This window comes from Cervus elaphus, chromosome 33, assembly GCF_910594005.1.
Source record: "Cervus elaphus chromosome 33, mCerEla1.1, whole genome shotgun sequence".
Classification (NCBI taxonomy): domain Eukaryota; kingdom Metazoa; phylum Chordata; class Mammalia; order Artiodactyla; family Cervidae; genus Cervus; species Cervus elaphus.
In genome coordinates, this window is record NC_057847.1 from 72,330,211 (window position 1) to 72,618,568 (window position 288,358).

The window sequence follows — 288,358 nt, forward strand, 5'->3', positions numbered from 1 at the left end:
AAACTCTGGGAGATAGTGAAGGAAAGGGAAGCCTGGTGCGCTGCAGTTCATGGGGTTGCAAAGAGTTGGACACGACAGAGCAACTGAACAACAACAAGAAGAACAATTTTAACACTATTAGGGGAAAAAAATAGAGGTGGAATCTTATTCCTATCCCTGAAACTGATCTTGCCTTCTGACATGCTTCACCCAATAACAGAGAACAGAAGTGACTGTGTGTGATTCTGGGCATTGCCCTAATAGGCCTTGGAGCTTCAGTTTTCACTCTGAGGGGCTTCAGTCATTTTAAGTACCCTGCTGGAGATGCCCAAGACAACCCAGCTGCTCTTAAGAGCCACCCCAGCTGAGATGCCATGCAGATGAGTGAAGCCCTTTGGGCAACTCCAGTTCCTGTTGAGTTGCCCCAGCCCACAGCGCAGAGGGCAGCTTACCAAGCCCAGCTGTTCAGACTTGGGGTGGTGCAGGGTCAAACTGGCAGTGCCAAACCCTAGGAAGGGCCCTTCTTCCAGCCAGCAGGTCCTCCACTGAACCCCTCGGCGCTCTGCCCAAGGTCTGGGGGCCCCTTCAGCTCAGTTCTGTCCTCTCTGACTTGCCTCTGTCCCAGGGCTCTTCCCTCTGCCCCTACCCCTAGCCACGCTGCTTACCGCGCAGGCCATGCAGGGGCGCGCCTTCACCTCCTTCAGGCCCTCACAACAAGGCTTTCCTCTTTGCCTACCAGTCTGTGTAAGATCACCAGCCCTCCCTCTGTCCCGGCTTCCAGTTTTCTCTGTCATTTAGCAACGCCTAATTCTAGTACCTGGGGCTTCCGCGGTGGCGCAGTGCTAAAGAATCCGCCTGCCCATGCAGGAGACACAGGAGACGCAGATTCAATCTCTGGGTCTGGAAGACCCCAGGGAGTAGGAAATGGCAACCCATTCCAGTATTCTTGCCTGGAAAATCCCATGAACTGAGGAGCCTGGCGGGATACAGTCCATGGGGTCGCAAAGAGCCCGACGCGTCCGAAGCGACTTAGCACGCACGCACGCACGCAGCCCTAGTGCCCAAGGAGAACCATGAATAGTGCTGAATTTTACTAACCGGTGACATGCACTTTCTCTCTTTCCTGCCAGCTCTGAACGCCTACGAGGGCTCTTTTTGCCCCTTTTATCCGTGGTATCGCCACTGTCCAGAATACACCCTGGCCCATCGCAGGCACTTCCCTGAATTCTCCGTACACAGAAAGGATGCAACGTTCCCTGTTAAGCAGAAATTTCCTATTTCCCGCCGCTGCCTTACTGTTCTTGTCTCCAGAATACAGCCGGGCAAGTAAGTATTTGCTGAGTGAATTAATTTGCTGAAGGGCTGACAGCATGTCCTAGCGGTACCTGACGCCGGACTCCGTCTGCAGGGTAAGCCGCCTCTGTGACAGGATTAACGTGGGGGCGCCGCGGGCGCGCACCCTCAGGGGACCCGGCTTTGGCAGCGCCCCTTTAAACCTGCGGTCAGCTCTCGAGCCAGGTCGGCATCGCCGCTTTAACCCGAGCATCGCCCCGCCCCGCCATTTCCGGGGCGGTGTCATTGCCCATTTAAGAGTGGCGTGCCCCCGCCTCTAGGGCGGAGCTTAGAGGCTTTAAGGGAGGGGCGGTTGCGGCTGGGGTCCGCCGGGATTAGTGCGGTGGGCGCGCCTCTGGCCGCCATTTCTCAGCGTTTACGCGGAGCCGACCCCTCGCCGCCTCGCGCGGCCCTCTCCCTTCCAGTGGCCTCGAGTGGTCGCCGCCAGGTAAGCGCGCCACCCGCCTGGCTCCTCACGCCCTCCTCGCCTGCACCGGGGCTGCGGCCTCGCCGGGGACCCTCAGGCCGCCCGGTGCTTCGAGGTCGGCAGCCGAACATGTCCCGTGAGGGGCGGGCGGGCGGCGGCCGAGGGGCTGGCGCGGAGGGAGGGAGGGAGGCCGGACGAGCGTCCACCTGCGGGCGGACGTGGTCGCTCCGAGACGTACCGAGGACTGGTAGCGAGCGCGCTGGGCTGACGCGCACTGAAGGCAGACGGGCAGGTGTTCGGGGTGGGGGTAGGGGTATGGGGGCTCCGGGAGCCGCTCTCCTTTGCGCTCCGCGGCCGGGCCCAATGCATGGCTCCTGGGGTCGGCTTCAGTAGTACCAGCGTTTATGGTTCTGCTGTCTGACCAGCAGTAGCCGAGTATTTTTTACCTTTTGGCTACATTTTAATATCGTGTGTTTTTCAGAGTTAGGGAAAAGTTTCCTTTCATTCCATTTCTGTCCTCTAACAGGTTGCTGAATCCGAGACAGTGGATTGTTTGTACATAAGCTAGTTTGCAGGTTTTCTTTAGGTAGAGTTCACTGGGAAACCATATGTGTGATTAACTGTTGAATTACTCCCTTGCAGATACTTTCTGTGTTGGGATGACTAGGATGAAGGGTGTTAATATCCTGATGGTGTTCGCTGTAGGTTGGCTTATAGCTTTGTCAGAAAGCAAGTACTGGAGACAGGGTTTTAGAAAGACCCAGGGTGTTCTTAACTTGCTGCAAGTAATAGTTCCTTGGGGTGAGGGTAGCAATTGTTTATCAAAGGTTGCGTCCACCAGTCACAGGAGAGTGTATACGTGTCACGACAAACTTTTGAATTTTAGGTATGTATTTAAAAAAAGTTAATTTAGGTGGTAAATGGATGACTTCGGTTTGCAGTTTCCCACTTAAACTCTTCCTAGTTCACAGCTGAAAAGTCAGGCTTTCAATACTATTTTAAAAAAATGTATATATATATATAATATACACACCTACCATCGAAAAATTCCATTGTGTCATTTCAGACAAGCTCCTTATTGAGTGCCTGATAGGCATATTGCAGTGCCCGCTGGGTCACTGTGGGGAACGAGTCAGACTAGGTCTCTGCCCTTGCGTCTTGGTGGAGAAAATACCCAGTAAAATACAAGTTGGTATATTAAGGGTTGCAAAGAGCACAGTGGGGGTACTAAAAGGAGACCCTGATTTAGAAAGCAGGGATTGATTTTCTGAGGAAAAGACATTTCAGCCAGAAATCTGAAGATGGCCATGTGAAGTGGGAGGCGGGGGTTAGGGTGGGGTTGGGTAGCGGTGGGAGTTGAAGGGGAAGGGGCATTCCAGAAAGCTGGAGCAGCTAAGGCGGAAAAAAGGCTCCCAGTTGAAAGACGCCTGGGCTGAGTGGCAGAGTTACTAGAGCGGAGCGAGCTGAGGGGAGTGGGCGCCGGAAGGGTCGGGGCGGAGGAGGGGCTGGAGCCGGGAGCCAGGCAGTTAAAGATTGTTAACAGGAATCTGATTGGTGGTTGCTTAAATCCACTGCTGCGGCTTGGTGAAGGGTGCTGGGAGTGGGGGCGGGGTGGGAAAAGCGTGACTGGGGCGGGGGGGGGGAGGGAATGTGGCAAAGCTTTTAAAAATGAACAATAAATTTAAAAAATAAACTCCTAACATATTCATATATTCTTATTATAGAAAAGTTAAGTACCTCCACACGACCCTTTCTAGAGATAGCCTCATTTAAGTTTGTGTGTCCTAATGCTTTTGTGTGTGTATATAAAGTGTCTGTGTCAGCTGTATTTTATAAAAACAGCTGTGTTGTATGCCATTGGATGAACCATTATTTAACTACTTGCGTGTTGATAGAGGCATTTAACGTTTTCTTAATTATGCCTTGAAAATTTTTGTTTCAATGGCTTGGAGCGCATATGGGACATTTCTTTTTAGGATATCCTACCAGAAATAGAATTGTTGTGAAAGGGTGTGTGTGAACGTCATTGTTTTTCACAGATCCTTTTCAATACTGGATATCTAGAGTCTTTTAAAAGACAATATCTTTTCTTAATTTGGATTTGCTTGGTTACTGCTGAGGTTGAACATCTTTGTAATGAGTATTTCTTTATTGCATGTCTTTTAGAGCTTGTTTCTTCATATCGTGTCCATTTTTTCTTTTCTGGGTTGTTTATCTTAACTACGTGTGATAGTTCTTTATTAAACTGCATGTTAATCCTTCAAAAATATTTTTTGCTGAAAACAATTTAAAAGCCCATCACCCTAATATAATGTTTGTTTTCTCCTAGTACTTCTTTTACTTGTTTAGCCCATCTGAAATTTGTTTTCATATAAGTGTTTTCATATTTTTTTTATTAAACTTGTTTGTGGCATTGAGTTTCATAGTTCAAAATACATAGTTATGAAATAAGAAAGTTGTATTTTTCCTTAGCAAGTTAAGGAAAGTATATTCTACTTATATAATAAGTATATTCTATATTATATATATATATAAATATATAGATATAAATATAATAAGTATATTCTATTTATATAATGAATTTTATTTTTAAGATGTAGGATGAGGTGAAAGAAAACTTGTTTTAGAATTCATTTACTTCCTAAGAACCACAAAGTTGTAGTGCATTTTGAGCATTTTTTCCCTTAAAAAAGCTTTTTTATTATGAAAAATTCAACATATACAGAAGTAGTCAAAAGAATATTATTAGTCTCTATGTACCCATCAGCTTCAACAGTTGATGGCCAGTAATCTGGTCAGTTTGTCTCATCTCTTCCCACTTAACTCTCTTCTTGTATTATTTTGATGAGTCCGAGAAATCATATCATTTCTTCTATAAATGTTTCAGTATGTATTTTTGAAAGATTATTCTTAAAAAATGTATTTTTAATGCCACTATTTTATCCAAAAGAAAATTGGCCGTACTTCCTTGATTATCATAAGCAATCCAGTTGGTGTTCAGATGTGTGTGTGTATAATTTGTGTCCTTAGAAAGTTCAGATGACAGCTGTCATGGTTTTGCGAGTTTATCTAATTACATAGGAGTATTCATACTTGTAAAATGAGGTTGTAATTCTCAATTTATAGCTACTAAATTATTTTTTAAATGTTATTTAATATTTCAGCTTTTATTTTTATCGTGTTTACAAATGCATTTAGTTTAAAACATCAGCTGGTTATGCAAGACTTCTTGTAAGTTTTATATATATAATAGTAAATGTATGATTGACAAAATATTTTAGTTTGAGATAATTTTAGACTTAGGTCAAAATTACAGTAGTACAGAGTTCCCATGTATATTTCACCTAGCTTCTCTCATTGATAACATCTGATAACTTAAGGAGAATCTAAAATAGGTCCACACTTTGTGATTATCTCTGAATCTGTAGTTTCCTTTGTATCTCTCTCTTTTTCATCCGCTTGCGGTTTATTTCTTGAATATGCCAAATTAAGTTTTAAAAAACAAATTCATCATGTATGTTTTATGATTGCATTTTTACTCAGCATCTTTTTAGCTGTGGTCTTTGATAATTTATTTCTTATTTCTATATTGTGAGTTTTGCATGAAAGACCAAGATTTGGAGTCAGAAAATCAGAGTTTGAGCCCCTGTCTTCACTATTTACTAAATAATGGACTTGGTCAGTGGTTTAATTTCTGTGACTTTTAGTTTGCGTATCAAAATAAGACTATTTTTAGGGAGTTTTTCTGAGTACCAGTGGAGATTGTTTACTTCAATCTCCAAAGTAAACATTTGTTGCATTTGATGATGAAATGTGCTAAGTGGCTAAGTATTCAAAGTAGGAATTGTATCCTTCAGGAGCTTACAGTAAAGGAGACAGGCGTGTAAATGAATAATTAAAATCTGATTAGTGAGACAAAAATATTTTCATAGTTCAGTGAAAGTCTTATGGGAATGACTAACTCTTTAGATGTCAGAGAATGTTGCTCAGGGGAGATACAGGTAGAATTAAGTTAAAAGGAACAAGTAGGGATCTTCTGACATAAGGGGGTTAGAAGCCTTAGGGTGACAAGTACAGCCTTTTGTAGACAGCTGAAATAAGACTGGCCAGCAAGGTCCAAAGGGAGCATTGTCCACGGGGAAAGAAGCCTGAGGAGACTGGGCCCAGATGTTACGTGTGAGTGCTTTGTAAACTGGAACACTATTTGAAATTTTAGCTGTTTCTTTAAGGTATAAACAGATGAATGTACAAATGAATTATGCCGGAAGGTGGCTCAGCTGGTAAAGAATCCACCTGCAATGCAGGAGACCTGGATTCAATCCCTGGGTTGGAAAGATCCCCTGGAGAAGGGAACGGCTCCCCACCCCAGCATTCTGGGCCTATAGAATTTCATGGGGTCCATGGGATGGCAGAGTCAGACACGACTGAACGACTTTCACTTACATCCTTACTTGTAATGTGTGTATAGTAATCTTTATAGATACTTATGTTTTCATGAAATAGCATTTGTTTATTTTTAAATTAGCTTTTATTTTTATCAAGTTTATCTAGTGGTAAGAGTCATCTGCTATTAAGTCTTCTTCCACAAAAGAGCATTCTCCTGAATTTTTCTTCCTTCTCAAGGCAACCACTTTCATATTTTAAATAATAAGCTCATTGTTGCTTCTTGAGTTTTAGTTTCCTGTAGTTTCATGAACTACCTATTGAATTCCTACCAGGCAAGATGAGGAATTAACTCTCAGTTCACCCTGACCTGTATTAGCCACCTCCTCTGAGTTATCGTTACTTTATACTTAGGGTTCAGTCAGTCAGTCAATTCAGTCGCTCATTCGTGTCCGACTCTTTGCCACCCCATGAATTGCAGCATGCCAGGCCTCCCTGTCCATCACCAACTCCCGGAGTTTACTCAAACTCAGCCCATCGAGTCGGTGATGCCATGCAGCTATCTCATCCTCTGTCGTCCCCTCCTCCTCCTGCCCCCAATCCCTCCCAGCTTACTTAGGGTTAGATCAGTATTAATGGTAATATATTATGACTTAATTATTAGCTGAGTCATAAAGTGCACTGTGGTTTTTTTCCCTCTCTGCACAACTTGTTTTCTCTGTAATTAATTATTTATTGGCTTAGTTACATGTACTTATTTTTCTCAAACTCTTCTTAGTTTTGGAAGTTAAACTTTAGCAAGGTAGTTTTTAATGATGTTTTCATTTTATATGTGCTGTATTTAACCTCTTAATTATTTTGATTAATAATTGGGAAAAAATTATTTTGATTAACTTCAATGTTCTTAATGGAGATAAGAAGTAGCATTAATTTGACATTGTAAACAATTGTTTATATTATGTAGCAGCTTAAAGTCTGTAAATAATAGTAGAATATGTGATAAAGATGTTCATTTGAATTATATTTGTATTTTAGCTAAAATAGGTGATTATTTTTGTGTTAGTACTATAAATGGTCAGAGAAGGAGTGAAACTTGTTGGGATGGTTGTTACCATCAAAGGGCACGGTAGTGTATGGCGTTGTATCCTGGTGTTTGTAGAGGTGTATGACTGTTGTATACATAATTTATTGACCCAAAAGATCTGCTGAATTTAATAAATGTTTACCCCTCTCTTGGCAGATTAGCTTCTTACAACATAGTCCAGAAAGCTTAAAATTGCTCTGAGCTCAATGCCTTGAGGTCTATTTTATGTTAAGGTCTTTAAAGTAGCCAGTTTTAATTTTTTTCAAATTTACTTGACCAGGTGTTTTTTTAAATAACATATCTCTAATGTCCACAGAACTTTACTAAACTACACCATTTGTCTGAGAGCTTATTGTGGGAGACCACTGACCCCTTTTTCTCTTGGTCCCGCAGTGACAAGATGCTGAGCTTCTTCCGCAGGACGCTCGGGCGCCGCTCGATGCGCAAACAGGCCGAGAAGGACCGGCTCCGTGAGGCCCAGCGCGCGGCCACGCACATCCCTGCGGCCGGGGACGCGCGGGCCGTGATCACCTGCCGGGTGTCCCTTCTGGATGGGACCGACGTTAGCGTGGACTTGCCGGTACGGAGGGCGGGCTGACTTGTGTGTTCGTCCTGAGGTCACTTGCTTCTTCTGAGCTGGTACCTTCCTGGGGGACGAGTTCATGCCAGCTGGTGCCGATCAGGCGCCGAGGCGCACAGGTGCCTGATACCTGTAGGGATAGTAAATGCTTCGCTGGAATTAGTGGCCGCTAACTGGAACTTTGAGATGTCAGGGCGGTTGCTGACTGAGTCCTCTGTGTGTGTGTGCGCGTTCTTTGGGATGGCATTATGTAGTGTGCTTTCTGGGGAGTTCTCACAGTCCTGGTTGAGCAGTTATTAAAGCAGTGAGACTCTTTGGGAAGAAGAATGATACTTACAGGGATCCCATAAGACTCATAGTTCTCTGAACTTTTTTGTAATTTTCAAAACACTTTCCTTTCCTCAATACAAGTACTTTCTCCACCCTTGGGTGTGCTTGTAGAAATTTTAATGGAATGAAGTGAGGAAAAGGACTTTGTTGATATCCCTCAACTCGACTGCCCATCTCTTTCTTCCCAAAGTAGTTTGCAGGGTGGTTTTTCCATACACTGTACTCTTTATTTCAAGACTGGATGTTGTAATTATATTCAGATTTGGGTGTTTTTTTTTTTTTTTTTTTTTTGCAGTTATGAGTAATCATAACTCAATGTGAAACAATCCAGTGTGTTTGAAAGGACTTCACTTATTCCTAGCAGGTCTTTTTCTGAGGGAGAAGAGGTAGCTGTATGGTTTGGGGGGAAGTAGAGTTTCTTTCTGAGCTGTTTGCTAATACCAAATCTCTTTCTCATGCCTTTGTCCTGTATAAAAAACTTTACATAACTAAGCTGTCAAATGTGTGATTTGAAGTGTCGTTGAATGTTCTCGTATCTTCCCTCTCCATAGATGCTTTTTAGTACACACACCTTCACCCAGAATGCAGTTTTTAAAAAACCCTTTGGGCGAGGTGATGGCTTGGATGCTGCTATAATATATAGTCCAACAAGTTCTGGAAGACCTTCCGCTCACAGAGTGAGAGGTTAAGGAATCGGATGACTTGTTCTAATGAATATCCTGATTAATTGAATAATTTAGAATGTACTAGTATATATCTTTTACGTTTTAAAAATAATGGCGTATGATAAAATTACTCTTAAGACACAGGATATCTTGAACTGTTTTGAAGTCATGTTTATGTGTATTTATTATATTTATACATTGCTCAGTCACTCAGTCATGTCCTGACTTCACAGCCCCATGGACTGTAGCCCACCAGGCTTCTCTTGTCTGGAGTTTTCCAGGCAAGAATACTGGAGTGGGTTGCCATTTACTACTCCAGGGGATCTTCCTGACCCAGGGATTGAACTCGCATCTTTTATGTCTCCTGCATTGGCAGTATTGTCCAGTATTCCAATATGTGATACTTTGTGAGGATAGTTTGCATATTCGTTTCTTATTTGACAGTTATCCTAAGAGTTTTGTGTACTAGTCCATTAAAATATTCTTAGGTATGTGACAAAAAACTTGAGATTTCTGTATAAGAGAGTAGAAAGAAGTCTCTTATTACCTAATGTTTGAAGTCTCAAGTTTGCTGATGGAGGAGAAGATACTAGGAAAGTAGAATTTGGAAAGGAGTTTTTTAAAAAGGCAGTGTATTGTGGAGTGGAAAACAGCTCTGGGTTTTAAACGGCTAGTGACTGGTATGGAATGGTTTCCTTTGCTTGTGCTCAGTAAGGGCCTCTGATGCTTGATTAAGGCCCAAAATGTTAGCCAGCCTCTCTCATGCAGACAATTGTGATGAAAGAGCCAAGAGTTTTAGATTTGACTCTTTGTGGAAGTAGAATAGCTGCCTTTTCAGCTCTGCAGTGCAGGTGAAACCCTAGAGTTAGTAAACTCTAGATGCTTGTGTGGATATAAAGTGGGCATATCCCCCCTCCCCCTCGCCCCAGCTAAACTGCCTTACTGAAGCAAAAGGCTAGAGGAATAGTGATTTCTGGGAAGAAAAGTCTTTCTCTTTTTCTAATTTAGCTTTTCAACCATTAGAGTTAATTTTGGAAATTGAATGAAGCACATATGTATTTCCCATTGGGGTTAGCATCAGTATTGATCGTGTCTATCAACACGGAACTCAGATGATTGCCCAGGCAATCTGTAAGGGATTACCTATAATTAAGTAGAGAAATGTAGGTCTATACACTTCAAATTATTATATACTAGTAGTAATGGTCATTTTCTTCAGTTCTCTTTTCCTCTCAAAATTGGAGGAGGGATTTAAATATCTTCTACTTTTTTTTTTGAAGGAACTAATGCCTTTTAGTAAATGATAAAGGCATCAGGTAGAAATTCCTAATTATCTCTGATTTTTAAACTTTCTCTTTGGAAATGCCACAGTATGTCCTTTGACTTATGAGCTTAGAATTGGTTAGTAAACAGCTTGTCTTATAAAACTCTGCTTTTCCTGAGTTTTAAATTAATAGGAAATACTTGATTAACCATTACATAATTTTTATATATCTGCTGGTATAGATGCTGAAGTTTTTGAATTATATAGACCATTATATCTTAAAATAAATGAAAAACACCCCGTGTTCACTAATTGTAAGACTTAACATTATTAAGATGGCAATACCCTCAAAACTTTAAAGATTCAGTATAATCCCCTACAGAATATCAGCTGATTTACTTGTGGAGATAGACAAACTGATTTTAAAATTCATGTGCAATTGCACTGGACCGGAATAGCCAAAACAATATTGAAAAAGAACAAAATAGTAGGACTTATATGTCCCAATTTCAAGACTTACTATAAAGCAGTAGTAATCTAGATGGTGTGCTTTGCTGGTACAAGGACCAATGGAATACAATAGAGAACCCAGAAATAAACCCAGACATCTATGGTCAGTTGAATTTTGATAGGCTGCCAGAGCCATTCAATGCAGGGAAAAAGAAAAGTCTTTTCAATAGCCTTTTGTATGTGAGTAACACACAGAAAAGAATGAAGATGGACCCTTAACTCCTGCATACACAAAAATTAACTCAAAATGGATCAAAGTCCTAAACATAAGACTATAAAAGTCTTAGGGGAAAATATAGGAATAAATCTTCATGACCTTGGATTTCATACTAGTTTCTTGGATAATGATACCAAAAATATGAACAATAAAAGAGTAAATAAATTGAACTTTATCAGAATTATAACCTTTGTGCCTTAAAGGACACCATCAAGAAGTGAAAAAACTGTCACATAATGAGAGGAAGTATTTGAAAATTATATATCTAATAAGTAGCTGGAATATGTGGAGAATTGTTAGAACCCAATAATAAAAAGACAACCCAATTTAAAAATGGCCAAAGGATCTGAGTAGACCTTCCTCCAAATAGGATATGCAAATGACCAACAAGCACATGAAATGCTTGACAACATTAGTTGTCAGAGAAATGCAAATAAAAACCATACTATTTCATACCAACTAGGAATGCTAGAATGAAAATGTCAGATAATATCAAGTGTTGGTGAGGAAGTGGAGAAATCTGAACTCTCTTACATGTTTCAGCAGGAATGTTAAAGTGGCCCAGCTGCTCTGAAAAACAATCTGGCAGTTCCTCAAATCATTAAACGTAGTTATGATGTGATTCAACAATTTCATTTCTAGGCATCTGCCCAGGAGACTTGAAAACACGTTTACACAAAAACTTGTACACAAATATCCATAGCAGCATTATTCCAGATAACCAAAAGGTAGAAACAGCCCAGCTATCTGTCAGCAGGCCAGTGGACTAACAAAATATGTCACATCTGTAAATAGAATACTGCTGGACCACAAAGGAAATAGGACTGATAGCTTCTACATGGTACGTGCTACATAGGTGAACTTTCAAAACACTATGCTGGGTGAAAGAAGCCGGTGACAGAAGATCACACACTATGTGATTCCGTTCATGTGAAAGTCCAGAATAGAGAAATCCAAAAAGGGGAAAAGGTACATTAGAGGTTTCCTAGGGTAGAAGGGTGAGAGAATGGTGAAAAGGGTAGTTAGGCCCATAGCTAAAGGTTATGAAGTTTCTTTTTGAGGTGATGAAGATTTTCTAAAATCAGTTTGAATATGTCTTTGAATTGTATACTTAAAAAAATATTTGTTAAGGCTATGCCAGGTCGTAATACAGCATATGGGATCTAGTTCCCTGACCAGGTGTTGAACCTGGGACTCCTGCATTGGGAGCACAGCGTCTTAGCCACTGGACCACCAGGGAAGTCCTGAATTGTATAGTTTTAATGGGTAAATGATGTTGTTGTTCAGTTGCTAAGTCATGTCCGACTTTTTGTGACCCCATGGATTGCAGCACTCCAGGCTTCCCTGTCCTTCACTATCTCCCAGAGTTTGCTCAAACTCATTCCATTGAGTCAGTGATGCCATCCACACATCTCATCCTCTGTTGCCCCCTTCTCCACCTTCCCTCAATCTTTACCAGCATCAGGATCTTTTCCAGTGAGTCAGCTCTTCACATTAGGTGGCCAGAGTATTGGAACTTCAGTTTCAGCATCAGTCCTTCCCGTGAATATATTCAGTGTTGATTTCCTTTAGGGTTGACTGGTTTGATCACCTTGCTGTCCGGGGGACTCTCAAGAATCTTCTCCCGCACCATAGTTTGAAAGCATCAATTCTGTAGCACGCAGCCTTTTTTATGATCTAGCTCTCATATCTGTACATGCCTACTTGGAAAAACCCATAGCTTTGACTATAAAGGACCTTTGTCAGCAAAGTAATGTCTCTGCTTTTTAATACACTGCCTAGGTTTATCATAGCTTTTCTTCTAAGGAGCAAGAGTCTTTGAATTTCATGGCTGTGGTCACCATCCTCAGTGGTTTTGAAGCCCAAGAAAATAAAGTCTCATTGCTTCCACTTTTTCCTCTCCTGTTTGCATGAAGTGATGGAACCAGATGCCATGATCTTAGTTTTTTGGATGTTTAGTTTTAAGCCAGCTTTTTCACTCTTCCTCTTTCACATTCATCAAGAGGCTGTTTAATTCCTATTCACTTTATGCCATCATCATCTGCATATCTAAGGTTCTTGATATTTCTCCCGGCAGTCTTGCTTCCAGCTTGTGATTCATCCACCTCAGCATTTTGCATGATGCATTCTTCATGTAAGTTAAATAAGCGAGTTGACAATATACAGCCTTGTCGTAAATGATCTGGTATGTGATTTATATCTCAAAGCTGTTTAAGAAAAAGAACGCATAGATTTTTTTTTGTATACTTATGTTTTATTCCGCTTAAGGTTTTTCAGTAGTTAAGGAACATGATAAAGATGATACATAGCTTTTATTTAGAAGTGATGTGGTTGTTTTATTACAGGGAAGAGAAGCAAGAGACTGTACAGTAATATAAAGTGAAAGTGAAAAGTGTTAGTCAGTCATGTCTGACTCTTTGCAACACCATAGCCCGCCAGACTCTGTCCATGGGATTCTCCAGGCAAGAATACTAGAGTGGATAGCCATTCCCTTCTCCAGGGGATCTTCCAGACCCAGGGATTGAACCCGGGTCTCCTGCATTGCAGGTAGATTCTTTACCGTCTGAGCCACCAGGGAAGCCCCTTACAGTATTAAAGACATAAGATAATGGGGCTGCAGACTAATCGTGGCTGTGAGTTTGCAGTGGAAGAAATGTGTATATAGGAGGAGGAGGAGAATGAAGGTTAGAAATGAGCAAAATATAATTCGAACTCTGGTTAGAGGGTAGTGTTGATTGTGTGGAAGATTGTGAAATGGTAGTCAGGCTGTCCTGGAAATGAGGGGTGAAGTGGGGAAAAGAGCTTCAGTGCGATGTGTTTAGAAGCCATATTTTAGAAGGCTTAAAGGAATGATTGGGGACTGTCTTATTTTTTGGCTGTTTTAGAGTCCTTTGTACCTATTGGGCATTTAATAAATAGATATTGTTTAGTTGTGTGAGGAAATGCATGAAGGGAAAATGAGGGGTTGGAGAATGGGGAAAAACGAGACTTGGCAGCAAAAGGAAGACAGGAAAACAACACAGTAAAAGGAAGACAGCACAGCAGGTAGAGAATGGCTGCCTGGGGAGATCTGAGTTTGCTTATATGGATTCATATACACAGGTGGAGATGATAGGAGTGTTCTGGGAGACTGACGGGAAGATGCTATCTTAATGCTCTTAGTCTTCATCAGAAAGAGGATGTGAAGTAAGCACTGGGTCTGAATGAGGTGATGACCTAGATTAATTTGTTAGGAGAGAAAAGGATGTGAGTAATGAGCACTGGTCTAGTTTTAACGAAAAAAATTGTAGTTTGCCAGAGCTGTGTGGATCTTGTTTTCACTCTTTGTTTTCTGCTTGGTTCATATTCAGTAGCTGCAAGGTGAGAGAGTATGTGAAAATGAACAGGATGTTGACCCTGGGATCGCGGATTTCACACACATATTCTACACAGTATGGACACTACTGGACCTTCTTAACTCTTTGCCCAGGCAGTAGACCACTTTGCAACTGTGTGCCTTTGCCCAGGTTTGTACTAACTAGAATTACAGAGAAGCGCAGGAAGGAGGATTTAGTGTCGGCTTTTGGGGCAGTAACACAGATGTACTGATTCTTGAAATCAGAGTTCATTGGAGACCTAAAGTACATTCTAAGCAGAAAGAACTGCATTTTGCTAAGGCTCAGGTAAGACTTACTGGGGAAATTATAAACAGGTAAAAATGCTAAAGTGATAGGAGAGAAGGCTGTAAGAGTAAGCAAGAAACAGTTGTTTTCTAGTTGCTAAATCTTGTCCAGCTCTTTTGGACCCCAGGGACTGTAGCCTTGCCAGGCTCCTCTGTCCATGGGTTTCCTTCTCCAGGGGGAGCTTCATGATCCAGGGGTCAAACCCGTGTCTCCTGCATTAACAGGCAGATTCTTTACCACTGAGCCACCTGGGTAGCTCAGGGAACAGTTAGGAAAAACCATTTTATGCCCTGGAATTTGCACCTTAATCTGTAGAGAAAGAGGAATAATTAAAGGGCTTGAAAGATGAGAGTGACGTTCTGCTTTGCAGTTTTAGGAAGAATTACGTTGGCAGTTTCTGCCTCTTGGTCTTCTGACTCTTGCCTGTCTTGAGTGTCTCTGTTCTCAGCCCCACCACAGACTGTCAGGATTCAGTATCTTTCTTCATTTTGTTTCTGCCTGAGGTGGCAGAGTTGGGTTAACCCTTTCCTTTACTACTTTTAGGCAGATTTAACTCACCCGCATTTCCTTGGCATTTTGTTTATACTGCAAGAATAGCACATATTTATTGTGTTTAAACTAGTTGTGAATGGTTTTGCTCTTACTAAGAACCTTGTGATTGCTTGAGGATGAGAAATACAAGCATATTCAGCCATATGTCTCAGTGGCTAGTACATAATAGACGTCTGTTCATTAATTGTTAAGAATTGAATGATACACTGTGTCAAAAATGTTAATTTTCTGTAAACTAGTAAGTGCATAATGAAGTGAAAAATCTAATAAAGTAAGGGACGAGAAAGAAACAAAAACACTAATTCAAAAAGATACATGCACTGCCGTGTTCATAGCAGCAATATTTACAGTAATAGCCAGGACATGGATGCAACCTAAATGTCCATTGACAGAGGGATGTATAAAGAAGATGTGGTACAGATATACAATGGAGTATTACTCAGCCATAAGAAGGATTAAATTTTGCCATTTGCAACAACACAAATAAACTTGGAGTATATTATGCTAAGTGACATAAATCAGACAGAGAAAATCAAATACTATATGATATCACTTATATGTCGAATATAAAAAATAAAACAAACTAGTGAATACAACAAAAAAGCACACTCACAGACGTATGGAACAAACTGGTGGTTACCAGTGGGGAGAGGAGAGATGGGCGGGGCAGGCTGGGGAGGGAACTGTGAGGTACACATTACTCTGTATAAAATGAATCGGAATGTATGCACAGGCATACAATCAATAGTTTACAATAGGTGTGTATAACCTTTAAAGATTGTGAATCACTGTATTGTACTTCTGCAACATATAATATTGTACATCAACTATACTTCAATAAAAAAATTTTTTTAAAGACACTTAAAAAGATATAATGGGGTAGATCCAATTGTTTTAGGAACTGTTTCCAGGGTTTATAGTAACAGATTGATATTTTTAAAAATTATGACTGAGTCAGGTGTTCACCTACTCAGGATATTATCAAGATCACATTTTCTGTCCAACTGCTGCTAAGCCTGGTCAGGAGAAGGTGCAGGGCTGCCCCTGCCTAGAAGAATCCTGTTGGAGGCTTTGCTTCTGTGAACCAAAGGAGAAGGGACAGCGATGAGCCTGTCGGCCCTGAACTGGAAGCCCTTCGTGTACAGAGGCCTGACCTCCACCCTAACTGAGTTCAGTAAGTTTCCAGTTGATTTAACCAAGACACGGCTCCAGATTCAAGACCAGAAGAATGATGCAGACTTTAAACAAATCAAGTATTGAGCAATGTTGAATGCGTTAGTGAGGATAGGCAGAGAGGAAGGCCTGAAGGCACTGTATTTGAGGAGTACCCTGCGATGTTACACCAGGCTTCCTGTGGCACCATCAAGATAGGCACCTACCAGAGCTTGAAGCGGTTATTTGTCAAGTGCCCAGGAGATGAAACCCTTCTTATAAATGTGGTCTGTGGGATTCTCTCTGGAGTCATATCCTCAACCATTTCCATTCCAGCTAATGTATTGAAAATTCAGATGGCAACACAAAACAACACCGTTCAAGGAGGAATAATAGGCGACTTCATTAACATTTACTAGTGTGAGGGAACCAGAGGACTGTGGAAGGGCATGTCCCTTATTGCTCAGAGGGCCACCGATGTTGGCTGCATGGAGCTATGGGTTTACAGCCTCACTGAGAAGCATCTGATTTTCTCATGCTTGATGGGAGACATTGTGTAACCCATCTCCTCTCAAGCTTCAGCTCTGGGTTGGCAGGGGCCCTGGCCTCAAACCCTGCCAGTGTGGTGAGAACACATACAATGAATTGGAGTCCTTCAGGATGGCAGACACCCTGGTTTCACAGGCACTCTGCATTGCTTGTTATAGACATGGAAGAATGAGGGGTTTTTTGCTTTGTGTAAAGGGTTTTGGCCAAGTTGGTTGAGACTTGGTCCTTGGAATATTATTTTCTTTGTGACATACAAGCAGTTGAAGGAATTGAAATTTGTGACAAGACTGCATGAGACATCCTTTTGAAAATGCTCATTTCTGAAATAGCAACGCTTCCAGTCTTTCCCACTGCTTGGCCCGCCACAGATGCTTAGGTGTCAGCAACAAGTGAGGACTGTGTCAGTGTGAATTGCTGTATCTTGGCCTTGGGTGCTCTGCACCAAACATTTAATGGCATAAACTGTAACGTCCAGGCACTAGTTCTTACTATCCAAGTACCCTTCCACATCAAATATAACGTGAAATGCACGTTTCTTCCTAAGGAAAACTTGCATGAATGTCAGGAACTATGAGTCATTTCCTTTGCAGAGAGTAACTCCTGCATCTCAGATTGTAGCTGAGACTCCCAGATGTTCTAAAGAAGCTCATCCAAACCATGGAATAGAGCCTGTGAGAAAGTGTCATTGTTCTGAACTTCTGGGGGGCTTTGGCTTGGTGTCTGCTGAAGAAGTTCACACATAGAGACCTGGTATACCTCAGGTATAAACCTTTATATTTCAAGATCTTCATTTAAACATAGTTGGAATGTGTGGCATAAACCTTGTATCATTATTTAATAAACTGGAATAATATTTAAAAGAAGACCATATTTCTAACTCATCAGTAATATATTTTTTCCTGGGTTAGAATCAGAACTAGAACTTCTAGAACTAACACGCAAAAAAGATGTCCTTTTCCCGGGACCCGTGATGCCGAGGCAGCTGCAAGGAGCAATGAACGGTCAGGGTTGAGCCCCAAGTGAGCTGAGGGCTCCTGCTCTTCTGGCCCTATCCCTGGGCCCGCCCCACTTGAAGAGATGAGTGGTGGATTGGCCCCAAGTAAAAGCACAGTGTATGTATCCAGTCTGCCCTTTTCCCTGACCAACAGTGACTTATATCGGATATTTTCCAAGTATGGCAAAGTTGTAAAGGTTACTATAATGAAAGATAAAGATACCAGGAGGAGTAAAGGGGTTGCATTTATTTTATTTTTGGATAAAGACTCTGCACAAAACTGTACCAGGGCAATAAACAACAAACAGTTATTTGGTAGAGTGATGAAAGCAAGCATTGCTATCGACAATGGAAGAGCAGCTGAGTTCATCTGAAGACGAAACTACTTTGATAAATCTAAGTGTTATGAATGTGGGGAAAGTGGACACTTAAGTTATGCCTGTCCTAAAAATATGCTTGGAGAATGTGAACCTCCAAAGAAGAAAGAGAAAAAGAAAAAAAAAGAAAAATTCCTGAGCCAGAAGAAGAAATTGAAGTAGTAGAAGAAAGTGAAGATGAAGGGGAAGATCCTGCTCTTGACAGCCTCAGTCAGGCTATAGCTTTCCAGCAAGCCAAAATTGAAGAAGTACAAAAAAAATGGAAACCCAGTTCAGGAGGTCCTTCAACATCAGATGATTCAAGACGCCCAAGGATAAAGAAAAGCACATACTTCAGTGATGAGGAGGAACTTAGTGATTAAAAATATATATATTACGTAAATATCATTAAAATTTTTTTTAAGTCTTGGAGTACCAAGTTCCCTTGGGATTAAAAATTACTTTTAGAATTTGAACATAAGAACACTTAGTACCAAATACTTTTTTACTTTAGATAGTTGATAGGAAATGGTAATTTTATAGTATCATGTTTATCTTGCAGCAAGATTTGCTAACAATCATTAATCTTTAAAATAGCTCATTTGAATAAAAAAGAAAATGTAATACTGTCATAACAATGCTATCCCAAGAAGAAAATGAAAGTTGCTCAGTCGTGTCCCACTCTTTGTGACCCCATGGACTATACAGCTCATGGAATTCTCCAGGCCAGATATAATGGAGTGGGTAGCTTTTCCCTTCTCCAGGGGATCTTCCCAACCCAGGGATCGAACCCAGGTCTCCCGCATTGCAGGCGTATTCTTTACCAGCTGAGCCAGAAAGGTAGATAATAAAAAGATTTGAGAAGTTCATTATAAAAGTTTATTCATGATTGGTTTATATAAGAACTTTTGAAATAAATTTCATCTTTAAAACAAAAACTTCATAAATCTGTGGAAAGTTTGGAGTGATTTATTGTTATTCATGTTATTAAAGTTTTCTCAAGAGACCTTTATTTAAAAAAAAAAAAGATGTCCTTTTCATTAGAGGGGACTGGAATGCAAAAGTAGGAAATCAGGCGATACCTGGAGTAACAGGCAGATTTGGTCATGGAATACAAAACGAAGCAGGGCAAAGGCTAATAGAGTTTTGCCAAGAGAACGCAGTGGTCATAGCAAACACCCTCTTCTAACAACACAAAAGAAGACTCTACACGTGGACATCACCAAATGGTCAACACTGAAATCAGACTGATGATATTCTTTGCAACCAAAGATGGAGAAGCTCTATACAGTCAGCAAAAACAAGACTAGGGGCTGATTGTGGCTCAGATCATGAACTTCCTATTGCTAAATTCAGACTTAAATTGAAGAAAGTAGGGAAAAACCACCAGACCATTCAGGTATGACCTAAATCAAATCCCTTATGATTACACAGTGGAAGTGGCAAATAGATTCAAGGGATTAGATCTGACAGAGTGCCTGATGAAATATGGACAGAAGTCCCTGACATTGTACAGGAGGCAGGGATCAAGACCATCCCCAAGAAGAAGAAAGGCAAAATGGTTGTCTGAGGAGGCCTTACAAATAGCTGTGAAAAGAAGAGTAGCCAAAGGCAAAGAAGAAAAGGAAAGATAGAAGCAAATGAATGCAGGGTTCCAAAGAATATCAAGGAGAGATAAGAAAGCCTTCCTCAGTGATCAGTGCTAAGAAATAGAGGAAAACAGAATGGGAAGGACTAGAGATCTCTTCAAGAAAATTAGAGATACCAAGGGCACAATAAAGGAGACAAACAGTATGGACCTAACAGAAACAGAAGATAGTAAGAAGAGGTGGCAAGAATACACAGAAGAACTATGCAAAAAAGTTCTTCATGACCCAGATAACCATGATGGAGTGATCTCTCACCTAGAGCCAAACATCTTGGAATGCAAAGTCAAGTGGGCCTTAGGAAGCAACAATACAAAGCTAGTGGAGGTGATGGAATTCCGGTTGAGCTATTTCAAATCCTGAAAGATGATGGTGTTAAAGTGCGGCACTCAATATGCCAGCAAATTTGGAAAACTCAGCAGTGGCCACAGGACTGGAAAAGGTCAGTGTTCATTTCAATCCCGAAGAAAGGCAATGCCAGAGAATGTTCAAACTGCCACACGGTTGCTGTCATCTCACATGCTAGCAGAGTAATGCTCAAAATTCTCCAAGCCAGGCTTCAACAGTATGTGAACTGTGAACTTCCAGATGTTCAAGCTAGATTTAGAAAAGGCAGAGGAACCAGGGATCAAATTACCAACATCCTAAAATATGCAGATGACACCACACTTATGGCAGAAATCGAAGAACTAAAGAGCTTCTTGATGAAAGTGAAAGAGAAGAGTGAAAAAGTTGGCTTAAAATTCAACATTCAGAAAACTAAGATCACGGCATCTGGTCCCATCACTTCATGGCAAATAGATGGGGAAACAATGGAAACAGTGACAGACTTTATTTTTGGGGGCTCGAAGATCACTGCGAATGGTAGCTGCAGCCATGAAATTAAAAAGACGCTTGCTCCTTGGAAGAAAAGCTATGACCAACCTAGATAGCATATTAAAAAGCAGAGACATTACTTTGCCAGCAAAGGTCCGTTTAATCAGAGCTATGGTTTTTCCAGTAGTCATGTATGGATGTGAGAGTTGGACTATAAAGAAAGCTGAGCACAGGAGAATTGATGATTTTGAACTGTGGTGTTGGAGAAGACTCTTGAGAGTCCCTTGGACTGCAAGGAGATCCAACCAATCCATCCTAAAGGAGATCAGTCCTGAATATTCATTGGAAGGACTGATGTTGAAGCTGAAACTCCAATACTTTGGCCACCTGATGCAAAGAGCTGACTCACGAGAAAAAAGGCCCTGATGCTGGGAAATATTGAAGGCAGGAGAACGGGACGACAGAGAATGAGATGGTTGGGTGGTGTCACCGACTCAATGGACATGAGTTTGAGTAAACTTTGGGAGTTGGTGATGGACAGGGAGGCCTGGTGTGCTGCAGTCCATGGGGTTGCAGAGTCAGACATGACTGAGCAGCTGAACTGAACTGAAGGTATGCAGTTGATATCACTTTAATGGCAGAAAGTGAAGAGGAACTAAAGAGCCTCTTGATGAAGGTGAAAGAGGAGAGTGAAAAAGCAGGCTTAAAATTCAATATTCAAAAAATGAAGGTCATGGCATCTGGTCCTATCACTTCATGGCAAATAGAAGGGGAAAAAGTGAAAACAGTGCCAGCCTTTATTTTCTTGGGCTCAAGAATTACTATGGACAGTGACTGTAGCCACGAAATTAAAAGACACTTGCTCCTTGGAAGGAAAGCTGTCACAAACCTAGACAGCATATTAAAAAGCAGAAATATCATTTTGCCTGTGAAGTGATAGAGCTGTAGTTGTTCCAGTAGTCACACACACATGTGACAGTTGGACCATTAAGAAAGCTGAGTACTGAAAAATTGATGGTTTTGAACTGTGGTGGTGGATAAGACTCTTGAGAGTCCCTTGGACAGCAAGGAGATCAAACCAATCAATCTTAAAGGAAATCAGTCCTGAATATTCATTGGAAGGACTGGTGCTGAAACTCCAGTAGTTTGGCCACCTGATCCAAAGAGCTGACTCATTGGAAAAGACCCTGGTGCTGGGAAAGATTGAGGGCAGGAGGAGAAGAGGGCAACAGGGGATGTGATGGTTAGATGGCATCACAAAATCAATGGACATGATTTTGAGCAAACTCTGGGAGATGGTGAAGGAAAGGGAAGCCTAGCGTGCTGCAGTCCATGAGGCCTCAAAGAGTGGGACATGACTTAGTGAATGAACAACAACATCAAAAATAAAAGCTTGTTTACTTTAAAGGACACTCACTATCAAGTGAGTAAAAAGACAACTCAGAATAGGAGAAAATATTTACAAATTGTTTATCTGATAAGAGATGAATATAGAGAATACAAAAAGAACTCCTACAACTCAGCAACAAAAAAGCAAGTCAAATAAAAAATGGGAAAAAGACTGGAATAAATATTTCTCCAAAGAAGATATGCAGATGTCCAGTAAGCACATGATGCATGCTTAACATGACTAGGCATTAGGGAAATGTAAATCAAAATCACAACAGAGAGACTTCCCTGGTGGTCTAGTGGTTAAGAATCTGGCTGCCAATGCAGGGGACACAGGTTCGACCCCTGGTCCAGAAAGACCCCACATGCCATGGGACAGCTAAGCCTCTGCCCCACAAATACTGAGCCAGTGCCCTGAGCCCATGTCTGCACCATGGAGCTCATGCTCCACAACAAGAGAAGCCCACACAGCACAGCTAGAGAGCAACCCCCACCTGCTGCAACCAGAGAAAGTCTGAGCACAGGAACAAGACCCAGCACAGGCCGCTTCCCCCCCACCAAAAAAAATTCACATGAGATACCCTTTTACACCCATTGTGTTGGCTGTTACCCACACAGACAAAGAAAGTAGAGAAAATAACAAGTGTTACATTAACAAATTGAAAGATAAAAACCATATGATTATCAATAGATGCAGAGAAAGCCTTTGACAAAATTCAGCATACATTTATGATTAAAAACCCTCCAAAAGCAGGTATAGAAGGAACATACCTCAACATAATAGAAGCCATATATGATAAACCCAGAGCAAACATTATCCTCAATGGTGAAAAATTGAAAGCATTTCCCCTAAAATCAGGAACAAGACAAGGGTGCCCACTCTCACCACTACTATTCAACATAGTTTTGGAAGTTTTAGCCACAGCAATCAGAGAAGAAAAAGAAATAAAAGGAATCCAGATAGGAAAAGAAGAAGTGAAACTCTCACTGTTTGCAGATGACATGATCCTCTACATAGAAAACCCTAAAGACTCTACCAGAAAATTACTAGAGCTAATCAATGACTATAGTAAAGTTGCAGAATATAAAATTAACACACAGAAATCCCTTGCATTCCTATACACTAACAATGAGAAAACAAAAAGAGAAATTAAGGAAACAATCCCATTCACCATTGCAACAAAAAGAATAAAATACTTAGGAATGTATCTACCTAAAGAAACAAAAGACCTATATATAGAAAACTATAAAACACTGATAAAAGAAATCAAAGATGGCAAAATAGATGGAGAAATATACCGTGTTCATTGGGTTGGAAGAATCAATATGGTGAAAATGAGTATACTACCCAAAGCAATCTATAGATTCAATGCAATCCCTATCAAGCTACCAGCGGTCTTTTTCAGAGAACTAGAACAAATAATTTCACAATTTGTATGGAAATACAAAAAGCAATCTTGAGAAAGAAGAATGGAACTGGAGGAATCAACCAGCCTGACTGCAGGCTATACTACAAAGCTACAGTCATCAAGACAGTATGGTACTGGCACAAAGACAGAAATATAGATCAATGGAACAAAATAGAAAGCCCAGAGATAAATCCACGCACCTGTGGACACCTTATTTTTGACAAAGGAGGCAAGGATATACAATGGAGAAAAGACAATCTCTTTAACAAGTGATGCTAGGAAAACTGGTCAACCACTTGTAAAAGAATGAAACTAGCACACTTTCTGACACCATACACAAAAATAAACTCAAAATGGATTAAAGATTTAAAGGTAAGACCAGAAACTATAAAACTCCTAGAGGAAAACATAGGCAAAACACTCTCTGACGTAAATAATAGCAGGATCCTCTGTGACCCACCTCCCAGAGTAATGGAAATAAATGCAAAAATAAACAGATGGGACGTAATTAAACTTAAAAACTTTTGCACAATGAAGGAAACTATAAGCAAGGTGAAAAGACAGCCTTCAGAATGGGAGAACATAATAGCAAATGAAGCAACTGACAAAGAATTAATCTCAAAAATACACAAGCAACTCCTGCAGCTCAATTCCAGAAAAATAAACGACCCAATCAAAAAATGGGCCAAAGAACTAAACAGACATTTCTCCAAAGAAGACATACAGATGGCTAACAAACACGTGAAAAGATGCTCAGCATCACTCAGTATTAGAGAAATGCAAATCAAAACCACAATGAGGTACCATTTCATGCTAGTCAGAATGGCTGCTATCAAAAAGTCTACAAACAATAAATGCTGGAGAAAGTGTGGAGAAAAAGGAACCCTCTTAGACTGTTGGTGGGAATGCAAACTAGTACAGCCACTATGGAGAACAGTGTGGAGATTCCTTAAAAAAGGAAATAGAACTGCCATATGACCCAGCAATCCCACGGCTGGGCATACACACTGAGGAAACCAGATCTGAAAGAGACACATGTACCCCAGTGTTCATCGCAGCACTGTTTACAATAGCCAGGATATGGAAGCAACCTAGATGTCCGTCGGCAGACAAATGGATAAGAAAGTTGTGGTACATATACACAATGGAATATTAAAAAGAATGCATTTGAATCAGTTCTAATGAGGTGGATGAAATTGGTGCCTATTATACAGAGCAAAGTAAGTCAGAAAGAAACACCAATACAGTATATTAACGCATATATATAGAATTTAGGAAGATGGTAACAATGACCCTGTATGTGAGATAGCAAAAGAGACACAGATTTAAAGAACAAACTTTTGTACTCTGTGGGAGAAGGCGAGGGTAGGATGATTTGAGAGAATAGCATTGAGACATGTATATTACCATATGTGAAACAGATCGCCGGTCCAGGTTCGATGCATGAGACAGGGTGCTCAGGGCTGGTGCACTGGGATGACCCTGAGGGATGGGATGGGGAGGGAGGTGGGAGGGGGGTTCAGCATGGGGAACACATGTACACCCATGGCTGATTCATGTGAATGTATGGCACAACCACCACAATATTGTAAAGTAATTAGCCTCCAATTAAAATAAATAAATTTAAAAAATAATAATAATAGAAAAGAACAAGTATTGGTGAGGATGTAGAGAAATTAGAATGCTGTGCATTGCTGGTGGAAATGTAAAATGGTGCAGATACTATAGAAAACTGTTTGGCGGTTCCTCAAAAACTTTTAACTGGGGATCCTCATGGTCCAGTGGTTCAAACTCCCATTTCTGCAGCAGAGGGCACAGGCTTGATCCCTGGTAGGGGAAGATCCTGCACATGCTGGCTGGTGAGGGAAAAAAGTAACAAAGGCAAGGTTGAATTGACATCACACTTTTCAACAGCAGCATAGACAGTGGGAAGACAATAGAGTTACATATTTTGACTAATAGAATATTGACAGAAAATAGCTTTGAACCTAGAATTTTATATCCAGCCAACTGTCATTCAAGTATAAAACTTGATTAAAATATTCTCAAACATATAAAGTTACATATTAATATAAAGTACCACAGGGGGAACATTTCTTGAGGAAAAACTCAAATGAGTAGAGAAATCTAGCATATGCTGCTAGGTGTGTGTAATGTCCCTGTGTAAGACATGTAAAGAGTGATTGAATACCAAAGTAAAGATTGTTTAAAAAAAAATTAGCCACAACCAAAGAAAAGAAATAGAGGAGTTATATCCATGAAATCAGATGAGGGTTGGGTGGAGTCAAGATCAGAGCATGGTCTTGATGAAGGGATGGCAGTTATCAAATAGAAAGATGTCACAATAGAAAGTGCAGGAAAAGCAGTGGACAAATTGTAAGTCATCAATTAAAAAGCAGAAACTGATGATTCAATAAAAAAGCCAACTGCATTTTTTTTAATAGGAAATAGTCTTAAATAATATAAAGCTATATAAGAGGGACATGGATAGGACATACATAAAAATTGAGGATATGTGGGTTATATTTGTGGGTAGTTACCATATTAGAGATTACAGCTGAAAAATTGTGGACTGATCTGGTCCACAGTGGACCAGTGGTTAAATGGTTAAGACTTAACCAGTGGTTAAGACTCCAGGCTTCTGGTGTAGGGGGCACAGGCTCCATCCCTGGTTGGGGACCGATGAGCCCACATGCCGCATGGCACAGCCAAAAATAAAAAACTTCACTGATTAATTTAAAATAGCAATATATACCTTCTGTAGGTTAACAGAAGTAACATTTTATGAAGAGCCTTACTGAACAACATAGGAATTTAGTGAGAAGAGTTTTTGCAGATTTCTTTAATGCCTGGTGTAACCGACTGTACTTAGAGTCTCTTATCTGCTATTATAATACACTCTGTTGCAATATGCTCTGATTGAGGGTTCATGAGGAGAATCCTGGGACCCTGTGGATCTTCTGTGTGGGATCCCTCGCGGGTCCTGAGATCATACTTTACAACCTGCCTTTTCCAGGCAAGTTTCTTTATCACTGTGACTGCCTCCAGTTTGGTGTCATCTTGTTGATCTCAGAGGTTTACTGCTGTCTGTATTCCCTGCCCCCTTCCATTTCTGCTTTTGTTATTTCCCACGCTACATTCAAGTCCAGTTTAAGGCTGATCTTCATGTCTTCACTGACGATTCCTCAGTGACTCTTCTTTTTGGCAAAACAGTTTCACATAGTTGGTGCTTAAGTGTTCTAAGTTTTCTTATTTACTCTTTCTAGCTACATTATAAAGCTCCTTTAAAATAGGGACCCTAAAAATTGAAAAGATAAAACAAGAGTTGCTCCTTACATGAAGTGTTAGGTAGAAACCAACCAACTTGTTGGTTGATAGGTAGTAGCACTGCCCAGGAAAGCAAATAATAGATCACAACTCTTTTTTGGTCTTAAACGGCTTATTGGAAAACCACAGTGTCTTCCCCATTACCTGCTACATGGTTATGCTTTTGGTGTTGCAATTAATATTTCTTTTAAGAGCTCTTGTGTGATTAAAACTATCTTCAGTTCAGGCTTGTTGATCTTATAAGCCACTGACTGATTTATTTTCTTGCCATTTCAGAAAAAAGCCAAAGGACAAGAGCTATTTGACCAGATTATGTACCACTTGGACCTTATTGAAAGCGACTATTTTGGACTGAGATTTATGGATTCAGCACAGGTAGCGGTGAGTATCTGGTTTTTGGGGGCTCTAAAATGGGTACAGAAATGGAAAATGTCAGATGGTGTTCTCAGTGCTAGAAGGTTACATATACTTAAATGTCTTCTTTTTTTCCTGTAATTTTCTTGGAATAACCTGAAGTGCTTATTTTTTTTTTTAAAAAGGTTCTAACCCTGAGCTGTATTCCCAGAGCATGATCTCTGCAGATGAGGCTTGGAAATCTCAACCACTGGATTGGTCTTGAGCAGAGTGGAGTGACTGCTGTGTGAGGGAAGGGTGCTGGAATGGGAGTTTTTTGGGCTCTTGGGTGAATGATAGAAGTTCCTAGTGTGCAATTAGGGTGAATATTGAACTAAACTATTTCTAGTATCCCTTCCAGCTCTGTGAATCTCTGTCTGTAAATAGATGCTCTTTGACGTGCATTTCAAGTGAGAGAACAGTATATATAATATGATAAGAAGTTGGGGGCTTTTCAAAGAATTTGTCCAGTATTTGAAAAAGAGTAGTGATTAAGATTAGAAGGTGGATCAGTGGCTACATCATCCACACTGAGTTGCAGAAGTATTAATAAGTGGGCAGTATTCTCTAATAATTGGGATTAGGGATTTTTCATTCAGGGAGGTTATATTTTGCTTTAGGAAGTTTACATAGGAATATTGTGTAGGATTGTTTGGAGTGGACAGAGATGGAAGTCAGAGTCAGTGCAAACATTTTGGGGATAAAAGTGACACTAGGGTCTAGAGTAGGGCATTCACAGGGGTGTGGGGGCAGAAGAGGGCTAGGATATCAAGACATTGAGCCTTGTTTTCTGGACGTCTGTGATGGTGTTTTTGTGTTTAGTGACACAGTAACTGCAGTGTTTAGAACCACAGGAACAATATATATTCTGTAAGAATCTCAAAGTCCTTTCCAGAGAAGGAAATGGCAACCCACTCCAATACTCTTGCATGGAACATCCCATGGATGGAGGAGCCTGGTGGGCTGCCATCTATGGGGTCACACAGAGTCGGACACGACTGAAGTGACTTAGCAGCAGCAGCAGCAGCAAATTCCTTTTGAGTGGGTTTGTGTGTGTATGTATGTGTGTGAGGAGGTGATACAGTGTGGTTGATAAATTAACTGGAATACCTCCGTGAGATACTTTACAAAACCCACATTTCTTGGAGATGAACTCCAAGACTGATTTTATAGAACATCTTCAGTAAATGTACAGCTGTTAATAATGTCAGCCTCACTTGTTTTCTCTGATTTCCCCTGTACCTCAGTTTAAAAAAAGCATGAGCATTTATTTACAGGGAATTGGTTAGGTAAATTTTGATACATCTTTACAATGGAATATCCGCAGCTCATTAAAAATGGTGATTTTTAAGTACTAATTGACATGAACGATGTAAACATTAAAAGGATTTATAAAATAACTTAGAATAAAGCCCACTAGGCTCCTCTCTCCATAGAATTCTCAAGGTAAGAATACCGGAGTGGGTAGCCATTCCCTTCTCCAGGGGATCTTCCCAACCTAGGGATCGAACCTGGGTTTCCTGCATTGCAGGCAGACTCTACCGCTTGAGCCACCAGGGAAGCTTGATATAAAATAACTGAATTTTTCTATTTTTAAGAAATTCTGGGTTTATGTTCACACATAAACATGAAAAAATTTGAAAAGCTATTTTCTCTAGTTTGAGTTCTGATCTTTGGATGGATGTTGTATAAGAGGCATTTCTCTTATTTCTTCTTGTTAATCTTATTTCTTTTCTATTAGACGAAATCCACTAAGGGTAGGAAATAAATCTTAGTTACCTCTGTTATCCAGTATGTATTAAGTAATAAACTAGACTGTTTATCGAATTTAATTCTGGTCTGCTACTTCGTTTGACACAGGCTTGGTTGACTGTTGAGTTTAATATCATTAAACTCTCATCTGTAGAGAGTTTAACTCTTACATTCAGATGAAACAGCAAATAATTTTTGGGGTAGATAGTTTGTATAGCTTCCTGTCTTTTTGAGGAGTCAAAATTAGGTTTTAGGTACTTTCTTTTCATTTCTTAACATATTTAAGTAATTATGGGAAGAAACAGACATGCAGCTGTTCCTGAATTGCATTATTTGTTCTTTGCTAATATCAGCACTTACTGAATTACTAGATCCTGTATTTTTTCCTCTCATTTGATTCGCATGGTTATAACAAGCGTCTGGTAAAGCCGGCATTAGGACTTGTAATCCCTACTCTTTTTAGTTTTAGTTTATGCCTCCCAATGCACAGAAATCTAGGCATTAAGATTAAATTTAAATAGGCATACATTTTCCAGTCTCTCCTCTGGCCGTCACTCAAATACTTTTTGAATTAAACTGTAAGAACAATAATTGGGAAATTAAAGCTATTAAAAATCAACTCTCAGTAACACTTTAAATATTCTTAAAGTGTTGACTCACTTGATTCCATAACGGTCTTAGGACATAAGTAAACATAGAGATAGATGACGGTCAGTTGTTTATAGTGTGGCCAGATTTAACCCCAAAAGTAAACAGAATTGATACTTGACAAACAATTCCATTTGTCAGTGAAGATAACGAACTTGGTAGATCATGTCGCTTTTTTGGTGAGGATCGTCTGTTTAAACTGAGTTAACCCATGGTTTCCATAACTATTTATCATACTTACTTTGTTAACATAACTATGAAATCTAAAGGGAGTGAGACAGGATGAAAAAGAGCCAAGGAATTACATGTTACAGTTTAACCTTGGATATGTGGCATGTCCATATTTGTTAAATTAGTGTGTTAAAATTTAGTTTATTGATCATTTTAGATCAGCCCAATATATGTATGATTAGAATTATGCATTCATCAAGGAGATAGTCAAAGTAAATTGATGAGGTCATAGTTCACTTTTCTTCCTATGTAATCAGATGATCTGAATTTGCTGTTTTTTAAGTTACTTACTTAAATGAGTTACTAACTCATTGTTGAAACTATAGTGCATTTATAGAAAAGTTGCAAGAACAATATAAGTAATTATTTTTCTGGAATCATTTGAGAGTTGCAAGTATGATGTCCCATTTCCCTTGAATTTCCTACAGACAAGCATGTTCTCCTGCACAACTCAATATAGTCATCAAAGCCAGGAAGTTATTGTGACATTACCACTATCTAATCTTCAGACCCCATTCAGATTATGCCTTAAGAGTATCATTTATAGCCAGAGGTTCACTGTTTACCAGTTGCTCCCCATTCCTCCTCCCCATAGCTCCTGGCAAATGCTGATCTTTCTGTTTTTGTGGATTTGCCCATTTTGAGACTTTCATAGAAGTGGAATCATGTAATTTGTGGCCTTTGAGTCTGAAAATGCACTTGGCATAATGTTTTCAAGGTTCATCCATATTGTAGCATATATCAGTACTTGATTCTTAACAGCTGAATAATATTCCACTGTATGGGTATACCACATTTTTATTCATTCACTGATACACATTTAGATTTATTCATTTTTGAATGTTATAAATTACACAGCTGTGAACATTTGCACACAAGTTTTTGCACTCAACATAACTCTTAAATTCTTTTGGATGTGCATCTAGGAGTGGAACTACTGGATTATAAGGTAACTTTATATATAAGTTTTTGAGGAACTGCTAAATTGTTTTCCATAGTGACTGTACCATTCTACATTCCCATCAGCAGTGTAAAGGCTTCCAGTTTCTACATGTCCTCACCAACATGACATTCTCCCTTCTTTTTTTTTTTTTAAAGTTCCTGTTTTTTCTTTTTTCAAAAAAATGTATTTATTTGGCGGTGTTGGGTCTTAGTTACGTCATGTGATGCAGGGACTCTCTACTTGTGGCATGTGGGCTCCAGAGCTGCTCCATAACTTGTGAGATCCTAGTTCCTTGACCAGAGGCTGAACCTGCATCCCCTGCATTGCAAGGCAGAACCACCAGTCAAGTCCCTCCCCTCCTTTTTGATTCTGATCATACCATTTGGTATGAAGTGGTCTCATTGTAGTACTGATTTCACTTCTCTGATAGAAAAGATATGTGAGCATCTGTTCATGTACTTATTGATCATTTGTATATCTTTTTTGGTAAATGTCTGTTCAGATTTTTTATCCACTTGAAATTCAGTTATTTCCTTCTTACTGAGTTGTAAGAGTTAAACTATTACCTAGTCCATAGTCACAAACATTTATACATGTTTTCTTCTGTATCCATTTGGAGTTAATTTTGGTATAAGCTTTAAAGTAGGGGGTCAGAATTCATTCCTTTGCATGTGAATGCATGTGTATATCCAGTGATCCTAGAATCACTTGTTGAAAAGGTGGTTCTTTCCCCATTGAATGGTCTTGGCACACTTATTGAAAGTCAGTTGAGCATAGATATTTGGGTTTTTCCTGGGTTCTGAGTTCTGTTACTTTCATCTATATGTTGATTCTTACGCCAGCACCACATTGTCTTCATGTGGTGAAGTAAGTTTCAAACTCACTTAATTTGTAGTAAGTTTGAAAATTGGGAAATGTGAGTCCTTCAATTTCATTCTTCTCTTTTAAGATTGTTTTGGCTGTTCTGGGTCACTCATGCTTCCATATACATTTTGGATCAACTTGTCTATTTCTGCAAAGAGGGCAGTTGGGAGTTTTGATGAGAATTGCGCTAAATCTGTATATCTGTTTGGGAAATATTGTCATCTTAACGTTAAGTCTTACACATGAATTATGTTTTTATATTTCTTTTTTTTTTGTTTGTTTTTATATTTCTTAAAGCAATGTTTTATAGTTTGTTTACACGTCTTTCATCTCCTTGGTTAAACTTACTCATAAACATTTTATTCCTTTGATATTATTGTAATATGTAATTTTCTTAATATCATTTTTAGATTTAGTTTGGATTCTAGTATATAGAATTCATTTTTGTATACGTTTCTTACAACTTAAAACCTTACTGAACTTGTTTATTAGTTTTTTTGTGTTTTATGTATAAGATCATGTAATCTGCAAAAAAAAGATAATTTTAACTTCTTCATTTTTAATCTGAATGCCTTTTATTCCTTTTTCTTTTCACTTATCTCTTTCTTGCCTAAGTGCCCTGGCTTGAACATTTAGTAAAACGTTGAATAGAAGTGTTAAGGGTGGACATTCCTGTCTTATTCTTGATCTTACGGGGAGTGTTCAGTATTTCACCATCAAGTATGATGTTACCTGTGGGATTTTTCTAGATGCCCTTTATCATTTTATTATGAAACGGTGTTGAGTTTTGTTAAATGCTTTTTTTGCATCTGCTGAGAGGATCATATGGTATATTTCCTGTATTCTGTTAATATGATACATTACATTGACCATATTTGATGGTTTGTTGAATCATCATTGCATTTCTGGGATAAATCTCACTCATGGTGTAAAATTCTTTATATATGTTGCTTGCTTTGATTTTGTTGAGGACTTTGATGTCCATATTCATAAGGGATATTGGTCTATAGTTTTTTTGTGGTTTTTTTCCCTTGTGATATCTTTGGTTTCCTCAGAATGAGTTGGAAAGTCTTCTTTCTTCTATCTTTTTGAGGCTCTCATGAAGGATTGGTATTAATTCTTACTTCAGCACTTGGTAGAATTCACCAGTGAAGCCATGGACTTTTCTAGAGCTTTTTGATTAGCACCTCAGTCTCTTTACTTGTTACAGGTGTATTCAGATTTTCTGTTTCTTCAGTTTTTAAACCAGGCAAATTTAGAGAGCCAGAGGTGGATTTACTGGATGAGAGGTTGGGATAATAGGAGTAAACCAGGATTATTCTGGCATACTAGGATTTGTTGTTGTTAAATTGCTAAGTCTTGTCCCACTCTTTGTGATCCCATGGACTGTAGCATGCTGGGTTTCCCTGTCCTTCACTATCTCCCAGAGTTTGCTGAAACTCATGTCCATTGAGTCAGTGATGCCATTCAATCATCTCATCTTCTGTTGTCCCCTTCTCCTTCTGCCCTCAGTCTTTCCCAGCATCAGGGTCATCCCCAGTGAGTCGGCTCTTCACATCAGGTGGCCAAAGTATTAGAGCTTCAGCTTCAGCATTAAATCCTTACAATGAATATTCTGGGTTGATTTCCTTTAGGATTGGCTGGTTTGATCTGCTTGCTGTCCAAGGGACTCTGAAGAGTCTTTCCCAGCACCACAATTTGAAAGCATCAATTTTTCAGCGCTCAGCCTTCTTTAGGGTCCATCCTTCACATCCGTATGTGACTACTGGAAAAACCATAGCTTTGACTATGTGGACTCTTATCAGCAAAGTGATGTCTCTGCTTTTTAATACACTGTCTAGGTTTGTCATAGCTTTCCTTCCAGGGAGCAAGCATCTTTCAATTTTGTGGCTGCAGTCACTGTCTGCAGTGATTTTTGAGCCCAAGAAAGTAAAATCTGTCCCTGTTTACACTTTTCCCCCATTTATTTGCCATGAAGTAATGGGACCGGATGTCATGATCACGTTTTTTGAATGTTTAGTTTTAAGCCAGCCTTTTCACTATCCTCTTTCACCTTCAAGAGGCTTGTTAGTTCTTCTTCACTTTTTGCCATTAGGATGGTGTTATCTGTGTATCTGAAATTGTTGATATTTCTTCTGGCAATCTTGATTCCAGCTGGTGACTGATCCAGCCCAGCATTTCATGTGATGTATTCTGCATATAGACAAGGGAATGATACGTAGCCTTGACTCAACAGAGGTCTGTCTAGTCAAGGCTGTGGTTTTTCCAGTAGTCATGTATGGATGTGAGAGTTGGACTATAAAGTTGAGTGCGGAAGAATTGATGCTTTTGAACTGTGGTGTTGGAGAAGACTCTTGAGAGTCCCTTGGACTGCAAGGAGATCCAACCAGTCCATCCTAAAGGAGATCAGTCCTGGGTGTTCATTGGAAGGACTGATGGTGAAGCTGCAACTCCAGTACTTTGGCCACCTGATGGGAAGAACTGACTCATCTGAAAAGACCCTAATGCTGGGAGAGATTGAGGGCAGGAGGAGAAGGGGACGACAGAAGATGAGATGGTTGGATGGCATCATTGACTCAATGGACATGGGTTTGAGTAGACTCCGGCAGTTGGTGATGGATAGGGAGGTCTGGCATGCTGCAGTTCATGGGGTCGCAAAGAGCCAGACATGAGTGAGCAACTGAACTGAACATAATCAAAGGCTTTAGCAAAGTCAGTGAAGCAGAAACAGATGTTTTTTCTGGAATTCTCTTGCTTTCTTTGTGATCCAACAGATGTTGGCGGTTTGATCTCTGGTTCCTCTACCTTTCCTAAACCTATCTTGTACACCTATTAAGTTCTTGGTTCACGTACTACTGAGCTTAGCTTGAAGAGTTTTAAGCATAACCTTACTAGCATGCGAAATGAATGCCATTGTATTGTTGTTTGAACATTCATGGATCACATCTTTGTTGTGGCAAAAGAGCTTGTGTAACTCAATGAAGCTATGAGCCATGCCATGCAGGGACACCCAGAATGGACATGTCATAGAGGAGACTTCAGACAAAATTAGCCCACTGGCGGAGGGAATGGCAAACCACTCCAATTTTCTTGTCGTGAGAACCCCATGAACAGTATGAAAGGGTGAAAAGATATGACACTGGAAGATGAACTCTCCCAGGTCAGAAGGTTCCACTATGCTCCTGGGGAAAAGCAGAGGGCAATTACTAATAGCTCCAGAAAGAATGAAGTGTCTGGACCAATGCAGAAATGACACTCAGTTGTGGATGTATCTGGTGGTGAAAGTCCAGTGCTCTAAGGAACAATATCGCATACTAGGATATACGGTTACCCTTGTTTTAGTTGACTGCACAATACTGCCCCATCTTCTGTTTTCAAATGTAAACTTAATTTAGTATCCTTTTATATAGTGTAATGATGATCTTAAACCTTAAGTTATGGTGATGAAGTCTGGATGCTTTCCGTAGAAAACGGCATGTACACATAACCTGATGTGCACATATATAGGTAATTCAGGTATGCCTGAAGCCCACCTGTGGACTCTTGTTTAGTAATTCTTTTTTAGTAAATAAATAACCTGTATTTTAAAGAAAAACAGATGGTGGTATTCAGTTCCATGATTTTTCTTCAAGTCTTTATGATAATAGTCTGTTTGAAAATTTATTATCTTTTATACTGTTGGTGAAACCTTGTTACTAAATCTCATTGTGTGACTCTACAAAAAAGTTTATGGTAATTTAATATTTTTTGATGAACAATTTAGGGAAACTTTCTTCCATGAAAATGACAGGATGTGTAAAGAGTTGCCTTATGACAGCAGAACTGCCAATATTGATGGTTTTAAAAAATGATAATTTGGTAATTTTATTGTACAATAGAACTTTCCAATGTGTAAGTAATATATCTTAAGCCAGGCAAGAAGGAATTATCCTTTTGATACCAAGTGGTTTTAGGTGAGTCCATTAAGAATTTGCCAAATTTTGGAAAAATAACAATTAATTGTTATTTAATTTAATTAGTGGTAACAATTTGCCAGAGAACATGTATGATTTATTTTGACGGAATAATATTCAGTCTTGAAATGTCTACAGGAATCAGGAGAACAAAAGAGAAGGAAGATGTCATGCATGTTAAAGAATGGGAGTTTTATTTACTTCTAAGAAGTATAGGTTTTCTCTTTTTTTGAATTGTGCTACATGCTTGATATGTTTTCACTTTTTTTAATTGAAAAATTTTTTAAAAAACATATTTTTTAATTGAGGGATAATTGCTTTACAGAATTTTTGTTTGACATCAGCAGGAATCAGCCACAGGTGTACGTGTGTCCCCTCCCTCCCATCTCCCTCCCCATCCCACCCCCTAGGTTGATACAGAGCCCCTGTTTGAGTTTCCCGAGAAATCCAGCAAATTCCCATTGGCTATTTTACATATAATAATGTAAGTTGCCATGTTTCTCTCTCCATAGATCTCACCCTCTCCTCCCTTCTCAACTTGTCCATAAGTCTGTTCTCTATGTCTGATTCTTCACTGCTGCCTTGCAAATAAATTGATTGGTGCCATCTTTCTAGATCCCATATATATGCATTAGTATACGATATTTAGCTTTCTCTTCTGACTTACTTCACTCTTTATAATAGGCTCTAGGTTCATTCACCTCATTCAGTTCAGTTTAGTTCAGTTGCTCAAGTTATGTCCGACATTTTGTGACCCATTGGACTGTAGCACGCCAGGCCTCCCTGTCCATCACCAACTGCCGGAGCTTGCTCAAACTCATGTCCATCGATTCGGTGATGCCATCCAACCCTCTCATCCTCTGTTGTTCCCTTCACCTCCACCTTCAATCTTTGCCAGCATCAGGGTCTTTCCCAGTGAGTCAGTTCTTTCCATCAGGTGGCCAAAGGATTGGAATTTCAGCTTCAGCATCAGTCCTTTCAGTGACTTTTTAGGACTTATTTCCTTTAGGATTGATTGGTTTGGTCTCCTTGCAGTCCAAGGGACTCTCAAGAGTCTTCTCCAACACCATAGCTCAAAGGCATCAATACTTCAGTGCTCAGCTTTCTTTGTGGTCCAACCTTCACATCTGTACATGACTACTGGAAAAACCATAGCTTTGACTAGATAGACCTTTGCTGGCAAAGTAATGTGTCTGCTTTTTAATATGCTGTCTAGGTTGGTTATAGCTTTTCTTCCAAGGAGCAAGTGTCTTTTAATTTCATGGCTGTAGTCACCATCTGCAGTGATTTTGGAGCCCAGAAAAATAAAGTCTGTCACTGTTTCATTGTTTCCTCATCTATTTGCCATGAAGTGATGGGACCGGACACTATGATCTTAGTTTTGTGAATGTTGAGTTTTAAGCCAACTTTTTCACTTTGCTTTCTCTTTCATCAAGAGTCTCCTAAGTTCTTCTTCGCTTTCTTCCATAAGGGTGGTGTCACCTATACATCTGCAGTTATTGGTATTTCTCCCAGCAATCTTGATTCCAGCTTGTGCTTCATCCAGCCCAGCATTTCGCATGATATACTCTACATATAAGTTAAACAGGCAGGGTGACAATGTACAGCCTTGACATACTCCTTTCCCTATTGGAACCAGTTTGTTGTTCCATGTCCAGTTCTAACTGATCACGGTGATGTGATCACCAACCTAGAGTCAGACATCCTGGAATGTGAAGTCAAGTGGGCCTTAGGAGGCATCACTACAAACAAAGCTACTGGAGGTGATGGAATTCCAGTTGAGCTATTTCAAATCCTAAAAGATAATGCTGTGAAAGTGCTGCACTCAATATGCCAGCAAATTTGGAAAACCCAGCAGTGGCCACAGGACTGGAAAAGGTCAGTTTTCATTTCAGTCCCAAAGAAAGGCAATGCCAAAGAATGCTCAAACTACTGCACAGTTGCACTCATCTCACACGCTTGTAAAGTAGTGCTCAAAATTCTCCAAGCCAGGCTTCAACAGTATGTGAACTATGAATTTCCAGATGTTCAAGCTGGATTAAGAAAAGGCTGAGGAACCAGAGATCAAATTGCCAACATCTGTTGGATCATCAAAAAAGCAAGAGAGTTCTATAAAAACATCTATTTCTGCTTTATTGACTGTGCTAAAGCCTTTGACTGTGTGGACCACAACAAACTCTGGAAAATTCTGAAAGAGATGGGAATACCAGACCACCTGACCTGCCTCATGAGAAATCTGTATGGAGGTCAAGAAGCAATAGTTAGAACTGAGCATGGAAAAACCGACTTGTTCCATATAGGAAAAGGAATACATCAAGGCTGTATATTGTCACCCTGCTTATTTAACTTACATGCAGAGTACCTCCTGTGATATGCTGGGCTGGAGGAAGCACAAGCTGGAATCAAGATTGCTGGGAGAAATATCAATAACCTCAGATATGCTGATGGCACCACCCCTATGGCAGAGAGTGAAGAGGAACTAAACAGCCTCTTGATGAAGGTGAAAGAGGGGAGTGAAAAATTTGACTTAAAACTCAACATTCAGAAAACTAAGATCATGGCATCTGGTCCCATCACTTCATGGCAAATAGAAGGGGCAACAGTGGAAACAGTGGCAGACTTTATTTTTTCAGGCTCCAAAATCACTGCACATTGTGATTGCAGTCATGAAATTAAAAGACACTTGCTCCTTGGAAGAAAAGTTATGGCCAAGCTAGACAGCATATTAAAAAGCAGAGACGTTACTTTGCCAGAAAAGATCTATCTAGTCAAAGCTACGGTTTTTCCAGTAGTCATGTATGGATGTGAGGGTTTGACTATAAGGAAAGCTGAGCACTGAAGAATTGATGCTTTTGAACTCTGGTGTTGGAGAAGACTCTTGAGAGTCCCTTGGACTCCAGGAAGATCAAACCAGTCTATCCTAAAGAAAATCAGTCTTGAATATTCATTGGAAGGACTGATGCTGAAGCTGAAACTCCAATCCTTTGGCCACCTGATGGGAAGAACTGACTCATTGGAAAAGACCCTGATGCTGGGAAACTTTGAAGGCAAGAGGAGAAGGGATGACAGAGGAAGAGATGGTTGGATGACATCACCAACTCAATGGACATGAGTTTGAGTAAACTCTGGGAGTTGGTGATGGATAGCGAGGCCTGGCGTGTTGCAATCCATGGGGTCGCAAAGAGTTGGACACGACTGAGAGACTGAACTGAACTGTTATTCCATGTCCAGTTCTAACTGTTGCTTCTTGACTTACATACAGATTTCTCAAGAGGCAGTTAAGGTGGTCTGGTATTCACATCTCTTGAAGAATTTTCCACAGTTTATTGTGATCCACGTAGTCAAAGGCTTTGACGTCGTCAATAAAGCAGAAGTAGATGTTTTTCTGGAACTCTCTTGCTTTTTCAATGATCTAACAGATGTTGGCAATTCTAATTCACCTCCTAAGAACTTTTTCCTTTTTATTGACATGTTTTCTTTTCCCATTTTTTGATAGATTGAGAGACAGGAAAAGACCAACACGTTGATGAATTGTAGCTGACATGTAGCTGTCTGTTGATTTGTAGAGGAATTGTGGTAAAATAGGGAGCATAGCACTTTTCCCTCAAAAAAGGAATTGGAGGGGCAGATACCACCTATGTCTAGCCATTTGTTGCCAAATAACCTTGCTGGATCTTCAGGTATTAATATTTTAAGAGAAGTTAGAGATCTATATTTTTAGGATAAATCTTTCACTTTTAAAAAAACATGGGTTAAATTTTAAAAAGCAATGTGACTGATGAAAGAAATAAAAAACGGGCTAAATAAATGGAGAGGCATACTGTATGCATGGCTTAGAAGACTCGGCAAAGTAATCAGTTCTTCCCTAGTTGATATTCAAGTTTAATGCCATTTGTGTCAAAATTCAGAAAATCCTTTGTAGATACAGACAAAATTATTTAAAAACTTACATGAAAAGGCACAGTATCTAGAATACCTAAAAACCAATTTTGAAAAAGAAAAATAGTGGGAGGTATTCCTCTATTTAGCTTCAAGATGTATCAGTTCAGTTCAGTTCAGTTGCTCAGTCGTATCTGACTCTTTGTGACCCCATGAATCGCATCACATCAGGCCTCCCTGTCCATCACCAACTCCTGGAGTTTACTCAAACTCAAGTTCATTGAGTCAGTGATGACATCCAGCCATCTCATCCTCTGTTGTCCCCTTCTCCTCCTGCCCCCAATCCCTCCCAGCATCAGGGTCTTTTCCAATGAGTCAACTCCTCACATGAGGTGGCCAAAGTATTGGAGTTTCAGTTTCAGCATCAGTCCTTCCAATGAACACTCAGGACTGATCTCCTTTAGGATGGACTGGTTGGATCTCCTTGCAGTCCAAGGGACTCTCAAGAGTCTTCTCCAACACCACAGTTCAAAAGCATCAGTTTTTCGACACTCAGCTTTCTTCACAGTCCAACTCTCACATCCATACATGACCACTGGAAAAACAGTAGCCTTGACTAGACGGACTTTTGTTGGCAAAGTAATGTCTCTGCTTTTTAATATGCTGTCTAGGTTGGTCATAACTTTCCTTCCAAGGAGTAAGCGTCTTTTAATTTCATGGCTGCAGTCACCATCTGCAGTGATTGGAGCCCAAAAAAATAAAGTCTGACATTTTCCCCACCGTTTCCCCATCTATTTCCCATGACGTATAACTATTGTAAATAGGACTGTGTGGTATTGGCAGAACCACAGACAAATAGATGAATGGAACAGAATAGGGAGCTCTGCATGAGTGTGGCCGGCCAACTGGTTTTTGGCAAGACACCCAGTGTAATTCAGTCAGAGACGGGTAGTCTTAATAGTTGTGCTGGAGCAATCGGATATCAAAAAAATATGAACCCTGACCTAAACCGTATACCTGTACAGAAATTAATCCAAAAATAGTGTATATTAGTATAAGATATAAAGCTATTTTAAACTTTATGAGAACCTCTTTGAGACCTGGGGCTTGAAGAAGAGTTATTAGGCATGATACCAAAAACATGATCATTTTTAATCAACAAAGTGGATTTTATAAAAATTAAAACATTTTGCTTTTCCGCAAAGAGGATATATACAGATGGCAAATAAACACACAAAAATGTCTTCAGCATCCCTTGTTATCAGGGAAATGTAAAGTCGACCTTGGTGAGATGTCATCAGTATATATCTCTGAGTACAGCTAAAATAAAAGATTATGATAACTCTAAATTCTTGTGAAGATGTGGAGAAACTGGATCTCTCAAACATTGGTTTTGGGAGTGGTACAGCCAGTATGAAAAATAGTCTGGCAACTTCTTAAAAAGATAAACTTACATATGACTCAGCAGTTGTGTGTGTGGTCATTTATTTCAGAGAAATGAAGATTTATTTCTTCACAAAAACTTGTGCATGATTGTTCATGACAGCTTTATTAGCAATAGCAAAAAACTTGAAAAAGCCAGTGTCCTACAGTAAGTTAATGATTAAAGAAACTGTGACACATTCATACCTTGGAATACTACTCATCAATAGAAAACAAAAATCTGTTGACACACACAACTTGTATGGATTTCAAGGACATTTTGTGGAGTAAAAACAGTCATTCTCCAAAGGTTACATACCGTTTACTTCTGTGTGTGTAACAGTCTCAAGAAAATTAGAGATCAGGTTAATGGTTGCTGAGGTTTAGGGATGTTGGAGGTAGGAGTAGATGTGTCTGTAGAGTAGAAGTATGAGGGAGCTGTTGGTGGTAATGGAATATATCTTTATCTTGATTGTGGTATCAGGTCAGGAACTGAGATGTGTGATAAAGTGACATAGAACTGTATGTGTATGCTGTGCAGTGTCTGACTTTAGTATTGTACTGTAGTTATGTAAGCTGGAAGCCTTGGGGGAGAAAGGGGAGATAGCAGGACCTCTTGTTATTAGAATTGCAGCTTCCTGTGAACATTTCTGTAAAAGAATGTGAAAAATATAGCGTGAAGCAAACAAAACATGTCTCAGCAAAGATTTAATCCTCTGATCTGTCTTATATGTTTGTGACCTCTGGTTGATGAAGTTTTTCAAACTTCATATTTGGAGCTTAGAATTTTAACTGGCCCAATCAAGGTTTTAAAGAAGAATGAATTACATAGATTGTAGACATTTATGTTTAGGAACGGGAAACATGGGTAGTAGGTTTCTTAATACTTGGGAAACAAGGAGAACACCACATCAGTAGTTATTTTTTGCCTTTTTCTTAAATCAATTTAAGTTTTGGTTTGTTTATATATATATAACTTCGCTTGTTCTCTGTGTAAAAATCCTAATAAAACAGCAGCATACTATGTTTATTAATTATGTATTATTTATATGTATTATATTTAATATAACATTTTCTAATGTATTTATATTTAATATACATTATATGTATTTCTTGGACCTCCCTGGTGGCTCAGACAGTAAAGTGTCTGCTCATGTATTATTTATACTATTAAAAGTATATACTATTGAATAAAATAAAATACACTATTAAAAGTATGAACAGTACATAATGATCAGGTGGAGTGAATTTTCAGAAATGTAAAGATGATTTAGTATTAGTTGGTATAATTCATCATGCATGGTATATCGTGGGATTGGTTCCTGTGTTTGCTGTAAGACGTTGCTACTTTGTTGCTCAGTTGATGCTGGGTTTTGGCCATTGTGCTTGCTCTTGGTGGTAGAATGTGAGTTTGTGTGATGTGTACCACTTCTGAGCAGGCACCTGACACTTCGTTTATGCTCACCTCCTTCTATCATATATTTAAGTGAAACTGCATTTAAAAAAGATGGACACTCAAGTATCAACCACAAAAGAAAGAGAAGGAACTCAGTGAGTTGAAGTTTAAGGCATTTAGTTTACACAACGCTCAGTGCAAATGGAAATGGAGGTGCTTGGTCCAAAGTTGAGAGCTGGAGAACGCTTGACTGGGGGACCACCGGGGGGGAGGTGTTCCACAAGTGCACCCCTAGAGGCTGCGGCAGTGGGTCCCTCCATGGTGGATCTCCGATCACTGAGCCAAGGGAAGAGGCAGTTCTTGTTCGGGGTTAGAATGCAGCTCTTTTAAGCACCGCAGACGTTGTGTGGTAAGCTCTGTCTGGCCTGCAGATGCTTGCTCATCTGCAAGGTCGGGCAGATAATACTCTTCTCTCAAATTCTTAGCAGATGGTTTTGGTGGCCTATGAAGCCCCTTCTTCTTGGCACCAGAGTGCCTTGAATAAACCGCATGGACTTTGACCTGTGTGGGGTTGACCTTCCTTCTGTCTGTGCTGTGGGTCTAGCCTAGCTTTGGAAGGTGTGCCCATCTCCAGGGATGGTGGTAGAAGTTGGGCAGACAGGTGGCCCGCCTGTGAGAACAGACCTGTGGTTGCTCGAAGGCTCTACTCCCTTTATGTGCAGAGTTTTGATGATTTAAATACAACAGACAACTTTAATAGAGAAACAATAGACGCATTCCTACTGAAGACAACACACCTGCATGCTTAGTCGTGTCCAACTCTTGGAGCTCCATGGACTGTAGCCCACCAGGCTCCCTTGTCCATGAGATTTCCAGGCAAGAATACTGGAGCAAATTGCCATTTCCTTCTCCAGGAGATCTTCCCAACCCAGGAATCTAACCTGTGTCTCCTGCATTGCAAGTGGATTCTTTCCCCACTGAGCCATCGGGAAAGCCCCTATTAAAGACAGGCAGGCGACAAAGATACCCCTTATTACCACTGCTATTAAATTATTTTAATAGAAGTAACAGCAAATGCAGTTGTAAACATTATAAACTTGGGAAAGGAGGAGGTGAAATGATCACTGTTGGCAGCTGATTGGATGGGATTGTTACTGAGAGCTTAATAAAATTCAGTGAAGTAGTGGGGAGTGAAAAATACATAGAAATAACCTATATGTTTAAGTATGCATGTTTATTCTATATTGTAAGAAACACACACAGAGGCACATATATTTGCTAAACAAGGAGGAACTGTTTTTGTTAAAATAAGTATATTTCTGAAATAGATTAGGTGCTCTTATTTCCATAGAGTGGATGTGTAATCTGGTTAACTCAATTACATTTCCATTACAAATTTGACTTTCAAGATTCCTAAGAAGGCATACTAATAATACACAGAAAGGTATTGTGGGAAATATATTTTAATGGCTCTTTCAAGCCTGCATTTGGAATTTCTTATAATACAGAACTTTAAAAAAAAGAATTTTGTTTGTTTGTTTTTGGCCCTGCTGGGTCTTGCTTGCTGTGTTGGCTTGTCTCTGGTTGCTGCGAGCCAGGCTGCTCTCTGTTTCGCAGGCTTCTCGCTCCAGCGGCGTCCTTGTGGCACCGGTTGTAGGGCTCGCGGGCTTCAGTAGTTGCAGCACACGAGGCCTCGGTAGCTGCGGTAACCAGGCTCTAACTCCATGTTCAGTGGTTGCGGCATACAGACGCGGTTGCTGTGTGGCCTGTCGGATGTTCCCAGATCAGGGGTCAAAACCGTGTCTCTCGTATTGGCAGGCGGATTCTTTATGACTGAGCTACCAGGGAAGCCCAGCACAGACTTTTAACACCAGAAGAGTAATCCCCCAGGTAGAATTTATGATGGAATCTAAAGTAAATTGAAGTGTTTTCAGTTAGATTGATCTTCTGTTCTCATGGCACTGATTTTTAACATTTGTTAATTGGTTAAAGTGTTACAATTTGTTTTAAAGTAATAGTTTAATGTAGAGCATGAGCCAGGAGAATATTTTTCGCAGGGGCGTTGTTTGGAAGGTGGCTTACATTTCTCTACCGCCAGCTTTTTGCCCTTTGAGCAGAAGTAGCGGTGTATCTACTGCTAGCTATGTCGGTGTTAGAAGTCAGGCATCATTCATCTGAAGAACTGTAGGGCCTGGGGTGAGGGTGTAGGTATGGTAGTGTTTTGGAAGCTTTCTAGGTGACTCTCTGTTTGGTTTAGCTATGGCTGTTATGCTTGTGATTACATATTATTTATTTTTTAAGATACACAAGTAAATAATTGTTCTTTTGTTCCTAGCTCAATAGGATGGAAATAAGTGTAGCTTCCCATATTCTTTGAATTCTAAGTTTACCTACCACACTTTAGGAAATTAGGCGATTTATTTTGTTTTTAATGCACATGAGGAAGAAGAGCCACATTAGCTTCACTCTGTGCATCCAGAAGTCTATATCTGCATGTTCTCACCTTTATCCTCTGGTGTAATTTAACTCAACCCCTAAAGACCTTGATTCAAAGAAAATACTATCAGTGCCTGTCTCTGAGCTCTGAATTTTCCAGTCCCAGGGCTTGGAATGTGGAGGAGATGAAAGAAAACAGACTTGAGAATATGCAAACATGAACTCAGACCTTCCCCAGAGCATCACCAGGAACTCCCCCAGTTGCTGAATTTCACTTCAGAATGTGCTTGATGCTTTATCTGAGTTTGGGCTGGGTTAAGGGAGTGCAGAGTGTAGAGGCTATTAGATGCACACAGAAAGACTGAAGTGCTTACTTGGAGGAAAACTCTGAACCTTCGTCTCACCAGGAGAATTGTATGTTTAATGTGCTTCTTAGACTTTTAGGGCACAAATTAGAGATTACAGGTTTGCTTTTGAGACTAGCCATAAATGTTCTTAAACTGGAAAAATTCTGTTACAGCCGTTCAGGAAAGACTAGGTTGTTCTTGAAGTAGTGTTGGTCTAGCTTATGTTAATGGTTCCTTCTCAGTATCCCTTACAATTTATTCTGTCAAAATTTGTATTTGGCCTGTTGATTACCAGTCCATTGTTAATGTCTTTACTCTTTACTAACACACAGGTTTTTTTTTTTTTTCCTTTGAAGAAACTTGAGGGAATCAGAAACCAGTAATCTTGGGAGGTGGGGGAGTGCATATGGTGATAGAAATTGGTATTGCAGGGGTTGGCGGGACTGTTGACTGTACAACTTCTAATATTACCAAAAAAATTAACCTTATAAATATATTATTTATATACAATATTAAAGTAAGGGGGGCCTAATTGTTGAGTAAAAATGTGCTTGTTGTAGAATAAGTTGAAAATATAAGAAAATACAAAGAAAAATTATAGTCAACAATCTCAACCATCTAGATGTAACATCTCCTAGGTTGCTTCGGTCTGAAAGAAAAACCATGTTTATATGTACAGTGTGGCTCAGTCGCTCAGTCGTGTCCAGCTCTTTGTGACTCTGTGGACTGTAGCCCGCCAGGCTCCTCTGTCTGTGGGATTTTACAGGCAGGAATACTGGTGTGGGGTGCCGTTTCCCCCTCCAGGGGGTCTTCCCGAGCCAAGGATCAAACAGGTTCTTTACCACTAAGCACCTGGGAAGCCCATATACGGTGGACCCATGACCAGTGTTAGGGTTTGGGACGCAGCTGAAAATCAGTGTATAACGTTCATAGTCTTCTCTGTGTCCAGGGTTCAGGATCTGTGAGTTCAGCCCACCAAGGATTGTATGGTACTGTGGTGCATATCTAATGAAGAAACTCCACATATGAGTGGACCCATGAAAAGTCAGCTCCTTGTTGTTTAAGGATAACCTGTACAAATTTGTACATTTTGACAAAACAATTTATAATGTGTTGTTATTTGAATGAAAGCAAAATAATTAATAAAAACTAAAATTATTTAATTTTATAGATTATTAACTATTTTGCTTTCATTCTTTTTCATTGCTGCATAGTTCTACCATGTTGAAATACTTGATTTCACCAGTTCACTATTGTTGGATATACAGATTGTCCTACTTTTCTTTGATTATAATTCCTTGTGAGTTAAACCATCCATAATGATTATTGGATGCAGAATTGCTGAGTCAAAGTCACAGTTTTTTTTAACTTTTTAATTTGCACTGGGGTATCGCCAATAACAATGTTGTAGTATTGTCAGGTGAACAGAGAAGGGACTTAGCCACCCACACACATGAATCCATTCTCACCAAACTCCTCTCCCATCCAGGTTGCCACATGACAGTGAGCAGAGTTCCCTGTGCCATACAGTAGGTCCCTGCTGGTTATCCATTTTGAATATAGCTGTATTTACATGTCTGTCCCAGACTCCCTAACTGTCCCTTCTCCCCATCCTTGCCCCCTCCCCCCATCACAAGTTAGTTCTCTACCTCTGTGTTTTGTAAGTAAGTTCATTTGTATCTTTTCTATTTAGGTTCCACATATGAGGGATGTCATATATTTCTCTTTTCTCTGTCTCTGACTTAACGTCACTCGCTATAACAGTCTCAGGTCCATCCAGCCACATAGTTATTTTTAAGGCGTAATCAGATTGCCTCCCAGAAGGTGTGTACTTATTTGTGCTCATTACGTGTATGAGCATCTCCGTCACTGTGGCTGCACGACATGCCCCCTTGACCGGCCAGTCACTTTCGAATTCATTGCAGTATAATAGATGGGACCTGAAGATAGGCAACTCCCAGATTCCTGGTTGTGGGGAGAAAACAATATAGGGCATGCAAGTAAAATTGATCTCATACCCAGTATGTGATTGTCATTAGGCTGTAGTGGGTATTTTGCACAATTTAAGTCTAGAGTATTTGAATATTAGGTTCCTGCCCTTAGCCATGATGGGTGAACTTTTTACTGTCCTAGTTGAACTCTTCTCAGCTGATAGATTGAATTGTATTCTGCCTGCTGCTGGCCAAGCATTATAATGGAACGATGTATAAAACTGAACATTTGCTAGATTAAAATATTCCTAAAAATGGATGTCCAACTGAATTTATTGAAAGATGAGAGATGGTTGACTAAGTAACTTGCACACTTGAATCCAGAGAAGATATTGCACCATATTTAACTGCCTTTCGAAATGTTTACTGACCATCTTGTGTCGACGTGCAGAGGTACTTTGCTGGCACACTAGTGGTTCTGTGAATTTCACTTTTGGATCTTGGCAGAGAAGGGGGAGAAGAGGCTAGGCAAATAGTTGGCAAGAGAAGCAAATAGTTACAAGTCTGTTAACAATGAAGTCTTGTTTGCCCATGCTTGGCCTGTCTGCAGTTCTGAGACTGGATTCCGTAGCTCTGTGAACTGTTATCACAAGAGCACTCCTTTGGTTTAGGGTGCTTGGGACTGTAGCATACTGAAGAGAACACAGTCATGTATATCTTACTGGGATGAGTATATCCTGTCCCTGTTAGTATACAGGCATTAATTGTAGGAAGTGGGCTAGGAATGGTTTATCAGTGCAAGTCTCTGGAATTGCTTCTTAAATCTGTTTGTGTTTTCTGCGTTTCAGAGTGAGAAGGTTACAGAAATCAAGACTTACTTTTTTTTTTTTTTTTTTTGGTAAAGCAAAGGAGCAAAGACTGCTTGTTTAATAGGGTCTTGGTTGTGAGAAAGATGTAATTTTATAGTGTAAGCTTTTGCAAAGACTACTACTTTAGTAGTATCTATTTCTAATAAGTGAAATTGTTATTTCACCTTACTTGGGGTTATGATCTGTTAATAAATCTCATAGTTTTATTACAAAAGTGAACTGAGAATTAGAAAATGATGATATATACTTCTAATTTTAGCAGTTCTGAAAGGGTCCTCTTTTTTGGGAACAGTGAGAAAAACTGAGGGCAAAATTAAAAATACCATCTTTATTACTAAGAGCACATGAAATGTTTTTAAGAAGTCATGTATTTGATTGTAGGTCTTTCTTTTGTTCATATGTGTCCTGTGTTTCTGTGTTATGGGTAGGTAGATTAGCATTCACCTGCACCCCAATTTTTAGTCTCACTGCTGTTTTTCTCTAGTGAAATACTTCCTTCAGCAAAAGCATGATGAAAATTAACTTTTAGTAATTAAAATGTTAAATTCTCTCTCGGCTTAACAGCGAACTTTTTGTTTTTGTTTTCAGCATTGGTTGGATGGTACAAAAAGCATCAAAAAACAAGTAAAAAGTAAGTGTTGAAAAATTTTTGAAAAAAAATTGGAAACTGAATTATATATAATTGCATATTAGAAACTGGTTTCTCATAGTTGGGACATAAATCCTGTTTCTGATGAGTTTCTTAGCATCTCCATTTTTGTAAAAATAATTTCAATCTGATATATTGACACACCCCTTAAATTATATAGGGTTGATGGTAATCTAGATTCATGTGGTTTGTTTGTTTGTAGTTTGTTTCTAGGACAAAGGCTTGCAGTTTGGAAATGAGATTGAGTTCCCATGAGATACTTAACTTCTGTGTAGTAGTTAGTTACATTGGAATTTTTCTATTTGGTATCTGCCCTGCTTTAGAAAGTATTTTGAGACTTTAAGGCTGTAACTTTTTTTTTTGTTATTAAGACTGATGAAAAGAAGTTATTCACATAAAATGTTAGTATTATTCCTAGCGGTAGGGAAAAATACCAGTGTCCAGTCCATAGTCCATCATGTTTTTTGTAGTACCAGATTTTAGGGCACCTCAACTCTTTTTACAAAATAATGGGATCTCTGATAATATAGAGGTTAGTGAAGTGGTGAAGTGAATTGGAAAGAATGTGAGTGAATTTGCCATGTTCAGTTAGCAACAGGTGTTCTCTCTGCTCTCAAGAAGCACAGCTCAGCAGCTGTGTAGGGCTGTTGGCGGACACAGTCAGGACTTTTTATTTGACATATTTGGCCCTAAACTTCTGGAATTCATCTGGAGCTGTCTGTTCTTGGGAGGACAGGTGATGTGACAGTGCTGCCTGGTGGTTGGGACGTTTAAAAAGTCTGCTGATTGTGTTAGGCTCAAGCCTACAGTGTAACCTCCATTATTGCTGCAATAATCTAGTCTCTTCTGTCCACTTCAGTAGATTTGTGACAAGTTTACTGACTGAAAATCCTTACTATTTAAATAGCTGTATTGAAAAAATTACCCCCCCCCCCTTTTCTTTTAATGGCAGTTGGTTCACCCTATTGTCTGCATCTTCGAGTTAAGTTTTATTCCTCAGAACCAAATAACCTTCGTGAAGAGCTGACCCGGTAAGACCACCATCTAGAGTTATATACAAGAGTCAAGTTTCAGGTAGACTAGCTAAAGATGTTGGAAGATTACCTCAATAATTCCTTCAGTTTTACAGACAGCTTATGAAATGGATACTTTGTCCTGGTAACAGGAGACCTGACAAGTGAATTTCATTTTGAGACAGTGTTTTTTTAAGTGTAGGATGTTTTCCTTTATTTACCAATTTCCAAAATAAACAGTTGGTTCTCTAACATCCTGCAAAAGTAACTAGTGAGTTCTGAAGTATCACTGTCAACTCATGAATAACAGGGCTATCGTGTTTTAATATATTACCTTTTTATGTTTATTACCTTTATTAATATTCAAAATTATCTATTTTTCGCCACTGAGAGTTATTTCAGGTTGGCTCCTGACTGTCTTTATTGACATACCATTGAGTAATGAAAATATTGAATCCTGATTTCTCTTGAATGGTCTTAAATAACTTTAGATAAGTTACAGAAACTTATTTTTATTTTGTTTTGCCTTAGTATTTATCCACTGAGTCTATATTGCATTTCTGTGACTCATGCACATGTCCTACTTTTATTAAGTAAAAAATTGAATTCCTGAATCCCTGTAGAAGGGTTTCCTCTTGAATATTCTCCTGATGGATAAGAGCATAGTTGTCATCTGTGTGCATGTAGCTGTATCCCTTTACTTACGAGGCGGCTGTGTTGTCAGATCACAGAGTTCATTCTCACAAATTTGCTTTAAACCTTGTCTTTTGAGAGTGTCCTGAACTCCAGTGCATCCTTCTGGTGCTGAATGCCTCTTGTTTCATATTTGTTTTCCTTTATAGACTTTATTGTGGGTTAAGTTTTGTAATTAATAATGTTTCTTCTCAGATTAGAAGGGCAGGATTATTTTTCACGGTAGATTGTTCTGTTTAGTAAAATTTGTGCCTTTTATTTTTCTTAGGTATTTATTTGTTCTTCAGTTAAAACAAGATATTCTCAGTGGAAAGTGAGTATTAGTTTAAGGTAAACCATGTTTTCTTGAGTAGTTGAAAAAATAAGTCCATAGTTAAACATGAAAAAGAAGCAGTCAACATAAAGTATGTCTTATTTCCATTTATCATAAAACAGAGGTTGTGACATTGGCTCATTTAACACATTTATGTTTTGGTCTCAGATTAGAGTGTCCCTTTGATACAGCGGTTCAGTTGGCAGCTTATAACTTGCAAGGTAAGCAGTTTTTATGTTCACTGTTAAGAGTGAAGCATAATTCTTCTTTGTGTGTGTTTGAAGCCTCTCAGAAGATTCATAGTGACATGCCAGAAGAGAAACACCTGTGTTTGTTTAATATTGCATCAGTATCCAGCTCTGACTCCCTTGTTTCAGAGCATTGCCTTCTTTTCCTTCCATTTATTTGCTACCTTTCTGTCCAATAGTAGTTTCAAGCAGAATTTGTAGTCTACTTGATAATTCAATACATGATATGGTTGGACCCTCAGCAGATTTTTTCTTTTTATAAAGAATGCAAGATGTATGAGTAAATTGTTGCTGTGGCCACCTGGCTTGCTTTCTTTTGTCTTATTCTTAAGAATAAGTCCATGGAAAGAAGTACTTAGCGTGTATTTAGAAGTTCCTGATGGTTATTGTAAGAACTTTTTTAAAAGTGTTTTCCAGTCAGTGAGATTAATGAAAAACTTACCCTTTTGTACCTTGTTACACTGATCAAATATTTGTTAAACTTAGGCATTTTTCTTCTGAAAAAATTGACATTTTAGGAAAATAATAATTTGCCTTTGTTCATAAAATGGAAAGAAACATTTTGGCTGGAGTATCTATATATACTAGAATAAAAATAATACATAATAATTAAGACATTAATAATTTTATGCTTTTTTTGGGTGATTCTGTATTATCCCCAACCTCTCTAAATCAGTAGTATTTATTTTCCATTGTATGGCTAATAGACTAAATTTTCATGTTTTATGGTAAACCTAATCTGATTTTGTACTTATATTTTGGAAAGCATATTTTTCTGTTGATAGAGTAATTGGTGACTGAAAGAAATTTTCTGTACTTCAGAAATGTGCTGCTAATGTAAATTGTAGTCTGTCTACAGACTGAAGCTTGTTTTCTCTTGTGCTGGAATGTTGAATGGATACTATTTGGAAGTGCTCTACCTTTAGAACTGTAATGATCACAGTACATAATTGCACACATCTTTTTTTGAAAAGCACATTTTTAATGTTCTACTAATTGCTGTGTGAGAATTCTGAAACTCTCGGAGCTATAGAAAAGCTGTCATTTTCAATAACTGTGTTCCATCACTTAATGCTTCATACATTCTGTGTCTCATTTTGTAAGTTTCATGGCAGCCAAAGTTTATACTTCTTGAAAATGATCTTTGTGCATTTTTGTGTGTTTAACAAAACACTTAATGCTCACTAAATATTTACTGTCTGATTCATGCATATAGCTCTGTTATATTATCTCTTAACCCTATTTATATTTTTTCCCTAAATAAAATCTCTTTCTTACTTTCTCTTTTATCCATGGTTACCATTTTTTTTGGGCGGGAGATAGGAAAGTAGGATTTACTGGTGGACATGAGTAAGGAGGGGACAGTGCCAGGGCTCTCATGAATGTAAGGCCCACCATTCATCCAGGGGGCCACAATTAGGGATGTATTTGACCCCACAGCTATCTGGGATGAGCTGTATTTTTTAATTCATCCATATTAAACTTAGTAAATACCCCTTCTTGGAGATGTGGATCTTTTAGAAGCCAAGAAACTTGAACTTGCCTCTCAATAGGGCCTCAATCACAAGCTCCGTGTTCTGCAGCTTGACATTATGACTTGGCCAATGCGGACCCTAGCCTCTGTGCCCTGGGCTTTCCAAAGGTACCCTGCATGCCTGTCTGGAGCTTATCAGCTCTGGTGCAGGACAGCATGGTGCAAGGGATGGAGCCCACTCAGATGTGAAAACCATCTTTGCCACAGCTTTTCACCATGTACTTGTTGGCACAAATACGGGCAGCCTTCAGGGCCTCAGAGGAGAGCTGCTCATACTCATCTGACACTATGGCTGCAGAGTGGGCGTGGTGCAGTTGTATTTGTGATTCCTCGAAACTTCATACTGTGTCTTATGCATCTCATTGTCCTGTGTCTAATAGGTCACCAAATCCTACGGATTATTAAGGTCCTTAAGAGTAAATTAACTGAAGTATTACTCACTCTTCATAAAATTAGCTCGTTGCTTCTTGTTTATGACTTTTTTTTTTTTGCCCACACCTTGTGACATGTGAAACTTCCCCAACCAAGGATCGAACCTGTGCCCCCTGCAGTGGAAGTGTGGAGTCTTTAAGGCCCACCATAGATGCCCTCATATATGGTTTTTGTTTTATCAGAATAATCTTTATCAGTTTTATCACACACTCAAGTTTAGTTTTTCTCCACCGTTTTAGTATATATCCTGAACAGCATTATGTAGCCGATTTAGTTTGGGGCTTTTGAAGAACTTGTGTTCTACTTGTGGTTGCCCGGAGGGGACGAATGGGAGGAAGGGATAGTTAGGGAGTTTGGGATCCATGTACACACTGCTGTATTTAAAATGAAAAACCAACAAGGATCTACTGAATGACACAGGGAACTCTGCTCAGTGTTAGGTGGCGGCCTAGAGGCGGGGGAGTCTGGGGGAGAGTGGATGCATGTGTATGTATGGCCGAGTCACTGCTGTCTGCCAGAAACTAGCACCGCATCGTTAATCGGCTGTACTCCAATATAAAATAAAAAGTTAAAAAGAAAAAACAAACTTATGTTCCAGGCAGAAGAGCAAGTTCTTTAGCAGTGAAGTGGGAGTGAGAATATTTTCCAAGGTTGCTGTGAAGTTAAATAACAGTATGTCTGCAATATGACTGTTGTGTAAAGTAGATGCTTAGTAAACAGTTATTACCATTTTTATGATTATCTCAAAGTAGGACTCATGTACTTTTTCTCTCCATGGCCGAATTTTTTATCAAAATGGAAGTGTTTTAATTTAATATAAGTAAAATATTTTTTAAAGGAAGACTTTCTAAAGAACAGAAAATGAGAATCATCATTTTCCCTCCATCCCCAAACCCAGTTCAGAGGTAACCGCAGATGGGCGCATAAATGTGTCTGCACTGTCCAGTAACTTTTCTTTTTTATTTCTTTGGGAAAACTTCCAGGGGACAGTGATTCTATCTTACAGTGATGTTTGATGTCTTGTTCTGTGCATAATAGCTTCTTAGCAGATGCTAGCTAACTGTTTTATTAAAGGATTGCTGAATATTTTTGTTGACTCAATATACAGTCAAAAGTTATTTCTCTGTGGAAGGCTAAAAGAGATTTTCAAAAGCTAAGCATCGTATAGTGTGACTCAGTTAGGAATAAGACATTTAATTGAAAATATACTACTAGGCACAATTACATGATTTGTGCATGCAGACAGATAAGTCACAAGTCTAAGGTGGATTTATTTTTGGTAATGGTCTGGGTGTTATGAATGCCTTGTAGTTTAAGAAAGTCTAATCTTCTGTTAATAAGTGGGTTTTGAAGAAGGATTCAGCAGGAAGTAAACTTACCAACAAAACGTAACCTTGTGAAACTTAACATTTGTAGCTGAACTTGGAGACTACGACCTTGCCGAGCACAGTCCTGAACTTGTGTCTGAGTTCAGGTTTGTGCCTGTTCAGACAGAAGAGATGGAGCTCGCTATATTTGAGAAATGGAAAGAATACAGGTACTTTAACATCACCACAACAGTGATTCCACGTTTGTTTTCTTCTGTGTTCTTAGCATAGAATTCATTGTATATTTGTAATCATCTTAAAATGTATTATTTTTTAAATTTCAGGGGTCAGACACCAGCACAAGCTGAAACCAATTACCTGAATAAAGCCAAGTGGTTAGAAATGTATGGGGTTGATATGCATGTGGTCAAGGTAAGCACTGTGTTGGGATGCTTTCTAAGAAAGTTATTCCTTCAAGACTCAAGGTAACCATGGTATCTCTTAGTGTGAAGGAGAGTGTGTAATTTGCAGGGGCTATACTGGGCACTTTGGATGTGTGGTTATGAAGATTGAGAGTAGATACTGAATGATGAGAGTCTCACACAAAAACTTGTTTTAAGAAAGAAGACAGCCAAAATTTCCAAAAAGGTGTGTCTGTGGTTTTAAGTTATCACTGTTTTTTTTTTTTTTAGTTTTTGAATCACTTTTTATTCTTTCACTTCATATTCATATCATCTTTTATCATGTAAGCTTGAGTAGGCTCTGTAAGGATGAAAATAATTTAGAAGGTAAAGTTGAAGATTTGTAGCTTGAGGGGACGTTGATAAGCTGTGCCTGCCTGCCTGCAAAGTGATTCAGTCGTGTCGGACTCTTTGTGACCCTATTGACTTTTAGCCTGAGGGATCCTCTGTCCATAGGATTCTTTCTCCAGGCAAGAATACTGGAGTGGGTTGCCATGTTCTTCTCCATTGATAAGCTCTAGTCTAGTATAACCTATGGAGTGATTTGTTATTTTTAGTTTTAAAAGCTCCATTTTCCCAGAAATGCAGTCTTTTTCAAAATCTGTGATTTAAATGGTGACTAGAATTTGGGAAGACTCTGGAAATTTGGTGTGGTAGTGTCACTACCTGTATGTCTTCCAGTGAACACATACCCTAAAACTATAGTGTCTCAATGAACTAAATATGCATGAGTTTTCCTGAGAATGTTATTTTGGATGTTTTAATTGTTGAAAGCACCTTTCACATTAATATTAACCTGTATGTAATTAATATAATTCAGTATGAAAAGAAAAACAGTCCTGTGAAAATGTGAACCCTGTTTTATGCAGATAAAGCTAACACATGTTGCTCCCCTGAAATTAGGCCAGAGATGGGAATGACTACAGCTTGGGACTGACCCCAACAGGAGTCCTTGTTTTTGAAGGAGAGACCAAAATTGGCTTATTTTTTTGGTAAGCAGAGTTAATATCAAAGATAATTACTGTTGTTTTGTTTTTTAAATGAATAAAAACACTTACATGAAGTTAGACCATAAAATAGAATTTGGACATAGTTCTGACAAGCTTGAAAGTGATTTGCAACTCTCTCCTATTCATCTGTAGTCCTGCTTCCCCAAGCCAGTTTTTAAAACTCTTAATTGCATTTTCTGTTAGTTTCAACATATGCCAAAATACATACCTTAGCATAAATACTGTCTGGTTCTGTGTATTGGCTGTTGACATGGACACGCCCTCTGTCATGTGGTTATGTGTCTGTTTAGTGTTTCTTGTTCCACAGTCCTTTACTCCCTGCTCCTCACTATATGCTGTGCTTAGTCACTTAGTCATGTCTGACTCTCTGCGACCGCATGGACTGTAGCCGGCCAGGCTCCTCTGTCCAGGCAAGAATACTGGAATGGGTTGCCATGCCCTCCTCCAGGGGATCTTCCCAATCCAGGGACTGAACCTGGCTCTCTCATGGATTCTCTACTGCCTGAGCCACCAGGGAAGCCCAAGAATACTGGAGTGGGTAGCCTGTCCTTTCTCCAGGAGAGCTTCCCTACCCAGGAGTTGAACCTGGGTCTCCTGCGTTGCAGGCAGATTCTTCACTAGCTGAGCTACCAGGAAATCCTGCCCCTCAGTGTATAGGAAGGAGATATTAATACTTTTATCCTCCTCTGGAGCTGTGCTTCTCTTTCTGAGTCCCAACTTCTGTCATCCATATGTTTCAATTATATTTGCATGTTACTTTTACATCAAGGATAGATATTACTTGGATTTCATAACCATAATTAAGTTCTTTAGCTTTTGTTTGGTTGCTTCTAAAAGCTGAAAATCAGGAAATAGTGTTTATATTATAATGTCTTTGTTGGAACTGGTGTGAAGCTTAGTAGTACACTGGGGTTATATGCAGGGACCGAAGAGGGTTCTTGTATAATATACTGGTTTGTCTGTTCCTCTGTTGTTTCCTCCTTCAAAGCACATCAGGACCCTTCACTTGAAGTCTGCCAGTGCCAAACTCAAAATTCTTACACACCCAGTTGCTTTAAATATAGGTCAGCAAGTAATAGTCTTAGCCTTTCAGAGCCTGCATTTCACATCTGTTAACTGGCTCTAGATAAGCAAATCCTGTAGCTCTAAGAGCCCCCACACCTCTGCTGCCGTTGGGAGCTCTGTGGCTCAGAGGCCTCTCCGGGTAGAAGCCCATCCCTGGTCCCCCTCCTTCCTCAGGGACCTTCCTCTGTCCTGCATGGGGGCCTGGGCTGCTTTCTTGGGAAGGTCTGCTGTGTGAAGGGATACTTCTCAGTAGAGCTTATTGTGTGATACTGTTGTCTTTGCTCCTGTCTTTTTCTTGATGAGCTCTGAAATCCTTGAACTCAGCTGGGATTATGTTTCCTTTGTTATCCTAGAGCCTTAGCTCTTACTCATCCCACACATCCCTTTAAGTGGCCTGCCTTTGTCGTCTTCAGTTCAGTTCAATCGCTCAGTCGTGTCCGACTCTTTGCGACCCCATGGACTGCGGCACTCCCGGCCTCCCTGTCCCGGAGTTTACTCATACTCACCAAGTCCCGGAGTTTACTCATACTCAGGTCCGTTGAGTTGGTGATGCCATCCAACCATCTCATCTTCTGTCGTCCTCTTCTCCTCCCACCTTGTCTTTGCCAGCATCTTAAATTATTTCAGATTCCTGAGATGGCTCTTTTCCAGTTGTAGCTGTTGACTCTTCCAGGCTGCTCTTTGTCTTGGGACTTCTTTTTCCTGTTTCCTCAGTTATGAATCTGTGTTGTCTTCCACATTTTCCTTTCTTTGCTTTTGTTTTTCTGATATATATCCTCAGGTGACGCTTAAGAAAAGACCACTAGAGGTAGATTATTTGAACCCTTGGACGCCTTAAAGTTACTTAGTCTTCTCTTGTGCTTTCCTGATGATTAGGCTGAGAATGGACTTTTTAGATTATTTTCCCTCAAAAACTTGAAGATAGTATTTCATTTATTTTTGCATCTCCTAGAGATTCCCTGGGAGATTTGAATGTAATAGTGTATTTATAATTGTCCCTTGATGGGCTGTGTATTTCCCTAGTTCTTTATGTATTAACTCTCTGACCTTTCCAGCCTGCCCTGGGGCAGATGGAACATTCTTATGGCAGAGAAACTCCAGGTCAAGAGATAAGGAGAGCATCTTGTGTACTACCTCATAAAAATCTATTGAATTAATACACCACATAAAACACTTGGGAGAGCACCTGCCACTTACCCGGCATTGTGTAAGAATTTGTTACACCTAAGTGCCAGATTCACCTATGACATTTCTTCACTCCTTGTTTTAGTACAGCTTTTGTAAACAAGATCTGTTGTGCAATTCTATTTTATGTAAGGTATATTTAAAAATTAGTGAGTCCTATTGTTTTCACACTCACAGTTCATAGAAGCACACAGATAAGTTGGGTGGGTTGCTTAGGATTTTAGTATGAGGGAGATGGGGTTGGAAAGTAGGCCATGAAGTGAGGTTTACATTTTTTATTTTTTAAATCAAAGATGTCTCTGACCATAAAGTGGCTATAGAAAAGAGTTGAAAATCAGTAACCTGGGTTTTTTTAATGCCTTTTAGAAAGCTTTTCTCTTTCTTCCTGTGTCCACTTCTGTGCTGCTGCTGAGCATTATTAAGCTTGGAGAATTTCTTCTACCATAGGAACCTGTGAATACATATGGGGGTGTGTGTGTGTGTGGGGGGGTGTGTGTGTGTGTGGGTGTGTGTGTGTGTGTGTGTGTATATATTTCTTCATTTTATTTTTTCCTTAACCCTTTTAATGTCTTATATGTGTGCAGCATGAGTTTTGCCAAAGGTATTGCTTTTGAAATTTTTTTCTGGTCTCAACTATTTTTTAGATTGGAGATGTTTTTTCTGAGCAGTACAGGTTATGTTTACCCTCTACCAGCTTTCAATTCAGAAGTTAGATGATCAGTGTACTTGAAGTAACAGCAAATTTTTTATTTTTTTATTTTTTTTTAAAATTTTTTTTAACAGCAAATTTTTTAAACTTCGAGGACATTTATTTGAAATCTGACTGTTATGCTCATATTGTTATAGGCCCAAGATAACCAGATTGGATTTTAAGAAGAATAAACTAACATTGGTGGTTGTAGAAGATGATGATCAGGTAGGAATTATATTGCATTACATATTTAACAGTGACTGTGTTATATGGTAAATTAATTCTCTAAAAGGGGAAACAGTATAATTAATAACGTAATTCCCTGCTTTATGTCACACCATCTTCAAACTATAGTTTTCTGTCTTTAAGATGAAAGAATAAATAAAAGACTATTCTTGTTCCTTTGTTGATGAGTGTGTATCTCAAGTGTATAAAAATTATATCTAAATGGCTTTGTGCCTTTAGTTCCTGATCAAAAGATTAATCAGAAAGATGTACCTAATAATATTTTTTAATAAAGCCTTCTATACTAAGGATTATCTGTTTTTCAGTTAAATCTAGTTCCTAATTGATAAACTCACAACAACATGAATGACTCTCAAATGAATTATGCAAAGGGTAAGAAGCCTGATTAAAAGATTATGACTGTGTGATTCATTCTGTGACAGTCTAGGAAAGGCAGGCCTTACAGGAGCAGGGAATCACTCACTGATCCTTTGGGACTGGGTGTGTGAGGAGGCTTGACTGCAGAGAAAGGGCATGAGGAATTTGGGGGTTCAGAGAACTATTCTGTATCCTGATTTGGGTGCTGGTTGCATGATTCTGTGCATTTTCAAAAGCCGCAGAATTGTGAGTAAATAAAAATAATTTTATTGCATGCCAAGTAATACGTTGGAAATACATAGACAGATATAAATAAAAGCAGACAGGTCAAATGTTAAAAAGATCTGTATGCTCAGTAAAGTGTGAGTAGGGCTACTTAGCAGAACCTGAAAAAAGGAGACCCTGAAAATTAGATAAAACAACTCCAGGTTTTTGGAAAGTTTCCAGTTGTATTACTGAGATACATGCAAAGGATTACCCTGTCACACAGCTTGGAGGAATATCAGAGACAATAATCGAGCATTTAAAAAAGAAATGTCTCGATGGCACGGATGATCATTATATTATTGACAAATGAGTTGAAAATGCTTCAGAAGAGTCAGGTTTCACATCTAAAGACAATCTATTTTACAAATATTTTCCTTTTTATTTAAGCACAGATGTGATTAAATGATATTTGTATCTAAAAGAATCACTCAAGAATAATAAGATGCAGTTCTATATGATAAAGAAGATGGTCATAGTTTAATTGGTGATACTTGTTCTTTTTGGGCCATAAAATAATTGTACATCTTAGAATTGATGGAATTTCAGATTTAATCTAATACAGTATTAACTTCTTGGATATCTTTTTGAAGGTGTTTTATACACAAGCAAATGTGTGTATCATTTCTGTGCAGAGGTTCCATGCTTATGCGCTGTTCTCCTGCTTATCCTTTTTAAACTTTATGTTCTAACTTGGAATGCTTTCTATATCAATATGTAAAGTTGTTCTCCATTCTTATAAAAGCAAACTAAAATGCATAGTGTTCTAGTATATGGTGTACTCTTATTTAATCAGTTATCCATTAATTGACATTTATTCACTATTTTATTAACTGCCTATAATTTATACATTGGTGAGTATCTATAAGATAATGCCCTTAAGGGGGATTTGTGGGACTGAATGGCTATGTGCGTTTGTCCTGAATGTAGAGCGATCCTATCCGCTTGCATAGTCGTCAGTGTTCAGGCTCATCTCCAGGGGGGAATTAATCACGTTTGTATCTGAAAGGTTAAAAAAATGGAATTTCATTGTAGGGTTAAATTTTGCTTCTGGCTTTATGAGTGATACTGAACATCTTGTCATACATTTGAATTACTTGATTTCCTTTTTCGCCCATTTTTCTTCTGGGTTATTGGCTTTTTTCTTACAGTTTTACTGTTTGTCACTGACATTATAAATAGTTTATCTAATAGTTGTTTGTCCTTTGACAGTGCTTATTGTAGGGTTTGTCATGCACTTTAAGACTTTTTAAATAGGTGAATATATTCATCTTTTATGGATCTGGGGTTTCATGTCACAGAAGGCTTTTCCCTGTCTTGAGAAAGACATTTTCTCATGTTTTTTTTTTCCCCTTCTTTGTGTAGATTTTGTTGGTACATTTCATTGAAATATAACCTCCATTCAAAAAAGTTTAAGAATAAATGTACAGCTTGTTGAGTTTTTATGTACACTTTTATGACCAGTACCAGGGTGAGAAAATAGAATTCCAGCAGAATTAAGGAATTTCCCTTGTGTGCCACTCCAGGCCCAGTTGACCAAGGATAACCATTCACCTGACTTTTGAACTTGGTATAAATGACACCTGACTGACTGTTCCCTTTGAGTCTTCCTTCTGTATTTCAGGGCTGTGATTCTGAGCTTTCAGCCCTGCTGTAGGAGGTGACTGTAGTTGGCTCATTCCTACTGTTGAATAGTGTACAGTTATATGCATAGACCAATATTTATCCATCCTGCTGCTGATAGACATTTGAGGTGTTTTTTTTTTAATTTTTGGCTGGTGAGAAGAGTGCTACCCTGAGCCCTGGGATGTGCATGTGTTGGGCTTTTATGGAAACAGCTGGACTGTTTGCCAGTGTCTACACAAGTGAACCGCTCTCCCACCTGGAATGTGTGAGGGTTTAATCTGTTCTTCTTTTGCTTATGTTCAGTGCTCTCTTTCTCATTTCATCCATTCTGGTAGAGGAATTATTTTAGGGTTTTACTTGATGACAATTTCAGTATATCACTTATATTTGTTGGGTATTTGGATATTCTTTTTAATGAAATGCCTGTTGAAGTTTTTCATTTGTTTTTCTGTTGGGTCATGTATTTTTCCTCTCACTAAGGAAGTTCTTTTTATATCTGGGCCTCATTTCTTTGTCAGATATATATGTTGTAACTATCTTCACCTTGGTTTGCCTTTTGACTCCTTTATTAGTATCCTTTGAATAAAAAAGATTGTAATTTTAATGAAATGTAGTTTAGACATTTTTTCCTTTGTGACCAATGTATGTTTTGTGTCTTGAAGTGTAAGGATCTCTGCCTGTATCAAGGTAATTAAGAAACTGTGTAAAAGTTTGTGAAGTATTTTTAAATGACAAAATATTCAAAAATATACTGAAAAGTATAATTGAAACTGGTAACCATTTTACTCACTTTGATTTAACGTTTTTGGCATTGCTACTTCAGATCCCTTTTAGAACTGATAAATTAATAAAAGTATATTTGATACAGCTAAGGTCTAAGCCAAAGCTTGTCCCTTTCTTCCTCATTCTTTCAGGGTATCAGTCTCATATTTTCTAACCTTTTGTAAATATAACCACATCATGACACATGGTAGAACGTTTTAGAAATCTGCATATGTATGTATGTTACATATATACATTAAGGTGGGTTTTTTTTTTGCAGCTTGCTTGTTTTACCTAAGCATCTGTAGCCATGTAGTTCTAGTTCATTCACTTTAACCTATGTATCATATTCTGCAACATGAATCACCAGTAGTGCATCAGTTCATTTATCTTTTATTCATTTATCTATCTGTGTACTTTTATAATAATGTTATTGTTTACTTGATTACGTTTCTCATGTTTTGAACATTTAGGGTTTTATGCCAGCTTTTACTTTTACAAATGAGATTGAAGAAAATCTTGGGGTGTAAATTTTGGTTTTGAGAGTCCTTTCCCCTGGAGACACAGTATAGCTTAGTGGTTATAAATGTAGGTGCGGGTGTCTCAGTGGTTAGATTCAAAGTCTAGTTTCTTTTCTTACTAACTTTGTGACATTGGGCTTAATTTCTTGATCCTCAGTTTCCTTTTCTGTAAAATGGAGCTAATGATAGTTTCTACTCATTGAGACAATTCATGTGAAATTCTTAGAAAAGTGGCTATGAATATTAACTAGTATAATTTGATTCCTGTGAGTATGGTTACTAGGACCAGGAATGTGGCCATTTTTAAGGCTGTTACGTATATTGCCATATCTTATGTGAACCTTTTCATTATAATTATACATTCATTTATCCTGAAGTATGGCAGAGAAAGGTTCGTTTAATATCTCTGAGAAATGGGACCGTGTAACTAGAGAGGAAACTCTTGGGAATAATTTTATATTGGCAGAGAAAATGGACAGTTTGATTTTAACTCTGCCTGTCTCTGTAGGTGGCTCTAGAGAGTGTCAGAGTTTCAGGAAGCAAACCAGGTGCTTTATTAGTGTTTGACTTTTGATATTGCTGTGGTTATATTTGTAGCTGAATAACAGGTGACAAGAGTATCCGAGTTAATAATTACCTCTGTTAACATCCGTTTCTTTTTCAGGGCAAGGAGCAGGAGCATACGTTTGTCTTTAGACTGGATCATCCCAAAGCATGCAAACATTTATGGAAATGTGCTGTGGAGCATCACGCCTTCTTCCGGCTGCGAGGCCCTGTCCAAAAGAGTTCTCATCGCTCAGGATTTATTCGATTAGGATCACGGTTTAGATACAGGTGAATGTTTGTGGCTACTTGCTGTATCTTTCATCATTTCATAGAGGCCAGAAAGTGTAGCCCAGTTCCTCATTTGCAGATGTGGAAGCTAGGGCATAGAAAGATGAATCAGTTTGCCAGTGTTTTTCATTGGCCAAAATCAAAGAAAAAATGGTATATATTGTTATTGGTTGTAATTTCCTGAAAAGATAGAATATTGTAAAGGTGTAATGGATTTCATATCCCTCTTGATGTTTTCTTTTTTTCTTTAAGGAGTAATTTAACAGAATTTTTCCTGTTAAAAAAAGTTTAGTTACATAAAATACTGACCATATTGCCTGTGTTGTATGCTGTATTCTTGTAGCTTGTTTATTTTATGCATAGTAGTTTGTACCTCTTAATCCTCTATTTGTCTTTTGCCCCACCTCCCTTCCCTCTCCCCACCAGTAGCCACTAGTTTGTTCTCTATGTCTGTGAGTCTCTTCTGGTCACTAGTTTATTTTTTAGATTCCACGTGTAAGTGCTGTCATACAGTATCATTCTCTTTCTGACTTACTTCACGTAGCGTAATACCCTTCAGGTCCACCCATGTTGCTACAGATGGCATTATTTCATTCTTCTTTATGGTTGAGTAGCAGTCTATTGTGTACATCTACTATGTCTTCCTTATCCTTTCATCTGTTGATGAACACTAATGTTTGCTTTATATATTTATTAACCCCTAGTTTAAATCCACATAGCAGGAGTTTTGAGGAGTCTTTATCCAGCAGCTGGATACCATGTAGAAAACGGGTATGGTGTTCTAGAGGGATATTAATCTGGATAATATTTCTGGTCCTTATAAACTTGATGTTCCATTGTTCTTGCATATTCCATGTTTGTTAGTCATAAGCTAGAAACATTTTGGTTTACTCAGAGTAGCTTATTGATGGTGAGTTTTCAGCATGTTTCAGTGTGATTTAAAGAAGGAATGGATATCAGTAATGTGGCAAGTTGACTGTGTGTGGAATTCATGTAAGAAAGCTTCTGTTTTACTTACATTAAAGGGGGGGGCATTTTCTTGGCAGAAATTAAATGGCAATGAAGATAAGTATCAAATATTAAAATAGTTTTAATATTTCTGAGAAAGTCTTCTGAAAAGCATATCACAATTAGAAAAACTAATGGAAAATCTTGAGTTAATTGTACATCTTGCATTGAGGAGTGTGGGTGGGAAAGAGAGGAGTTCCATAAAAGCACAGATATTTCAAACTCACTTAATATGTTCTTAGGTGATGTGCATAATTAGGAAAAAACAACATAACTTGTGTTGCATCTTTCACACAAGCCTGAAGAGTGAAAAGAATGGTGTGATAAAGAGAGTCATCAAGACTATCTTGATAAAGTTCAGGAAGGTTCTTTTAAGGAAAACCTCAGGATAGACTTTCTGTTGTTTTCGTGTATCTGGTTACTGTAAGCCTGAAATTCTCTTGTTCCTGTTAAATGTCTCATTTATTTTAGTGGGAAAACTGAGTATCAGACCACTAAGACCAATAAAGCAAGAAGATCAACATCCTTTGAAAGAAGGCCCAGCAAACGGTATTCTCGACGAACTCTGCAAGTGAAAGGTGAAACGCAGCCCTGTTTTCCAAGGACTGTTCTTCCTGACAGTTTATCTTGTGCTATATTGTTGACTGGAGGGGAAGATGTCTCAGTCTTCTTACCTCTGTTATATCAGGAGTGCTAAAATACCCTTATTTAAATAATTGCATTTGCTCCTGGCATAATCAGTTCTAAAAAATACAAGGGGAGAAACTGCCTATACTGTTGCTGAGATTAAACTTGAAGCTAATCACAGCTCAGACACTGTGTTCAGTTTTTGTTCTTACTCTTTTAGTTCTTCTGTAGAGCAACATCTTCCCTCCCTTTGTGACTTTCAGATCTCCCTTAAGTATTTTTTAAAACATTGGTATATGATGAATAAATTTTAAGTAAAGATTATTTTGTATTGTGTTAGAATATTAAAGATTCTGTTAAGTGTAATTTTTATATTTAATCATCAGTGTACATTGTACATAGACATTTCCAAATTCATAAATGTTCCTTGTTGTTTGTTACTTTAATTATATAATACAAAGAATGGTTTACTCTGACCAGTAAGCTAAAACTTGTGATTGTTTTCAAAAAATCAGAGTTGAATTTTTAAAAATTATTTGTTTGGCAGTGCTGAGTCTTAGTTGTGGCACGTGGGTCCTCAATCCCTGTTGGCGGCATGTGTGACTTTCAGTTGCAGCATGTGAATTCTTAGTTGCAGCATGTGGGATCTAGTTCCCTGACTAGGGCTCAAACCCGGGCCCCCTGCATTGGGAACACAGAGTCCCAGCCACTGGACCACCAAGGAAGTCCCTAGATTGCATTTTAAGTATGTCCAGTGTCAGAGTTATAAATAAGTGCCATGACCTGATGTTGGCAGTATCAGTTTTTTCAAAAAACTGACTTATAGTCATATGTTTTGATGTACCTATAAATTAAGTAATATGTAGCTATAAATAAAACCATTTCAGTTTGTTTAATATCCTTAAATACCTTATAGACTCCACTGATGATTTTTCACTATCAGCTTATTCTAGAGGCTTGCAGATGATTCTTTTCTTTTTTTAATGTATACTTATTTTATTGCCTCATTTAAAAATTGGAAAAAATTATTATTACTCACTTTAATGGCATGAACCCTAGAACACCTTTTGTGAAATGAAGATTTTTTAAATATAGTGGAAAGTAGGTTACAAAGCAGTTAATCAAGTTTACTTTTGTAGGCACTTCCCTTGGTGGTCCAACAGTTAAGACTCCGTGCTTCCCATGCAGGGCCACGGGTTCAGTCCCTGGTTGAAGAACTAAGATCCTGCATGCTGTGCTGTGGGACAGAAAGTTAAAAGAAATAATACTAATAAATGGTAAAGCAGTTTATCATGTTGGAGGGAAACTAATGGGATGTTTTCTCTTTTCTGTCAGCAAGTACAGGAAAACCTGAAGAACTCAGGTGGGTAATGTCTTGCTCCTTAGGGGTTGACACTAGAATGTTTTAACATGTCCGTAGTTGCTGTCATTAATCCAACCAATATTTGTTGAAGGCTTGTTAGAGTGTTCCCTTGTCCCTGAGCATGGTGGACATGGCAGGGAACAAATGAATTCATAGTGCCAGATAAAGTTGGCGCAACGCAAATAAAGCAATTTGAAGAAAAAGAGTGGGGTTGGGTAGCTGTGCTGTTCATAATGAGACTGACATGCATCTGTTATTGGTGTGTGACTGAGGACATGCAGATGCATAAACTGTCACCCTTGTTCTCAGGGAGCTCAGAGAACAAAGGTTGATTTGTAGATAAACAGTCCATTTTATTCCTGGGTAAATCCCACTTGGTCCTGGTGTGTAATCTTTCTTTATGTTACACGTTGCTGGATTCTGTTCACTAGTTTCTTTGTGGATTTGTGTGTCTGTATCATCAAAGACACTGGTCTGTAGTTTTCTTGTACTGTCTTTATCTGGTTTTAGTATCAGGGTGGGTCTGGCTTCATAGAATGAGTTGGGGAATATTTCCTTCTAATTTTGGGGAAGAATTTGTAAAAAATTCTTTAAATATATGGTAGAATTCACCATCTGGCCTGGACTTTATTTATGTCAGATTTTTAAATTTCCAGTTCAGTTTCTTGTTGTAGATGTATTCATATTTAATTTCTATCTTGAATCAGTTTAGGAGTTTGTGTCTTTCCAGAATTTTTCCATTTTACCTAAATTATCTAGTTTATGGCATACAGTTGTTCATATTTTTCTCTTTTCCATTTTATTTTTGTAAGCTTTGTGGTGATGTCCCCTCATTCAGGACTTCCAGGTGGCACAGTGGTAAAGAACTTGCCTGCTAATGCAGGAGATGCAAGAGACGCAGGTTTAATCCCTGGGTGGGGAGATCCCCTGGGGGAGGAAATGGCAACCTACTCCAGGCTTCTTGCCAGAAAAGTCCCATGGACAGAAGAGCCTGCGAGCTGCAGTCCATGGGGTCGAAAAGAGCCGGACGCGACTGAATGACTGAGCACACACACCCCCCGTTAATTTCTGATTTTAGTTCTTTGAGTTTCTTTTTCCCTTGGTCACCCTAGATAAAGGTTTGTCAGTTTTGTTGGCCTGTTTGAAGAACCAGCTTTTGGTTTCATTTGGTTTCAGCCAGCTTTTGGTTTTGCTCTATATACTATTTCATTAACTTTCTCTGTGGTATATTGTTTCATTCCTTCTGCTTGCTTTTTATTTAGTTTTCTTTTTCTGGTGTCTTTAGGTGGAATATCAGTTTATTGAGATTTTGAGATCTTTATTGTTTTAATATAACATTTATAGCTATGAGTTTCTCACCAAGCACTGCTGTGATCATATTTCATAAGTTTTGGTCTGTTGTATTTTCATTTTTATTCCTTCAAATTATTTTCTAATTTCTCTTGTGATAGCTTCTTTGGCCTAGTGAGTGCTTGGGAGTATCTTGCTTAACATACACATTTGTATGTTAAATTTTCCTCTCTCTCTCTGTTTTATTACATTGTGGTTATAGAATGTACTTCACATGATTTTGATCCCTTTGCAGTTGTCAAGGCCTGTTTTATGGCCCAGCGTGCAGCTTGTCTTGGAAAGTGGTCCAGGTGTGTGTACTTGAGAACACTGCTTACTCTGCTGCTGAGCGTCGTGTTCTGTAGACGCCTGTCAGGGCTGTGTGGTGCTTACTGTTGTTCACTTCCGTTTCATCATGATCTTGGGCTAGTCCTGTCCTTTATTAAACGTGGACTGTTAAACTCTCCAGTGAGTTGTCTGGTTCTTTCTTTGTGCTTCATGTATTGGAACTTCATGTGAGGTGCATATATTGTTTATGATTATTTTATTCTTTTATTACAAAAAAAGTTCCTCTCTTTTTCCAGTAACTGTTTTGTATTAAAGTCTACTTAGTCTGATGTAAGTATGGTCAATCCGGTTCCCTTCTGGTTGCTTTTCTATGGCTTACCTGTTTTTGTCAAGTTTCAGAAGTTTTCCCTCATTATTTCTCACATTTTTTCCCTGCTCCTTTCTCTCTCCTTCCAGGACTCTGATTACACGCATGGTGCCCTCCTTGTGGGACCTGCAGACCTCTGAGTCTGTTCATGTTCCCTCATTCTTTTTCTTTCTGTCCCTCAGACTAGATCATCTCATTTGACCTACCTTCAGGCCACTGGTTCTTTTGTCCGCTAAAATCTGCTGTGTGTTCCTCTAGTGAACTTTTTGTTGTAGTTATGGTACATTTCAACACCAGAATTTTTTTTTAAAGATAATTTCTCTGTTTAAAATACTCTTTATTTGTGAATTCAGTGTTGTCATACTTTTATTTCTTCACATGTGGTGTTTTAGTTCTCAAGTATATTTAAATAGCTGATTTACATTCTGGAGGCAGGGAGCGAATTGTCTTCTTGGCCTCACCCACCTGGAGTGAGGCTTCCACAGCACTGAACACAGGAGAACCAGGAGGAGAGAAAATGGGCTTCAGATGCCAGACTCGGCTCTCAGACTGAGTCGATTGTCTTGAATAAATGTCTCCACTTGATGTATTCCTTTTAATGATTTTTTTAAAAAATAATTTTCACCAGCCAAACGTTTGTTTTGCTGGGAAGAGGATCTGCCCCGTCTTCAAACCATGATTCTTGAAGTCCTGCTTCTGATGACTCAATTAATAGTAGTAGTATAGTTTCATGTAATGCTTCTCAACCATTGGTGTGAAGCAGAGCCTCCTGGAATGCTTGGTAAACTATCAGATTCAAGACATACAAATCTAGTATTCTCTTTAAAAAAAAAAAAAAAAACTTGTATAATCTCCTATGCGGCAAGTGTATAGCTAGAGCTCCTTCAGAAGGAGTTGTTTCGGGTGCTGAGTAGGGTTGGTCTCACCTTGCGATGTCGTATTCAGTTTTGTTTTCATTTAGAAAGCTGGTAAAGCCAGGCTATGATTAGTGACTCATCACAGAAGCACTCTGTTTTTTGAGTAAGGATTCTTCTAAAGTTCCTTTAACTGTCAGTAAGTGGTTAACAATAAATAAATCGGTAGAGTAGGGAGAAAGGTGAGGGAATTTTTCACTGTAAATTTTTGAAAGTGAAAGTGTTAGTTGCTCAGTCGTGTCCGACTTTGCAGTCCCATGGACTGTATCCCGCCAGGCTCCTCTGTCCATGGGATTTTCCAGGCAAGAGTACTGGAGTGGGTTGCCATTTCCTTCTCCAGGGGATCTTCCCAACCTGAGGACTGAACTCAAGTCTCATGCATTGCAGGCAGATTCTTTACCATCTGAGCCACCAGGGAAGCCCTGTGAATTTTTAGTTAGGTAAAAACATTTTCTGCCTTTTCTGAGCTATGCACTTTAGTTTTTCTTGGGTTTATTTTTAAGCTATGCTTTTAAGAAGAATGGTGGAGAAGTGTTAAGAGGTGTTCCATGTAAAGTATTTTATTTGTCTTTTGTTTGTTTAATTAATCATGTCTTGCTTCCCTGAAAAACAGGCTGGGACAGAATATTAGAGCTTAAAGTGAAGAGATTCTTGCAGAAATGTAAAAGAAAACATTCAAGCAGTGATATGTAGTTGAAAAAGTAACTTATTTTATTTGCAGGAGTTTGTCCTCCTGTTAATTTTTCTGAAATACAGATTTCTGACCAAAAAGTGAATGTGACTATATAGTCTCTTTTCTAGAATTGAGATTAGTTTAACCTTATTAAATTTTACTGTGTCTTCCTGAGAGATGCTTTTGGCTCTGGAAAACAGAGCAAAAATGGGGTAGTTAAGCATATACTTTATTACTTTTTAATTAGAATAAAATTTTAGGAATGACATTTGTAGGAGGGCCACTCTCCTGAAAGTTATTGAGCCCTGCTCCTAACAGTGCTTGAGAGAACCTGGCCTGGGACTGGCAGGAACGCCCTTTCATTCCTGCCCTTGGATTTCTGTTTGCATGAGCAGCTTTGCTCCAGTGAACCATGGAAAACAGTACTGTTTGAAAAAGCAAAACCATTTGACCTAAAAAACTGTGCTTGTTTGAATAACAGGTTTTTAAATTGGCTGAGGTTAGTTTCTAACTACTCCCTCATGAGTCTTGACTAATATAAACTATCTTAGGAAGAGGTGACATTTTAAAGGACAGTTCACATTTCATTTAGTAGTACTTCTTGCACAGACTTAGTGAACAGTCTTGAAGACAGAAAAGAGAGGAAGAGAAGAAATGGTGGAAGAAGTGATACATAGAGAAGGCATTAGAGCAAAACATTTCTTTGAAAAGGAAGCTGCATTGGGTCAGTAATGAAAAGTAATCTGTTACTTTCATACTACTGGAGGTGAAAGAATAGGTGCAGTGATGAGAGCATAGTGCTTCCTGTCTTCCAAATTGTTCTAAAACAGGGAGCTAGAGTCCTGTAGCACTTATTATAAGCGCTTTTCCCCCTCTCGTTTTATTCCATCATCTTTTACCTATCACCTACTGGAGTTATTCCCAGTTGAAGGAAAACCTTCAGAGTGTAACCAAAGGGCCACAGAGTAATGTGTCATTTCTGAACCATACAGATTGAGTGGGTTTTCATTAACATGGAGATTAAGAGTTCCTGAATATAATACAGTGTGTTTTGGGGAATTACAGCAAGATTAGTAAAAGAAATTCTGCCTGACAGGTGTTTTCTTCCCCACTGGCCTTGGCAACAGATTCTACACTAAACGTATATTTTTTTAAAGATTTTGTTTGTTTAGTTGTATTTGTCACTGTTCTTTGTGCTTTGCTAAGAGCCCCATGCAAATAAGGAAACTGCAGTTCAGAGAGCAAAGCTAGTGGTTCTGTTTGGATTTGAACCCAGGCAGTGGAGGTGCTTGTTCTGGTGACTTTGACTTGTTGTAGGAGCTGTGGTTAGTAAAATACGAGATATAAAATGGTCACTCCTCCTCCCCTAGCCTTTTAGCAAGGCCTTTTCATCTTGAGTTCTTCTTAATTGGTGTCTTCCATTATCATTTACTTCTGTTTTGTTCTCCCTCTCTGAGAAGGCTCCTGGATCCTGTATTCAGAGTAGTTTTGTGTTTGTGAAGCTTTGCCCATTTCCTGTTGCTGGCATGACATCCTGGCTGGGTATGGTATTCTTTGAGGGTTGCCGTGGAGAACTCTATGCTGGCCTGATGCTGGCAGTGATGTGCTTTTACGTCTCTTTAAACTCTTCTCCGAAGTGTTGTTTCCTTGTCTTTGAAGGTCAGTAATATAACAGTAAGGAACTGAATGTATTTAATTCTGCATTTCATCTCCTTGGAATACAATGTTCTCATTAAATCTATAGATTATTTTTCTCTTTCAGAGAAGTTTTTTTTTGTTTTGTTTTTTAACGACACTGAATATATTTTCAGTTACCTTAGCTGAGTTCCTTTTCTCAGGACACTAGTTACACTCATGTTAGAAGGTCTGAAGTCAGTGAATTCTTTTATTTACCTTACTCTGTTGTGTCAGTATCTCATCTTTGAGTTCTTGTTGAATATTTGTTCTTTTTTTAGCCAGCTTTGAGGTTTGTTTTTGTTTGTTATGTTGTATTATATGCTGAGTTTTTTAAGTGCTTTTTTGGGGGAAGTGGGAAGGGAATGAGCACAACCTAAACTAAAGATTTAACGGCATACTTGTAAATCATTTGGAGGAGAAGGGTGTATGGAGAAGCTTCTAAGTTTATATTAAGGCCTATTGAGTTATAAAATGCTGAGTGACCTTGGAAAATCTTGAGAGGGTAGGAATATACAGAAGTGACAGGTAAGTTTATGTGGATGTTTTTACTTAATGCCTTAAAGAATCATTTGTGCAGCTGTCTTTATTTTGTTGTCTTTGACAGATGTTGTCCAATGAATAAACAAGATTAGTGAAGTATATATCTAAAGCACAAGTAGAATACAGGTATATGGAAATATCAAATGAGCAGGAAAGTGTCTGCCAGTAAAAGCAGATGTTTTCTGGACATCGTCTATTCTTAGTTTTAGGTGCTCATGGTAATTTTTTTCTTTTCTTTTTTTTTTTCCCCCATTACAGTGTTCACAACAATGTTTCAGCTCAGAGTAATGGTTCCCAACAGGTAAGAGAGTATTAAGCTTCTAAAGCACTAGAACACTGTAGTTAATTATCAGTATGATAGATAGTAGTATTATTAACCCAGTTTTCATATTAGTATAACCTCAGGAAAGTTTTATGCATTTTCTTTTTCTTATCTATAAAATGGCTCAACCATATGAGACCTGTTACTTTATTCCCTTAAGATATTATAATAGAATAGGTTTTAATGTTATAATAAAACATTTTCTGACCCTGTAAATCCTGTAAAATGGAAAAAATACTAATGTTCAGTTAGATTATTATCTGTCCCAAAGGTGGTATATAACTTTCTTTTTTGTTGTTGTTGTTACTGATTATGTAAGAATTTTTATTTTTATTTATTTAGGTATATAACTTTCAAGCATTTGTTTATTGCTGTTTATTACTATCATTACTGTTCACTGTGTAGCTAGTATTCCATGTTAATATTCTACTTACCAGTGAAGAGATCTTTTAAAATTTGTGTCCAAAGGCTTGGGGTGTGAGGTCCACTGTGCCTGTGATTCCTTCTGTTCCCTCTGGTCCTGTGGTAGTGGAGGTCGAGAATCTTCCAAGGAGTCCTGGAACAGACCAGCACGACAAGAAATGGTTCGTTTATTCATTAAACCAAAATAAAGTGTTGCTTGCCTAAGGGTGTTCTGAATCCCCAGCCATAATCTTAGGCTACTTGAAATATGATTGAAAGCAAATTATTCATATTTGTAAGCTGACAAAAAAAGCATGTTGGTGAGCTATCATATTGGGATGAGTAAGGGATGCAGATGAAGCAGGGTGACATGTCAGTGAAGCCTGTGAGACGGCTCTCCTGACTGGTTAGTGTGAGCTGGGAGTGGCAGTGGTTTTCTGTTAAAAAAGACTTTAGTGCTACTCGATAGGACCTTTTCCCAGATCCATAAGAATCATGTCTTCAGTCCACGTTATTCTACACAACGTGATGCTATTGCTTTGGCTGTGTTTTCTTTATTAAAGACTGGAGATAAAGCCAAAACAGAACCGTAATTATAGTCCAGTAAAACAAAGCATGAAATATTCCATGGGGAAGAGTTGGAGAGATAATCTTATGATGGGAAGATACTTCATTTGTTTAGAGTCCCAGGGTTTTTTTTTTTTTTTGAGACTAATAGTGAGTGCACAGATATGGATACTTTGTGGCTTATGGGGTTAATCCATGAGGTTCATCCCTTCCTGAATGAATGTATGTGGCCTGGGGGGCTCCTTGGGGATTATTTGATTGAGTGGTCATGTTGGGCATCATCTGTTCAAGTTTTATGTCTGTTTATGAAATGAACTTTGATAATTGATAGGGTCTTTCTCTTTTTCTTTTGCTCTCAGTTTATGTAGTACCTGAAATCTAATGAGTTTCTGTTGGTGATCTCAAGGTTTGGGTCAGCTTTCTGTGCAACCAGCTCTTCCTTCATGGTGGTGGGTCAACAGTGGTTGGTGATTATTTTCAGTCTTTGCTATGTAATTGTTTTTTCACTGTTATTTTGGCTTAACTAACTGCAAGGTGCTTTGCTTTTGATGATTGGACATGTTTTTGCTTCAGTTCCAAATAACTTGATGAGTTTCTAAGATCAAGGGGATTTTTGCCCTTGTTTTCTCCCATTATCCTCCCCCCCCCCCTTTTCTACTTGAGAATGTGGTTGGGGTACTTTGTGTGTGTGTGTGCACGTGGGCACACACTTAAAGGATAAACAGTGAGGCTTCTACACGTCAAATTTTAGTCTTTTTTTTTTTAAGCCATTAAAAACAGTTTCTTCAGTTTCCTACTGAAAACGCAGCTCCAGTAAGAGGCTATGTTTTGTCTCCTTGTTACCGCCACATCTTTGGCAAGGAAACATAGTACTGAGATTTCAACTAGAAAAGAGCTCATTTAATACATGCTTACATTTTATGTTAATACGAATGAGAGTCTGGTTTGTTTGTATCTGTATAATGTTTAAATCTTTAGCTTCTCAGTTTTAATTGGTACATATTTAAATCTGTTTAATTTGATTTATTAGGCATTTACTCAGTTCCTTTGATGCAGCCTTTGAAAAGAGAATGCTGAGTCTATGAGTATTTCAAGAAAAAGGAGAAATTTGGAGCTGTGTGTCCTTCTTTATATAACTGTATTGTGACCACTTCTGTGGAAATGGAGCAGAGTGGTGGCCCTCAGGCCCTCAGGCCTCCGTGTGTGTCAGCAAGGCCTGGGACTAAGCATAGAGCTGGCCTGTCTTGGAGCTGATGGGTTCCCCAGCCTTAACTTAAGATGAATCTACATTTCCATTTCTGTTTCTGCATGCCTTGATTCTAATACTTTCACATGAATGTAAAACAGTCCTCCTTTAGAAAGTGATGGTAATAAAATTTGGAAATGCTCCCTGGGTTTGGACGGTTGGGTGGAATAATGGACTATTCTATTTCTGGCAGATAACTTTTAACCAGTTTAATCTAATTGTACTCCTTGTTGAGTTCTGTATATCTTCTAAATGACACCATTATTTGAGTGAATGATTTGGTATGTCAGTATAGAATTACCCCATATTTAAACTATCTTTTGAGAATTTATGTATTTAAATTCATTAACTATTTATAAACAAAACAATACTATGCAGAAAATCTTGCATATGTATGGGAGAACATAAACCTAATTTTCTAAATTTTTAGATACCCTATATTGAAGGCTAGATCTGCTATTTCTGGGTTAGATCTGATGAATAGCTTGTATTGCAGTTGAAGGAAAGATGATAATTTTATTGTTTAAAAAAAAAACAAAAAAGACTTCCAAATTTGTCCTGAAAATCCTTTTAGCTAATTTATTTTCAGTTTCCTTAAGGAAGAAAGGTGAAGATGCATGCCTTAGTTGAATAGAATGTCTGTCCTTAGACATTTTTATAATTGGGGTGATTTTTTCCCTTTGTAGTTACCTTAAATGTGTGCTGCCCTTTTGGCCATGCACAAAACTCTGGCAAATGTTTCCTTTCTCCGGGAGGACTCTGATCATTTCTAATCAGAAATTGCTGCTTTGCATGTTTCACTCTCTTCCTTTCATATGTTTGCTTATAGCACTTGTGATAAAAGGCACTAACACTTTGTTGGAGGGGCTTTTTCTCATCACATTATCTGTACCTGTTGAATTTAATTCACTGTAGAAGGAACAGTGTTTCTCCATTGTTAATTGGAAACATTGATGTCTAATTACATAGCCTCTGTGAGGGCAGATTTTTTTTTTTTTAATGTTCTTTCTGAATTTTCTTTCATGGACTTCAGTTTTATGCCACTTGATTTGTGAAATAACTTTTCACACTTGCCCTTTGCTGTATGTGGCTTTGTCCTTATGTAAAATTATCCTTTCAGATACTTGAATGAAGTAAATTGTAAGCGTTTTTTCTTCTCATTAGGACCTCAGGCAGCTTTTCTGCCTTTGATTTTGATAGCAGTATTGGGGACAGATACAGAGTGTCTTGCTCTCTGTGAAATTCCTTCTTCATTTAATTCACCTGACTCTGATTACTTGTACATATTTCCATATTGCCATTTTCCACTACATGTGGCTTTGTGGATCCCCATCTGTTGTTCTTGGACGCCCTCGTTGCATGGCGTAGCTGCTGGTGACTGCTCGCGGCAGCTTGCATGCCGGCCCCTCGGCCGCCGTTGTCACCCTCCGCCTTCCTCTCCTCCTGTGACTGACTGTGCTCCCCTCCCCCCCAACCATCCAGGCTCTCCGCTGCCGGTGATCGCTCTCAACGCGGTGGAAACCAGTGGGACGCGAGGGCCTTGTCCCCACCCCATCCTGCACCTAGAAACTGCCCTGCCTTTGTCCATGAGCACAGTGTGAAGAATGCAGGAGCCCAGCAGGACGCTCATTTCCCTGGCCCTGCAGCCATGACTGACATATGAGTGTTGAGCCTCTTGGGCACTGGGACTCTGTTGTGCAAGTTGACGGTATACATTTCTAGAGTTTATAGAGGATCAGTCACATTAAGAAAATTTGCGAGAAGATATTTTACACTGAATCACTCATTGGGTAGTGTTGTTTGTTATTGAAATCTTCTGTGAAAGGGAAAAGGATCTGAAGAAGCTAGATGCCATCAGTGATAGTGACAAATATTTTTGTGTCGCAAAGGGTATTTTGGAAAGATTTTCTGTGATTTTAATATGTTAACACATCACTTAGAAGATGTTTCAGGAGAAGATTTGTTTATGAATAAACTGCCCATTATCACCCCAGCCTCCATGCAGCTCCAGTAGATGGAGGTGAGAAGAATCAGTCCCACTGAAAATGCACACAGAAGGGAGCATGTCCAGGCCAGGCGGATCAGCCTGTGGCGATACTTTTATAGACTGCTCTTACACACTATCTTTAATAGTTCCGAAGCGACCCAAGTCTTAATTTCAATTGAGTGCCTGAGCTTCTATTATTTAATTACTGTTTAAATTAAGTTTAAAACTTACTTTTTAATAAACACAAGTATTTTAAATTAGCAGAAGGTCTAGAAATCACTATAATGTGCCTCATGTAAAGAGAGGTGTCTGAATGGTTACTTTTGCATGATTAACTGATTAATCAATGGCGAGCTGAATGGTTATATTACTACTGAATGGTTGTACAAATGGAAGATGTATTTACTTTTGCCTTTTCACTTTTCTCTTTTATCTCATGCATCTGATAGATTTCCCGGGTTTGCAAACAGGCTCATAATCTGGCCTTGCACAACCTCTAAAATAAAATTCTGAAGCCAAAACTATATCACTTTTAATACTTAATGCATATCACTTTCAATCACTTTTTGCATATGTTATTATTTTTGGTCCTTTATGAACTTCAGAATGTAATTGTCTGTGGTCTTTGGTTTACCTCAGAGAGGCAAATTAAGTGGAAGAAATATATTTCTGATGTAACGGGAAATGATGTAAAGGGAAGAATTTCTTTTGTCTTTTTAGAGTTTAAAATTTTAAGTTTTTAAACATTTAAACTATATTTATATAGAGAGAGTCATTTTATAGTCTGAGAATTCATAGTACATCAAGATAATGAAGATTTAATTAAAAATAACATAACTTGTGTACCATTCTGCTCACCTCAGAGGTCAGTCTTACTGTCTGCTAGATGAAGGTTTCAGAGGGCCTTATATTAGTGGGTTCTTGGTTGCAAATATAATACAACTTGTCAGTAGAAGACATAAATAAGTGGAAGTAAGTAATATTTAGGGAATTTAATTTATAGGCAGATTTCAATCTGAATTTATTAAGTCATATATAAGTATTCTTTAATGTATCTACATATGAGCAGATACATATCTTAAATAGCCCAGCTGAAAACTCTTGAAGGCTATCATCATAGCATGCTTAAACATGGCCACTAATGTGTACCCCTCATGATTCTGCTAGACTTAAATAGCTCAGACTCTTATTGTCAATGGTGATTATTTTTTTTAAGGGAATTTGAATCATAACATTTTAAGCACAGAAACTCTGATTTGTTCCATTTAAGAAAAGATTTCATGTGTATGAATATGATTAAAACCTTACTATTTTTATAATAGAAACCAGAAAGAGGGATAATATCAACACAGCTTTCTGGTCTCTTAGAAAGTCCTAAGGTTTGACTTCTGTCACTTTAAAATTAATCTTAAAGTCTGAACCCCTGATACAATGCCTCATATTCGTCTTACCCAGAATCTTAACTTGGGGAAGTACAGAAGGATTGTGATTGAAGAATAAACTCTTCTGTTTATAGTAAAAGTGGTCATTTCTGTACTTAGAATTTTAAGTTAGTACTGTTACATTTAGGTAATAGAAGAGTCACGTGGTTTTCCTTTGTTTGAAAGCATTGTTATAAAATAGCTCTTTGCATCAGTGGGAGGATCATAATTGTAAATTCCTGCTGATAGAGTCTGGGTTGGAGGGGTGACGGGGCAAGCAGTTGGCAAAGGGTGGGGGAGTGAAGGGCTAAGGCTGAATGGTCGTAGAATCAAGCCTTTCTACCTCATACAAGTTCCTGTGCTCCAGGATCTCAGAGTGCAAGTGTTGGGAATATTTGCTGCTCGTATGTTCAAGATGGATATACAAATTGTTTCCAGAGGTATGAAGAGTTTATCAGTGGTTCATCCTAAATTAAATAAATTGTCGCCAACCTTTTTATATTCTGCATTTTATTCTAAAAGGTCAGTGACCCTACGTCGTTGACTGGGGACCTAATACACTCCTGAAGCACCTTACTTAGCTGTTTACTCTCCTTTTGATCAGAGGGATCCATCAGCCCAGAACACCAAGATCATGTAATTCAACTTCAGGGCTTTGGCTAATTTTGCTTAACTAATTTTAACATCTTGAATTAAGTTGGTTTTGTGTCAGCTCCCTTTTTATAGAAACAGCAAAGATAGTGAAGCAACCTTTACACTTTGATGCATGAAAATACATGCACTTCTTAAGATCATTATTTCTTTTGATGGTAAAAGCACTTCTGAGGCATTTACCTATCTCTGAGTGTAATCTAACATTTCTAATCTTGATAGTGTGTAATCTAACATTTCTAATCTTGATAGTGTGTAATCACAGATACACTTTTAGATGAATTTACAGAGAAGAATGAACTTTATCCTGTTATATATGTCTGTATATTACAGAGAAAAACTTTATCCTATTATATATATATATATATATATTTTGAAAAAGCAGCCCGTGTACAAATATTGTAATATCAGTATAATTTAGATCATTTTTAAGTGGGGGTTCTTTTATTTAAAGTGTTGACCCGGAAGCTGTTGTTCATGACAACATTCATGACAGTTGTATCATTCTTTGTTGTTAAAATTGTTCAGGATGTAGAAGGTGCCATGTAAACATGTCAGGGTTATACAACTTATGTTTCTCCTGAATGGAAGACAGGGAGGCAGCTTATTTCATGGGATAAAACCATTAGCTGAGCCTTATTTATGGGAGATTCTCTTATTTACTAGATTTTTGCATATTTGTTGTTTTGCTAGAAAATAATTTTGTTTAGTAACCTTGCTTTATAACTTTCATGTGTCTTGATATCCCGTGTTTCATCTTTCTGTCTTGCCAAACAGGAAAACAGATGAAAGGGTAAGGAGTGGAGGGCTCTAGTGTTTGGGGTTTGAGGAGGAAGAAGAGTATTGTGAAAATGACTGGCTTTATAGGCATAAGAAGACACTTTGATCCCCTCTGCTTTGATCCCCTTCCTGTCCGTGTTCACAGCCGTAAACTGAGAGAAGTGGGAGGGTGGTTGTCCTGCGTTAAGGCCCTGTGCTCTGACGGTGGAGTGGTCAGCGCTTGAACCACAGTGCTCTGTCCTGGTTGAAGCAGACTCTTCATTTGTAAATCATCATTAACTGCTTTGAAAAACCATTATGTTTTGTGTGCTGAGCTTTGAATATTGAGTTAGAAAATATCACATTGCATTAATTATTTTATATCCTGATATATAGGACTTACATGAATTTGCAGAAATAAAATCATCTTGTGCCAGTGACATTTAATCTCTTTACCCCCACATACTTCTTAATTTTAATATACATCATGCCACATCATCACTTATACCTTGCTTCCAGAATTGCTGTGAATGCTTGCATGTGAGATACTTTTATGTAAGGGACAGAATGTGAAGATATGCCTGTGGTGGGGAAGTCCCTCTCTCCATGTGCCTCTGTCTCATGCATAAAATGTGATTTGTCAGACCTTTTCTAGATGTTATGAATCATGTGAATTTAGGTATGGTGTTCTTGCTCAGCTTCTCCTTTTCAAGAACATATATCTTTCTCCTCCTTTCTTCATATAAATTAACTTTTACTTTAGTCGCATGAAATCGTTGTGAGAATTGTTTGTTCAGCTGACATTTACCTCGATGGTAAAGATACTAGGGCACAGGCCTGTGGAAAATGTGTTTTTATATGACTTCAATTCTTGACCCCTGCTAATTTGTAACATACTAGCTCCTTTGAGCTCTTTGCGCTGGTGGGAAATCACAAGAGCCTCAGAGAAGGAGTGAAATTAGAGAAGAGAAAATTTCAAAAGAGATTGCGGAAAGGGAAGAAAAGTTTAATGATATATTTTATTGTTTATGCCAAAGTAGAAAAATAAGTGTTCCTCTTTTTCCTGAAGAAATTGTTCTCATAGACTTTTCGTTTTTAGAAGATTACATAAGCCTCTGTTCTCCTAACAGCAGGCCATGGCCTTAATTCTGGGTGATGGTGCTTGAGTGAACTTTTTCCCTTTTTGTTCCTGACAGCTGGCCAGCATTTTGTTTACACTGGCATGGAAATAGATACCTGACTCAGTGAACAACATTCTCTTAAGGAGTGTGACTGGAACCTCCCTTGGTGGTGTAATAAACCTATACCTCCTCCTCTTGAAAACAGGTTCAGCAGCTGCAGAGCTCATTTCTTGTTGTCAAAGGAATTCTTGTTTGTTTGTCTTTAACTAATTTTAATATGTTAAAAACAAATGAGACATATACCGGAGTATGATTAGGATTTCTAAGAGGTTGCAGATTTCTTAATAAAGCCTTGATCTGCAGACAAAACTGATTATTGTTAATATATAATGGAAACTATTTAAATTATTAGGGATGGAAAAAAAGAAAAGAATGAAAGGTGAGATGATATAGGAAGACAGCTGCTACCTTGGTTTTTCTTGTGGAGCTAGTTGAGAGGGGCATCCAGAGAACTGTGGACACACCCAGCATGTAAATACCATCAGAATCTATATTATTACACAGAAGGATTTCCTACAGCAAAGTTACATTTGCAGCCCAGCCACTAGCTTCAGTGATTATTTAATTGCAGGCTTGCTAGTTTGGGCTTCCCTTGTGGCTCAACTAGTAAAGAATCTGCCTGCAGTGTGGTAAACCTGGGTTTGACCCCTGGGGTTGGGAAGATCCCCTGGAGAAGGGAAAGGCTACCCACTACAGTATTCTGACCTGAAGAATTCCATGGACTATACAGTTAAAACTGGACATGAAACAACAGACTGGTTCCAAATAGGAAAAGGAGTACATCAAGGCTGTATATTGTCACCCTGCTTATTTAGCTTACATGCAGAGTGCATCATGAGAAACGCTGGGCTGGAAGAAGCACAAGCTGGAATCAAGATTACCGGGAGAAATATCAATAACCTCAGATATATCTTGCAGATGACACCACCCTTATAGCAGAAAGTGAAGAGGAACTAAAGAGCCTCTTGATGAAAGTGAAAGAGGAGAGTGAAAATGTTGGCTTGAAGCTTAACATTCAGAAAACTAAGATCATGGCATCTGGTCCTATCACTTCATGGCAAATAGATGGGGAAACAGTGGAAACAGTGGCTGACTTTATTCTTCTGGGCTCCAAAATCACTGCAGATGGTGACTGCAGTCATGAAATCAAAAGACGCTTACTTCTTGGAAGGAAAGTTATAACCAACCTAGACAGCATATTAAAAAGCAGAGACATTACTTTGTCAACAAAGGTCCATCTAGTCAAGGCTATGGTTTTTCCAGTGGTCATGTATGGATGTGAGAGTTGGACTATAAAGAAAGCTGAGTGCCGAAGAATTAATGCTTTTGAACTGTGGTGTTGGAGAAGACTCTTGAGAGTCCCTTGGACTGCAAGGAGATCCAACCAGTCCATCCTAAAGGAGATCAGTCGTGGGTGTTCATTGGTAGGACTGATGTTGAAGCTGCAACTCCAATACTTTGTCCACCTGATGCAAAGAGCTGACTCATTGGAAAAGACCCTGATGCTGGGAAAGATTGAGAGCAGGAGGAGAAGGGAACGACAGAGGATGAGATGGCTGGATGGCATCACTGACTCAATGGACATGGATTTGGGTGGACTCCGGGAGATCACCCGGTGAATGGTGGTGTAATAAACCTATACCTCCTCCTCTTGAAAACAGGTTCAGCAGCTGCAGAGCTCATTTCTTGTTGTCAAAGGAATTCTTGTTTGTTTGTCCATCTTTGTGATGGACAGGGAGGCCTGGCGTGCTGCAGTTCATGGGGTCGCAAAGAGTCGGATGCGCCTGAGTGACTGAACTGATATGATATAGTCCATGGGGTTGCAAAATTGGACACCACTGAGCGACTTTTACTTCACTTCTGCTAGTTTGGAGATAAGGCCCATTTTTAACAGCTCGTGTTAATTCTTTCTGGTTGGGGACGAACTTCTTCCAGCAGAGTCCCGGGAAGCCTTTAGAAAGACTTGGGAAGACTTGGTACCAGAGGGTTCGCAGATTGACTGTGTGGCTGAAATGCCAGTTATGTTGGAACAGTAGCAACAACCAGTGATTGAATGGGTTGGAAAGACATGGACTGTCAGTTGGAGGAGTTGGGATTTGGTGAAGAGACCTGGGGCCATCACTGCAAGGTTTTAAGTGAAAGATTTTGGGAATCTCGTATCACTGTCTCCTTTTCTGATTCACCTCAGCATTTGCTGAATATCTTCCAGAACACCTCCTCCTTTCTCACTTCCTCACACAGTCACTTTGCATGATCCTTCCCCTAACCTACCTGTGCTGTTTAGTTGCTTAGTTGTGCCCAACTCTTTTGTGACCCCATGGACTGTGTAGCCTGCCAGACTCCTCTGTCTATAGGATTTCCCAGGCAAGAATACTGGAGTGGGTTGCCATTCCCTTCTCCAGGAGATCTTCCCAACCCAGGGATCAAACCCACGACTCCTGCATTGGCAGGTGGATTCTTTACCACTGAGCCACCAGGGAAGCCCCCCACCCCCCGCCCCAATTGTACACGTCTAGCTAAATTCTGGGTCTGATCCTGGGTAAATCCAACTCTGTCCTCTGTGCATTTGGATGGGAATTGTGAAATGCCATGTCATTAAATGGTCTCACTTTAAATGTTGGCTATTGAGCTCAAGTTTCAGCCCTTCAGTGCTGCTGAAATCCTGTCACACTTCCTGAATCTGTCGATTTTCCCACTTGTCGGCAGTAATGTCTCCTCTTGCAAACCTCCACCATCTCCTTGCTTCTCATTCACTCCGTCTCAGGTCATGACCTTGCTTCCTGTTCACTGAGAAGATGAGCCATCAGAAGTGATCTGTACATCTTGCAGTCTGATGGTGGATTAGCGTCTCTCTGTCAGAGCATCTGTGCTCAGTCTGGCCTCCTGTGCCCGCATGGACTGGCCCCAGTGAGGCCCCGTGCTGTTGCACGTGCTCTCCTGGAGACGCTGCTCACACTGAGGCATGAGAAGCGCTGGCCTAGATCTCAGCACCTGTCATCGTCTTGGCTGCTCCTGTCTCTAGTCAGCCAGTAAGTTCTGCCAGTCCTGACTCTGTATCCAGAGTTTGCTTGTCACCGTTTACTGCTCCTGCCCTGTTTCCATATAATTCGTCTTAACCTGGTCTCCCATCGCCCTTGGCGCCGTCCTGTCTCATATTCCGCATTGATGGTACTTCAGACTATATCACGTTCTGCTTCTGCTCAGACCTTCCAGGGTCCTCATCTCAGACTGAAACCCAAAATCTACATGTTGACAAAAAAGTAATTTTTCCTACTCCTTGACTTTGCCCACCTTCCTCCAAAGACTTGGTCAGATGTACTCTGCATGTTCCATCTCTAGATTTCTGAACTTTACCTCTGCCTAGATATTCCTTCCTTGAATCTCCTGTGGTTCATTCTGATACCTTCAGGCTTCTTACTGGAGAACATGGCTGACCTCTGTAAAATAATAATGGGCCCCCAACCTTCTTGGCCTTTTGTGTCCCCGTTACCTTGCTCATTTTTTTTCTCTTCGTTTCATCTTACATGTATGTTTTCTTTTCTTTCTTTATTTTGTGGGTATGTTTTCCTATTTGTCATCTTTATATCCTTTAATAGAATATCAGCTCTATCAAGGGAGAGTGTTTTGTGTATTCCTCCATCCCTGGAGAAGTCCTGGGCTCAGCACTCCATAAACGGTAATTAATGGTTTGTCACACTTGGTGATGAAAGGATAGTCAAAATGTTGTCCCTGGCTTCAAGACGTTTACATTCTAGTTGTGGAGAAGAGCAGATTTACAAATAACAGATACACGTGCAAAGTCATTTAGTAAGTGAAGTCATAGAAGGTAAATGAGGTTGAAACTGAAGAAGGCTTTCTAACATTTACGTCAGATTTTGAGGGACGTAGAGGCAGGAACACTGGGTGGATAAATCATTAGGGACGAAAGGACTGTAGCAAAAGAAAATTTTAAAGTAGCATAGGCAAGTTATGGGCTTCCCTGGTGGCTCAGACAGTCAAGAATCCGCCTGCAATGTGGGAGACCTGGGTTCCATCCCTGAGTTGGGGAAGATCTCCTGGAGACGAGAATGGCTACCCACTCCAATATTCTTGCCTGGAGAAGTCCATGGGCAGAGGAGCCTGGCAGGCTACAGTCCGTGGGGTTGCAAAGCTTTGGACATGACTGAGCGACTTTCACTTTCTTTCAGGGAAAGTTACAGTCGAGGAGTGATGTATGGGGTTTGAGTAGTTAGTACAGAATTCATGAGAATGTTTAGTAATAATGACAAGTTGACATTTGAGTGCTTCTGTGCCTGGCCTCATTCTGGAGTTACGGCAGTTATCATTTACCCCAGCAAGTCACTGAATTCTAATACAAATCTAAGACGTTTAGGCCAGTGAAGAAATCAGGCATGATGAGAGTGTAACTTCTCCAAAGCCATGTTGCTCGTACAGGGTATGGCTGAGCTTCAGACTCAGCTTAGTCGTAGGGCCCAGACTGGTGTCTGCTATGCTGACTTGCTCCATCACGGTGAAAAACTCTGTGAGGCCTGCACTTCTTTAGAAAGTGCACTCTGGAGGCCTTGTGAGGAGTTAATGTCAGTTGGTGGGAGATTGGGATAATTAAGTCATGCTGTATCCATACTATAATTGTTAAGAAATGAGGAAAATCTGCAGGAGCTGCTTATTGGAATGTGTCAGTGCTACATTGTTGAGTTAACAAACTCTAGTGAAGTGGCTCCTTGAGGTATGTCCCCACTTCTGTAAAAACCACCAAGCCATGTGTCTGTCTGTCAGGTGCACAGAAAATGCACCTGGATAGAGTGAATTTTCAGAGAGTGGGGTGAAGGAGACATGGGTTTTCTTAGCTAGCGTGTACTACTTTAAATAAGTAAATATGGATTAAAATGCCCTAAAGTGTCATGGGGAACAAGACAGATTGCTTCAGTGTGTTCAGGTAAGGAAGGAGGTGTACAGGTGTGACAATGCCCTTGTGTGTTCCTTTGTGCGTGTGGAAGAACGGATGTGTGCGGCAACATTGCCAGAAGCCGCAGAGTGAAAGTGCAACATCTCACTTGTGTTTACAGACTTAAGTGTATTCACAGAAGTGTTAGAGCCGTCACCACTTCTCAAATTCCAGAACGTTTTCATCATCCTCCAAGGAAACCCTCACCTGTTAGCAGTTACTGCCCACTGTCCTCTCCCCCAGGCCTGCAGGCACTAATCTACTTCTGTCTCTGGATTTGCTCATTCTGGGCATTTCCTATAAATAGACGCGTACAATATGTGACCTCTTGTGTCTGGCTTCTTTCACTTAGCACAGTGTTTCCAAGGCTCATCCATGTGGTAGCCTATATCGGTATTTGATTCCTTTCAACGGCTCAATAAATTCCCTTGTGTAGTATACAGCATTTTGTCCATCAGTTGGGGGACATTGGGTTTCTACTTTTTGGCAGCTGGGAACTTTAATGTACAGGTTTTTCTTTTTTTAATAAAACACGTATGTTCATTCCTTTCAGGCATGCATATACATAGGAGTGAAATTGCCCAGTCATATGGTAACTGTTTAATGTCTTGAAGTGCCAAATTGTTTTCCAAAGCAGGTACACCAGTTTACGTGACATTTTCATCACGGCCGTCCCAGTTGTTGTGAGGGTGTTGTGTCTCCTTGTGACTTTGTTTTGCGTTTTCAGGAGGCTAATGATGTTGGAATTTTTGTAAACATACTGGCCATTTGCATATTTCTTTGAAGATGTGTCTATTCACATCCTTGCCCATTTTAAAAATTGGCTATAATAATCTTATTTACCTATAGCTTCTGAAATTTTGTCTCTTTTTTTGTTTGTGGGTTTTTTTTGTTTAATTCCCCTGGAGGCAAATTTGTGTATTAAGTTTTTTCAAAGAACTAACATTTTGCTTGAATGTTCTGAGGCATTGTCTATGTTTGTCCCTACCTACGCGAGACAGAATGTGTAGAGTAAAAATAATGCACAGTGACATTTACATTAAATAAGTCTTCAATATATGAACAACTCTTATACCAGGACAATTAGATGTTTCTCTGTTTTAGAGAGAATGAAAAGTTTTGTAGTTTACATCTACAGAAGATGGGATGCTCAGGGATGAATTACTGGTATACTATTACATTTAAAAAAATTCTCTGTTGAACCTTGCCTATTTGTAGATGGTAGTCCTGTCTATTTGTGAGTTGCAGTGGGACAGTTAAATTCATCTTTCTGGATGAAGGGCAGTAAGAATATTCTGTTTGAATGACATGTGTATTTCCCTTGAGAAGAGAGATTGCAGTGAGCCTGTTTGGGTGACTAGGGGTAAGCCCTGTAACAAGTTATCCAAAAATGACATAAGTCCTCACATGGTTTTTGCAGACAGGCTTCAGTCGGGAGAGGTGTTTTATCTGAAGTTGCCTATTAAAATCTCAGTAACCCACACAAGCGTCCTTGAGATAAACCACAGCCTGTACTCAAAGGCAGGGGTGTGGTGGTGAGGGAGGAAAGATTGCTTAGAATCTTTGTGACTCAGATGTGTCAACCACAGTCTTACTAGAAGATGGGGGGTTGGGGAATGAATTCTGCTACCTTTTTGGCTTTGTTTTGAGACAAAGTTTGGAAAAGATTGAAAAAGAAAACGTTGTTGATATCACTCACAATGGATGTGCTTCTTTTAATCCCTCTCCACTTGTTTACACATCCTGTCCCCTTAACCCCTCTTTTACTGTGGAATGAAACGGTTGGGAGTCAGAGGGGATGTGTGGAGTGTTGTTTCTCTGTGACTCCTGACCTGGTGACGTGTGTTTACACTGTAGAAAGTGGACAGGCCTTGTTTTTTCATGCCGTTTTCCTCCTCAGTGCTAACCATTTAAAGTTAAACTATTTTATTTTGGACTGTTCTGTACTGTTTTGAGTGGCTCCTAAATGAACATTTGAGATTTCATGAGGATTTTCATTATCATTAAATTATAGTTTGTGTCTTGGTACACATAGAAGTTAGTAACTCAGTTATTCAGTGACTAGTTGTTGAGTACCTGCTGTATGCAGTCACTGGCCTGTATTTTAGAAAACAGTAGTGAGCAAGAAAGACATCAGTTCCTACTCACGACACCTACATTCTAGTGAAGGAGACTTATAGTAATTATACAAACAGGTGAAGGTGCTGGGGTTTCAGTAGTAGTAGATGCTATGAGGAAAAGAAGGTAATGTCAGTGTGAGTGAGTGTAGGGGGAGGGGCAGGCAGGCATTCGAGGAGACCCTTCAGTTGACATGTAAGTGGTGTAAGGGTCAGCCATCCAGAAGAGGAGGAATAACTCGGGCAGAAGTAACAGCTGGCACAGGGGCCTTTGAGTTGCCTTTTGAGGGTAGAAAGGAAAGTGGATGGAGCAAAAGTGAGGAAGACGCTGGTGTGATAAAGGTTCTGAGGGTGCTAGGCAGGGGACCGGGCAGGTGGGCCTTGTATATCAGGGACAGTATTCAATCAATGGACATGAGTTTGAGTAAACTCAGGGAGTTGATGACGGACAGGGAAGCCTGGCGTGCTGCAGTCCATGGCGTCGCAAAGCATCGGACACGACTGAGCAACTGAACTGGACTGACTTTGGATTTTATTCCATGTGCGCTGGGGAGCCTGTGGTGGATTTTAAGTAGGAGAGGGATGTGTTCTTTACATGCTCTTAACTTTTTATTTTTCTTTTTTCTTATTTTTGTGATACACTCTTTCAGAAGATGACTTTGTTGTAGGGGAATCTAAGGCAATGCTAGATTTTTTTCCTGACCAGCCAAGAGTTAATTTCCATAGATTTTGAGCCTTCCCATCCAAATTCTTTAGCAGGTATATTTTTTTAGAGTGATAACATTATTTTCTGTGGTCCATGTACAAGGCGTTTACTACATACATCCAGAGAATCGCGTATAATGCCCTATTGTTAGCTAATACACACTATCCACATTCAGGTTTCCTCATTGTCCTCATACTGTCTTGCAGAGCAGCTTCTTTGGTCCAACTCAGGATTCTACATTAGTGTTGTGTTGATTCTTGAGCGTCTTAATCTGCAGCAGTTCCTTGGCCTCTCTTTATGTTTCGTAGCATTAGCATTCCTAAGTAGTACAAAGTTACTGTTTCATATCATGTCCCTAATTTGGGTCTAACTGATTGCTAACTCACTATTCAAGCAAGGCGCTTTGGCAAGAACATGTGACGTGTCTACACGTCTGCAGACACCGCGTGTTGGTGGTGCATCCCATCATGGGGTACTTGGCACCCCTGTCCGTTACTGATGGTGTTACTTTACGTGGTTAGACTATGTCTTTGCACTAAGGGAGTTATCTTTCTTTGGTAATTGAAAAGTTATTAAATTCCTTGTGTAAGGTTATTTTCCTTTGTAATTGAAAAAATATCAGATACTTTGTGTAAATATTGTTTCCCAACAAACTTGTACCTAATGGTGAAAGTGAGTTATTCCAGTTGTTAGAAATGGCAACCTGCTAACCATCATTCTAAACCAGTTAGTTGGTGCTCTACAGGAAGAACTTTTATCTCCCTACTTACACACGGATCAAGGGTACTCTTGGTTGGTTTTGACTGAGTTATCCATGAGCGCTGTTATTCCTTCTTTAAGTTTTACTGGAGTAGAGTTGCTTTACAGTGTTGTGTTAGGGTCTCCTGTGCAGTGGAGTGAATCGGCTGTGTGTGTCTGTATGCACCCTCTTTGTTGGGTTTCCTTCCCGTGTCGGTCACCACAGACCATTGAGTAGACTTCCTTGAGCTGTATAGGAGGTTCTCATTAGTCATCCATTGTATAAACGCATGCCAAGTGGCTTCAGTCATGTCTGACTCTTTGTGACCCTGCGGACCGTAGCCCGCCAGGCTCCTCTGTGCATGGATTTTCCAGGCAAAAATACTGGAGTGGCTTGCCGTGCCCTCCTCCAGGGGCGCTTCCCCACCCAGGGACCGAACTGTGTCTCCTGCCTTGGCAGGTGAGTTCTTTACCACTAGCGCCACCTACTGTGTGTATGCCACTTACTGTTATCCTTTTGTTCCAGGGATCTTCCCAACCCAGGGATTGAACCCAGCTCTCCTGCATTGCAGGCAGATTCTTTACCAGCCGAGCCACCAGGGAAGCCCGTGAATACTGGAGTGGGTAGCTTATCCCTTCTTCAGGGGGTCTTACCAACTCAGGAATTGAACCAGGGTCTCCTGCATTGCAGGCGGATTCTTTACCAACTGAGCTACCAAGGAAGTCCAGAGACCCGTCCCACATTTGGCCAATGAGACCCTACACACTGCATCCTGTACCTCTTAACATGTCCTCCCACTTTTTAACCACTTTCTTATTTTTCAGCATAAGAGTTTCCTTATTCATCTTACACTTTCCTTGCCTTAGCCCTGAAATCAGCCATTTCTTTAAGAGCCCTGATTCCTTTAAGTTAAAATGGTGTTTAGGAGCCAAGATCTGGGTACTGCCTATGTTTTTTACTGCTATAAATGTCACTAACCTGTGGACAGTTAAAAAACTAATATGTAGGGCTCCCAATTGGCTCAGTGGTAAAGAATCTGCTTGCCAGTGCTAGAGATGTGGGTTCAGCGCCTGGGTTGGGAAGATCCTCTGGAGAAGGAAAGGGCAACCAACTCCCGTATTTTTGCCTGGGAAGCTACAGTCTGTGGAGTTGCAAAGAGTCAGACACAACTTAGCAACTAAACAACAAACAACAAAACGTTGAAATCACAAATACATTCAGATACTCTTATTCCCAGTCTCGTACCTCAGGTTCTCTGCCACCCAAGTTCTTCACTTCCATCTCCCTTCTCTCCTGGTGAGAAACCTGACTTGGCATGGATACCTCCGGGTTCACCCAGTCATACTGTAGATGCTACATAGTTTCAGAGTTGCTATATTCATATCTCCATCAGCAGCAGGCCTACTAAGTACACTTCAGTATTTCTTCACAGTTCTTCCTCCCCAGGCTAAGAGTAAATAGTTCCAAGTGTGATGCTTAAAGTTCACTTGGATTAATTCCTTTTTTTCCCTTCTCCAATTATGGCATTCTTTCTTGGTAAACACATTTTAATTTTTCTAGATGATGACATGTTCCCCTTCATTGCAGATGAAGTATATGTTTTTTTCTTACAGCTTTACTGATGTACTTTGACATACAGTAAAATTAATTTATGTAAAGGGTGAGATGGTTGGATGGCATCACTGACTCAATGGACGTAAGTTTGGGTAAACTCCAGGAGTTGGTGATGGACAAGGAGGCCTGGCATGCTGCAGTCTATGGGGTTGCAAAGAGTCAGACACGACTGAGCAACTGAACTGAACTGAACTGAAAGTCTTTGATAAGTTTTGGCACTTACACACCTGTGACACCAACACTGTAATCAGGATTAATGATGGATATGTTCAGTGTAGGTTTAATTTAGATTTCTTTTTTTATGAGCATATTTTTATATGTTTACTAGTCTTTGCATATTTTTTTTGTGAATTGACTTTTTATCTCTGGTGTCCCTTTTTCTTTTCTATTTTTAACCAGTTTTTGATGAATATTAAGGATATTAACTTTGATGTGGGAAATGGCAACCCGCTTCAGTATTCTTGCCTGGAAAATTTCATGGTCAGAGGAGCCTGGCAGGCTACAGTCCATGGGGTTGCAAAGAGTCGGGCATGCGTGCTTGCACACACACACACACATGATATCAGTAACTAACTCATGTAATATTAATTGCAAGTACATTTTCAATTTGTCATTTGTCTTTTTATTTTGCTTTTAGTAAGTTTTAAATTTTTATATAAACAAATCTGTCTCTTTTTCTTCGGTAGTTTCTGGATTTTAATAGGAAAGTTTTCCCCCCTGCCACATTTTAGAATTCAGCCGTTTTTGTTTCTAGCACTTTTGTGCTTTCATTTTCTTAAAATATATATTTGAATCTCAGATCCACTTAGAATTGCCTCATTACTAGGTGTGAATAATGAGTCTGTTTTATTCATTTCCAGATGGCTTTCCAATTATGTCAACACTAGTTTTTTAAAAATTCATTATAGTGCTAGGATAACTGGATATCCACATACAAAGGAATGAAATTGGACCCCTACCTCACGTCATATAGACAGTGAACTCCAAGTGGATCAGAAGCCTAAAGTTAATAGCTAGAACTATAAAAATCCTAGAGGAAAACATGGGACCAAATCTTTGTGACCGTGGACTCAGCAATGGTGTTTTAGATGTGATACCAAAAGCACATGTGACAAAACAAAAAATAGATAAATTGAAATTCATCAAACATGAAAACTTTTGTATCTCAAAGGATGTCATCAGGAAAGTGAGAAGCATCCTGTGGTACGGGAGAAAATATTGACAGCTGTTCCTGAGTTCTGTGGAGTGACTTGGCTTTTTTTCGGCTTTCCCTCCTCCTGGAGAGGGTTTGCCTTTCTTCAGTCTTTCTAATCAGTGAACACTTGTCCATCTGCTCCACCACCTGCAAACTGTTCTCTCCCCTCCCATGCCTTTTTTTTGTTTGTTATGAGTGAATGTGATTTTATGACCTTACACTGTCATTTTTGAGTGGTTTTATGAGAAAGCAGGAATAAATCTTGCTTGTTCAGTGTGCAGCACGTAATCCCCATGAATGCCTTTTGAAAAGTTTATAGTCCTATCTCCTCTAATATTGCCCCTCTTTTTTTATCTCTTTTCCTTTCTAAAATGTCTATTAAATGTATGTTGCAACTTTCAGTCTATGTTCGTCTCTATTTCCTGCCTCATATTTACCATGCCTTTTTATCTAGTGCCTTCTTGGTGGTTTTCTTCATTTTTATCTTTTAATTCAGTAATTCTTTAACTCTGTTTAGTCTACTCTGTCCCGTCTATTGAATGTTGAATGAGTCATTTAATTTCTCATTTCTCAGAATCTACTGTTCAAGTTTTATAAGCTCCTTCCTTGTTTTACCGATTCTGTCCTTGCTTTCTGTGTTTCAGCACATTTAATATACTTACTTTAAACCCTCTTTTAGATCGTGTTATCCTTTCAACTTCCTCAGCTATAACTGCTCCTACTTCTCGGGTCCCTCTGTTTGTCTGTCTCAGTATCACATTTCTTAACTTGCTTTGGAGGCTTTGTCTGTGAGCTCATAGACTTGCCTTGTTTTCTTTCAGCGTTGTGTTCCCCCCCGCCCTCGCCCCCTTCTTTCCATGCTCACCCTCTCCTCTAAGGCACTTCTGAAATTGCCGCAGCCTGACCCAAAGTACTGGAGTTTCAGTTTCAACATCAGTCCTTCCAGTGGACACCCAGGACTGATCTCCTTTAGGATGGACTGGTTGGATCTCCTTGCAGTCCAGGGAGTCTTCTCCTTGGAGTCTTCAAGTCTCCAAGAGTCTTCTCCAACACCACAGTTCAAAAGCATCAATTCTTCGGCGTTCAGCTTTCTTTATAGTCCAACCCTCACATCCATGCATGACCACTGGAAAAACCATAGCCTTGACTAGATGGGCTTTTGTTGACAAAGTAATGTCTCTGCTTTTCAATATGCTATCTAGGTTGGTCATAACTTTACTTCCAAGGAGTAAGCGTCTTTTAATTTCATGGCTGCAGTCACCATCTGCAGTGATTTTGGAGCCCAGAAAAATAAAGTCAGCCACTGTTTATGTCCTCAGCTCTGAAGAAGTCTTACAATAGGATCTTTCAGGGAAACTGCCTTCAGTCCTGAGTGAGCATACAGAGGTTTGATTGTCGTTTGCAAAGATACTTCTAATTCTTCCCTTTGTCGCAGGTAGGTACTTTCTGTTCATTTGAAACTGGATTAGAGCTTTTTCACCTCTGTTGCTGTCCAGAAGGCCCAGTCCCCTGACTCAGGTGAATCTGACTCTTGTTCTCGGCCTCCCAGGAGCTGTCACAGGTCTTTTGTTCCCTCCGAGGAGTTGGGTTTCTGACCCCAGTGCTTGTTTCCCCTCAGCTCCCTGAGTTCCTTCCGGCTCCAGCACCAGTTCACCGCTGGGGGTTTATCACTGTTGCGTCTGGAAGGGACTGAATCCTCTGCTTTATTTGTGTGATTTTAATTACTGTGTTTACCTGTTTTTCCAGTCATCTCCTCTCTTCCCTTTCTAGCCCATCATTTGTACATACAAAGACTATCTTATTTTCAATAACTGAAGTATACTTTTAAGTTACAGAAAGCTCAGTTCTAATCTAAAAGATTTCTCCTTTGCCCATACATACAGTAGTGGGGGTTTGTTCTTTTAATCTTCACATTCTCCCACTTTTGGTGGTGCGTGCTTTCAGGGTTGAGGAAGAGGAAAGAGAAAAGGAGCAGGGTCTAATGTGTGTGACGCTGCTGTGATCCAGCCAGGTGTGGCGGCATGAACATTACCACTGGTCTTGCGTGCCACACTTGAGTGTTTCCTCCGCGGCCCTCGCAGCACCCAGCCATCACTTCCCCGAAGAGTCAGTTTTCTTCCTACTCACTGTTTGCCACACTCTGTCTCCCGTATTGCTGGCTTTGGCTCTTAACTCTGCATACACTTCTTCCACTTGGGTCATCTTACCCTGAGACACCTGTCCCATAGGTAGAGTTCCAGTGAATATGCTTCAAACTGGACTCACATGTGGCACAAGGGAAGCATACATTTTTTCTTTTCTCCTAAGTTTTTATTTTGGAAGGGCTCAAGCCCACAGAAAAGTTGAAAGAAGAGTGAATGGAATAGTTATATGCCCTTCCCCCTAAATTTTCTACCTGTTAATATTTTGCCTATTTGCCGACACTGAGTTTTTCTAAACTGAAATAACTGAGGAGCACAACACAGACGTTACAGTACCATATCCATTAATACTTCTTTCTGCATGGTGGTAGTGTGGTCACTAAGGTGTGTCCAACTCTTGCGACTCCATGGACTATGGCCTGCAGACTCCTCTGCCATGGGATTTCTAGGCAAGAATCCTAGAGTGTGTTGCCATTTCCTTCTTCAAGGGATCTTCCCTGACCCAGGGATCAAACCCACATCTCCTGCATTGGCAGGTGGATCCTTTACCTCTGAGCTTCAAGGGAAGCCCTTTATCTCCAACAATCAAGGATAATCTTATATGTAATGTATTTGTTACACAGAATTATTTTTTCCCTGCTGTGCTGGGTCTTTGTTGCAGCACATGGCCTTTCTCTGGTTACCATTTGCAGGTTCAAAAGTTGTGGCGATCTTAAGTTCCCCAACCAGAAATCAAACCCACGTTCTGTACATTGGAAGGTGGATTCTTAACCATTGGACCACCAAGGAAGTTCCTATACCCAGAGATTTCAACCTTGTAGTAATGATTAAAGTCCATATTAAAATTTTTCCAGAAATTGCGACAAATGCCCTTCATAGTTGTTTTTCTGCCTGATTCAGGATGCACTGAGAATTTCAGTTAGTTTCTCATGTTTCATTGCTCATGAAAACTTCCCCCGCCTGTTTAAAGAGCCTATGCTGGTTTCTTTGTGGAATACCTTGCAACTTAGATTTGTGAGATTATCTTAGATTCAGGTTAAACATTTTTACTGGTATTTTGGTTAAGGCGATGTCCACCAGATGTCTCTATAAAAGTACCTTTTTCACCTTTAATCTGTGGAGTGTCATTTTAAAATTGAGAGTAGATAGCCTATTCCCTGAACTCTCTTATCTGGTGGTTTTTGCATCCATTGATAATTTTTACCTGAATCAGTTATTGTTTTAGTATTTATAATATGTTGATTTTTAAGTTCTGTCCTTCTTTCTACAAATATAAGGTGGCATTCCTCTGTAAAAGAGGGCTTCCTCTTTCCTCTCACCTTTAAAGGAAATAATTTGTTACTCATAGATTTGTGGATTTTTTAAGAATGTAGTGTCATCTACTTATGTTACTCATTTTGATGTGTGGCTTACTCTAAATTTGGCCTCTGAGAATCTATACATGCTTGCCCTGCCCAGCACTGGAAATGTACCTTGTCCAGCTGCTGGCCTTGCCCCAGTTATTACGGTAAACTTCCATCAGCTCGTGGAGCTAGATCTCTCCATGCTCAGAAATGCACTTCCCTACACGGGAGGTGCGCTTCTGTATACTCCCAGACTTGCAGATTCATGCACCATGTTTCCTGAGAGCTCTCTCAGCACACGTGATGTGGGCCTAGCAGTTGCTAAGCTTCAGTTCAGTTTAGTTCAGTCACTCAGTCGTGTCCAACTCTTTGCGACCCCGTGAACCGCAGCACGCCGGCCCTTCCTGTCCATCACCAACTCCCAGAGTTCACCCAAACCCATGTCCATTGAGTTGGTGATGCCATCCTACCATCTCATCCTCTGTCATCCCCTTCTCCTCTTGCCCTCAATCTTGCCCAGCATCAGGGTCTTTTCAAATGAGTCAGCTTTTCACATGAGGTGGCCAAAGTATTGGAGTTGGAGCTTCATCATCAGTCCTTCAGTGAACACCCAGTTCTGATCTCCTTTAGGATGGACTGGTTGGATCTCCTTGCATCAAGAGTCTTCTCCAACACCACAGTTCAAAAGCATCAATTCTTCAGCATTCAGCTTTCTAGTCCAACTCTCACATCCATACATGACCACTGGAAAAACCATAGCCTTGACTAGATGGACTTTTGTTGACAAAGTAATGTCTCTGCTTTTCAGTCTACTGTCTAGGTTGGTCATAACTTTCCTTCCAAGGAGTAAGCGTCTTTTAATTTCATGGCTGCAGTCACCATCTGCAGTGATTTTGGAGCCCAGAAGAATAAAGTCAGCCACTGTTTCCCCATCTATTTGCCATGAAGTGATGGGACCGGATGCCATGATCTTAGTTTTCTGAATGTTGAGCTTTAAGCCAACTTTTTCACTCTCCTCTTTCACTTTCATCAAGAGGCTCTCTAGTTCTTCTTTGCTCTCTGCCATAAGGGTGGTGTCATCTGCATATCTGAGGTTATTGATATTTCTCTCGGCAATCTTGATTCCAGCTTGTGCTTCTTCCAGCCCAGCGTTTCTCATGATGTACTCTGCATATAAGTTAAATAAGCATGGTGGCAATATACAGCCTTGACGTACTCCTTTTCCTATTTGGAACCAGTCTGTTGTTCCATGTCCAGTTCTAACTGTTGCTTCCTGACCTGCATACAGGTTTCTCAAGAGGCAGGTCAGGTGGTCTGGTATTCCCATCTCTTTCAGAATTTTCCACAGTTTATTGTGATCCACACAAAGGCTTTGGCGTAGTCAGTAAAGCAGAAATAGATGTTTTTCTGAAACTCTCTTGCTTTTTTGATGATCCAGCAGATGTTGGCAATTTGATCTCTGGTTCCTCTGCCTTTTCTAAAACCAGCTTGAACATCTGGAAGTTCACAGTTCATGTATTGCTGAAGCCTGGCTTGGAGAATTTTAAGCATTACTTTACTAGCATGTGAGATGAGTGTAATTGTGCGGTAGTTTGAGCATTCTTTGGCATTGCCTTTCTTTGGGATTGGAATGAAAACTGACCTTTTCCAGTCCTGTGGCTACTGCTGAGATTTCCAAATTTGCTGGCATATTGAGTGCAGCACTTTCACAGCATCATCTTTCAGGATTTGAAATAGCTCAACTGGAATTACATTACCTCCACTAGCTTTGTTCGTACTGATGCTTTCTAAGGCCCACTTGACTTCACATTCCAGGATGTCTGGCTCTAGATGAGTGATCACACCATCGTGATTATCTGGGTTGTGAAGATCTTTTTTGTATAGTTCTTCTGTGTATTCTTGCCACCTCTTCTTAATATCTTCTGCTTCTATTAGTTCCCTACCATTTCTGTCCTTTATTGAGCCCATCTTTGCATAAGATGTTCCCTTGGTATCTCTTATTTTCTTGAAGAGATCTGTAGTCTTCCCATTCTATTGTCTTCCTCTGTTTCTTTGCATGGATCACTGAGGAAGGCTTTCTTATCTCTCCTTGCTATTCTTTGGAACTCTGCAAATGGGCATATCTTTCCTTTTCTCCTTTGCTTTTCACTTCCCTTTTCACAGCTATTTGTAAGGCCTCCTCAGACAGCCATTTTGCTTTTTTGAATTTCTTTTTCTTGGGGATGATTTTGATTCCTGTACAATGTCACGAACCTCCATCCATAGTTCATCAGGCACTCTGTCTATCAGATCTAGTCCCTTAAATATATTTCTCACTTCCACTGTATAGTCATAAGGGATTTGATTTAGGGTCACACCTGAATGGTCTAGTCGTTTTCTCCACTTTCTTCCATTTCCATCTGAATTTGGCAATAAGGAGTTCATAATCTGAGCCATAGTCAGCTCCCGGTCTTATTTTTGCTGACTGTATAGAGCTTCTCCATCTTTGGCTGCAAAGAATATAATCAATCTGATTTTGGTGTCGACCATCTGGTGATGTCCATGTGTAGAGTCTTTTCTTGTGTTGTTGGAAGAGGGCATTTGCTATGACCAGTGCATTCTCTTGGCAGAACTCTATTAACCTTTGCCCTGCTTCATTCTGTACTCGAAGGCCAAATTTGCCTGTTACTCCAGGTGTTTCTTGACTTCTTCCTTTTGCATTCCAGTTACCTATAATGAAAAGGACATCTTTTTTGGGTGTTAGTTCTAGAAGGTCTTGTAGGTCTTCATAGAACTGTGGTTCAACTTCAGCTTCTTCAGCGTTGCTGGTTGGGTCATAGTCTCAGATTGCTAAGCTTAGTGATCCCCTTTCCCCCTTGAAGTAAAATAGAATCCTCTGCTTTCACAGGTTCTTTCAGAGCCTCCATTTACTTCATGTGACTTTTTCTCTGCCCTGGTGTCCTGCCCTTGCAGAATGTCCCTTTGGATGTCTTATCTTTTCTTTTATGGTGTGGATAGTGCAATCTCCTCAGACTCTTTTTAGTAAGATCTGCTCAAATCTTTGGAATGTGACATGTATTAAGTTTCCTAGGACTGCTGTTATAACTAGGTGACCACAGAATTTTCTCATGATTCTAGAAGCCAGTTCAAGAGATGAAGGTGTAGGCCGGATGCTTCCTTCTGAGAATGGTGAGAAGATCTGTTCCACCCTCTTCCCTGTTAGCTGGTGGTTTGCTGGCGGATTGCAGAAGTACCACCTTGTCTCTGCCTTCATCATCACATGGCCTTCTTGGGTGTATATCTGTGTCCATACTTGTCCCTTTATAAGGAGGTCTTTTCAAATGGGCTGAGCTGAAGGATGTCAGTCATGGTGCATTAAGTGCCTGCCCTCCCCTCCAGTATCATTTCAGTTCAGTTCAGTCTCTCAGTCGTGTCCGACTCTCTGCCACCCCATGGACTGCAGCACAGCAGGCTTCCCTGTCCATCACCAACTCCCAGAGCTTGCTCAAACTCATGTCCATTGAGTCAGTGATGCCATCCAACCATCTCATCCTCTGTTGTCCCCTTCTCCTCCTGCCTTCAATCTTTCCCGGCATCAGGGTCTTTTCAGATGAGTCAGTTCTTCACAGCAGGTGGCCAAAGGATTGGCTTTTCAGCTTCAGCATCAGTCCTTCCAATGAATATTCAGGACTGATTTCCTTTAGGATGGACTGGTTGGATCTCCTTGCCATCCAAGGGACTCTAAAGAGTCTTCTCCAACACCACAGTTCAAAAGCATCAATTCTCAGCACTCAGCTTTCTTTATAGTCCAACTCTCACATCCATACATGACTACTGGAAAAACCATAGCTTTGACTAGATGGACCTTTGTTGGCAAAGTAATGTCTGTGCTTTTTAATATGCTGTCTAGTTTGATCATAGCTTTTCTTCCAAGCAGCAAGTGTCTTTTAATTTCATGGCTACAGTCACCATCTGTAGTGATTTTGGAGCCCCCCAAAATAGTCTGGCACTGTTTCCATTGTTTCCCCATCTATTTGCCATGAAGTTATGGGACCTGATGCCATGATCTTAGTTTTCTGAATGTTGAGTTTTAAGCCAACTTTTTCACTCTCCTCTTTCACTTTAATCAGGAGGCTCTTTAGTTCTTCTCTTACTGCCATAAGGGTGGTGTCATCTGCATATCTGAGGTTATTGATGTTTTTCCCAGCAGTCTTGATTCCAACTTGTGCTTCATCAGCCTGGCATTTCGCATGAAATACTCTGTATATATGAGGTTGAAACACCAATACTTTGGCCACCTGATACAAAGAGCTGACTCATTTGAAAAGACCCTGATGCTGGGAAAGATTGAAGGCAGGAGGATAAGGGGACGACAGAGGATGAGATGGTTGGATGGCATCGCTGACTCAATGGACATGAGTTTGAGTAAACTCCGGGAGTTGGTGATGGACAGGGAGGCCTGGCGTGCTGCAGTCCATGGGATTGTAGAGTCGACATGACTGAACGATTGAACTGAACTCTGTATATAAGTTAAATAAGCAGGGTTACAACATAGAGCCTTGAGGTCCTCCTTGCCCAATTTGGAACCAGTCTCTTGTTCCATGACCAGTTCTAACTGTTGCTTCTTGACCTATATATGGATTTCTCAGGAGGCAGATAAGGTGGTCTGGTATTCCCATCTCTTTTAAGAATTTTCCATAGTTTGTTGTGATCCACACAGTCATAGGCTTTGGCATAGTCAATAAAGCAGAAGTAGATGTTTTTATGGAACTCCCTTGCTTTTTCGATGGTCCAGCGGATGTTGGCAATTTGATCTCTGGTTCCTCTGCCTTTTCTAAATCCAGTTTGAACATCTCGAAGTTTACGGTTCATGTATTGTTGAAGCCTGTCTTGGGAGAATTTTGAGCATTACTTTGCTAGCGTGTGAGATGAGTGCAATTGTGTGGTAGTTTGAACATTCTTTGGTATTGCTTTTCTTTGGGATTAAAATGAAACCTGACCTTCCCCAGTCCTGTGGCCACTGCTGAGTTTTCCAAATTTGCTGGCATATTGAGTGCAGCACTTTTACAGCATCACCTTTTAGGATTTGAAATATCTCAACTGGAATTCCATCATCTCCACTAGCTTTGCTCATAGTCATGCTTCCTAAGGCCCACTTGACTTGAGTATGATCTCATCTTGACCTAAGTAATGTATACCCACAACTCTCCTATTTCCAAGTAAAATCCCAATCCAAGGTCATGGGCCTGAGGACTTCTGCATATGAATTTGGGGTGGGGCACAGTTTAACCCATAACATGCGTACTTTTAAACCATTGTTCTTCAGAAATTCCAGGGTAATTCAACATTTAGATATGAATATCTATTTCATTTCTGATTCATGAAGCTTTTAATCTTATTTTTGAGTAGAATGGACTGAGCATTTGTGTCCCTCCAAAATTCATATGCTGAGATCTAGTCCCCAGTGTGATGGTGTTTAGGAGTAAGACCTTTGGGAAGTTATTTCATGAAGGAGGATTTAAGCCCTAGTGAATGGGATTAGTGCCCTTGTAAAAGAGACTCCAGAGAGCGCCTTCATTTCTTTCTGCCACATGAGGATGCAGCAAACAGACAAGTCTCTGAACTAAAAAGAGGGCCCTCACCCAATACTGTTTCTGCTGGTAAGACTTGGCAGACACTAGAACTGGGAGAAATAAAGTTCTTTTGTTAATAAGCTCTGGTATTTCTGTTAAAGTAGTCTGAACAGGCTAAGACATATGTGTGTAGTTAAAATAAAACATTTCTATCATATGTCCATCTTAGGACCACAGGAAGTGAACTACCAGTTCTCACATTCTTTTGTCCAAAAATATTCGTATCCATATTTTTAAGAATTTATTATGAAAATTTCAAGATTATATATAGGTGCAACATATGGTGAACCACAACGTTCTTATCAGTCATAAGTTGGCTTCAACAAACTCCTGTATTCTGTCATTTTTGTTTCATCTCTTCCTAGTTACCACCATCATCTCTTCTTTTGATGTTATTAACCTTTTTTAAAAACCCAAGTTGCACTGGTTCACATTTAGGAAGGATAACCATTGGAGCAGTACAAAAAGAATTGAAAATGAGCTGAATAGATGGTTTTACATTAATAGATTGTTATAAGTGTTGAAGATGAAAAGTGCCTGAAGTACCTTTACTCCCATGGTTTCCAAGTGAGTTTTAACTGAGAAACCCTTCTAATTAAATTTATCTGGGAATTCCAAATAAAATCTCATAAAAAAGTTACCAAAATTCTACCATCTTCACCACTTTCTGTGTAGCTCATTTGAGTCTGAACTCCTTTGGGCTCTGTAGAATGCACATTGATGACCACAGTGAAGGAAGTTGTTTGAAACTATACAGCCAAGTGGTTGCAGAGATAGGGCTGGGACACAGAGGTCTTGACTTGCAAAGAAGCTGTCTTTGTTCTCACTATCTCTCTCATCAATTTTTGAAGTTTTTTTTTCTCATTTGTGTCCCAGACCCAGGGTGATTAAAGCACGGCCTTCATTCCTCTAGGAAAGCATGCAGCAGTGGCAGTTTGTTTCCTTCAGCCTCACTCAGTATTAGGTCAACAAAATAAAATGTCTACATCGACCTTGGAACTTTGCCACAGCAGATAAATTGAAAATCTTGTTTTTTGAAGAACTGTTAGAGGGCTTCTGTGATGGCTCAGTGGTAAAGAATCCACCTTCCAACGCAGGAGACACGGATTCGATCCCTGGTCTGGGAGGATCCCACGTGCCGTGGAGCAACTAAGCCCGTGTTCCCCAACGCTGAGCCTGTGCTCTAGAGCCCAGGAACTGCAGCTGCCGAAGCCCGCTCGCCCGAGCGCCCACGCCCCACAGTAAGAGAAGCCACCACAGTGAGAAGCCTGTGCACTAGCTAGAGGGTGGCCCCCGCTCACCGTAGTTAGAGAAAAGCTTGCCCAGCAGCAAAGACCCGGCACGGCGCAATAAATAAAATTATAAAAAACAACTGTTAGAATACTTGCGTTTCTAGATGATATGATTTTTTTTTTTTTTTTTTTTTACTGTTTGACTGTACTTCATAACATGCAGGATCTTAGTTTCCTGGTTAGGAATTGAACCTGCACCCCTTGCAGTGGAGTCTTAACTGCTGGACTGCCAGAGAAGTCCTGGAATTGTTTTCATATTTCATTTTCCTGTTGTTCATTTCTTGGATACAGATACATAGTTGATTTTTGTATATTGATCTTGTATCCTGCAACTTTGTTATTTCAAGTTGAACTAGATTACTTTTGAAATCCTAAGTTTGACTAAGGTTTTTACATAGTCAAAAATATTTGTGCACATTATAAAATTCATTTATTAGGACTTCCCTGGTGGTCCAGTGATTAAGGACCTGCCTGCCAATGCAGGAAACACAAGTTTGATTTCTGGTCCTCGAAGGTTCCACGTGCTGTGAAGCTACTAAGCCCATGCACCACAGCTGTTGAACCTGTGCCTTAGAGCCCGTGAGCCGCAACTGTTCAAGCCTGAGTGTGGTAGAGCCTGCGCTCCGCAACATACGCCGCCGCAATGAGGAGCCCCGTACCTCAGCTGAGAGCGACCCTCACTTTCTGTGATTAGAGAAACCTCGAGAGCAACCGCAGACCCAGCAGAGCCAAAAAATAAAAATAGTAAAATTTAAAAGTTCATTTACGATAAATGTACAAGTCCATGATTTTTAGAAATGTATAATATTGTACAATCACTACAGTCTAGTTTTAGAACATTTTCATGGTCTCCAAAAGTTCAGTCTTTATAAATTTTACTTAACTAGACATTTTGTATGAATGTAATGATACAGTATACAAGGTTTTATGTCTGGTTTTCTCCTAGAATAATGTATTTCAGATTTATCCATGTATTCTACTGTGCTACTTTCAGTTGTGGATTAGTAATGCATTTTATGGATACACGGTGTTTTGTTTATACATTCCCCAGTTGTTGGAAATTTGTATTGTTTCCATGTTTTGGCTGTGAATAATGTTATAAGCGTTTCTGTACATATCTTAATGTGGACATAAAATGTCATTTCTCTTGAATAGACTCCTGTCAGAAAATTGCTGGGTTGTATGGTGAATTTATATTTTAACTTTTCAAGAAATTGACAAATGATTTTTCAGAGAGGAAATGCTTGAATGTTCCAGGTCTTCACATCCTAGCCAACATTTGTTATTTTCTATCTTTTTGATTGCAGCTATTTAAGAGAGTGAATAGTGGCATTTCCTTGTTTGATTTGCATTTTCCAGAGGGTTACTGATGTTGAGTATCTTTTCATGTGCTTGTCAGCTGTTAATCGATTGTCTTTGCAGGAATGTCTATTTGAACCTTTTGGTCATTTTTATATGAATTATTTATCTTTTTTGATATTAAGAGTTCTTTGTATATGTTGGATAGCAGTTCCTTATGAGATACATGATTTGCAAAATTTTTCTCTTCATCTGTGACTTCTCTCTTCATTTCAGTCAAGACTGTTTTTTTGAAGCTCAGGCATTACATGGTGATGAAGTCCAACTTCCCATGTTTTTGATTTTATGGGTGGCACCTTTGGTGTCATATCAAAGAACATTTTGCCAACCCCAATTCACAAAGATCTTTTCCTCCTGTGTTTTTTTCAGATATTTATAGTTTCAGCTCTTAATATTTCAGCATGTTATCCATATTGGTCTAACTTTTGTGTCTTGTGAGGTAAGAGTCTAAATTCATGTTTTTGCATGTATTTTTAGTTGTCTTGACACCAGTTGTTGAATGCCTGTTCTTTTATCCATTGGTTTGTATTGGCAGAAATCAACCACAAATATAATGAATTCTAAACTCTCAATTTCATTCTGTTGATTTGTGTATCTATTTAAAAAAATTTTTTTTAATTTATTTTTGGCTCTGCTGGGTCTTCATTGCTGCCCAGGCTTTCACTAGTTGTGGTGAGCAGGGGCTATTCTTTACTATGGTGCTTGGGCTTCTCATTATGGCGGCTTCTCTTGTTGTGGAGCATGGGTTCTAGGGCACATGGGCTTCAGTAGTTGAGTACATGGGCCCACTAGTTGTGGTTCTCGGGCTCTAGAACACAGGCTCAATAGTTGTGGCGCAGGGGCTGAGTTGCTCTGTGACATGTGGGATCTTCTCAGACCAGGGATCAAACCCATGTCTCCTGTGTTGGCAGGCGGATTCTTCACCACTGAGCCCAGGAAACCAGGGAACCCCCTACATACCTATTTTTGTGCCAGTACCACACTGTCTTAATTACTGTGTTTTTATAGCAAGCTGCAGTATGTATCCTCCAACTTTCTTCTTTTCCAGAATGCACTTGCCTGTTCTAGCTCCTGAATTTTCGTATGTTTTTTCCATCTAATTCATGAGCATAAAGTGTCTTTCTGTTTATTTAGATACTGTTTATTTATTATAGTTTTAAGTGTATAAACTCTGCATGCCGTGCTCAATCACTTCAGTCATGTCCAACTTTTTCAACCTTATGGACTATAGCCTGCCAGGTTCCTCTGTCTATGGAGTTCTCCAGGCAAGAATACTGGAGTGGGTTGCCATGCAGTCCTCCAGGGGATCTTCCCTACCCAGGGATTGAACCCAAATCTCTTGTATTTCCTGCATTGGCATGAGGGCTCTTTACCACAGGCGCCATGTGGGAAGCCCAAGCTCTGCATATCCTTTATTAAATTTATTCCTATTTTTATTCTTTTGATGCTGTTGTGAACAGAATTATTTTAATCTCAGTTTTCTATTGTTCATTGCTAGTGTATAGACATAATTGAATTTTGCATGTTGATCTTGTGTCCTGCCCCCTTGCTCAACTTGTTTATTACTTTCCAGGAGCATTTTGTGGATTCCATTGACTTCTACATATAAAATTCTGTCATCTGCACATAAAATCCTCTTTGTATCTCTTTCTTTCTAGTTTGGGCCCTTAATTTACTCTGCCTTTTTTTCGTACTGCACCTTTTAAAACCTTCTGTGTACTGTTGAATAGAAGTGATAAGAGTAGAATCCTTGTCTTGTTTCTGACTTACAGGATAAATGATTTGGTCGTTCATCATTCAGTGTAATGTTGTGCTGTGCTGTGCTTACTTGTGACCCCATGGACTGTAGCCCACCAGGCTTCTCTGTCCACGGAGCTCTCCAGGCAGGAATACTGGAGTGGGTTGTCACGCCCTCATCCAGGGATCTTCCCAACCCAGGGATCGAACCCAGGTCTCCCACATTGCAGGTAGATTCTTTACCATCTGAGCCACCAGGGAAGCCCCAATGTAATGTTAGCTGTTGGTTTTGTGGTTTTTTTGGTATATTTCCTTTATCAGATTGAAGATGTTCCTATCCTTAGTTTGTTGAGAGTTTCACCATTAGTGTTGTTGGATATTGTCAAATGCTTTTTGTGTATCTATTGAGATGATCATGTGGTTTGTTTCTGTTAATATGTAATATTACATTAATTGATTTTGGAATGTTAAGCCAACTTTGCATTCCTGCAAAAAGTCCCAGTTGTTCATGGCGGACAGTCTTTTTTATTTCTTGCTTGATTTCTTGTTGTGTGTTTGGGTATCGCTCCTCTGTCAGGACAGTAATGGGCTCATAGAATGACTTGGAGAACGCTGCCTTTCCTCTGTTTGTAAGATAGTTTGTTGATGGTTAGAATTATTTCTTCTTTTAAATATTTGATAGAATTTTTCAGGAGGTTCCCTGGGTCCAAGCTTCTCTTTGTGAGAAGATTTTTAATTACCAGTTAATTTCTATACTTTTCTGCATCTATTCAGATTTTCTGTTTTCCTGGAGTGAGCTCTGGTGGTTTGTGGCTTCTGAGGAATTTTTGCATATCATCTAAGTTGTTGAATTTATTGGCATGCAGTTCATAATATTCCCTTATACCTTGTTAATGTTTGTAGTATCTGTAGTGATTTCACTCTTCCCATTCTTGATATTGTATATGCATATTCTCATTTTTCTTTTTATCAGTCTAGCTACAAATTATTAATTACATTGAGCTCAAAGAACTAGTTCTCACTTTAATTCATTTTCTTTATTATTTTTCTTTAATCTTTATTATTTCCTGCCTTCCTCTTCCTTTGCATTTAATATTCTCTTTTTCTAATTTATCAAGGTATAAACTGAGGTCATTGATTTGAAAACTTTGTTCTAATGTAGATGTTTAATATTATAAATATTCCTCTAATTATTATTTTAGTGGAATCCTACAAATATAGATGTGCTTTTGCTTTCATTAGTTTTAAATTCTTTTCTAATTTTCCTTTTCATATCTTTTTTGATCCAGTGGTTATTTAGAAGTACATTATATAGTTTCCAAATATTTGGCAATTTTCCAAGGAACTTTCTGTTTTGATTTGTAATTTTTTTATGTTCTGGTCAAAGAACATACATACTTTGTATGATTTGAGTCCTTTTGAATTTATTAACTCTAGTTTTATGGCCCAGAATATGACCTGTCTTAGTGATGATTCTGTATGCCCTTGAGAACAACATGTGTTTTGATGTTTTGGGTAGAGTATTTTCTAAATGTCAATCAAGTAAAGTTGGTGGTTAGTGATGTTCACGTCCACTGTTATCCTTGCCGTTTTTCTGTTCTATCACTTATTGAAAGAAGGGTGTTGAAATCTCCAACCATAATTGATTTGTTCGTCCTTGAAGTTCTTTCAGTTTTGGCTTCATGCATTTTAAAATGCCACCATTAAGTTAATAAATATTTAGGATTTTTATGTTCTCTTGATTAAATGACCCCTTTATCCTTATGAAATGATCATCTTCATTTTAAGTACTGTTCTTTGCTCTTAACTCTACTTTGATATCAATACGTTCACTGTAGCTCTGACTAGTGTTAGCATAGCATATCTTTTTCCGTCCTTTTATTTTTTATCTTTGTTCATTTATTTCTTCATAGTTAAATTGTTTCATGTAGGCACCACATAACTGGGTTTTGCTTTTTAAATTTTAACTGATAGTCTCTGCATTTGAAAATTGGTATGTTTCATCTTTGCACAGTGGCAGTACAGTCAGTGAGGTTTATCTGAGGCACAGTTACTGTTAATTGGAAACTTTTCCCAATCCTCTGCTGTGATGACTTGAAATAGAGTTGACATTGGCAATTTTTTAAAGTATCAAATTATTGACTAGACTGGGTTTTAGTTGAGGCATGTTGGCTCTTTAATGGGCATGTGGGATCTTAGTTGGGGCATGTGGCATCTTAGGTCCCTGATCCGGGGTTGAGCCCAGCTACCCTGCCTTGGGAACTCAGAGTCAGCCACTGGACCACTAGGGGAGTCCCGACATTGGCAATTTTTGATAGTCTCTGCAGGGATTGATTTTTTTTTTTAATGGTATGTTTATACTGTTTCCTGTTAATATGATTATTGATATGATTGAGTCTGTCATCCTTCTGTTTGTTTTCTGTTTGTCCCATATGTTTCTTGTTTCCATCTTCTTCTTTTTTCATTTTTTAAAAATTTCATTTATGTCCTTTTCTTATTCCTTAGCTATAACTCTGTTATGTTTTTTTTTACTTTCATGGTTACTTTAGCATCTATCAGTCAACTTTCAAAGAATATTGTACTGTTTCATGTGTAGTATAACAACTTCACAGGAGCACGCTTCTGTTTCTCCTGTCCCAGCCTTTTTACTGTCATTTTTCAAACATTTTTCTTCTATGTATGTTTTAGACCCTATAATACATTGTTCATTTTACTTCTGCCTGTATGTCTTCCTTTAATATTTTTTTAGTGCTGGTCTTTTGGTCATGAATTCCTGTTGTTTTTCTTCTTTTTTTTCTTCTTCTTTTTTAAGATGTAATTCACATTGTTTACCCATTCACAGCCAACAATTCAGTGTTTTTAGCAGTTTCATAGAAAGTGCAATCTTTATTACAATTTTACTTTAGAATATTTTGCCCCTCACTAAAAAAACCCCCGAGAAAACCCACTCAGTATTCTTGCCTGGGAAATCCCATGGATAGAGGAACCTGGCAGCCTACAGCCCATGGGATTGCAAAAGAGTTGGACACAGCTTGGCGACTGAACAACAAAAACGAAGCCCCCCACACCCACTCTCAGCTGTTCTTCTCCACACTCATGCACCCTTTTGGTAAGGGAGGGATCCTCTACCCTAAATACTGTTAGATGGCCCAACATACAATGCCCAGCCCTGACAGCAGTTTATTAAACACATATGCTCAAGGCTCTGAGGAGGATCAAACCTCACAACAATGGGGATGCATCATGTCTCTCTTGGGAGCAATGAACAAACATGGGCTTTTTTGGGAGGCAGCCTTTATAGGAATGTGAGAATGAGTTGACCCTTGGTTCCCATCAGGGAACATCCATCTTGGATGGAAGAGAATCTGCCCAAAGGTTTTGACAGATGAATAAACCATTTGGCATATGAACTTTTATATGAATTTTTTTTCTTAAATAAATTTTTTTCAACAGATTTTTATTAGTATTTTAAAATTCTTTTCATGATAAATGTCTTGGTTTAAGTATGTTTTCTGTTACCTTTACAGCTTGCCTCTGAAGACTGATTTGCTAGATAGTCCAGACTTACTGGAAACAACCATTGATGAGGTAGCTGGGGCGGCTGACACCATGGACACCTCCCCAGCCCCAGGTGAAGTGAGCACAGCCACCAGGCAGGCTGGGTTAGAGGGACCTGAAGGTGAGCGCAGGAGTAAGTGAACGTTCTGTGTGATGTCAGTGTCATTAATCTAGTCTACGTCTTTTGAAATGAGCTGTTTGTCAGTCACTTCAAGAGTATTTTATGCAGCAGTAGTTGAATTTAAAATTTTAATGTAGAATAGTTATGCCTTCTTGCCTTTTTGGCTTAAGAGTGCATTGAAATGTTTAAGATCACATAATTGATACCATTAAACATACGTGTCATTTATAAGTCATTAAACATTTTTGAATTTTCAAATTTGCTTTTTGTTTCTTGAATGAAAATTAAGAGAAAAATGTTTCCTTAGAGATGACCTAGGGCACAGGACTGAACAAATGTTTGGACATTCCATTAGCGCATAGGAAATATTTTGTTATTAATGAGAGCTGTTGTTGCCCAGACCCACAAAAATAAATAATCAAGAAAGAATACTGCTCTCCTTAACTTTTTAAAAGGTTAAAAGGAAATAATAAATTTCATATATTTCTATTTGTGAGTTTGGTTTGATATTGAAACATAACTGTCTTTAAACAAGAGCTTTCTGTTGAATTTCAGTGTAACTGTGATCATTTAAAAGCAGCTTATGTTTTTACATGGCTCTTGGCAATTTTGATTTCTTTTTCTAAAATTAGGCACCATCTTTTAAACAACTTATAGGAAATTGCCAATGAGTATGCTGTTCTCTCTGAAGAGTGAGAATACAGCAATAGGATTTAGTAATTTAGAAAGACGTGATGAAAACTGTCACAGTGCTTCTGGTTCATAGAACATGCTGAGTTACTGCTGGTGGTGGGCTTCCCTGGGGGCCCGGAGGTTAAAGCGTCTGCCTGCAGTGCAGGAGACCTGGCTTCCATCCCTGGGTCAGGAAGATCCCCTGGAGAAGGAAGTGGCAACCCACTCCAGTATTCTTGCCTGGAGAATCCCGTGGATGGAGGAGCCTGGTGGGCTACAGTCCATAGGGTCACAAAGAGTCAGACACATCTGAGCGACTTCACTTTCACTTTCAGTTGATTTTAAAAATCTGTTCTTTTGTTCCTGAAGTAACCACTACAAATGCACTGTTAAACAAATGTTCTGGCATGTTATATGTTATGTTTTTATTGACATCTACCATATTTAAATTGTTATTCTGAGTCAGGTCCAGGAAACATAAATTAGCTTTGATTTATTCATAATTTCAGAATGATGTTCTAATTTGATTTTTTAAAGGTAATAGTTATCAGGTTAAGAAAACATATCTATTACTCAGAGCTCCTTGTTTTATTATACTTTGCAAATATTGTGCTTTTTTGCAAAATGACAGTTTGTGGCAACCCTACATTGTCAAATAATGGGTAGCATTTTTTAGCAATAAAGTATTTTTTAACTGAAGTATGCACATTATTTTTTTAAACATAATGCTCTTGCATGTTTAATAGGTAGACTGCAATATAGTACAAACATAATTTACATGCACTGGGAAACCAGGCAGTTCACATGACTCAGTTCACTGTGGTGATCCCGAGCTGAACCCACAGTATCTCCAAGGAATGCCAGTATTCCTCATGTACTTTTTTTTGCAGCAATTGCTTTTGGTTATTTTCCAGTTTTCACAGCCTTGCTCTGGACTCTGTCTCTTGTTAGAAATAGTCACTCTTTGTCACTAGAAAGTTGTGATATGTAACAGATAGAGGCCATCGGTGTTTAGATTCAGCCAGAAGCAAGACTAGCTTAATGTGAAGTATTTTCCAGATTAAAATAAAAAGTCTCTTTTATAGAATGGCAACATTGATTCTATTTTCATTTTGTCTGTCCATTGTATGTATTAAAAGTTGCTTAAATTAAAATTTTAATTTAATTAATTAATTTGGAAGAAAAGCCATGACAAACTGAGATAGCATATTAAAAAACTGAGACATTACTTTGCCGACAAAGGTCTGTCTAGTCAAAGCTATGAATTTTCCGGTGGTCATGTATAGATGCAAGAGTTGGACCATAAAGAAGACTGAGCACCAGAAAATTGATGCTTTTGAGCTGTGGTGTTGGAGAAGACTCTGGAGAGTCCCTAGGACTGCAGGGAGATCAAATCAGTCAATCCTAAAGGAAATCAATCCTGACTGTTCATTGGAAGGACTGATGCTGAAGCTGAAGCTCCAACACTTTGGCCACCTGATGCAAAGAGTCAACTCCTTAGAAAAGACTCTGATGCTGGGAAAGATTGAAGGCAGGAGGAGAAGGGGACAGTAGAGGATGAGATGGCTCGACGGCAACACTGACTGAATGAACGTGAGTTTGAGCAAGCTCCGGAAGACGGTGAGGGACCGGGACGCCTGCTGTGCGGCAGGCCTGGGGTCGCAGAGTCAGACACGACTGAGCGACTGGACAGCAGCAACAGTTGTCTGGGTTTGAAGAGTGTCTAAAATTCCTCCAGCACTGCAGTAGTGTTGTGTGAACAAACGACCTTTATTTAGTGCATACTTTCTAGGAGATTATATTGGTTTTGAGGAGTTTGGTAGAACAAACTAAGGATGCTTAGAAATGACAAGACCAAATGAGACGTAACAACTTCAAATATTCAGAAGCCTTTTATATCAGGGAATTTATGTCACCTTCTTAGTGAATCTTGGATCAGCAGTTTGAAAATACAGCAAAGTCAAATTGAAATGAGTTTAGGGAAGAATCTTTTAAACTGTTCTTGCCATATATCAGAAATAGATATCTTACAGTGAGTGGGCATTACAGAAACTATTCAAGCAGAGCTTAAATACTGTTGGAAGTTAGGACAGAAGAAATTCTTGAATCATGTAGAGGTTTCATTAGTAAGACTTAACCCAGTTGAGACTCAACACATTTGCTCAGTGTCAATCAGTGAAACTAGAGCATTTTGATATTAAGAATTAAGGTTTTATACCAAGATGTGAATCTTGGTGTCCAATTTATTCTATATTTTCTTTTGGTTATGATGTTCAAACCCTGATTGACTTAGGTAAATAGTTAATAAATAGTAACTTAAAAAGAAAAGCATTTATTCTACAGTCTCAGGATATTTCTCAGCCAAACAGGAATAGCAGAACAAGTTTTATTTTAACCAGCTCCCCCTCGCCACCACAAGCCAGCGGTATTAAGTTAACAGCATAAGCTGAAGTGTTGTGGGCCAGCAGCATCGTGTTAAAATGTGGTGTCCAGTCATCTGGAGCATAAGAAAAACAGGAAGTGGCCATTAAGTAAGAAAATGAGTACGGAAGATTTTGAGATTAACGTTGAATTAGTGATTCTCAGTTTTGATTGTACATTAAAGTCACCTCGAGGGTTTTAGAAACTACAAGTGCTACTCAGAGCTTTACACTGGGACGACCCTGAGGGATGGGATGGGGAGGAGCCTGGGGGGTTCAGGGTGGGGGACACACGCACACCCATGGCTGATTCCTGTCAACGTAGGGCAAAAGCCACTATTGTAAAATAATTAGCCTTCAATTAAAATAAATAAATTAATAAAATAAATAAAAACTACTAGTGCCAGAAAACTACCTTCAGAAATCTGGTATTATTATTCTAGGGTCAGCTCTGGGAATCAGTATTTCTTAAAAGTTCCCAATCTGATTCTAATGTGTAGCCAATGGGCAGATTTTAGAGTTAATTGATGAACACTTTAGAAGATCTCTTTGAGAGGAAATGACTTCATAGTTTTCCCTCCTTTCTTCTCCTTGATTGCTTAGAAATTATTAGGCATTCAGTAGCTTTTTCAGTTATGTGGACAGTGTATAAATTCACATTCCTACCAAATTGATTCCTGCACAATAAGAACAACTACCAGTTGTTAGTCGAGATAGAATTCATTGTATTTAATGTATCTTCTTTTCAGTGGTTGGAGGCTTTGACTTGTAATGTATTGTGCAGCCTGGTTGCAGGTAGTGAAGAGAAGATGCGTGTCCTGCATCACGCCTGACTGATGGCGCCAGTCTGTGACAGGTTGAGTCAGTGAGTGAATGGATGGGTGCTCTTCATCGGCGTAGCTTTAGGCCCCGTGTGGTCAGGAAGAGGAGAACGGCTGGGTGTAAGGTCGCAGGAGGAGCTTGGGTCGCACTTTGGAAGGAAGGGTGGTGTCCCCGCTGCTCTGTGCCTTTTCTGTGAGTCACGTAGCTGGTGAGCTTTCTTAACCCCTCATGCCACAGAGAGTCTGCATCCAGTGGCATTTTAGGAGCAGAGCAGATACAGGAAGTGTTCCTGTTCAGGTTAACTCTTAACTCAAATTAATGGTGAGTTTCCTGCTTATAGAAAGAATGTCTGGTCCAAGGTGATCTGGATTATTACCTTTTATTGGTGGTAACTGGTATTGAGGGGAGGCGGTGAGGAAAGCCTGAGTCTCTACATTTACAAGCCGTGACAGCATGGCAGACTAAGTGGCTGTTTTCCTTTTTTTTTTTTGCAGCATTCATAGATGCCTCAGAGAAGCTCAAACATCTTGAAATGGAAAACAGTCCTGTGCCGACTCCTCACCCCAACGTGGATGTTAACATTAACAACCAGGTATTCTGAGTTCTCTTTCGCATGCCTGTCATACAGCCCCAGACTTCCCAGAAATCTTTTCCATCCAAAGCTAATATTTTTTCTTTTCTTTCACTGGGAAGTCTATCTGTGCTGAACTCTTAAAACTTGTTATATAATTTAAAAAGGTGAAATTTGTGGATATTTAGGAGGAAACTTGGACAGCAGTGTTAAGAATTATAAGGTCATTTCATGTTTTTTCTTTAGATTCAGCCCATCCCTTCTCTAATTCTGTTCAGTGAATCTTGATTTAGTTGAAAAAATTAATTGAAAGCCTTTTAAATTGTAAACGGATTTGTTTGGAAGGGAACTGCTCTGTAATAAGCGAGCATGAGATGCTAAAGCATCATCCCTCATACCCTTCACCATCCTGTCCTCTTGAAGTCTTTAGGCATGTGGTGGGGTGACATACCAGTTAAACCAATTAAACCTCAATTAACTATTTGACTGTAATTAAAATTTTTTATTATTTCTACATTAAATAACTTATAGCAGTAACTAAAGTGGGAATAGGATAAAAATAATTGTCCCCAATAACGGAAGAGTGAATTTTAGGTAATAATCTGGAGACAGCCTTTTATTTATTTTTTTTCCTATACCTAGGCAATAGATAACAAAGACCTGCTGAATGAATTTTGTTTTGGCTTGATTTTAAAGAGGAAAAAGGAACATCTGACTTGCAGTTCTCTTTCATCCTTGGATAACTAGCTGGACTTCTTCAGAGACCAGTATGGAGCACAGAGTGACTTCTTTCCTTCATAGTCATTGTTATAACTGTCCTTTAGAATGTGTCTTTTTTTTTTTCATCCTATTACATTTTTCATTAAAATGTCTTTTAGAAGCTGATTCAATTTCAGAAAGCCTTTCCATTTTTGACCCCTCAGTAATTCTCAATTATATGGTCTCTTTCCTTCACATTGTCAGTTTTTCTACTGTCTTTGTAAGGTAGGGGAATGCAGGGTCAAAGTCAGAGGGTTAACTGAAAGCTTTCAATGAAAGCTTAGGTAGTTGACAGTTTGACAAAACTTTAGTGGAGGCCTGGAGTGAACCTGAAGATTGAGGCCCAGTAAATCCTGACAGGGAGTTGAAGCGTAATTGTTGCACAGGAAATTCATTGAGCGGCTGCTTGTTTTTTAGCAACATTCACTGCACATTTTGCTGTAACTTAGCTGAATCTCTGGACCAGAGGATCTGTTAGATTAGTTATGAAACCTTGGAAAAATAAGTACGAGTGTGGGTTTAAGATAGGAAAGGGAATATGAGAGAGGGTTAGGTGAAGGATGGTGTGCCATGAAGAAGTGTTTGGGGCTTATGTAACTAGGAAGATAATAGCTAATATTTGGTGAGGGCTTACTCTATGCCAGGCAGAAATAAAAAGAAAGAATTCAGTGCTGTACTGACAAATAAGAGATGTCAGACTACCCTACCTCAGTGCTTCAACTAGTGCTGTGTACGAGTTTGTCAACTGAAGAAAAATAAAGCACAGCCTAAAAGTTGAGAGTTATATGTTATTTGACAGATTTTCTTAGGACTTCAAGCTTGGGAGACAGTATCTCAGATAACCCTGAGAGACTGCTTCAAAGAGGGGAGGATGAGCCCGGATTCATAGGAGTTTTTGCAACAAAGACCTGGTCATGCTCATCAAAAGATTAGTGTTAATAAAAGAAAACCAGCTATCTCACATTAAGGAATTTAGTACTTTTCTATGGATTGATGTTCAGTCTCTTAAGTTATGTTTAACTCTTTGCCACGCCATGGACTGCAGCACACCAGTCTTCCCTGTTCTTCAGTGTCTCGTGGAGTTTACTCAAACCCGTGTCCATTGAGTCGGTGATGCCATCCAACCGTCTCATCCTCTGTCGCCCCCTTCTCCTCTTGCCCTCAGGATCATCTTTAGTGACTCAGCTCTTCACATCAAGTGGCCAGTGTATTGGAGCTTCATCTTCATCATCAGTCCTTCCAATAGTATTCAGGGTTGATTTCCAGAAAGCATCAATTCTTCAGCAGTCAGCCTTCTAAAGGAGGTCCTTCTAAAGAAGGACCCTAAAGGGTCCAACTCTTACATCCATACGTGACTACTGTAAAAACCATAGCTTTGACTGTGTACACCTTTGTTGGCAAAGTGATATCTCTGCTTTTTAATATGCTGTCTAGGCTTGTCATAGCTTTTCTTCCAGGGAGCAAGCGTCTTTTAAAGTTGTGGCTGCAGTTAACATCCATAGTGATTTTGGAGCCCAAGAAAATAAAATCTGTCACTGTTTACACTTTTCCCCACCTATTTGGCATGAAGTGATAGGACTGGATGCCATGATCTTCGTTTTTTCAACGTTGAGTTTTAAGTCAGGTTTTTCACTCTCCTCTTTCACCCTCATCAAGAGGCTCTTTAGTTTCTCTTTCTTTCTGCCATTAGAGTGGTATCATCTGCATATCTGAGGTTGTTGATATGATCCCGGCAATCTTGATTCCAGCTTGTGAGTCATACAGCCCAACATTTCACATGATGTACTCTGCATATGAGTTAAATAAGCAGGGTGACTATGCACAGCCTTGACGTACTCCTTTCCCAATTTTGAACCAGTCCGTTGACCCCATAGACTGTAGCCTGCCAGGCTCCTCTGCCCATGGAATTCTCCAGGCAAGAATATTGGAGTGGGTTACCATCCCCTTCTCCAGGGGAATCTTCCCAACCCAGGGATCAAAGCTGGGTCTCCTGCATTGCAGGCCAGGGAAGCCCTGGTTTACTGTGTATGGGAAGATGTGAGTCTGGGCTCACTGCAGTCATTCCTATGATACGCACTTTGGCTGTCCGGGGCCAGTGTCGTGAGTTTCCTCAGAAGCACCATCAGGGTGGCTGCAGAGGCTGACCACTGCGTGGGCTTCAGTGGGCAGGTCGTTTGTCTCCATCCTGAGTTGCCTCAGGGCTCACTGAACAGTGGCTGAAATGTGTTGGCTTGATGGCTGCAGCATCCTTTGTTTACCGTTAGAGCAGCAACGTTTTAGTTCTCAAGTTAATTCATGTGTTTTCTTACATCTGTTTGTTTGATGGTGCTGGATCTTAGTTGTAGCACATGGGATCTTTTAGTTAACAGCTTGTGGGATCTTTTTCCCTGACCAGGGTTTGAACCAGGGCCCTCTGTATTGGGAGTAAGGAGTCTTAGCCCCTGGACCAGCATGGAAGTTCCCTTAATTAATGGTTTATTTATATGACGCACTTTTAATCCACTCTGATTTCTCTACCTCTGCCACTAACTGTTAATGTTTGCTTAAGGAATGCAAATTAATCTTAATATCGGTTTTACTAAGTATAGTATTTTAGGATGAAACACCTACTGTAAATAGAATATATTCTAAAGCAAAGTGTCAGATGTTGGATGTTTAGCTCTAAAAACTGGGTAACTGAGAACGTTTTAGGCTAATGGAATTTTCAGATGGCAACAACTGGAAAGTACAGTGTGAGAGAGAAAATCAGCATCTATGAATACTTTGAAAGGCTGGAATGATGGATTGGATTTAAGACTAGTCTGACACAAATGTAGGCATTAGGATCAGGAGGTAGAATATAACAGGCATGTGTAAAAAAGAGTTTGAGAATTTTGTAAACAATATGAAGTGTAACTGCTGAAACATATCCATTGTATTAACTGACAGGGCTTAAAAGGGGAGCTCCAACCATAGTATTAAAAAGGAAGAGAGATAAACATGATTTCGGAAAACTAAAGTGGTTTGAGAAGAGAAGGAGTACAGTGAAGAATCTTGAAGCACAGTTGTAATGATGCTCAGCGATCTCAGGAAAGAATACTTCAGTTATCTGAGGAGCTATGATATGACAGGAAGTAAAGTATTGATAATGTTTCTTAACAGTCTTGGAGAAGAGCTAAGGTCAGTGAGTGACGAAATTAGGCAGATTTCACCTCAGTGTAAGAAAACACATCTTAACACGCCTGGGAATTGAACAGATAGCTAAGAAAGCAGCAGCTTCCCTAATGTGGGAAGTTCCTCAGGCTAAGACTGAAGTCAGCCTTTGGATATTTTGGAGGTTGGATGTACTTGGAGGTTGGAGCATTCTTTCCACCTTGGGACACCCTGAATCTTGGGTTCATTGTTGGAATTCTTCCCCTTTCTGGGTGCCTCCTCGTACGGAGAATGTGTTCACAATATCTGCCTGATCTGTGTCTTTGGAGTCCTTTAGGGCTTATGCTGTGTCAAGACTTGAAGACTTTTCAGTTACCTTCCTCCTCTTAATTACTTGAGACAATTCCAGAATTTTCTTTATCTTCAAATTTGAAGGATAATTTTTTTTCTTGGTCCTTGATCAGAAAATTTTTAAAATGCTTAAAGTAACAAAATCTAAGCTGCATTTGTTAGTGAGGATGGGGACGTGATTAAGGCCTGACCTTTAGCAGCTAGTCTTTCTAGTGTAAAGGTTTAAAAGAAAGGCGTGATGACCGTGTTCTCTTGACCACAAGTTGGCAACCTCTTTCATTAAAGGTCGGTAAATATTTAAGTCTCAGTAGCTGTATGGTCTCTGTCATTGTACTCAACTGTGCCACCGTGGCATGAGCTAGCCATAGCCATGTGGGCCTGGGCATGGCCGTGTTCCGGTAGAGTTTACTTACTAAAGCAGATGGCGGGCCAGGTGTGGCCTGTAGGTTGTCTTTCTCTTGTTGTTGGGAATGTAATCCTATAGCAGATTGCTGCCACACGTGACTTGGAATAATCTTTGTCACTTTTAATCTTTTGATTTTTTTTGTACCCAAACCTTAAGAAGGTACAACGAAAAAGTATATCAAAAATCAAAATCTGCACTCTGAAGAAAGCAAAGGAGAAAGATGAATATATTACCTGGATTTTGACCCATGAACCTTAGAACTCAAGACTGTGAATGTAGTAAGTTCTGAGTTGCTGACAAATTTAAGCGGTTTTTATGGGATAATTACAGGGGTTATTTGTTGTTGTCAGCTGATTAGTTGTCTGGTGGTCTTCTTTCTTATTTGGATGAGAGTAGCTGTGTCAGGGGAACAAGGAAGCATAGAGCTGCCATGAACAGACTTGCATGGGGGCTTGGCTGGTGTCCTGTGCCAACCTTTGGGAAGAGTTGTACATCCCCATGAGGTTAGGTTAAGTGTCCTCTGTGTGCCTACATTGGCTGTCTTCATTTTGTCCCTGACATAAGTGACTCCAGACGTTTCAGTTTGGCTCTATAAGTAGTTAACTTTCTTTCCTTCTACCCTCAATTTGGACACAAAAGTGTGGCAGTTGGTCTGACCTCCCTTTGGGAAATTGAGCTTCAGATGTTAGCCTTGCAAAGGCCACACTTCTCCAGGGATCAGTGAGCTATTGCATATTATGTAAGGTAAGTAGAAATGATACTTTTACAAACACAAAGGCTAATATTCTCTATTTAACAGTAATTGCTGTAGGGGGAAAAAATAATTTTTCCCTCTACTCCTCTGAGTTGTTGGCTGAGACTTCTGTGACAAAAGACAGATTAACAAGAGAAAAGCAGAAGTTTACTGTTAGGTGTACCTCATGTTCAGATGGGCGATACCAGGGGAGAATGAGTAACTCTCAGGCTTAGAATTCCAGTTAAATACCATCTTCAGCTAAAGTCAAACGAAAGAAAGTGTAGGGGAGGGTTCAGGGAAAGGCAGGGTAAACAGAAGTAAGGCTTCTTACGCAGCTTTGAGTCCTTGCTATTCAGTGATAAGAGTTTGAGTTGTTTGCGGGGATGAATGTTGGTCTTTCCTAGTAGAAAGGAAGGAGGGACTCCTTTTTAGATAGATAGGAGAAGGACAAAGCTTTTCTTATATCTCCTGCTTCCCAGTTGCCTTCAGCTCAAAATAACACGCCACAGGGTGGCATATTTGGGGATGGCACATTCTGCTACCCTCACTGCCGTGACTTTCTCAGCTGGAACAGTAGTTGCTTGCTAAGTCACTTTAGTTGTGTCCAACTGTTTGCGACCCTATGGACTGTAGCCCACCAGGCTTCTCTGGCATGGCATTCTCCAGACGAGAATACTGGAGTGGGTTGCCTTGCCCTCCCTCAGGGGATCTTATTGACCCAGGGATCGAACTCACGTCTCTTGTGTCCCCTGCATTGGCAGGCAGTTTCTTTACCACTAGTGCCACCTGGGAACCCTGAAACAATAGTTACTAATATTATTGGTGCAGGTGTTTTAAAAAATAATTTTTAAGTCTGGAAATCAGGCTATTTAACTACTGGTATCTTAGAATTTATTAGTTTATATAGTAGGCCAGCCCTAAAAGTTCACATTCCCTTTGTCATGATCTCAGGGACTCTTCTGGATTTATGTAAATACTTTCAGCAGTTTAAGGGGAAGAAACAGTTTATAAAGTGGCTAAAACCTTTGTGTATATTTAGTAAAAATTCAAGGTAAATTGTATTTATTCTTCTAAAGCAAGATTCTTGCAGATCACGGATCTACCCACAAATAATTATAAGAGGTGTCTTAAACCCTATGAAATTGAACACATATTCTTTTTTATTTTTTGTTTTTTTTATTTTGGCTGCACTGGGTCTTAGTTGCAGTGAGTGAGGGGCTTCTTTCTGGTTTCAGAGCATGAGCTCTAAAGTGCTTCTGTTCAGTAGTTGCGATGTATGGGCTTAGTTGCTCTGTGGCATGTGGAATCTGGTTCCCTGACCAGGGATCGAACCCACATCTTCTGTATTGGACAAGGTGGATTCTTAATCACTGGACCACCAAGGAAGCTCCTATTCTTGCTTTAATTCAGTTACATATTTTTCAGGAAAGTGGGTCCAAATTTTATTAAATTCTCAGAAAGAGTAAACCATACCAATCTTAAAATAACTCTTTGCATCTTCCCAAAGTTAGAGCTAAAAAGAACTTCACTTTACTTAAAAGGCTTATATAATTTTTTAAAATTAAATAATTTCAATTTTTCTGAGGCATTTAAAGAAGGAGCTCTCAGAAATAAGATCTCTCTGTGCTTATAAAAAATAAGTACCATTTTTCTTTTGAGTTTTACTACTTACACCAATACTTTGCATTATGTGTTTGAATGTATAAATGGCCTACCTATGTTTTCTAGCCAAGATTGTTTCAAGAGTGGTTTTGAGTCTGGATCTAATGGCATTCTGGTTCAGAACTTGAAACCAAGTCCCCCTAAAACTGACTTCCCCTGCTGAGTTTGTGATTAATCTGTCTAAAAATTGATGCCCTTCCTAATCTTACCCCTTTTCCCCTCAGAATTGAGGAGCATCAAAGAAAAGGGAGAATTGGACCCCAAACAGGACCCTGTGGGGCCATCCCAGGTACAAAAAGCCTCTCCACATCCCTGTTTCCTGTTTGTAGGAAAAAGACGGTAATCTCCTGGACCTTCCCCAAGTTCCAAAGAGCAGAGTCTAGCAGTTAATGTTTAGGACAAGAGCATCACAGGACTCCTCGTTCGTTCTGAAGGGATATGGATAACTGTCTGTGCCTGTCTTTGAGTTGTTCTGCAAAAACTAAGACCCGCCCCCGCCCCCCCCCAAGTGGGCAATGACGACCACATGATGACCACAGGCAAGGGGTCCCCAGACTGGTTGGAGCCAGAAGGTTGAGGTTCTGAAGATATCACCCTATTCCCTCATCACCAACCAGTCAGAGGCCTTCCCCAGTGGCTGAGGCGGTAAAGAATCCACCTGCAATGTGGGACACCTGGGTTCAATCCTGGGTTGGGAAAAGCCCCTGGAGGAGAGCATGGCAACCCACGCCAGTATCCCTGCCTGGAGAATCCCACAGACAGAGGAGACGGGTGGGCTGCCGTCTGCAGGGTCGCACACCGCTGGACATGACCGAGCAACGAAGCACAGCCAGTCAGAAGAAGGTCCGCAGGCTGGCCACACGTCCTGGACCCTGTGCCCTCACGCCGTCTTTAAAGGCCTTTGCCAGAAAGCATCAGGGGGTGCTGGTCCTTGTACGTGAGCTGCCTGTCCTCCTTCCTGGGTGCCCTGCAAATACACCCCTAGTTTTCTGCAAACTCCTGCCGTCAGTCTGGCTTTCTGCACTGCAGGCACACGAGCCCTGGCTCGTTAGCAAACTGAAGTGGACTTTGGATCCTCTTTAACCTGACATTAGCGCCTAACTAAGCTGATTCTGATAGTGAGGACGGCTCTGCAGGAGAGTTTGAGCATCCAGTCTTGTTAGAACAGGTCTAACTTGGGGTGTTTAGGAATCAGGGTGTCTTTTTAATTATTTTGGTTCTCTGTTTGCACATGTTGGCCATCCAGGGCAGACATATCAACAGCATAGTAACTGGATATTGTTGTATTTGCATCCTATAATAAAACTATATGAAAATATTTTATAGCTGTTACACTGAACTTGTATTTCAGTAATCTTTTTCTTTTATATACATGGAAGGTAACTGTATAAAATACAGATTTTATTTATGTTTATTTCTGGGGTTTTTTTTGGTCATGCTGTGCATTTCCAGGATCTTAGTTCCCCAGTCAGAGACTGAATCTGAGCCCTGACTGAAAGTGCTGAGTGCTAACCACTGGACTGCCAGGGAATTCCCCACAAAATGTAGATTTCAAAAAGCAAGAAATTATAAAACGTCCATTATCCCAGTCCTAAGAGATAACTACAGTTAACATTGTTCTATAGCTAATCAATTGTTATCTCTTTATTTCAATAACACATTACAGATAATAGTTAAATGGCATGCATAGGTCAATGTTGTGTTTACTCAGTCTCCTATTAGACATTTTGCTAATTTTCACTGTTACAATCAGTGCTGTGACAAACAGTCTTATAAATAAATATCCTGCATTATCTTTGATTATTTTCCTAGGAAGGAGAAGTGTTAGGTTTGGGAATTCCCTGGTGGTCCAGTGGTTAGTTCTCAGCTCTTTCACTGCTGAGGGCTCATGTTCAATCCCTGATCCGGGAGCTAAGATCCTGCAAAAACCACTTGGCATGGCAGAAGTGTTAAGTCAAATTTCAGAAATAATTTTAAAGCCTTTGGTACATTTGCAAAATTGCCTTCCAGAAAGATGGTAACAATCACAAGTACTTTTGTGATGTGTGTGTTGAATTCTTGATTTTTAATGTAGGCAGGAAGAGAAATATCTGCCTAGGTCTGTGGCAGGTTGCTTTGAGATGCTATGACATGGAAATATAAATGTTGAGCATATAATACAAAATCTGCAATGTAATTCTCTCTGAAAAGAAAATGTCAATGCATTTGAACTAGCCATTCGTGTTGTTCAATCGCTCAGTCATATCCAACTCTGTGACCCCATGGACTGCAGCATGCCAGGTTTTCCTGTCCTTCACCATCTCCCAGAGCTTGCTCAAACTCATGTCCATTGAGTTGGTGATGTCATCCATCCATCTCGTCTTTTGTCCTCAGCGGGCTTCCCTGGTGGCTCAGATAGTAAAGAATCTGCCTAGAATGTGGGAGACCTGGGTTTGATATCTGGGATGGGAAGATCCCTTGGAGGAGGAAGGGAGGAATCCTCTTGGACAGAGGATCCTGGCAGTCTACAGTCCGCAGGGTCACAAAGAGTCAGACGCGACTGTGTGACTCAACCAGCTATGCTATCTATTTTTCCTGCCTTCATCAGTCAGTTCAGTTACTCAGTCATGTCCAGCTGTTTGTGACCCCATGGACTGCAGCATGCCAATCTTCCCTGTCCATCACCAAGTCCCAGAGCTTGCTCAAACTCCTGTGCATTGCGTAGGTGATGCCATCCAACCGTCTCATCCTCTGTCGTCCCCTTCTCCTCCTGCCTTCAGTCTTTCTCAGCATCAGGGTCTTTTCCAATGAGTCAGTTCTTCTCATCAGGTGATCAGCAGCTTCAGCATCAGTCCTTCCAGTGAATATTCAGGACTGACTTCCTTTAGGATTGATCGGTTGGATCTCCTTCCAGTCCAAGGGACTCTCAAGACTCTTCTCCAACATCACAGTTCAGAAGCATCAATTCTTCAGCGCTCAACTTTCTTTATGGTCCAACTCTCATATCCATACATGACTAATGGAAAAACCATAGCTTTGAGTATGCGGAACTTTGTCGGTAAAGTAATGTCTCTTTTTTAATATGCTATCTTTGTTGGTCATAGCTTTTCTTCCAGGGAACAAGCATCTTTTAGGTTCATGACTGCAGTCACCATCTGCAATGATTTTGGAGCATAAGAAAATAAAGTCTCTCACTGTTTCCATTGTTTCACCATCTATTTGCTGTGAAGTGATGGGACTTAATGCCATGATCTTAGTTTTCTGAATGATGAGTTTTAAGCCAGCTTTTTCACTCTCCTCTTTCACTTGCATCAAGAGGCCCTTTATTTCCTCTTCACTTTCTGCCATAAGGGTAGTATCATCTGCATATCTGAGGTTATTGATATTTCTCCCAGCAATCTTGATTCCAGCTTGTGAGTCACACAGTCCAGCATTTCGCAGGATGTTCTCTGCATATAAGTTAAATAAGGAGGGTGACAATACACAGCCTTCTTGTACTTGTTTCCCAATTTGGATCCAGTCCTTATTTCATGTCTGGTTCTAACTGTTGCTTCTTGACCTGCATACAAATTTCTCAGGAGGCAGGTTAAGTGGTCTTTTATTCCCATCTCTTTAAGCATTTTCCACTGTTTTTTTTTGTGATCTACACAGTCAAAGGCTTTAGTATAGTCAGTGAAGCAGAATGTTTCATGTTCCAGATTTTTTTCTGGAATTCTCTTGCTATTTCTATGATCCAATGGATGTTGGCAATTTGATCTCTGGTTCCTCTTCCTTTTCTAAATCCAGCTTGAAATCTCAAAGTTCTTGGTTCACGTACTGTTGAAGCTTAACTCGGAAAATTTTGAGCATTACTTTGCTAGCTTGTGAGATGAGTACAATTGTGCAATGGTTTGAACATTGTTTGACATTACCTTTTCTTGGGATTGGAATGAAACCTGACCTTTTCCAGTCCTGTGACCACTGCTGAGTTTTTCAAAATTTCTGGCATGTTGAGTGCAGCACTTTCACAGCATCATCTTTTAGGATTTGAAATAGATCAGCTGGAATTCCATCACCTCCACTAGCTTTGTTTTTATTGATGCTTCCTAAGGCCCACTTGACTTTGCACTCCAGGATGTCTGACTCTAGGTGAGTGATCACATCATTGTGGTTATCTGGGTCATTAAGATCTTTTTTGTATAGTTCTGTGTATTCTTGTCACCTCTTCTTAATATCTTCTGCTTCTGTTATGTCCATGGTGTTTCTGTCCTTTATTGAGCCCATCTTTGCATGAAATGTTCCCTTGGTAGCTCTAATATTCTTGAAGACATCTCTCGTCTTTCCCATTGTACTGTTTTCCTGTATTTCTTTCCATTGATCACTGAGGAAGGCTTTCTTATCTTTCCTTGCTATTCTTTGGAATTCTACATTCAGATAGATATATCTTTCCTTTTCTCCTTTGCGTTTTGCTTCTCTTCTTTTCTCAGCTATTTTTAGGTCTCCTCAGACAACTATTTTGCCTTTTTGCGTTTCTTCTTCTTGGGGATGGTTTTGATCACTGCCTCCTGTACAATGTTATGAATCTCCGTCCATAATTCTTCAGGCACTCTGTCAGATCCAATCCCTTGAATCTATTTGTAACTTCCACTGTATCATCATAAGGGATTTGATTTAGGTTTAGTGGTTTTCCGTACTTTCTTCAATTTACGTCTGAATTTTGCAATAAGGAGTTCATGATCTGTGCCACAGTCAGCTCCCGGTCTTATTTTTTGCTGACTGTATAGAGCTTCTCCATCTATGGCTGCAAAAAATATAATCAGTCTGCTTTCAGTGTTGACTATCTGGTGACATCCATTTGTAGAGTCGTCTTTTGTGATGTTGGAAGAGGGCATTTGCTATGACCAGTGTGTTCTCTTGACAAAACTCTGTTAGCCATTGCCTCGCTTCATTTTGTACTCCACTGCCAAACTTGCCTGTTACTCCAGGAATCTCTTGACTTCCAACTTTTGCATTTCATTCCCCTATGATGAAAAGGACATCTTTTTTTTGGTGTTAGTTCTATAAGGTCTTCTAGGACTACTAGAACCTATCAACTTCAGCTTCTTTGGCATTAGTGGTTGGGGCATAGACTTGGATTACTGTGATGCTGAATGGTTTGCTTTGGAAACGAATAGAGATCATTCTGTCATTTTTGAAATTGCACCCAAGTACTGCATTTCAGACTCGTGTTGACTATAAGGGCTACTTCATTTCTTCTAAGGTATTCTTGCCCACAGTAGTAGATATAATGGTCATCTGAATTAAATTCACCCATTCCAGTCCATTTTAGTTCATTGATTCCTAAAATGTCAATGTTCACTCTTGCCATCTCCTGTTTGACCACTTCCAATTAACTTTAATGTGTGAACCTAACATTCCAGGCCCCTTATTGAGCTATAATTGACAAAATTTAAACACATTTAAAATGTGCAATTTGATAAATTGATAGACGTATACATTGTGAAATGATTCCTACAGTCAGATTGATAGTTAACACAATCTCACTTTACTTTAGTTAGTTTCCTTTTTGTTTGTTTTTTGGTGAGAATGCTTGAGATCTACTCTCAGCACATTTCAAGTATAAAAAACAGTGTAATTAACTTTAGTCACCATCCTGTACATTGGGTCCTCAGGATCTGATAACTTTTACCAACCTCCCCCTATTTCTCCACCCCTAGTCTCTGGCAACCATTCTACTCTCTGAGTTGGATTTTTTTTAAGAATCCACATTTAAGTAATACCATGAAGTATTTGTTATTCTCTATCTGACTTAGTTCACTTAGCATAATTCCTTCCAGTTTCGTCTGTGTTGTTGGAAATGGCAGGATTTCCTTCTTTCTAAAGGTGGAACAATATTTCATTGTGTGTGTATATTTATGTGTGTGTGTGTGTGCATTTTACATCTTCTGTATCCTTTCATCTTGATGGACATTTAGGTTATTTCCATGTCTTGGCTGCTGTGCATAATGCCGCAGTGAATGTGGGGGGTGCAGATGCCTATTTGGGATTGTGTTTATGTCCTTTGAATGTGTACCCAGAAGTGGCATTGCTGGCTCATATGATGTGAACTAGTCATGACTGAAAAATGATATAGGGTCTTCTTTCAATTACTAGGAACCATTCTGTAGACTTGGAAGATAGAGTCTAATACAAACTAGTGATTCTCAAACTTTTATATATATCAGAGTCACATGGGAAAGCTTGTTAAACATTCAGATTATGGGATCCCACCCAGAGGCAGGTATGTGGAGACCACACTAAGAAAAACCAGATTAGAATAAGCACATAGTTAAATTTTTTCAAATCTGAACGAACGGTGCAATATGTAATCCTGTATGTTGGCAGATGGCCTGTTTTACAGAACAAAAGCTATATCTGAGGCTAAGAAAATGTTTAGAGTGAGTTTGTTATTTAGACCAGCATTAAATGGTAACCATATTAAGGACAGGGCTTCTCAGGTGTCACTAGTGGTGAAGAACCTCCCTGCCAGTGCAGGAGATGCGGGAGACACAGGTTCAATCCCTGGGTTGGGAAGATCCCCTTCAGAAGGAAATGGCAACCCACCCCAGTATTCTCACCTGGGAAATGCCATGGACAGAGGAGCCTGGCGGGCTCTGGTCCACAGGATCGCAAGGAGTTGGACATGACCGAAGCGACTTAGCGCAGCACACAGTAAGGATGATGGTGATGGTGATTGTTATTATTGATTGTCATTTATTCTAAATTAGGTAAAATATCAGCTGTAGTGTAGACAATTAAAATTATTAATTTTTCTCCCATTTCTTAATAGTTAATGTATATTGTTTTAATTATGATCTTCATTCAATGGACTTGTGCTTTATTTTATCATTTTAGTAAGTTTTTACCTGAGAGTGGCCTCTTTGTGGCCAAATAACTTAAGTCTCAAGCACAGTCATCTACCCAGTAACAGCTCTAGGGATCAGCTAGTTTAGGGCCCGACCTAAAATCCGTTGAAATTAATTATAGCAGATGGCACACATTCTTCATGTGTGGTTTCATTCAGGCATTTTTCCAGGGTGGTATCGTTAGTTATTCAGTTTGCTTAAAGACAGGAAATTGGGCTCGATGATTTTCAGGGGTCCCTACCTTATTTGTGATTACTGATCTTAGTTCAAAACCTCAAGTGAGAGCTGACTCCTCCTGGAATAAGATGGCTGCCTGAAACACATGGCTCCCTGGTTGTCTGAATAGGAACTTCCATCTGCCCTTTTCTGTTTCCATTTGGTGGAATCCTCTCGGAGCTGCTCACAGTGTGCTTTTAATGTCCAGGAGGAGGTGGTAAAGCTAACTGAGAAGTGTCTGAATAATGCCATCGACAGCCCAGCGCTGAGTACCAGGAGAGTTCCTCCTGACTTGAAGAGTAATATTTTGAAGGCTCAAGTAGAAGCAGTGCAGAAGGTAAGCTGCCTTCACTAGGGTCCCACTGAGGTGGAAGGAGACCCTATGGAACAAGAACACACTCATATGGTGGACATGAGTGAGCAGGCTGGTGATGAGACAGAGGGTAAAACCAGGAAGCACGCTCAAGGTGGCAAATGCCTTTCCAGCTCTAAATTCTAGCCAGAGTAGATTAGGATGGGGCAGTCATGAAGTAAAAAGAATAAAGTTTTTTAAAAGTCAAATTCCTGTAGAAGTGAGTCCCTAATCTTTTGTCACTTTTATAGCTGGAAACCCTAGAGTGATTTTGGGTCTTTAATTCACTTTTCCTCCCATCCATCTATCCCAGTTCAGCAAAATTATTAGCTGAATAGCTGATTCAGTAAAGTTATCAGTCATGTTATTAGCAACTGAGTGATGATTGCAAGACGAAGCGTTGGTTGTGACATCTTGTGAAGGACGCAGTGTGACCAGCCCCCAGGAAGTTAATGGCATTCGTGCTCTCAAAATCGGCTTTTCCTTGGCCCTCCCACCTGTCAGATTTACCCTCTGTGCTGAAATAGGGCAGAAGCCTGTCTTACTGCATCCTGTTGTCAACGAGGATTTCCCAGTGCCTTGTTGTGAGAAGAGGCTCTTCACCCATCCTGGCCCAGGCTCAGGCCTTGACGAGAACTGGAAGAACCTGAGGAATGTTGTTCGTGTGCTTTCTGTACCTTCTCACCCAGATGAAAACGTAAAACATAATGTTTACATATAAAAATAATTATGAAATATGTCAGTACAGGCTCTGGAATTAGACAGCTGGAGTTTGAATCCTGTTTCTTAATACCACCTACTAGCTTTGTGACTTGGCAACTTAGTTTATTTCTCTGAGCCTCAGTTAAATTATGTTTAAATGGGGGTAATGGTAATACCTACCCTCAGGTGGATTGTAAGGATGAAATAAAATAATAAATATGAAGGCCATGGGGTGACTCCTGGCAGGCACTTAGTGAGTGTTTAGCAAATGTTGATCCCGATGCTGACACTGCCTCTTGTAGCAGCAGAGGTGGTGGCAGCTGTCACCACCTGACATTTCAGTTGTATTTCTGAATCTATCTTGACTCAAACAAGAGAGAGAAATAGCTTCAATAGCTCTAAATGAAAGAGGTTTTGTTTTGTAGTTTAAAATCATCCTACAAGGAAAAACTCAGGACCAGATGTCTTCACTGTTAAGATTACTGAACATTTAAGGAAGAAATAATAACAGTTCTGCATAAGCTCTTGCAGGAAATAGAAGAGCAGGGAGCATGTCCCAGCTCACTTCCAAGGCTGGTTTTACCCCGATACCAAAGCCAGAGAGTGATTGTACAGAAAAAGCTGCTACAGACTGAAAGTCCTAAACAAAATAGAAGCAGGTTGTACTCAACAGTTTATAAACAGGGCAGTAACCGTGGCCAAGAGTTTATCTTGGGGGAAAAGGTGGTTTATCATCCAAAAACCAGTATAGTTCAGCATATTAAAAATTAAGGAAAATGTCTCCACTTACATGGAAAGAGCATTGCACAGGCTTTAAGACCCGACCATGATGAGTGTTCACAGCAAAACAGGGGTAGAGTGGGGCCTCAGCCTGATAAGGGCTGTCTATGCAGACAGTCTACAGCTAGCCCCATACCTCATAGCTAGAGTTAACTCACCATCCCCGCGTGGGCAGTCATGCACTGCCTGCAATGCACACGGCTGGTAAGAACATAAAATATTGCAGGTAATTTAGAAAGGAGTTTGGTAACATATTAAACATACACTTCTCATGTGACCCAGCAGTCCCACTCCTAGGTATTTATCCAAGAGAACTGAAAACATAGGTTCATACAGATATTGGTACATGAATGCTTCTGGCAGCTTTGTTTTTAATAGGTAAAAACTAGAAGTGACCCAAATGTCCATCAGCAAGGAAACAGATAAACAAATCAGGCTATATCTGTAAAGTGTAAAGCTACTGAGCATATAAAAAGGAATATGTTGATGCATGCAACACCATGGGTGAACCTCAAAAACATCATGCCTCTCTAAAGAGGGAAGCACAGAAGACAGGTGTTATAAATCCATTTATATGCAACTATAGTGCTGCAGCTACTGAAGCCCACGTACCTAGGAGCCTGTGCTCCACAAGGGAAGCCACCACGAGAAGTCCATGCGCTGCAACGAAGAGTAGCCCACGGTCACTGCAGCTGGAGAAAGCCTGCACGCAGCAACAGAAACCTGCAGGCCAAAAAAAAGTCCAGATCATGGCTGGCTACATGTGTGGGTTTTTGATGGGATTGCATTGGAAACCTCAAGGGAACATTTGGGGGCAGTGGACATGTTATGTATGTTGATTGTAGTGTTGATTAGGTACCCCTGTATATTTTTCAGAACTCATCATCATACATTTAAAACATGTGGCATTTTGCTGTATGTAAATGATATCTCAATAAAATTAAGGGAAAAACTGACTTCTTCAGAAAGATTTTTTAGAATTCTCTTCTGAAATATTCAGGGAAAAATAAAAAGCCAAATACACAGCTTAACATCTATTTCTTCTTGTGATAAATTTGAAAAATTCTGGCATTGAATCTTCTTGGATTCTGTGTATATTGACCAACATACGGTGGTGTCTTAAATCATGGAGAGCTGTCTAGTAAAGCGTATGGATTTGCATACCTTTGTATTGAAATGGGCACGTGGTGTGTGAGTTCAGGTGTGAATAGGACTGCACTGGGTGCAGTTAACTGATATTGCATGGATGAGCTGTGATTGCCTCTTTCTAGAACAGAAGGAAACTGGTGTTTCAATTTTTACTGCAAAGGAATATAAATTTCTTCTTTCTTTAGTATCATCGATAGAGATTTAATTTTTGTGATTTCCTTTTCTTAGGTTGCAAGAGAAGATCGCTTCTTAAGTCATAAAAATGCCCGTGTTCAGGATGCTTCCACAGACAGGTACAGTACTGGGGAGATGGGAGTAAACTGATGCTCTTTTCCTCTTACCTTTCTTTGGAGGTGCTTTTTTCCCCTCTTTTCAAGTCTGTGACCACATGGTGTCGGAATATCTATTTGAAAGAGTTTGACTCACTCTTCTGTCCACTAATGCATAGCTTCTTAAGCCCTACTTTTAGATCATTTGAAGCTACTCCTAATTAGTCTTTTTCAGTCCCGTCCTTCTTCAGCTGATTGAAACCTGTGAGGACAGTGTCAGTGTTGTAAGGGGCCTGCTGAGGAGCACGTGCGGCGTCTCTCCGGTGTGGCAGCAGTCTTGGTGCCACGCTGTCAGCACAGTGGGTTGTTTCTACAAACTTTGTTTCTACAGGCTCTCACGTGATGCACGCAGGTGTCTTCACGGTTCCCTCTGAGTTCTTTCTGCGTCTTTTCTCGTTGACTGTTACACCATTTATTTATCTTACTAGATTTCTGCCCCCTGCTCTATGCCGGTTTGTTTCGTTCATCTCTTTGTGTCCAGTGTTCTGTGCTTAGTTGGTGCTAAACGTTGTTGAGTGAATATTCTGATTAATGCTCTTCAGGTGCTGTCATCAACATAACACTTAAGTGCATGCTTTGTATAGAGGACTTTACAGTTAGTACTCAGCAAACGTACTCATTGGTGATCAGGGTACAACTGGAATTCCAGCTTAACCTTTTAATTAATTCTAATAAATTAAGTTTCCCACATCCTTTAAAAATTATTGCTTTATTTTGCTGCATCAGGTCCTAGTTGCAGCATGAAGGATCTTTGTCTTGTTAGGTGGGATCTTTCAGTGCAGCACATGGACTCACTAGTTGCGGTCTGTGGGCTTCAGTCGTTGCAGCACATGGGTTCCGTTGCCCTGTGGCATGTGAGGTCTTAGTTCCCTAACCGGCGATCAAACCTGAGTCTCCTTGCTTGCAAGGTGGACTCTTTACCACTGGACCACCAGGGAAGTCCCTTGCCCACAACATTTTTAATACTGTTATTATTGAAGCCTTTTAGAGTAACCTCATCATAAACTTTTTTTGTGAAGAGGGGAATAATGAAGATGTAACTACCCAGTTGTTTATCAGAAATTTCACTGAAGCTGGAAAGATGTTAGAATATCCAACTTCCACATTTATTTCTCTTCATGGCTGTTGGTGTTCTGATCATCTATTTTCCTTCCAGCATTTGAGATGGATCCTTTAAAGCAGAAATCCCCAACCTTTTTGGCTCCAGGGACCAATTCCATGGAAGACAGTTTTTTCATGGACCAGGGGTAGGGGGGATGGTTTCAGGATGATTCAAGCCCATTACATTTATTGTTCACTTTATTTCTGTTATTATTACATCAGTTCTGTCTCAGATCAGCAGGCATTAGATCCCAGAGGTTGGGGACCCCTGCTTTAAATAATACTCATGTTCGTATATACTTGTATATAAACTTGGGTCTGTTTCTGGGTCTTTTTTTCCAGTTACTCTGATTTTTCTTCCCCTTGCCATACTAGACTTTTAAAAAATTGCTGTACCCCCTTTCTAAAAGGGAATATTTCAGGCATAAGAAAGCTGTAGAGATTGCATAATACATATCTGTGCACCAGATGTCAAGCTTTGTCACATTTTCCTATTTTGCTCTAGTAGATTTAGATCATTTTTCTTTCATCCTTTTTATAAAGTTGTAGTTCCCGTGCATTTACACTTTATAGGTGTGTGACTTAGTGCTTGTTAGTACTTTGACAGAGTTGTGCAGCCCTTACCACTATTAATTCCATAATACTGGCATCACACCTAAAAGAAGCATTCTCCCCGTATGAGTCTCTCCATTTCCTCGTCCAGTACCTGGCAGCCATCCATCTGCTTTCTGCCTGTACTGGATTTTCCTACTTTGGGTGGTTCATATAACTGGAATTGTACAAATATGTGTCTGACTTTTTTCATTTAGCATAATGTTTTCAAGGTGTACCCATGTAGTATGTTTTGGTACTTCATAGCTGAATAATAGTCCATTGTGTAGATATGCCATATTTTGTTTATCCATGTGTCGATGGACATTTCCATTGTTTGTTGTTTAATCTCTAAGTCATGTCCAGCTCTTTTTGCAACCCCATGGACTCTACCTTGCCGGGCTCTGTGCATGGGATTTCCCAGGCAAGAATACTGGAGTGGGTTGCTGTTTCCTTCTCCAGGGGATCTTCCCGACCCAGGGATGGAACCTGCCTCTCCTGCACTGGCAGGTGAATTCTTTACCACTGAGCCACCTGGGAAGCCCTTGTTATTTCTACTTTGTGGCTATTTTGAATAAGGTCATTCTTGAACATTTACATACAAAAAATTTGTAGACTTGCTTTCAGTTCTCTTTAATGTGTGCCCAGGAGGGTTGTTGCTCAGTCATGTGGTAAGTATTTTTAGCGTACTGAGGACCTGTCTTCCAAGGCAGCTGTGGCATTTTCCAGTCCCGCCTACAATGTATGATCATTTCTGTTTCTCCATATCCTTGCCAATGTTGTTTATTCTCCATTTTAAAAATTATACCCATCCCAGTGAGTATGAACCACAAAACTCTATGTGGTTCTAATTTTCATTTACCTTAAGTGTACTGATGTTACTGTATGGCAGAAACCAACCCAACATCATAAAGCAATTATCCTCCAATTAAAAAAATAATAATGATATTGAACATCTTTTCTGCTTTGGAGAAATTTCTGTTCAGATCATTTGTTTTTGTAGTAACAGCTTTATTAAGATACAATTCAAATACTATGCAATGCAGTTAACCCATTTACAGTGTACAATTCAGTGGTTTTTGTTTTGATATATCTGAATTTAAAAAAATTATCCATGGTTTCTTCATATTCTTTTTTAAAAATTAATTTTTTTATTGAAGGATAATTGCTTTATAATATTGCTTTGGTTTCTGCCATACATGGACATAAATTGGCCATAGATATACACATGTCTCCTCCCTCTGGGCCCTCCCTCCCACCTTCCCCCACCCCTCTAGGTTCTTACAGAGCCCTGGTTTGAGTTCCCTGAGTCAGACAGGAAATTTCCACTGGCTGTCTGTTTTATGTGATGGTGTCTGTGGTTCCGTGGGGCTGTCTCCATCTGTCTCACCCTCCCCTTCCCCCCTGCCACCCGTGTCCATAGTCTGTTATCCACGTCTGCGTCTCCATTGCTGCCCTGCCAGTAGGTTCATCGGTCCCGTCTTTCTACATTCCGTGTATGTGCATTAATATACAGTATTTGTTTTTCTCTTTCTGACTTACTTCACTCTGTGTAATAGGCTCTAGGTTCATCCACCTTATTAGAATGGACTCAAATGTGTTCCTTTTTATGGCTGAGTACTATTCCATTGTATCTATGTACCAGAGCTTCTTTATCCACTCATCTGTTGATGGACATCTGAGTTGCTTCCGTGTCCTGGCTGTTGTAAATAGTGCTGCAGTGAACACTGGGGGTACACGTGTCTTCAATTCTGGTTTCCTCAGGTATATGCCTAGAAGTGGTATTTCTGGGTCATGTTGTAGTTTTATTCCTAGTTTTTTAAGGAATCTCCACACTGGTTTCTGTGGTGACAGCATTGTTTACATTCCCACCAACATTGGAAGATTGATGTATTTATTTACTTTTGGCTGTGCTGGGGGTCTCCATTGCTGCGCACGGGCTCTCTAGTTGCAGTGAGTGGGGTTACTCTGGTTGTGGTGCACAGACCTCTCACTGCAGCGGCTTTTTTTGCTGTAGAGCACGGGCTCAGGAGTCGCTGCACACGGGCTCAGTCATTGCACACGGGCTCAGTCATTGCACATGGGCTCAGTCATTGCACACGGGCTCAGTCATTGCACACGGGCTCAGGAGTCGCTGCACACGGGCTCAGTCATTGCACACGGGCTCAGTCATTGCACATGGGCTCAGTCATTGCACACGGGCTCAGTCATTGCACACGGGCTCAGGAGTCGCTGCACACGGGCTCAGTCATTGCACACGGGCTCAGTCATTGCACATGGGCTCAGTCATTGCACATGGGCTCAGTCATTGCACACGGGCTCAGGAGTCACTGCACACGGGCTCAGTCATTGCACACGGGCTCAGTCATTGCACATGGGCTCAGTCATTGCACACGGGCTCAGTCATTGCACACGGGCTCAGTCATTGCACACGGGCTCAGTCATTGCACACGGGCTCAGTCATTGCACATGGGCTCAGTCATTGCACACGGGCTCAGTCATTGCACACGGGCTCAGTCATTGCACACGGGCTCAGTCATTGCACACAGGCTCAGTCATTGCACACGGGCTTAGTCATTGCACACGGGCTCAGGAGTCGCTGCACACGGGCTCAGTCATTGCACACGGGCTCAGTCATTGCACACGGGCTCAGGAGTCATTGCACACGGGCTCAGTCATTGCACACGGGCTCAGTCATTGCACACGGGCTCAGTCATTGCACACGGGCTCAGTCATTGCACACGGGCTCAGTCATTGCACACGGGCTCAGTCATTGCACACGGGCTTAGTCATTGCACACGGGCTCAGGAGTCGCTGCACACGGGCTCAGTCATTGCACACGGGCTCAGTCATTGCACACGGGCTCAGGAGTCGTTGCACACGGGCTCAGTCATTGCACACGGGCTCAGGAGTCGCTGCACACGGGCTCAGTCATTGCACACGGGCTCAGGAGTCATTGCACACGGGCTCAGTCATTGCACACGGGCTCAGTCATTGCACACGGGCTCAGTCATTGCACACGGCCTCAGGAGTCGTTGCACACGGGCTCAGGAGTCATTGCACACGGGCTCAGGAGTCATTGCACACGGGCTCAGTCATTGCACACGGGCTCAGTCATTGCACACGGGCTCAGTCATTGCACACGGGCTCAGTCATTGCACACGGGCTCAGTCATTGCACACGGGCTCAGTCGTCGCTGCACACGGGCTCAGTCATTGCACACGGGCTCAGTCATTGCACACGGGCTCAGTCATTGCACACGGGCTCAGTCATTGCACACGGGCTCAGTCATTGCACACGGGCTCAGTCATTGCACACGGGCTCAGGAGTCGCTGCACACGGGCTCAGTCATTGCACACGGGCTCAGTCATTGCACACGGGCTCAGGAGTCGTTGCACACGGGCTCAGTCATTGCACACGGGCTCAGTCATTGCACACGGGCTCAGTCATTGCACACAGGCTCAGTCATTGCACACGGGCTTAGTCATTGCACACGGGCTCAGGAGTCGCTGCACACGGGCTCAGTCATTGCACACGGGCTCAGTCATTGCACACGGGCTCAGGAGTCGCTGCACACGGGCTCAGTCATTGCACACGGGCTCAGGAGTCATTGCACACGGCCTCAGGAGTCGTTGCACACGGGCTCAGGAGTCATTGCACACGGGCTCAGGAGTCATTGCACACGGGCTCAGTCATTGCACACGGGCTCAGTCATTGCACACGGGCTCAGTCATTGCACACGGCCTCAGGAGTCGTTGCACACGGGCTCAGGAGTCATTGCACACGGGCTCAGTCATTGCACACGGGCTCAGTCATTGCACACGGCCTCAGGAGTCGTTGCACACGGGCTCAGGAGTCGCTGCACACGGGCTCAGTCATTGCACACGGGCTCAGTCATTGCACACGGGCTCAGTCATTGCACACGGGCTCAGTCATTGCACACGGGCTCAGGAGTCGTTGCACACGGGCTCAGGAGTCGCTGCACACGGGCTCAGTCATTGCACACGGGCTCAGTCATTGCACACGGGCTCAGTCATTGCACACGGCCTCAGGAGTCGTTGCACACGGGCTCAGGAGTCGCTGCACACGGGCTCAGTCATTGCACACGGGCTCAGTCATTGCACACGGGCTCAGTCATTGCACACGGGCTCAGTCATTGCACACAGGCTCAGTCATTGCACACGGGCTTAGTCATTGCACACGGGCTCAGGAGTCGCTGCACACGGGCTCAGTCATTGCACACGGGCTCAGTCATTGCACACGGGCTCAGGAGTCGCTGCACACGGGCTCAGTCATTGCACACGGGCTCAGGAGTCATTGCACACGGCCTCAGGAGTCGTTGCACACGGGCTCAGGAGTCATTGCACACGGGCTCAGGAGTCATTGCACACGGGCTCAGTCATTGCACACGGGCTCAGTCATTGCACACGGGCTCAGTCATTGCACACGGGCTCAGTCATTGCACACGGCCTCAGGAGTCGTTGCACACGGGCTCAGGAGTCATTGCACACGGGCTCAGTCATTGCACACGGGCTCAGTCATTGCACACGGCCTCAGGAGTCGTTGCACACGGGCTCAGGAGTCGCTGCACACGGGCTCAGTCATTGCACACGGGCTCAGTCATTGCACACGGGCTCAGTCATTGCACACGGGCTCAGTCATTGCACACGGGCTCAGTCATTGCACACGGGCTCAGTCATTGCACACGGGCTCAGTCGTTGCACACGGGCTCAGTCATTGCACACGGGCTCAGTCATTGCACACGGGCTCAGTCATTGCACACGGGCTCAGTCATTGCACACGGCCTCAGGAGTCGTTGCACACGGGCTCAGGAGTCATTGCACACGGGCTCAGTCATTGCACACGGGCTCAGTCATTGCACACGGGCTCAGTCATTGCACATGGGCTCAGTCATTGCACACGGGCTTAGTCATTGCACACGGGCTCAGGAGTCGCTGCACACGGGCTCAGTCATTGCACACGGGCTCAGTCATTGCACACGGGCTCAGTCATTGCACACGGGCTCAGTCATTGCACACGGGCTCAGGAGTCGCTGCACACGGGCTCAGTCATTGCACACGGGCTCAGTCATTGCACACGGGCTCAGTCATTGCACACGGGCTCAGGAGTCGCTGCACACGGGCTCAGTCATTGCACACGGGCTCAGTCATTGCACACGGGCTCAGGAGTCACTGCACATGGGCTCAGCAGTTGTGACTCTCAGGCTCCAGGACACAGGCTCAGCGGTTGTGGCACATGGGCTTTGTTGCTGTGTGGCATGTGGGATCTTCCTGGATCAGGGATCAAACTGGTGTTCCCTACATTTCGAGGCAGATTCCTAACCACTGGGCTGCCAGAGAAGCCCATGGTTTCTTCATTTTAACTGCCACAGTATATTCATTCTTTTATTAAAGGACAAATACTTGTTACAAATTAACATTGTACATGTTCTTCCATATACACATATGTTGTAAGGATTTTTTCATCTGCTTTCTGTGTTTTGTAGCAGTGTAAACTACCTAGAACTAATCTCTCTTTTTTTAAAAAATTTTTTGGTTTGGCCTCAGGATTCTTATTCACTGATTTACAATATTATATTTGTTTTAGGTGTACAATGTAATGATTAAATATTTTTATGGATTATATTCTATTTTTACATTTATTATAAATTATTGGTTATATTAATATTCTTGTAACTTATGTATTTTATACATAGTTCAGTTGCTCAGTCGTGTCTGGCTCTGTGACCCCATGGACTGCAGCACACCAGGCCTCCTTGTCCATCACCAACTCCCAGAGTTTACCCAAACCCATATCCATTGAGTCGGTGATGCCATCCCACCATCTCATCCTCTGTCGTCCCCTTCTCTTCCTGCCCTCAATCTTTCCCAGCATCAGGGGCTTTTCCAATGAGTCAGCTCTTCACATGAGGTGGCCAAAGTATTGGAGTTTCAGCTTCAACATCAGTCCTTCCAATGAACACCCAGAACTGATCTCCTTTAGGATGGACTGGTTGGATCTCCTTGCAGTCCAAGGGACACTCAAGAGTCTTCTCCAACACCACAGTTTAAAAGCATCAATTCTTCTGTGCTCAGCTTTCTTGATAGTCCAACTCTCACATCCATACATGACCACTGGAAAAACCATAGCCTTGACTAGACGGACCTTTGTTGGCAAAGTAATGTCTCTGCTTTTTAATATGCTGTCTAGGTTGGTCATAACTTTCCTTCCAAGGAGTAAGCGTCTTTTGTACATAGTAGTTTCTGTTTATTGATTTCCTACCACTACCCACTCCCTCCTCACTTACCTTATCTCACTGGTAACCCCTAGTTCTTTATATCTGCAAATTTGTTTCTGACTTACTTCACTTGTATATTCATTTGTTTGTTTATTTTTTAGATTTCACATGTAAATGATAAAATATAGTATTTGTCTTTCTCTGTCTGACTTATTTCACTAAACATAATACCCTCTAGGTGCATCCATGTTGTTGCAATTTTTCATTCTTTTTATGGCTGAGTAATATTCCATTACATATATATACATCACATTTTCTTTATCCATTCATCTTGGTGAACACTTAGGTTACTTCTATATCTTAGTTATTGTAAATAACCCTACTATAAACCCTGGGGGGGGGGGTACACGTATCTTGTTAAATTAGTGTTTTTTTTTCTTCAGATATACACTCAGAATTGCTGGATCATACAGTAGTTCCATTTTGTTTTTTTTGAGGAGCTGCCATACTCTTTGCCATAGTGGCTGCACCAGCTTCCATTCCCACCAACAGGGAATTCTCACCAAAGGGAATTCCCACATCCTTGCCAGCATTTGTAATTTATGTTCTTTTTAATGGTAGCCATGCTGACAGGTGTGAGGTGATGTCTCACTGGGGGTTTGGTTTGCATTTCTCTGATGATCAGTGATGTTGAGTATCTTTTCATGTGCCTGTTTTCTATTTGTATATATCTTCTTTGGAAAAATGTCTGTCACATCTTTTGCCCACTTCCCCCCCACCACCCCTTTGCCCACTTTTTATTGGTTTGTTTATTTTTATTAAATATTAAGTTGTTTGAGCCATTTATGTATTTTGAGTATTAACCCCATATTGGTCATATCATTTGTAGATTTTTTTTTCATTCTGTTATCTTCATTTTGTCAATGGTTTCCTTTGTACCACAAAAGCTTTTAAGTTTAATTAGATCTGATTGTTTATATTTTTGCTTTTGTTTCCTTTGCTTTGAGACAGATCCAAAGAAAATATTGTTACATTTTATGTCAAAGACCGTTCTGCTTGTGTTTTCTATGAGTTTTATGGTTTCTGGTCTTACTTTATTTTTTAATCTATTTTGAGTTTATTTTTGTGTGTGGTATGAGATGTTCTAATTTCATTTTTACATGCAGCTGTCCAGGTCTCCAGCTGTTGTTATTGAAAAGACTGTCTCTTCCCTACTGTATGTTCTTGCTTCCTTTATTTTGGCTTAATTGACCAAAAGTGCATGGCTTTATTTCTGGGCTATCTATTCTGTTCCATTGATCTGTGTGTCTGTTTTTATGCCAATGCTATACTATTTTGATTACTGTAGCTTTATGGTATAACTTGAGGTCAGGAGTGTGATTCCTCTAGCTGTATTCTTTTTTTCTCAGGGTTACTTTGGCAATTTGGGGTCCTTCATATAAATTTCCATATAAATTTTATGCCCCAACCACTAATGCCAAAGAAGCTGAAGCTGAACAGTTCTGTGAAGACCTACAAGAGCTTCGAGAACTAACACCAAAAAAAGATGTCCTTTTCATCAGAGGGGAGTGGAATGCAAAAGTAGGAAGTCAAGAGATTCCTGGAGTAACACGCAAGTTTGGCCGTGCAGTACAAAATGAAGCAGGGCAAAGACAAACGTTTTGCAAAGTGAACACACTGGTCATAGCAAACACCCTCTTCCAACGTCACAAGAGATGCCTGTACACATGGGCATCACCAGATGGTCAGTACTGAAGTCAGATTGATTATATTCTTTGCAGCTAAAGATGGAGAAGCTCTATACAGTCAGCAAAAAACAAGACTGGGAGCTGACTGTGGCTCAGATCATGAACTCCTTATCGCAAAATTCAGATGTAAATTGAAGAAAGTAGGGAAAACCACTAGACCACATTCAGGTATGACCTAAATCAAATTCCTTATGATGATACCATGGAAGAGACAGATAGATTAAAGGGATTAGATTTGACGGACAGAGTGCCTGAAGAACTATGGACGGAGGTTCGTAACATTGTACAGGAGGCAGTGATCAAAATTATCCCCAAAAAGAAGAAATGCAAAAAGGTAAAATGGTTGTGTGACGAGGCCTTACAAATAGCTGAGAAAACAAGAGAAGCAAAAAGCAAAGGAGAAAAGGAAAGATAAACCCATCTGAATGCAGAGTTCCAAAGAATAGCAAGGAGAGATAAGAAAGCCTTCATCAGTGATCAATGCAAAGAAGTAGAGGAAAACAATAGAATGGAAAAGAGTAGAGATCTCTTCAAGAAAATGATAGATACCAAGGGAACATTTTATGCAAGATGGGCACAATAAAGGACATATTACAATAATGGGTATGGGCATAGCAGAAGCAGAAGATATTAAGAAGAGGTGATAAGAATATACGGAAGAACTATACAAAAAAGATCTTAATGACCCAGATAACCACAATGATGTGATCACTCACCTAGAGCCAGACATCCTGGAGTGCAAAGTCAAGTGGGCCTTAGGAAGAAGCATCAATAAAAACAAAGCTAGTGGAGGTGATGGAATTCCAGCTGATCTATTTCAAATCCTAAAACATAATGCTGTGAAAGTGCTGCACTCAATATGCCAGCAGATTTGGAAAACTCAGCAGTGGCCACAGGACTGGAAAAGGTCAGGTTTCATTCCAATCCCAAAGGCAATGCCAAAGAATGTTCAAACTACCACACAATTGAACTAATTTCACACACTAGCAAAGTAATGCCCAAAATTCTCCAAGCTAGGCTTTAACAGTCCTGAACCAAGAATTTCCAGATATTCAAGCTGAATTTAGAAAAGGCAGAGGAACCAGATCCAATGCCGATATCCATTGGATCATATCAAAAGCAAAAGAATTCCAGAAAAACATCTGCTTCATTGACTATGCTAAAGCCTTTGACTGTGTGGATCACAACAAACTGTGGAAAATTCTTAAAAGAGATGGGAATACCAGACCACCTTACCTACTCCTGAGAAACCTGTATGCAGGTCAAGAAGCAGCAGAACCAGATATGAAACAATGGACTGATTTCAAATTGGGAAAGGAGTACATGAAGGCTGTTTATTGTCATCCTGCTTATTTAACGTATATGCAGAGTATATCATGCCTAATGCCAGGCTGAATGAAGCAGAAACTGGAATCAAGATTCCTAGGAGAAATACCAATGACCTCAGATATGGAGATGACACCACCTCTTTTAATGGCAAAAAACAAAAAGGAACTAAAAGAGTGTCTTGATGAAAGTGAAAGAGGAGAGTGAAAAAGCTCGCTTAAAACTCGACTTTCAAAAAGCTAAGATCACATGAAGTCCCATCACTTCATGGCAAGTATATGGGGAAACAGTGAGAGGCTTTATTTTCTTGGGCTCCAAAATCACTGCAGATGGTGACTGCAGCCATGAAATTAAAAGACACTTGCTCCTTGAAAGAAAAGCTATGACCAACATAGACAGCATATTAAAAAGCAGAGATATTACTTTACTGACAAAGTTCTGTATACTCAAAGCTATGGTTTTTCCAGTAGTCGTGTGTGGATGTGAGAGTTTGACCATAAAGAAAGTTGAGCGCTGAAGAATTGATGCTTTTGAACTATGGTGTTGGAGAAGACTCTTGAGGGTCCCTTGGACTAGAAGGAGGTCCAACCAGTCAGTCCTAAAGGAAATCAGTCCTGAATATTCATTGGAAAGACTGATGCTGAAACTGAAGCTCCAATACTTTGGTCACCTGATGAGAAGAACTGACTCATTGGAAAAGACCCTGATGCTGAGAAAGATTGAAGGCAGGAGGAGAAGGGGATGACAGAGGACGAGATGGTTGGATGGCATCACTGACTTGTTGGACCTTAGTTTGAGCAAACTCAGGGAGATGGTGAAGGACAGGGAAGACTGGCGTGCTGCTGTCCATGGGATTGCAGAGTCAGATACGACTGAGCAACTAAACAACAACAAAGTTTCCATCTAAATTTTAGGATTACTTGTCCTAGTTCTGTGAAAAGCCTGATAGGCATTTTGAAAGGGATTGCATTAAATCTGTAGATAGCTTTGGATAGTGTGGACATTTGGCAATGTTAATTCTTCTAACACATGAACATGGGATATCTTTCAGTTTCTTTGCATCATCTTCAGATTCTTTCATCAGTTTTCAGAATATGGTTTTCAAAATAAAGGTCTTTTACCTCCTGGATTAGCTTTATTCCTAGACATTTTATTATTTTTAATGCAATTTTATTTTTTTTATTTTAATTTTTAATGCAATTTTAAATGGGATTGTTTTCTTGATATCTCTTGTTGATAGTTCGTGTGTTGAAAGCAGGACTAATTTCTAATTGAAGAGTTCGTTTTTCTTCTTCCTGAGAAGGCTGCTTGTGACTCCTGTGTCACCTCTGTCAGTCCTTCATGATGTGAACATACCTTTCCTCTTCCTAGTGCTGAATTAAATGAAAACCCTGTGCCCGTCCGTGGAGACTCTGTGGCTCTGATGCGAACCACACCTGCAGAAAGTGGGTCTGCTCTAAAGGTAACAATTAGTGCCACTTTTTAAGGTTTCTCCTCACATTCTACTGAGTTGAATCTTGGTTATACAGGACATCTGGTGAGTTCTGATGGACACCAGAACTTAAGCTGTGAAAAAAGCACTGAACCTCGCTTCTCTAGGGAGAATCCTATTGTCAGATCCTATTGTCAAACCCAAGAGTAGCTCAGGGTTTCTTCTCCATTTTTGAGTTATTTGTTGTCATTTTGTTTTTTTAGATGATCTCTTATTTTTGGTTTCTGTATGCTGACTCTACTTCCCTAGTGTTTGAAACAGAACACTGCACATGGTAGGCAGTAAATAAGTATTGATTGATCAAAAGTAACATTCTGAAATTGTGTTGTATTATAACCAGCCTATCTCAAATCCTGCCTTTCTTGTATCCACTTGTCACACACCCATTGTTGTTTAGTTGCTAACTTGTGTCCGAGTCTTTTTGCAACCCCATGAACTGTCGCCCATCAGGCTCCTCTGTCCATGGGATTTTTTAGGCAAGAAAACTGGAGTGCTTTCCCATTTCCTTCTCCAAGGGATCTTTCTGACCCAAGGACTGAACCTGCCTCTCCTACATTGCAGGCGGATTCTTTACCCCTGAGTCACCTGGGAAGCCCCACACACCCATACCAGTTCAGAAATCATGGAAACCCAGTTCATTGCCCTGGGAATGTTTTAATTTGCTATTTAAACAACAAATTAGTTTTGTAAAGGAACAGTTAACCATTTGTACTTGTATTGCAAAAGCACATTTATCATAGAAATTTACCAAATATTTTATAAAAAGAAAAACATTAGCAATTACCTGTATTCCCACTAGTCAAAAAAACTTTGGGGTTTTAAAAAAGGAACCTAAAATATTTTCAATCCAGAGATTCCTTTCTGCTAATTAAAATCCTAAAATGATATATTGACATGTTTGATCATTGAAAATCATTAGGTGGAACCTCAGACATGTTTCGGAACAGAGAAGGACATTTATCCCCCAAATTTATTGCATATTGTGTACCAGGATGGCATGCTAGGCTTTGAAAATTAAAAAATGACTGAGACATGGCCTCTTCTTTCAAGCTGCTTTGTAGTACAGTCGGAGAGAGAATTTTAATACGTGTGGTGGAGATATGCACAGGCTCTTTCGGGGCTCATCAGGTCCCACAGGGTAAGGAGGAGTGGGACAGGAGGAGGGAGAGGAGAGAAGGGAGCAGACAGTTACTTCATACGTGGGACTAAAATTCAGTTAACACTGAACTGGAGATGTACCATGGCCTGAGGACAGATAGACAGAAACGTATAAATAAAGGGTACACCCTGGGTGCTTACTGCTCTTATTTCCAGACTGGAGTTCCATCTTTTATCCTTTTAACATTCTTCCTATGCATCCCCCCAACACATATACACACGCTGCTATACAGAACTCTGTTTGTATAAGGTGCTTCAAATATTGATTAGACAAGAGCATTAAATAATGTTTATGGGGGAAATTTACATTATACTCCTTTGTGAACATTGGAGCACACACACGTGTGAATGAAGAAGCGCTGGGAGTTCAGGCCTCTCCTTACGTGCTGGTTTCTTGCTGGCTGAACCTCTTACCTCTCATCTCTAGTTCAAGAGCTGAGAGCCAGGATAGTCCTAAACCCTACCCAAGTCTTAGTCTTACCAGAAGGAATAATTATGAAAATTCACAAAACCCTTGAGTGTTTTGAAGTTCTGACTGTAGGCTAGGTTCCCTCCAACACGAGTGAAATCACTGAAAGCTATGGCTCCTGAATGTCCCCATTTGTTTCAAGATTAACACCAGCCAGGCATGGGTCCAAATTATACACTGCGAGGATATGGAAAAACCTGTCTGGTGATCGGTGGGTCACTTAACATCTGTGTGTCTTGTCTCCCACAGGATGCTGCAGATGAACTGGATGCCTTGCTGTTGTCTCTCACTGAGAATCTCCTTGACCACACAACCACACCTCAGGTAAAGACGCTTTAAAACAGGAAGATGGAAAGGTATTGCTGTTTGAAATTGTCCCTGCTAGATTCCAGTTTTTACCTTGTCTGTAGTTTAGTAAGACTTTTCATTTCATGAATTTATATTTCAGTAACCACATAGCATTGCTTTTCTATACTAAGTTCTGCCAACTTGAATCTTTGTGTCATTACATAACCACATGTTAACTGTGAGCCTATTTGTAACTAAAGTCACTCAGTTGTGTCTGACTCTTTGCAACCCCATGGACTGTAACCTACCAGGCTCCTCTATCCATGGAATTCTCCAGGCAAGAATACTGGAATGGGTATTCCCTTCTCCAGGGGATCTTCCCAACCCAGGGATTGAACCCAGGTCTCCCACACTGCAGGCGGATTCTTTACCATCTGAGCCACTAGGGAAGCCCAAGAATACTGAAGTGGGTAGCCCATCCCTCCTCCAGGGGATCCTGCCAACCCAGGAATCGAACCGGGGTCTCCTACATTACAGGAGGGTTCTTTACCAGCTGAGCTACCAGGGAAGCTCTTTTTGTAACATAATCCTATTAAACAGCATGAGAGGAACATGTGGGGATAAACCAGCTTCTTCTATTGTCTGAACTTCTAAAGAGTTCAGACAATAAAGAATTTTAATTTAAAAAGAAAACATTTACAGAAAGATGGAATCATAAGAATGGTTGACATTAAACACATTGATCTTTATTTGAGTTTGGGAGATACTGTGTTAAGTACTGTGTGTGCATGCCAAGTCATGGCCAACTGTGAGCATGATACAGATAAGAAACAGTCCCTTCCCTCCAGAGACATGGAGACTAGTTGGGATGGAAGGTACACAGAAGCCTCATTTAGTGCCTAATGACTCGTGTGCTGGGACTGCTGTGACATCACCTGAAGGCTTGGAAGTACAGGTGGTACTCGGGTGTGTGTGTGCATCACTGGAGAGCAAAAGAAAGCACAGACCACTGGTCTCCACCCCGGAGTTTCTGACATGGTGTTTGTGGGGTGCAGCCTGAGAAGCTGCATTTCTGACCGTTCCCGGGGGTTCAGATGTGGGCCAGGAGCCACCATCTGATATCAGTAAACACAAAGACTTTACCAGATGCACAAACAGAAAATACAAGGAGTGTTGGCGGTATTGGGCCACAATAATCCTTTAACCAGGACAAAGAGGTAACGTCTAAGCCTAATGAAAGAGAGCCTGAAGCTGGAGAAGGAATCCTTGGGGCCCAGCTCAGAACACTTATTGGGTGTCTACGCTTTCTCACAGGTGGGTGGGTGATGAAAATGAATTTCATTAAAAGCATTTTCTATCACTAGTATATTTTTACTTCCCTGCAAATTTAGAATGTTTTCTTTGTTTTAAATAAAAATGTAGAATATGATGCATTTTAGGTTCTGCATATAAGCTATGCTACTATGCTTACTAATTTTTAGTTATTAGAACTGTAATACTCTTTTAATAAATTGAGCTTTTTAAGTGATTTTGATACGTGATGCGGCCAGTCCAGCATCATTATGCTGATATTTTGCTGTTTTTCATTGTTAGTTCTTTCAGATGGTTTTTAGAATAACTTTGTCAAGTTTCACTCCCTTGAGAGCCTTTGAAGTTTTTATTGTGATTGTATTAAATCCATAAATTACCTTGAGGAAAGAACTGATATATTTGTGATTATCTTCTTGGCTAAGAGTATAAAATGTTTTTCTCATCCAAGATTTCCTGTTTCTCCTAAAAGTTATGTAGTTATAGTCTCCCCAATATAAATTTTATGTTTTCCTATTTTTGTTATTTCCAGACCCTTGATGGTTTTTTTGCTAGTAAGATTTTTTACCCATTAAAGTATTTAGGACTTAACAGAGAATAGTCCGTAATGTCCTCTGCAAGTCTTCTCTGTTCTTTGTTAGGTTAAATGCTAAATGCTTTATAGTTTTGTTGATGTTGTGAATGGTATTTAAGTTTTTACTATTGAATTAGTAAGTTGATTTTGTGTTTAGGAAACTTGCTGAGTTCTTTTCAGTAGTCATTCTGCTGATTCTCTCAAATATTCTGTCATCAGTTTCTGGGGTGTGTTTAGTATCTCTGTCTGCAATTATTGGTTAATCCATTTCTTAACCTATCGTTGGATCTTTCCATTTTGTGTGTATTTTGAAGATAGATGCATGTTTGTTGATTGTAATTATACTTTTCCTGAGCTCCTTTTAACACTTAAAATTGTCCTTGTTTGCCCCTTTTTCCTCTCTTTATTTCCCTTTTGATTGATAAAAATTTGACAACGTAGCTTTAAGTTTGAATTGCCTTAAGTAGAATTTTCTATTAATTTATTTTCAGTCAAAAGTCTCTATGCTTTGATTGAGTTTAAATCCACTTATATTGACTATAATTATTGTTATTATAGGACTTCTTTCTGCCAAACCATTTTTTGTTAACTTTTACTGTACTTCTTTTCTCTCTGTTTTATTTTCTATGGTTAATAATTCATTTCTTAATATTGATGGGAAAGTCATATTTTATATATTTTAAAAGTGTCTATTTTTTAATACTTTGGCTGTGCCTAATCTTAGTTGTAGCATGCAGGATCTAGTTTCCTGACCAGGGATAGAACCTGGGCCCCTTGCATTGGAAGCGTGGAGTCTTAGCCACTGAACCACCAGGGGAGTCCCTTTATTTTGTATTTTTATTCTTTTGGTAGTTACCTAAATTACTAAGACCTGAACTTATATTAATTTTTTCTTATCAGAATGTCACCAGTGCAAGGGCTAGTGTTAAGTTTCCATAAAACAGGGAGAGTTGGGAGTTCATTAGATGACTGTTCTACACATAAAAGTGAGATCTAGCAAATCAAACATTAAAAAGACTATAACAAAGGCCCTATGAGTCAGTAGCAGTGTGGGTGTTTTTATTCTGTTTGCTGCATGCATAATTAGAAAATGGACTGTATAGAGACAGATTTTTTTTCTGTGTACTTTGTTTTTTGCTGTTCCATTTGAATTAGTCAACAGTCCCCTGTTCAAGAAGGCTGTGATTATTTGTAATGAACTGAAATGAAATTTCAGAAAATAAACGGTAAATTGAATGCTAGGGATTGGGGAAATCCCTAGTAAATGACCTGAAAGTAGTAGTAGCATTCAGATTCCACCCCCCAACCCACGCGTTTCATAGCAGAAGAAAGCATTATGAGTATAATTATAAAAATTCAGTCTTCCCTAAAAGTAAATACACATACATATACATTTTTTTTCAGGTGTCTTCAACATCAGCGATCACACCCCGTTGGATTGTGCCAGTAAGTTAATGATATTTAGAATTTTTCTTTCTGTTCTCCTTACAGAATGAGGCCTGAAGGAGTACCAGGTTCTTATTTTCCCTTGAAAACCTGGGGTCATCATCAAAGCTCTTCTAATTAAACTTACTGGCTTCAAACTAGTGATACAACTTTTGTGTTTATAAATGTGTAAGGGTGCTAACAAAAATAAAAATAAAAATCTGATGTGAAGGATAGTAAAAGCAAATAAAAAACAAAAAAAGCAACTGTGATCATAAACATCCTCCCCATTACCATAATTGTTGGAGAAGATGGCTTGGAGCTGAAGTGCTGGTTGTCAGGGAGGTGTGATCACCTCCTCTCAGATGTGTTGTGTGTCTTTCTCAGCAGAGCACTGTCCTTCCTAATGGACTTGCAGGAAATGGGTTTTCCCTGACGGGGAAGGAACGGCTGGGTAGCAGAGAGCTCATCTCTCCCCCAGCGCCATTCTTGGTGGACGCCGTGACCAGGTGAGGAATTATTTCTCAGTTGCACTTCTTAGGCATCTGTTAGAAGGAAAGAAATAATAAAATTAATTGCATTTAAAGCAATAATGTCCATTCTTCTTTAACCGAACTTAATTGAAACTGAATAAATCTCTTCCTCTGTTAATTATTTAGGGTAGTGTTTTTTCTTTTTCTTGTCAGTAGCAATTTTCTACAAAATTAAGAAGTAGACCTTATTTTTTTTTAATTGGAAGTCTTTGTTAGATAAAGACGTTAATAGGTCTATCTTTAAAATTTTATATTTGTTTTAAAATTGATTTATATCTTTTCCTATCATGCTTTACTGTTACGTTGTCCATCAATACAGAGGAGGAGATGCAGATGAGGGTAGGGCAGGGGATTCCCAAGGTGAGGGCTCTGGTGTAGCTTTCACTGAAGCCTGCTTGTTGCACCTCATTTTATCTCATTGCTTGCCACAAACAGAAACTGAACTCAGAAGAGCTTTTGTTCAGCATGTTATTCTTCAACTTTTATTACGACCAAGACTGTGCCTGTTTTGCAAAAGATTTTGCCTTCATTTCTTACCTCTGACTTTTTCATGGGTGTGTTTGCTGTTTCTCACATCTTCCTGGTGTTGAGAATGCAGATCAGTTGTAGTAGAAGCTTTAGAGAATGAAAAAAAAAAATTCCTAAGTATAAAGGAAAAGTTACTAGAGATGGTTAATTTGAGAGAAATTCATAGTTCATTTTAAAATTGTTGTCTTACCTCTGTAGTCTTTAATATAATTGTTTACTCAGCAAACAACTGATTGGATATTAGGTACCAGGCATTACTTCTCTCTGGCATTGAAGAGAGCTGTGAAGAGGATGGATGTGGGGCCTGTTTCCCTAAACATGTATGACTAGTAGTCCCCACTGTTAAAGTAGAGATTACCTGCAGAGAGCCAGGTAATAATTCTCTGTAATTGAGTTTACACAGTAAAATGTGAGTGCTTATAGACTTCCAAATGTTAAGTCACAGATGACATCAGGGCCTTGTCTCCATTCCTTCCCAAAGTAAATAATCATAAAGGAATTAGATTAAAAATAACAGATAGTACACCTGAAGCTAGTATAATATGTCAGGACCTTGATGAGGAAAACAGGACAGCAAATCAGTGAAACACTGGAGTCCATAAGCAGACCCACACAAATACAGTTCCCTGATTTATGCAGTGCTGAAGGGAAAGAGTGGTCTCCCAGGCAGTCAGCCTAACAAGTTAAATATCCTTATGGGAAAAAAGTCATCTTGACCCAGCCTCATATTGCACACCAAAATCTACTGTAACTGCACTGAAAATTTGAAATGTCCATAAATAAAGGTTTTAGCAAAAAATATAAGTATACATCCTTGTGGCCTTGAGATAAGCAAAGATTTTTTAAACAAGTCATAAAATGCTATGTTCATTCAGGAAAATATTGACAACTTGGATTGTATCAAAAAGCTTCTGTTTATCAACATACAATTTCAAGCACTCAAAAAAGAAGCCACAGAGTAGAGAAGAGAGCTGCCACTTCCCCTCTCTCTGACTCTCTCTCTCTCTCACAAAGGACTGATCCAGAATATATAAAGAGCTTTGTGAATCAACAAGAAAAATGCAGCTCAATAGAAAAATTGGCAAAAGAGTTGAAAAACAGTTCACAAGAAGGATATCCAGATGGCCAATAAACCATTAGATGATGCACACCTTGACAAGTCATTGAGAAATACAAATTCAAACCACTGTGATACCACTCCATACACCTAAAATGGCTCAAGTGAGAGAGACATGTAGTACCAAGTAGAGATGAAGTCATAGGGCAACAGAAGCTCTGTAAATTTAAATAACTGTGTTGCACGTAGATTTGGCAGTATCTATGAAAGCTGAAAATACTCTTACATGCATACTCAATAGAAATACAAATATACATCCATTAAAGGTATGTACAAAAATGCTTATAGCAACTGTATTCATCATAGTAATTGAAAACTTAAAAAAAAATCCATTAGCAGTCGACTAGATGAATACTAGACTAGAGCAGTGAAAACGAACGAACTAAGTGTGTTAGAGAAAGACTGATGAGTTGCTTACCTGAGTTAAGTGTTTATTGCTGTGTAACAGGTTACCACACAGCTAACAGCTTAAAACAGCACAGGTTTCTGCAACCTCATCCCTGTGGGTCAGGAGTCTGGATACAACCTAGCTGTGTCCTCTGCTGCAGAGACTCTCCCAGGTGCCAGTCGGGGAGTTGACCAGAGCTGGGCCGTCAGCTGAAGGGTCAGGTGGAGGAGGCTCTGCTGACAGGACTCAGTTCCTGAGGGGCTGCAGGCCGAGGGCCCCATGTTTAGCTGACTTGAAGCCAAAGGCTGCCCTCAGGACTTGCCATGGAGCCTTTATTTCCAGGAAGGCACTGGGACACTTGCCTGCCACCCAGAAGTGCCCATCTGTACTATAATCCCAGGGGTGGGAACCAGTTACTTTTGCTCCAGTCTGTTGGTTAAAGCAAATCACGGGCCTGCAATGCTCGGGGGGAAGTCATGTGAGAGTGCCGGGATGTTTGGGTCACTGGGGGTTGTCTTGTAGTGTCTGTTACACAATAATGGTGAGCAAAGTAAAGCTCAGAAAGAGGCCCAGCCCTCGAGGAACCACGCAGTGACTCCTCTCGAGGTCTGGTTTCAGAGCCCTCGTGACGCTGTCCCCTGACCTGTGTGCTGATGGTACAGGTGTGGCTGGTGTGAGGGTTCCCCAGCCTCCGAGCTCCTGCTGCTTTGTGCACGCCAGCATGTGAGCGTTGTAATCAGTAACGTGTTTAAAAGGGTGGTCCTGGCGTTGCATCTCTGAGGATTCAGATTTCGTGGGCGTGTGCACTGTGCAAATCTTATTTTAAAGGCTTAAAACAGGAGAGGAGACAGCGGCAGTTGAAAGAATGAATAAGTTTGGGGAGCAGCAAAATGACAGATGAGTGGTAAATAGCTTGACAGGAGAAAACTGAGATCTAAGCCTGAAATGGGGCAGGAATGGAAACTGGAAAAGTAAGAACCACGTTCTCACTGTAGCTCTGAGGAAAGTCTCAGGAGGTAGAGGGACCAAATATCATGAAGATGATCCAGGTGGAGCTGAGAACCGGAGACTTGGTTGAAAGCATCTAGACCCATTTAGAACTCGACCTCCCCACGAGATATTCCCAGAAATTATTAACCAAGTTAAAAATAAGATCCAAAGAATGCATGGAAGATAAGATTCAGGAAATCTCCAAAAAAGTAGAATAAAAAGCTGGAAATTGAGACAGAAGAGAAAGTTCGAGGATTGGTCTAGGAAGTCCAATATGTGAATCATTGGAGAGCCAGAAGAAAGAACAGAATAAATAAAAGTGACCAAAATATTTTAAAAAGGAATCAAGATTTTTCCAGAACATAAGTCCTTGAGTTTTACATTAAAGGAGCTCAGTGAGTACCCAGTAACACAATGAAAATAGATGACACCATGGAACATCATGAGATTTCAGAATATCAAATTTAAGAGAGGATGTAGGTCTTCAGAGAGAGGGGGAGAAGAGCACTTAGAAAGGACTGGGAATCAGATGACAGCAGACTTCACTGAAGCTCGGAGATGATAAATAGAGCAGTGCCTGCAGAATCTGGAGAAGAATTGTTTCCATCTCGTATTTATACCCAAACTACCAATGCAGCGTGAGATTAAAACGACATTTTCAGGGGTTCCCTGGTGGTTCAGTGGTTAGGGCTCAGTGCTTTCACTGCCAGGGCCTGAATTCAGTCCCTGGTCAGGGAACTAAGCTCTCCCACATGCCACATGACATAGCCAAAAAAAAAAAGAAATTTTAAAACATAGAATTCCTCTAAAATATATGTTTCTAAGGTGACTTTCGTCAGGAAACTACTTAACTGGAGGATGTGTTCCATCAAAATAGGGTGATTATAATTGGCTATACCCCAATACAAAATAAAAAGTTTAAAATGTGAAAATAAATAGAAGGTTTAAAAAAAAAAAAACAACCAGATGACTATCCCAGAAAGAAACCATGGGACCCAGGAAACAGATGCAGGAATTTACCAGGAGGAAAGTGAAGCAGGCCTAGAAGGGACCCTGTGCGGATTTGAAGAGGATGTAGCATTCCAGGAAGGATATTGCCAAGGGAAATGACAAAACACAGGATCACCCACCCCTAAATTAAACTGCAGGAGAACAGAGCCATGGTGCGTTTGCCAGGTTAGGGACACACTGTTAGACACGCAGTGTTAGACACTGGGCACGCAGCCACAGTGAAAACCAAGGCGCTCCCTCAGTCCAGGGACAGCACACTCTGTGAGGGAGGAACTGTAGCACACTCAGACTGAGCCGTGAAAGTGTTTATGTGATTATAGCAAGCACTGAATGTTAACATGATCACAGTTGTTCCAAAACTGTGTTGAAAAGATAGGAAGGGAGGACCATGACGGGCTGTCCTTGTGGAACCACACGCCTTAGGGCAGTCAGGACGCTGCAGGGAGCCTCCCCAGAGGGCAGCTTAGAGCTGCAGGCCCTGGGCTGGCCTGAGTCTCTGGTTCAGGGAGCCTGAAGTGGGGCCTGAGAACCTGCATTTATGACAAGTTCCAGAGACCACACTTTGAGAAGTCGAGACCCAAAGCATGAAGGGAAACACCAGGAGAAACCAGTGGCAGTGTTGTCTCTGCCAGGTAGGAATGAAGAAGCGGGTTCCAGCGACTGCTGACTGCTTTTTCATTTATGTGTCTTGCTAGTGCTTCTGACGTTAATCTCTGTCCTTGGTACTTTGATGTTGTTTTCAGTTTTGTGAAACTGAAGTAGGTGCTGTTACACCTCTGCACCTCCATCCATGCTCTTCACCTCAGGCAGAGCCCACGCACTTTTTAAAAAATATTTATTTATTGGCTGTACGACATAGCAGGAGGGATCTTCGTTCCCCAGCCAGGAGTCAAGCCCACACCCCCTGCGTTGGAAGTGCAGAGTTTTAATCACTGGACCCCCAGGGAAGTCCCAAAGACCAAGTACTTTTACTCTTCCTTTAGCTGCAATAAGCAACGGCGCCGCGGGCGCCGGGCCGTGAGCACAGGAACCCCTACGCTGCTGCTTCCTGGGCGTGTGGCCATCCTGCTCACCGCGTTGTCCATGTCCGTGTTCTAGTAACAGCCCTGACTAAGCAAGAAACTGGGTATCTGTTCAGTGCGTTTTATTCAAGGAAGTCGGGGAAAATCAATGTCCATTTCAAGATGAAAAAAGCATTGGTTATCTAGAAAGTGACCTTGTGTGAAATTGCTGAATTACGTTTACAAGGCAGCCCCCCCTTGCTCTCCACGTGCTCTGTGGGGCGCTGGTGGGGAGATGCATGTTGCTCTCTTGTGGGAGGGTTGTCTCTTCATTTTCCAGAAACTGAATAACACATTCTTTCCTCCTGTCAGCTCTGCTCCAGCCTCAGCTGGAGAAGCTACCTTGAAGCAGAAGTGTTTGCTGACGACTGAGCTCTGAGGGATGGTGGCTCTCCTGTAGCCCGGGGCCGGGCCCCAGCGTCCATCCCAGAGCCCACTGCCGCCGGGGCCAGTTCCGCACCAGCGGGTAAAAGGCTCACCTGGTTTAGACTTCAGTTCCGTGAAAAAGCAGCTACATTTCCGTCCAGCTGGAAGGGCTAATTACACTACGCTTTTGCCCAAGTGACGCAATACAGTCTTCCACCCTCCCCGATTCTGCTGCAGTTGTGAATCCCTAGCGGTGGGGATGCCGCGCCCTGTGGTTTCCTCCGCGCTCTTGGCTCCGCCTAGTGGCTGTGAGTGTTCACGACGCCCCTTTGGGTGGGCTGTCCCTGGCGGTCGTCATCAGCCTGGCAGAGGTTCCTTCTCTCGCTGGTGTCAGGGTGAGTGTCCCTGAATGCCTGCTGGAGAAACTGTACCTTTCTGTCTTTGTCTGGAGATCGGTGATTTAGATAGATTAATGATTACTAAAGAGAAGTTTTTAGAATTCAGAGGATTTTCAGATGCTTCCCATACTTTTGACTTTTTGCTGGACTGGCTGTCTTGACACTGCAAGTTTACATCAAGGCAAGATAGACCGTGAGAAGAACTACACGAAAGTCAGTAGCCTGGCGTGCGTTTTCAGCCCAGCCTCCCCTCAGGAAGCTTGTCTCCATGGCCCTTATACACCTGTCACTCTTTGGCCTGGAAGGGGTGGGGAGGGTTGCAGAGAGCCTGAGGCATTTCCTCCAGGCACCCACACTTCTTCCTGGGCCACAGGGGGCTGAAGGCCATGTGACTCGGGGACGGAAGGAGCGCGTGGTGGTTTCTGGCTGCCTCTTTGGATGAAGGCTCCATTTCTTTTTAATGTAAGCTGAGTAAACTTAGATTTTGTAAACTAAAGGAAAAAAATACCAGGATAGAAATAGGGGATTGGGTTAGGGGGATCCACATCTAAAACTAAATGCAGGTATTGAGAGAATGTTAGGATTTTATGTTACTTTAAAGGGGTTCTTTCGAATTTCCTCATTACTTTCCATCTGTACAGAAAGTTCTGGATGTTAAGGTGGTATATTCTCATTATAGAAAATAGAGAAAAGAATTTCAACACCCAGAAAAATACTCTTTTAGCTTTAAAACTTTGGAATGTGTAAAGTAAACCTCCGTTGCCGTGGGGAATGAGGGTGATCTGGAAACCGTGTTGGGAAGTTGTCGTTAATCCCTGTTATCAAGGGCTGATGTTAAAGTATACCTCCTGGAATTTGGTTTTGGTTTCCTGCCCTGCAGAAACCAGAACTTAATTGAGTGTTAATGTATGCTGTTCTCCATAAAAAAACACGCGGTTTTAAGATCTTTAAAACTCCATGGTCTAGACTGTCGTGGGTTCCCTGTAACATAGTCAGCTCAGGCAGTCACACGCTTGTGTCTGACTGGAGAGGGTTTTCTTCCTGTGCTGTTCCCGGGACCTGTAGAGGTTGGAAACCACTTTGCACCAAACAGTTTTGCTGAAGGAAGGGGGGTTGGCTCTTCTTGCCGGCTACCTCCTGTAGCCCTTAGGCTGAGACTGCGGACTTGACCCAGGACGAGCCGGACCGGATGTTGTGTTTTCAGCACACTGATGACGCTGCAGGCAGAGCATTAAGGCCGTATTTCTGGTCACAGAGACGTTTTCTAGATCTTGGAGCTAGGTTGTTGAAAATATCCCCTTACCTTTGTGTCTTCTGGTACCTGTATCCTTGCCAGTCAGAACACTGAGGAGACTTTCTTAAAATGCATTTGAATCTCAAGCTAAAAGGAAGTTTTGTTTCAGGTCCTGAGAAAGAGTGGTAAATATGGAAATTGATATTTTAATGAATTAGCCCTGACAGAAAAGATGCCTGTCAGATATACATCTCGTTCCCCATCTGCCGTCCCCAGGCAACTGTAAGGCTCCCCCTGCTCTGCCCACCTGGGGCCGGGGGGAAGGGGGAGCAGCAGGCGTGAGTCAGGATGCTGGCAGAGAGCCGAGTGTGGGGACTCTGGATGGACCGGTGGGCAGGTGGTCACGTTGCGGGGGCAGTGGGGGTCCTGCTGAGGTGGCCCTCAGGCACAGTTCCTGGTGATGGAAGATCTCAGCGCCCTCCTGTGCGTTGGGACCAGCTCGTCTGCTGAGTGCAGCTCTGAGGTGACGTGCCACTGCGGTCGGGTGGGAAGCTTCGCCGTGTCTAGAGTCTCCTCTGCATTCATGCTGTGCAGCTGGAGAGAGTCCTGGCCGCGTCTGATCCCATCAGGAGTGAGGAGCACGTGTCTGGAAAGAGCAGGAATGACAGTGTGTGGGAGCATTGTGAGCACCCCTGTGTTGGAGGGTGCTTGGAGAGAGTTTATAGCTGAGCTGATAGACCTGTTTGGCGGAAGTGACCGAAGCCTGCTTGAGCCAGAGGCTCAGTTCTATGTCACTTTCTTTCCTGTTTTCACTCCGGTGACTCCTTAGGAGCTACGATGATGGTGCTTGTGGCTGTGGGCAGGTTTAGGGGCTCAGAGTGGGTGAGTGGGAGGGAGCGGCTCTTGTTCTCTTGCCATTGCCTGGTTGGTCTGTGAGGATCTGCAGTTTCTGGTGATTTGCAGAGTTCAGGTAGTGCTGAGGCCCTCGTCTCCTGCCACCTGAGGGTGGAGGTTGTCAGTGTTTAGGGCCCAGGTGCAGATCGGCTCACGTCCTGGCTGAGAAGGTGGGGGAGTGGAGAGCTGGCCTGGGTGTGCAGGTGGGATTTAAAGTCAGGTTGGTAGGTTTCAGTTTTCTCCCGTAGACTCTTCTTGAGAACTTGTGAAGTAGCACATGAAATCCTGTTTCTCAGGACCTTACAAAGGTCATAGCATCTGTGTGCACACAAAGGGCTCATTGTTCTTAGGTTCCTGCCCTTGTGGAAACCCTGCTGAACAAAGGAATGATCAGATTCCTTTGATCCTGATAAATTTAGAAATACCCTTAGGTGCTTTCCTAAAATGTTGATGTTGTTTTGAGAAATTTTTTATTAAACATGTCATATAGTCTCCTAAGTTTTTGTCTTTACCTATATCTACTTGTGCGGTCACAGAAGTTCTCTGGACACTGGAAACCCCTGCTTCCTGACTGCTTGTTCCTCATGCGTCTCATTTCTGGCCAACACTGCCTCTGTCTCCTCTTGGACAAGCACCTGCAGACTTAGACAAGTCACTGCAGAAACCCCCTCAGATTGGATTATTTGGCAGTCATTTGCACAGAGGGAAGTTCTCTTATGTTTCTGTAAGTCAGGCTCTTGAGAAGCCAAATTCTCAGCTTCTCATTGAGGGCTGGGACAGCAGGCAGGAAAGTGAGGAGCGGAGGTGGTGAAGACTTGGCTGCCCCCTGCCGCCCAAGTGTGGGCAGTGTAGATGGAGGTGAGTGCCCCGGCTTGGCTGCAGGCAGGGACATCTTCCTGGCAGTTTCCCGCAGATGGCTCCCGGGAGCCAGCGGGTGTTCAGACGGGCTCTGCAGGTTCTCTGTCCCTGGAGGCCCTGGCATTTCTCCATTGGCATTCTCACTCCCGTGTGGACAAGACAGTCCTGGGCTCCCATCCCCGAGAGGCCGGGAGGGCTCCCAGTTCTGATCCATCGTGCCCTCAGCGTTTTGGTTGCTTAGGAACCTGGAGTCTTCTAATGCATAATACACATTCCACATTATTTGTTCTTATTCCTCTCACAAATGTAAACCTATGGTTCCTGAATGTTCAGAAGAACGTTGGGAGCTTTTCCTGTCTGTTAGCCTGCAAGGTGAGGAAGTTTGTTTGGTTCATTGAAATTTGCCCTGAACTCTGCTGAATTCACATACTGGCAGAGCTGTGATTGTCTCCAGCTCTGAGAGGTGGGATCCGCGAGCCACTTTATCACATTGATGGAGACCATGATTCAGTCCCTTTGGTTTTTATTCATCAGAGAAGCGTTTGGGTGCAGACCTCTGCTCTTTAATCTTCCTGTCTGGATATGATAGATGGTTACGAGGACCTCACTATTTTGTGTTTACTTTTTATATGTATAAAGCTTTGAAGTAGCTTTTAAAGTGTAATTTATTTTTTTATCAAGTGCACTATTCCTGCAATGTGTCCCAGTTTTATATGACTTGTACTAGGAGCACCGCACTCACCTGTGAGTTGTTTGTACAATGAGATGACCGCTGTAGACGTGACCACCAATAAAGTTTTCCTGAAGCACTTAGTTTTGTGAGCCGTTGCAGTTTCTTGGACGTGTGACGCATGCCTCCTGAGCCCGTCTCTTCTCGGCAGAGCTGTTGGCAAGAGTCAGCAGGAGCAGGAACACCGCAGTGTGCGGTGTTCGTCTTGATGTGAGTGGTGTAAATCTGGATGTCGATTCTGAGAGTTAAGAAGCCCCATTGGCCACCCCCAGCACATCCTGGGAAGAGCAGCGTGGTGCAGGAAGAACCGCTCACTACCCATCGGGCCTGGTGGAGCCGTCCCGGTGCCACGCCCCTGCACCCTGCAGTCCCTCCCCCGCCCTGCGGGCCGCACCAGGCCCAGGGAGGAGCCCTGAGAACCAGCTCAAACCCGGCTAGCTGGGTTGTCCTGCGTGCCCCAGGCTGCAGGCCTTCCCACAAACCAAAGGCAGAAAGAAGTGGGCAGCTGGGGGAGACTGGACCTCCCAGGACTCTCTGTCCAGGAGGGCACATCCGCCCCCAGGTTCCAGGGTTGGGGGGTGAAGCCAGGTCCCCAGAGACCTGGATGGTCTGCTGTCTCAGCAGCCCTGGTTTACCTGCCAGGGTCCCAGGTCCCCCCTCTCCCCCCAGCCCGAGAGTGAAGCCCATTCTGCCTAACCCAGAAGGCAGACAGGCCGGGCTTTGCTTTTCCGAGCCCAACACGCTTAGGTGGACGGACAGCACCCAGTGACTGACCATTTCCGAGGTGTCAGGCTATCTGTGCAAGGGTGTCACGTCCCCGCCAGTAACACCAAACCTCCCGCCACCCAGTGACACAGGGAAGCCCTTTCAGATCAACCAGTGGTGACCAGCAGACACCATTGCTGCAGAACACACAGCAAACAGCGGGGTCCAGGCATCAGACCCCGAGCCCTACGTCTGGGACATCCAGTGTCCTGGGAGCAGGAAGCCTTTAAGAGCTGAGTGGGGAAGCTGGGTTGGGGACCACTGTGCAGAAACCACGGGGCCGCCGGGTTGTTCTGGCATTGTCCTGCTCATCACCACGTTACGGCAGCAGGGGCTCGGAGGGCTTTTGCCGTCTCCACCTTGGACCCAGGGGTGCCGAGTGGGATGCCAAGCGGTCCCTTATCCTGGCCCGCTGAGGGTGGGGACCAGGGAAGGTTCATGAGATACATTTTTCTCTCCTATTTGGCCACAGACCCAGAGGAGACTTGCAGGCCAGCTGCTGTCCCAGGCTTGGGTTGCAGTTGAGGGCGCAGAGGGGGCCTGGGAGGCCCTGGAGGCAGGCAGTGTCTAAGCCGAGGTGGCCAAGGGGCAGGGAGAGGCCTGTCTGGTGGTGACGCAGAGAGAAACTGCTCTGTGGTCACCCTTCTAGGAGATAACCCAGCCTATGGGTCAGCAGCATCCACGGGCAGTCAGGCCGGAGGCCCAGATGGACCAGCATTGGAAAGAAGCTGCAGGAGGCCCCCAGCCCATGTCCCAGCATGTATGATGGAGCTGTTGATGCCATATGCCCCAGGAGACACAGACGGGGTGTGGATTTGGACAGACTGAGCTCTCTGCAAGGACTGGATGTGCCCACAGATGTTCTTGCACCAGAAAGAGTTTCACAACAGCTCAGGCTGGGTGTGGCCAGCAAAGGCTCACTGGCCGTGAACAGGAGGGCTGCATGGACTCCTGCTTTCAGAACCGCAGGGGACCCAGAACTCGCCCCATCCATCCTGAAGGAGCCGTCCTCACACCCCTTCCACAGGCACACCAGAGCGTCCATGCCCTCACCTGCCACTGAGGATGCCTGGCCTGCTCAGCAGCCCCACCAGCCGCCCTCCTTCATCTGCTTTCAGTCGAAGCCCTGCCTCCCTGATGGTAGAAGTTTCTAGAGATTTGGTCATCCCACTGTTCGTGATACGGGGAGGAAGATGCCCTTACAATTGGAGATTTCCCTTAGAAATGTCCACATTCCTCATCAGAAGGTGACTTCTACTTGGTTCCGAGTTTCCCAAATGTCTGCTGTTTCTTATAAAATAACCAAATAATTCATATGCCCCAAAGACACATTTGGGGTGGAAAATCCTGCTCTCCTACACCTTTTGCTATTGTGAATAACGCTGCTGTGAACACGCATGTATGAGTGTCTGTTCAAGTCCTTGCTTTCAAATCTCAGGGCCATAAACCCAGAAGCAAAATTGCAGAACCATAATGTCATTCTTCTTGAGGAACCGCTGAACTCATTTCCACAGCAGCTGCGTCATTTTACGTTCCCATCAGCAACGCGTAAGCGTTCCAGTTTCCCCGCATCCTTACCAATGCTGTTCTCAGCTTTAGTTTGTTAGTTTTTTATTATAGCTGTCCTAATGGGTATAATGGAGGAGGGCATGGCAACCCACTCCAGTGTTCTTATCTGGAGAATCCCTTGGACACAGGAGCCTGGTGGGCTACAGTCCACAGGGTTGCAAAGAGTCAGACACAAAAGTGATATCTGATTATAATTCTCATTTTTATTTCCCTGTTTTATTAGTGGTGCTGAGTATCTTTTCACAGGTTTGTTGAACATTTGTGTGTATTCTTTGGAGAAATCTCTATTCAGATTCTTTGTCCATTATTAAATTGAATTGTTTTTGTTGAATTTTAGGACTTCCTTATATATCCTGGATTTTAATCTCTTACCAGATACATGACTACAAATATTTTCTGTCATTCTGTGAAATGCGTTTTTGCTGTGTTGAGAATGTCTTACTATGTACAGATTTTTTAATTTTGGTGGTCTGCTTTATCTTATCTTTTTCTTGTCTTGCCTGTGCTTTTTGAGTGTCATATCCCGAGAAATCACTGTCAAATCCAGTGTCACGAAGATTTCCCCCTGTATTTTCTCCTAAGAGTTTCATAGTTTTTAGCTCTTTTATGTCTTGATTCATTTTAATTGTTATGTGTTGTATACGGTAACGATCCAACTTCATTCTTTTGCTGCGAATATCCAGAGAAAATTTTACTTCTTCCCTTTGATTTTGGATGTCATTTTTTTTTTTTTTCTTGGCTAGTTTCTTTGGCTAGAACTTCCAGTATTCAGTGGAAGTGGCCCCCCAGGAAGGGCATCTTTGTTTTTTCCTGATCTGATTAGGTTTAGATGAAGTCATGAGCGTGGAGCCCCGTGATGTGACAGATGCAGTTAGAGAGAGGGGAAGAGACACAGGCACCTCTCTCTGCCCTTGCCTAGCGTTCGGCTGGGCTGGAACACTGCTCCCAGCCTCCAGAACTGCAGGAAGAAGTGCTTGCTGCTTCAGCTGCCCAGGTTATGATCGTTTGTTAGAGCAGCCTTAGGTGGCGAGCCAAAAGCCTCCAGTTTTTCACTGAGCATCACGCCAGCAGCGGGCTTTACGTACATGGCCTTTACCACATTGAAGCAGTTCCCTCCCATTCCTACTTTGCTGGATGTTTTTATCATGAAAGGGTGTATTGAGTTTTGTCAGATGCTTTTTCTGCATCTATTGAGATGACCACATGTTTTTACTTTCTTTCATTTTGTTAATGTGGTGTCTTACATTCACTGGTTTTCACATGTTGAATGTTGCATCTACACCTAAATCCCACTTGGTCATGATGTATAATCCTTTCAACATGCTGCTGAATTCAGTTTGCTGGTATTTTTATACCGATATCCATAAAAGATATTTGTAATTTCCTTTACTTGTGGTGTCTTTGTCTGGCTTTAGGGCCCTGAGTTCTTAACTTCGACTTCCAAATCCCAGATCCTTCATTCATGTGCTAATCCCTGAAACTCACGTCATGGAGATGCCAGCCTCTGAGCCAGCACTCACTCACTGCAATTTTGGGGGGCCCAGCCCATGGGGGCTCACGAGACAGGAAGATACTGAGAAAATAATTCAGTCTAGAGATTTTGAAAGTTGAGTTTGGGGAACCTGGGGTTGGGGAAGTCAAAGCTATTTGTCTAATAATGTTGAAATACATTTTCTCTTTGCCATGTTGATATTTGCACTGATGGTGGAAAAACCAGGCACCTTGGGGAGATCAAGGTTAATGACACCAAAGAATATGAGAATTCCACTGCTGCTTGGTGGGGATTGGGGGGAGCCTGAAGTGAGGGTGTGGGAACTGACGTGGCTCTGAAAGACCATGGAATTTAAGTCCAAAGGAGTCAAGATAGCAGCTAGAAGAAGTGTGTATCGTTTTCGTCCTGTTCTCATGTTGCTTAAATGGCAAACAGATTTCCTTGGCTTAACAAGCATCCTCACTCATCATTATTTCTTAGGGGATGTGGGCTTGGTGTGACAAGCACCATCCACCCCGCCGCGGGGAATGAGTCTTTCCCTGGCTTGTGCATGTGTGTGCACGCCCGCCTGTGTGTGAGTACGTGTGTGGGGAGGGTAGGTGGGGCCTGACCCCTTGGCAGCCTGGTGCCTTGTGAAGAGAGCAGACGTGATCGTCGTGGCGGAGGACAGTCTGTAAAGCAGCTGAGGGTCCTGGAGGGCCAGAGGAAAAATCAGCCTGGGCTGGGGAGGTACCACTTGGCTTTATTGTAGCAGCAAAGTTACTGCCAAATGGTGGAAGCCACTCAGTTGTCCATGGGTGGATGGATAAACAAAATGTGGTCTGTCTCTACAACAGAAGAGCATTTACCCATAGAAAGGAATGAATTGTGTGCTGCAACATGGATAAACCTTGGAAACATCATGCTAAGTGAAAGAAGCCAGGCACAACTAGTCATACGCGATACGATTCCACCAATACGAAAGGTACAGTGCAGGTAAATCCACACAGATAGAAAGCAGGCCGGTGGTTGCCAGGAGTGGGACGTTGAGGGTAATGTGCTTAATAGGCGTAGTGTCTCCTTTTGATACCAAAAGCTTGGCCTCTATGCCAAACTGCATCTCAAAGACAGAGTTTGGAGTGAAGTAGAAAAAATATATCTTTATTGTTTTGCCAGGGAGAGGGAGTCACGGCAGGCTCATGCCCTCAGAACTCTGTGTCCCAACCTGAGGGGATTTGGTGAGGAGTTTTATAGCAGTAGTTCAAGGGCAGGGCTGCTGATAAGGATCAGGGTGTGCACAGGGCCTGTGCTCCTTTGATCTGGCCTCATGTGGTCTCCTGATGAGCTGCTGTGATTCTTGAGGTTATCAAACTGTGACTTCCCTCTGGAATGAAGAATGCTTCATTAGGTAGTTAGCATCTTCCATCTGTTGGGGGTTTTAGTTCTGCAGAAGAGCTGAGATATTCCATGTATCTCTTGAGGTGAAAGCAGGATCCTGTCCCAGGTCTGCCCTGTAGTCTCTTGGCCACGCCTCCCTTATCTCTGCATCCCCTCCCTTCCCTGATTAGCAACTGTTTGGACCTGCCCTTTGGAACTCAGGTAGTCCCTCAGTGGAGGCTGGAACCTGTTCCCTAAAAGCAACAAGCAGGCGTACGCAGAAAGGCCTCCATACCCGGGAGCCACACAGGGTCCTACTTGCTTTCACTTTGGACTCTGAAAATGCCGGCGCTAGATAGAGGTGACGGCTGCACTGCCTCGCGCCTGGACTAAATCCTGATGGACTGTACACTTTAAAATGGTTTAGTTTATACTATGTGAGTTTCGTAAAACAAGGGACACCACCAGGAATAAAGACAGATAATACATAATGATAAAAGAGGAAAGCTTCACCAAGGAAACCTAAGAATCTTAAATGACCGTGCACCAAACAGCAGAGCCTCAGAGTGCATGAAGCAGAACTAATAGAAGCGCAAAGAGAAACATATGAATACTCAGTTATATCCAGAGATTTTAGTACTTCTTTAATGTCAGTGCCTTAGAATTCACTTTTTAAAATTTTGAGTGTCTGACATGAAGTTTCTCACTGCCAAGGCATCCATTTCAAAGACACGTTGCCAGCTACACAGATAAAGAACCAGGCCACCCCACCCATGGAGTTACCCTTCAGAAAGCCCTGGGTGACTCAGATAAACCGGCCTTTGGGTGACACTGCTTTTCCCTTTTCATGCTTTTATTCCTGCTCTTATGTTCTAAGTTCATCAGTAGGAGTAAATGCATAAAACCCTAGCCCCTGCCCCCAACTTCAAATCTAAATGAGTTTTTAAAAGATTCAAACCATGCAAAGTATATTGTCTGACTGTAATGGGATTAAGAGGCTTCCAGGGTGGGTCAACGGTAAAGAATCCACCTGCCGATGTAGGAGATCTGGGCTTGATCCCTGGGTCAGGAAGATCCCCTGGAGAAGGAATGGTAACCCACTCCAGTATTCTTGCCTGGAAAAACCATGGACAGAGGAGCCTGGCGGGCTACAGTCCGTGGGCTTGCAGAGCACACACACATAATGTAACTAAGCAGCTGAGCACACACACATAATGGGATCAAACTAGAAACCGATGGCAGAAAGGTGTCTAGAACATCCTCAGGTATTTAGGAACCAAAGAGCCCACTTCTAAATGACTTAGTGGTGAAAAGAAGAAATCAAAAGGGAAATTAAGTGTTTTTAATTGAATGAAAAACAAAACCTCAAAGCCTGCTGGCTACAGCTAAATTAGTAAAAAAATTTATACCACTTAATGCTTATATCAGAAAAGTTCTCAAATCAATGACCCCAGATTACACCTTTAAAAGAATCAGAGAAAGTAATTGAGTCCAAAGTAAGCAGAAGAAAGAGCATAATAAAAAGCAGTAATCAATGAAAATGAGAACCAAAAAATATAACAAGAGGAAATAAAAGTAACCGAAAAGTGCTTCCTTGAGAAGACCAATAAAATTAATAAATCTCTAATGAGTAAAACCAAGGGGAAAAGGGAGAAGTCAAGAATTACACGTGGAGAGGTTGAAACAGAGCAGGACCCTGTGGGGCTCCTGGTACAAACCCTTTCTGTGTCCCTGCTTTCTTGTTTATGCTTAGTCGCTTAGTTGTGTCTGACTCTTTGCAACCCCGTGGACTATAGCCCACCAGGCTTCTCTGTCCATGGGGATTCTCCAGGCAAAAATACTGGAGTGGGTTGCCATGCCATCCTCTAGGGGAATCTTCCCAACCCAGGGATCGAACCCAGGTCTCCCATAACTGAAGGTGGATTCTTTTCCATCTGAGCCACCAGGGAAGTCCTTCTTGTTTATAGGGAGTAGGTTTTAGCCTCCATGACCTTCCCTGAGTTCCAAAGCGAAGTCACTAGTCTTTGCGACTGCATGGACTGTAGCCTGCCAGGCTCTTCTGTCCATGGGATTTTCCAAGCAAAAATACTGGAGTGGGTTGCCATTTCCTTCTCCAGGGGATCTTCCCAGCACAGGGATCAAACCTGAATCTCCTGCATTGCAGGCAGACTCTTTACCCTCTGAGCCACCAGCAAAGGTTGAGTTCCAAAGGGCAGGTTCAAACAGTTGCTAATTGAGGAAGATGAGACAAGGAAAGGGAGGAGCAGCCCAGAAACAACAGTGCAGCCTTGGGGGGCAGGGTCCTGGTTCCCCGTCAAGGGACACACATAGCAATGTGTCTCTAGTTCTATAAGAATTAAGGCCCCCACCCAGGGGAAGGGTGGAATGATGATGTCGATGGCTCCTGATTTAAATCTAGTGAAGCTTGGACTTTGGCTGTCTTGGTCCCAATTCTGTGCTGAATTCTCTTCTGCTCAGTCCCCTCATGAATATGCCTGGACCCTTAGCTTACAACTTCCCCAGTTTTGCTATTTGGGGAGACGCTGCTTTGGGGAAGATCCCTGGTGTTCTTACTTGCTGCAAGTAATAAACCTTATCTTCTCCTGAGCTTTGGTTTGGTCATGTCTATTGGCTTGACACCTACCAAGAGGTCAACCCAGTTGCTGGGTAATAAGATGACATCACAACAGAATCAGTAGACCCTATAGGATGATGAGGGGGATTATATGAAATTGTGTGTATGAAATTTTGAAAACTGTAAAGCACTACAGAATTTTATATACAATAGAAAAGAATAAAAAAAATAATTTTAAATAATAAGGGAATGTTATGAGCAACTTTATCCCAATAAAATTGACAGTTTAGAAGAAATGGACAAATTAAAAGACACAAACCACCAAACTCGTTCAAGACGTGGATAACCTGAGTAGTCATATAGTTATAAAAGAAATTTCAGGGGAGGGAAAAAACCGAGAAAATAAGAATCTACGGTAATATACGGTAATAGTCAGGCTTGAGCTGAAACGAGCCTTATAGAAGCTGACTGCTGGTATTTCTAGCTTACAGATAAGAAAACTAAGACCCACTAGTGCTGAGTCACATTCTCTGAGGTTTCAGTTAGGGAGGAAAATATCTAAAATTCACATGTAGCTTCGTCAATCAGCTCTTAAGCTCAGGCTTCATTGTCTTAAGCATAGGAATCAGCAGACTTTTTCTGAAAAGAGACAGATACATATATTTTAAGCTTTGCCGCCCATATTGCCTCCTGCAACTACCGTCAGTATAGGACACAAGAGCTGTGGACAACATGTAAATAAACAAACAAACTGCAGCTGTAGTTAAATATCTGCCCACAAAGAAAATCAGGCCCGGATGGTCTCCCTGAAGAACGTTAACTAACATTTAAGGAAGACTCTCATTCTATACAGCTTTGCAACAAATGGGAGAGGGAATACCCCCAACTTATTCTATAAGACCAGCATTTCCCTGTTATTAAAACTAGACAAAGACTTCACAACAAAAAGGAAACTACAAATGAACATCTTTCACAAACGTCGGTACAAAAATTCCTAACAAAACTTGGACAAATTTAATCCAATAATACATTTAAAAGAATATGACAAAATGACTAAGTAGGATTTATCCTGGAATGAAAATCCATCAGTGTAATTCACCAGTCACCCAGTTCAGGCCAGTGAGATGGGCGAAGTCTGCTGGAGGGCTCCTCAGAAGGGTTCCCTTGTTCCCAGCTGAGAGCTGGCGAGGAGAGGCTGTTTCTCCGACCCGGTGTCTGAAACAGTGGCGGCCCCTGGGGATGAGGCTGAGGGTGAAGCTACCACAGAGGCAGCAGCAGACAGAGCGAGCCTTGATGAAGTCATCAAGCTGCTGAATCACTGGGCTGAGAAGTCAGTCCTACCCCAGGACTTAGTCACTTTAGATAAGACACTTGGTATTGTTCTTGCTTGAAGGCAACACAAACACTGGAGACAAAAAGCTTGAAAATCCCAATCTTCTCTTGAGCTCAACAGAGACTTCTCAAAATGACCTGAAAGATGAGAAATCTATATACTCAGATACGTCGGGCTGAGACTCGCCAGAAAGATTGAGAAAATGGACAGAATCACATCCTATTTCAAGGACCTGTGACCAAAGCAACCAAAGCAAAGAAATCCATCAAAGAAAGAACAATTGTAGACAACACTGGAAGATGCTTTGAAGGACAGTCCCATCTTGAGGGAAGAATGGCGAGGAAGGGGCAGCTTGTGGTAGGATGTTAGGACAGAGACCTCCTAGAAGAGGAGCCTTTGTTCAAGTTCAACCTTTATTTGAAAACTGTTGTGAGAAAGAAACAGGAAGACTTCCCTGGTGGTCCACTGGTAAAGAATCCACCTGCCGACGCACAGTACACTGGTTTGATCCCTGTTCTGGGAAGATTCCACTCGGCACGGGACAGCCGAGCCCGTGTGCCACGACTAAAGAATAGCCCCCACTCGCCACAACCAGAGAAAGCCCACGCGTAGCGATGAAGACCCAGCGTGGCCAAAAAAAACCAACAACGAATAACTCATTTTTAAAAAATGAGAAAAGAAACAGGAAATGAAGGCACACTAAATTACCTGAAAAAGATAGAATAACGGATCACATCAAGATCATAGTAAAAATGTCCAAACTGAGAAACCCACTGCAGTCGGAAAAGTCACAGGTAGAAAGAGGAGCAGAAACCACTCCAGCAGAAACTGCGAGTCCTCCCAGGCTTCCTGAGAAAAAGAGGAATTTTCACCAAGTAGCCAACCTTTCCAAAAGCAGCTCTGTTTCTGCCCTCCCAGGGCACCTTCAGGGGAGCCAGGAATTGCACACGTCATGATGGTAAATAAATGTGGGGGGTCTTTCAGAAAGGAGGCTGGGGGGCCCTTCAGGCTCAGAACTGAGGGGTGACTTGCGCTTCCCGCCAGCTCATCGGTTCATTACGGAGATCCAGACACAGTTCGAGAGGACCTGTGGATGGTCTTGTTTCTCAGGTCTGTAGGAAAACCTCCCAGGAGGGGCTCACCTGCTCCCCAGCTGGAGAGGAGGGCAGGGCAGCCGGTGCCCGAGTGATGGGAGACCCATCCAGCCCCGAGTCCCAGCAGCAACCAGAGCGGCTCGCTGCTTCTGCAGGACTTCCCGCCTGGGCTTGTCTGCCCGGTGGTGCGGCCTCTTCATCCCCCTTGAGGTCCCCAACTTTCCCCCACTGTGGGCCTTTGACTTAAGCCTGTCTGGCACATCGAAACAGCAGGATGGTCCCTGAGCCAGAGAGGTGCAGAGTCCGCATGAAGGTCGGGAGGACGCCGGGGCTGGTCTGGATCTGTGCACCCCGCTGCACTGAGGCTCTGTGGTCCTGGCCTCAATGCTGGTGCTGCTGGGCGGGAGGCTCTCTGAACCCGTGAGAGTGCCGCTGGGGTTGCTCTAGGGGGCGGGGGGCAGCAGGGCTTGGCCATGGCCAACAAGTGAATGGGCCCCCTGGGGTGCCCTGGCCCTGTTAGCCTCCTTCGGCTAGGACTTGGGTCTAGGTGGCTGTGGCTCCGATCTCCCAGTTCTTAGGGGTGTATTTGATGCTTCAGAGTCCTGCGGTTATAGCATGCACCCCTGGCCTGGGGCTGAGACCGGCCTGGTCCTCAGGGTTAGCTGGGAGACCAGGCCCAGGTGTCCTGTCCAAGGGGACAAGAGCCAGGCAGGGACCAAGGAGAAGGGCAAGCCAGGCCTTGAGTAGACAAGGGGCCTTAAGTGAAGCTCAGAATATTTAACCACCAGGACAGCAGCCCACCCCTCCACCAACACACACCCAGACAGAGTCCTGGCATTAAACAAGCTGGGTAGTGGGAAGTGGGGTGGGTGGGCCACAAGGGGTGGGACTTCAGCCACATCTGACTGGTCATATTTCCACTCGAGAGAGTTGCTCAGGTCAAGAAGATGTGAGAGGGCTGTGCTGTGGAGCAGAGGATGGAGGCAGGAGGCCCTTGTGGGGGTGGGAGGCCCTTGCCCAGGAGGGACAGCCCCTGTGGCCAGGCTCCTGGGAGCAGCAGGGTTGGCAGGGGACAAGAGATGGGATGGACCCAGTGGACCCACACTCTGCACACAGGGGAAGGGCATCAGTGGGTGGAGCGGGGACCTGGAGAGCCCGCAGCCTCTGCGGTAGAGGAAGGTGTTGAAACCCACTTCCCCTCCCAGGCCCCTCAGTGAACGATTTAGCCAACAGGACATCCTGAGAACACAGAGGTGGCCCATGAGCTCCAGGGGGATGACTGTCCATCCCTACTTCCTCTTGGCGGTCAGGGTCACCCTCCTCCAGCCAACACAGCCACCCTTGCAGTGGGGGGGTGGGGGTGGGGGGGCTCTGGTGCTAAGTGTGGCTGCCACAAAAAGGGAGGGGGATTATGGCCAGTTTCCAGGCAGTCCCTCAGGACCCTCGTCGTTTTAGGTGAAATTATTAAGAAATGAAAACCCAGCAAGACCAGCAAAGGGCTCAGGCCCCCCAGAACAAAGGCATGAGTTACCCCACTGGGTTACATAACCCAGCCACCTGAGGAGCTGGCAGAGGCCAACAGGGCCATGCAGGGTAGCAGAGAGGGAGCATCCTCTAAGCTGTGGGGCAGACCAGTGCCTTTTACTGTCCCTTCCCCGCCATGGGCATGGATTTTAATGTATCTCACCCAGTTTTAGTTTTCTTTCCTCTCTCTTCCACCCACAGGAATACAAGGCAGTTCTCAAAAGATTTTGGTCATGGGACCCCTTCAACACTCGTAAACATTGCTGAGGACCCCAAGGTGCCTTTCTGTGACTAGTAGTAATGTTTACGATAGACAGGAAAAATGATGACTTTAAAAAACATTATTTCTTTTGAAAACAAAAAGTCTGTTACATGTTAACTTTTTTTTTTTTTTTTTTTAATGAAAAATAACAAGAAATCTGGTGAGTAGAGGAGTGGTATTGTTTTTGCATTTTTGCAAGCCTTTAGCATCTGGCCTAGTAGAAGGCGCTGCGTCTCAGGTTTGTGTCCACATCTCACCTGCTATGGTGTGTAGTCTCGGCTGAAGGGTGAATAGAATCTGCCTCCCCCAGAGGTGTCATGAGGAGGGGAGATACCTGCAGGCCCCTGGGATCCTCAGACAGCATTTGGAGACCTGCTCTGGTAGTCACTTTAATCCACACATTCTAGAATATACAGAGAACATGACAGGAGAGGAAGAGATGTCTCTGAACGCCGTGGATGAAGAGGAGGATGAAGGAATCAACGCAGCAGCTCTGCACTGTCCCCCTTCCCCCTCGGGGAGGGGTGACCCCTGCTTGGTCTCGAGGCCACTTGTGTCCTGCCAGACGGGAGCCGTGATTTTGAAGCATAAGCTCATATGGACACATGACCGATTTGGTCATTAGCTTTGGTCACCCAGTGTCTGAACACCCTTCTCTTCTGGGCAGATCCTCTACTGAGCATGTTTTGGCTGAGCCTGGCCAGCCTCCTCCTCCCAGCTCCACAGGAACCAGGTCACCTCCCCTCTCAGTTCTGGAGTCAGAAGGGCAAATGCACACCTGAGGATCGCCCATCACACCCGCCCTCCAGGTACTTGAGTCTTGAGCTTTTGGCAGACGGCTGAGGAGGTGCTCATGGCAGCAGGGGCCACACTGGTGGCGTTTGTCGTTCTGGTGGCAGCGTCTTTTGACAGGTGGTGGGGTCCCCAGCTGCAGCACCCTCACCAGATGGTCCCTGCGGTACAAACTCGCTGCGGTTTCTGGCAGCACAACTTCCCGTGACCCGCACACGCCTGTGGTTTGGTCCCAGTCTTCCTGCCAGCGTGAGCTTCCTGAATGCTCCTGAGGCCCATCTAGACTCTGCTTTTGTTTCCCATCACCTCTTACCTGGCTGGGCCCCCTGTGCTCAGGCTGGACTTTTCCAGAACACCCTGCAGGGTCCCCAGGGAAACCCTCTTGAGTCCAGCACTGTTATAAACCCATTGTGTGTGGAGCCCCCAGAACCCTCCACACTAGAGGGGTCTTAATGATGGGTCTTTCTCATCTCACCTCAAATCCCCTCCTCCCTCCCAAGATTCCCTTCTATTATTACAATAGTAAACAGTGAACTTTAAAACATGAGAGAATGTTTGTAAAACATTAGGGGGGAAATAACTCTACCACCAATTTCGTGATTCCATCCTTCAAAACTATCACACCGGTGAGGACGGTGTGAAACCGCACGTCGGTGCAGACTGTCAGCGTTCCTCCGGCTTGAACTGGCCACCCTGAGGCCGGGCTTGGCCTTGTGCTTGGACCAGCAAAACAGCATGTCACACACCATGTGTCAATGGGGGTTACGGGGCTGCTTGTGGGACGGGCTTGGCCTCTTGTGCTTCTGCCATGAGAAAGGACATCTCCCAGGGGCTGCTAGTCCTGCTGCAGGACCTGGAATAGAATCAGGGATGCGGGATGCTTCCTGGGACAGACCTGGACCATAGCCACAGCCTGGAGTGTAAGTGCCACAGGCCCCAGGGTGAAAATTTGTAATTGGTAGGGTGCTGAGATTTTTGAGGATGTTTCACAGTAAAAACTGACTAAGCATCTTACAGAACAAACTAGTTACAGAATTTAACACATGCTACGTACTGTGGATAGTCAGAGTCGCGCTGGCCATTAGGTAAATCCCCAGGCAGAACTGAGACTGTATTAACTTTTACAGATGAAACAACTTTTCTACAACTGTCATTCCCGCTGTTTTTACTTAATATGGTCTTGGAGCAGGAAAGTGGCTTGACGGGGAAGACCCACTGGGTGAGCAAGTGTGTCATCACATTTGGGCACTGGCTTTCCAACTCCAGGCCACCCTGGGGTAGTGAGGAGATGGGTAGGCTAAGTGTGGGGGTGACCCCTCAGGTTAGGAGGGATTGTTTCAGGTGTCAACAAGTCCCTGGTCCTAAACTGTAACCAGGAGGGACAGGTTATCCCAGTGCTGCTGTTGAACCTGCCCTTTGATTCCTCAGGTAACCTTCTCCTTTCCTCCCAGGTCTTCCCAAAGTGTAAGCTAAGATGTTTGGGGTATTATTTGGGAGTGGAAGGGCATTCAGGGCAAGGCTCCAGAAAGAAATATGGGCCTGAGGTTCGGTGAAGTTCACCCTGAGCCAGTGGCATCCTCCCGTGGGTGCTGGCCTGGCTTTTCCCATAGGCAGGCTACTGTGACGAGCAGGCCGGGGCCACCTTTGAACTGCTCTCCAATGGATCTGCACATACATGTCTGGCTCAGAGTAGGTCCTCAATACATATTTGTTGAGAAAGCAAATGAATGAATCCTCACTTAAGAAACATTACACCCACTGTTGCTCAGGCCACCTCCCACATCCTGAGAGCTGGCAGGAGCCAACTACGTGTGGCTCTGACCTCAGTTCAGCTCTAGATACTAAACTGAGCTACGGCGCCCTTAGGCTTCCAGGGACCCGGGTTCTAAAGGGCTGGCTTTTGCTGCTAGCTTGTCCTCTCACCAGATAGACTGTCTACTTAAGTTCATATGGAGCCCAGTAATAATATCAACACTCCTTTTACTTTTAACCTCCTTTTTGAAGGTATTTATTTGTTCTTAGAAGAACATTACTCTCCTAGGACATGCTTTTCACCCTTCTGATTCCCTGGTACCACCAGTACCTAGAAAAACTACTTATTTAAAAAATAAACTGAGCTATTATTTCCCTGTCACTGCCCGATCCAGAAAGTTGGGCCTTAAAATAATACTTGAATCTGTTGGCCATTTCAGGTTAAGGTCAACTTCTCTGGCTTTCTAATGACAAGTACAATCATCACTGTATCACAGCCAACTAAGATTCTAAGATTCTTAGAAATGGACAAACCATCTGCTTCTTTTGACTATTCCTGAAGAGATGTTCTTGCCTGTGTGGAAGAATTCAAGGTGCTAAATAACGGTGTCACTTTAGGGTCTGATACCACACTGAGGCATGTCACCTATTCCGAAAGGTCAGTGGTTCCTTCCAAGAGAGACCTCCCAGCTGTTAGAATCCTTTAACACCTGACTAGTAAGATCCTCGGGATCTTCAATCCCTGTATTCATGCCTAGAACTGATAAGACCCCACACCAGGTAGATATTCATGTTTTAAGCAATTTTTAACATCTGCAGTAGACATATATATCTTACAAACTTAAAAAAAAATACTTTAACATAATACACTGCACAAAACTAGAATTCAACATAATACATATTACATTGCAAAATAGTCATATAAATATGGGTGGGCTCACTACATTAGAAAAATTCACCTATTAGGCTATTAAAGACCAGTATTAGTAAAACCCAAAGAAAAACCATTTTAACAGCGGAAACACTGACAATAACAACTATGAGGTTTATATGCAAGTGGTGGGAAAGAGAATTCTTTACATTTGCTATTATGTCACAGCAGGCACAATCTGAAATACAATTTTATGTTAGCAGTGTATAAAAATACTTTTCTAAATACTTTCGATAGGTATAGTACCACTTTAAAAAACCACAGGTAGTTATTCCATTTGAGGACCTACCGGAACAACTCAATTTACTGCTCTCAGCTAGCTCTGCAAGCATGAGCCTAGAAAACAAGTTCCTCACACATGGGGGCACACAGCACGCGTGCGCACACACACCTACACAGTAAAAGAACCTCCTGCATCTCTGGTGAATACTGATGAGTCACTGATAGGCAGCAATTTCAAAGCATGAAATGATGTTTTGAAGCCTGTTTTCTGTTCCAGATTTGGCATGGATGGGCAAAGAGGCCAAAGGAAGGTGGATTTTGTGTGTATATGACTTCTCTTCCACTGGTGGGCACTCCCCAGAAGAGGTTTAATCAGGCATGTCAATATTTAACTTGGGGGGTGGGGGGACATATTTCCCAGGGCTCTGTGTTATCACCACCCTGGCCTTCTTTCCAAACATTGGAGGGATTTTAGGAGCTTCTGGAGCCGACGTTTCTTCAGCATCTTCACTGTCTTCATGATGTAGATCATAGGAAATGTTCCCATATTCTCTTAAAAATGGGAAAATTTCAAGCAGAAACTGACAGAAATCTCTGCGAATACCAAACCACCAATGGTTGCCCCCTTTTCGCCTAAACGTTGTGGCCATCAATGTGATTAATGAGAGCCAAAGGGGGACGAATATGGAGATGTAGGAGAACATGTTGTGTCCATCCAGCCTGTGCACCAGCAGAACCTCGAAAATGAGCAGGGGCACCACGATCGTTACCCAGCAGATGGCCATGGTCACGTGGGTTCTTCGCTGCTCAGCAACCACATCCAGGGAGCGCAGGAACAGGAGGGACCAGACGATGTAATAGAGGACCACCAGGCAAAGGAACGACATGAGGATCCACAGTGGCACAAACACCACCAGCCACGGCCAGTGGATGATCCGGTCCAGCCTCAGGGCGATGAAGATGAACTGCAGGATGTTGACGGAGCACAGGATCTCCAGCTCCAGGGACCGGTCGTGCCGGAAGCCCCAAACGCAGGCGGCCACGGACACGGGGGACACAAAGAAGAGCGGCATGAAGACCAGCAGCCAGAAGTGGGTCCCCCGCTCCACCCGGTCGCAGACCAGGAGCTCGAACATGAGCAGCAGCAGGTGGATGCCCACGGCGATCAGCATGGCCTTGAACTCCACACAGGCCTCTCCCTCCGTGCGGTAGCGCGGGTTTCGCGCCCAAACGCCCGCGCCGACAGAGGCGCCCGCGAGGACCAGAAGCTTCCACAACCAGATGGGGGCGAACACGGCCCAGTAGCTCCATTGGATGACGCCGTCCAGTCGGAGGGGCAGCAGCACGGAGAAGAGCAGCAGGCAAGCGTAGATGAGGAACTTACTCGGGTTGAAGTCCTGGAACAGGCCCCTGGGGTTCATGGCCAGGCCGCTGCCCACCTTCCGGCGGGCGCCGCCTCTGCGCCGTTCCCGGACCGGCTGCCTTGCGGGCTAGCCCGGGCCTGCTCTTGGCAGACAGCGGCCGGGCGCCGGCCGGGACCGGCTTCCGGCCCGCGGCACCTAGAGGCCGAAACACGTGCGCGCGCGGTCACGTGGCCTGGCCGGAAGAGCGGTGGGCGGGGCGTCCGCGCGGCGCTCTCCCCGCGACCCGAGAGGCCGGGCGGCGCGGGGCGTCTGTGAGCGGGGTTAGCGCCAGCCCTGCCGCCCGCCTTCACTCTGTACCCATTTGGAAAGCAGCTACTGCGTGTGGCGCGGGAAGGGTAGGGGCAGAGGATTCTGGCCGGGTTCCTGGCGCGCTGGTGACTCCCTGGCGGGTCCGTTGCTAGCGAGCGGGCGGCGACCTCGGGCGGCCGCTTCCTGGCGGCGTCGGGAGTAGGGAGGCGGGAGTGAGCTCACATCCTCCGGCCGGGCCGGGGGCGGGGCCGAGGAGCGGTAGGGGGCGGGGCTCAGCCCAGGGGGCGGGACCGAAGGGTGGTAGGCGCGGCCTGCCGCGGGTGCCCCACCTTCGCCCGCAGCCGACCAGGGGGCTCAGGCGCCGGCGGTGAGGCTTGGGCGCCCGCTGCGCTGATGGCGGACGGCGTGGGAGCGAGCTGGGCGGGGGCCGGGGGAGTGTGGGAGTTTGTGAGCGAGGGCGTGGGCGCTGCTGATTGAATGCACAGGGCGGGTGTGTGCGCGCGCGGGAGGCGGTGGGCTTGTGCCTGTGCGGAGAGGCACTCGTGCGTGCGATCAGCGCCCGGGTTGTGCCTGGAACGGGCGACTTCCGGGGCTGGACCCCACCGGGCGGGCCGCCGGCCGTTCTCCGGCCGTCTGTTAGGTGGCCGAGGCAGAGTGCCGGGGTGGCTCAACCCGGAGGTGGAGGGTGGGCGCTGGAAGGGCACTAGACCCTTCAGGGTCCGTTGGCAAAGTTACGACAAGCAGGTGCTTCCTGCCGCTGGTCATCCGGCAACTTAGAGCAGAATGGAGATTCCGATTGAGTCCCTCGTCCTCGTTTGACTTGTCTGGTCCTGCCTTAGTCTGATTCTCGCAGATACTGTTGGGGCCAGGGCCTGGAGCCAGAGGTCAAGTAATCTGGCTTCCAGTTCAAGTCCTGCCACCCAGCCGCTGAGAAACCTGGGCAGGACTTGTGCTGTCTTGGCCTCAGGGGTCCTGGGCTGTAAGTTGGGGGCCGGCCGTGGTGGTATCCAGGACCCCCTCTTGCCAGCTGCGCCGGCGCTGGAGGCCCCTCCCTGCCTTCTCCAGGCTGCTGCTTCAGAGCCCTGGCTGCTCGCGCTTCCTGCCCTCCAGCTCCCATAGAATCTGCCACATTCAAGTGCTGGGCTCTGAGCCAGTCAACGGGGCTCGGCTGATGTGGGGTCTCCCAAGGAAGGGGTTCCAGAGAGAAAAGTGGGGGCCATGGTCCAGATTCAGGAGCCAGCCTTCCCCAGTCCACTTCGAAGTTGGTGAAGCCTGGTGAAGGGTGGACAGTCCCATCTCTCAAAGCTCTCCCACAGCTTCACCACCCTCCCCTCAGCCAGGCCAGTTGGGTGGTCCTCAGGCAAGGGACTGCAGCTGAGTGAGCCTTGATCTCAGACTCCAGTCCTCAGGGCCCCTTGTTTGTTAGGACCCCTTGGGATTCTCTGTGGGAAGACTGTTGACTGTGTGGGACACCAGGTTCACCCTCCACCCCTTCCTCCCAGGCTCCAGTCCATCTGTTTTGCATCCTGGTTTTTCTTTTACTGTTTCCTTTCAAGGAGGGATTTGTCAGCTAAAGCAAAATTTAAAATTCAAAACCCCTCTGCCAGTCCAACTACAAAATGGGCTGATAATAGCACTTAGGACCATTTTGAGGTTGAGATGAATCCATACATGGAAAGCACTTTGCATTTAGAGAAACGCGAGCCACTAATATTTACCACAATGGGGCAAGTAAATCCTTTAGGGGTGGGGCTAACTGGCAGCCCCCCAGGGAGGCGGTGGCCGGGCCAGGTCTTCTGAACCCTGTTGGAATGGGCAGAAATCCTGTAGCCAGGTGACCTCAGGGTCATCTGTCTTTACCATCTTTGTGACAGAGGTTGGAGTTTGGAGTATATTGTCCCATACTTTACTGTCTTTGTGGCAGAGGTTGGAGTTTGGAGTATGTTGTCCCATCTCTGCAGCTCCTCAGGACAGGTACCTGGTTCTCTCCCTCCAGGAAGGGGGGATCATACGATGGCCGGTCACTGTCCAGTGAGTCCCTGTTGCCCCCTCCTGAGGGGGTCAGAGCCTGCTTATGGGTTTGAGGTGGAGCCACAGAGAGACTACTGTCTGCTGCCCCCGCAGCCGGCTTTCCTGGGCCCCCAGGCCTGGACCCTCCGTTCTGTACAAGACTCCTCTCCTTTGCTGCTTTCCCTGATGTGGTTAGGGTCTCAAGGACCTACCCCTGACTTTACATTGACCCTTCAAGCTAACAGAGGCTGTTTGTTCTGTGCCCGGTGCTGACCACCCAGCCATCTCGAGGCTGGCAGACACCCCAGGGTGTAAATGCCCTGGTCCCCCAGTGCAGGCCTATCAGGCTGATTCTGGGCGGCGGCCTGCAGTGTGTCTGTGTCACATGATCTCAGCGCTGCTCAGCATCCTCGGCTGGCCTGAGAGGCCCCCGAGCTTGCCCTGGCCCACCTGTGGTCCCCTGCCAGGCTGCTGCCCTCCCTCAGAGCTTGCCGTGCTGATCTCTGCGTTATCTGTTCAGGACCGGCCCACTACCCCAGCCTCCCTCCCTGCGGAACTACCAAGACCCAAGACAAGGCTTCGGTCCCGGGAAAACATTCTCGACTCCTGGTGGATTGATGACCCTTCTTTGACCTCCCTTCACTTCAGGGGCTTTGTTCCTGGGGTGCATCTTTCACTGGGTTGAGTCTGTTTGGCCATCTTTTTCTCCATGAGAGTGGAGCTTGGACCCTTGGAGAGCACTTCTGTTGCAGCTGGTGCTTGAGGGAAGTCGGTTGAGTGAATGAGTCCATTTGCACCTGCTCAGGACGGTGCTTCCCTGCCCCCTGGCTCTGAGCATGTGGGATCAGCAGCCAGGCCCAGGCCCCAGGCCAGCATCATGGGCCCCGTGCTCTCCCTTCCCCCTCCCCCTCCCCCGTCCCTTCTTTCCAACTCGGCATAACCGCAGCCGCTCACAACAGTGGTCAGGAGCCTGGGCACAGGGTGCGCGGCGGGTTCTCTGTTCAAGTCTCACAGGCCAGAATCGAGGGCCTCGTTCCCTTCTGAAAGGCCCTGATGAGAATCAACTTCTGGGCTCATTTAGCTTCTCCACATTCCGTTCCCTGGGCTGTGCCAGCTGTCAGCCAGGATGGCTCTGGGTCACCGATTCCTGGTCAGTGGCCCTCTTCACGGCCACCAGCACTGGGTTGAGCCCTTCTTCCGCTTTGAATCACTGTGGCTCATCCTCCTGCCGCATCTCTGCTGCCTTTTCGGTTTTTAAGGACTCCTGATCACATTGGGCCCTGCTGGATGGTCAGTTCTCCTGAGCAGCTGGGACCAGGGCAGGAGTCTGGCCCCAGGAGACAGGGTCCCCCTCTGAATGTCCTCCTAGTAGTGACTTGGGCCAGAGAATGATCTGTACAGAAGGCCCAGGGACATTTCCCCTTTCAGACCCATTTGGGTTTGCGCAGCTCAGCTTCTTCTCGAGGCCACAGCCCCCATGGCCTTTTGTGTCCCCCTTGGTGCCCCGGCCCTCTGTGGTTCCCTCCATCTCCCAGGCCAGCTTGTGAACCCTGGCACTGTGGTCCCCAAGCTCCGTGACCTTGGCAGGTATTCCCACCTCCGGTCTGTCAGTGAGATGGAGATGAACTCATAGAATTGTAAGTGTAAACAATGTAGAAAAACTCAGAACTCACTCACTTACCCCATCCTGCTGCTGGCCTTGGTCTCTGTTTTGGCTTTAGAGGAGGAGTCCCTCCTTCGAGAAGCCTGTCTTCCCTGCCATGTGGTCAGTCCTGGGGCTCACACCCCCAGGCATTGGGGCCCTATCCTTGCTTGCCTGGCTGTTCCTGGCGCCCCGAGGGCAGGGCCCCTCTTTCACTCAGGACTGTATGCAGCAGATGTGTCCAGGAAGGCACAGGCAGGCAAGAAGGATGCAGCTGATGTGGCAGCTTTCCCGTGTGCTGAGCGATGGAGCAGAGCAGCTTGTCTAAGGCTCAGAGATGCTGCATTGACAGGGAGGCATCTGGGCCCCCGGGAGTGCGCCCTGGAGCACCCCAGCCCCGCAGGTGCGCTGGGCTCAGTATTTCAAAGCTCCATATTATCTGAAGTTCATGTGGTGGCAGAGGCATGACCTTCATTTCACAGATGGGGAAACTAGACGCAACCATAGTTTTCTGCCGAATTTTTAGCTGCAGACTTTTTCCTGAGTCCTGCGGTTGGCCCAGCTGGTAGCCTGGCCCTGTGCAGTGGCTCAGTCCAGTGAGAATGGGCCCACTGAAGAGCCAGACTCTCTGATTGAGGCCCCTGGAGGCTTAGGCTCACGTTTTAGCAGATTTTCCTCAACTTGTGTATTTATTTAACAAATACGTATCCAGCATCTGCCCCAAAACCTGGGCCCCATCCCGATGTGGGATGCAACTGTGCGCAGCTCTGACTATCCCTTGCTGCCCCCTTCCCAGTTCAGGAAGCACCTCCGAGGAGCCCTCCCTGACCACTCCCTCCCTATGTGCATCACCCTGTTCTGTCTCTCCTGTTTCCTCTATGACCACTGAATACATGCTTGCTTTAGGAAAATCTGGAAAATGAGTTGTTTAGAGAGAGGGGGAGAAAGCTCTCATCTTACTACCTACACAAAATCACTGTTAACATTTTAGTGTAGTTCGTTCCACATGGTCGCCTCTGCAAAAGACATGTCATTATCCACATACCATTTTAGTCTTCTTTTTTGCTTAACGTCAATCCTGCAACTCACTTATTTTCACATCTCTGAGTCATGCATTTGACGGCTCAATTGACGGTGTCTTACAAGCACTGTCAGCCCGTTTTGAAATCCAGCTCTTCCAAAGGGGGTTCTGTTGGCCTCTGATGGTCGCCTGGGGGGCGCTGTCAACTTGAGAGCACTTGGCATTAAATTTCACATACATTCAGTTGCAACTCGTGGTGTTTTTAGGCCGTGGCGTTAGCGCAAACTGACTCCAGCCTGCCTGAGTCCTGGCTTGTTCACATTCTCAAGGCTAATTTTGTTCCCTCCCTACATCTGGGGTCAAAGTCGAATGCCGTATCTCTCTGACAAAGCTGTTTATCGTTCCCCTTCCATGCAGGGAATAGCCCTTGGTCGGGGTCGGGGGGGGGGGCTGGTCCCAGTTTTACTTAGATGCCTCTTACTAGCTGCCCCAGCCTGAGATTTTGTCTTTGGTGATACATGAAACAGTTTCATGTATCAGTGATGTCTCCAAGGTGATGAAGTAACATAAAGAGAACCATCTCGGGTCCTCTTAGCTTCGTCATGAACGTCTTTCTCGTGGCCCCGCAGGGTTGCCCCTAGCTTTCCTCACCTGTTCCCTTACTGCATCTTGGGGTCCTTCCTGTTCTTTTCTAAGAGAAGAGGGGCTGTTGTCGCTCTCACTCCACGCAGCTTCTTCTGCACTCAGTTTCTTACGGGTGATTCCCAAAAACTGAATTGCTGGATTGAAGGAATGAGTATTCCTAAGGCTCTTGACATATAAAGTCTAGTGTTTTTAAAGGTTGAGTCTTTTTCTTTCTTCTGGTTGTCTTTGCAGAAACAGACTCAGTACGAATCTGCCACTACTGAGAGCAGCTGGTCGAGCGGCTTTCGGTCTGTAAAACTCCACAAAGGTGAAGGACAACGTTAACAAGGTAAAAAGGCCCCAGTCACATGGAGACTCAGGTGTCGGGCTGCAAAAGAGTGAAAGTCAACTAAAAACCAGGACTGGTTTTGACGTGTGTGTGTGGGGTCAGTGGCTTATTTGGGGTCAATCACAGTAATCGCCAAATATTAGGAACCCATAAACCGAGCCCTGGGATTATTTAATTTGTTGTTGTTATTGTTTAGTTGCTAACTCGTGTCTGACTCTTTGTGACCCCATGGACTGCAGCACGCCAGGCTTCTCTGTCTTTCACCATCTCCCAGGGTTTGCTCAAACTCTTGTCCATTGAGCTGGTGATGCCATCCAGTCATCTCCTCCTCTGTCACCGCCTTCTCCTCCTGCCCTAAATCGTTCCAGCATCAGGGTCTTTTCCAAATTCCAATTTATTTTGAGGCATCCAAATATAGTTAAACTTCATTAATTCATACCTTTTTTTGTAGTTGTGGGCAAGAAGCTTCCTGAATGATGGGATATTGTTCAAAAAATGGTAGGCCACTCAAAATCCATTGTTTGTACTTAAATCGGCACTCCCAGAATATTTTCAGCAGTTCATGTGTGAAATCTAAGTCTTCTTCTCCCAGTCTCGTGTACACTGTTAATTTACTGCCCAAAAAGTCTTCTATGGCATAGGGTTAATCCTCACTCCTCTTCTCACCTGGCTTTGTCGTAAAGTGTGGGAGCATGTGTTGTGTGTGGATGTTGTGTTTACTGGGGCAGAAGCAAGACATTTGTCAGCTTTAAATCACGATTTCACTCTGAGTACCTCTCGTTCTTCTACTAACTGGTGCAAAGTAGCAAATGATAATAAACAAACCACCAAGTACAAGAAATGCCTCTGCCTATCACTCAGTGACCCCAGGAACTGGATGAGGTTCTTGCCTTTAGGGGACCATCAGTCTGGCCTGCCTGGTACATGGAGACTGGGTCACACGGTGGAGTCTCCCTGCCACAAAGCTTTGGCAGCTTCTCACTTCTCAGGACCGAAGCCAAGCGCCTTCCCGTGCCCTTTGAGGCCTGGTTGACCAGCCTCTCTCCTCCCATCTCTCTGGTCTCAGGGACCTCCTGGGTTTGCATGTCTGTGCACACCCTTTCGGGGGCTGCTCCGTACTCGGGCTCAGGCCATCCACCGTCACTCTGCCGTGGGCACCTCCCAGGACGCTTGTGTGCCGGGCCCTGTGGCCTTGACCCCAAGGACTGCTTACTCAGCCAAACAGTCACACGGCACAGACATGACACACGGGGCAACCCTGGGGGAGCCAGAGAGTAGACCAGAGGTCCTTAGGCTGAAGCTAATTGAACATCAGCTGAAAATGAGAGAAAGAGAAGCGTTGGAAATAAGTTGTCGGGTGAAGACTGGGCCGGCTGGGGATGGGGAAGAAGGATGCTGGAACAGAACCCTGAACTAGACAGATGCCGGAGGCCCCTGGTGGATTTAAGCATGAACCACAGAAGGGACCACCTGGATTCAAAGCTCAGCTCTGTCATTTATGCAGATACGTGTCCTTGACCAGACGACCCAGCGTCTGTGAAATGAGGATGATGACTTTGCCCCTCATAGGATAAAGGCAGGCTGATAGAGATGCAGGGCTGGCACATTTGGGCAACGACCACCCTGTGTGCGTTCCCGCCGCCGGCCCTCTCACCTGTGCTGAGGCTCAGAGAAGGGTGTCTTCGCAGGAAGCGAAGGGGAGGGGGGCACAGGTAACAACTCGAGGGGAACTTTGGCTCTGTGGCGTAACTAAACCCCGGTGACTGCCCCTCAGTCACGTCTCCGCCTGGACCCAGGTCTGCTTTATCAGTGAGAGGGAACGGACAGGGCCGGGCTCTCCCAGTGCAGCGCTGCTGGCTACACAAGCAGATCCCTCAGCTCAGCCCCAGCGCCCCAATCCGAGTCCTCGCAGCTTGGGTTCGGAATCCAGAGTTTTTTTAAAGCTCCCTGGATGATTCCAGCGTGCTGCAAGCTTTCAGAACTCCCAGCCAGCTGACCCCTGACAGGTTATCTTAGTCCTTGTTAGTAGGTTTAGTTGCTAAGTCGTGTCCGACTCTTTGTGGCCCTGTGGACTGTAGCCCGCCAGGCTCCTCTGCCCATGGGATCCTCCAGGTAAGAATCCTGGAGTGGGTTGCCATTCCCTTCTCCAGGTGATCCTCCCCTCCCAGGGGTTGAACCTGGGTCTCCTGCATTGCAGGCGGATTCTTTACCCACCAGGGGTTGCTGCTTAGAGTCTGTGTTTCTGTCCCCATCAAATGCCCTGTGCGCCATGGGAGCGCCTGGCCCAGAACTCACCTCTGTCATCAGAGATGGGGCGGGTCCCCTGGTCTGACTCAGGTGATGAAACAGCAAGGCGGGGGGACCACTACGTCTAGAACTGAGTCTCTAGCCGCCGCCCAGTGCCCTGCCCTGGCGGTCGTCTTTGACGAGAGGAAAACAGCAAGCTTCAGACCTGGGCTGCTTTCTCACCTTGGATCAGCTGACTGTAAATGGAAAATGTGTTTTTGAGGCTGGAGATATATTACAGTAGCAGTCCCCCAAACTTTTTGGCGCAAGGCACTGGTTTCGCTGAAGACAGTTTTTCCACGGATGGCTAGGGGTTAGGGGGAGATGGTTACAGGATAATCCTCGCACAGCCGTGGGGAGCGGCTGTAAATACAGATGAAGCTTGGCTTGCTCGCCCACCATTCACCTGCTGTGAGGCTCAGGTCCTCACAGGCCATGGACTGGTTCTGGGGTTGGGGATCCCTGAATTACAGCACAAAAGCCAAGACCAAGCAATCCCTCCTTTTATAGCAAAGAAGATGAAATTCTGCAGGGCTCCTGTTGGGCTTGGCTTTTTGTCTTGTAAGAACATAAAAATTATTTACCATCATTGAGGTTCTTTCTGAATTGCCGGAAACAGCTATAAACTTTCTGGTGTTATCCAGGGAACCCTCAGGGCAATGAGTTTTCTGCTCACGTGATGAATTCCTATTGCAGATCAGCACTGGCAGATTTCCCCCATGAAAATATATAATTTCTTAAACCCCAAGTGCTTTTACAGAACAGAGGTTGGAGAAAAGAGGTTTTACTTTACAGTTTCTAAGTGGGTGATTTTTAAAACTCAGTGAAATGGTTTTACTGGCTATCAGGCCCATCACAACAGATGTATCAGTGAAAGGGAATGTCATCAAGTACATGGTTGGGAGCTGGGGTGTGTGGGGGGCAGAGGTATGAAGAAGACCTAGGATTTTTTTTTTTTTTTTAATGAAAAAAACAGATACACATTTAGAGGTAAATAGCAGGCGTTTCAGGCTGAGAGGGTCTCTGGAAGCAAGAGGCCAGAAAACAGTTTTCGCTGTCACGTACAATGACGGTGGTCATGGCAGTGATGTCGGTAGGAAGAACTTGCTTTATTCGCGTGGGGGAGGGGGAGGTTCGCCCACATTCCCGGGAGGACACTGACGCTCAGACCAAGTGCCTGACCAAGGTCACAGCCGGCTTATGCACCCTGGGGTCACCACACAGCGCTGCCTTATCTGCACAAAGAGCGGGGAGGAGACAGAACATTACTCTGGCTTGCGCTAAGTCAGATGTACTCCTAGGAAAAATCCCGGCGGGATTCTGACAAACAGCTGGTGAGAAGTTGTTTTTCAAGAATCATTTCCTGAATGACCATGTCTCACCATTAAGAAAACAAAGTGTGTACTGACCTTGGGTGAACAGAAAGGAGTGGATAAGAACCCCTTTTCTGACATCGTAACACAGGTGGTGCTTCTGGGTGGGATTTTGAGAAGATGCTGGGAAGGGTCTTTGTCCTTCCCGCAAGGCCCGGGTTGCTGGGAGTCCTGCTCACCCATCTGGGTCACGGCCGCCAGGGAGGGGGGAGGGGGGCACTCCTGACGAGCTGGTTTTTCTCCTTTTCTTGTGAGTTGACATTCCTGTTTCTATCCCAGGGAGCGCTGGTCCAACCAGCAGACTGCCTGCTTCCCGTGAGCAAGGCTCTGGCCTCGGTGTTGCCCTCACCTTTCAGGGGAGAGGTCTGCGTTTCCACTCCTGCATTTCCACCAGGACCAGGGGAGATGTGGTGGGGGGAGCAGGGCGCAGACCCAGGCAGGGTTTGACTTCTCAGCACACACAGCAGGCCCCGACGTCAGGCTGTTCCCTCAGCAGGGCCGGGGAGGGGCATGGTCTGGGGCCCTGCTTCTTCCAGCTCCTTGGTCCACTGTCTTGTGGCCCATCGACTTATCCTACCCCCGTCTCCTGAGCAAGCTGCTTCCTGGCCTTGTGGCCCTGGGTGGCTTCCCTGTGTGGCTGGCGGTAGCGCTGTGAGCTCAGGGCTGAGCTCTCTCTGGGGCAGCCCTGGTCCAGATCCCACCTTCGCTGCTTGCTGGGCGCACAGCCCAGTCATGGCACCTCTGTTCTCTTTACTGTAAGATGAGGTGATGCAGGGACTCAGGAGGGCAGCCGTGGGACTGGCTGACGGCAGGCTTGGGAAGCCCTGGAGCAGTCCTGACGCGTGGGGAAGCCGTCCAGAGCTGTTAGCCACCCTCCTGTGTAGAAAGCAGTCTTGCTTCCTTTTATCTTCACGCAGTGAGTCCTTTCAACAGAGCCTGGGCGGGCCGGCTGCCGGCTGCAGTGTTTCCTCACCACCCTGGTCCTTTTCTCTGTCGTCTGCAGCTTTGGAGAAGGGAGTAGGATTTTACTGCTGCTCTGGTGGGACAGTGACTATTTGTGTGTGTACTCAGTTCTGTTCAGCTCATTGCTGCCCCAAGGGCTATAGCCTGCCAGGCTCCTCTGTCCCTGGAATTTTCCAGGCAGGAATACTGGAGTGGGTTGCCATTTCCTCCTCCAGGGGATCTTATTTTTTGGGTCTGTGATAAGAACCTGATGACCCGTGTGAGACAGTGGGGCTTGCTATAGCAGTCGGTCCATGAGGGAGGTGGCAGGGCTCACACAGAAATTGCTGCTGCTGCTCAGAGCCGGGGCCTGTCTCTGGGTGGCAGAGGAGACGGTGGAGACCCATGGTATCAATGTCCCCACGCCTTGGGCTGGACTCAAGGTTTTTTTTTTTTTAAATTATTGACGTATAGTTGGTTTACAAGGTCATGTTAATTTCTACTGTACAGCAGAGTGACTCAGTTGTACACGTATATACTTTCTTTTTCATATTCTTTTCCATTATGGCTTATCACAGGACACTGAATATAGTTCCCTGTAGGAACCATACAGTACACAACTGCACGGGAGGACCTTGCTGTCTGTCCATTCTGTGTGTAACGGTTTGCACCTGCTCATCCGAAAGTCCCAGTCCAGGCCCCTTCCCTGGGCAACCAGAAGTCTGTCCTCTATGTCCGTGATTCTGTGTGTGTCTTATAGACGAGTTCATCTGTGTTATATTTTACATTTCACATACGAGCGATGTCGTGATATCTTTCTCTGGCTTGCTTCACTCGATGGGACAGTCTCTGTGTCCGTCCGTGCTGCTGCAGGTGGCATTGTTTTATCCTCTTCTGTGGCAGAGTGACAGTCTCAAGCTTTTAGTTTGCACTAATCCCTTGTTTGGACACAGCTGGACTCCTCTCTTAAGATAAATCCTAGCAGACACTTAGAGGGCCTGTGCCGGCCCAGGCGCATCGCACAGGTGGGCACAAGTGTCTGACAGTTTCAGCTTTGGGGTCACGACCTCCCCATCTAAGCCCTCATAGGACACCCAGGAGTGCTGACTCAGCAGTTGGGTTGTGGAATCCAAAGCCCAATTGATGTGGGGCTCGAGGGGAAGTCGTCTTCCAGCGGCATGGCCAGACCTTCGCACTCTTGTGAGATGGGAGGTGCAGGGTGTGTGCTGTGGCTATTGCTTGGGATCGGCTGCTGCCAAGCAGGCTGGGCCCCCCACCCCCGGGATGCCTTATCCCCCTCAGCCATGCCCTCCACCCACCCAGAGCAGCAGGGCTGAATCCGGGCAAGGAGCTCTCCAGGCAGCTGGGCCTCCGCTGTGCATTCCCCCAGACTCACGTTTCTCGTGTCCCAAGCAACAGGCGCGCCAGCCCAGGCAGTTCCAGGGCTGCTGGATCGCGTGGTCAAGGTGAGGGCTGAGGTACCAGCTAAGGTTAGAGCCAGGTGCCCAGGGAGCCTTGCGGCAGAGGCAGTGGCGTGCTGGCCGCCCGGCCTCCGTGCTGGCCGCCCGGCCTCTGTGCAGACCGTGTCTGGGGCTGCCCTCTGATGGCTCTGGGACACGTGCAGGGAGCATGACTTGGGACGCCCCCAAATTGTAACAGGCCTCCTCCGTCTATGGTCGTTCCCTTTGGGTCCTTCCTTGGTCACTGGGCTGACGGTCACTGTCCACGTGCAGTGGGGGCATGTACTCCCTGGCAGAGAGGTGGGGGTGCAGGGGCTTCTGCAACCAGTCAGGGGGCTGAGCTTGTTGAATCCGGAGCTGGGTACAGATGGTGGGTGGGCCTCAGAGAAAGTCCACCGGGCCCACCCTGGCTCATGCCTGTGTACAGATGGGTACACCCCCCCCACACACCCCTCATAGGAGCTCTGACCGCAGTCACGAAGACCAGAGCCGACGATGAGGGAAGCTGAGTCAGTGGTTACCGAGCGTGGGAGGACTTCTGGGGGAGGCAGAGATGGGCTGTGGAAGGGTGGTGAGAGTGGCTTTGCCTTCCAGAGCCATCTCTGGAGGCTGGGATGTTCGGGTTTCCCTGCTGGCCCCGCAGCCCCCTGGGCAGGGTTTTCCATGTGGGGTTGTCAGCAAGGGCTCCCCAACTCTGAGACACCACCTCCCACTGCCCCGACATTGCCCCGGGTCCACAGCACGCCATCCTTGCCCTGCTGGACTGGCGAAGCCGCCCTGCCCGCCCCTTCTGGGCCGCCCCGCCGCCAGCCTTTGTTCCTCTCGGCACCGGCCGGGGCCCTCCTCCTCTCTCACCCTTGTGTTTGGCAGGATCCTCTTGGCTTTTTCTTGCCTGGTTCTGCAAAGCTCCACCTGTCATGGGACACACCTGGCCACCTGCTTCATTCTGCTGCGTTTCCACTTTGCCCAGAAGTCCTCTGAAAGCCTCTCCCCATTCAGGGCCTTGGTTTCCTGCTCTGTAAGACGGGACAGTACCATGTCGGGGATGGAGTATGAAGATGGTTTGCCGTGACCTTCGTGGAGGCGCCAGCACACAATAGGTGCTGCTAAATAAAGCCGTCAGTCTTCCCTGCTCTCCACCTCCGGCCGCTCCCGCGGAAGACACTGGACGAGCGGGCACCTGGCCTCTCCGGGCACTGAGGAGCAGACAGTGGGGCGCTCCAGGGAGGCAGGGGAGGCGGAGGGGCATGAATGGCAGGGCGCCCTTCCCGGTGCTGGGTGCTGTCGGAGCAGCCGGGAGGAGGCCGGGAGCTGCGACTTTCCTGGGAGACAAGGAGGTCATGGAGGTTGTTGGGGGGGCAAGGCCAGGCCTTGATTGTGGAGGGCCAGGAGGGAGTGGAAGGAGGGGAAAGGGGAAGAGGCTTTGGGAGAGACTCTGGTCCAGGCCTCCCTGCCCCCATCACCCGTCCTGGGATGAAAAGGGGAGCATTTGGAGATGTCTTGCACTCGGACTGGGGAAGGAAGATGGAAGGTCTTTCCTCAGGACCCCAGCTTCCCTTCCCCTGTGCCCGCCCACTTCCTTGGGTTGAACTCCAGTCCTACCCCAACCCCCGTCTGTCTGTCTGTCTGCTGGGTGCCGGCTGCTTTCCCTCTGCTTTCCCTGCTCTCAGCTTCCAGTGGGCAGAGCTTTGAGCAGCAGTCACGTGGGGAAAGGGGAGGGGGCAAAGCAGGCGGCGCCTTCCATGGGCCCCACTCCCTGGGTACCCCCCGCCCCAGGGGCCTGAATCCCCAGCACGATGCCCAGCCACTGGCCTGTGGTCGGCATAGCATCATGAAACGACTGCTTGTTGGATGCTGGAGTCTCCGGGTGTTCAGTGAGTGCCCGATCATGCCCCTCTACCCCTGCCCCTCACGTTTGGGGTCCAGGATTTGGTGGGGGCAGGAGCGCCGAGCCTGGAGGAGGTGACTGTCTCCACCCCCATCAGGTTATCTTTGGGCGTCTCAGCACATTCCTGGAGGCCGCGTGCTAGTGGGTGTGTGGCCCAGGTGCCGTGTGTCTGAAGGTGGAGGGGGTGAGGGGGCGACCACAGGAGCAGCCGTGTCGCTGATCCACGTCTGAAATGTGCTGGCCTCCTCCAGGAAATGGTTCACTTTCCTTCTCACTGAGTTTGGCAGCCTTTGGGGAATTTTGGGAGGGAGGGGGGACCCTGGAAGGAAGCCACCGGGGGACCCTTTGTTTCCTCAGAAGCCCGAACACAAAGAAAGGATGAAGTGGAGGTGGGGCTGCAGAGGGCTTGTTTTTTCCCTTCAGAGCCGGCCAGCCCGAGTCAGAGAAGGAGGGTGTTATCTTGTAATCTAGCGCTTTGTTCCTTCTGATGCTCTGAAGGTAGAGGGGGATTTCAGCAGCTGGGGGTAAGAGTGGGCGGAGGGCAGTTTCTGTGTGAAACAGAGGCAGGCGGGTGGGTGCTGCGATGCCAGGCTTCATGGTGCCCCTGGGGTTTAGGTGTTGGCCTTCTCACAGGGAGACGCCCAGAGAGATGAAGGGGCTTGCGTGGCATCACACAGCAGGTATTGATAGGGCTGGGCTTTGAACCCAGGTCTCCATGGCTCCAAAGTCCTGCTGAGGCATCCCCCTTAATGTAAGGAACAGCAGGATACACACAGGCCCCCTTCCCAGTCTTGTTCTGGATCATTCCAGGCCTTCCCTCCATCAGTGTTTACCTTGACCACATGCCAGCCATGGTCGTGCCTTCTGCCCCGCGTGCGGCTAGCTTAGTGAGGGGGTGGCTTCCAGGCGTCGAGTGTGAGTGCTGGGGACTTGGGGAGATGCTGTCCTTGTGGTGGGGCTCCCAGCTGCCACTCAGACTGCTTTTGGGTGGGACAGGGAGGGCTTAGCTCCAGGGGGAGCGAGAAGACCTCTCTGGGGAACCAGGAGCAAAGTCAGTGGTCCCCCAGGGAGAGAAAAACCTGTTTGCCTCCCAGGTACCCAGAGGACCAGGGGAGGAAGCTCAGGACAGACTCTCAGGACTAACAACCACAACTCCCTGCTGGGAGCAGGTCCAGAAATGGGGGGACTGGCCCCCTCAAGCCCCTAGGACGACTGCTCTGAAAAAGAAAGTGAGTGTGGGTGAGGCTGTGGAGAGAATGGAACCCTCCCACACTGTTGGCAGGAATATGAAATGGTGCAGCCACTGTGGAAAAGAGCATGGGATCCCTCAAGAAGTTAAAAAGTACTGTGTGATTACAATTCCACTTCTGAGTATGAAACCGAAAGATTTCAAAGCAGGGTCTCAAAGAGATATTTGAACGCTGTGTCCACAGCAGCGGCATCCATAATAACCAAAATACGGAAGCACCCCCAAGCGTCCACTGTTGGATGAATGAAATGACCATATACATATATATGGTTATTATATGTATGTAATAGAATACTACTCAGTCTCAGAAAGGGAATTCTGACACATGCTACTACATGGACGAACCTTGAGGATGTTAAGGGAAGTGAAACAAGCCAGTTACAAAAGACTGACACTGTAGGATTCCATCTACACACGACCCCTCATGGGCGTCAGATCCATAGAGGCATAGCTCCCCCTGGAGCTAAGCCCCAAGGAGGGTGGGAGCCAGGGGCTGGTGGGGAGGAGGGTCCTGGGAGCTCCTGTTTAACGGGAAGTGTTCTGGCCATGCAGGATGGAACGAGTTCTGGAGATGGATGGTGGTGATGGCTGTACAAGAATGTAAATGTGCTGAGTGCCCCTGAACTGTGCACTTAAAAAATGGTTGAGATGGTGAATTTTACAGTGTGTATTTTGGTTTTTTATGTTTTGTTTTTTTTTTTGTATGTTTTGTCTTTTCTTTTTTTTGGCTGTGTGGCATGTAGGAGCTTAGTTCCCCAACCAGAGATCAAACCCATACCCGCTACACTGGAAGGCAGAGTCTTAACCACTAGACCACTAGGGAAGTCCCCTATAGTGTGGATTTTACCACAGTTAAAAAATAATAAGTTAATTCAAAACAAAATATAGGAAACGGATGTGAACCAAGGTCTCCTACAGGCCAGATTGGCAGTGAGCTCTCTGCATTGTGTTACTCGTGTTAGCTGACTCTCCTGCAGACAGGAAAACTGAGGCTCAGAGCCCTGACACGTCTTGCTTGAGGTCCCTCGGCTCGGCTGCAGCAGGCCAGGATCTAAGTCAGCCTCGCGTTCTGGCTGAGAGCTGGCTCCAGCGCATCACGCTGGGCTGTAGCATCAGGCGCTCAGTCTGCTGGGGCCTAATGATTTCAGCTGGGGCTTCTCCAACCCACAGGACAGCAGAAGAGCACATGGAGACATGCAATTGGTGGTGAAAACGTGTGCACAGATCAGAGGCCTGAGTCCGGGAGAGTTAGTCTTAGAGGAGGGGCTGGGATTGGATGAGACCTAGAGGGCGCCTCCCTGCACCCAGCTTCCCGAGGGGTAGGGCTGCCACACACCATCTCACTGAGCTCCGCTGTCGTTGCTGGGGGGGGCGGATTCTTGCATGCCCTGCGGGGAGTCACTCTGTCCAGGCCGGCCACTCTGGCTTCCCTTCGCAGCAAACCTTGCAGCCGGGGCTTGGACAGCATTGGTGGGTGTGGACCATTGAGATCTGCCCACCCAGAGACCCCGGGGCTTGGGCGGCATTGGTGGGTGTGGACCACTGAGACCTGCCCACCCAGAGACCCCGGGGCTTGGGCGGCATTGGTGGGTGTGGACCACTGAGACCTGCCCACCCAGAGACCCCGGGGCTTGGGCGGCATTGGTGGGTGTGGACCACTGAGACCTGCCCACCCAGAGACCCCGGGGCTTGGGCGGCATTGGTGGGTGTGGACCACTGAGACCTGCCCACCCAGAGACCCCGGGGCTTGGGCGGCATTGGTGGGTGTGGACCACTGAGACCTGCCCACCCAGAGACCCCGGGGCTTGGGCGGCATTGGTGGGTGTGGACCACTGAGACCTGCCCACCCAGAGACCCCGGGCCTTGGGCGGCATTGGTGGGTGTGGACCATTGAGACCTGCCCACCCAGAGACCCCGGGCCTTGGGCGGCATTGTCACATTTTGCAAGTAAAGATACAAGATGCCTAGCTGATCTTGAATTTCACCAGTGAATAATTTGTAGCATAGATATGCTCCCAGTATTGCATCTCTAGTTGATGTGGCAGCCATAGTACTCTTGGGACTTTGTCCACTGAGGGAGGGGCAAGTGAGCGGATGCTCTGGGTGTTCCAGATCAGGGGCCTGCTGGCGTTGGTCATCAAAGCCTGGGCCCAGCCTGTCACAGCTCTGCTGAGACAGCAACAGACACCACCCCGTGTGAGTTGACAAGGCGGACAGCAGGGGCCCTAATCACTTAGGTATGAGTAAGATGGGCCATAGGCCACGCTGCTCTGCGAGCCACGTGGGGCCTGCAGTGGAAGACTGGCACTGTTGAAACGTTGGGGGTCTGTGTTTCCGACGCTGGTCGCGGCATGTGTCTTCTCTGTTATGTGTCTTTGTCTCCCGCCTGTCTTCTCAACACCTCCAGACAACCCTCTGGCTGCCCTTCTCTTGTGTCCACCAGCTCACACCTACCTCATCAGGGTGTCTCCAGTTCAGTGAATGGCACTCTCTCATAGTGGAGCCTCCTAATCGTATTCCTCCAATCCCTCCATTCCCTCATCCACACACCCAGCCATCTGCCCACCTGTCCATCCACCCAATCAATTGTCTGTTCATCCATCCATCTACCCATCCCCCCATCGAACCACTCATCCATCCATCCTCCCACCCATCTACCCACCTATCCATCCACCTGGCCACCCATTCATCCATCCATCCTCCCATCTATCCACTCACCCATCCATCTGTGCACCCACTCATCTGCCCATCCCTCCATCCACCCATCCATCCTCCCATCCATCCATCCATCTACTCATCTACCCCCCCATCTATCCATCCATCCATCTACCCATCCAGCAGATTCATCCACCTACCCTCCCATCCATCCACCCATCCATCCATCCATTCATTCATCCATACAGCCAGCCATCTACTCATCTACCCATCCATCTACTCATCTACCCGCCCATCTATCCATCCACCCATCTACCCATCCACCCTTCATCCACCCATCCTCCCATCCATCCACCCATCCTGCCATCCATCCACCCACCCACACACCCAGCCATCTGCCCACCTCTCCATCCAGTCAATCAACTGTTCATCCATCCATCTATCCATCCACCCATTCATCCACTCATCCATCCATCTACTTATCTGCTCATCTACCCATCCCTCCATCCATCCATCCATCTACTCATCTATCCATCCATCTATCCATCCACCCATCCTCCCATCCATCCACCCACCCACATATCCATCCATCTGCCTTTTCATCCATCCATTAGTTAACGGGCATTTCACTGTAGCAGGCACTTTGATGTTTAACATCTCAGCTGTAGGAGGGACTAAAGGAATTAATATTTAAATGTAAGTGGCTGACAACAGCCATCAGACCTCCAGTGAACCGAAGGACCTGATCTCCCATGTTTCAGCACCAGGTCATCTGGGGAGAGATGGCAGCCACTCTTCCAAGGAAGCTCCCAGAGAAGACTTCAGGCTGTGATGAGATGGGAGCAGAATACTGTGGGGCCAGGAGTCTTGGGAGGCCTCAGCAGCAGGGAGCTAAGCTGGCTCTGCCAAAGGTGTGGTGTCCCCCTTGTCTGGGCACCCCCGGGAGGGGTGAGAGCACAGGCCGTGAGGGACACTGTTCCCTGACAGCTGGTGCCTGGTGGAGCTCTGGCCCAAAGCAGGTGCTCAGCAGACGAGACTGTCATCAGACAGGAAACCGAGATCCAGAGAGGGGAGGTGACTTGTCCACGGTCACATGGCCTCGCTGCCACAGGACTGGGATAGAGAGTGTGTGGACTCGGCAGGCACAGCTGGTTTGAACTCTCAACCTCACTGACCTACCTGTGAATAGGGACCTCACCTCCCTCTTGGAGTGTGCTGCAGGAAAGATGCCGAAGGGGAAGGGCGTTGTGAACCGCTCAGCCCAGGACCTGGTGATGTGCTCGCCTGCGGGGCAGGGCAGGGCCCCGTCTCGGTTGAGAGGCTCCCCGTGGCCTCACACCCATCCCTGTGGCTTCCCCAGGTCTGGGCCTCATCTCCTGCCTGTCTAAGGTGAGGGCAGCGGCCCAAGGGGCAGAGGGCAGGGATCTGGCCTCGGGCCGCTTGACCCGTCCTGTGTGCAGGGGTCCGCACAGCCCCCGAGTTGCTTGCTGCGGAGTCTGGCCCGCGCGTCACCCACTGTGGCTGTATTTGCCTCCTGCGTGGGTTCTGGAAGGGGGTCCCAGGAGTGTGACTCGCCATCTTGTTCTTCCCTAGCCGTCCCAGTGGGGGCCCGGCCTCCCTGGGAGCCTGCAGCTTTACAGGGGCCATACTCACCTCATTGCCACTTTCATTTTGTTCCTGTCTACCCAGTTTCTTCTTGGCCATTGTAAAGAATTAAAACTCCCCAGAAAAATGGATGCTAGAAAAGGGACTTTTCCCCAAGCCCCAGCCCAGAGATGTTCTTTTTTGGGCCATGCTGAGACCAGGGCTCGAACCCAGGTTCCCTGCGGCAGACATTGTAATATTTTGATGGTCTTGCTTCTGGAGGAGAGACTCGGGGCTGGGGGTGATTCTGCAGATAATAGCTTGCTTTCTTTCTAAAGCAAGGGTCTCCCAGCTCAGGGGTCCCTTATCCCCTGCCAGTCACCCCCACATCCCTCAGGCCACTGACCTGGTAGCCCTGTCCTACTTTCTGGAGCAGCTGCAGGGAAGAGATGGGGCTATGCATAAAAAAGAAAAGCACATTAAAAAAGTGTTCCATGAAAGAGTCATGGCCGGGGGTGGGGGATTGGCGTTAGGGGTGGGAGGGGCAGAGTGACAGTGTCTGCAACAGCAGGTTGACTGTGGGGCCCCTCACCCGCTGCTGGGCCAGGGGCTGAAATGCAGTTCCAGCCCTCTCCCAGGAGCAGGCAGGTGGTGATGAAAAGGCCGGGGGTTCCCTGGACCACACTGCTGGGGCCGCGGTGGGGGGGTGGGAGGAGGGAGGAGGGGGCCCCCCGCCAGGATTGCTGTGATTGCACTGGGGCGAGAACAGAGCCGGTCAAGGCCAAGCACCAAGCCTGGCTCTTCCCCTTGGTCCTGTGGGCCCCTGAGGCCCAAGGTCCTCATCTGTAAAGTGAGGAACAGCAGCCCCATAGGCCACGGCAGAGGGCATGAGAGAGCGAAGGGCAGGCTCCGCAGTGCAGGCCCCTAGCAGGCATTGAGTTGCTGGAGAGGAAGGACTTTCCTTGGCCCTTTTAGGTTCTGGTTGGCCTAAGAGTTAACTAGAGATTAGCAAGAGAAATGAAATTTAATTACGTACATACAGGGCCTCTCTACACATGTGAAGCCCCAGAACAAGTTAGGTAGTTGAGGGTTATATGCCATTCTAGAGGAGAAGGGGTAGGGTGGGGACTTCAGAGAGGAGGAAGGTGGTTTATAGGAAGATGAAACGAGCAAAAGCTGGTAAACAGATGCCTGCTGGGCTGTGCAGTGACATAGGGACGCAGCGGTCCTCTGTCCTGTTACGGTTTTCTATAGCGATGGGTCATCCTGCGACAGGTCCTCCCTCTAAGTTTGCTTTTGGCCATGCCGAGTCTTCGCTGCTGCAGGTGGGCTTTCTTTGGTTGTGGTGCGTGGAGGCTCATCTCTGGGTGTGGTGCACAGGCTTCTCATCGTGGTGGTTTCTCTTGTTGCACAGGCTCTAGGGCACGTGGGCCTAGTAGTTGCGGCTCGCGGGCTCTGGAGCTCGGGCCTGGTAGTTGCAGCGCATGGGCTCAGCTGCCTGGTAGCATGTGGGATCTTCCTGGACCAGGGATCGAACCCCTGTCCCCTGCATTGCAAAGCAGATTCTTAACCATTGAACCACCAGGGAAGCCCTATCTAAGTTCTTTTAAGCAGTGAGGGGAGGGTCAGAGTCTTTTGGGCCTTGACTGTTTTTAGCTCAAAATAATCTTCAGGCCAAAGAGACACACTTTGGGTTGGCAAAGTTTGCTCCCCTACATAGCTGACATCACTTACTTCCTCATCCCTCTTCCTCACTCAGGCTTTGGTGTCCTCGCGTCCTTCTTGTCTGTCTGCTTTGCTGCCCAGAGCTGGCTCGCTCCATGGGTCTCATGCAGATCAGGAGAATGTCTGGGCTGGGAGAGAGGCAGGGCGTGTTCACCCTGTGAGAAGGGGCTGGCTTCCTGGGAGACTGTGGAGGGTCGAGCTCAGCAGAGGATGCAGGCACTTGGATCTCATTTTCTCTCTCCCTTGTGGGCCTTAGCAGCACCCTCCAGGGCTTTTTCTCTGGTTACCTGGAGGTCAGTACTGGATCTTGGCAGTGGTTTTCTGTGCAGAGTTTCAGAAGCACAGAGCATGTGTCCACAAAGTTGGAAGGGGAGAGCATGAGCTGGCATGTGGTGGGGTTTAGCCATAAAGATGAAGACATTACTTAATGACAAGACAAACTTGTCCTCATTTCTAGGGAGCTAGCTCATGGTAAGCTGTGATGGCAGAAAGATAAGTGCAGCTGATTCAACTATTCAAAATAGCAAGGATTCAGTATTTTTCTAACGTGTTTCCCATGTGGATTAATTTCTCTTGGAAGATGAAAACATCTCCCCTAGCTAATTCCCAGCAGAGCAATTCCTGGGACACCTGGTTAGTTCCTGCAACTGAGCTGGAGCTGTAGAGACCACATAGGAAAGTGGTAATGGGGAAAGAGAAGTTCTAGATAAAATACTTGGCAAAAGTGGTCGAGACCACACCTGGGAAGTCTTTTTTCAATGACAGGAACTAAATTGAACACCAAAGTCAAGATTTTGAATACATTTGGGAACCAGGGACTTTTGTTGGTAGCTACCAGCAGAAGGCTACAAGGGCAAGAAAGCTTGGGACTACTCCCCAGGCTTTGGGAAAGGATCCTAAGAATGCATTACTGGCACCTTGAATGAGAACCCAGGAGCTTAAATCTTTTCCCAGGGAGGGATAAGTCACTCGATCCTAGTTGTGTAAACTAAAGATCTCTGGTCCTTCCCTAAAAACTTCCCATGGCCTAAGACTTCAGCTTTTGGTTTTAGACGATGCAAACCCCCAGGAAGGAGTGGGTACCCACGGAGCTGTCTTCGGTCATTTATTCCTGCATGCAAATGAGCCCATGAGACCTGTTCCTGAGAAGAGGATGAGGTAGCAGGAAGCGCAGGGCACTGAGAGCTGAGGACACAGAGGAAAGATGATGCGAATGCTGGAGATGAACCCCCGTTTGGTTTTGCTTTTACAATAGATTCGTCCCGCAACCGTCAGTGGGTGAGAATGGCTCTTCACCATCTACAGATCAGCAGCTCCCCTCTTTTTCCTAGTGGAGGTGGTCACCAAGTATCAAGGGCCCACAAGGATGGAGGAGCTTGTCAGACTCTTTCTAATAATATCATCTATTTATGTAACACGGCAGCTCATGGGAGCAAGTCTCTTCTGCTGGCTGATGTTCTAGGAAATTGGCCAGCTGCTCCATTAACAGCCTCCCTCCTCCTGCCTGGCTTTTGAGCACCCGTCTCACTGGGGTCAAGACATCTCTGGGGGTCCCAACTTCTAGCCTTGCCTCTGCTTTTTCTGGGAGTTGGCCGGAGGATCTTCTTTTTCGTCTTCAGTACTTTTGCTCCCCTCCTCCTTCAGTCTTCCCAAGTCTCCTGAGGCCAGATTTCTCTTCCCACCTGTGGCCCTGTGGACCTCACTTTGTCTGGACCCTAGAACAGCCTTCTAACCCCGAGGCCCACATCTGCCCCTTCTATCCCATCCTCTACACAGTAGTGAGAGTGGTCTTTCCAAAACCTAAATCAAAGCATGTCAGCCTCTGGGCTTGAAACGCCTCAGTGGCTCAGAGTCACAGCTGGAATAACTTCAGTCTCCGTAAGACCTAGACGCCCTGCCTCCCTCTGCCGTCGCTGTGGGCTCACTTCCCTCCTGGCCCACGGCGCTCTCTCTGCAGCCCCCACCCCGGTCTGTTGTCAAAAGGACCACACTTTTTTCTGCCTTAGGAGTTTGTGTAGCTTGTCATTCCTCTCAAAATAGTTACTCCTTCCCCTCACTCCCAACCTTTCCTGGGATTGATTCCTTTGCATCCTTCAGGTCCTAGCTGAAATGTCACCTCCTGAGAGGAACTTTTCTTGATCACTCAGTCTAAATTAGAGTTATTTATCTAATTTAGTTTTATTATTTAGTTAATAATTTAATTAGTTATCTAATTTATTTATTTATTTTTTTTAATTTAATTTTTTTTTTTTTAGTTATCTAATTTAAATTAGAATTATCTGGGATTCTCCAGTCGCTTGTCTGTTCACTGGTCCTCTCATTTGAGTCGCTCACCAGTACCCCCCAGCCTGGTACACATCAAGGCCTGGCACCAGTCAGAGGAGGCTGAGCTTTGCAGCCAGAACAACCACCCACCAACTCTCAGTACCTTCAAACCACAAAGGTTTATTTCTCAGCCACGCTAAATGTTCATCGCGGGTTGGGGTAGGGGGTCAGGGGGTGGGGCAGGGGCTGCTCATTGCAGGGGCCTGGGCTGATGGAGCAGCCACACTCCCAGACATTCCCAGTGGCCATAGAGAGGCGTCTCTCATTGAGAAATTCTCCACCACCAAATGATGTGTGTGTCACTTCCACTTCCAAATCACTGGGGAGAACTCGGCACGCAGCCTCACTCAAGCACAGGGAGTTGGAAGGTCAAGCCTCCCCAGCACCCGGGAAGGAGAAGTGGAAATGTACATCAGACGGCGCTCAAGACTCACACAACACTCAAGTGATGCTTTTGGGCAGGGGGTGCGGGGAGCATCTAGAATGTTCTTTCTAAAGCTGAGAGTGGCCTTTCAGGGTCCTGCTGGGGACCTTGTATCCCTGCTGTTCAGGCCCCTGGTGTGTGGGGAGTCAGGGTTCCGTCAGGAGAAGCTCAGCAGACAAGGGAATCCCCTGAGGCCTGACAGGAGCAGTCTCAGAGCTTCCAGGGCCAGTTACCTCCCAGAGCTCATCCCCGCTGGGACGTGTTCCCCGGCTGTGTCCTCTGTGAGACAGCTCTTCCTAAAGGCTCCTATAATAGCCTTGAGTGTACATCTAGGCCTCTGGTGGCCATCACTGTTGCAGCTAACATTTGTTAAGCATTCATCAAGTTCCTGGCACTGTACTGAGAGCTACACAAGTAGCTGCGTTTACACCCTCACATCTGCAGGGTGCAGGTGCTGCTCCTGTGAGGGTGGCGGAGGCCAGCTTCCTAACTAAGTCACTGCGAGTTTTGTGATTGAGCTTTCCCCTGAATCTGATTCTAAACCTGTGCACTTAGTCACTACTTCATGGTAATGACTTCAAGTTTGCGTCTGATTCCCCTATAAATACTAGACAGCTTCTGTTAATTTTTAAAAGATTTTTTTATTTTAAAATTTATTTTATTGAAGGATAGTTGATTTACGATGTTGTTTTAATTTCTACTGTGCAGCAAACTGACTCAGTTATGCAGTTACATACATTTTTTTCATATTCTTTTCCATCATGGTTTATCACACGATATTGACTATAGTTCCCTGTGCTACACAGCAGGCCTTTGCTGTTTATCCATTCTGTATATAAGTGTTTGCATCTGCTAACCCCAGACTCCCACTCCATCCCCTTGGCAACCACAAGTCTATGTCTGAGTCTGCTTCTGTTTAGTAGATTAGTTCAATTGTGTCACAAATTTAGATTCCACATATAGAAGTGATATCATGTGGCATTTGTCCTTGACTTACTTCACTCAGTATGATCATCTTTATCCTTTTTGAGAAGTCTTCTACCTTATCCCTCATAGCATCCAGCAGAATTTCTGTCATATAATGAGCAGGCAATATAAGACTTTATGGAGAAGGAAATGGCAACCCACTCCAGTATTCTTGCCTGGAGAATTCCATGGACAGAGGAGTCTGGTGGGCTACAGTCCATGGGGGTCACAAAGAGTCAGATACAACTGAGCAACTAACACACACACACAAGACCAATGTGTATGAGAAGGACAAAACAGACTATTTAAAATAGTAGGGTAACACTAGGATATTCTGGTGACATTTTGTTGTTGTTAAGCCCCTTACTTAAAGACTAAGTAAAAGCTTCTGTGCTTTTTGCTTCAGCTCTTGGTAGAGTGCCTGAATCTGTTTGTTGCTTATACATAGCAATTTAATCACAGCACAAAGCCTCTCACATAATACACACAGCACCCTGATGTATAATTATCAGCAAGGAAAGAATTAATTATACCGATGCTAGCTACTGTGGATATCAAATTGAACAAGAGATAGTTTCCATCCCTAGAGATGATGGAGGCGGTCATTTAAACAATTAATTACCATAGGGTGTGTGATGGACATGCTGTGAGCTTTGTGTGGGATCAGTGGGGCCATAAGTTCTACGGAGGCAAGTGGAGTGAGGGTAGGACTCAGCTCTAGGAACGGGCGGTTAGGAAAATTAACCCAAACCCTATTTGGATCGAAAGAACAAGTTCCCCGGCTTTGGAGGACCTTAACGGGACATACTGTGGGTGGAAAACCTGTCGGCCCACTGAACTTGCTGCATCAAGGCTACGGCTGGGGTGAGGATTCCAGCCCCCGTACGTGACCTGGGCCAAGTTATTGCTGGCATCGATAGCCGCATTACTGCTAATGGGGTGTTATCAGCCTGGCGAGTCCCGGCAGCAGGCGGAGGTCCCGCCTCGGGAGGCCCTGGTCCGCGCGTCCCGCGCCGCCGCATCGTGATTTATCTTGGTTTATATCAGGCCTGACCTTCCCTTTTGCTTTCCAGGGCTCTGGCCTCGCCCTGACCTAAACCCACGGCGGGAACACCCCGGCCACCACACCCAGCGTCCCCAGACCGGCTGGGATTCCTTCACTGCCGCAGCGGTCACGTGCGGCGCGTCCGCCGCGGACAGGAAGCAGCGGGGGTGGGCGGGGCCAGGGCGCCGAGCCCGCCCCTGCCGCCCTAGGCTCGGAAGTTCCGCTTCAGATTGGCTACCTCGCTCCCGATGGGCGCGGCCTCCGGAGGGGCGGGCAGGAGAGAAGGCAGAGCGCGCTCTGGAGGGGCGGGGTTGCCTAGGCGACGCCGGGCGCGCGCTCAGGGGTGGGGAAGCCGGCAGGCTGCTCAATGACAAATCGGCGGGGCACGGCTGGGGTCCGGCCCCCAGAGGAGGCGAAGAAGCGGGCGGAGCCGGTTTAAGGGCAGGGGCGGGTGCGGGCGGCCAGGCGGCGCGGGACGGGTCCCAGGTAAGGGTGTCCGCGCTCCAGGGGGGCCCGGCTCAGGCGAAGCGGGGCGCGCGCGGGGAGCGGGTGCGCGTCCCGGGCCAGTGGCCTCTACGCCCAGTTCCGCGCAGGTCTGTGACCGAAGGGCGACCTGGCGGCGGCGGCCCCACTCGGGCGGAGATTGGGGTGGGTGTCCTCCCAGACCCGCTTGGGGCCGAGGAAAAAGGGGCGGCGCCCCGCCTTTTCCCCCCTCCCCCCCACCCCCGAGTCTGCCACTTCTTCCCTTTTCCCTCAAGTGGCCTCTGCCTCACTTCCTGCCCTTCGGGCCTCCTGCCGAGGATGGTCCACTTCCTCAGGCCCGTAGTCGCCGCTGTGGTGACGGTGTGGGCGAGTCTGTGAATGTTGCAAAAACTTGTTAGTGCCGTAGGAACTTGGCCGTGGACCGACCCAGGGCCGCTCTTCGGAAGTCGTGTGGTCTCTTTGCGGACTTGGTTTGGTCCTGTGTTGGAGACGAGCTTGAGTTTGCTCCCTAACCCTGGCTCCTTCCCGAGGGGGGCCGGCGTTGGGCGGCTTCTCCTCGGGCGCACCTGAACCTGCCCGTGCTTCTCTTCTCGCCCCCGGTAGGTCTAGGAGGTCATCCGTGGTGGATTCGGACGGCCAGTGGCAGCAACAGCTGCGCCCAGGCTCGTATCCGTGTTCGTTTTCAGATGAATCTGGAAACGATGAACTTCGTTGCCTTCAGGTGATTCTTGTAGAGAGAAGCTCTCCTGTCTGGCGGACTCATTTAGAATTGCCAGTGAGGGAGACGTGACTGATTGCTCTCATTGCAGTTACCTGTGACTTGGTTTCAACCCTCGTAGAACAGTAAACTTTCTACTTTGTCCTGGTCTCCTAACCTCTTTTGGGTGGGTAGGATTAGGTTTTGAGGATGGGTAGTGAGTACTAATGATCGGAGGGGATAGGGTATCTTTTCAGTGGGTGAATGCCCCATGTTATAAGCACGGCAGTAAGATTCTCGGATGTAAGAATTCAAACAATTTAAGGCAATGGTCCTTCAACCTGGAGCAGTATCATTGGAATATCAGATATGGGCTGAGCATGAAAGGTAGCATTGAATATTGGGAAGAACAGGAGGGTCCAGATTCTGAAACTTGATTCGATGTGTGATCTTGAGCAGCGCTTTGCTCCTCTCTCTGCTGCAGAGTCCACAGCTGGGAAAAGGTGATAATAGCTGACCTACTTGTTAGTATTAAAGTAAGGAATGTTTGAGGTGCTGTTTGTGGTAGTGGGGCTACATGGTTGTTGGGGTGGGAAAAAGGCCAGGGATACACATCTCTTCTGTGTGGTTTTGGGACAGCTAGTCTGTCTTCTGATCCCATCTGGGTCTTTCCTTCCTTCCTATTCATGTTATTTCCTCCTGGAAACTGGGTGTTCTGATCTGAGATATCAGCAAGATTTCCCAACTATGCCAAAGGAGTAGAACCTTTCCCAAGATTTCCTGTGAAAAAGAGTGGAGGGATAAGTTAATTAGATACTTTATTTGTGTGTGTGGATGGGGGTATAGAACTGGACATCTAAAGATAGGAAAATAGAATTAGAGCTGTAAATGGGGTTTCAGTGAGTCTTGGTAGAAGGTGGAAGAAGAGTAAAAGTTCTGGTTTCTTGCCTTAATTCTTCAAGGTTCTTGCTTTGGCCCAAGATTGGCTTGAGATGCTGGAAATTTTTAAATCACCCAGTTGAGATAATTCTTTGTGCTACATCACCCCATCCCACAATACTTCTTTGCATTGTTACTTAATTCTTATCTACTTAGTGGATTTGTGGATGTTAGAAACATAATTGGAGCTCTTTTCTGAAAGCTAAATGTGGAGAGTGTAACGACCTAGAAGGACAGTACCGAGTAGTCCTGGGAGCTGTAACTTGTCTCAGGGTGATAGCGAGAGGCCCGCTTTTCACTGGCTCCAATTACAGACCGTCCTTGACTTAGGGTGAGGTGCGTCCTGGTAAACGCATCATAGGTTACAAATATCATAAGTCACAGATACATGTAATACACTTCGGAACCTCATCGCTTATTCTGGTCCACCTTAGACCTGCTCAGAGCACTCCTCAGCCTCCATTTGGAAAAAAAAATAGCCTAGCACAAAGCCTGTCTTGTAGTGCTGAATATCTCATGTAGCCTATTGGATTCTGTATTCAGAGTGGAAGGCAGACTGGCTCTGTGGGTTTGGAGGGTATGGACGGTTCCTGTGTGAGTTATTCACCCTCATGATCCCATGTTGAATGGGGCTGTGGCCCGTCATCACAGGAGAGGGTCTTTTTTTTTTTTTTTTAATTGCAGTTTACTTGGTTTACAATGTTGTGTTGGTTTCAGGGGTACAGCACAGTGATACATACACACATATGTATATACACACACATGAAAAATATATACATGCATGTATGGAGAAGGGAATGGCTACCCACTCCAGTATTCTTGCCTAAGAATTCTATGGACAGAGGAGCCTGATAGGCTCCAGACTATGGGATTGCAAGAGTTGGACACAACTGAACAACTAACACACACATATACATACATATATATATTCATCTTCAGATTTTTTCCATTAAAAGTTATGGCAAGATATTGGATATGTAAGTACCCTGTGCGATACAGTAGGACCTTGTTGTTTATCTGCTTTATATATAGTAGTGTGCATATGTTAATCCCAACCTCCTAATCTGTCTCCCCTTGCCCCGCCCTCCCCCACCTCACCTTCCGTTTTGGTAACCATGAATTTGTTCTCTACGTCTGTGGGTCTGGTTCTGGTTTGTATGTAAGCTCATTTGTATTGTTCTTTACGATCCCACCTGTAAGTGATACCACGTGGTATTTGTCTGTCTCTGTCTGACTGACGTCACTTGGTGTGATCATCTCTACGTTCATCCATGTCACTGCAGGTGAAGTTATTTCATTCTTTCTCTGGCAGAGTAGTGTTCCTCTATATATATGCGCCGCATCTGCTTTGTCCATTCATTTTCCCGTGGACGTTTAGGTTGTGAATAGTGCTGCTGGGAACACAGGGGTGCCTGTATCTTTCTGAATTAGTTTTCTCTGGATGTGCCCAGGAGTGGGGTTGCTGGATCATATGATGGTTCTATGTTTAGCTTTTTAAGGAACCTTCAAATGGTTTTCCATAGTGACTGCACCAATGTATTGTATATTCCCACCAACAATGTAAGAGGGTTCCCTTTTCTCCACACCCTCTCTGGCATTTTATTATTTGTAGACTTTTAAACGATGGCCATTCTGACTGGTGTGAGATGATTGTAGCTTTGATTTGCATTTCTGTAATAATTAGCAATGTTGAGCATCTTTTCATGTGCTGGTTGGCCATCTGTATATCTTTTTGGGAGATATGTCTATATAGGTTGTCTGCATACAAGAGAGTATCTTACTGTATATTGCTAGCCCAGAAAAAGATCAAAATTCAAAATTTGAAGTATGGTTTCTACTGAACATATATTGCTTTTATACTATCATAAAGTTGAGAAATCATAGGTTACATCCTAAGTTGGGGGCTGCCTCTACCTCTCAACAAACAGCCCCTTGGATGTTCTTCTAAGGTGAATGCAATTTGCTGAGGAGTCTGAATGAAGGAGAACTGAGCCAGTACCAGAGTAAATGAAGCTGTTCTCACCATACCGGGGAGCCTGGGGGGAGGTGAGGAGAAGGAAGGAAACTGGTATTCATTGAGCTTTAGCTGTCTGCTCACACAGACCCCCTGATCTGACTAACGGCAGCTGAGTATCTGGTCTTGGACACTTGACCGTGAGCTGTCTTCTTTTGCTCCTGATTTTTTTTGGTTCCTGTGAATACAAATATGGGTGCATATGTACATATACTTGGATGTTCCAAAAAGTAGAGGGGCAAAGAAGGCAAGAGGACGTGGGAGCTTTTGGGTGGGTAAGAGTAGGAAGAAAGTGGAAGAGAATGTGAATGCTGCTTGTCAAAGAGGGCAGGTGCTTGTGGTTTCCATAGCAACTACAGAATGCCAGCCGAGTCTCAATTTCACGTTTATGTTACCCTTAAAAAAAAAAAAAAAGCAAGTGCTTGTCATTTTCCTGGGTGTTCTCTGTTACTGCTATAGACAGATCTTTGAGGAGTTTTTGCCATTAGAAAAGTTGACGCCTAAATGCAGAAACAGGTGCTATTAATTGGTAATTGTGGAGAAGGCAATGGCAACCCATTCCAGTACTCTTGCCTGGAAAATCCCATGGACAGAGGAGCCTGGTAGGCTGCAGTCCATGGGGTCGCTAAGAGTCAGACACGACTGAGCAACTTCACTTTCACTTTTCATTTTCATGTATTGGAGAAGGTAATGGCAACCCACTCCAGTATTCTTGGAGTGGAGAATCCCAGGGATGGGGGAGCCTGGTGGGCTGCCGTCTATGGGGTCGTACAGAGTCGGACACGACTGAAGCGACTTAGCAGCAGCAGCAGCAGGGACTTCCTTGGTGGTCCAGTGGTTAAGACTTATCCTTCCAATGCAGCTTCCCTGGTTGGTGAGCTAAGGTCTCACATGCTGCGTGGTCAAAAAGCCAAAACATAAAGTAGAAGCAATATTGTAATAAATTCAATAAAGACTTTAAAATGGTCCACATTTTTAAAAAAAACTTAAAAAAATAGGTAATTGCTAGTATGTTGTTGTTCTTCGTTGCTTTTGCCAGTGCCTTGTGGGCAATTTTTATATAGTATGTTTTAGGCCCACCGATTGGGAATTGGCATACAGAATATTAAGTTCAGTCTGATCCAAATTAAAATACTGATACTCCAAGCTATGTAATTTTGCTTGGTATATGAGTTGAAGGAAATAAGAGTAGTTTGGCCCTGTGTGACTACCTACCTCTAAAGTTTATCTTTTGAATGAATTTTCTACTGCTGTGTAATAAATTGCCCCAAACTTAGCCGCTTGAAATAACAGACATTCATAATCATCCAGCTTCTGGAATGTGGGAACAGCCTGGCTGGGTGCTGTTTTCAGAGTCTCTGCCGAGGTTGTGGTCACTGCCCCAGGGTGGGGCACTCACATGGCTGCTGGGTGGAGGCCTCAGACCTTACCACGTGGCCGCCCCACAGGACTCTTCACAACATGGGAGCTCACTTTCTCCTGGGAGCAGGTGGTCTGAGAGGGAAAGGGAGGATGATCAGGCTGGAAAGTGTGGTATCCTGGTACCTAATCTGGGCGTACACCATGGCTTCTGCCAGCACACGGACCAGCCTGGTGCATTGTGGGAGTGGACTGCCCTGCGGAAGCTTAAGGACCGTTAGCATTCTTGGACACGAGCTACCACAGCTTCTTTTTAAAGGTTTTGTTTCATGTGCTTCCTGAAGTCTGTACCACAGGAGATTAAAATGCAGCTGGATTACTATTCTAGAACTTTTAATGTTATACTTGAAACTTTATGTTCTTTCTTCTGGTCCTTCATTGTCAGATGCTAGGATTAATTAGCTAAATATTCAGTAGCTTTGGAAATTAGAAACTAAAATCTTGCTAGTCCCTAAACCAAATGGAACAGCTGAGTATTTTTTTTAACCCTAAAACAAATTGGTTAAAAATGATTGCCAAAATGATCTCCTTGATGAACAGCATAAAATTAGTCATTAATCATCTGTGTATTTTAAAACATAAAACTCACTGGCAAAGTTGCTGAAAAAGTCTCAGAGAACCTGGGTGATAGGTACAAGGCTGTTTATTAAACACTTCTTCCTATCCTTATGTATGTGTGAAACTTTCCACAGTAAAAAGTTTGTTTTTTTTTAAAGGTGGGGAGGGAAGAGGCATAATCACAAGAAAAAGTGCTTATAGAGCCCTGACACTAAGACCAATAAATAAACTGTGGCATTCGGGGGTTGGGGGGGGGGGGGCGCGGAAAAAGCCACTCTTCCAGTTACCTTAATCTTCGGACAATGTTTGCCTAGCAGTTCTTCATTTCTCTTTGAAACCCCATGGTTGCTCTGCTCAATCGTGTTCAGCTCTTTGTGACCCCAGGGACTGTAGCCAGCTAGATTCTTCTGTCCATGGAATTTTCCAGGCAAGAACACTGGAGCGGGTTGCCATTTCCTCCTCTTAGGGAATTTTTCCCGACCCAGGGGTTGAACTCGTATCTCCTTCATTCACAGGCGGATTCTTTACCTACTGAGCCATCTGGGAAGCCTAACACATTTTAATTATCCACCTGGAGAGAAGGGCCTTATTCTTTTAGTTTCTCAGTGAAATCTTTCTGGGTTGTCTGTATGTGGAGACAAGGATTTAGGGACCCTGAGCCAGAAGCCTGAGTCAATGATCGGCAGATTTTTCCTGTCTCTAAAAATTCTATGATTCTAATACTTCCATGTGACAAATATCCTTTGACTTAAGCATATTTATAACAAGAAGCTTCATAAATCATGTTAAATTGTAATTTCAGAAAATGAAGTCCTCTGAGAATTGCCTTTGTTCATTCCAACCCAGTTCAAGGCTGCTAAGAGTCACCAGGAGGCAGACTGGAGAAGTCAGCACAATTTGCCTTTCCTTTCTTCCTGTTTTTGGCCCCTTTCCCATCCGCTGCCCTAATTTACGAGCTAGTATCTTCCTCTCCTCTTATCCTGCCTCTCCCATCATCCCTCTCCTTCCTCCCACCCCCTTCCGCTAGTAAAAACAGGAAAAGATCTGTGGCCAGTCATTCACTGTGCATGAGTTGATCCCATCGTAGGGATGGATTTCAGCCAGAGGGGTACCTCTGCTCACCCTCGCATATTAAGCCTTTTTAAAATCTCAAATTATATATATTCGTTCATTAACTGTGCCATTTTTTAACTCCTAAAAGGGTTCTACACCCAATTTCAATGTGGGTTGTGTGTGGGGTCACATCACCGAGGAATTCTCTGACCCCAGTGGGGTGTCCTGCAGATCAACTCACGCGTGACACTCGCTACCCAGAGGCAGCATCAGATACCACAAGTCAAGGACTCAGTCCCACAGGACTGGCCCCATTTCAGACACTAGTCACAGGTCCAGGCTGTGTATCTGCCCAACCGCCTACAACTTGGAGGTACCCACAGCACCCTGACTGGATTTCACATGCCAGTCACAAGCCCAGTCATCATCTGTACTCCTGACCCACTGGCTAACGACTACAGGGTCTCAAAACCCTCTGCTTGTGTTCAGTTAATTTGCTGAAGCGGCCCACAGAACTCAGCAAACCCGTTTAATCACTAAATTACCACTTTATCACAGAGGATGTTAGCAAGTATGACTCAGCAGCCAAGTGAAGAGGTTCACAGGACAGGGTCCTCTTGGAGTTTGGAGGCTCCCATGGTCACTTGCTCCGCCACCTGGAAACTCTCCTGACCTCACCTATTGGGTTTTTATGGAGGTCCCATTCCATAAGCATGGCTCATCACATCATCAGCTGCTGGTGGTGGATTCAGCCTCCAACCCCCCTCTCCAGCCCCCCCCAGAAATCGGGGTGGGGCTGAAGGTTCCAACCATCTTTGCAAGGTCAGTTCCCCTGGTGTCCTGAGGAGGAGCCCCAAAATCAGCTTGTAGGTGTGCCAGTTGTGGTCATAAGGGACTTGTTGTGAGCAATGAGGCGACCATTTCACCTTTATACCTCTGAGTTGGTTTCCGGAACTGAGGACAGGACCAGACATAACGACAGATGCTCCCCCTGCTCTCGTCACTCAGGAGATTCCATGAGTCGGAGCTGTGAGCCGGGAACTGTGGACACAGACCAACTACACATGAGCATGGGTTTCCCTGGTGGCCCGTTGGTAAAGAATCTGCCTGCAAGGCAGGAGACCCAGGTTCAGTCCTGGGTCAGGGAGATCCCCTGGAGAAGGGAATGGCAACCCACTCCAGTATTCTTCCCTAGAAAAATTCTGTGTCTAGTGAGCTACAAACCATGGGGTCGCAAAGAGTTGTATACCACTGAGTGACTAACACTTTCACACATGAGCACTTTAATTAGGTCATGTGAATGACCGAATATATATCCTTTATAACTCGCAATATCATAGCCTCCAAAGTAGTTCTAAAGTCTGGTCACCTTTCCCGTGACCACTGCCATTCCCTCCGGCCAGGCCTGCTGGCTCCACCCTGCCCCTCCTCATCAGCTCTGGGCCCCTCTGCTTTTCTACCCTATAGCTGCAAGGACCTCAGCAGGCAAGGCTAATTGTGCCACCCATTTGCTTGTAACACTTGGAAGGCTTTTCTGCGTTCTCGGCAGAAGGTCTAATATCTCTAAACTGCTGAGCTCCTGGTCCCACTGTGCTCTCCAGCTTCATCTCCTGCCAGGCTCCGCCTCGTCTCTTCTGCAGGCAGCGCCGAGGGTCTTCCTTCAGTTTCCTGACAGTGCTGTGTTTCTTCTTGCTTCCCGTCCTTCTCAAAGCAGGATGAGAAGGGGAGAGTGTATGGGAGGGATCCTGCAGGGCAGCGCTTGGCAGGCCCTGTGAACTGGAAGGAGGCACACCAGCCGGAAGGTGCCTCTGGGTCTTGGGGGCCTGGTGGGTGGAGAGTTTGGATTTCATTCACACTGAGCCATTGAAGGGCCTAGACACACGTTCACCTGTGGGGCTTTTGTTTACAGCAGGGACTGTGTGGAGAAGATGCTGCGGAGGGCTGAAGTGGCGATGAGAGGCCAGCTGGGAGGTTGTGACTCGCCAGTGGTTGGTGGGCGGGCGGGACTGTGGCAGAGGAGGTGGAGGAAGCAGGTGGCTTTGGAGGTGAAGTCAATAGAGCTGGTCGTGAATTGAGTTGGGGAAGGAACAAGGGGAATCAAAGGTGACTCATGTATTGGCTTTAGTGATGAGACCTGGATATGATTGGATATGGGGAACCATGGAGGAGGAGTAGGTTTTAACATGGCAGGGAATCAAGAGTTGTGCTTTGGGAATGTTAAGTTTGAGATTCTTGGGAGAGGCAGTACAAGGCAGAGGGGAGTGAGTGACTCTGGAGGTCAGGAGAGCACTCTGGCCCGGGTTCTGAGAGTTGGGGGCTGCTGATGAAGCTGCTGAGACAAGTGGGATCCCCGAGGGGAGAGTCTAGAGAGGTGAGGGGGAGCCTGAGCTCTGGGGGCAGCTAACACTAGGAAGCCAGGTAGGGAAGGAGCACCTGGAGGAGCCTCTGCCGGAGGAGCAGCAGCTGCCGTGAGAGGTGCAGGGTGCAGAGGCCCGAGGGGGATGGAGAGGGGTCTGTGGGTGGTCCACCAGGGGCCTTCCCCTTCTGGGCACAGTTTTAGTCCACTTGCTACAGCTTAATTTAAAAGAACTGGAGAGTATTGGAGAGGAGGAAGGAGTGCTTTGATTGGAGTTTGCAACATGGAGTTTATTGGTGACCTTGATGGGACGGGTCTCCTTGAAGCTGTGCCGGGGCGGATTAGGAGGGATTTCGTACACGAAGGTGTGAGGGAAGAAACACTGGGCTCTGCTGTTCAGAGTGGGGTCTGTGGCGGGAGCAGCATCTGGGGGGGGCAGCAGTGCAGAAGCCTGGGCTCCACCCCAGACCTGCTGCCTCCGATGTGCCTTTGAACAAGACTCCCTGGCAGTTTGCCTGAGAGGCAGCGGTCCAGACACCAGGCCTACGGAGAGCTTGTGTCACTGCCTAGAGGGACAGGTGGGGACCACGGGGGTGTTTAGGATGCAGGTTAAACAGAATGTGTCTGTGTGCTGTTGGAGGGGACCCCGTAGGGAGTAAAGGCTGATTAAGGATGCGGAAGAAAGAGGATGAATGACGGCAGAGTGACGGCAGAATGACGTTCTTGGGCGTGGGGGTGGGGGGCAGCACAGTGTCCGAAATCTGCGTGCAAGGCTGGCCTCTGCTGAGAGCAGGAGGTGAGGAGGGAGTGGGCACAGGCGCTGGTGCTTGTAGATTTGGAGGTGGGCCGTGAGGCAGGTGTGTTCCATGGCCTCTGCCTGGGGAGATAAGGTCAGGTCGCTGGTGGAGCGCTGGCATGGGGAGGGCCTGGGGAGCCTCACAGGGAGATTTCTGGGCATGTGGCGTGAACGCTGGCTCCTGGTGTGTGGTGACGCGTCCCAAGGCTGGCCGCGTGACTTGCTTTCCCACCCCAGCAGCATTTGCACACCAGGCGCGGGTGCTGGAAAGCGTCGTGAGCTGGGGAGGGAGGAGACCGTGTTTGCAGCGGGACTTGGGGCCTCAAGCCGGGAAAGAGGAGAACGGGCCCCCGGCGGGGTGGGGCACCTGGGAAGGTGCAGGAGTCCAGCGGGCCCGAGTTCAGAGGCGGAGGTGGCAGCAGGCGGGCACGTGAGCCGGTGAGCTAGTAGGTAGAGGCTGGGGCCGGACGGTTAGAGGAGAGGACACCGATGATGGCGAGGCCCGGCCGTGGGTAGCTTCGGCTCCTTGGCCAATTTCTCTCTCAAGACTTTTCTAGAATATCAGAGGGGTATTCCGAAAGCAAAGTGCTTACTGAGAGCCAGGTATCGTGATAGGTGTTTTCTCGTTTTTTTCATAATGACCTTGAGGATACAGATCTCCTGTGTATTTTATGCATTAGACTGAGGCTGAAAAAGGTGACTTAACCAAGCTCATTAACTGCCTTGGGGCAGGCTTCAGACCTCAAGCTGAGCAGTTTTTTCCTCCTGATCCACACTGCAGTTGGTATATAGCTACAACAACAAACAACAAAAAGACAATTGTGGTAAAATATACATAAAAATTACCATTTTAACAATTTTTAAGTGTATAGTTCAGTGGCACTAAGTACATTCATATTATTGTACAGTCATCAACAGTATTCTTTCTCCTAAACATTTCTGTCATCCCTTTCTGAAACTTCAGTTCAGTTGCTCAGTCGTGTCCGACTCTTTGCAACCCCATGAATCGCAGCACGCCAGGTCTCCCTGTCCATCACCAACTCCCGGAGTTTACTCAAACTCATGTCCATTGAATCGGTGATGCCATCCAACCATCTCATCCTCTGTTGTCCACTTCTCCTCCTGCCCTCAATCTTTCCCAGCATCAGGGTCTTTTCCAATGACTCAGTTCTTTGCATCAGGTGGCCAAAGTATTGGAGTTTCATCTTCAACATCAGTCCTTCCAATGAACACCCAGGACTGATCTCCTTCAGGATGGACTGGTTGGATCTCCTTGCAGTCCAGGGGACTCTCAAGAGTCTTCTCCAACACCACAGTTCAAAAGCATCAATTCTTTGGTGCTCAGCTTTCTTTATAGTCCAACTCACATCCATAAATGACCACTGGAAAAACCACAGCCTTGACTTGTGCCCATTAAACGCTCACCCCCTCCTCCCTGGCCCCTAGTCTGGCCCCCACTAGTCTCCTTTTCATTTCGGTGACCCTGACTGTCCCAGGGACTGTGCATTTCCTCCCAGGTGTTTGCTTCAGAACTTGTACTCTTGCCTGTGCATTTCTGTCTCGTTGAGCTTCCTGATCCATCAGTCCCAGGATTTCACACCACATTTGCGGGTCTCTCTTGCCCACCCCAGTCCACTCATGGAGCCACACAGTGTTGGGCTCAGCGTGGGGACCCCGAGGCAGGACAGTGGGCAGCTGTTCCCAGCCCTGCACTGACCTGTTCAGTGGCCTTCCGGGTCACACAGCTCTGCTTGTGTGCATGTGATGTGCCAGCAGATGATGCAGCAGTGGGAACGGTGGTAGCATACCTTTAAACAGGGTCTTAATTGGGTACATCATTCAGGACAGGGCCATGTGTGCTAGTTCCAGACTTGATATTCAGCCATCAGGGAGTGAAGTGGCTTTCGTGACTCCTTTGCAGGTAGAAGAAATTTATGTCTGTCTAAATAGGTGGCCTTCATCAAGGCCCAGATTTTACTGGGAGTGAGGGTCTCGTAGGAGAGGACTTTATTTCAGACGTAATTACACATTCTTTAAAAAAAAACCAGAGCTTGAAAATTACCTCGCCTTGTTCCTTGTTTTGCTTGTAGGTCACGAACGTCGCCCTTTAAGGAATTAACTTTTCAGATCTTACTAGTTACCATTTGTCCTTTTGAGGACTCTTAACCCAGATGGAGAACTTGCCTTTTTTCAATCCACCAAGGACTGAGCGTCTCCTAAGTGTCAGGCACACGGCAGCTCACCCAGGAGGAAAACACTGTTCATCTCAGTGCAGCTGTGGGTGGTGGTGGTGGGCCTGGGAGCCCACTCGGACTGGGAGGGTCAGCTACACTGGGGCCTGGGGTCCAGGGAGGTGGGTGGTGGAGGAGATATTCACGTGGACCTTTCATCAAGAGGAAGGAATAACCTGTGCCCAGAGGTACAGACCAGAGGCTTACAAGGAGCAACTCAGAGCTTTCTGGTGGTTTTGTTTTAGTCAATTCAGTTTGTTTTTATTTAGTTTTGTTTGTTTGCCACCCCCCCGCCCTGCCCCCAACTGCCTTAGGCAGGAGAACAGATTAGAGATATGCTTTAGGCAACAGAAACACCTAAAAGAAATTTCCTTAGGTGTAGGGGAGCACTAATTTGTTTTGCAGACCTAATTCCAGGAAAAAGAAAAAAAAAAAAACTGCAAAAAATTGGAAAGGAACTTAGATCATTGAATTCAACTTCCTTATTTTCATAGAAATGGAAACTGAGTCTATCTGTATGAGAAGATAAAAATATTCTGTTCCCCGGTGCTAATGGCTGTAGCAGCCACACACAGGGAGGGGACACAGAATTTCCTTCTCTGAATCAGTCCATGTGGGAAAGGCTGAGACTACAGAAAGACTCAGACTTCAGTTGTTTCCTGCCAGGATTATCACTCCTGGAATCCCTGTATCATGAAAAGCAATAAGACAGTACAAACTTACCAACCAGAGAGGTCCAGTCTGAGCATCTTCATTCGCCGGAAAGATTTACTGGAGGCTGAGCAGTGGCCCTTATGAATCTGTGGTTGTAGAGACCCTTGGCTGGGTGACCAGCAGTCCCTGGAGCTCAGAGCCACTGTCCTGCTGTTCCCGTCACCTGACCATCCAGGTTCAGTTGTCCCCTGCAGGGACCCTGGCTCCCTTCTAAGAGGCAAAGTCATATAAGAGATGGCCAGTCAGAAAGGTCACTGCCAGTCAGATAGCAATCAAGTGACCATAAATCCTCATTTAAAGCAGTGGGTGAAATGATGAGATTCCTATAAAAACTAGGTGCTCTAATTTTTAGAGTATCTCTGGTATAATTGTATGAAGTTTGCATATTGGATTAAAACACCCAACCACTGAGGCTACAGGTTTTTGTTTACGTGTAGACTTGTCAAATGAATGAACTTACTTTACCTGGGGCTGGAATCTGTTTTGTGGGTATCTCATCAGTAATAACAGCAGTCTCAGAATAAGCTCAAAGAGACTGAAATAACAGCCTTAAGAGATTAAAAATTTTTAGTGGCAGCTTCTCAAACCTGAGACAATATATTAGTATTATTCATTTGTCAACCTTTGTTTTTAAAATAAGGAAGTAGTGGCTTACAGTTTTTAGGCTTTTGACTATAAGTATCAGAAATAAGATATGGATGAATCCCCAAATGTCATATATATGCCATGTGCTAGATTTCATGCTGACCATAATTACGTAGCGTGAGCCGCTCAGTCATGTTCGACGCTTTTCAATGCCATGGACTGTAACCCACCAGGCTCCTCTGTCCATAGGGATTCTCCAGGCAAGAATACTGGAGTGGGTTGCCATTTCCTTCTCCCATGATGACCGTAGTTTGGGTAAAATTCATGTTATTTAGGTTGCAGCATGCTTTCTTTGATGATAAAGGGAAATACCCCTACAGTGGCGGGATATGAGGGGGAAAACACAGCCCTGGGGCCAGCCTCATGGAGCTTCACCTGTAGTGGGATAAACAGCAAAAAACAAGGAAGTAGAAAAAAAAAAAAAGGAACTGCAGGCTGCAGTCAGCGCGGCGAAAGATGTAAAGAGCAGAAGTGGGGGCTGTGAGGTCCGGGAGGCCTCTCTGAGCACATGAGGTGTCTGTGGAAAACCACAGGAGGAGGCATCGGGTCTGAGCATTGACGGCGAGGGATCTGGGGGTGGGGGCTGCTGCGATGGTTGTGGGGACCAGCAGCAGAGAAAGTTTGGATCCCAGAGTTGCTGTCTGGGTCCCTGGAGCGAGCTCTGTTCCTGAGCATCAGCTCTGTGAGCCAATCCAGGACTTTTTGCTTAAGCTGCTTTCACCTGGGGGCATCTGTCATCGTGGACAAGAGTCCTGACATACAGGGGCAGAGTGTTGGGATTCCCTGGAAGCTCCTTCAGCGGAGCTGATGTTGGAGTTCATGCTTTATTCCTTCGGGAGGAAGTGTTCTTGTGTATTTTCCCCTGACCCTGCCTGGATCTGTTCTGGACTTGAGTTGTTTGTACACTTCCAAGCTCTGTGTGCTGTCCCCTGGAGCCTTGGGCAAGAAGGGACAGAAATGCCAGGTAGGCAGCCTCACGCCACAGAGGGCTTTTTTTCCTTCTGATTGAGGCATAATTGATTTACCTTGTCATGTTAGTTTCAGGTGTACAACAGAGTGATTCGGGTGTGTGTGTGTGTTCTTTTGAAGATTCTTTTCCATTATAGATGATTGCAGGATATTGAGTTGAGTTCCCTTGTGCTGGAACAGTAGGTCCTTGTTCGTTACCTGTTTTATGGATAGTAGAGTATATATGTTAACCCCAAACTCCTCACTTACGCCTCCCCCGCTTTCCCAGAGGAGGGTATACTGGGAGGGTGCTCAGAACATGAAGCCACAGGAAGGAGCAGGGGATGTGCAGGGCTCAGGCCTGGCTGGAGCCGCCACCCCGGCTGCTGCTGGGACTGGCCGGTGTTTCTCGCCGTGTGCGGCTCTGTCCCTCTTTCTTGCTGTAGATCAGCTTCTGCTACTTGGCCAAAAGGACAGCTGTCAGTTTGTGAAACTGAGTGGCCTGCAGACATGCTTTGTTTGCTCACAGTGCTTTTAAAAATAGATTTGAGTTACTAACGTTGAAAAAAGGACATTGCATATAAAAACGCAGATTTCTGGTGCCTCATAAAAAATCGGATGACTGACATTCCCAAACCCCAGCTGGGAGACTGCCCTCCTTTTGGAAGGAGCAGTGCAGGGTTTGAAGGGCCTCAGTGGGTCCTGCTTCTCTCCCACCTCTGCCCCAGGGCTCCTCTGCCAGCTGCAGCCGCCATGGACCCAGCCTTCTCAGCCTCCCAGCCAGACTTGGGTCAGGCGCCCTCCTTGGAATCAGCTTCTCCCCCAGGCTGGGGCCAGATACTAACACGGAGACCTTATCTCCCTCAGCCCTGTCCTCCTGGAATAGCCATGAGGATGGTGGAGGGGAGCCGTCTCTAGAAAAGGATGTAGGCAGACAGTACTTTAATTGTGTATGTTGTGTGTTACGTAGTGAAATCTTCTTAAAATTCATTTTACCACATGTACTTTTGCCATGTACACACACACACACACACACACACACACACATGTGTATATATACACACACACATTCCTGTAATAGTTTGCATCTGCTAACCCCAAACTTGCAGTCCAGCTTTCTCCCTCTCCCCACCACGGCAACCTGTGAGTCTGTTTCTCTTTTGTAGTTAGGTTCATTTATGCCATATTTTAGATTCCACGTGTAAGTGATATTATATGGTATCTGTCTTTTTCATTTAGTATGATAATCTCTACTTGCATCCATGTTGCTGCAGATGGCATTATTTTGCTTTTTATGGCTGAGTAGTATTCCATTGTATGTGTGCACCGTCTTCTTTGTCCACTCATCTGCTAAGGGACGTTTAGATTGCTTCCATGTCTTGGCTATCATGAACAGTGCTGCCGTGAACATAGGGGCTGCATGGATTGTTTCAAATCAAAGTTTTGCTGGGATATACGCCCAGGGCCAGGACTGCTGGATCACATGGTAGCTCTGTCTATAGACTTTTAAGGGACCTCCATACTAGCTGCATCTGTTTGCATCCCCACCACCAGTACAGGGGGCTTCCCTTTCTGCACACCCTCTCTAGCATTTATGTTCGTAGAGTTTTTGATGACGGTTGTTTTGACCTGTGTAAGGTGGTATCTCATGTAGTTTTGACTTGCATTTTTCTGATAATTAGTGACACTGAGCATCTTTTCATGTGCCTTAGTGTGTCTTCTTTGCAGAAATGTCTATTAAGATCTTTTGCACATTTTTTGATTGGGTTGTTCATTGTTGTTGTTGAGTTGTATGAGATGTTTGAATATTTTGGAGATTATGCAAAGGGCCTGCTATTCTTAATGTGTTATTGTAAGCAGTCCTCTGCTTTTTTATTTTGGAGGAGAGTTGGGAGAGCTTTGGAGAAGTTTAGTGGTTTATGGCAAGAAACAATAGCATGTGAAAGTGCACATATGATTAATGTGTGTGATTAAGTGTGTGGTTTGACAACACTGCGTCTGGAGACGTGCAGTCTTGCCGTAGACACGTTCTCCCACCACACGTGTCATATGCAAGATTTGAGTGTGTAAGCAAATCTTTACAATACTGCCCTGAATTGAATTTCTAGGTTTTGTTGAGAGAAGATGAAGCAATTTGTACTTTTTTCCCCCTCAATATAAAGATTGATAAGCAGACGATCATTAAGAAACTAAATAATTTAGTTCTGAGAGTGTATCCATCAAAAATTGAAACATGAATTGGAATTTATGATGTAACATGGCTTATCCATTTGTCTTTATGGATGATTTAAGGTAGGATTCCAAAATGTTGCTGTAAGTGCTAATAATGTTCCAGACCTGATTTAGTAAAAATTAAAATGTAGGTATTGACAGAATTTGATAAAGTATTAAAACACACGTTTCCTGGTTTGTCGAGTTTCTGTCTGTTCTTTCTTTTTTGGCCCTGCTGGGTCTCCAGGGGCTTCTCTTTACGGCACGTGGGCTGTCTCCTTGCGGTGTGTGGGCTTAGTTGTCTCACAGCCTGTGAGATCTTAAGTTCCCCACCCAGGGACTGAACCTATGTACCCTGCATTAGAAGGCGGATTCTCAACCACTGGACCACCAGGGAAGTCTCTTCTTCTCTATTCTAATTGTGAAAATTCAAGAAGGATTTTCCAAATCAGAATCACTTTGTTTCTTTAAATTTATTTCATTATTTGGAAGTGAGCATTTGTTCTAAACCTTCATGATTTTGCCCTATCCTTGGTAAACTTCTATACTTTCCCAAGACAGTCTTTTAAAAACTTTCTTTGTTATTTACTCAGGGATCCTCTATTTCTGTAGGCTTTACAACTGCAAAGTGAATATATGGAGATGATTATTAGTACTTGAATTTGAAGAACAGACGTTCAATAGACAAGTCTATGGTGAATAAGATTCTCTGGTTAGGTGGTGAATATGAAGAGGAAAAGAATTCATTTGATGGGCTGAATGAAAAACAAGATCATCTCTAGGGATGACATCGAAGAGCTGAGTGATGGTATTTCTCATCTCCACCAGGATACTAGAAAAACCAGGAAAATAATTTTGAATCAGTTTCTGAAAAGTGAATCTATTTTCTTAAGATAGCAATGAACCATGACCCTTGAAAAAACAAAAGTGGTAGCATATGTTAACTGTGAGATTGTCAGCTAACAGTATTAGAAAGTAGGAATTCCAGGTCGGTTCCACCCAGATGAGTATTCTAGTTGTAGAATTTAAGGTGACAAATTGGCTCCAATCTTAGTTCATTCACTTGGTATTTAAATATGCTTTCTGTGATAGGTAATGGGTGATATTGCAGTAAACAACATACAGACTCTGTTCTCAAAGAAGTCAGCCTAATGGGAAGGTTTTCAATCTACGTGTGAACTGGAATCACCTGGACAGAGAGAACGTAGGTTTCTGTGTGCCTAATTTGGAATCTCTAGGGGAGTGGGACCCAGGCACCTATATTTTTGTCCTCATTATTTTAAAAAGCTGTTTAGTGTGGAAATTTTCAAATATAAACAAAAGGGCAAAGACTAATATAATGAACTACCTTGTGTTTATCAATCAGCTTCAACAGTTTCTGACCAATTTATGGCTAATCTTATTTCCTCTACATCCCTACTCACTCTCTTCCCATTGATAACTTTGAAACAAATTCCATATTCCATTTAGCTTCATTTGTAATGAAGTCACTTGAAATTTTTTTTAAAAAATAATAATTTCTTAGTATTATCCAATCCAGCCAAATGTTCAGAATTCTCTAGTCTTCTTATTGTGTGTGTGTGTTCAACTTGGGATCCAAATAGGTCCATATATTTTAATCAGCTGATACGACTCTTAGGTCTCATAATTTACAGGTTCCCTCTTCATCTTTTTTTCTTGCACTTTGTTGACAAAACTGGGTGGCTTATTGCATAGAGCTTCTACAGCTTCTGTGTTGCCAATGGTGTGTCTGTGGTATATTCAGCATGTTCATCTGTGTCCTGCACTTCCAGTAATTCAGTAGTTAGATTTAGAAGTTTTTTTTTTTTTTTTTTGAAAGACTACATCTTTCATGGTTATGTGTCTTTCTCAAAGTGTCAAGTTGTATCTTTTTTGTAATGTTAGCAGCCACTGATACTGAACTTCTTTTCCTTTTTTTGGCTGCATCACACAGCCTGTGAGATTTTAATTCCCTTTTCAGGGATCAAACCTGCACTCTTGTCAGTGAAAGCACAGAGTCCTAACCACTGGACCATCAGGGAATTCCCCCTGATACCTTGATTTCTTAACTCATGAGGAGTTGCAAAGTGGTGATATCCCAAATTTTATTGTTCTTGATTAGTTAGAATATTTTGTTAAGGGAATCTTCACTTCATCTATTATTTGGTACAGTTGGTATGAGAGAAGCAAGATACATTTTTAACTCTTTTCCTTTACCAGTTTTAAAAATAATGACTTGTTTACTAGTCCTCCAAAAGTGATGAATAAGGTGCTTTTTGGTATAATATCATTGTGAACAAACTAGATATGTTTCAATCTATTGCAGTTGTTATCTTTCTGATCTATAATTATTCATCTTTGACTCGTCTCTTCAGATTGGCTGCTGAGCATATATGTGTACATGTGCACATGTGTGCATTTAAAAATTATGATTTCTGTAGGTAACAGCATTTATTGCTAAACTAATAAAACCCTCTGGGGAGGGCTGCTGCTTTACTTGCTTACCTTCTAGAGTCAGTGTTCACGACGTAACATTTGAGCCAATGTTTCCTGGACAGGTAGATGAGAAATGTACTTTTACTACAGAAAATTGTTTAAAATGTGTCCTCATTTTTATATTTTAGAGCTCTTCTCTTATCGTTCATTCATTCTTTATTCCTTCTCTGGGCATCTCTAGGTCTCTGATTCTCTGTAGGCCCTGGAGACACACACATGGACAAGATGCTACCTACCTCTCTGTCCAGGGAGTGTGTGTGAGACTGTTTACAGATTACCCGAAGTTTGTGTCATATCATTAAAAAGACAGTGATGTAGGGACTCAGCGCTGTCAATTCCTATTCCCACGCACACCCACATCTTCATTTTGTCACAATGATGTAATAATTTGTGTTAGATGTAATAATAGATGTTAGATGCTGAAAAATAGGATTTTCAGTGTTAATGGAAATGATGTTGCCTGCATAGACGGCATCACTGCACTCTTCTTTTTTCATTTTCAGCATTTACTGTCCCTGCCAAATCTATCTGTTTCCTGTGCTCCTTCATATCTGAGAATGCTGTTTCAGGGGGAGGGGCCGTCCTGAGCTAATTTAGATCAGGTCGTTCCTAATTTGGATTGTAACAGGAAGTGGTATGAACAGTTGGGAGTTGTCTCGACACTTAGAATAGTGCTGCTGACTAAAGTGCAGAGTCTGACCCATAAGTAATCAGTGGAGACACTCTGAGACCGTGCAAATATCCTGTTCCTCATCTCAGTCTCCCCTTTAGATTTAGCATCTACTAATGATTCTTGTGTGTCAGACTTTATTTTGGGGGGCTCCAAAATCACTGCAGATGGTGATTGCAGCCATGAAATTAAAAGACGCTTACTCCTCGGAAGGAAAGTTATGACCAACCTAGACAGCATATTAAAAAGCAGAGACATTACTTTGCCAACAAAGGTCCGTCTAGTCAAGGCTATGGTTTTTCCAGTGGTCATGCATGGATGTGAGAGTTGGACTGTGAGGAAAGCTGAGCGCCGAAGAATTGATGCTTTTGAACTGTGGTGTTGGAGAAGACTCTTGAGAGTCTCTTGGACTGCAAGGAGATCCAACCAGTCCATCCTAAAGGAGATCAGTCCTGGGTGTTCATTGGAAGGACTGATGTTGAAGATGAAACTCCAATAGTTTGGCCACCTCATGTGAAGAGTTGACTCATTGGAAAAGACCCTGATGCTGGGAGGGATTGGGGGCAGAAGGAGAAGGGGACGACAGAGGATGAGATGGCTGGATGGCATCACCGACTCAATGGGCATGAGTTTGAGAAAACTCCGGGAGTTGGTGATGGCAGGGAGGCCTGGCGTGCTGCGATTCATGGGGTCGCAAGGAGTTGGACACGACTGAGCGACTGAACTGACTGACTGAATGATTCTTGCCTGAATCAGTCTTTACTCTGATAGCTGCACAATGTTGATTTTTTGTTTTTTTTTCCCACTTCCCCACCCCTATGTTTATTTGCCTGCTGTTGGCATTCTTCCCTAAGGGGGAGCCCTTCTGTCTCCCTGGTTTAATATTTTTTATAGGTGTGGATTCGTGAATTCCTCATTTTTTAGTGTCTGCTTTCCTTACTGCCCGTAATTATTTTGGTGCTTAAAGTGCCCCAGGTTTAGGATTCTCTCCCATTTTGATCATCTCAAGGATTAAAAACATGAATAATGTTCTGAGAGACTGAAATATTCTGATGGTGGCCTGTGAGTAACATCCAGGTCACTGTCTGCAGAAAAAGTGCTAAATGCAGTTCCTGGCACGTGTGGATGCTGGATCACTCGCTGTGCACGTTTGTGCGCCGTGTGACCCAGGACGCTGGAATTTTATGAGGACTGAGGAGTAAATTTGTTCCTGAATGTTCAAATTCTCATTTGATTTTTATGACAACCCTATGATACAGACAAGGTACTATATTTTTCATCTGGACTCTACCTACCAATTTGTTTTCTTCCAGCCTAAGAAAGACTTAGGACCGTGGTAGCCCAGGGGCCTGGGGTGCAGTAGAGACCACCCCGTCCTCATAACACACATCTGCACGGTTTATGTTTGTACATCATGATTTCCTTTCAGAATTTTACTTCTCAGATAAGTATGTGTCCTTGTACTTGAATCAACACTAAGTGGTAGTGAGCCCAGTCTAATACCAGTGTATCCTACAGAACATCACACAGGACAAGCGTTGCCCAGCGCTCTGCTTCCCTGCCAAGCCATCCAAATGACGGCGTCTTGACTTTCTGTGTGGGAGGGGACGTGTTCATTCTTACTGACCCACAGCCTTACAGTGAGGTTGGGTTGGGGGACCCACCCTGCAGTGGCGCCCTGTTTCTATAGGATATGTTCCTAAAGGCAGTGTTTTAGGTCCATTTGTAGACGAACAGGGCTTCGCAGGTGGCACTAGTGGTGAAAAATCTGCCTGCCAGTGTGGGAGACGAGAGTTGCAGGTTCGGTCCCTGGGTTGGGAAGGTGCCCTGGAGGAGGGCATGGCAACTCCACTCCAGTGTTCTTGCCTGGAGAACCCCAAGGACAGAGGCGCCGAATGGGCTACAGTCCATGGGGTCACAAGGAGTCGGACACGACTGAAGCGACAGCAGACGTGCGTGTGGATGAGCACTCTACCGTTTCGGATGCAACACCTGGCGCTTTCCTGCCTCACAGCTGCGCTTCATTGACACATGACATCCGGACCCCCACGACACCCCTGCCTCCATTGCTTGGCACGTGCCCTCTGTTCCACGTGGGGAGCATGCTGAGTGAACTCAGACTCATGTCGAGCATTTCCCTATGTCACAGAGCTCATCACACTTTCCATCAGACCTTGGCCCATCCTTATCACTGCATGTGGGCAGTCCTGTCTCCATGCTCTACCTTCCCCTAGATTGAGTTTTCTAAGGGCAGAGATGCGTAGCTTAGCACAGAGTTATATGTTTTTTGGACAAAAAATGAAGCCTACTTTAGAGCTTCCCTGTTGGTGAGTAGAGACATAGTAAAGGGTGTCTGCTGGTGTGTTTCTCAAGTCCCCAGTAAAAGACCTCCTACGCTAAGGTGGGAACTTGCTAGGACTTGGTGTCATGGGTCCTGAAGGAAAGTCCGTGTTGTGGCTTTTGGGTACTGGCGACAAGCTCAGACAGTTAATGAAAAGAGATTAAGAGTTCCAGGAGAGGTATAATTGCTTTGTAAAAAACAGATGTCTGCTGGTTAGGGATGGCAGGTACTGAGGTCTGCAGCTTCCATGGAAACACGTGAGAAAGCCAAGTGGATTGATGGATGGGGAGAGGGATGCCCGGTGACTGGCTCTGCGATAAAGCAAAAGTAGCAACATGTTGACTGTAGAATCCAGGTGGTAAGAATATGGGTTCCCCATGCAATTCTTTCTACTTTTCTGAAAACTTGGAACTTTTCATAAAATGTTGGGGGAAAGGACTGCTGTGTTATTTTTTAAAAACACAATTATTGGTGAAGCTTATCTGTTATAAGCATGAATCATCAATGTGACCTTTCTGAGCCTCACTGCCGTGTTTTCTTCCTGGTGTTTCTCCTCCTTTGTAGCCACTTCCTTCAGGGCTCAGTTCTCCTGCAGAACTGAGGGTCACGTCCCCTGACCTTCTTCTCTGCTTTAGAAGTCCCTCCTCTGTACTTCTGTAGCCTCTGTGGCCACTTCTTCAATGCTCAGTTCTCCCGCAGAACTGAGGGTCATGTCCCCTCACCTTCTGCTCTGGTTTGGAAGTCCCTCCTCTGTACTTCTGCCAGAGAATCTGTCAGCCCACACTAGAATCATTCACTCAGCTTCCGTAACTAATCACTAGACTGAGTTTCTTGAGTGCAAAGGTGCTTCTGCAGTGCTTTTGGCACAAATAACAATAAGGAGATTCAGAATGACTCCAGGGACAGGAGTCTGGAGGGTTGGCATTGGCCATCTCCAGGTCAGGTCCAGGGCCGGGCACGTGGCTGATCCTCCGGCCTCTCCCGCTTCATGTCAGGCACTCACGGGTCATACAGGCTGTATGGCCACCATGGTTATTTCAGCTCTTGAGCTCTGAGCACAGACACTTTGGCAATATCTGTGGATTTGTCAAACCAGTCCTTAGTCCATTTATTATGGTTTCTTCTAGAGAAATTGACTTTGTGTTTTGAAAATAACAGCTCAGAATTAGATGTCTACATGTGTTTGAAAGCACCCCTGCCTCTAATCTGGAAAAGGATTTCCCTATTTTCATACAACTATAATAATTCATGGAAGCAAGGTTCCTTCAGAGAAGTCATGTGGCAGGCTGGTGTTTTGGAGTCTCCAGCTTCAGGCACCGGCCTCAGCCCTGCAATGGGTGACGGTCGTGGCTCAGAAATTCGGTCGAAAGCAGTTTCACCTCCTGAGCCTCTGGTGAGGCCTGCTTCTCATCCCACTTACCCTATTTTAGTCGCAATTCAAATGTGCTTAATTATCTAGTTAATTGCTTAGAGCACTTATTAAAAAGCGCATAATTGGAAAAGGGGGAATTGGGGCTTCCCTGGCAGTCCAGTGGCCACGGCTCCATGCTCCCGACACAGGGGGCCAGGGTCGGTCCCTGGTCCAGGGATCCCTAGAGGGATCCACTAGGGCACCACTCCTAGAGGTGCAAGGCCCCTGGTCCCATATGCCACAAGAAGACCTGGAGCAGCCAAATAAATATGATTTTTTTAAAAACGAAAAGGAGGAGAGGACTGAGGATCCAGCCTGAGGGGAGCAAGCAGACATGTGATCCCACCTGGAGCAGCCCAAGGTCGGTCACACGGCTGGTTTCCATAGAGATGGTGATCCTTACATCATCCAGAAACGTATGATTATGTTCAGTCTTCTCTGTTTAAGAAGACAGGTAGATATGATACATGAAAAATTGAATGAAAAACCTACATATATATGATCTTAGAAAGATTTTAAATACAGGAATATATGGATTAAAGTATAAGAATATGTTGATTAAAATACAAGCAGGAAATAATACCAATAATAGCGAATATCTCTGGATGACAGGATGTTTTTCTTTTTTAAAGATAGTTTTGTGTATTTTCTAAACTTTCTACTGACCATTGAAGGGGGTCAGGGTATGCCTCCCCCAGAGATGCCACTTTGACATGCTTATTTGAGCTGAAGGCAGTTGAAAAGTGACAGACACGAAGAAAAATTCTCTGCCTTCCCCTCTGTACCAGGAAGGGTGGGGTGATGCTTAATCACCCAGAGGTGGCACCATGCATTAGTCCCCCGTGTGTTTACCTTCCCCCATTTCCCACTCCTAGAGGTGCGAGGCCCCTGACCCTTGCCTTAGCACTTCCCTGCAGTACTCATTGTTTTTAGGTTCAGATGCTCTGGGAGCCCAAGTTCTAAGTGTCCCCTTGGAGTCACCACCGCTGAGCTCCGCTGTGTGTGTGCAAGATGCACCTGTCTGGTCTTTCCTCCTCGATCTCTCTCTCATTAGTCTGATTTTCAGGGCCCCAGCCAGTGAACTAAGATGGGTTTGTTTTCCCCCCACTACATTTTTATTACTTTCTGTGGTAAATACTTTAAAAAAAAATACTGTAGGCATTCAGAATGATTCTCTTCAACTCTTGGCCTTTTGATAATGCAGTCCTCCTCACATTTTGGTTTTGTCTTTGTGAGAAATGATCAAGTACTACTGTTTATAATGGCTGTCTGTGAAGTCCTGCTTGTCACAGATGCCGGCTCTCCTGGGTGGTTAGTTTCTTAACTGTCTCATAGGATGGAGCTGTGGCCTCCTGTCTGGCCTTTGGTTGTAGGAATCCTGAGCTGTCTTCACTGCATGCTGTCCCTGCTCCTCAGGGGTTGTGTTTAGCCCCTTGACCAGCCTGGGGTTACTTTTTCTTTTACTTTCTGGCACTGGAGGAGTGCTGTGGTTATAGAGTGTCAGGGCACACTTTCCTCGGCCAGGGCTCAGGCAGACACACTTCCTTGTCATCCTCCCCTCCTGGTGCTGTAGGGGAGAATTTACTGTTCCCAGATATGTCTCTTTGGCATACTAGTGGTGGTTTTTCAGGAAACGACAGACATGGAAAAGCTTCCAAAAACCACATAGGAGCTAAACTTCTGTAGGAAACATTGACACTTATCAGGTACAGCTCCATTTGTAAGGGCGTCTCCGTCACTGTGCCAGGAAGAGGAGGATGATGGAATCTCTAGAATCTCTTATCAGTGAAGCAGGCAGGGTTTCAACCTGCATGACAAACTTAGCTTGTTTACTGGGCTTCCCTGGTAACCGCTTGAGCTGACTCTCCCCACCCTCACTCAACATCCTCCTTGGCCGTTTGAACAAGTGATTCAGTCTGTGTGGGTCTCCTAGGTCTATGTGTTACTAAACTTTGTTGGATTGTCTCTGTTAATCTGTCTCACATCACGTTTATTCTCAGACCAGTCAGAAGAACCTAGAAGGGCAGAGGGAACTTCTTCCATTCCTTCAGGGGTCTTGGCTTCTCAGTTCTGACTCCCACCTGGCATGGGCCTCTGGTCTCCAGGCCCTGTGCGGTGGTCGTTGCTCAGTCACCAGGTTGTGTCTGACTCTCTGTGACCCCATGGACTGCAGCACGCCAGGCTCCCCCGTCCTTCACTGTCTCCCAGAGTTTGTGCAAATTCATGGTCCATTGAGTTGATGATGATATCCAACCCTTCTCCTGCCTTCAATCTTTCCCAGCATCAGGGTCTTTTCCAGTGAATCAGCTCTTCCCATCAGGTGGCCAAAGTATTGGAACTTCAGCATCAGTCCTTCCAATGAATATTCAGGGTTGATTTCCATTAGGGTTGACTGATTTGACCCCCTTGCTGTCCAGGGGGCTCTCAAGAATCTTCTCCAGCACCACAGTTCAAAAGCATCAATTCTTCAGGGCTCAGCTTCTTTTATGGTCCAAACTCTCACATCCATACATGACTACTGGAAAAACCATAGCTTTGACTATACAGACAAGAGCAGCAGCCATCCAAAACTGTGGAAATATTAGCTCTTAGTGCTCTGATTTTTTTCTCCCCAGCTTGGGGATTTTTTACTTTCTACTGAGCTCCCCTGTGCATTTAATAGAAGTTCTCAACCTTGGCATCTACTGTCATTGCCTAGGAAGCATTTAGATGTTCCCAGGTAGCCCAGACCAAAATCAGAATCTCTGGGGATGTTTGTAAAGCTCCCCAGGGATTCCCTTTTGCCACCGAGGATGGGAACCACCGATTTAACATGATGTTTTATGTTACCCAATGATATGTGTGTTTAGACATATTTTATTTTTCTACTGGGGGTATTTTCAAATTACTTTGTCAGAAGCAGTTTTCCATCATGTCTAATTAGAAAAAAGAACTCTCTTACAATGAGATAGGAAGGAAGCCAGCTGTTAAGTTCCTCTTACATGCTAGGCTCAGTGCTTTGGTCTTTCACATGTGTTATCTCATTTAATACTCAGAAAAATCCTGTAGGGTGGGTGATGGTTTACTTGTGTTTGCAGATAAGAAAACTGGCTTGGAGAAAGTGAGTAACAAGCATCTGGGTCCACATCTCACAAATGACAGAACCAGACTTGGGCCCATGACATGCCCAAGCCCACACCCTTTTTCCTTATGCCTTGGCAGATGTGAAAGAGATTTTCCATACAGATCTTTCAAAATAAAAATTGGCACTTGGTTTATGTAGATCATATGGCAACTGTTTTTAGTTTTTAAAGGGGCCTTCATACTGTTTTCCATAGTGGCTGTGTCTTTTCACCACACGCTCTCCAGCTTTTATTGTTTGTAGATCTTTTGATGATGGCCATTCTGACCAGTGTGAGGTGGTATCTCATTGTAGTTTTGATTTGCATTTCTTTAATAATTAGTGATATTGAGCATTTTTTCCTTTGTCTATTGGCTGTCTGTATGTCTTCTTTGAAGAAATGTCTGTTTAGGTCTTCTGCCCATTTTTTGGTTGGGTTATTTTTTTTTAAGATTTATTTATTCCTGGCTGCGCTGGGTCTTTGCTGCTGGGTGCAGGCTTTCTCTCAGGCTAGCTGTGGCGAGCAGGGTCTGTTCTCCAGTTGTTGTGCGCAGGCTTCTCCTTGTGGCATCCTCGCTGGCTGTGGAGCACGGGCTCTCGGCTCTTGGGTCTCTGGTTGTGGCTCATGGGCTCAATGGTCCCACGACGTGTGGGATCATCCCAGACCAGGGATTGAACCTGTGTCCCCTGCCTTGGCAGGCAGATTCTGAGCCACTGGACCACCAGGGAAGTCCAGTTGGGTGGTTTTTTGATTTTCAGTTGTGTGAGCTGTTTCTATGTTTTGGAAATTAATTCCTTGTTGATTGCATCATTTGCAAATATTTTCTCCCATTCTGTAGGTTGTTTTTTTGTTTTGTTTATGATTTTCCTTTGCTGTGCAGAAGCTTTTAACTAGATCCCAAGTTTCAGGTATGTGTTAAATGTACTTGTTCAGAATACTTTCTCTTCCCACACCACCAAGGTTGCTCTGTTCTACATACTTCATCTCACTTCTGATGAGGCTAAACTGATTTTGAGTTAATAGACTAAACTTTAGTTCATCAGTGTAAATCAGTGTGGAGTAAAAAACCGAGTTTTCCTCCTTGTAACTGTCCTGTATCGTGAAGGGATGCTAATTATTAACAGCAGGTTTCCTCACCCTTTTCAGAGCCCCTCCTGGTCCCTGGAGCAGGCTGTGTGCGTGTGTGTGCTGGTGGTGGGGGGCGGGGGCGGGAGGATACAGAGGACAAGGCTGGGCCCCTGAGCAGTTCCCGGGGCACAGATGATGCGGGGTCACTGTCTGGTCCCTCCACGGGTCTGATGGTGGCCGTCCTCCCTGCCTCTCCGGTGATGGGGCGTCAGATGTGCACACACGCTTCTTGTCTGTGTCTCGCCTTCACTCTGCTCCTGGTCCATGACTCTGGAGTGGTTGGGGCTTTCTCTCTGCCTGCAGCCTGGATGAATGACTTCTCTGTTGGAGCATCTGGGTTAGGCTTTTACGGAGCGTGGCGTTTTCATCTGATTTCCTTCAGGTGGAAACCAAACCGCCTCTGAGTCTCTGTTTCTCTCCTTGGCAGCTCTTCCCCTGGGTCCTCCAGCCGCGTCTCGCAGAAAACCAGCAGGATGGCGGCCAACAAGAGTAAGAGCCAGAGCTCGCTGGCCCTCCACAAGGTGATCATGGTTGGCAGCGGAGGGGTCGGCAAGTCGGCCCTGACTCTGCAGTTCATGTACGACGAGGTAAGACATGCAGCGCACGCCGCCTCCCCATCGGGCCTGCTGTTGCCCTGTCCCTCGTGTGCCTGCTCCCCCGCGCGCAGAGTCAGGGGTGAATTATGTTACAGTGGCGTCTGAACAGCTTTCCAGCAGGTTCTACCCAGGGGAAGCTCTGCGCTGCTGATGTAGGTGATCATTTCAGCTCTGGCACAGGGTGTTTGGGGTCCCTGCTCCCATTATTCCCAGGATTGAATTATGACAGGAGCATGGGGGCGCCTTTGCACAGGTGTATCCGAAGAGTGAGCCAGGCGCTTAGCTTTGTGACCGTCGATCCGGGGGACATACTGACAGCGAAAATTCATCTTTTCTCAAGTGGCAGACGTCACGTGCGCTCTTGTTGTCCCACTAGTCAGGGTAAAGTTCCACATTTCCATCACTTACTGAGAGTAATGGCTCTGGTGCAAGTCCAGTGTGACGACACAGGCTTGGTTCCTGTGGCAGCAAGTGTCTCTGCTTGGCGGCCAATTGCCAGTCCCGCAGCAGAGCCCCCAGACCAGAGTTTGAGCCGCGGGGCCTCTTGCCGGCCGTGTGTTTGCATGACACGTGCTTTCCAGAATTTGTGAGACAAGATACTGTCACCACAGTCAGTTAAGATCATCCTCTCCTTTCACTTGACTTTGACCCCCCGTCCAGCCCCCTCTAGTAGCATGGGGCTGGATGGCCATGACATTTTGGGATATGGCTGAGGGAAGTGAGATTAAGGATAAATACATCTAGCAGAGGACCAGTGATGCACATTTGTGTGGTTTGGTACCACTGGGCATGTGGTTGGGTTATCACCAGCTGTCCCAGTGTCTGCTGCCCGCCAGGATGATTCCTACTGCCCACCTCACTCAACCTGGCATCGTGATAGGCGGTGCGGGGCCAGGGGTCCCAGCACGAGTGTGTCCAAGGCACCAGGCATGGAAAGTGTGTGGGAAGCAGGAGGGGCGGGCTCGAAACATGGAGTCAGAAACCGGTCTGGAAGATGCTTCCAGATCGTGCAGCCTCTTACAGGGAAGATGGATAGAGGTTGCCAAATTTTGCCAAGCGTCCTCAAACCTTCGTTACTAGCAATGCCACGTGGTCGTGAAGTTGTAAACCATCATCAAAGAGAAATTTAGATCAACTATGCTAGAAAGAAGACTACATGAGTTTTTAATGCTCTATAGGAGATATTTCAGGATCACTGGCATATGACAAGACAGTTCAAGCATATACAGCAAGTGTATACAACATAGGACTGTATTCTAGAGGTGTGCCAGGCAGTTAGTTAACAAGACTGTTACTGTGCTGGATTTGGGGCGTCAGTGGTATTTGTAGTGGTGCTGTGTAATAAATTACCATACGTTCGGCAGCTGCAAACTACACATAGCCGTCACTTCCAGTTTCCAGGGGTCAGGGGTGTAGCCTGGCTGAGCTGAGGGCACTGCCTCGGGTCTCAGGCTGCAGGGAGGGTATCCAGCTTCCTGCCAGCTCGCTGGCTGCTGGCAGATGCAGGATGGCACCCTTGGCTCCTGGGGGTTGCCCCTAGTTCTCTGTTGTGTGGTCCATTCCACAGACAGCTCTTGCCCAGCCAGCAGGCAGATCTCTGGTAGTTTAGACAGATCCTCCTGCATAGAAATGTAGTCATGAGGTCATTTCATCACAGCTGCCCTACTCTATTGGTTTGAAGCCAGTCTCGGGGTCCCCTGCAGTCAAGGGGAGAATGTCATGCAAGGGACTCCCGAGGGTGGGTTCAGCAGAGTATTTTTACATTTAATAAAATGTATAATGACTTGTGATTTCTTTTCTCCTTTGAGATAATCATTTTTGTATTTAACATTATATGTGATTTTGTATTTGTTTCTTTAAAGAGTGCCCTTCAGTGAATAAGCTTCAGACCAAAACCTCCATCACCTCCTGAGTCACACTCCCTGTACCTTATCATGAGAAACTTTTTGTTTGTATGTTTCTGCATGACCAATTTCTTTTTTTTAATTGGAGTATGGTTGATTTATAATGTGTTGATTTCTGCTGTACAGTAGAGTGATTTGGTTATACACATATCCTTTTTCATATTATTTTCCATTGTGGGTCATCACAGGATACTGTATATAGTTCCCTGTGCTGCTATACTGTAGGGCCTTGTTTTTATCCATCCTGTATATAATAGTTTGCATCTGCTAATCCCCAACTCCCAGCCTGTCCCTCCCCGAGCCCGCCTCCCCCATGAAAAGCACAGGTCTGTTCTGCGTCTGTGAGTCTGTGCCTATCTCACAGATGAGTTCATCTGTGTCACATTTTAGCTTCCATGTGAGAGCGACATCACATGGTCTTCATCTTCCTCTTTCTGACTTCACTTAGTGTGATACATTCTAAGTCCGTCCATGTTGCTGCAGATGGCGTGATCCCATCCTTTTCTGTGGCTGAGTAATAACCCACTCTGTATGTGTAGCGCATCTTCTTTACCCGTTCACCCGTTGATGCACATTGAGATTGCGTCCATGTCTTGGCTATTGTAAATACTGCCGCTGTGAACAAAGAGGTGCATATATCGTTTTGAAGCATCATCGTGTCTGGATACATGCCCAGGAGTGGGGCTGCCTGATCATATGGTAGTTCTATTTTTAGTTTCCAGAAAAACCTCCATAGTGTTCCCCATAGTGGTTGCACCAGTTTACATTCCCCCCACCAACAGTGTAGGAGGGTTCTCTCTTCTCCACACCCTCTCCAGCATTTGTATACTTTTGTTTCTGACACTTGCTTTTATTTATTATATACTAGAGGCCAAAGTGGGGAAATCTAGCAGAATCTCTTTAATTTACCCACAACATTTTTGCATGAGAGAGTCAAGTCTCAGGATCTGCTATGGAAGTCTTTGTTTTTGCTCAAAAATGTAATTTGCTTCCTTATCTTGTAATTTGACTCCTTATTTTTCTCCTGTAACAGAGGCTAGGGAAGAAGAGATGGTGAGGAGAGGAATTAAGATTCCCTAAGGAGAAGGGGTTAGAGGAGCAGCTACTAACAGAGATGAAGGAGGGGATTCTGTGCCCCCTCCCACCCCGAATAATGGGCGGTGTCTGGAGCTGTTTGCACGCACTGGGTAGAGGGCGGGACCCCTACCAAACACGCTCGGGAGACCCCACCCGGGGAGTCATCTAGCAGGAACGGTCAGCCACGCTGCTGTCAGGAGGCCTGGCCAGAGACAGCTCAGCACGGGGAGGCTCCTTTACCACCTGGGGGACTGAGGGCCCTGGACTCCGGGTTCCTTATGACTGAGCTGCCTTCTTGATCCTCGGCCTAATGTGCCTGAAGATTTTAGTTATCTGCTTGGCTGATAAAGTGAGGTTGGCAGTGGGGCGGTTTTGGTGGCAGCTGCTTTGAGACTTCGGCAGTGGCTGGCAGTTGGCTGAGCGGCGGCTCGGGACGAAGGGCCTGTGAGGCTGGCCGTGGGCTCGGAGTCTCTGCAGCATGTAGGGTCTTCCTGGACCGGGGATCGAACCCGTGTCCTCTGTGCTGGCAGGAGGGTTCTTCACTGCTGGACCACCAGGGAAGTCCCTCAATGCAACTTTTACATTTTTAAAAAATTATAGCTCTATGAAGAATTCATGTACCATGAAACTCACCCTTTAAACTGGACCACTGAGTGATTTCTAGGGTATTCACACGGGTGTGCAGCCATCACCGTGATGTCATTGTGGAGCATAGTTTTCACCTCGAAGAGCGCCCCCGCGCAGCAGCAGCCATTCCTCATCATCGCCGCCCACCCCGAGCCTGGCGGCTGCTTTCTGTTTCTATGGCTGTGCTGTTGAGGACCTTCTACATACATGGAATTAGTATGTGACTGAGCGTCACGTTTCGGAAGTCCATCCAGTGTTACAGCTGTATCAGTGCTTCATTTCTTTAAAAAAAAATTGCAGTATAATTCACATACCATAAATTGACCCTTTTATGTGTACAATTCAGTGTTTTTTTTTAATATATTTACAAAACTGTGCAACCAGCACCACTTATGTAATTCCAGAAAAGTTCCCATTCCCCCAAAAGAAACGTCATTCCGAGTGGCAGTCACTCTCCACCCCCTCCCCCAGCCCCGGCCACCAGGAATCTGCTTTCTGTCTCCACAGACTTGTCTGTTCTACACGTTTCATGTAAATCGATTCATATATGATCTTTTGTATCTGACTTCTTTTACCTACCAAAATTTGTCAGGGTTCATCCAGGTTGCAGCATGAATCAGCATTTCCTTACTTTTTATGACTGAATAATATTCCATTGTCTGGATATGCCATATTTTGTATATTCATTTGTCAGTTGATATTTGGTTATTTCTGCCTTTGGCTATTATGGGTAATGCTGCTGTGAATATTAACCTACAGGTTTTTGTGTAGACCCCTCACATTCTCTTGGTTGTGTACCTCGGTGTGAAATTTGCTGGATTATATGGTAACTCTGTTTACCTTTTTGGGAACTGCAAAACTGTTCTCTACGGCAGCCACACCATTTTACAATTTATGAGGGTTATCGTTTCTCCATGTTCTCACCAGTGCTTGTTACTGTCCATCTTTTATTTGTAGCATCTTAGTGGGTATGAAGTAGTAGCTCATGGTTTTAATTTGCATTTTCCTAATGACTAGTCAGGTTGAGCATCTTTTCATGTGCTTTTTGGCCATTTGTATATCTTTTTTGGATAATGTCTGTTCAGATCCTTTGTCTCTTTTTTTTTTTTCATTTCATTTGGTTTTTTCTTCCTTTGCCCATTTTAAAATCGGTATTTAACTTCAAAATTGTTTTCTTATTGAGTTTTAAGAGTTATTTATATATTCTGGATACTAGTTCCTTATTAGATACAGTCTTTTACAGATATTTTCTGCCATTCTGTGGGTTGTATTTTGACTTTGTTGGTGTCTTTCAAAGCACAAAATCTAAAAATTTTGATAAAGCCCAGTTTATCTATTTTCCCTTTTGCTGCTTGTGCTTTTGGTGTCATATCTAAGAAGGCATTGCTAAATTCAAGGTTATGAAGATTTTCACCTTATGTTTTCTTCTGAGAGTTTATAGTTTCAGCCCTTGCATTTAAGTCTCTGCTCCATTTTAAGTTAATTTTTGTATGTGACGTGACGTAAGGGTCCAAGTTCATCTTTTCACACGTGGATGTCCAATTATGCCAGCATGAAGTCAGTTTTAATAGTGCGTTGCTGTCATTAAAATTATCCCCTGAATAGCTGGACTTACAACATTAAAATACTTATTTCATGAATGATGCAATATAAAGAAAATAACTCTGTATCATTATTACTAAATAATATAACCACTGAGGGAAGTTTAACATTTCTTTGAAATTTTTTTGTTTTTAGTGTCTTTGAGTGGGATGTATTCTATCCAGATATTCTGTTTGAAAGTCTCTTGAATTAATTTCTTTCTCTGCTGGGCTACGTTACCAATTTAATATTCATTTACATTCCTTTGTTTCAGTTCTCCTGTTTAACAGCTTTTATTTGCTTTGTCCTCCCAGGGTGTTTCTTCTCTCTTTTTAGATAGCCGCATAGTATTCCATTATGTAGACCCCTGGCCTGGGCAGTGGGGTGGTTCTTAACCTTTTGTTGTTATGTATGGTACCACGGTGAATAACCTTGCGTGTTCCTGTGCAGGTGTGTCTGTAAATTAGATTTCTAGAAGGAGGACGGACCTTCTCTAGCTTGATTAGGTGTCGCCGTATTTGTTTCCACACAGACCATGTTGTTGTCTCCTCCCACTAGCAGTGTGCAAGAAGGCCTTTTCCCCAGAGTATGTTGTCAGACTTGGGGATTTTTTGCCAGTCTGGTAGGTGAAAAATGGTATCTCTATGTAGTTACCATTTTTATTTTATTAGCGGGTATGAACATCTTTTCCTGTGTTCAGCATCATATATATTTACATCATATATATTTATTTCTGTGTAGTATTTGTCTGTCGCCACTTTCCCCCATCAGCTCGGTCTTTTGTCTCTCCCTGTTTCTAGTTAATATGTAGCTCTTTGTGACATGGCTTTAAACACTTTTCCCCTGTTTGTCATTTGTCTTTGTTTATAGTGTGTTGTGCCATACAGAAGTTTTCCAATTTTTTATGTAGTCTAATTTATCAATTTTTCCTTACATGGCTTCTGGATGTTGAGTCATAGTTAAAAAGGCCTCCCCACTTCAAGGTAATAAAGGGATTTCACCCGTGTTTTCCTCTCGCTCTTGACTGTTTTGTTGTTAGTGTTTAGTCTTGACCCATTTGGGGTTTATCTTGTTGTAAGTTATGTAAGCCTCTTAGTGCCAGTTACTTTTCAGATGAGTTTTGTAATTCTGCTGATTATAAATAAGAGCTCCCATTTCTTACCCTCACCAGTGTTTAATTATAATTGTATACTGACAAGAATATTGCCAAGCATTCTGCTCTCTGCTTGGTGTCCTCATTTGTAAAATGGGAATATCTGCTTACTGTTTTTAAGCAAAATTTTAAAATGAATTGAAAGGAGCAAAGAACAGAAATACTGCGTAAGGGATTATCTTTACTTTATAGCACCTTACACATGGTGTGATAATTACCCACACTCAGTACTCAGTTGATAATAAGCAAAGTGCCCATATATTGAAATTTATTTTTTTTGGCAGCTTTTCTTCTCTCTTAGAACTTTGTTAATTACTGATCGTGTTGTCTGTTTGCTCAGTTCGTGGAGGACTACGAACCTACCAAGGCTGACAGTTATAGGAAGAAAGTTGTCCTTGATGGGGAAGAAGTGCAGATAGACATCCTGGACACGGCGGGACAGGAGGACTATGCAGCCATCCGTGACAACTACTTCCGGAGTGGGGAGGGCTTCCTGCTCGTGTTCTCCATCACCGAGCATGAGTCGTTCACAGCAACTGCCGAATTCAGGTGCGTTTGACGAGAAATAGCCTCCAGCAGGCCCTGTGCCTTCCGTAGTGTCTCAGCCTTGGAAGGAGTTTGGGGTTAAGCATCCACCTTCAAAGTTGAGCCTTCTTATCAGGAGGAAATCTGTCTAAAGAGCTTTCTGGGGCTTCATGGATCTTGGCACATTATAGCTCATCGTTTGTTATACTCTCTTTGGGCTTCCTTGGTTTATAATTTCCAAATATAAATGATCTTTTTGAAGGATCTGTTGTCCCTAAAGAGGACAAAGCCATTCCATACAGTCAGGAACCCGTTATTTTGTTTTCATATAAATCCTGAGAGGCAGGGGTTGGTAAGAGTTAACGATCTTTACCTCTTTTCATAATTTTGCTAGAAAGTGAACAGTTCTGCTCTGGGTTTCTGAGACCTCCGATGTCAGGAGATGGACGCCAGGGTCGGAGTGACTGTGTGCCGCTCCCCTGGGGACACGGGACCCATGAGGTGGGAAGCACCGGCTTTAGGTCACAGGGAGCCAGGTCTGGGTCCCCGCCCTGTCAGCCTTGTGACCCAGGGCCAGTGTACTTGGCGCTCTGTTCCTTGTCCTGATGAAGTGAAGTGCTGTTAGGCTGAATTTCCCAAGTAGAACCGTCACTGTGGGGTGGCACGTGGTGAGTTCACTGCCATCACTTATCTGAAATCATGAAATTCATTGTTATAAAGAAATAGTGTGCAGGCTCAGTGCTCCGGGGATTCTAGCAGGGAAGATCTCTCTCTGCCTCATCCCCTTGCCATCTTTTACACACCTGTGGTTCTTCATCCCCCTCCTTGGAAGCAGACCTGTCCAGGTGACTTTTCATTGTTTTGGTTGCCAGGCGTGGCTTGCAGGATATCTTAGTTCCCTGGCCAGGGACTGAACATGCAGCCCTTGGCAATGAGAGTGCCAAGGCCTAACCACTGGATGGCCAGGGGCTTCTCAGGTGACTTTATTCTAAGAACCAAATCTAGAGGGGAAAAAGAAAACAGTGATTCTTTTTTTTTTTTCACTCTTTAGCAAGTTCTGTTCAGAAATGAAGGCCATCAGCCAAAGACGAAACTGAGGAAGCTAAAAATCCCCCTCAAGGTGTGGAAGGAGCATCAGTGAGCTGGGAGGGAGGCCTTGGGGACCCTGGCGGAGCAAGGGGAATGGAGGCAGGTAGCGCCTCACTTATCTTCATGGTCTCAAGTCTCCCAAGGGTGAATATCAACAGTTCTCAGCAACTAGGGTGTGTGTGTTATGAGCAATTAAATGGCTAGGATTCCCTGGGAGAAATCCTGTTAATTTGGAGCTCTTTCTGACATAGCCAGAGGTTTCCGTCAATAGCCCGCATGTTCACAACTAGGCCTGCATCCGCACAGTCCTGCTGAGATGTCTTCTGAGGCAGAACGGGCAGCGCACACGCCGACTTGTCTCTTGCCCCATCTTGAGTCTTTGCTGTCCCGTCGGCCCCGAGACTCCCCGAGAGAGGATGTGCTGATGGTGGACGTCACCTCCGAGAGTAACGGGGCCTCCATGTCTGTCCCGTCGGCCCCGAGACTCCCCGAGAGAGGATGTGCTGATGGTGGACGTCACCTCCGAGAGTAACGGGGCCTCCATGTCTGTCCCTCGGCCACCACGGGCGCCTCCTCCTGGGAGAAAGGCTTTGTTTGGAAAGAAGGGAAAGGAGAAGTCCTAACCTGAAAGAAAAGGAAGGGGAAGTTAGTGCTTGCGGCTTGAACTCTGGGCAGTTAAAGAAAAGCCCCAGAGCTGCCCAGGTTCCCACGGTGCACAGGACGCATGTGGGCTATCTGAGCCCTTATGGTTAAACTCGGGCGCTTCACGTCTGTTAGCAGTTTAAAAACAGCACTTCTGCATTTCTCTTCCAAGTGGAAAGGCCCCAACATAAATAAAACATCAATATACCATCTTTTCCTTGAAACTTTGCTTGGACGTAATCGATAAACTAGAGAAGTCGTTTTGTTACATCAGAACTCGGTGCTCCTGTTTTTCGATCCATATGTTTATCAATGAGGTAATCAGTCACGCCTCTGTAAGCCTAGTGAGCCAGAAGGCAGGCAGTTTTATTGTTCATCACCTATACTGACCACATAACTTCTAAACACAGCATGCGCTTTGACGCCTGTGAGATGCAGGATGTGGCAAAACTACTTAGAGGCAACTTTCAAGCATCTACTTGTTTTTTGTTTTTTCATTTTTCTTAAAGGGAAGGATATATATATTAGGAGTTTGGAATCCACACTACTGTATATAAATTAAACAATAAGGACCTACTGCATAGCACAGGGAACTATATTTAACTATATTTTGTAATAACCTGTAAGGGAAAAGAATATGAAAAGGAATTATGTATCCAGCTGAATCACTTGGCCATACAACTAAAAGTAAGACAACATTGTAAGTCAACTGTGCTTCAACAAAATAATTTGATATCTGGTACTTAAAGTGACAGTATGAAAAAAATTTTAAGTATTTTTAATTATTATGAAATGTCACCCTATATTATATAAAAATCAATACAGATCTCCACAAAATGTTTTTGAAGGGGTCTCTTGTAGAAGTAGACATGTTCCCCCTGGATCAAAATAATGGAAGTGGAATATTTACTTTTTTTAAATATGTGGTTTTTCAAAAAATAATTTTAGAAAGCTGATTATTTTTAGTAGAAGTCAAGTGTGATGTGCTACAGGTAACAGTTACTTTAGAGAAGATGTTTTTGAAGTACTTTTCCATAGGCCTTGGAGTATTTCATTTTCTCCCACCACTTTGTAAGTAGAAAAATTATGCACATTGAAGTGGGGTTCCTGCCTCACAGAACTAGGGGGAAGGGCAGGGGGCCCACACATGCAGATTCTAGTTGAAGCAAGAGTTTTACATCCATGCTTACTGTTACTACTCGAGCATCTCTCTGCTATTTCTTTGCTTTTCTGTAATATTCTATTTCACTGAGGTAAAAAGAATGACCAGTTGTAACTTGCTACACTGATTGCATGGTCTGTTAATAGATTGTTCCCTTCTATATTCCTATGGCTCAGACAGTAAAGAATCTGCCTGCAGTGCAGGAGACCCAGGTTCGATCCCTGGGTTGGGAAGATCCCCTGGAGAAGGAAATGGCTACCCACTGCAGTATTCTTGCCTGGAGAATCCCATGGACAGAGGAGCCTGGAGAGCAACCGTCCATGGGATCACAGAGAGTCAGACATGACTCTTTACAGCTTACCACTTGAACTTTCTACATTCTTACAAAGAACTTACTTTTTTTCTCCCAACGTGATTATTAAGCATTTTGTATATGAAGTTATTTCTTTTATCTGATTTCTATCCCAGAGGGTCCCAAGTTTTCCCTTTTTTTTGTTTATTTTTGCAGAAGCATAAATTGGGGATGCTGTTGAAGTGCAAAATCCTGGGCTCCTACCCAGACATGTACTTACGGGCCCAGGAACCTGCATTTGTCATGAGCAGCCTGAGTAACTAGTGCAGCGAACTGAAACCAGACTTGAGGAACTCCGGTTAACCGCAGGGTGGAGGGGTGCTTCCTCAGGATGGGCTGTCAGCGGCAGCTCCCTCAGCCATGCCCGCCGTCTCGCACGGGTTGGCAGAACTGGGCTCCTAATCCAGCCTTCTTAGCTGCTTTCTTCTTGATCCACCACCACAGGGAACAGATCCTCCGCGTTAAAGCTGAAGAAGATAAAATCCCACTGCTCGTCGTGGGGAACAAGTCTGACCTGGAGGAGCGGAGGCAGGTGCTAGTGGAGGAGGCCAGGGCCAAGGCCGAGGAGTGGGGCGTGCAGTACGTGGAGACCTCAGCCAAGACACGGGCCAACGTGGACAAGGTGGGTCGGCCTCCGCCTGCCGCCTGCTACTCCTGGGGAGGCTGGGGTGGCGGGGTGGGGAATGGATCCTCGCATCACGACGAGAAGCACAGGGATGGTCCGACCCCAGACTCCACACCCCGAGCCTTTTTCAGGTGCATGCCTGTGGCCAGATGGAAGCCCAGCGGGCGAGGCCGTGACTGTGGCAGCCCTGTCCTCGCAGACTCTGTGGCCTGTATCCTCTGGGGCAGGGCCGGCTGTGTCAGCTGGCCTCTTGGTTTTGCTGTCATTGCTGGATAGGGTGGGCTTCCCTGAGAGCTCAGTTGGTAAAGAATCCACCTGCAATACAGGAGACCTCAGTTCAATTCCTGGGCCGGGAAGATCTGCTGGAGAAGGGACAGGCTACCCACTCCAGTATTCTTGGGCTTCCCTTGTGGCTCAGCTGATAGATAAAGAATCCTCCTGCAATGCAGGATCCCTGGGTTCGATCCCTGGGTTGGGAAGATCCCTTGGAGGAGGGAAAGGCTACCCACTCCAGTATTCTGGCCTGGAGAATTCCATGGACTGTGTAGTCCATGGGGTTGCAAAGAGTCGGACGTGATTGAGTGACTTTCACTTTTCACTTTCATGAATTGGGCAAATTTGTTCTTTTCACCTTCCTGTCCCCCTGCAGAGCCCAGGAGTCCTGTCTTTATAACTTAGTCCCTACATCGTAGTTTCTCCCAGGAATTGGCTCTCTAGGGAGCTCTTCTCTCTTCCTCAGCCCCAGAATACTTTCTCATTCAAACACCTGTAGCTAAGGAAAGGATGACCTTGACAGTGGTAAATACCAACAGTTGAAAACCCACCTTCCAGCGATGCAAGGCCTTTTAAATATATTAATTGTATATTTTTTGGCCATGCTGGGTCTTCAGTGCTGTGTGGGCTTTTCTCTAGATGCGAGGAGTGGGGGCTACTCTTCATTGCAGTGCATGGGCTCTAGGGTGTGTGGGCTCAATAGTTGCGGTTCCCAGGCTATAGGGCACAGGCTCAGTTGCTCTTTGGCATATGGGATCTTCCCGGGTCAGGGATCGAAGCCATGTCTCCTGCACTGGGGGGTAGATTCTTTACCACTGAGCCACAAGGGAAGCCCTTTAACACATTATTGACTACAGACATATTACAGCAACAGGCGTTAGTGTCTACAAAGATCTGTTTGTCAATAATGTGTTTTTTTTTTTAAAAAAAAAGTTCACAGTGGTTACCCCAGAGCTTCTAAAGCTGAAACTCTCTCTGCCGTCACCGTGTTCCTTAGCTCTGATGTCATGACCTGGCTCCCGTAAAACCCACACATAGCACTTTGCAGCCAAGTGGTGGACATGTCTGCTCCATCTGCATGGCATGAATCCCCCCACTCCTTTCTCACTTCTCCTTTGCTCCTTTCTCACTTCTCACTTGCTCCCAAAGAGCAAGAAATCTGATACCAAGTGCTACTGTAGCCAGTGATGCTGGAAGGTTTAGGATGTTGGTGTCAGGAGGGGTTCACTCTGGAAGCCTCTCCAACAACATAAATCTGTTTCGTTGTGTCTGGAGTGTGAAGCAGGTTCCTTCGGCAGCTCCTTTTTCTCTGTTAGCTCTTAGGTTGCTTCTTGTGTATTTCCAAATCTTTCCATTTTTATCAAATAGTTTTCTAGCCATAGAATTATCACACACAGGAAATCCGGTCACATACTTCATTTTTAAAATATCAGGATGACTTGCCGGGCATAGAACTGTGGACGTGGGGAGCAGGGGCTGTCACAAAGCGGCTTGTCATCTCCCCTTCCTGCCCCGACCTGCTGGACCTGCCAAACAGGAACCGGCAGAAACTGATGACCGACAGGCAGCATTGTACGTACTTGTCAGCAGTTCACAGGAAAGGGGATTGTTGCCTAGACTGGCCACTGAACAGCTTGGTCACCATTGGATGTTGGACATGCACCCTTCCCCCTTCTGCCTTTTGCTGTTAGAAAAACCAGCAATATTTGAAGCTGTTCTCAGTCACTGTTGGGCTTCCCTGGTAAAGAATCCACCTGCAGTGCAGGAGACCTGGGTTTGACCCCTGAGTTGGGAAGATTCCCATGGACAGAGGAGCCTGGCAGGCTGCAGTCCATGGGGTTACAGAGTCAGACAAGCCTGAGCAACTGACACTCCAGCCACAATTGGGCGGAGCAGAGGGTGGGCTTTCCTGAGAGACTGAAGGGAAGGAAGGGATATTAGGTTAGCCTGATCCAGTTTGGGGGATCCTTCACTGCACCCCGAGCTGGTGGTGAGTGCTTGTGGAGCCCTCACTCAGAAAGCTTGATATCACTTTCCCTAGGAAAGTAACAGGAGCCTGTTCTGTGCAAGTGTCCAAAGGTGAATGAATGCCTACGCTCAGTCTCACACTTGCCATCTTCTCCATGAGAAGTCATGAACCATTCTTTGTAGGAGGTGTATAGTCAGTACCCGGGCATGGCTGCTGGGAGCAGATGGCAAAAACCTTGTGATGAGTGACAATCCGTATCTAAGTAACACACTAGCATTCACAACAGTCTCATCAGCTCCTGATGAAGCCCCTTTAGCTGACATCGGGGAGTGGGGGCGCAGGTGTGGGGAGGAGGAGACAGGCTGCTCTTTCTGCTTCTCCCCGACCCCTGCGAGTGCAAGTCTGCTGCTTGGGGCTCGTGATGAGGTTCCTGCCTTTAGGGTTCATTGTTCCGGAGTGGGTACTAGCACCTTCCTTCCGTCTCCTGGTGCTTGGGAGGTGCCGGGAAGTTTGATGACTGTTGTCACTCCCAGTGTCTGTAAGTCTCACAAACTGCTGTGGCTCTGTCCGGTAATGTTTTATCCCTCATCATACTTATCCCGAGAACAGCTTTTATCATTCTGCAATAAGCCACTGGATGCAAGAACAGCGTGATGCTTCTGTCCTTAGCTTGACCCGTCGTGTGATGTGAGCAGAGAGATCTCCTTTGTAGACCCAGAAAATGCTTTTAATGTTAATTGTTCTCCTTTGCTTTAAACCTTTTGTTTTTGATGGCGCGTGGTTTCTAAGAATACATTTGGCTTGATGCTTTAAAATGTAACCACACACCCTGCTTGGTCATACTGCCTCATTACATCATGAGATGGCTTTTTCCTCCCCACCCCAGGTGTTCTTTGACCTCATGAGAGAGATCAGGACAAAGAAGATGTCAGAAAACAAAGATAAGAATGGCAAGAAAAGCAGCAAGAACAAGAAAAGTTTTAAAGAAAGATGTTGCTTACTGTGAAGGCCCAGGTGCTGGACCAAGTGGGTCGCCACTAAGGACCGAGGGCGGGTTCCTTGAGACAAGACTTCCGTTGACCTCTCAGCCTGTTCCTGCGCTCCCCAACCTCTACACACACACTTCTGTAAATGGGGAAAAATATCTGTGAATCACTGGCTGGCAGAAGAAATAAGCCCTTGACCCTGCCGTGGGACGGCTCCTTTGTCAGGAGGTTGCAGAGATTGAGCTTTTCCTCCCTAAAGTTAACCATGAATGTAGTGCAGGGGTTAGCCAAGTGTAGTCAAAAAGACTGTCCCTGTTTCTTCTTTTTTCCCCGAGTTTGATAACATTAGTATCTCCTGCTTTGAAATAAAAATGTCTTATTTTATTGGCTCTTGAGAGGCAAGGAGTGGGGTGAGACTCCCCCTACTCTTGTCAGCTCCACAGCAGTTCTCAGAAACACCCGTTAGGTTCTAATGATGCTGGAAAATTCAGACTTTTTGGAGAAGCCTTTTGGCCATACCCTGTGAACTGGAAGCAGAGCTAAAAAAAAAAAAAATTTTTTTGAGTTGGGCCCAGCAGGTCAATACCAAGCTCAGAAATCCTTCTCAATATGAAAGTCGCATTCTTCAGAGTTAACCATCAGCCAGTCACAGTCTGTGCTGGTTCCTCTTCTGCAGCATCCTGATTTTTGTGAAGGAGCTTCTTTTTAACAAAGGAAGATTCAAGATCAGTGTACTTTATAATAAATAAAGATACAAGATCAATATACTTTATAAATGATACTTTTCTAATAAGAATTTTTAAAAAATCCCTTGGCCAAACCCTCTTCTCGTTGCCAGTCGTGAGGGCCTGCCCCTGCTCCTCTACCCGTAACCAGCACACTCCATCCTGACCGTCCCCTTGATGCAGGGGCTGAGAGGACCTTTTCTCTTGTTTTCTTTCAGTGTATCCTCAGTTCTTCTGAAGTACGTGATGAGTTAAAACTGTGTTCTGAACTCCTGAAGCCAGAGCTGTGCCACACACCTGGCTACCTCTCGTACAATTGCTCAGTAAATGCTGAATTTAAAATCAGAAGAAGTGGAGCAGGATAAGAAAAGCCAGCGCCCCTTCACATCTGAGAGCTGGTTGCTGTATCTCATATAAATTTGTTTCTGAGACAACCATCTAGTTAAAAAAAAAGATTTTTATGGATGACATAGCATTCGTCTTTTTTGTATCAATATTCTAAATTCAGCAGAGAGTTTTTTATCAAGAAAAGATGACTATGATAAAAACCTAGTATTCAGCATATTTTTCCCCATTTTTCAGAAGTGACATTTCACATAGGTGCCAAAAGTGAATTGGGGTGGGGAGAATGGGAACCTTTGGAATTTATGGTTATTACAGAAATTGTAGAAATTATGATCTGACTGGAAAACAACCTTGTTATGACCTCCCAAAGAATCATGGGCTTTTTTTCAATAAAAGCAGAAATTCAGAGTTTTTCAGAATTGCAGTCTTTTTACTTTATCCTTTTGTCATACATGTAAAATATAAGAATTAAAGAAATTGACCATAAATTATCCATTATTGTTCTTATTAGATGTTCTACAAACTTTATTTCAATTATTTTTTTGAATTGTGCTGTGGGAAATAAGTTTTTTGATATAAACAGTAATTTTAACTAAATCTTTCCTTTGGGAGAGAAGACTCTTCCTAAAATTTAAAAAAGTTGAAGGTAAATCACATTGTTGAATTTTTTTGAAACTGTCTTTTTCTTTTCATCATAGTTTGTCACCTTTTGACATCAGTTCCAGTTAAGAGTAGGAAGATTTGGAACATGTGCAAATTAATTAAGTGTGGTATGAACTGTTGCATCCTATGGAAATTATTCTAGGTGTATGCCAATAGTACATTTCTGAAATTATGTTTAATGGAACAGCAATCAGAAACGGATCTTCCCAACACAATAATTTATATAGATGAGATTCTCATAGAAAAATAAGTAATGTTATTTATAAATTTGAAACATAGTACCTTGCTAAATCACTAGATACTGTATCCGTAGCCTAACGTCATTTTTCTGAAATCTTCCTTCCAGACATATCTGAGTACCTACTTGGTGTCAGGCTCTGTCCCGGGTGCTGAGATGCTGTGTTGAACGAGATAGGCCAGAGCTTGATTCTCCTGGAGCTGATGCTTTAGTGAGGAAAGAGACAAATGAAACTATCATAGCTCTGATGACCATAAAACTGGGTAAAAGGAAATGTTTCTGGGCCATAGAGCTGATTTCAGTTGGGATGGTCAACAAGTTTGTGCAATGTCGCTGCATTCATTAGGAGACCCAAGTGAGCCCCTTAAGCTCTGAGGCTCGGGTGCAGCTGGTCCAGAGGTCATAAGGTGCCCAGGAAGAGGCCCCAAAGACCAGCAGATGGCCACAGTGGGGTGAGTGGCAGAGTAGCAGAAAAAGGTGTAACAGGCTATAGTTCCATAAAGTGACGTAGAGGAAAAATACCCACACATATCAATTTCCCACAAGTGCCCTAGTTCATCAGATACCATACACCACTGATTTTAAGACATCACCATAATCTATGTACCACTAAGAAAAAGCCTGCCAATTGTGTGAATCCATCCTGATTTCAATGACATGAATACATGGCGGGGAAAGGATGCTTTAGATTAAGTGAAAAGGATATGTAAATTTACATTGATATATAAAATTCACCTCTATTGGTCTAAACGCGGTATTATAATACTACTGAAGCTTAACCACGGATAAGCATTAACAGAGGGAAAGTACCCAGAGCTGAGGTGGTACCCAGAACAGCACCAGCCACAGGGCACCGTGCGAGCCCACACGGCACGTGACAGGCGACACACACAGCGCACGCGCAGGTGAGCGGCTCCAGCCGGGGAATACTTGGTGGCTCCTCCCCCGGGGGGTCCTCCAGCCCCACCTGCCTCCCAGCGCAGCTCAGACGCCAGTCTGGGGGCTTCTGTTCCAACAACTGGAGGGTATAAGCCGATCCTGGCACCGACAGGGCTACGACAACCACAGAGCAAAGAGAAGGCCCTGCTAACCAGAGGCGGCAGGCATTTGCACTAAAACCAGTCCTGGTGCCAAAAATACTAAACCCACACATGCTACACAGGCGCTCTCCTGCATATAAATACCCTTCCAAGACCATGGTGGGTAACTGCTTCTCCTAAACTTATGGAGTGAGAGAAATGTAAGTAAAATGGAGAAGTAGAGGAAACACTCCTAGTTAAGAGATCAAGAAAACTCGCCTGAAAAAAACAATAAAACATCTCTTCAGTCTATTGCACAGTTCGAAAAAAAGGTAGTGAAAGTACTGAAGGGATTAAGAAAGGTAATCAATAGAAATGCAAATTATTGTAAAAAAAAAAAACTAGAAACTACAAGGAGGAGTCAAGAAAAACTAGAAATTTACGGAAATGCAAACAGAGCTAAAGGCTATGAATAGTGGATTGAGTAATGCAGAAAAAGGAATAAGTGATCTGGAAGATAGAATAATGGAAATTGCCCAATAATAACAGCAGTCAGAAAGCCAAATCTTAAAAAATTAATGAGAGACCTATGTGCCAATATATGTGTATTACGGATTCCAGAAGGAGGGGAAAAAAAAGGGATAGAAATGTTTTTAAAGAAATTATGGCTGAAGACGTCCCAAACCTAAAGAAGGACACAGACATCCAGGTGTAGAAAGAAAGCACCGTCTGTCTGTGCTCACTCGCTCAGTTGTGTCCCACTCTTGTGACCCCACTGACTGTAGTCTGCCAGGCTCCTCTATCAGTGGAATTCTCCGGACTAGAACACTGGAGTGAGTTGCCATTCTCTTCTCCAGGGCATCTTCCCAACCCAGGGATTGAACCTGCAAAGCACAGAGGACCCCAAATAAGATGAACCCAAACATGCCTACACCAAGACAGATTATAATTAAAATGGGTTCTAAAGGCAGCAAAAGAAAAACAAACAGTTAATTACCAGGAAGTGCCCATAAGGCTGTCAGCTGATTTCTCTACAGAAATGTTGCAGGCAAAGAGGGAATTGCAAAATATATTCAAAATCTTGAAACAGAAAAATGTGTAACCTAGCATACTCTACCCAGCAAGTTTATCATTTGGAAGAAGAGATAAGAACTTCTCAGAAGGCAAAGACTAAAAAGAATACAGCAATATTAAAATATTCCTAAAGGAAATATTGGAAGGTCTTTTTAAATAGAAAAGATGCAAGAAGCTATAAGAAAGAGGAACTCACAATTGAAAAATAAATCACTTAAATAAGCCAGTACACAGATTAAAAGGAAAAAATCAGAATTCTAGTGAAAGCAATGATAAGCACAATGAATAGTAAAATGATAAACATGAAGATGTAAGGGAAGACATCAAATCACAAAATATGGAGGAGGAGAGTAAGAAAATTTGTAGATTTTTTAAAAAGAATGTGTTTTAGTCTATACAACTATCAATCGAAATCAAGTGGAAATAGGAAGGCGTTAACATGCTTGAAAGACAGCATAACCACAAATGAAAAACATATAATCGATTCATAAACACCAAGAAGAACACAAACATAAACAAACATAACATCAAACCACAAAAGGAAAAAAGAAGGAACAAAGAAGAAATATAGAATCAACCAGAAAACAAGGGTGAAATGGCAATAAAGAATGTATTTATCAATAATTACCTTAAATGTCAATGGATTAAATGCACCAATCAAAAGACACACCGTGGCAGACTGGATAATAAAACAAGAGTCTCCAATATGCTGCCCACAAGAGACTGACTTTAGGGCGAAAGACACACAGACTGAAGTAAGGGGATGGAAAAGGGCATCTCATGCAAAGGGGAGGACAGGAAAGCAGGGTCACACACTCATATCAGACAAGACAGGCAACACAAATGCCATGAAAAAGGAAACTATGTAATGAAAAAAAGATCAATACAAGAAGAGGATGTTATCTGTGTCAATATATACGCACCCAATATAGGAGCACCCAAAGACATAAAACAAATGACAGCAGACACAAAGGAAGAAACTGACAGGAATACAGTAAGAGGAGACTTGGACATCCCACTCACACCAGTGGAGAGCTCTTCTAGACACAATATCAATAAGGTAACAGAGATCCAAAATGATACACTAGAACAGTTAGATTTTTCACATTTTTCAGGACATTACATCCAAAAGAAAAATATATACTTTTCAAGTGCACATGGGAAATTCTCTAGAATTGACTACATACTAGGGCGCAATAGGGAAATTAATTCAAGGATACTTTCTGACCACAATGGGGAAACTATAAATCAACCTCAGAAAAAGAAATGAGAAGAAATGACTACAGAAGACTAAACAACATGCTACTAGGAAAACCAGTGTTGATGAGAAAATCAAAGAGGAAATTAAAAATACCTTGAGACAATGAAGACCATGCAAAATCTATGGGATGCAACAAAAGCAGTTCTTAAAGGGAAGTTTATAGCCAAATAAGCCTTCTCTAAGAAACAAGAAAAATCTCAACCTTACCTCCCACCTAAAAGAATTAGAAAAAGGAGAACAAACAGAACTTAAAGTCAGCAGAAGGAAGGAAATAACCACGATCAGAAAGGTAATGAATAGAGGTTTTGCAAACAAAAGAAAAAATTCAATAAAACAACCAAGAGCTGGTTCTTTGATAGGGTAAACAAAATAGACAAACTTCTGGCCAGGTTCACCAAGAAGAAAAGAGAGAGAACCCAAGTAAACAAAATTAGAAATGAAAAATGAGTATACCAACTGAAAATGTAAATATACAAAAAAAATAAGAGAATAATATGAACAATTAAATGCCAACAAATTTGACAACCTAGAAGAAATGGACAAGTTTCTAGAAACAGCCCACCTAAATTGAAATCAAGAAATAGATAGTTTTAATAGACTGATCACTAGATGTGAAATGGAATCTGTAATTACTAAAAAAAAAAAGACAACATAAAACCAACTCCTTACAAACAAAAGTCCAGGACAAGATGGCTTCATAGGTGAATTCTACTAAACATATAGAGAATAATTTATGCTGATCCTTCTCAAACTCTTCTGAAGAGGAAGGAATACTCTCAAAGACCTTCTGTGAAGCCACCATCACCCTCAATACCCAAACCAAAGATACCAGAAAAAAAGAAAATTACAGGCCATATGTTATCTTTCATTTATATAGATGCAAAAATTCTTAAGAAAATGTTAGCAAATTCAACAATACATTGAAAAGACCATGCACCATGACCAAGTAGGATTCATCTCAGGATCATAAGGATGGTTTAACATATGCAGATCACACCACATCAACAAAAGACAAAAACCACACAATCAACTCAATACACGCAGAAGCAGCACTGGACAGAATTCAACATCCATTCATGATAAAACTCTAACCAAAGTGGGAATAGAGGAAATATATCTCAACATAATAAAAGCCAGCTATGACAAACCTACAGTCAATATAATACTCAATGGTGAAAAGCCTTCCCAATAAAATCTGGAATATGACAAGGATGTCCACTCTCATCACATCTCTTCAATGTATTACTGGAAGTTCTAGCCACAGACAAGGAAAAGGAAAGAGAAATAAAAGGTATCCAGACTGTAAAAGAAGATGTAAAAATGTCATTGATGCTATATTTAGAAAACACTAAAGGAACCAGAGATCAAACTGCCAACACCCGTTTGATCATTGAAAAAGCACAGGAGTTCCAGGAAAACATCTACTTCTGCTTTATTGACTATGCCAAAGCCTCTGTGTGGATCACAACAAACTATGGAAAATTCTTAAAGAGATGGGAATACCAGACCACCTGACTTGCCTCCTGAGAAATCTGTATGCAGGTCAAGAAGCAACAGTTAGAACCGGACAAGGAACAATGGACTGGTTCCAAACTGGGAAAGGAGTACATCAAGGCTGTATATTGTCACCCTGCTTATTTAACTTATATGCAGAGTACATCATGCAGAATGCTAGGCTGGATGAAGCACAAGCTGGATCAAGATTTCCAGGAGAAATATCAATAACCTCAGATATGCAGATATCACCATAATGGCAGAAAGTGAAGAACTAAAGAGCCTCTTGATGAAAGTGAAAGAGGAGACGGAAAAAGTTGACTTAAAACTCAACATTTAGAAAACTAAGATCATGGCATCTGGTCCCATCACTTCATGGCAAATAGATGGGGAAACAATGAAAACAGTGACAGACTTTATTTTGGGGGGCTCCAAAATCACTGCAGATGGTGACTGCAGCCATGAAATTAAAAGAGGCTTGCTCCTTGGAAGAAAAACTATGACCAAACTAGACAGCATATTAAAAAGCAGAGACATTACTTTGCCAGCAAAGGTCCATCTAGTCAAGGCTATGGTTTTTCCAGTAGTCACGTATGGCTGTGAGAGTTGGACTGTGAAGAAAGCTGAGCACCGAAGAATTGATGCTTTTAAACTGTGGTGTTGGAGAAGACTCTTGAGAGTCCCTTGGACTGCAAGGAGATCCAACCAGTCTATCCTAAAGGAAATCAGTCCTGAATATTCATTGGAAGGACTGATGCTGAAACTGAAACTCCCAATACTTTGGCCACCTGATGTGAAGAACTGACTCATTTGAAAAGACCCTGATGCTGGGAAAGATTGAAGGTGGAAGGAGAAGGGGACGACAGAGGATGAGATGGTTGGATGGCATCACCAACTCGATGGATATGAATTTGAGCAAGCTCTGGGAGTTGGTGATGGACAGGGAGGCTGGCGTGCTGCAGTCCATGGGGTCGCAAAGAGTCGGACATGACTGAACGACTGAACTGAACTGAATGCGCCCAGTGTGTAACAGCCATAAAAGGGTAATCAACAGTAACACAATAGTAGTGGGGGACTTTAACATTCCACTTACACCAATGGACAGATCATCCAGACAGAAAATTAATAAGGAAATACAAGCTTTACATGACACATTAGACCAGACAGATCTAATTGATATTTAGAGGATATTCCATCCAAAAGCAGCAGGATACACTTTCTTCTCAAGTACACATGGAACATTCTCCAAGATAGATCACAGCTTGGGTCACAAATCAAGCCTTGGTAAATTTTAAGAAAACTGAAATTGTATCAAGCCATCTTTTCCAACCACAACACTATGAGATTAGAAATCAATTACAGGAAAAAGCCTGTGAAAGTCACAAACATATGGTGCCTAAACAGTATGGTACTAAATAACTATGAGGGGAAGACTTCCCTTGTGGTCTATTGGTTAAAAATCCATCTTCCAATGCAGGGGACACGGATTTGATCTGTGTTCAGGGAACTAAGATCCCACATACTGTGAAGCAGCTAAACCGGCCCACTGCAGTTGGAGCCTGTGGACTGCAACTCCTGAGCCCACACACGGTGCCTACTGAGCCCACATGCTCAAGAGCTCAGGCTCCACAACTGAAGAAAGCCAGCACATCACAACAGAGAGTCTACACACTGCAATGAAGACCCACCACAGCCAGAAATAAATAAATAACCATGAGATCCCTGAAGAAATCAAAGAGCAAGTAAAAGAACACATAGAAGCAAATAACAACAAAAACACAGCAACACAAAACCTATGGGATACAGCAAAAGCAGTTCTAAGAGGGAAGTTTATAGCAATACAATCCTACCTCAAGAAACAAGAAAAATCTCAAATAAACAACCTAATCTCAAGCAACTAGGGAAAGAAGAACAAACAAAACCTAAAATTAGTAAAAGGAAAGAAATAATAAATATCAGAGTAGAAGTAAATAAAATAGAAAAGAAGAAAATGATTGCAAAGATCAATGAAACTAAAAGCTGGTTCTTTTAGAAGATAAAATTTATAAACCTTTAGCCAGATTCATCAAGAAAAATGGGAGAGGATTTAGATAAATAAAATTAGAAAAGAGGATAAATTATAACTGACACCACAGAAATACTATGGATCATAAGAGACTACCACAAGCAACTATATGTCAATAAAATGGACAACCTGGAAGAAATGGACAAATTCTTAGAAAAGTACAAATTTCCAAGACTGAACCAGGAAGAAACAAAGTATAAACAGACCAATCACAAGTAATGAAATTCAAACTGTGATTAAAAACTTCCAAGAAACAAAAGTCCAGGACCAGATGGCTTCATGGGCAAATTCCATTAAACATTTAGGAAAGACTTAACACCTATCCTTCTCAAACTCTTCCAAAAATTGCAGAGAAAGGAACATTCCAAACCTCATTCTATAAGGCCACCATTACCCTGATACCAAAACTAGACAAAGATATCACAAAAAAAGAAAATTACAGACCAATAATCACTGATGAATACAGAAGCAAAAATCCTCAACAAAATACTGGCAAGCAGAATCCAACAATATGTTAAAAGGATCATATACCATGATTGAATAGGATTTATCCCAGTATATGCAAATCGATCATATTAACAAATTGAAGAATAAAAACCATATGGTCATCTAAATAGATGAAGAAAAAGCTTTTGACAGAATTCAACATCATTTATGATAAAACTCTACAGAAAGTGGGCATAGAGGGAACTTATGGCAACATAATAAAGGCCACATATGACAAACCCACAGCAAACATCATTCTCAATGGTGAAAAACAGAAAGCATTTCTCTAAGATGAGGAACAAGGTAAGGATATGCCCACTCTTGCCACTATTACTCAACATTGTTTTGGAAGTCCCAGCCATGGCAATCAGAGAAGAAAAAGAAATAAAAGGAATCAAAGTTGGAAAAGACGTAAAACTGTCCCATTTGTAGATAACATGATACTATACATAGAAAATCCTAAAGATGCTACCAGAACACTACTAGAGCTGATCAATCAATCTGGTAAAATTGCAGGATACAAAATTAACACACAGAAATCTCTTGCATTCCCAGGCAGTAACAACAAAAGATCAGAAAGAGAAACAACCCCACTTACCATCACATCAAAAAGAATAAAATTCCTGGGAATAAACTTACCTAAAGAGACAAAAGACCTGTATCCTGAAAACTATAAGACACTGATGAAAAACGACACAAATAGATGGAGAGATATACTATGTTCTTGGATTGAAAAAAATCAATATTGTCAAGATGACTATACTTCCCAAGGCAATCTATAGATTCAGTGCAATCCCTATGAAATTACTAATGGAATTTTTCACAGAAATAGAACAAAAGATTTTAAAATTCGTAGGTAGACATAAAAGACCCCCCAAAATAGCCAAAGTAATCTTGAGAAAGAAAAACAGAGCTGGAAGAACCAGGCTCCCTGGCTTCAGACTATACCACACAGCTACAGTGCCAGCATGGTACTGGCACGAAAATAAGAAATGTAGATCAGTGTAACAGAAATGAAAGCCCAGAAATAAACCAATGCACCTATGACCAATTAATCTACAACAAAGGAGGCAGGAATATACAATGAAGAAAACACAGTCTTTTCAATAAGTGAGGCAAGGAAAACTGGGCAGCTATATGTAAAAGAATGAAATTAGAATATTTTGTTACACCCAAAATATTTGTGTTACACACAAAAATAAACTCAAAATGGACTAAAGTCCTAAATGTAAGACTGGATACTGTAAAATGTCCAGGGGGAAACAGAAGCAGGACACTTTTTGACATAAATCACACCAAAGTATTTTTGTATCTGTCTCCTAGAGTCATGTAAACAAAAACAAAAATAAACAAATAAGACCCAATTAAACTTAAAAGCTTTTGAACAGCAAAGGAAACTATAAACAAAAGAAAAGACAACCCACAGAATGGGAGAAAATATTTGCAAAGAATGTGACTGACAAGGAATTAATCACCAAAATACACAAACAGCATGTACAGCGCAATATATATAAAAAAAAAAAACCCAATCAAAAAACGGGCAGATCTAAACAGACAGTTCTCCATAGAAGACATTCAGATGGCCACCAGGCACAGGAAAAGATGCTCACCATCGCTAATTATTAGAGAAATGCAAATCAAAATTGCAATGAGCTATCACCTCATACCAGTCAGAGTTCAGTTCAGTTCAGTTCAGTTGCTCAGTCGTGTCCGACTCTTTGTGACCCCATGAATCGCAGCATGCCAGGCCTCCCTGTCCATCACCAACTCCCGGAATTTACTCAAACTCATGTCCATCGAGTCGGTGATGCCATCCAACCATCTCACCCTCTGTCGTCCCCTTCTCCTCCTGCCCCCAATCCCTCCCAGCATCAGGGTCTTTTCCAATGAGTCAACTCTTCACATGAGGTGGCCAAAGTATTGGAGTTTCAGCTTCAACATCAGTCCTTCCAATGAACACTCAGGACTGATTTCCTTTAGGATGGACTGGTTGGATCTTCTTGCAGTCCAAGAGACTCTCAAGAGTCTTCTCCAACACCACAGTTCAAAAGCATCAATTTTTCGGAGCTCAGCTTTCTTCACAATCCAACTCTCACATCCATACATGACCACTGAAAAACCATAGCCTTGACTAGACAGATTGTTGGCAAAGTAATGTCTCTGCTTTTTAATATGCTATCTAGGTTGATCATAACTTTCCTTCCAAGAAGTAATCACCATCTGCAGTGATTTTCATCCAAGGTAAGGAGCAGGGGCCATGCTTTGCTGGAGCAGCCGTGAAGAGATACCCCACATCCAAGGTAAGAGAAACCTAAGTAAGACGGTAGGTGTTGAGAGAGAGCATCAGAGGGCAGACACACTAAAACCATAATCACAGAAAACTAGCCAATCTGATCACAGGACCACAGCCTTGTCTAAATCAATGAAACTAAGCCATGCCGTGTGGGGCCACCCAAGACGGTCGGGTCATGGTGGAGAGGTCTGACAGAATGTGGTCCACTGGAGAAGGGAATGGCAAACCACTTCAGTATTCTTGCCGTGAGAACCCCATGAACAGTATGAAAAGGCAAAAAGATAGGATTCTGAAAGGTGAACTCCCCAGGTCGGTAGGTGCCCAATATGCTACTGGAGATCAGTGGAGAAATAACTCCAGAAAGAATGAAGGGATGGAGCCAAAGCAAAAACAATTCCCAGTTGTGGATGTGACTGGTGATAGAAGCAAGGTCTGATGCTGTAAAGAGCAATATTGCATAGGAACCTGGAATGTTAGGTCCATGAATCAAGGCAAATTGGAAGTGGTCAAACAGGAGATGGCAAGAGTGAACGTCGACATTCTAGGAATCAGCGAACTAAAATGGACCAGTCAGAGTACCCATCATCAAAAATGTATAAATAACAAATGCTGGAGGAGCTGTGGAGAAAAGAGAAAGCTTCTACACTATTTGTGGGAATGTTAATTGATACAGCCCTTATGAAGAACAATACAGAGTTTCCTTATAAAACTAAAAACAGAGCTATGATCCAGCAATCCCACTCCTGGGCACATTATCTGCAGTAAATCATAATTCAAAAAGATACACGCACACCAAGGTTCACTGCAGCATCATTTACAACAGTCAAGACATGGAAACCACCTAAATGTCCAACAGAAAAATGGATAAAGAAGATGTGGTAATATTTACACAACAGAACACTACTCAGCCATGAAAAGAATGAAATAATGGCATTTGCAGCGACATGGATAGACCTGGACCTTATCACACGAAGTTAAGTGAGTCAGACTGAGAGAAACAAATACCATATGATATCACTTATATGTGAAGCGAACAAAGATACAAATGAACTTATTTCCAAAACAGAAAGAGGTGCAAAGACACAGAAAATAAACCTATGGTTACCAAATGGGAAAGCAGGGGAAGGTTAAATTAGGAGGTTGGGATGAACATACACACACTACAATTAATGCACAGAAAATAAACAAGGAGCTACTGCACAGCACGGGGAACTAACTATACTCATTTTGCAACAACCGATTATAGGAAAATCTGAAAAAGAATACATATATATATTTTATATTTCCATCAGTGTGCTGTACTTGAAACTAGCATGATGTAAATCAACTGTTCTTCAATTAAAATAAAAAACAATTAGAGACAGTTTAGACAATTAAAGCAGTTGATTTTTCTTTTGCAGTCTAGCCCTAACATGCCTCCGGTGACCAGGAGAAGTGGACACAGAATGGATTCTATTAATTTTCACACCCTTTTACAACTGGACCTATTTTGTAAGCAGTGCCCAAAATGGAGAGCGGTCCCATATGTGCAGGCTTGTCTGAGACTTTATCAAGAATCTGGTCTGAGGGATTCCTGTCATGGGTGTATGTAGCCTCTATTCCTGTGATGCCCCCAAAAGATTCAGAGCCACACCTTCTCATGGACCCCCTCTTTCACCTGCTACTGAGCCTCCTTCTCAGGCCCTCACTTCTTCTGTTTCACCATCTTCTTTAGCCCATGGACCCCCACCTTACCCTGTCCAGTCAGAACCCCTTATATCAGAACCCCCAGTTGTTTTCCCCAGTGGAGCTCCAATTAGGTTCAAAATTAGACTGACTTTTGCCCCACAGGCCTTCGCCCCCTCTGGAATTAGCTTATGTGATTGGAGGGATTACCAGAGTCCATTTCCCCTTCTCAATGGGGGACTTAAGAGTCTGTAAGGAGAGGTTTGGCAGGTTCTTGGAGAACACTGCCAAATTTAGGGGCTAATGGATCAGGCCAGGGTTGGCATTCTCTCTCACCTGATAGGACACAATGGTTTTTCTGGCCCACTGTTCCATCCTGGATGAAAAGAAGCATATACTGAGAAAGGCCAGGGACCACATAGATGGCCTACTGGCTACCAATCCACACCACCAAATTTATCAGGCGGGTGGGGATAGAATCCCAGAACACGACCCACGACTTCATGACTGGGATTGTGAAGATCATGTAGGCCAGGCTCGAATGTGACATTATATTACTTGTCTGTAAGAAGAAATGAAAAGGTGTATGATGAAGCCTGTAAATGATAAGGTCCAAGAAAGATGAGTCTGGCAGTCATCATGAACTGGGTAACAGAGGCATTCAGGAAGTCCACCAATATAGACCCTGAGTCTGCAGAAGTGAGGTCTCTGTTGGCCCTGCATTTTCTCATCTAGGCCACCGCTGATATCAGGGGAAAGTTACCAAAGCTTGAGGCTGAGCCCCCCAAACCACTGTCAACATTGGTAGAGGAGGCCTTCAAGGCCTATAATGCCAACTGAAAATTGTCACTTGCTATCTGCCTCTAGAAGGACGAAGCCACTGCAGCTGCTGATCTTCAACATACCCTGAAAGGAGTTCAGGGTGGAGACCAGGAATGAGGCACTGTGCTCTGGGAAAAACTGGCAGAAGAGGTCTTCAGATAGTTAAGATATTTTCAGGAGAAGATCTTATAAGCCCAGTTCTTTTACAAAAATTTTATTTACTTAATTTGGCTGCACTGGGTCTTTGTTGCTGCATGCAGGCTTTCTCTAGTTGTGACGAGGTGGGGATACTTTCCAGTTGCAGTGCAGTGGCTTCTCTTACTGTGGAGCAGGAGCTTTAGGGTGCACGGGCTTGTTGCCCCGTGACATGAGGATCTTCGCAGACCATGGATCGAGCCGATGCCCCCTACATTGCAAGGTTTGGATTCTTAACCACTGGAATACCAGGAAAGCCCAAGCCCAATTCTTGTATCTCTTCATATCTAGAAAAGCACTAAAATCATAAATGGTGACACCTGTTCCTTGTGACTAGCAGCAACTTTCTGCAAAAATTGTATGTGCTTGATTGCATGAACTCCCCCTTCACTGAAATCACATATATACTGACCTTCCCCTACCTCTTTGGAGCAGTTTCTCAGAGCTCTCCGAAATGCCATCCCCTGGGCTGTAGTCCTCATTTTGCCCCGAAATAAAACTTAACTCACAACTCTCACATTGTGCTTCTCCCGCTCGGAGTTGATAGTTTTGGTGACCACAAAGGGACCCGGGGCAGACTTCCCTTCTCTGCCTGAACTCTACAAGGACCTGGAGCCGTGGCACCAGCAGAGGCCCCTGCACAGTCCACCTCCTCAGGGAGTCCAGATGAATTTCAGTGAGGCTCTCCCGGTTCTCCGATCTCCCATACTGGTTGATGATCTTGATTTTTATTTGGCAGTGTACAACAGTTACGTAACCTCCCAGTTAAAAGCTAGTGGGGGGCCTGGTTGAAAGATACCAGGGAATACCCAAGCAGTCCAAAGGTACTGGGGAAGCCTGCTTGAGAAATACTGGAGTTTGCTCAGTTATAGGAGACCGAGTGGTCTGTGCTGAGTGGTTAAGTAAGAGGCTGATCTGATGCTTTGCCTCAATTGCCTTAGCAGAATTTGTCAAGATAAAAATGAAGATATTACCTGAGAACTTCTGCTCCAAAGGAAAGAGACAGAACACCTCCAGGCTGGTTACGGCTATCTTAGGCAACTAAGAAATTTACAGGAATTGTGGAGGCAGAGTCCTTGCTTATCCGGGGGTCATTATAAGAATCGGCCATTCATGATTCAAGCACCTGCAGTGCTCCTAGACTGCTAAAGGGAGACATTAAGACAACTAGAGGGCTGAAGAGATTCTAGGGTGATGCCTGCAGGAGCTAAACTCACAAGCTATGGTCTTCCCCGTGACCACGTACGGGTGCGAGAGCTGGACCGTAAAGAAGGCAGAGTGCCAATGAATGGATGCCTTCGCACTGTGGTGCTGGAGAAGACTCCTGAAAGTCCTTTGGACAGCAAGGAGATCAAACCAGTCAATCTTAAGGGCGATCAGCCCTGAACATTCACTGGAAGGACTGATGCTGACGCTCCAGTATTTGGGTCATCCGATGCAAACAGATTAACTCACTGGAAAAGTCCCTGATGCTGGGAAAGATAAAGGGCAGGAGGAGAAGAGAGCGTCAGAGGATGAGATGGCTGGATGGCATCACCGATACACTGAACATGAACTTGGGCAAACTCCAGGAGATGGTATATAATTTGTTTAAACAAAACCAACCTCAACTTCTTTGCTGGGATGTAGAACATTTTGAAGCCATGGAGACCTTTAAAAAAACTTCTGGCCAAGGCCCCAGTCCTAGGGCATCCAAATTATGATCTACCCCTCGCCCTCTTTGTTCATGAAAAAAGAGGGACTTACTAAGAGGACTAACCCAGCAACATGGTGGTTACTATCAACCAATAGAATATTATAGCCAATGGCTAGATTTGGTAGCCAGGGGCCTTCTCCCTGCCTCTGGGCTGGCACAGGAGATAGTCACGAGTCAGTCTCTTACTATCTCTGTTCCTCATTCTGTGGAAGCCTCATTAAACTCTCATCACACACACCCATTATTCAGCAAGTCGATTAACCTCCTATGAGATTGTATTGTTCTCACTGAATATAACTCTTCATGGATGCAACAAGCTTAATCCAGCCACCTTGCTACCAGAGGAATCAGATGTCAATGATGAAAAACATGATTTTTTTAAAAATTGTTTTAAAAACATTTGGCTGCTCTGGGTCTTGGTTGCAGCATGGGGATCTTTAGTTGTGGCGTGGGAACTCTTAGCTGCAGCGCGTGGGATCTAGTTCCCTGACTAGGGATTGAACCCAGGCCTCCTGCAGTGGGAACAGAGTCGTAGCCACTGGACCACCAGGAAGTCCCCAACTGTACTGTTTTAACTGAAACACCCTTATCTCCCAGGATCCATCTTCCAGGAAGCCCTATGGACAATCCTGCTTTTGTAATATTTACTGATGGTTTGTATCTGCAGAGACCTCATAGAAAGTGGCAGGGTGGTTATGCTGTCATTTCCCCATTATCAGTCCTTGGGAAAGTCCCTTACCTCACGGCTCTTTTGCCCAACAGGCTGAATTAATAGCACTAACAAGAGCCTGCCAGTGGCAAAAGGGAAATCCACTAAGGTTTATACCCAGAGCCGCTGCGCTTTTGGGGCAGCACTTGATTTTGGCGTGCTTTGGAAACAAAGAGGATTTTTAACATCCTCAGGGCAGCCTGTTAAAAATGGAAGACAAAATGCAGAATTACTGGATGCAATTCTGCTACCAAGTGCCTTGGCTGTTATTAAGGTATCAGGTCACTCACAGCCTGAGACCACAGAAACAAAAGGGAACTCCTGAGCTGATCGCACCACCCAGACGGCAGTTCTGCAGAATAGCGACAGTCAGCTAACAGCTGGGTTCTCAGTCTCCCGGTGACCTTACTGACACCCTGTTAGGTTCTTAGGAAACGGCGCCAAATGGAGAAAAAGGTATGTGGAAACAAAAAGGAGGAATATTTGACTCCAACAAAGGGCTCTGGGTAGGCCCAAATGGAAACCCTAGCCTTCCGTTTGGAGCCCAATACCCCCATTTTACAATATATTCATGAGTTTACTCACTGGAACCCAGATAAGACGGTACCATGGGGGAAACAATATTTCTGGAAGCTTTCCTTCATCAAAGCTCATAAAATTTACTCTAGATGCACCACATGTCTAAAATACAACCCAGGAAAGCCATTACATAGTTTTCAGGCCACCCTTTTGAACTTTGGCAGACTGATCTTATCCAAATGCCCCCCACTCAAGATTACCAGAATGTACTTGTCATGGTCTGCATGTTTTCACATTGGGTTGAGGTGCTCCCATGCAGAAGAGCCACTGTGCTAGTCATTAGGCAAATTAACATTAGAAAGGGTAATTCCCAATTGGAGAGTTCTTGCAAAAATGCATAGTGATAGGGGAACCCATTTTACTGGACGAATTGTCAGGAAATTTGCTAAATCTGGCCAATTATGCAGCATTCCTATTCTGCTTACCACCCCCAGTCCTCTGGACTATTAGAAAGAACAAATGGAACAATTAAAAGTCATTTGGCTAAAACTGTAGATGCTTATTCCTTACCCTGGCCAAAGGCCCTTCCACTGGTCCTCCTCAACCTAAGAAATATCATTTATCTCCCAAGCGACACCAATGAGACTAGATGAAGGACTGTATGAACCTATATTATTAAAAGGGGACATGTTACAAATATAAAAGCTTAATCAAACTCTTAAAAGAGCATTCTAAGCTTGTTTCTGAAGCTAATCAAAGTAATCTATCTTTGGATGAAGATCAGATACTCCATGATCTACAACCTGAAGATTATGTATATCAGAAAAGGCCCTCGTCAGGAGCTCTTAAATAGTTCACTAGCAGCAAAATTAAAGGGAACGGACTCTTAGATTCATATTTCCCACTTAAAAAGGGCCCCTGCACTGGACTGGTTACATAAAGACTGCTGATCTCAAACTTACTTTAAAACAACAGTCAAGCAGATTGAGTCAGATGACCAGAGATTCAGTGGGCTGCACCCAAAGAAAATCAATAGATTTGTGGTACTAATACGTGGTCTTGGTTTGGACAAGTATCCCAGGATGGATAAGATGATGTATCCTAGGATCCTCTTTGACTCAAGATCATAGTGTAACAATTCAGAGATGGTCCCAGCCAATTTACCACTGGTACGAGCCTGATGGGTGAAGAGATCTGTATTCCGCTAATATGACCATTTAGCAGCTATTTTTGTGCCTTCAATAGGATTGAAAGATGTGTATTCAGTCATATCTGACTCTTTGAAACTCCATGGACTAAATAGCCCACCAGGCTTCTCTGTCCATGGAATTTTCCAGGCAAGAATACTAGAGTAGATTGCCATTTCCTTCTTCAGGGGATCTTCCCTGACCCAGAGATCGAACCCACATCTCTTGCACCTCCTGCATTGGCAGGCAAATTCTTTACTACTACTGCCCCCTGGGAAGCCAAGCAGTCATATCAAAACCTTAACAAAATTTAGTCAAGAGGCTTTACATGATAGTAATCAGAGTATTAACCTACTGAATTCTGAGGTCTCCACTGTTTTTCTCCAAACAGTGCTACAAAATCACATGGCCCTTGACCTTACAACATTTCAGGGAGGCACCTATGCCGTAATTCATACTGAAAGCTGTGTTTTCATACCTGATGAATCCTCTAATGTAACATGCTTAATGAACAATATGATTTGTTTCTGTTTTTTTTTTTAACTAAAGCTATATAAAACTTGTGGATTAAACAGAATAAATTTCTAAATTAAAAAAGAAAAATCAGATTTCTGCCTTAAGTGACCCACTCCCTAGTCTTGACTTCTTCAAAAACTAGTTTGGTAAAGGAATCTCTTGGCTTAAATATGACAACTCTAGTAATGTTATTAGATGTATTATTTGTATTTTGACTGGTTTACAAGATTATTGTTTCTCGCATTACCAAATGTGTGATTGAGCCTCCAATAAAAATAATGATGACTAGAAGCTGTTGACCAGAGATACAGTTCTATATGAGATCAATGACTGTAATAGTGTAGCTCTAGACATGTAAAGAAGCAACAAGAGGGAATATAATATTTCTCTGAACTGTAAGAGGCCAGTAAGACAGGTGGTCCAGAGACTTTTGGCTACTGTTAAAGCCTAGGCCAGTAATAACAGCACACTGAATGGCCTGTCAATGAAATCTTTGCCAGATCTGGGAATGAGCATTCCTAGCACCATGGGATGAAATGCCTCCCAAACCATGACCAAATTTGTTACTATGATGGGGTCCTGGCCACTAAAAATTGGCGCTTGCCATCTGCCTCTACAAGGATTAAGCCACTGCAGTTGCTGACTATCAACACACCCTGAAAGGAGTTCAGAAAGAAGACCATGAATAAGGCACTCTGTGCTCTGGGAAAAACTGGCAGAACAGGTCTTCAGAAAGTTACATATTTCTAGGAGAAAATTTTAAGAGTCCAATTCTTACAACTCATCATTTCTAGAAAGCACTAAGATCATAAATGGTGATGTCTGCTCCTCATAACTAGCAGTGACCTTCAAGAGAATAGCAGCAACCTTCTGCAGAAATGTGTGCTTGATTGCACGTACTCCCCCTCTTCACCAAAATCACATACATACTGACTTCCCCCCCCTCCTCCACCACCTCTCTGGAGCAGTTTCTTAGGGCTATCTAAAACACTGTCTCCCAGGCTATAGTCTTCAATTGGTCCCAAATAAAACAACTCACAGTTCTCGTGTTGTGCATTTTTTTTCTCAGTTGACCGTAGTATCTGAGACTTAATAGAGGCAGCCAATAAGGGTAAGAGGCTAATAAAGAAAACACAACTTTTGGCTGCTCTGATTCACCCCACACATCAAGGGGACTCTAGAGGGAGGAGAAGGCTGGACAAACAGCCAAGAAGCCGCCTGGGCCTGAACTAATGTTTCTTTTGTCAGCAGAAGGTGTACTGGGAGGGAGAATGTCCGAGCACCCTCCTGTGGGATGCCCAAGGGACAACCCCAACTGACCTCAGTTCCTCACAAATCTCTCAGATGAGAGATTCTCACATACCAACTGAAGTGGCTGAGTGCCTGCTAGCTTCCAGATCCCACTTGATCCATCCTCATTACATCAGCAGAGCTTCATGTCACCCTTGATGTGGCAGGGAGGAGAAATGAATGTCTTGTAGACACTGGAGCTGCCTGCTCTGTTCTGACTTGGTCAGCTCTCTCCAACCATGACTATTCTGTGATGGGAGTTGATAGACAGTCAAAAGTAGGGTGATTTACATCTCCCTTTGCCTGCAGAATTGGGCCCATTATTATTACACATTCCTTCTTGTATATGCCAGAATGCCCTGTCCCCCTCCTTGGGAGAGATTTGCTAAATAAGTTAGGAACTAGTATGTTCAGGTGGTACAGTGGTAAAGAACCTGTTTGTCAATGCAGGAGATGCAAGAAACTAGGGTTTGATCCCTGGGTCGGGAAGATCCTGTAGAGGAAGAAATGGGAACCCACTCCAAGCCTGGAAAATTCCATGAACAGAGGAGTCTGGTGGGCTACAGTCCATGGGGTCCCAAAGAGTCGGACATGACTGGGCGATGGAGCACACCTTTCTTAGGACAAGGTGAAGTCCAAGCAGGTAAAGAATCTGAATAGAGAATGCATCTATTAGGAGCCCCAGATGACCTACCAGTTGGGCATCAAAATATTCCCCAAGACATCCCCCAAGAAATTAGGGAACAGGTGGATCCTGCAGTTTGGGATACCTCAGTGTCAGAAAGGGCAAAACAGGTTCCTCTGATAGAAATAAGATGAAGGCCTGAAAAAACAACTCTGCAAGAGATAATATCCTTTAAAGCCTGAGGCCCTGAGAGGGATCCAACTGCGGCTCACCAAATTCCTAAAACATGGACTCATTAGGCCCTGCCAATCCCCTTGTATCACCCTGATCCTCCCCATTCAGAAGGCTCACAGGGAAGATGGGTTTGCTCAAGACTTATAAGCAGTGAATGAGGCAGTCATCCCTATTCACCCACCAGTGACAAACCCATACGCCCTCCTCACCCAAGTGCCAGGGAGAACCCAGTATTTCTCTATTTTGGACCTCAGAGATGCATTTCTGTATTCCCTGACCTCCAGACTCTTAAAGCCTTTTTGCCTTTGAATGTTGTTATTTAGTCGCTCAATCATGTCTGACTCTGTGCGACCCCATGGACTATAGCCCCCATCAGGCTCCTCTGTCCATGGGATTGTGCAGGCAAGAATACTGGAGTGGGCTGCCATTTCCTTCTGCAGGTGCCTTTGAATGGAGGGACCCATTTGCCCTGGAGGCTACCCAATATACCCAGACAGTGCTTCCATAGGGTTTTCAGGAGAGCCCCCATCTTTCTAGAAACGTGTTAGCAAGGGGACTGAGGGAGTTGAGCCTTGAGAAGGGAACTCTGCTACAAAAAGTTGATGATTGATTGATACGTAGTGTGACAAAGCAAGAGTCAGACCAAAACACTGTTCAAGTCCTACGTTTTCTGGCAAAAGGGGGATGTAAAGTCTCCCAAACCAAAGGTCAGATCTCATAGTATTTAGGATTTGTTTTGACCCCTGGGGCATGAGCTCTGGCCATAGATTGAAAGCAGCAATGAGGGCATTACCATCTCCAACCACAAAGAGGTGGATCTGAGGCTTTCTCAGGATGCTGGGTTCTGTCCTATCTGGACTCCAGATCATGGCCTTGTACCAAAACCCCAACTTCCCTGGTGGCTCAGGGGTAAAGAATCTGCCTGCCAATGCAGGAGACACAGGTTTGTTCCCTGGGTTGGGAAGATCCCCTGAAGAAGAAAATGGCAACCCACTCCAGTATTCTTGCCTGGGAAATCCCATGGACAGAGGAGCCTGGCGGGCTACAGTGAACAGGGTCACAAAGTCAGAGACGACTAAGTACACACGTGCAGCAAAACCCCAATATGATGCTCTAAAGGGAGGAGAAAGGGAACCTCTTCAGTGGAGTAAGGACCACCAGCAGGCCTTTAAGACTCTAAAGACTGAGCTGAGGAAAGCACCAGCAACAGGGCTTCCAAATTTGGACAAGCCCTTTACCCTATACGTTCATAACAGCACTAGGAGTTCTGACCCAAAGACTGGGCCAGAACAGAGACCAGTGGCTCTGGGATGGCCAAGTGGCCTGCAGGCAGTAGCAGCCACAGCTGTTGGTTAGTGAGCTTCCAAGTTCACCCTGGGACAACACTTAGATGGATTAACCCGTCATCAGGTATAATCTGGAGAAGGCAATGGCACCCCACTCCAGTACTCTTGCTTGGAAAATCCCATGGATGGAGGAGCCTGGTAGGCTGCAGTCCGTGGGATCGCTAAGCATCGGACACAACTGAGCGACTTCACTTTCACTTTTCACTTTCATGCATTGGAGAAGGAAATGGCAACCCACTCCAGTGTTTCTGCCTGGAGAATCCCAGGGACGGGGGAGCCTGGTGGGCTGCCATCTATGGGGTCACACAGAGTCGGATATGACTGAAGCGACCTAGCAGCAGCAGCAGCAGGTACACTCTGTGCTGGAGATCAAAGGACATCATTGGTTGACTAGGGGAAGGTTAAAAGATGTCAGCCTCTCTTAATGGATACCCTCAACATTCCCTTAAAGTTGTGCCAAACCTTGAACCCTGCAACTGTGCTTCCGGCTGTTAAGAATAGAGACATGTGGCATCAGTGTATAAAGACCATAGAGAAAACTTACTCCGGCAGGTCTGATCGTCTACATGAACCTTTTAACAGCCCTGAGGACAAACGGTTTATTGACGGGAGTGGTTTTACAGCCACGGTAACTGGAAAGGCAGTGTCTGCCGTGTCGGTCTAGTTGAAGGCACAGAAGCCAAGGCCCTGCCACCCAGACATCGTCCGAGCTGACTGTATGAACGAGAGTTCTGCAATCAAGGAAGGAGAGAAAATTAAATACTTTTACTGACTCTAAACATGAGTTCCATGCTGCTGCCACATGCTCTGAGGGAAGGCACCAGCCACCACGCCTACTCCTCCAATTAAGGGAATACTGGTCAGCACGTGCTAAGGAAAGATGAAGCAGGCATGCATACTAAAAACAGCCTTCACACCAAAAACATTAAATCCAGGCAAGCGACATGTGCATGATCTCACACAAAACTAGCTCTCTGAGACTACAGTAGATAATTATTTTTTTTCTAAACTCAGAGTAAGAGAAATATAAGAAAAAATGAAGAAGCAAAGGAACCACTCCCAGTTAAAAGATCAAGAGAACTTCCCTGAAAGAACAGTGGAACAGACCTCTTCAGTCTGACAAGACACCCAGTTCAAAAAGGAGACAGTGAAACTACTGAAAGAATTAATTATGTCTACTGACAGAACCTCTTGATGAGGGTGAAGGAGGAGAGTAAAAAAGCCAGTTTGAAACTAAATATTAAAAAAAACTAAGATCATGGCAGCTGGCCCCATTACTTCATGGCAAATAGTAGGGGGAAAGGTGGAAACTGACAGATTTCGTCTTCTTGGGCTCTAAACTCACTGAGGATGGTGACTGCAGCCATGAAATCAGAAAAGGATTGCTTCTTGGCAGGAAAGCAATGACAAACCTAGACAGTGTGTTGAAAAGCAGAGACATCACTCTGCTGACAAAAGTCTGTAAAGTCAAGACCACAGGCTTCCCAGTGGTCATGTACCATTATAAGAGCTGGAATGTAAAGAAGGCAGAGTGCCAAAGAATTGATGCCTTTGAACTGTAGGGCTGGAGAAGACTAACAAGGAGATCAAACCAGTCAATCTTAGAGGAAATTAACCATGAATATTCGTTGGAAGGACTGATGCTGAAGCTCCAGTACTTTGGTTATCTGATATGAACAGCCAACTCATTGGAAAAGACCCTGATGCTGGGAAAGATTGAGGGCAGAAGGATGAGACGGCATCAGAGGTTGAGATGGCTGGATGGCATCACCAATGCAATGGATGTGAACTTGGGCAAACTCCAGGAGATAAGAGTGAGCGACAGGGAGCCCAGGCATGCTGCAGTCCACGGGGTCACAAAGAGTCAGACACGACTGGGCAACTGAACAACAACATTGACAGAAATGCAGATTAGTGCTTCAAGATGGCAGAGTAGAAGGCCATGCACTCATGTCCTGTGAGAGCACCAAAACTGCAACTAGCTGTTGACCAACCATCAACAGGAGGATGCTGGAACAAACCAAAAAAGGATACCCCACATCCAAAGACACAGAAGAAAGTGCAATGAGACTGTAGGATGGGCACAGTCACGATAAAATCAAATCCCATATCTTCTGGGTGGGCGACCCACAAACTGGAGAACAATAATACCAAAGAAGTTCTCCCACGGTTGTGAAGGTTTTTAGTTCCACATCAGGCTTCCCAGCCTGGGGATCCAACAAAGGGACTGGGAATCCCCAAGGAACCTGCCTTTGAAGGTCAGTGGGATTTAATTACAGGACTTCCACATGCCTGGGGGAAATAGACTCCTCTCTTGAAGCACACAAACCAAGACCCAGGGGAAAGGAGCAGTGACCTCACAGGAGACTGACCCAGACTTACCTGCTGGTATTGGGGAGGCACAGGTCAGCAGTGGCTCGCTGTGGGGAGAGGGGTACTGGCAGCAGCAGTCCTAGAAGGGATCCCTTGACATAAGTCCTCTTGGAGATTGCCACTAACTCTACCATCAAGTCCACAGACCACAGGGCTGGGTCGTCTCTGGCCAAGTAACTAACAGAAAGACAGCACAACACCATTCATCAGCGGACAGTTGGATTAAAGCTTTACTGAGCACAGCCTTGCCCATCAGAGCAAGACCCAGTTTTTCCCACCACCAGTCCCTCCCATCAGGAAGCTTACACAAGCCTCTTAACCTCGTCCATCAGAGGGCAGACAGAAGAAGCAAGAATAACAACAATCCCACAGTGGCTAGAACAAAAACCACATTACAGAAAGTTATGTCCCAGATGAAGGAACAAGATAGAACCCCAGAAAGACAACTAAATGAAGTGGAGATAGGCAACCTTCCAGAAAAAAATTCAGAATAATGATAGTGAAGATGATCCGGGATCTCAGGAAAACAATGGAGAAGATGTGAGAAATGTTTACCAAAGACCTAGAAGAACCAAAGAAAAAACAAAGACAAATTATAGACTAGAAGGAATCAATAGTAGAATAACTGAGGCAGAAGAACAGGGGGACAGAAGACCTAGGGGACAGAATGGTGGAAATCACTGCTGCAAAACAGAATATAGAAAAAAGAATGAAAAAATGAAGACAGCCTAAGAGACCTCTGGGAGAACATTAAAAGCACCAACATTTTCATCATCGATGTCCCAGAAGGAGAAGAGAGAGAGAGAGAGAAAGGACCAGAGAAAATATTTGAAGAGATATTGGCTGAAAACTTCCCTAACATGGGAAAGAAAATAGTCAACCAAGTCCAGGAAGCAGAGAGAGTCCCAAGCAGGATAAATCCAAGGAGGAATTAGTAATCAAACTGACAAAAATTAAAGACAAAGATAAAATATTAAAATCAACAAGGGAAAAATGACAGACAACATCCAAGGGAACACCCATCAGGTTATCAGCTGATTTCTCAACAGGAACTCTACAAGCCAGAAGGGAATGGCATGAAATATTTAATGTGATGAAAGAGAAGAACCTACAACCAAGAATAATCAGCAAGACTCTCATTCAGATTTGACAGAGAAATCAAAGGCTGTACAGACAAGCAAAAGTTAAGAAAATTCAGCACCACCAAACCAGCTTTACAACAAATGCCAAGGAACTTCTCAAAATGTAGTTTTTTTTTTTTTTTTTTTAAAGAATGTGTTTAAGCCTAAATGACCATCAGTATATTGTAAGTAGATATGGGAAGGCATTAACATACTTGAAAAACAGGGCAACCACAAGTCAGAAACATACAATGAACTCATAAAAATGAAAGTAAACACAAGCATAAAATAAAAAGAAGTTATCAAACCACCAGAGAAAAATAAAAAGAAATGAAATGCAGAATCAATGAGAAAACAAGGTTTACAAAGGCAATAAATATATATTTATCAGTTGTTACTGAAATGTCAATGGACTAAATGCTCTAATTGAAAAACACAGAGTGGCAGATTCAATAATAAAACAAAAGCCTACAGTATACTGTCTACAAGAGGCCCTCTTCAGGGGAACATACACACATACATTGAACACTGAGGGGATGGAAAAACAGATTTCATGTGAACAAAAAGGACAAAAGAGAGGGGGTTGGAGCACTCACATTAGACAAAACGGACTTTGAAAAAAAGGCCACAAAGAAAAAGGACATTATACAATGATAAAAGGATCAATATAAGAAGAGGATATTACAAGCAACTCCTGCAGCTCAATTCCAGAAAAATAAATGACCCAATCAAAAAATGGGCCAAAGAACTAAACAGACATTTCTCCAAAGAAGACATACAGATGGCTAACAAACACATGAAAAGATGCTCAACATCACTCATTATTAGAGAAATGCAAATCAAAACCACAATGAGGTACCATTACACGCCAGTCAGGATGGCTGCTATCCAAAAGTCTACAAGCAATAAATGCTGGAGAGGGTGTGGAGAAAAGGGAACCCTCTTACACTGTTGGTGGGAATGCAAACTAGTACAGCCACTATGGAGAACAGTGTGGAGATTTCTTAAAAAACTGGAAATAGAACTGCCATATGACCCAGCAATCCCACTTCTGGGCATACACACTGAGGAAACCAGATCTGAAAGAGACACATGCACCCCAATGTTCATCGCAGCACTGTTTATAATAGCCAGGACATGGAAGCAACCTAGATGCCCATCAGCAGATGAATGGATAAGGAAGCTGTGGTACATATACACCATGGAATATTACTCAGCCGTCAAAAAGAATTCATTTGAACCAGTCCTAATGAGATGGATGAAACTGGAGCCCCTTATACAGAGTGAAGTAAGCCAGAAAGATAAAGAACATTACAGCATACTAACACATATATATGGAATTTAGAAAGATGGTAATGATAACCCTATATGCAAAACAGAAAAAGAGACACAGAAATACAGAACAGACTTTTGAACTCTGTGGGAGAAGGTGAGGGTGGGATGTTTCAAAAGAACAGCATGTATACTATCTATGGTGAAACAGATCACCAGCCCAGGTGGGATGCATGAGACAAGTGCTCGGGCCTGGTGCACTGGGAAGACCCAGAGGAATCGGGTGGAGAGGGAGGTGGGAGGGGGGATCAGGATGGGGAATACGTGTAACTCTATGGCTGATTCATATCAATGTATGACAAAACCCACTGAAATGTTGTGAAGTAATTAGCCTCCAACTAATAAAAAAATTAAAAAATAAATAAATAAAAAAAAGAAAAGACCCTGATGCTGGGAAAGACTGAGGGCAGGAGGAGAAGGGGACAACAGAGGATGAGATGGTTGGATGGCATCACCAACTCAGTGGACATGAGTTTGGGTGAACTCCGGGAGTTGGGGATGGACAGGGAGGCCTGGCGTGCTGCGGTTCACGGGGTCGCAAAGAGTTGGACATGACTGAGCGACTGAACTGAACTGGAACAGCCAGTGAGGAACTTCTACACCTCTATGGTAGGCTAGGGTCTGCGGCCCCTGTCCAGCAAGAAGTTTGGAAGAGACTTTTGTCCCCTTAAAAACAAGGGTGCAGAATCCCTCAGAGGAGAATGACACGGGCTGGGACCTAAATCCTGGGGCCCTTTTCCATAGAACCTGCGTCTGGACAAATATCTCCTTGAGCTGTGTGCTAGTCACTGTCATGTCTGACTCTTTTTGACCCCATGGGCTTTAGGCAGCCAGGCTCCTCTGTCCATGGGATTCTCCGGGCAAGAATACTGGAGTGCGTTGCCATTTTCTTCTCCAGGGGATCTTCCAAACCCAGGGATTGAACCCAGGTCTCCTGCATTGCAGGCAAATTCTTTACCATCAGCCACCAGGGAAGCTACATACAAAACACAAAGAGAACTATAAGGGACTGAAAATAACTGTGTGTAGGTGCAGCTGGGGCAAATTCTGGACAAGATGCAAAAAGACCAAAAAGCCCAACTGCCATTTCTGAAGAGCTGGGAGCAAACACGGTACTGTGCATGCTCCCTACATGCAGCACCACCAAGGGGGTGGGCAGACCACCCAAGCCATCCCTCTGGCCCAGCCCCTGGGTCCGCTTCCATCCTCACCCTTTAATCTGCTCACTACCCCCACTCAGGGAGCCAGCAAGGACACCTGTTGCTTATTCTTGCTCCTCACTGCTGCAGCACAAGTCCCAGTAAAGTCTTGTCTGAATTACTCATCTGGTCTCTTATCAAGAAATTTCTATTGATTGCAGAGTCCAAGAACCTGGGTTGGTAACATTGGTTTCAGATGTACAGCAGACTGACTCAGTTGTAAACATCTATATTTCTTCTTCAGATTCTTTCCCTTTGTAGGTTATTATAAGATACTGAATATAGTTCCCCATGCTATAAAGTAGGTCCCTTTTTAAAAAAATTTTATATACAGTGTCAGCACACATTAATTCCAAACTCCTGATGTATCCCTCTTCCACCTTCTCGTTTGGTAACCATAAGTTTGTTTAAGTCTCTGAGTCTCTCTCTGTTTTGTAAATAAGTTCATCTGTATCCTTTTCTTAGATTCCACACTTAATTAAGCAAAGTACCTTATTTTAAACCTGTGGTAAAAATATGGAAAAGTAGACTCTCGGTTACCTTCCTTAGTTGTCTGCTGGTCGAGAGCCTCAGATAGGAGGAGATCTTGCCTAGGAAGCGTCTTCATGTCAGCACAATTGAAAATGTGGCCCCAGGCCAGCTTCCCAGCCTGTCAGGCGGGCCTGCCGGTGTCCCCGAGGCTTGGTGGCCAGTTAAGTGCCGGCAGCTGTGTCCTGCTGCGGACACAGTGGAGCGGAGCTTCCCTAAGGGTTCTGGTAATTGCAGCCCCTTCCACACTGGATTGGTCAACTCATGCTCTGCCAGTGGTGTCCTCTGTTAGGGACAGATTGCTTTACATACACATGCAGGTTTCTTTTCCTGCAGAGGTGCTTCAGTGGTGTGGGTGTAGGAAAACATTATCCCTTCTTTGGTCTTTAATGGTTAAAACATCTTATTTACCTCAGGCGGGGGGATGGCGCCTCGTGTTCCAGGAATCAGAGCCCCTTGCCATCTGCTTCCATTTCTGCCAGGCTCTTGGGGGCAAAGTCACCAGTGATCTTCCTGTAAAACCAGGACACCTTCTTCAGCCTTATTCGTGGTATCTTCCTGACTTAGCTCTCTCCTTCCGTCTCTGACTGTTCTAGGTCTCATTCTTTTACAGGCTTCTCTCTTGCCCTTTTTATTAAAATATATATATATATATATATATATATATGTGTGTGTGTGTGTGTGTGTATCAGGTTTATTGAAGAGGAATATGCAAACAATAAAATACCTTCCTAAAGCCCAGATCTGATCATCTCTGCATCCTGGATACTGTTTCTGCAGGACACCACCCAGACCAGCCCGCTCCTTCCCTCTGCCAGCCTGGGGGCTCCCCTCCCCGGCCTCTGAGCTCCAGCACTCCCTAGTGAAAGCTCATCCAGCCCTGCCAACCGCTCTCCTTGACCTTCTCCTCGCCCCTCACTTGTCCTCCTGGCATCTCGGCATGTTCTTCATTCCTACTGTGCAGCCACAGAAGCCAGAGTCCTTCACCTCTTTCTCTGACCTCGCTCGGTTCGTGGCTTAAGTGTTTGCTCAACTGAATTAAATAGCTCAAATATGGCGTCAGACGGCCGCGGGGAAGCACTTAATTAAAGTTTCTTTATAAAGGGATGGCTCTTTTAAGGCCGAGGGCCAAGAGGTAACTGGGAAATAAGAGCTAAGAGCAATTATCCTAGAAAGTCTGGCAAGAATGTACTTTTCCAAACCCAGATTGGAAGCCTGATGTGTTTTCTGCGGCCTGAGGAACATCAAGGATGGGGTGTGGGGCAGGGGTGTATGGGGGAGGGGTGTGTGGGGGAGGGGTGCGGGGCGAGGGGTGCGGGGGAGGGGTGGGGTGTGGGGGAGGGGTGCGGGGGGAGGGGTGCGGTGGCCGCGAGGGCCGCTGCCTACCCACCTGCTGCCTACCTGGCCTCTCCCGCAGTGGCCGCGGTGTTGGCGGACCAGCCTTCCTGCTCTTTCTGCTCCTCCTCTCAGCGCTGTCTGCTGGCTCCCTTTCCCCCTCCCCGTTAGCCCCGAGTGTAGAAGTTTTCCGTTTTTCCTTTGAGTCTCTCCCCGCCCCCATTTCCCGCGTCTCACACTCTTTCGGGATACCCAGTGCCTGAGGGCTTCGCTGGTCTTCCCACTTGGGTCCCCCGTTTCAGCCCACTGTGTGCAGGCCCCGCCTGTTGTGCCTGTTAAGTGACCTACAGGTGATTCAGCGGGCCTCCCGAGAAAACTGACGAACTGCCTCAGGTAAGTACGAGCTTCACTTAGCATCACGGGCAATCGTGTTGTGGAAACGCAGCGCTGCGATGAGCCCCTACACAGCCCCCCGACCACCCCCGCAAACCTCTTCCCTGTAGGAACCGGGAGGGCGAGCAGCCCGCGTGGACACGCCAGCGGCCCCCACCCTGCCCTCCGGTGCCCGCCGAGCTCGCGCCCCACCAGCCGCCTGCCAGCCCCAACCGCGCAGCCGGCGGTGCCGGGGGGCGGGGGAGGAGCGCCGGCCTTGGGGCCGCACGCTCGGGCCGTGGGGTGTTGGCTCTGTGACGGGGCGCCGCTAGGTGAAGATGCCACGGAGGCCTCACGGTGCGGGGAGGGTAGTAAAGATCGATCCTTTGCAAAGCACCTCCGCCCCCTTTCCCACGCCTTTTCTCACATAACTCGTCTTTCAGGAACCTTCTCCTCTGGTTTCTGATGACGGTCTACCCAGCCTCCCAGGGCCTCTCACCATCCTCTAAAGATGCCCGCCCTTGTCGCGGACGTTGCACCCCACCCCACCCCGCCCCGCGCGGAGCGGCCTCCCAGCTCTGCACCGCATCAGAAGGCTTTCTTCACGGCCCTCTGCTCTGGACGTTCTCTCTTCTTCCTTAATCTCCCTCGTACTTTCCTCGGATTCTCCTGTCGCCTGCCTTCGCTGCACCCCTCTTTCCCTCTGGGGCAGGGGCAGGTCTCCCCTGCTTCCTTAGGGCACCTGGTCAGCCCTCAACACCAGAAGCCCCATCAGGCCTTTGCCTTTGAGACGTGTTGATCGCTCGGTCATGTTCAACTCTGAGACCCTGTGAATTGTAGCCCTCCAGGCTCCTCTATCCATGGGATTCTCCAGGCAAGAATACTGGAGCGGGCTGCCAGTCCCTTCTCCAGGGGATCTTCCCGACCCAGGGATCAAACCCGGGTCTCCTGCAGTGCAGGCAGATTCTTTACCTTCTGAGCCACCCTCTTAAGGGGACACCACGGCCGCAGGTTCTTTATACGAAATGGATTGGAATTGTGACAAGAAGCCATGGAGTCTATTTCCCAGTTAACTTTCATAAACATTTTCTAGTACTCTTTCTATTTTGTGAGTTAAAGTAAATTTTTATACTAAATAGGTAACATTCACTCAATGGTGACCAGAAAGCAGTCTTAAAAGGTGATGTTTCTGGGAATTCCTTGGTGACCCAGTGGTTAGGACTCTCATTGCTGAGAATCTGGGTTCAACCTCTGGTCCTGTCCCCGCAAGCTATGCATTGTGGACAAAAAGGAATGAAATTTCCAAGTCCTTTTTGAAATCTGTGTCTGTAGGGAGAGAGCAAATTAGCCAAGATGGCAGTGGTCAGGGTCTCTCGCCCTGTGGCTTCTCATTATCCCCCCACATTTTATAAATACACGGTTATGTAACAGCTGAGCTCACTTACAGCACTGCGCATGTGCATCAGAGTGTACCCGCTCGGCCACGGGCCACTTTTGCTCTGTAAGTATGTTTAAGCCCCACCCGAAAAGCGGCTGAGGCTGCGTGGAGACTGCATGCGTTATGGCTGTGTCGGCTGGGTCAGCCACGAGAGAATACAGCGTGTCTGCTGCTCCTCACGAGAGAATAAACACCTCTGCAGTTCCTACCGCTCCTTGAGTTTTCTTTCAGCTTCCCTGATTGTGCCTTGCCTGGGTTGGGTGAAGAGTGTCAACAGCGAGACAGGGTTGATTTCCTCTAGGATTGACTGGTTTGATCTCCTTGCTGTCCAAGCGGACTCTCAAGAGTTTTCAGCACCACAATTCAAAAGCATCAATTCTTCAGTGCTCAGCCTTCCTTATGGTCCAACTCTCACATCCATATGTGACTGCTGGAAAAACCATAGCTTTGATTATATGGACCTTTGCTGGCAAAAGGATGTCTCTGCTTTTTAATAGTCTAGATTTCTTACAGCTGTCCTTCCAAGGAGCCAGCATCTTTTGATTTTGTAGCTGCAGCCACCATGTGACTTTGGAGCCCAAGAAAATAGAATCTGTACTGCTTCCACTTTTCCCCCTTCTGTTTGCTGTGAAGTGACAGGACCAGATGCCTGTCTTTGTTTTTTGAATGTTGAGTTTTAAGCCAGCTTTTCCAGTCTTCTCTTTCAACCTCATCAAGAGGCTCTTTAGTTTCTCTTCAGTTTCTGCCGTAAGAGTGGTATTATCTGCATGTCTGAGGTTGTTGATATATTTCCTGCAATCTTGGTTCCCACTTGTGATTCATCCAGCCTGGCCTTTCACATGATGTACTCAGTATGACAATATACAACCTTGTCATACTCCTTTCCCAATTTTGAACCAGTCTGTTGTTCCATGTCCAGTTCTAACTATTGCTTCTTGACTTGCATACAGTTTTCTCAGGAGACAGATAAAGTGGTCTACTATTCCCATCTCAAATTTTCCAGTTTGTTGTGATTCACACAGTCAAAGGCTTTAGCATAGTCAATGAAGCAGAAGTAGATGTTTCTCTGGAATTACCTTGCTTCCTCTATGATCCATGGCAAATAGATGGGGAGACAGTAGAAACAGTGGCTGACTTTATTTTTGGGGGCTCCAAAATCACTGCAGATGGTGACTGCAGCCATGAAATTAAAAGATGCTTGCTCCTTGGAAGAAAAGCTATGACCAAACTAGACAGCATATTAAAAGGCAGAGACATCACTTTGCTGACAGAAGTTCGTGTAGTCAATGCTATGGTTTTTCTAGTAGTCATGTATGAATGTGAGACCATAAAGAAGCTGAGGGCTGAAGAATTTATGCTTTGGAATTGTGGTGTTGGAGAAGACTCTTGGGAGTCCCTTGAACTGCAAGGAGATCAAACCAGTCAATCCTAAAGGAAATCAACCCTGAGTATTCATTGAAAGGACTGATGCTGAAGCTAAAGTTCCAATAGTTTGGCCACCTGATGCAAAGAACTGACTCATTTAAAAGACCCTGATGCTGGGAAAGATTGAAGGCAGGAGGAGAAGGGATGATTGAGGATGAGATGTTTGGATGGCATCACCAACTCAATGGACATGAGTTTGAGCAAGCTCTAGGAGTTGGTGATGGACAGGGAGGCCTGATGTGCTGCAGTCCATGGGGTTGCAAAGAGTCGGACATGACTGAGTGACTGAACTGAACTGGACTGATAGAGCTTCTCCGTCTTTGGCTACAAAGAACATAATCAGTCTGATTTCAGTATTGACCATCTGGTGATGTCCATGTGTGGAGTCATCTCTTGGGTTGTTGGAAAAAAAAACGTTTGCTATGACCAGCATGTTCTGTTGATAACTCTGTTGGTCTTTGTCCTGCTTTATTTTGTACTCCAAGGTCAAACTTGCCTGTTATTCCAGGTATTTCTTGACTTCCTACTTTCGCATTCCAATCCTCTATGATGAAAAGAACATCTTTTATTTGGTGTTAGCTCTAGAAGGTGTTGTAGATCTTCACAGAACCATTCAACTTCAGCTTCTTCAGCATCAGTGATTGGGGCATAGAATTGGATTACTGTGATGAGGAATGATTTGCCTTGGAAACAAACTGTGATTGTTCTGTCACTTTTTAGATTGTACCCAAGTACTGTAATTTGGACTGTTGTGTTGAATATGAGGACTACTCCATTTCTTCTAATGGTTTCTTACCCACAGTAGTAGATATAAAGGTTATTGGAATTAAGTTTTCCTATTCCCATCCATTTTAGTTCACTGGTTCCTAAGATATTGATGTTCAGTTTTGCCATCTCCTGCTTGACCACATCCAATTTACCTTGATTCATGGACCTGACATTCCAGGTTCCTATGCAGTATTGTTATTTATAGCATCAGGCTTCACTTTCAGCACCAGACACATCCACAACCGAGTGTCATGTCTGCTTTGGCCCAGCCATTCATTCTTTCTGGCACTATTAGTAATTGCCCTCTGTTCATCCCCAGTAGCATATTGGACACCTTATGACCTGGGGGAGGGGGTCTCATCTTCAGGTGTCATATCTTTTTGCCTTTTCATATTGTTTATGGGGTTCTCCTGGCAAGAATATTGGAGTTGGTTTCCATTTTCTTCTCCAATGGATCACATTTTGTCTGAACTTTTCACTATGTATGATTTGTCCATCTTGGGTGGCCCTGCATGGCATGTCTCATTGAGTTATGCAAGCCCCTTTGCTATGACAAGGCTATTATTCATGAAGGGGGTACAGAGAATATTTCAGTATATGCCAGAGGCTGTGGGTTTGTAAGCACACAGGTCAGCAAACAACTAAACAAGACTGACTCCATGTTACTGTGCAAGATAAGTATGAACTTCATTTCTGAGCTAAATCAGGGAGAGAGTCATTTTGGTAGAACTTCTGTTTAAGCAAGGAACTAACTTTTTGTTGTTAGTTTTTCCTCTGCCCGTTTAATAGAAAAACAAGTGTCATTCTTCTTTCACCAAAGAAAGACAATCAAATCAGAAAATGAACATAGTAAGACTGATCTGATCAATTCTGAACTTCCATTGTAACATCTGGAGAAAATGACATGATGGAATGAGTTAAAGTTTTAATTTTGGAGAGGATATGTACTGATATATACAGATCCTCTGATGATTTCTATAGAATTAGAGCCTTGGGGCGTTTTTTGTTCATCTGTTTTAACTGAAGTATAGTTGTTTTGCAATATTATGTTAGCTTCAGGTGTACACATAGTGTTTCACTATTTTTATAGATTATGCTTTATTAAAAGTTATTACAAGATAAGTCTATCATTCCTTGCTATATACTCTCTCTCTCTCTATATATATATGTATTTGCTCATTTGAAACCTTGTATTTAATAGATATTTCTTTCAAATGCTCTTATCACAAAATAGGAGGATTTCTTTAAAGTTGAGTCATTTAAAAACATGCCTTTTAACCATTTTATTAGTATAAGTGTAAACTAGAGTCTTTTGCTAAGCACTGGCACAAACATATGCTGTGGTTACATCTCAGAAAATTTGCTGTGTTGTGTACTGAATGTTCAATAAATTATAGTGAAGTATAAAAAAACATGCCTTTTAAGAAAAATCTATACTGTAATAGACCTATTGTCCATATTTGCATTGTTTCCAAAGTTTTTTTAAATTCCAATGTTTTTTTAAATTGAAAATTTCATAGACTTTAAAACATATATAAAATATATTTTCTTCACTGTGACTTTTGATGAGAATTTACCAACAATAGAGAGATATATTTAACATTTACCATGCAGTCCTGTGGCCATTTATTCTGTTTCAATTGCCAGAAGTCTCTTATATCAGGAGTGCTCTTTCTAGGCAGCAAAGTCTCTGAATTACTGCAAGTCTTTTCCCACTAGGAACCCCCTTGCCTTCCTGGACCAACAACGCCAACGAGGACCACTAGAGGTCATTCTTCTGCCTCTGTTTGGGCAGGTGTGCCCCAGATGCTCCCAGGTGCACTTGTTTGTATCCAGCGGCTTCTAAATGTCCGCTAATCGGTACAGCCCAGTAGTGAATGCACGTGGGGGTAACAAGGCTCCAGGGAACGCAGTGGCCTCTCCTTCCTGGATGGAGGGTGAGAGCCCAGCAGCTCCTGGGTGGGTTACGGAGAGTCAGTTATGTGACAAGCGTTTATTCACTTGTGGAAACTCCTAGGCCAGGTGAGTCCTAAAGCGGGTGATGGTAGGGTTCCAAGTTGAATGAAACCAGCCTTGTCTTTAATCAGCCTGCACACTTCTGGTGCTGTGGTGAAGTGTGCTGCAGGTGGTCATCTCGTGGGCACAACGGTCACTTCAGCCAGCATCCTACTTGCCCCAAGCTCCTGGCTGAGCCCTGGGATGGAGAATGGAGCCAACTGTGATCTCAGGGAGCTTCCAGGTCACTTGGGGGACAGGAACAGGTCACGCTGTGTTGTCGCGGGTGGCGATGTGCAGCCACGTGCGTCTGGAGCTGTGTAGAATGGCAGCGGGGAAGTGACCCAGTCTGGAGAGGGGAGGGAGACCTCCTGGAGGAGGTGATAATGGGGTGAGTTTTGAAGGATGACAAAGGAGAGAACTAGGGAAAAGAGGGAGTTTGTTCAAGACAAAGGGACAATAGCAGCGGAGTCAGGAGGAGCAGAGAGCAGCCAGCTGTGTGCAGGGAGCTACTCAAGTTTCCACCTTCCTGATGGGAAGTGAGGAAGCCAGGTGGGAGCAGGGGCTGGAGCTCGTGTTGGGGGTGGGGACTCAGCTCAGCATTTGAAGTGCCTCCAGGGAGTGACCTGATAGATCAGGTTTGGAGTGGACCACACTGGAGACCATGGCGATGAAAGGATGTCCAAGAAAACGCTGGTCACATCCCTCCTTGGCCTCCTGCTGTCTGCGGGACCTCGCCCTTACAGACAGGACCACAGAACTATCAGGCTGAATTGTAATATGTGGATTTAGGGGGTAACTGAGACTCAGAGAAGGGCAGGAATTTCCTTGAGCACACGTAGCAGGAAAAATCTGTGACATGAAACCTGTAAGTTCCTTGTAAGATTCACTTCCCCTAGCTATGGAGGTACTTTGGTTAATATGTTTCATGACTTACACTGACATTTCCAGGGTGCTCTCGAAGCCTTTCTCGTTGTCCAGCTCTTCAAAATTGGAAATGGCACCCATACTGATGTCTCTGTCCTGCTTTTAACACTTAGGTTCAATTTCATTTTCAGCTGCTTACATTAAATCTACTTTTCAGTCTGAAGCTAAAACAAGGTTTGACATATATAATGAACCATCACTTGACAAAAATAGAGAACACATTACCTATGAGAACTTTGTTTCTCTAATTCAAAGGAAAGATCTGTGCTTTTTGAATTCCTTCCAAAGATCTCCTTCTTCCTTGTGCTTCAACGTCCTCATCTGGACTTGAGGGAGGGAGCTCGCCTGAGCCTAAGCCCTGACGATCTGGGCTGCCCATCTCCTGGTTCCTGGTAAGGATCAAAGGACTAAGCATGTGAAGGTGCTGGCTACCCAGTCACCAGCCAGAGCTGCAGTGACAGGGCTTTATCATAATGCTGCGGGTATTTTTAAATTTATTATTTTAATAGATGCATAGTTGGTTTAGAATGTTGTGTTAGTTTCAGGTATATAACAGAGTTTTCAGTAACCCATCTATATCTATATCTTCTTTTTCAGATTGTTTTCCCTTGTAGACTATTACAAACTATTGTGGTGAGAATACACAGAAGAACTGTACAAAACAGGTCTTAATGTTTTAATGTCCTTAATGTCCTTAAGGACATTGTCACCCTGCTTATTGTCCTTAATGACAGGACATTGTCACCCTGCTTATTGAACATATGTGCAGAGTATACATCATGTGAAATGCTGGGCCGGATAAATCACAAGTGGGAATCAAGATTGCCAGGAGAAATATCAATAATCTCAGATATGCAGATGACATCACCCTAATGGCATAAAGTGAAGAGGAACTGAAGAGCCTCTTGATGGAGGTGAAAGAGGAGAGTGAAAAATCTGGCTTAAAACTCAACATTCAAAAAACTAAGATCATGGCGTCTGGTCCCTTCACTTTATGGCAAATAGATGGGGAAAAAATATGAACAGTGACAGATTTTATTTTCTTGGGCTCCAAAATCACTGTGGATGGTGCCTGTAACCATGAAATTAAAAGATGCTTGCTCCTTGGAAGAAAAGCTATGACCAAACTAGAAAGCATATTAAAAAGCAGAGACATCACTTTGCCAACAAGCGTCTATATAGTCAAAGATATGGTTTTTCCAGTAGTCATGTATGGAGGTGAGAGCTGGAAGAAGGCTGAGCACTGAAGAATTGATGCTTTTAAATTGTGGTGGCAGAGACTCTTGAGAGTCCCTTGGACAGCAAGGAGATCAAACCAGTCAATCCTAAAGGAAATCAGTCCTGAATATTCTTTGGAAAGACTGATGCTGAAGCTGAAGCTCCAATACTTTGACCACCTGATGTGAAGAGCCTACTCATTGGGAAAAAACCTCCTGAAAGCAGAAGGAGAAGGGGATGACAGAGGATGAGATGGTTGGATGACATCATTGACTCAATGGACTTGAGTTTGAGCAAACTCCAGGAGGGAAGTGAAGGACGGGGAAGTCTGGTGTGCTGCAGTTTATAGGGTGGCAAAGAGTTGGACACAACCGAGCAACTCAACAACAACTACATGATAACATAAGATATTTGTCTTTTTTTTTTACTGACTTCACTTAGTTTGATGATCTCTAGGTCCACGCATGTTGCTGCAAATGGCATTATTTCATTTTTTATGGCTGTGTAATATTCCACATATATATGTACCACATCTTTATCCATTCATGAGTTGGTGGACATTTAGGTTGCTTCCACGCCTTGGCTACTGGGTTTTCTCCAGGTACGTGCCCAGGAATGGGATTGCTAAGTCATGTGATAGCTCTGGTTTTAGTTTTTTAAGGAACTTAGATGCTGTTCTCCATAGTAGCTGTACAATGTACCTTCCCACCGGCTGTTTAGGAGGGTTCACTTTCTCACACCCTCTCTGATGCTGCGATATTTTTAATGGAGTTTCTTCTTCAGGATTCTAGACTGACTCATTCACACTTCCGTTTATACATGATCTTTTGGAAACCTATTCCATAGAGATCCTAACATAACCTGCTAAGCCCTGGAGCAGAGGTCTGGCTAGACTATTCAGAAGGTGTTATAATAAATGTTGGGTATTTGCATTCCTGACTGGGTTGAGGCTTCTGCATCCCTTTTGTCTTCTGTCTCACATCTGTGACTTGTACTCTTATTGAATCAGACTCCATGGGCACCTTCATTTCAGTGTCGGAGAGTTCCAGTGTCCAGTCCAGAGAACCAGTGTCACTGGTTCCAACCTGACTCCAGCCAGCACTGGCCTGAAATGTTCCACTTGATTGGGCTCATAATTCCTCTAAAAATGTTGCACAAAATACTCAGTCTCAGGAAAGCTTGTGGGCTTTTCAGTGAAGAAGGGCTGTAATCAAACAGGTCAACGAAATTACACGTGGACCTCCACCTTATGTGGGTTTGAAGTGCTCATAGTCACTTTATTTTTAATTCAGCATTTCCTGGATTTATTTGAACAGAAAACACTCTTTGAATGTAAAAAAAACCTAAACAAAACACATTAACACCCTGTAGAGCAAAACCATAGCCTTGCAAATACCCTATATGTGCGTGAAATGCTGTCTCTTAAAGCTCAGCTCAAAAGGTCCCTGGAGCTGAAGGCTTCTGCCCAAGTCTGCTGATCTTATCTCTTTTCACTGTATTAAATTTAATTTAAAGAATGTGATTTAATTGTATTACACTGCTTTAAAAAGATACATATGCTGCTCTAATAAACTTCTCATGCCACACGTTTTGGGGGCTTGTTTGTAGCTTAACAACCGACATTCCTCTTTCAGTTCACGATCGCCATAAACTAAGCCAGAGATTGCTGATGTGGAGACTGTGTTGAGGTCCCCTGTCCCCTCCTGGGAACAAAGTCCTACAGCTGGTTCTGCCGCTACCAGAGGCTCCATCAGTTGCCGTGATCCTGGGGTTGTTCAGGCACTTGGTCACCACGTACTTGCCATGATTTAAATTTTTTAATTTATTTTTTGAAGCATAGCTGATTTATAATGTTGTGTTCATTTCTGCTCTATGGCAAAGTGACTAAGTTATACATACATATTCTTTCTCATATTCCTTTTGGTGTATCACAGGACATTGAATATAGTTCCCTGTGCGCTATAGTGAAACTGTTAGTTGCTGAGTCATCTCTGACTCTTTGTGACCCCATGGACTATAGCCCACCAGCCCCTCTGTCCATGGAATTCTCCTGGCAAGAATTCTGGAGTGGGTCGCCATTCCCCTCTCCAGGGGATCTTCCTGACCCCGGGACCAAACACAGGGCTCCCGCACTGCAGGCAGATTCTTTACCCTATGAGCCACTTGCTTTTCGTCCATGCCATGATTTATTTTTTATTAAAGTTATCTGAGAAGTGAGTTTGATCAAATAGAAGGTGTGTTTAAACGCATCTGATAACATAACAAAAAAAGGGTCTTAAAGAGCCAATGCCTTCTGTCCCCCTCTTTCAGTCCATCAGTCTGTTTCTGATAATAAATAATAAAAGCAACTCTACGTTCTGAGAATGTTTCATCTTTTCAGAACCTGACCACATTGGTTGGATATCGAATCCTCTGGGCAACCCTGCAGGGTGTGGGAGCCTGGGTGCAGTGACCCTGTCCGACAGCATTGAAGTTCAGGAGCACTGGGGTCTCCAAGCTCCAGAGATGCTCAGATAGGGGGAGGATCTAGGTTGGCCTGGACCAACAGGATGGGGAGGGTCTGAAAGGGCTCCTCCCCTCCCTCTCCTGGCTGTTTCCCCCACATAAAGTGAGGGATAGACTCCTTTCTGAATTTGGCAATAAGAAGTTCATGATCTGAGCCACAGACAGCTCCTGGTCTTGTTTTTGCTGACTCTATAGAACTTCTCCATCTTTGGCCGCAAAGAATGTAATCAATCTGATTTCGGTGTTGACCATCTGATGATGTCCATGTGTAGAGTCGTCTTTTGTATTGTTATGGGCATTAGCTATGACCAGTGCGTTCTCTTGGGAAAACTCTGTTAGCCGCTGCCCTGCTTCATTTTGTACTCTAAGGCCAAATTTGCCTGTTATTCCAGGTATCTCTTGACTTCCTACTTTTGCAGTTCAGTTCCCTATGATGAAAAGGACATCTTTTTTGGGTGTTAGTTCTAGAAGGCCTTATAGGTCTTCAAAGAACTGTTCAGCTTCTTCAGCATCACTGGTTGGGGCATAGACTTGAATTACTGTGATATTGAATGATTTGCCTTGGAAACGAACAGAGAGCATTCTGTCATTTTTGAGATTGCACCCAAGTACTGCATTTTGGACTCTTTTATTGACTATGAGGGTTACTCTATTTCTTCTAGAGGATTATTGCCCACAGTAGTTGATATAATGGTCACCTGAGTTAAATTTGCCCATTCCAGTCCATTTTAGTTCACTGATTCCTAAAGTGTCGATGTTCACTCTTGCCATCTCCTGTTTGACCACTGCTATTACCTTGATTCATGGACCTAACATCCCAGGTTCCTATGCAAAGTTGCTGTTCACAGCATCAGATTTTGCTTCCATCCCCAGTCACATCCACAGCTGGGTGATGTTTTAGCTTTGGCTCTGTCTCTTCATTCTTTCCGGAGTTACCTCTCCACTCTTCTCCAGTAGCATACTGGGTACCTATCGACCTAGGGAGTTCATCTTTCAGTGTCTTATCTTTCTGCCTTTTCATACTGTTCATGGGGTTCTCAGTGCAAGAATACTGAAGCAGTTTGCATTCCCTTCTCTAGTGGACCACGTTTTGTCAGAACTCTCCACCATGACCTGTCCGTGGCCCTACATGGCATGGCTCATGGTTTCATTGAGTTAGACAAGGCTGTGGTCCATGTTATCAGTTTGATTACTTTTCTGTGATTGTGGTTTTCATTCTGTCTGTTCTCTGACAGATAAGGATAAGAGACTTATGGAAGCTTCCTGATGCGAGAGACTGACATTGTACAGGAGGCAGTGATCAAAACAATCCCCAAGAAAAAGAAATGCAAAAAGGCAAAGTGGTTGTCTGAGGAGGCCTTACAAATAGCTGAGAAAAGAAGAGAAGTTAAAGGCGAAGGAGAAAAGGAAAGATATACCCATTTGAAAGGACAGAAGTGGTATGGACTTAACAGAAGCAGAAGCTATTAAGAAGAGGTGGCAAGAATACACAGAAGAACTATACAAAAAAGATCTTCAAGACCCAGTTAACCATGATGGTGTGATCACTCACCTAGAGCCAGACATCCTGGAATGCGAAGTCAAGTGGGCCTTAGGAAGCATCACCATGAACAAAGCTAGTGGAGGTGATGGAATTCCAGTTGAGCTATTTCAAATCCTAAAAGATGATGCTGTGAAAGTGCTGTGGTCAATATGCCAGCAGATTTGGAGAACTCAGCAGTGTCCACAGGACTGGGAAAGGTGTTTTCATTCTAATCCCAAAGAAGGGCAATGCCAAAGAATGTTCAAACTACCCCACAATTGCACTCACCTCACATGCTAGCAAAGTAATGCTCAAAATTCTCCAAGCCAGGCTTCAACAGTACGTGAACCATGAAATTCCAGATGTTCAAGCTGGATTTAGAAAAGGCAGAGGAACCAAAGATCAAATTGCCAACATCCGCTGAATCATCAAAAAAGCAAGAGAATTCCAGAAAAACATCTGCTTTATTGATTATGGCCAAAGCCGTTGACTGGGTAGCTCACAACAAACTGGAAAATTCTGAAAGAGATGGGAATACCAGACCACCTTACCTGCCTCCTGAGAAATCTATATGCAGGTCAAGAAGGAAGAGTTAGAACCAGACATGAAACAACAGACTGCTTCCAAATTGGGAAAGGTCAAGGCTGTATATTGTCACCCTGCTTATTGAACTTATATGCAGAGTACGTCATGCAGAATGCCGCACTGGATGAAGTACAAGCTGGAATCAAGATTTCCAGGAGAAATATCAATAACCTCGGATACTCAGATGACACCACCCTTATGGCAGAAAGTTAAGAGGAATTAAAGAGCCTCTTGATGAAAGTGAAAGAACAGAGTGAAAAACCTGGTTTATAACTCAGCATTGAAAAAATTAAGATCATGGCATCAGGTCCCATCACTTTATGGCAAATAGATGGGGAAACAGTGACAGACTTAATTTTCTTGGGCTTCAAAATCATTGTAGGTGGTGACTGCAGCTGTGAAATTAAAAGGCACTGGCTCCTTGGAAGAAAAGCTATGACCAAACTAGACAGCATATTAAAAAGCAGAGATATTACTTTGCTGACAAAGGTTCGTCTAGTCAAAGCTACGGTTTTCCCAGTAGTCATGTATGGATGTGAGAGTTGGACTATAAAGAAAGCTGAGCGCTGAAGAATTGCTACTTTTGAACTGTGGTGTTGGAGAAGACTCTTGAGAGTCCCTTGGACTGCAAGGAGATCCAGCCAGTCCATTCTAAAGGAGATCAGTCCTGATTATTCATTGAAAGAACCAATGCCGAAGCTGAAACTCCAATACTTTGGCCACCTGATGTGAAGAACTGACTCATTTGAAAAGACCCTGATGCTGGGAAAGATTGAAGGCTGGAGGAGAAGGGGACGACAGGGGATGAGATGGTTGGATGGCATCACCGATTTGTGGGCATGAGTCTGAGCAAGCTCTGGGAGTTGGTGATGGGCAGGGAAGCGTGGTGTGCGTGGGGTAGCCAAGAGTCGGACACGACTGAGCGACTGAACTGAACTGAAGACTCCTTTCTGATCACATCGGATTGGGGGCGCTTCCTCCAGTATAAAGTGTCTGGTTGCTTCGCCTAATACATTCCCCCCGCCACCCCGGTTTTTGAAAACATTCCTGTGTTCCAAAGATGGGCATCCCCACCAGTCCTGAGCGGCACCAACGCCCCAGCTGCCCTTTTTTGGTAAACA

At 43.6% G+C, this 288,358-nt stretch overlaps 3 protein-coding genes, 1 long non-coding RNA gene, 1 other non-coding gene and 2 pseudogenes across 13 annotated transcripts; 5 read left to right on the forward strand and 2 right to left on the reverse strand.

The window, feature by feature from the left end:
* Nucleotides 1-1,605: 1,605 nt before the first annotated feature.
* On the forward strand, nt 1,606-158,530 carry EPB41L5 (erythrocyte membrane protein band 4.1 like 5). 6 transcript variants are annotated; one of them, XM_043894711.1, is made up of 25 exons: nt 1,606-1,759; nt 7,599-7,785; nt 26,900-27,004; nt 48,276-48,318; nt 49,289-49,367; nt 50,311-50,355; nt 50,524-50,576; nt 53,986-54,106; nt 54,221-54,308; nt 55,241-55,329; nt 58,444-58,513; nt 62,729-62,898; nt 64,378-64,484; nt 65,869-65,896; nt 71,943-71,985; nt 72,475-72,590; nt 108,548-108,711; nt 113,108-113,205; nt 127,518-127,646; nt 130,521-130,585; nt 142,997-143,087; nt 144,994-145,068; nt 148,319-148,360; nt 148,727-148,848; nt 154,280-158,530. In XM_043894711.1, the coding sequence occupies exons 2-25, from the start codon at nt 7,606-7,608 to the stop codon at nt 154,344-154,346; spliced, it is 2,190 nt and encodes a 729-aa protein (XP_043750646.1). In that variant the 5' UTR covers nt 1,606-1,759; nt 7,599-7,605; the 3' UTR covers nt 154,347-158,530. The 6 variants fall into 6 exon arrangements, with proteins under 6 accessions (XP_043750646.1, XP_043750647.1, XP_043750648.1 ...); XM_043894712.1 differs by having other exon boundaries at nt 148,730-148,848; XM_043894713.1 differs by having other exon boundaries at nt 108,548-108,699.
* On the forward strand, nt 16,044-16,994 carry LOC122688252 (annotated as a pseudogene).
* Nucleotides 17,764-18,439, forward strand: LOC122688604 (annotated as a pseudogene).
* LOC122688812 lies at nt 107,023-107,160 on the forward strand. Its single transcript, XR_006339561.1, has one exon. It is a non-coding gene; the product is annotated as a U4 spliceosomal RNA (small nuclear RNA).
* Nucleotides 158,531-173,737: 15,207 nt separating the features above from the next.
* Nucleotides 173,738-175,728, reverse strand: TMEM185B (transmembrane protein 185B). The gene has a single exon (XM_043894924.1). It carries the CDS (start codon nt 175,533-175,535, stop codon nt 174,483-174,485), a length of 1,053 nt encoding a protein of 350 aa, XP_043750859.1. The 5' UTR covers nt 175,536-175,728; the 3' UTR covers nt 173,738-174,482.
* Nucleotides 175,729-175,762: 34 nt separating this feature from the next.
* RALB (RAS like proto-oncogene B) lies at nt 175,763-245,616 on the forward strand. Of its 4 annotated transcripts, none has more exons than XM_043894928.1 (6): nt 175,763-175,873; nt 181,337-181,433; nt 229,994-230,153; nt 236,845-237,053; nt 240,719-240,896; nt 244,028-245,616. In XM_043894928.1, exons 3-6 carry the CDS (start codon nt 230,040-230,042, stop codon nt 244,145-244,147), a joined length of 621 nt encoding a protein of 206 aa, XP_043750863.1. In that variant the 5' UTR covers nt 175,763-175,873; nt 181,337-181,433; nt 229,994-230,039; the 3' UTR covers nt 244,148-245,616. The 4 variants fall into 4 exon arrangements, with proteins under 4 accessions (XP_043750863.1, XP_043750861.1, XP_043750860.1 ...); XM_043894926.1 differs by lacking the exon at nt 175,763-175,873 and adding an exon at nt 176,138-176,154; XM_043894925.1 differs by lacking the exons at nt 175,763-175,873; nt 181,337-181,433 and adding an exon at nt 201,688-201,841.
* A 23,127-nt stretch (nt 245,617-268,743) lies between these two features.
* LOC122688723 lies at nt 268,744-274,611 on the reverse strand. The gene is made up of 3 exons (XR_006339553.1): nt 274,549-274,611; nt 272,632-273,660; nt 268,744-269,144 (listed from the first exon to the last, which is right to left on the reverse strand). It is a non-coding gene; the product is annotated as an uncharacterized LOC122688723 (long non-coding RNA).
* Nucleotides 274,612-288,358: the final 13,747 nt, after the last annotated feature.

Coding starts and splice junctions, on each gene's coding strand:
- TMEM185B (XM_043894924.1), bottom strand. CDS start 175,535: ATGAACCCCAGGGGCCTGTTCCAGGACTTCAACCCGAGTAAGTTCCTC.
- RALB (XM_043894928.1), top strand. CDS start 230,040: ATGGCGGCCAACAAGAGTAAGAGCCAGAGCTCGCTGGCCCTCCACAAG. Junction 237,054..240,718: donor ACAGCAACTGCCGAATTCAG/GTGCGTTTGACG, acceptor CCACCACCACAG/GGAACAGATCCTCCGCGTTA. Junction 240,897..244,027: donor CACGGGCCAACGTGGACAAG/GTGGGTCGGCCT, acceptor TCCCCACCCCAG/GTGTTCTTTGACCTCATGAG.
- EPB41L5 (XM_043894711.1), top strand. CDS start 7,606: ATGCTGAGCTTCTTCCGCAGGACGCTCGGGCGCCGCTCGATGCGCAAA. Junction 48,319..49,288: donor CATCAAAAAACAAGTAAAAA/GTAAGTGTTGAA, acceptor TTTTAATGGCAG/TTGGTTCACCCTATTGTCTG. Junction 54,309..55,240: donor TTGATATGCATGTGGTCAAG/GTAAGCACTGTG, acceptor CCCTGAAATTAG/GCCAGAGATGGGAATGACTA.